Source organism: Solanum stenotomum, chromosome 8, assembly GCF_019186545.1.
Source record: "Solanum stenotomum isolate F172 chromosome 8, ASM1918654v1, whole genome shotgun sequence".
Classification (NCBI taxonomy): Eukaryota; Viridiplantae; Streptophyta; class Magnoliopsida; order Solanales; family Solanaceae; genus Solanum; species Solanum stenotomum.
The window spans coordinates 1,293,623-1,573,101 of NC_064289.1; the positions used below are offsets into that span (position 1 = coordinate 1,293,623).

The window sequence follows — 279,479 nt, forward strand, 5'->3', positions numbered from 1 at the left end:
TTTTTATTGTTACAATTTGAAAGTTTTATTCTACTACTATAACTTGAAAATTTTAGTTTAATAAATGTCATATATGATATTTTCACAATCCTAAATCCCTAAACCCTAACACAGTAACTCTTTACGCCTCATCTCTCAATCGTCTTATGTCGCTGCTCAGTTCTCTCACTCACTGAACCGAAGATGGAGCCTATTTTAAATACAATCATTTTTCCTTGGAGATGAAGTCGAAGGTTGCGAAAATCTACAGAAGTGCGAATTACGTTTTAGTGATTCTAATTTAATCATCGAAGCTAGTGCACTGCTATATTCGGAGTTTGTAGATTCTGAAAATTTATTTAGAGAACTGTATAAGATCAAATTCCAATACGCGACAAAGCCCCTTGCCCTTAGGATATACAGAGAGCAAGGAATAGTTATCGCCAAAAAAATAGTTCATTTTGACCGTTGGTTGAATGACACCAACAAAGTAGGCATGTGAAATTTTTTTGAAAACAACCAAACTTGTCTCAGACTTGGACATTCTTTCCAACAAAAAATTCAGTAAGTAATGTTTATTTTTGGTGATTTTACTTTTTGAAAATAATTGATTATTGGTTTATTTTTAAAAAAAATTAGACAGATAATTTTCGAACTTCAGGCCATTCACAAATAGTATCGCCATGGTAATCTGAGCAGTGTAGTTTTCATGTCAGCCGACAGGAATATCCTATTAAGTAACCTTTTAGTTTTCTCTGATATGTTTTGAAACTAAATTGGAGATTGAAGAATCATGATTGGGAATTTACTGTTTTATTTTGAATAAATTTTTTTTTTAATAATTATTTTATTTATACATTGAATTTGTAGTTGATACTCAGAGTCTTCAACAAGATTTTCGAGATTTTTTAGCCTTAGTTGCTAAAGCCATTATAGCACATCCAAAGCCAAACCAAGTACTCGTTGGAACAGATCAATTCCCAACACACGTGCTAAAAAATGTAGATATTGTGACAAATGTAGATGTTGAAAAGTTTGAATTTCAACTACTCCCTCTATCCCATTTTATGTAAAGTATTTTGACTCGACACAGATAAAATAAATGATAGAAATTTGTGTGACTGTAAATCATTTCATTAAGGGTAAAATAAACATTTTATAGTTAAATTGTTATTTAATATAGAAATGTGTCATTTTTTTTGGACGGACTAAAAAAGAAAGTAAGTCACATAAATTGGGACAAAGGGAGTATTAGATAATTTGTTCAGAATGATCCTTGATTGACCAATCACGTAAGTGACAAATCAGGTTACAATTTCATTTTATTTTTGTTTCTTTAAATCATTTTATTTACTTTATTTAATTAATTATATTTAGGCCTTCAACTACATCACTTTTGTATGGAGCACCGTTATTTTGGAGGGCTCCACAAAAGATGAATTTCTTTAGCAGGTTGAACATGGTTATTCAATCAGATATTTTTAATGTTATATTTCATCTCAAACCTCCACTTAATCATTATTTTGATACACAACAAATTTCAAACGGTACTAACAAGTGGTCCTATCTGATTTTACCAACATATTCCTTGTATGAAGTGCTCAAATTTAAATCTCATGGAAAGTTATTGCCGCCAAATCATTTGTATTTGTCTAACACTGGAATAATTATGTTCATTCGAAATTATTGTGCACATCGTTATTTTTCAGTCCATGCTATCCACGAAATTGAACTTATACTTCCTAGAATCACGGGAATTATTTACAATGAATTGATCCTGAGATCATTTTGGAAGAATGTATCTGTATTGGCTGTCAATCTAAAGTTTTTACTTCTTTCAGAGATGGTAGAAAATTACATCAATGAGTTGTACAATAAATCATAAAAATTGAAATATAAGAGTTAAAAAGATAAGGAAAAAGATATAAAGTCACCATTGAAGTTGTCTCGAATTTTCAAAAAGACACCTTAACTTAGTAACTGTTTTATTACCCCACTAAAGTTTTTAATATCTTTGTAAGAGGTCATTTTGAGTCATTTCCTCACCTGGGTTGTAAACACGCACAACAGGCGCGTGAAGCTGTGTATTCACTGCAAATAACCAATTTACACGTGTCACTTATTTTTTTATTAATTAATTATTTTCTTTCTTTTCATCATCTTCCTCCAAAGAAAGCTCAAAAAAGAGTCATTGGTGCCTCTCTTGACGGATGATTCCATTATCAACTTTGATACTCTCTTTTACGAATTCATCATCTTTCCCAAGTGCAATAAGGTAAGAGTTTGATTTCTCTTTTAATCTTCGGTAGAAAATGTTAATTTAAAGTTTTTTCAAGGTTTAATATCTTCTTAATTTCATTTAGTTTTGAGTAATAAATATATTTTTGTTATTAGGTTTTGAAAGAAAATGACAAATGCAGTGTTTGAAATTAAGAAAGCTAAAAAATCAGCACAATATTTGAAATCACCACAATCGTTTGGATTGGGAGACAAAGAGACTCTGGAAAGTTGAGAAATAACAAAAAGATGAATACTTTTATTATTGAAATGAATCGGGTCGTAGTGTGGGCATCATGCGCGTTGTTGCTAGTGAGAAAATGGGGTCATTTTGACCCCTTTACAAAGATATTTAAAACTTTAATGGGGTAATAAAACAGTTGTGAAGTTAAGGTGTCTTTTTGAAAATTTGGGACAACTTCAATAGTGACTTTATGTCTTTTCTCAAAAGAGAATTATCGTAATTTGATCCATAATAAAATAGTCAATCTATATCCACACGGGAGTCGCCATTTTGTTGAGATCCCTTTGAGAGGGCGCAATGTCGCGGTGACTCGCCAAAAAATAATAATTATATTTTTAAAAGAGTTAAAAGAATTTTTTTTAAAAAAAACTAAAAATGGTTTAAAGGGGTAAAAGAGAGTCACCACCTAATTTTAGAAAAACTAGGAAAGCGATTAATTGATTAACTTAAAAACAATGTCTACCAAACCAATAGATTCTAGGTAAGGGTTAAAGTTATTCCGAAGGAAAAGCGTTAGGTATTCTTCGAAATCCACAATTGTGGTCCCGACTGAATTTATTTTTTCAAATTTAGAAGGAGTTAAAAACAAATATACAAGTATAACAAGCATGCGATATACACAAGTAATAAAATAAAATAATAAAATAAGATAAGGCCTAAAATTTGCCTAACGTCGATATATACAAAATAATGAATAAAGAGTATAATTTGAACTTCATTCGAATAACTTTAATGAGAAACAAATATGTGTACCTGTAAAGTAAAAGTGTTAGTAATAAATAAATATGAATAAATCAAATAATAACTTAAAAATAAAAAACCGTCTTTTTAACATAGGAGGCCTCGGAAATCGATGGTAATTTGTTCATCGGTCAATTTTAACAAACAAAATATAAGAACTTAAACTAAATTCCCGTCTTTTAACATTGAGGAGGCCTCCAAAACCGACGAAAAGATTTTATCACTGGCTAATTTAACATTTACTTTCAAAACACGATATCATATAAAACTAACAAAAGAACATGCATCATAACAAAAGATAACAACAAAATAAAATGATCTAAAATAAAATAATCGAATGTTAACAATCATAGCAACTCAACTTGCTGGGAATCTTTAGAAAGTGCATGCAAACAATTCTAATAAATCAAGCATGGGAAATATGAATATAATAATAATAATAATAATAATAATAATAATAATAATAATAATGAAAACAAAACAAAGCAATAATCTGTACCAATAAATAATGACAATAAGATAACAATAAAAACAAAGAAAGTGCTGACATAACAATAATAATAATAATAATAATAATAATAATAATAATAATAATAAAAAAGGGCATTAACATAGTTGACTAGGAATCATGAAAAAAAAAAAGATAAGTAAATAAATATCAGAAGGCACAGTAATATAACATTAAAACAGAGTATTCAAAGCAAAAGATATAAACACAAGAATCAACTAAAATATAAACGTATTTCAATCATAACAAAGAGGACAATCACGAATGACTAACATCTAAAATTAATTTCAAACCGAAATAGGCAGATAAAATAATCGTAAAGAAAGAGAGAGAAAAAGTTTCACCAGAAGAAGTTTCACAAAAATGTGATTTACCTTTTTTTTTTAATTTTATTTCAGTAATATACAAATACAAACAATAAATCATATAAAATACTAACTTGAAGGATCTCATCTACTACCATGTTTAATTAATATAGATAAGAAGTCGTCCATCACAACAAAATCAAGATTTTTCAAACAAAAAAAAACTTGATCTACTCGTCAGTGACAACAATTCTAGAAAAAAATTGCGGAGAGAGAAACGTTGAAGAAAATGGATAAGATAAGACTTTTTAATTATTTTTAACAAATTAGAGTGAATTAAGAAAACAAATATTCCTAATTAGTTTGAATCTCCTAAATTTATGCTAATTAATAATTATCATCAATAAATTAAAATTTAATTAATACACCTATTTTTGTTTTTTTTTTGTTTTTTTTCTTCAAAATCGATTTATTTTCCTTTTTTATCTTCTTCTTTTTTCAAAACAGGTTTTTACAATTAATTAAAAAAATGTTTTTTAAAATAAAATGTTATAACCTGAAATTTTTTATTGTTAAAATTTGAAAGTTTTATTCTACTACTATAACTTGAAAATATTAGTCTAATAAATGTCATATATGATATTTTCACAATCCTAAATCCCTAAACCCTAAGTCCCTAACACAGTAACTCGTTATACCTCATCTTTCATCTCTCAATCGTCTTACGCTGCTACTTAGTCCTCTCACTCACTAAACCAAAGATGGAGCCTATTTTAAACAATATACAATCATTTTTCCTTGGAGATGAAATCGAAGGTTGCGAAAATCTACGGAAGTGCGAATTACCTTTTAGTGATTCTAATTTAATCATCGATGCTAGTGCACTGCTATATTCGAAGTTTGTAGATGCTGAAAATTTATTTAGAAAATTGTGTAAGATCAAATGTCAATACGTGACAAAGCCCTTGCCCTTAGGAAATACAGAGAGCCAGGAATAATTATCGTCGAAAAAATAGTTCCTCTCAACCATTCCTCTCAACCATTGGTTGAATAACACCAACAAAATAGGCATGTGAGAAAATTTCGGAAACAACCAAACTTGTCTCAGACTTGGACATTCTTTTCAACAAAAAATTCAGTAAGTAATGTTTATTTTTGTTGATTTTACTTTTTGAAAATATTTGATTATTGGTTTATTTTTTAATAAATTAGGCAGTTAATTTTCAAACTTCAGGTTATTCACAAATAGTATCGCCATGGTAATCTGAGCAGTGGAGTTTTCATGTCAGCCGACGGAAATATGCTATTAAGTAACCTTTTAGTTTTTTCTGATATGTTTTGAAACTAAATTGAGATTGAAGAATCATGATTGGGAATTTACTGTTTGATTTTGAATAATTTTTGTTTTTAATAATTATTTTATTTATACATTGAATTTGTAGTTTATACTCAGAGTCTTTAACAAGATTTTCGAGATTTTTTAACCTTAGTTGCTAAAGTCATTACAGCACATCCAAAGCCAAATCAAGTACTCGTTGGAACAGATCAGTTCCAAACACACGTGCTAAAAATGTAGATACTGTGGCAAATGTAGATGTTGAAAATGTGGAAACTAGTTGTTCGGTGGTAATGGATTTCTGGGGTTGTTTGAGCTATTGTGTTTGGGGTCTGGTTTGGTGGTGTTTTGGCAGTGATTTGGTGTTTGTTTCAGGCGATGTTCTAGCCGAAAGAAAGGAGTATTGGTGGCTGTTGGTTTTGGTGGCTGTTTAAATGGGTCTAATGGCTGTTGGGAAATGGAAGTGAATGAAGATCAAGGGATCTTTGGTGGTGGTGGACTGGTGGAGCTCCGATGAGCTCATCGAAAAAATAATAAATAATTATAAACCTCTTCTTGTCAATAAACAATCTAAAAATTCTTATCCTTAAAAATATCCATCACCCCCTTAACCTAATAGGCAAACTATTCTTTATATAGGGAGTTGAAAACTACAATACCACTATTTTAAAATCGTAGGTCAAAAAAATATCTGTGTATGAAATATTATCTATATCATAATGAATTTCTGGATTGTGCAAAATATCAAAATGAATATTAACAAATGTAACAGATAAAATGAATATTAACAAATGTAACGAACGTAACCAATGATATGTAAAAATATAATTTAACAGAAATAATGATTTTATAAAAATGAACAAATATTTAAATGTATTCAACCGGTTGTGACAAAATAATATAACGAGAATTAACAGATAAAAATTCTAATAATTTGAGAATAAAGATAATTATCAACAAATTGCATTAAAATGGCAAAACATGTACTTTGAACTATTTAAAAAATAAAATAGTTAAAAAGTATTAACTTTAGAAATATCATACCAAAATTTGGTGTCAACAAATGTGTTATGGTCGTTAATGTATATCAAATACATGTGATACACATTAACCATTAATATGTATCTGTATTGGTTGTCAATCTGAAGTTTTTACTTCTTCCAGAGGTAGTAGAAAAGTATATAAATGTGTTGTACAACAAATCATAAGAATTGAAATATAAGAGTTAAATCATAATTTGATACATAATAAAGTAGTCAACATTGTCACTATTTTGTATCATATACCTATTATTGGAACTGATACATAGTGCTCTAATTATAGAACATTATGATTTATGTATCAAGATTATTTAGATAATGTATACATATACATGGCCTTCTAAGTTGGACAAGACTGAATAAACATGAAAGATTATAGATACATAACACAACTGATTTGGTATTGTCTATATAGCCCTTTAAACTTGAATAGGATTGAAGATACATTGTAGAACTCGATGCATATAAATGATACATTAGGTAGTGTTTATGTATCAAGTACATCTATTGAGCAAAATAAACAGTACTCAACAACGATATCAGAAAATTGTAGATGAAAAAGCTAAAAAGAATATTTTTTTAAACGATAATTCAAGAACTAGAAAAAAATTGACGAAGAAATAGTTTTATCTATTTAGGAACTAGAAATCAATAAACTGGAGAGAAAATAAATTTGAAATTCAAAAATGGAGTGATGAAGACAATTGCTGATCCGTGGGAGTGATTTCAAGTGTGAAAATAGGAACAAAAATCTTTGGGTTAGAGAGCTATGAGTTATGTATCTGAAAAAGGAGAGAAGAAAAGGAAAATAGGGATTTTTGTAATATTTTGAAATAGTAGGGAATTTTAGAGAATATGAAAAGAAAGATTGTGTAGTTAGGTAATTTTTCCAAAAATAAATTATGAAACTCTATTAACCAACATATTAGAAAGTTCAATGAGCAATAAGGAAATGTGAAAATTTTATAAATGACATTTATAAGACTAATATTTTCAAGTTATAGCAGTAGAATAAAACTTTCAAGTTGTAACAATAAAAAATTTCAGGTTGTAGCAGTTTATTAAAAAAAAAAGTCTCTTTAATTAATTGTAGAAAACCAGTTTTGAAAAAAAAAAAGATAAAAAAAGAAAACAAATCGATTTTGAAAAGAAGAAGAAGATAAAAACGGATAAAGGTGTATTAATTATTTTTGAATTCATTGATGATAATTGTTAATTAGTATAAATTTAGGAGATTCAAACTAATTAGGAATATTTATTTTCCTTATTTCACTCTAATATGTTAACATTAATTAAAAAAATATATTTTATTCATTTGTTCAAAGTTTCTCTCTCTTCATTCCNCCCCCCCCCCCCCCCCAGAATTTTAGTTATAACATTTTACTAAAATAAAAAAATGATTTAAAATAACAGTAAAAATCAATTAGTGTGAAAAATAAATAAGGTAAAAACGGATATTTTAGTAGTAAATAATTTGAAAATATTAATGATAATTAATAAGAGACATAAAAATAGAAGAGTCATAACAAATGAATATTTATTTTCCTTGTTTAGCTCATAGTAGTTATTGGCATTTTGGAACTGATTTCTTTTCGTTTCTTCAAACGTTTCTCTCTCTTCTCAATATTTTCGCTGGTTAGTCGTCACTCTCGTCTAATTTCTATTCGTTTTTATTCAATAATCTTCATTTTCTTGTAATGGACGGTTTCTTATCAGCATTAATAAATCATGGTGGTAGATAAAATCCTTCAGGTTAGTGTTCTTTCAGATATTTTTTTTTGTATTGATAACAAAATGTAACAAAAATTATGAACATTCAAACTGATTTTTTTAAGATTTCGTTTGTGTACAATAGTTTTAATTAAGGTGTTTTTTTTTGTTTTATATATTGTTAGATTTTGATATGAACATTCTTTTTTTTTGTGTGTGTTTTTGATTTAAAATTACATAAAATTTGTTTGGGATTGATATACTGGTTATACGATGTTATAACACTCAAAACTATCACTTTCATCTCAAGAAATCATCAAACCCCAACAAAACAAGATTTAGAATGAACTTCAAGAACACCTATCAAGAACTTAAATCCTTCAACTATTTGAGAATGAAACTTCTCTGAAAATGATATTTGAGAATGAAACTTCGCTTAAATCCTTGCAAAAAATCTCACTCACTATGAAGAACGATTCGAGTCTCAGTTCGAAAATTTTTCTAGGGTGTTACAGATGGGGTGCTGTTATGGTGTGTGAGAAGAATAGGAGAAACATGGTGGTTGGGAGGTGGGGTTTGAAGTGTGACAGTAAAACAAATACAAGAATCAAGGTAAATCTCTAAAAATGGGTAACAAATAATTATGATTGATTCTTTAATTATATCACCTAATAATTAAAATATAATTATAAAATATTAATTATTTAATAAAGTGGAATTAAAATAAAAAGCTGATATGTTATAACTTGCAATTAAAATGTTATAAGCAACAATATTTTAAAAGTAGATTTAAATTTCGTAAATTACCCCTTAGATATATATATGTGGGGTGATTTATTCAATTATAATAATTAAAGAGTAATATAATAGTATAGTTTATCCGATCAAAATCACAAGTTCAGGAATCAGGATGCTATTCTTGTTAGTTAATCACTCTAACCAAACGGGCCCTTACAAAATACTACCCAATCTTAGAGGGTCTTTCAAAGAAACCATTCTATACCTCAAAAATCAGTTTTGAGAAAAACTCGAGAAACTCCAATGGCTTCTCAAACCCTAATTCTCCAAAACCCAAATCTTCCCAGAACTACCATCCTCTCTCCTCCTTCAACCCTAATCTACTCGAAACCCAGAACGATTTCATTGTTCACACGGCCAAATTCACTCGCAGCTCCTTCTTTACACATTCTTAAATCTAAAAAATTCACAGTTTTGGCATCATCCTCAACTGTTCTCGAAAACCCCTCTGCGAAATCTGACCCTTTAATCACTCGCTCTACGCGTACAATTACAACTTTTTTTGCAGTCACTTTGGCTGTATCGAAGTTGGTTTTCCAAAAATTGAGCTTTAATGGATTGGGGCAATCTCTGGCGTATTCTGCGGGGCCAATGTTTTTCGCTGCCCTTAGGAATCAGCCTACAACAGGAGGATTGAATACCCCTTTCACCGTGGTTGCTGCTGGAATGGCGAAATGGCTTGATATATACAGTGGGGTTTTAATGGTTCGGGTTTTGCTCAGTTGGTTTCCGAATATACCTTGGGACAGGCAACCATTGTCAGCTATTAGGGACCTTTGTGATCCTTATTTGAATCTCTTCAGGAACATAATTCCCCCAATTTTTGACACTTTGGATGTGAGTCCTCTTTTGGCTTTTGCAGTTTTGGGTACACTTGGTTCAATTCTTAACAGCAGCAGGGGATCTTACTGAGGCAATTGGCAACATATGGTGTAAAGACCAATGATGCTTTTAAAAATCTGTTTTTTATGTTAGTCTTTTATTACGTGTGTGTTAGAGTTTGAATGTTCGACGGTATTGTAGTTGTAATGTTGATTTCAGAAATTTTGGTACGACTCAAATGTTATTTATATACTTGAATGAAAAGATGTTGCGAATATAGTGGCTGTTTGCCACTGATGAATTTTCTACTACACTGGACTAGTAGTAAGAGCAATATTGTTCTTGCAATCTGAATTTGTGTACAATTATGGCTGCTGAAGTTTAAAAGCCAATGTCAGTTATGTTATGCTTCGTGGGAATGTCAACAGGGTTAACGTGAGGAGGATGAATAAACTGAATATTAACCAAGTTGTTGTGATTAGAAATGTGGTTCTATGAAATCACCTATGAGTTCATTTCTGCTGATGTCTATTTTTCAGAGTATGTACTTCAGAGCCATGCTATTTTATATATGAATTTTGAGCTAACATTTGACTAGCTCTTCCATTTTCAATTATATTATCCTTTTATAGTGTCTTTGTAATGCCTTGCATTTTCAGCTTTCAAACTGAGATTGCTCTATAGGATGGAATGAGTTTCTATTTGTAAAATTGAACAGTGTATAGAAATTAGAATGCTCAAGCAAAGTTAGGCTTCTTCTATGCCCCTTTGTTTTTTCACAAGTCAATTGGATGTTAGCGTTATTGATTGTGGACATTATCGTAGTCCTATCTGCAATGACTTAGCACATCACATTCCCTGACATTGGGTTGTGTTGATTGGGAAGTTGACACAGATAGTATCAGACTAATGAAAGCATGGTTACCATGAGTTACGTGAATTGTGCAAGAGTGATTTTCTTTCTGTTATTGCTCTTTGATGCACGGTTCACTTTCAGGTCTGCCATTATTGTGGTTAATGCCCTATATTCCACGCAGTTATCCTGCAAGACGGTGACATATTCTTTATGCAGACAGTATGATTATTGAAAGATGTAATTGGTGATCCTCACAGTCCTTCCCTGAATGTTTCACTTTTCATCATCTATGATTTCTCAGCACATGTGCTGCTGATGTTCTCAAAATGTTGATGGTCATCGTTTTGTTGATGATTATATTAGTGGCAAGAATTTAACTTAGGTTAAAAGTGCAAAAGATTTGTTATAGGTAGTTTATCATCCTTTGATGCATGTTTCCTAGTTACCAATCTAAGCTTTCCTATAGGAACTTATTTGTTAATGACTTTTAAGTGTCTTGATAGTATAAAAGTTAATTACACTATCTGTACATGAAAGTTTTAAGTATAGTGGCAATAAGTAATTGTGCTTTATGCCTTGGTGGCAATAAGCAAATGACTTTTAAGTGTCTTGATAGTATAAAAGCTTTCCCTTTTCGTGAAGTACTTTGTTTTGTTGCACTTGATCTTAGGGTCTTTCGGAAACCACCTCTCTACCTCAATGAAGTGGGGGGAGTAAGTTCTGAGTACACTCTACCCTCTTCGGATCTCACTTGTTGTATTATACTGGTATGCTGTTTGTTTTGATAGTGTTGTTTCCCTACTCTATTTTGCGACCTTATCTTATTGCCCATAGAACTTTTCTCCAACAATGGTAGCTTGGGATTGTAAATGAGCTGCTTCTATGGTTATGTTGCTGAGACATTCTATCATTTGAATTGATCATGGAGTGGGGAGAGCCACGAGGTCTCAACTTCAAATTTCAGCGGAGTAAAAAAGTGTTATGCTCAAACTTGGAGGACATTGTAAGCTGATACCTCTATGTTGGTGTGCAAAAGCTGGTTTGAATACCAATGTTATAAAAAAAGATGTTGCATTTTGGTTTGCAGACTGGAAAAGTGTAGTAGTGTTTGTCCGTGCTGGTGCTCATATAATCCGCCAATATCTTCAAATACTTTTAACGATTTCTTCTTTATCAACTCGAAGTGAAGTTTGAATATATTGAAATGTTAATACTATAGAACTGAAAGTGGATTTTAGCTCAAAGTAACCGAGATAAATTGTCGGAAAAAGAGAATATATATTTATTTATAAAGAAATGATTTGCACTCCACATTTGATGATTTTATGAGACATATTCTTATCAACAATACGTATCATCTAACTATGTTCATAAATCACTTAATATTTTTGTTTTGTTGGAAACAATTAATCTATTATAAATATAACAAAGTTTTAGTATGTGTATTTTTTTTGTTATTGGTAAAATTCAATCGACCAACTACCCGTCAAAAAAATATTAGCTTAAGGTCAATTTTCAATTTTCATCAATCAATAAAAAAAAAAAATTCTAATTGTTGGACTATTCAGTATCAATGTTGTGGGATTCTTTGTGGCCTCGTAGGATGTGGAAAAAAATTTAAATATATAGGGCAAATGAAAATACAAATAGAACTAAAATCAAAATATACTTGCATGTTCAGTTCAAAATTAAAATTAAAAACTTGAATTATGAAATTGAAAAAGAAAAAGGAGAGGGAAAAAGAAAACATTAAATTTGAAACATCTCCCAAATTAGGTCAGTGCCGGCGGCAAAAGACATCTCCCGGCCGGCGGCCGTTTTAGCCAAGTGACAACTCCGATCTAAACCAGCAGTAAAGTATGAGCAGCGCGCAATTATGCACATTGCTTGGGGAATTGGGATTCGAAGGTCCCGAATCACTTGATCCTGATAGTTTCGAGTGGCCTTTCCAGTACGACGACGCTCGACCTGTCCTCGAATGGCTTTGCTCCAGCCTTCGTCCTTCTAATGTCCTTTCCCCGTCTGAAGTCACACAGTGAAGTCTCTCTTTCGTTTTCTTTCTCTTAGTACATTCTGGATAATTGAATTTGTTTGGTTGTATAATTTAAGTTAAAATGCAATTTAGAATTCTATTTATTTGTGTATCGGAAGTTGTACTAAGTATCAAGCTTGTTGTTAAATTATTATTATTACTATTTTTTTTTTGATGTTACTAAGCAATGTCATTTGAGCTACAGTCCATGATTTCTTCTGTACTGTATACAGTTTTGTGTAAATTGGACGTCGCCGAAGATAAATGGGAATTTACAGTTCTATTTATTATATCGGATTCATTGGAAGCTGTATTATTTATCAGTTTATTGTGTTTTCTAATTTGCAAAGTTACTAAGCTGTGCAATTTTAAAGTCTTATGTTTAATCTTTTACATAATTGATCTAGTTGTGTGTGTAATTTAAATAGTGTCGGAAAACGTCTAGACATTCTATATGGAAGCTGTACTTACTTCCAACCTTGCAGTCGAATTTGTTTATATTCAATATTCAATGTCATTTCAATGTCTTCGACATAATTAATGGGTATGTAACATAATTGTGATTAGTTATGCTTTGGCTTTTAGTCCTCAATGAATAGGAGAATATCTGCAAGACTCCATCTTGTGTAGTGGACTTTCCTTCTCTTTGTTCTTTAGAACTATATTTTGGCTTGGACATTGGCCAAATGGCCATAGAAGCTTTAGGATATATTGGCTAGATGTAATTGATGCATTTATAGTTCAATGAGTTTACACAGTGATAATTGTGAGTTTTCTACTGATAAGCATTTTCAACTTTTATTATCTCTTTAGCTTGCTTAGGATTGAGGCGCAATAGTATTAGTTTTATTACCTCTTGAGCTTTCCTTTAGGAATTACTGAATGCTTTTCTTAGTTGCTAATATCTTTTAATTTAGTCTTATGGTCATGATCATTATTGTGTCCTATGTTTGTTTTCACTTATTTTTTTATCAAGACCTCTCTTGATAAAACTAGTCATATGAAAAGAGGAAAAAAGTAAAACTGGTCAATATGACTCTATCCTTGTTCTCAATCAGAACGCGAAATGTTTCAGTTGCTTGAAATGACATCTCTGGACAATATATTACTTATGGAATTCATCTTGACTTCACTATATTTGACTCTGTTTACTCTATCCTATCCTTCTAGACAAGTTTCTTTTCTTGCATCCGTCATAATTCTCTATTTCTATTGACCGGAACACGCTATTCATCCTTTTAATTATTATCTTCTCTTGTAACCTAGGTACCAGCATCTTTTACATGAGGAGAAGTTGTTGGAGGTACGTTGTCATACACCCCCACCCCACCCCACTCCACAACAAAAAGTAATTATAGCTGAGTGAAACTATCATTTCATATAAAAATAATTTGCTTCAGTCTGGTTGAAACCTCAAGAATTTGGTGGTATGGTTAAAGGTGCCTTCATGCCTCCTATTGGCATATCTGACAAATGCTGATATATATTCATTAGGGTGTTTGCATTAAGCATGCTCCTTTGCTCAATTGTTAAGAAAGGTTATACCTGTTTGTCAAGGTTTTTCCCCAGACCCCACTTGTGGGATTACACTGGGTATGTTGTTGTACTTCGGGTGCTTTTCAGAAGAGAGGAAAAAATTTCTGGAGGTTCTTTAAAGTTGCAAGATGAGTTGTAATATCTAGAACCATTACTATTGATAATTACTTATCATTTGTCAACCTTAAGATTTTTTTAACCTCATTATACGCTTTCATTGTATGTTTTTTGGGTTGTTGTTGTTTAGGGTGGGGTGGGTTGGTGGGGAACCACTCAACACAATGTATCTACTGTAGGTACTTATGCGTATATGCTTATGTTTATAATATATGTACATATAAATATTTTATTCACTAGTAGTTTTCATTTAATAAAAGTTGAAGATGTTTGCTATCAAGTCCTTCTTTATTCCTTCTTGCCGCTATGTGCATACAAACATCCTCATTTGTGCAATGAATTTGCAGGGAGACGATCTAGACTTTGCTTATAACAGCATTTCAGCCTTCTCAGTGAGGAGAGAAAACCAAGAGGCAGCTTTCGGAAGCGAAGAAGGATTGAAGGATATAAGGTGATGACTATTGTCTCTTAAATCTGTTGTTCTTTATTGCTAAACCTTTTCTAATCTATGTCAAAATTTGAGTGTGTATTAATGCTCAAAATTACATTGTTAACTTAATTCTAGTTTCTGAACGATTCACATTCACATTGTGATGTACCTATACTTTCATATCACTGATCCAGCATTGTATTTAGTCATGATATAACAGTAAGTTAAATAATTCTTAAAGAAATTAGTTAAACATGCCTTTTATCTCAGCTACACTTTTTCTCGTGGTCTGTTTCTCTTTTCCTTATTTTTGAGACTTTCTGTGCTCCCAATCAATACCTTCATTTGGATACACTAAGCAAAATCTCTCAGATTGCGGGAGTTAGCAGACCCTTAGAAACAGTTATCTATGAGTTCACACCTCAGATGTTATGTTGTGTTTCTGGAAATATTGTGAATGATGCATCAGGGATTTGATCATAGGTATTTGAAGCCCAGTCTTCTCGTCCTTACCTCGAATGCAACAACAGTAGTTTATATTTCCCCATTGATCTGATCAATCATCAGTTCTGGATTATCTTTATTCCATAATTAGAAACTGCATATGAAGAGGCAACTTAGATGCCAGAGAGTTGATGAAGGCAATTTTGTGTGCACAAGAAGATGATGTATCTCTCTCTGAATTCTATTTTTTGGAAATAAATAAACCATTAACATTCTTAGAACCTTATCTTTGCTCCTTTGTATATTAAAATGAATTGGTCTCAGAGTAATTTGTTTTTACATTTGCTCTGCTTTTCTGTGATATTGATGGTTTGCTTAATCATCAGAGATGCAACTTTAGCATTAAAAGCTGAAGAATTGGAGTTGCAGAAACAGCTGAGACGATTGCAGTCTCAATATGATATGCTCACTGGGCAGGCTTCTACATTGATTCAGGGAAAAAGGGCTCGAGTTGCAGCAACTTCTATTCATAATGGACAGCAGGCTACCACAGATGATAGCCTTTCAGCTAGGAATTTAGAGGTATGCCAGTTAAATGCAACTTATTTCATCTTATTTGCATAATTTACACGCAGTCTATACAAAAAGTATCATCTCCAATTATGGTAAATGTAAGGTTGCTATTGATGGTAAATCAGTTAATGTGGGATATTTTAAAGACAGTGAGGCCTGGTGATATGTAGGCAGCTTAACTGTAAACTCTTCTTTTGCTTTACCTGCAACTCGACCAAACAAAGCTTGAATGCTATTTTGACGGCAGACAATTTGGGAAGAGGATCAGAATATTAATAATCTTGGCTTGTTTAAGTGGTAGATTGAAGATGTCAATCTGACAACTGGTTTGACATCTGGTTTGTGGTTTTCATCTTCTTTGGCTTTGTTATCTGATGATTATTTATTTAAGATGCTAAAACTCCTTCAGGCAGATTAAACATGCGGGAGATCAGGTGAGAGGTAGAAGCAAACATGGAATGTAGCACCTTCAAGTGTTTTTAGGATAATCTGGAAACGGATAAGCGGATTGACCTTTGAAAGGGAAATAAAATATCCACTTGAAGGATTTGAAGTGTGTTTGGAAGATCAAGAGTTCTTTACTATTACATATAAAACTTTCCCAATGTATGGATGCTTGGATCAAATAATTAGAGGGCTTGAGCCTTGTATAGCGTTGTAGCAATTCCATTTGGCACTTTTCTGGCGCATTCTTTTGGGTAACCTACTTCATCAATGTCAATTATTTTTGTTAATGCACCAGATAAGTATTGAGCAAAGTAACATAAAATAAATTCTTCCGGAACAAGTGTTTGTCGTTGAATTACATAAACTCTTAGCTCTTCTATTTATCATTGAAGTTTGTCTTTACATCATATCTGAAGGTGTTGATTAACCAGCTGTGCTATGTTTATGGCCATAATGATCAAAATTTGTATTTTGCATCAGTGGAATGCTTTTAGGAATTCATTACGCTGCACTATTTTCCATTTTTGTAATGTTTAGCACATTAAATGGCTGCATGCCTCTTTGCCTATATTTTTGCTATTTCCATTTTTGTAATGTTAGCACATTAACATGTCTGTTTCAGATTGCCCCTTTACATATTAGGCCACCTGTTATTAGCGTATACTTTGGGCTGGTTTTGGCAGCATGAATGTTATCTAGCTTTTTCGGGTAAAGAAGATACTCTTCGCTAAAAAGTTCAGTCATTGTAAAGGCATTCTGAAATTCTTATTACCTCTCCATAATCCATATCTTAGCAAATACATCCACTAAAGAAACTTGCTGTGAAAGGTCCACTCTCCAAGTTGAAGGCATCCTATATTTATTGTCTCAACAATTCTGGTTTGCCAGTGAGCATAATATATACTTCTGATGGGAAATGTACATATATTGATACTGTGTAAAATTTTTAATGGTTTCCTAAAATGCTTCACTATACATAGATGAATGCAGTTCTTGGAAGGATGGCTTCTACTGCGCAAGAGTTGGCACACTATCATTCAGGGGATGGTACGTCCATTTTTTTCTTATGACTATTTCAGAAAATTTCTCTTGTTGCTTAAAGGGTATTTGTGGTGAATATATTAATTAGAAGGTTTTCTATTGCTTTGGTTTGGATGTCAAAACTCACACTCCCAGAGAGATCTTTTGTAAGATCTAATTCTTACGATGTACATAATGACTACTAAGATTCTCCAGAAAAAGATGGGATTATGCTTTTTCAAGAAGAGTGCTGGTTGCTGCTTTGCTTTCAAAAATGATGTGATTGTGCACATATTTTGTGTATACTCTATAAATATGCTGCATATTTCAATCAGACTAGCTGTAACAGTCTATTGCTTAGCTCACTTGGACGTCTAGGTTCCAACATTAGCAGGTCAAATGAGAATCTGAATTGAGAAAATTCTGTTTTCCTTTCTGTGCTATACCCCCAGACCCCACCTCAGGGACTATACTGGGTATGTTGTTGTTATCTATTTCTTTTTACTATTGTGACTATTTCCTTGATATTTCAGATTCTTTTGTATTGTAGAAGATGGAATATACCTTTATTACTCGGACTTCCACGCATATCTGCTGGCAGATGCATCTTGTGTAAAGGAGTTAAATCAATGGTTTACCAAGCATCTAGATACAGTACGTTTGGAATATTTTTATTTTACTTGGTTCTTTCCCTTGTGAACATTTTTATCTTCTTAACGTTGGTAATATCACGTATATTTGGAGACTCATCAAACCTTAGACATAGGACTTGGGTTGTGGAAGCAACATAAAAGTTAAAGCTTGCACACAATTTTGGTATAATGCGTAACTGTGAACTGATTTTGCTTAGTGTTGATCCATGAATACTTGTTGCTTTTACCTGCTCATTAATCCATGAATACTTGTTGCTTTTTACCTGTTCATTAATCCATGAATATTTGTTGCTTTTTACCTGTTCATTAATCCATGAATTCTTTTAGGTTTAACTTACATAGCGCTAAAAAGGTCACTGTAATCTGATCATTGAATTGTAAACCTCTAAAGTATCAATTTCTTCCTTGGAGCTTCTCTTATTTTTAAGATAGAATTTTTGAAATGAGCCAATAAGTATTATATGATCTTGTTTTGAGTTTATCTTTAATGTTGAGTTTTTTCTCTTCAGCTCTACGAATATAGGAAGGCTTACTGTGGGACTTGTGTTTCTTGCTGTATAGCACATGATATGCAATCTTACTTTTTAGATGCTGAATTTTATAGTGGCTATGCATATGCAATACCGTAGATGAGTAGGGCTTAGGATGACCAGTCTGTACCCTTTCTGCCAACCTTGAAAATGTCCCTTTGCCTGGCCAATGCCCTGACCTGTCCCATATAATCTGCTCTTCTAGAATATCTTGGCTTCCAATGGCTAAAAATTTTGTGCATTTATGGTACAACTTGATTTTAGGATCCATCTGATTGGTTGCTGAGGATGCTAAGTCAAGTACTCAAGTTTTTACCTAAATGACATATCAAATATTTTACTTTTTAGTGGGCGTGGCCTTAGGATTGGCAGGCACGTGTTGTCCAGCCAACTATTACAATGTTCATCTACATAGCTGAAAATTTTGGCCCTTCCCATCTAATCTGCACTTTCCAGATCTATTTTATAGAATTTCAGTGTGTTGACTTTCCTATTACTGGTTTATTGTGGTTTAGGGTCCCTACAGATTAGTTGCAGAGGAGGGGAGGTCAAAATGTTCATGGGTTAGCCTCAATGACATATCAAACGTTTTACTACGAGGTATTTACATTCATACACCACCTTTCACATCAGTTCTTTTCTGCAAGTCGGGTATATGTTTGTATCTGGATTTGCTCGTGTACTTATTGACGGAGAGATTTCTTCTCCTAAGAATTGGAGAAATCTTCCTGGCTATTGTGTGTGGTTGTTAGGTTGATTTGTAAATATTTTTCATTGTGACATGGCAGATCTGGAAAAGTCTCACCACCCACCTGTTTCTGAATTGCAATGCCTTCGCTCCATGTATGCACCATGTCTTTTACTTTAATCTTAGCAATTTATGTTTCTAATCAGAAGTGCAAAGATGTCTTATCTGGACAATATGTATAGGAGTTCACTTTGTGTTTTCATGTTTCTTAACTTTTTATGTTACCTATTTCCTATCGAATGTTTTGGCTTTTATTGGGATATATCCTAATATTTCGTGACATTCCTGAAACAGGATGCCTGGCCATCTACATTAATTGTCATAACATCAGAAGTTGAAGAGATTTACTTTTGTGGTTCCTATAGTATATAAGAACATTAGAATTTAAACTACTTTGAAATACTTCCCCTGTATGTCAATCATGAATCATCACTGAGAAATTGTCAACACAGCTTCATGGTTGCCCTTCTTTGTGATAGATTTGTTCCAAGGGAGACGCAATGGATAGTAGCTCAAGTTGAGAATGCTAAGCAACAAGCTATTCTTACTGCATTCAAGGGTCAAGTGACATCAGATGAGGCTCACATTCATCTGGACCTTCATTCTCTTCGGTAGATGTCATCTACACTCTTCTGCACCTAAAACTGATATATTTTTTGCTGTTCGTGTTCATGGTGTATTCTCTATTTGGATTATTGCATTATGATTAGTGACATATGGTCATTCTATGAGGCTATGTTGCTTGCCATATGAATGGTTTTGTATCTCTAAGGGGTAACAGGTTGACATCACATCTTAGAAGTGTGCCATTCTTTTTGTAATGGACTAAGAAGGAAATTGTGTCACATAAACATAGTGTTTACTAGTCCATTTTTGTTTAAACCTGCTCTAAAACTCGATTTTTGCTTGAGCCGAGGGTCTATCGGTAACCGCCTCTCTACTCCACAAAGGTAGGGGTAAGTCTGCATACACCCCACCCTCCTTAGATCCCACTTATTTGACTACACTGGGAATGTTGTTGTAGTAAACATAAACGGGAATAGTAGGAGTATCAAGGATTGTGATCATATCAAGACACTATATGGAAATTTTCATGTTTCACTTCTACAAAATGATCGGTGAGTTCCAATTAAACTCAAGTCCCACCACCCCCTTCCCCCCAAATCCCTCTCTCCAAAAAAATTAAAGAAGGAAGAAAATCCTTTGAAACTGGAACTGGGTGTACTTAGAAGGTTAAGAAGCATCATTTTGTTCTACAGATCTTGCATTCTTAGTTATTTACTTATTTTACATTGCTTACGTAATCCCGAAAAAAAATTTGACGTCTGAATTGTCATTGCGTATCATTTGTTGTTCTATACATTAACTATCACATTTGTGCAGTAGAATACAAGCTTCTATCTACGGGGAAGTGATTGAGAAATCTCTTTGCAGTATCTATCATAGTTGCATTACAATTTCCCTATAACGAGGAGTAGATGGAAAGACTTCCAATTGTAAATATGCATTGGAAGCTAGTTCTTTTCTTTTTGTGACAGCCCCAAATAGTTCTTATTTTGGAATATTGTGGAATGTACTTATCTACAATCTGTTGATAAACTTTGTAGTTGTCGGTATCTCTTTATTTAATGATACTCTGCCGTTTAGTAAACATTGTTTTTCTAAAAATGAATGTTATATCCTTACTTGTGGGCTACTTTTATCATTAAATTCTTTATCTCTTTGCAGGAGAAAACATGCTGAACTAGTTGGAGAAATCTCAATTTTATATCGCAAAGAAGAGAAGTTATTATCCGAGGTTTGTCTAGCACTTTTGGATTATCTCTTCTGTTCGAATTCCAGCTATTAATTACTTAGTCTGTTAGTCATGAAACAAGAGAAGATGTCAGGTAGCACCCTTAGAGATAGAGTTATCATATTGTTGATTAGGTGATGCTTCAATATCAGCTGAGGTGATCGATTCAGAATGAACAGACATATTTTAAATTTCAAGACAACTTCAAGAACTCTTTGATGTCTTTTAATTTTGATGTCAAAGCTGGGCATATTACCTACTGCAGTTCTTTTTTCAGACTATTCCTGATCTTTGTTTGGAGCTGGCTCAGCTACAAGACACATACATCTTGGAAGGTAATAATATTGTCGTCTGACCATGTGATCTTAAAATTTTAGTTAGCATATATTTTTTTGTTGAATTCTATTTCTTGTGGACTATGTAGGAGACTATGATCTAAAGGTCATGCGCCAAGAATTCTACATTAACCGGCAAAAAAGGGTATGTGTAAGACAGGGTGATGTGTTTCCTATACAGTTCTTTTTCTTTATTTCTTCTACTAACAACCATCATAAGGAGCAGATATTAATTGCTCGCTTTTGCTTATTTGGCATGCAGCATTTTCTAATTTAGTACATTGATGCTTAGAAATTCTTGTAATTCTTACTTAATTATGGTTTCTCTGCAGTTCATAAATCATCTAATTAATCATGTTTCAAGACATCAATTTCTGAAAGTAGCATGTCAGTTGGAAAAAAAGACCATGCTTGGGACATTTTCATTGCTTAAAGTTATTGAGTCTGAGCTGCATGGATACCTGTCAGCAACAAAAAGCAGAGTGGTAAGTATATGCGTAGAATGAGTCATGTCACAAGACTTGAATTGAACTTGAAGAACCTTCACCAAGCTTGTCCCTTCTCCTCCTTTTTAAGCCTTATTCAACTTTCCATACTTAATTTCCTTAGCCATCCAAACATCTTTTTACTTTCATAAATTGAACGATTAAAGAGATGAAGCTGGAATTTGGTTTTAAAATTTTATTTGCAATAAAAATGACGTGTTGTGTGGGTCTTAAAATTTGACATTTATGGAACAATTTAAAATGTAGCTGAAGATAGTTGAATAGATACAAAGGATTCTTTTAGATGACCCCAATTAATTTGGGGTTGAGGATTGTCAGCTGGTGTGGTTGATTGAAGTGCTTGATTTTTCGTAAGAATCTTGGGAAGTCAAGGTGGTGTTACCGGTTGATGCATCTTTAAGAGGCAGTGTAGGACGCGATTGAAATATGGACACAGGATGGTTATACCTTTGAGGCCTCTTAAAAGAAAATTTCCATCTTTAATTGGGACGTAGGAGTACAATAGTTATCTTTGCTTTCTTAGTTGTTCACTCATGCAACTTTTTTCTTTTTAGGGTCAATGCATGGCACTGATCCAAGCTGCATCTGATGTTCAAGAACAAGGAGCAGTGGATGATCACGACACATTTCTTCATGGCATCAGAGACCTTTTAAGTTTATATTCAAGTAATGGATTTGGACATTGAAATATTACTTCACTATTTCTGGGTTATTATTCATACTAATTAATTTTTCAGATATCCAAGCTGGTCCATCAACATATGTATCGGCACCTGGCATTGTTCAACAGATATCAAGCCTTCATTCAGATCTAATGTCTTTGCAATATGACCTTGAACACACTCTTCCTCAGGATAGAGATCAATGTATAAATAGACTGTAAGTTCTTATTTCTGTCGAATTATACCAGTTTCTATATAACTCCTCTCCCGTATTCTGACAATATTAATCATATTGGGAAGAGCTTTGAAGCTTTAGAATAAGATCTCTACACAGTACGCTCTTACATGGACCTATATAGCGCTGCCAACGCAATGGTTTATCCATGTTTTTATATCGTTTTTTATCTTAAGTGAACACCAACTTATCACCATGTGTAGTCCTTGTTAAGAATATGTCTCAGGATATTGCAGAAATAAAACAGTTAGCTATTTTAGGGTTTTTAAATTATGTTATCAGAGTCTTATGTGACTTGAATTTAGAAGTTAGTTCGTTTTATTTGTTATTTGAATTTTACTGATAAGTTAGTAACATATTTTTCTATAAATATTGGTCTCTGAATTATTAATAAAATAATTCACTTTGACAATACTGCAGTAGTTTTTCTCTCCAAGTTTTTATCTGTTATTTTCTTAATTTCTATATTAAAAACCAACAGTTCTGATGAATCAGTGTTGAGACGGAAAATGAAAACCATCAAATAGTAGTTTTGTCTGCCTATTGATCTGTTTCTAGGTCATTATAATTGTATAAGGTGTCTCTTTCTTCTTCTTTTTTTGTGACAAGTGGTCAGCTATGTCTTCATTTACAAGTGATGACTTGCTGGAACTACAAGGGCCTGTAACTAGGATCCAGTCAACATATTTTAGTTTCCTTGGATGTAGCTGTGAAGTGTCTTGAAAGATTCGTGAGGATGTGTTTGTAGTAATTGTTCATGGAAGATGGGAGTTTTGGACCGGATAGTTTTTAAGAGAACTGTGTTGAAATCTCTTGGGGCTGGTTATATACTGGAATCTCTTTAAAAGTTACTTTAGATCACCATGTAGCAAGGGTGGCTAAGAATCACCCCGTTTTGCATAAACCATATTTCTTTTACCTTTCATGATCTGTTTTGTAGGTTGAGGTCTCCCTGTTTAATTTATACTTCAAACAAATATATGTTATCTGAATTCCGAGTTTGCTTTTGCTTTTATTTACTCTGCACGGACTTGTACTCCTTTATGGCATTTCATTAATTTAAAATCAGTACTGATGGGGATTTGAGATGTAAAACTGTCATGGTGTGAAAACAACTTATACCTTTCTTACGTCATAAATTAGGTGCACTCTTCTTCAAAGTTTGCAGCAGCTATTGTTTGCTTCATCAACAACTGCTCAACCAATTTTAACACCTCAGGTATATTATTTGCCATTATGCCCTTGGTTTCTGTAAATATTTGTCTTTTCCCCCTCTTTCTATATGCTCAAAGGCTTTCGAGGTTTATATACCTTGCTTTTTAATAGGAGTATCTGTTTACTTAACGTAGGAGTTTTTTCGCTCTGCCTTTCCATAATGTATGGGTCATAATTGAGTGCCCCTTTTCTTTTGGTGGACTGATGTACCACAGTCTTTTGTTTCCTGGAAAAACATATCTTCTTGATTGCTTAGCTTACCTCACTCTTTTGAGTTATATGAATAGTCACATAAGTTATAATGCTCATTTTGGGTGCAAAAGTTGTGGATGGTTGCTCGCTGAGCACTTCAGTCCCTTCTGTTTAATTTGAATATTTTATTCTTACTTCTCATTTATGTCCTTCCCTGTATAGACACTAATGAAGCAGCTAGCAACATTGGAAGACTATAATAAGAACCTATCTCGTGCCATTGAAGGCGTGAGCCGTGAGCACTTGAAGAAGAAACATGTAAGCTTTCAGCTCAAGTCTTCTTAATTTTGCCCCTTAGTAGACACCATCTCTAATTTCTGGTGCCGTTCTGTTTCTCAAATTGTTCCTCTGTACTTGTTATGGTATTAGACACGTTATCACTCTTTTTATGCTGTATATTTCTTGAAGATGGAAACTAATAAATGATATCCTCATCATAAAACAGATTTACAAACATCAAAAAGAAGAGAGACGAGTTTTTGTTGATTTCTTCTGCTACCCTGAGCGCTTATGAAACAAGTCATGGAACTTGCTGCAAGTGTTGGAGATTTGCAATCTTCATTGGTGCTCTTCTTTGTATATTTTGCTTTGTACGTAGTTTCTTCATTTCTGATGTATTTTGTGCATGTATGTAGCCCTGTTTCTTCTTTTCTATTTTCAGTTCAATATTTTCATGAATACTTTTGGAAGGTCCAATCCCATCCTAGTATCATTACTAAACATGTGCCGTGCTCTAATTATCTTATATGCGTGTCTTGAAAGATTAATTTTGAGATTAGAAGGAATATTAACATTTTTTTACCAACATATAGTATAAATACATATTACTACTTATCTACGCTATTTTTTTCAGTGAATTGACACCCCTCGAGCCACCACTATTGATATTTACTGATAAATTTGGAAAAAGGAACTTGGTATATTAAAGTAAACATAGTTATCAAACGCAAACATGTTATATGTGGACCATATTCTAAATATTATCCTTACTTGTTTGAAGTTAAAATATGCGTTCTCATGTTATCCAAAGTTGTGAACAATTTTCTCAAACAAATTATGTATGTTTTACTCCTTCATGCCTTCTAAACTAATAATAGTAACTCATTAGCTAAGATCAAGTACAAAATGTAAAATTCTTTGTAAGAGTTTTGGTGTGTAACTAATAGTTTCCGATTTAGAGAGGTGCTTATGTCCTTTTTTTTTGAGGAAATATTTGTTGCATTGATAATGTGAAGAGGTCCAGATTATTATGTCACTTGAATAGTGTTAAATATTTGTCTTGATTTATATCTTCACTTCCTCTTTTGTCAATTAATGTTGTTTTTATTGCTTCTTTTGTTAAATCATTCTTTACACTCTAGAGCCTTTTAAATCCACCTTTAATTTCAGTGTAATCTAGTAAAGATGCAAAAGTAAATAAGTATCTGTTGGCTGTACGAAAAGTAAAATCCCTTCGATTAAAAGATAAAAGCAATTAAACTCCTGTTTGGACCTTTGATCTGATCTTAAAATTTATGTGAAATCTTCCTGTTATGATCAAAAGAAAGAAGAGAAAAGCCTCTAGGGCAAGTATAAAGATATTTCCAATAAGATGATAAATACACTTTAGATTAATTGGGACTTTTTAAGTATTGATAATTAATCACACAACAAAGTAAAAAAGATCTAACAATAAAAATTAAAAATGGCACAAGAAGGCTTCTTGTTTTTTCTCATAAAAGTAATACTACAAGCTTCTAATCCCAACTTCCCATACAATTCCTCATAATTTTATAAATTACAAAAGCCAACACCACTAGTATTGTCCTACTAAAGACATCAACATATACCTCCAAGAAGAAACTTACTGTTTACAAAAGAGAATAAAAGGGAAGTCTCCTCTATTGTACCATATGACAATAATAATGATATATTTATCTTCTTAAGATGACCAACGTTCCATATCTTTCTTCTTCATTTTTGGCCATTTTTTTACTGATTTAAACCCCAAAAAACACTTCAAACATCTCTATAGTAAATAGCATATACTAACACACATCTTCTCTTATGTGCATTTGCTTTAAATTTAACAAGCACAAGTTGGCATCAAGCAGCTTGATATGAATCCTCAGATGCCTTTCTGCAATGAGTTTAAATATACGAAGAAATAAAAAGAAATTCAACATCTGCTATATACAATCTATAAAAGAGATAAATTGATCTTATGTATACATGTAATTTTCCGATGAAAAAATTCGAGTCACCTCTATGGGAGAATGTTACATTTTGTAAACTCAAAAAAAGATTTTTTTCTAACTTTGTTTTTTTATATATAAATGAGGTTGTCTTAATAATTGAACTTTTAACTAGTAGAGCAATTAAAATCGTTAAAATAAAGGCACCAAAAAGTAATTAACTTTAACTACTAGTCTACCACTCTCCAGTCTCTTTTTATTATTATTATTATTATCCTTTGTCAAAAAGATTAGCAGTTTAATTAAGTAGTGTCCCTTCAGATGTGACACTAGAAAAGAAGAGTGATCATTTTGCCTATTATTGGTCCACACAGAAAGTCCCATTCTTTATGGTACATGAATGGGTAAATAATTTTATAGTATATTTGAATAAAATAAAAAATAAGCCTAGAACTTTCTAACTTATAGTATGAGTTTTTTCTAATAAGTCATAAATTATTAGTAAAACTATTGAATTTTGCCGACCCATAGCCAATAGTCTCACTCCACCAGAAGTCAAAAGGCATTTGAACAACTTATAAATGGAATTAACTTAAATAGTCATCCATCCAACCGCTAAAAGAAATAGATGTACCATTTTAGACTTGGGGTAGAGCAAGTCCGGGGAAATCTTGTAAAGATCTTCATCAACAGGCTTTCTGGGCACTGTTGTAACTGGAGAAAGAGCAACAACATGCCTTGGGGATTCTTTCTCACAATTGTCACACATCACCCATGCCTCTTTTCTTCCTTCTTTGTAACTTCCTTTTTTCTGCACACATTTTCACTGAATATTTGCCAAGTCCTTGTGATCAGAAATGTGGTTCTATGATCTCATTTCTGAAGATGTCGTTTTCAGGGTATGTGTGTCAAATAGAAATGAACTTGAGAGCTATGCTATTTTATATATGAATTTTGAGCTAACATTTGACAAGGTCTTCCAATTTCAACGTACATTATCCTATTATAGCGTCATTCTAATGTCTTGCACTTTCAAACTGAGACTGCTCTATAGGATGGAATAGATTTCTATTTGTAAAATTGAACAGTATGTAGAATGCACGAGCAAAGTTAGACTTGTTCTATGCCCCTTTGCTTTTTCACAAGCCAATTGTATCTCTGGGTCATTGATTTAGGGGCATTATCAGTCCTATCTTCAATGACTTAGCATATTACATTCTCTGAGATTGTGTTGCCGTGATTAGGAAGTTGACATAGATAGTATCATACTAATCAAAGCATGATTACCATGAGTCATGTGAATTGTGCGAGAGTGACTTTCTTTTTGTTATTGCTCTTTGATGGGTGTTGTTCACTTTCAAGCCTGCCATTATAGTGGTTAATGCCCTATATTTCTCTCAGTTATCCTGCAATATGATCGATGAGAAATTCTTTTTGCTGAATATTGAAAAAGGTAATTGGTGATCCTCACAGTCCTTCCTTGAATACAAACTTTTTTCACTTTTCATCATCTATTACTTCTCAGCACCCTCGCATGTGGATTGTCACATGTGCTGATGTTCTCAAAATGTTGATGTGTGTTATATTAGTGGCAAGGATTTAACTTATTTAAGTTAAAATTGCAAAAGTTATTTATGTTTTTACTATAGATTGCAAAGGATTGCCGGTTGTTATAGGTAGTTTATCATCCTTTGAGGCATGTTACTAGTCTAAGCTTTGCTATAGGAACTTACATGTAAATGGCTTTTTAAGTGTCTTGATAGTATAAAAGTTCATTACACTATATGTGCATGAAAGTTTTAAGTATAGTGGCAATAAGTAATTGTGCTTTATGCCTTGGTGGATTTGAAATAGTACATGTTTATAGGCACAGAACACATGCTCTTACAACGCGCCTAAACAGATCCCCGAGAGTATTCTAGAAGAATTTTGATTCTACTTCTTTCCTTACTCTCACTACTGTATTTTCTTTTTCATAAAGTACTTTGATTTGTTGTACGTGAGTTGAGGGTCTTTCACAAACCACTTCTTTAATCTCTATCTCGTGGAGGTAGGAAGTAAGGTCTGCATACACTTTATCCTCTCCAAACCTAACTTGTTGGATTATATTGGTATGTTGTTTGTCTAGATAGTGCTGTTTCCCTACTCTATTTTGCGACCTTATCCCATAGAACTTTTCACCAACAATGCTAGCTTGGGATTGTAAATGAGCTGCTACTGCAACACAGGCTTCTATGGTAATTCTGCTGAGACATTCTGTAATTTGAATTGATCATGGAGTGAGAAGAACCACAAGGTCTCAACTTCAAATTCCGGTGGAGACAAAATGTTATGCTCAAACTTGGAGGATATAATTATCCGATACCTCTACGTTGGTGTGCAAAGCTGGTCTGGATACCAATGTTCTGAAGAAAAGATGTTGCATTTTGGTTTGCAAACTTGAAAAATGTAGATTAGTGTTTATCCGTGCTGGTGCTCATAAGAACCTGACCCGACATTTTCTAATGCCTTCACTATTTTTTTTCTTATTAACTCGAATTGAAGTTTGAATATATTGAAATATCAAACATATAGAACTAAAAGTGGATTTTAGCTCAAAATACCTGAGATAAATGTGAGGAAAAAGAAAGTATAATATCAAAAGAAATGATTTGTGCTCCACATTTGACTGATATTACGGGATATTAAGTACCATGTAATGTTGTTAATTGATAGTATGACATGGGAAAAAAATCACTTAATATTTATGTTTTGTCGGAAACTATTAATCTATTATTCATGAAACAAAGTTCTAGTATGTGTATTTTTCTTTTTGTTATTGGTAAAATTCAATAAACTAACTACCATATTGTCAAAGAAATATTTTCTAAGGTCAATTAGGCAATTTTCAATTTTCACCAATCAATATAAAAATAATAATCTTATTGTTGGATTATCAAAACTCCCACCTTATTTATGAGGGTTTGATTCTTCACATTGTATAATCCCTTCCCCATTTCCCATCCCCTACCCCAATTATGAAATAATAAAAAGTATCAAATGTTATGGGACTTTTTGTGGCCTTTTTAGGATGTGGAAAAAAAGTAAATAAATAGGGCAAGTGAAAATACTAAAAGAACTAAAAATCAAAATACACTTGCACGAATTGGAGTTACAACATATGTTCAATTCAAAATTAAAAATTAAAAACTGGTTATCTTTTTTTCTTGCAGTTTAATTGTCAAATTAAAAAAGAAAAAGAAGAGGGAAAAAGAAAACAAATTAAATTTGAAACATCATATTTATTGGAGAAAATATTCCGGCACCAGTTGTGAGTCACATTTAAATTTCTGAAAAATCTCCCAAATTAGGTCAGTGCCGGCGGCAAAAGACATCTACTGGCCGGCGGCGTCTTTAGCCAATTGACAACTCCGATCTAAACCAGCAGTGAAGTATGAGCAGTGCGCAATTATGCACGTTGCTTGGGGAATTGGGATACGAAGGTCACGAATCACTTGATCCTGATAGTTTCGAGTGGCCTTTTCAGTACGACGACGCTCGACCTGTCCTCGATTGGCTTTGCTCCAGCCTTCGTCCTTCCAATGTCCTTTCCCCTTCCGAAGTCACACAGTGAAGTGTCTCTTTCATTTTCTCTCTCTTCATACATTCTACAAAATTGCTTTTGTTTGGTTGTATAATTTCATCTTTTTCGAAATTCGAGCTAAAATGCAAGAGTTCAATTTATTTGTGGATCGAAAGCTCTACTAAGTATCAAGCTTGTTGTTAAATTTGTCTTGTTTTTTTTTTTCATTTTAAAGTTTCTAAGCAATGTCATTTGAGCTACAGTACATGATTTCTTCTGTACTGTATACAGTTTTGCGTAAATTGAACGTCTCAAGAGATAAATGGGAATTTACAGTTCTATGTATTATTTTGGATTCATGGGAAGCTGTATTATTCATCAACTTATTGTGTTTTCCAATTTGCAAAGTTACAAAACTGTGCTATTTTAACGTCTTATGTTTAATCTTATACACAATTCATGTAATTGTGTGTATGATTTAAGAAGTGTTGAAAAACGTCTAGACATTCTATCTGCAAGCTGTATTTACTACCAACCTTGCGATTGAATTTGTTTTGTATTCAATATTGAATGTCATTTCAACGTCTTCACCATCATTAATGGGGATGTTATCATAATTGCGATTTGTTATGCTTTGGCATTTACTTCTGAATGAATTAGGAGAATATCTGCAAGACTCCATCTTGTGTAGTGGACTTCCCTTCTATCCGTTCTTTAGAACTATATTTTGGCTTGGACATTGGCCATAGAAGCTTTAGGATGTATTGGCTAGATGTATTTTGATGCGTTTATAGTTCAATGAGTTTACACAGTGATTATTGTGAGTTTTCTACTGAAAAGCATTTTCAACTTTCATCATCTCTTTAGCTTGCTTAGGATTGAGGTGTAATAGTATTAGTTGTATTATCTCTTGAGCTTTCCTTTAGAAATTACTGAATGCTTTTCTTAGTTACTAATATCTTTTAATTTAGTCTTATGGTCATGATCATTTTAGTCCTATGTTTGTTTTCACTTATTTTTCCTTTCTTGATAAAACTAGTCATATAAAAAGAGGAAAAAAGTAAAACTGGTCAATATGACCCTTTCCTCGTTCTCAATCATTAGAACGCGAAATGTTCCAGTTGGTTGAAATGACATATCTTGACAATATAGTTCTTATGGAATTTATCTTGACTTCACTATATAGGACTGTCTACTCTATCCTATCCTTCTAGACAAGTTTCTTCTTTTGCATTCGTCATAATTCTCTATTTCATTGACGGAACACACTATTCATCCTTTTAATTATTATCTACTCTTGTAACCTAGGTACGAGCATCTTTTACATGAGGAGAAGTTGTTGGAGGTAAGTTGTCATACACCCCCACCCCACCCCACGACAAAAAGTAATTAAAGCTGAGTGGAACTATCATTTCATATAAAAATAATTTGCTTCAGTCTGGTTGAAACCTCAAGAATTTGGTGGTATAGTGAAAGGTGCCTTCATGCCTCCTATGGTATATCTGACAAATGCTGATATATATTCATTAGGGTGTTTGCATTAAGCATGCTCCTTATCTCAATTGTTAAGAAAGCTTATACCTTTTTGTCAAGGTGTTTCCGCAGATCCCGCTTGTGGGATTACACTGGGTATGTTGTTGTTGTACTTCGGGTGCTTTTCAGAAGAGAGGAAAAAATTTCTGGTGGTTCATTAAAGATGCAAGATGAGTTGTAATATCTAGAACGATTACTATTGATAATTACTTATCATTTGTCAACCTTAAGATTTTTTTACCTCATTATATGCTTTCACTGTATATTTTTTGGGTTGTTGTTGTTGGGGGTGGAGTGGGGTGGGTGGGTGGGTTGGTGGGGAACCACTCGACACTATGTATCTACTGTATGTACTTCTGCGTATATGTTTATAATATATGTACATATAGATATTTTATTCACTAGGAGTTTTCATTTAGTAAAAGTGGAAGATGTTTGCTATCATGTCCTTCTTTATTCCTTGTTGCCACTATGTATATACAAACATCCACATTTGTGCAATGACTTCGCAGGGAGAAGATCTAGACTTTGCTTATGACAGCATTTCTGCCTTCTCAACGAGGAGAGAAAACCAAGAGGCGGTTTTCGGAAGCGAAGAAGGATTGAAGGATATAAGGTGATGACTATTGTCTCTTAGATCTTTTGTTCTTTATTGCTAAACCTTTTCTAATATATGTCAAAATTTGAGTGCATACAAATGCTCAAAATTACATTGATAACTTAATTCTAGTTTCTGAACGATTCATATTCACATTGTGATGTACCTATACTTTCAACTGTATCACTAATCCAGCATTGTATTTACTCATGATGTAACAGTTCTTATAGAAATTAGTTAAACATGCCTTTTATCTCATCTTTACTTTTTCTCGTGGTCTGTTTCTCTTTTACTATTTTTTGAAACTTTCTGTGCTCCCAATCAATACCTTCATTTGGATACACTAATCAAAATCTCTCAGATTGCGGGTGTTAGCAGACCCTTAGAAACAGCTATCTATGAGTTCACACCTCAGATGTTATGTTGTGTTTCTGGAAATAATGTGAATGATGCATCAGGGACTTGATCATAGGTATGTGAATCTCAGTCTTCTTGTCCTTGCCTCGAATGCAACAGCAGTAGCTTATATTTCCCCATTAATCCGATCAATCATCAGTTCTGGATCATCTTTATTCCATAATTAGAAACTGCATATGAAGAGGCAACTTAGATACCAGAGAGTTGATGAAGACAATTTATTGTGCACAAGATGGTGTATCTCTCTCTGAATTCTTTTTTTGGAAATAAGTAAACCATTAACATTCCTAGAACCTTATCTTTGCTCCTTTGTATATTAAAATGAATTGGTCTCAGAGTAATTTGTTTTTACATTTGCTCTGCTTTTCTCTGATATTGATGGTTTGCTTAATCATCAGAGATGCAACTTTAGCATTAAAAGCTGAAGAATTGGAGTTGCAGAAACAGCTGAGACGATTGCAGTCTCAATATGATATGCTCACTGGGCAGGCTTCTACATTGATTCAGGGAAGAAGGTCTCGAGTTGCAGCAACTTCTATTCTTAATGGACAGCAGGCTACCTCAGATGATAGCCTTTCAGCTAGGAATTTAGAGGTATGCCAGTTAAATGCAACTTATTTTATCTTATTTGCATAAGTTACATGCAGTCTATACAGAGAATATCATGTCCTATTATGGCATATGCAAGGTTGCTATTGATGGTAAATGAGATAATGTGGGATATTTTAAAGACAGTGAGGCCTGGCAATTATGTAGGCAGGTTCACAGTAAACTCTTCTTTTGCTTTACCTGCAACTCGACCAAACATAGCTTAAATGCTATTTTGGCAGCAGACAATTTGGGAAGAGGATCAGAATATTAATAATCTTATTTTAAGTGGTAGTTGAAGATGTTAATCTGACAACTGGTTTGTGGTTTTCATCTTCTTTCGCTTTGTTATCTGATGATTATTTATTTAAGATGCTAAAACTCCTTCAGGCAGATTAAACATACGGGAGATCAGGTAAGAGATAGAAGCAAACATGGAATGTAGCACCTTCAAGTGTTTTTAGGATAATCTGGAAACGGATAAGCGGATTGACCTTTGAAAGGGAAATAAAATATCCACTTGAATGATTTGAAGTGTGTTTGGAAGATCAAGAGTTCTTTACTATTACATATAAAACTTTCCCAATGTATGGGTGCTTGGATCAAATAATTAGAGGGCTTGAGCCTTGTATAGCATTGTAGCAATTGCATTTGGCACTTTTCTGGCGCATTCTTTTGGGTAACCTACTTCATCAATGTCATTTATTTTTGTTAATGCACCAGATAAGTATTGAGCAAAGTAACATAAATAAATTCTTCCGGAACAAGTGTTTGTAGTGTTTGCCTATATTTTTGCTATTTCCATTTTTGTAATGTTAGCACATTAACATGTCTGCTTCAGATTGCCCCTTTACATATTAGGCCACCTATTATTAGTGTATACTTTGGGCTGGTTTGGCAGCATGAATGTTATGTAGCTTTTTCGGGTAAAGAAGATACTCTTCGCTATAAAGTTCAGTCATTGTAAAGGCATTCTGAAAATCTTATTACCTCTCCTTAATCCATATCTTTAGCAAATGCATCTACTAAATAAAGTTGCTGCGAAAGGCCCACTCTCCAAGTTGAAGGCATCCTATATTTCTTGTCTCTATAATTCTGGTTTGCCAGTGAGCATAATATTTACTTCTGATGGGAAATGTACATATATTACTGTGTAAAATTTTAAATGGTTTTCTAAAATGCTTCACTATACATAGATGAATGCAGTTCTCGGAAGGATGGCTTCTACTGCGCAAGAGTTGGCACACTATCATTCAGGGGATGGTACGTCAATTTTTTTCTTATGACAATTTCAGAAAATTTCTCTTGTTGCTTAAAGGGTATGTGTGGTGAATATATTAATTAGAAGGTTTTCTATTGCTTTGGTTTGGATGTCAAAACTCACACTCCCAGAGATCTTTTGTAAGATCTAATGCTTACAATGTACATAATGGCTACGAAGATTCTCCAAAATAAGATGAGGTTATGCTTTTTCAAGAAGAGTGCTGATTGCTGCTTTGCTTTCAAAAATGATGTGTTTGTGCACATGATTTGTGTATACTTTCATTACTTTGTAAATATGCTGCAAATTTTAATCAGACCAGCGGTGACAGTCTATTGCTTAGCTCACTTGGACGTCTAGGTTCCAACTTGATTAAGATTAGCAGGTCAAATGAGAATCTGAATTGAGAAAATTCTGTTTTCGTTTCTGTGCTATACTCCCAGACCCCACCTCAGGGACTAAACTGTGTATGTTGTTATCTATTTCTTTTTACTATTGTGACTATTTCCTTGATATTTCAAATTCTGTTGTATTGTAGAAGATGGAATATACCTTTCTTACTCGGACTTTCACGCATATCTGCTGGCGGACGCATCTTGTGTAAAGGAGTTAAATCAGTGGTTTACCAAGCATCTAGATACAGTACGTTTGGAATATTATTATTTTACTTGGTTCTTTCCCTTGTGAGCATTTTTATCTTCTTAACCATGGTAATATCACGTATATTTGGAGACTCATCAAACCTTAGACATAGGACTTGGGTTGTGGGAGCAACATTGAATTTAAAGCTTGCACACAATTTTGGTATAATGTGTAACTGTGAACTGATTTTGCTTAGGGTTGATCTATGAATACTTGTTGCTTTTTACATGTTCATTAATCCATGAACTCTTTTAGGTCTAACTTACATAACGCTAAAGAGGTCAATGTAATCTGATTATTGAATTTTTAACCTCTAAAGTATCAATTCCTTCCTTGGAACTTCTCTTATTTTTAAGATAAGAATTCTTGAAACGAGCCAATAAATATTATATGCTCTTGTTTTGAGTTATATCTTTTATGTTGAGTTTTTTCTCTTCAGCTCTACGAATATAGGAAGGTTCACTGTGGGCATTGTTTTTCTTGCTGTATAGTACATGATATGTAATCTTACTTTTAGATACTGAATTTTATAGTGGCTATGCATATGCAATACCGTAGATGAGTAGGGCTTAGGGTGACCAGTCTGTACCCTTTCTGCCAACCTTGAAAATGTCCCTTTACCTGGCCAATGCCCTGACCCGTCCCATATAATCTGCTCTTCTAGATCATCTTGGATCTCACAAGCTAAAAAAATGTGCATTTTAGGGTCCATCTGATTGGTTGCTGAGGATGCTAAGTTCTTACCTAAACGACATATCAAATATTTTACGTTTTTGTCCTTAACTTTTTGCACACGTAGTGGTTATCCCATTTGGTGGGCTTGGCATTAGGATTGGCAGGCACGTATCGTCCTGCCAACCATTACAGTGTTCATCTGCATATCTGAAAACTTTGGCCCTTCCCATCTAATCTGCAGTTTCCAGATCTATTTTATAGGATTTCAGTGTCTTGACTTTGCTATTACTGGTTTATTGTGGTTTAGGGTCCCTACAGATTAGTTGCAGAGGAGGGGAAGTCAAAATGTTCATGGGTTAGCCTTAATGACATATCAAACGTTTTACTACGAGGTATTTGCATTCATACACCTCCTTTCACATCAGTTCTTTTCTGCAAGTCGGGTACATGTTTGTATCTGGATTTGCTCCTGTACTTATTGACGGAGAGATTTCTTCTCCCAAGAATTGGAGAAATCCTCCTGGCTATTGTGTGTTGTTGTTAGGTTGATTTGTAGATATTTTTCATTATGACATGGCAGATCTGGAAAAGTCTCACCACCAGCGTGTTTCTGAATTGCAACGCCTTCGCTCCATGTATGCACCATTTCTTTTGTTTAATATTAGCAGTTTATGTTTCTAATTGGAAGTACAAAGATGTCTATCTGGACAATATATATAGGAGTTCACTTTCTGTTTTCATGTTTCTTAACTTTTTATATTACCTATTTCCTATCAAATGTTTTGGCTTTTATTGGGATATATCCTAATATTTCGTGACATTCCAGTAACAGGATGCTTGCCCATCTACATTAATCGTCATAACATCAGAAGTTGAAGAGAGTTTACTTTTGTGGTTCCTTTAGTATATAAATATAGAACATTAGAATTTAAACTATTTGGAAATACTTCCCCTATATGTCAATCATGAATCATCTCTGAGAAATTGTCAACACAGCTTCATTGTTGCCCTTCTTTGTGATAGATTTGGTCTAAGTGAGAGGCAATGGATAGTAGCTCAAGTTGAGAATGCTAAGCAACAGGCTATTCTTACTGCGTTCAAGGGTCAAGTGACATCAGATGAGGCTCACATTCATCTGGACCTTCATTCTCTTCGGTAGATTTCATCTACACTCTTCTGCACCTAAAACTGATATATTTTTCGCTGTTCGTGTTCATGGTGTATGCTCTATTTGGATTATTGCATTATGATGTTAGTGACATATGGTTGTTCTATGACGCAATGTTGCTTGTCGTATGAATGGCTTTGTATCTCTAAGGGGTAACAGGGTGACATCACATTCTAGAAAGTGTACCATTCTTTATGTAACGGACTAAGAAGGAAATTGTGTCACATAAACATAGTGTTTTACTTGTCCATTTTTGTTTAAACCTGCTCTGGAACTCGATTTTTGCTTGAGCCGAGGTTCTATCGGTAACAACCTCTCTACTCCACAAAGGTAGGGGTAAGTCTGCATACACCCTACCCTCCTAAGATCCCACTTATTTGACTACCTTGGGTATGTTGTTGTAGTAAACATAAACAGGAATAGTGGGAGTATCAAGGATTGTGATCATATCAGGACAATATATGGAAATTTTCATGTTTCACTTCTACAAAATGATTGGTGACGTTCCAATTAAACTCAAGTCCCACCATCCCCTTCCCCCAAAATCCCTCTCTCCAAAAGAATTAAAGAAGGAAGAAAATCCTTTGAAACTGGAACTGGGTGTACTTAGAGGGTTAAGAAGCATCTTTTTGTTCTACAGATCTTGCATGCTTAATTATTTACTTATTTTACATTGCTTATGCAATCCCGAAAAAATTTATGACGTCTGAATTGTCATTGCGTGTCATTTGTTGTTCTATTCATCAACTATCACATTTGTGCAGGAGAATACAAGCTTTCTGCAGGGAAGTGATTGAGAAATCTCTTTGCAGTATCTATCATTGTTGCATTACAACTTCCCTATAACGAGGAATAGATAGAAAGACTTGCAATTGTAGATATGCATTGGAAATTAGTTCTTTTTCTTTTTGTTACATCCCCAGATAGTTCTTATTTTGGAATATTATGGAATGTACTTATCTACGATCTGTTGATAAACTTTGTAGTTGTTGGCATCTCTTTATTTAATGATACTCTGCCGTTTACTAAACATTGTTGTTCTAAAAATGAATGTTATATCCTTACTTGTGGGCTACTTCATCATTAAATTCTCTATCTCTTTGCAGGAGAAAACATGCTGAACTAGTTGGAGAAATCTCAATTTTATATCGCAAAGAAGAGAAGTTATTATCTGAGGTTTGTCTAGCACTCGTGGATTATCTCTTCTGGTCATAGTCCAGCTATTTATTACTTAGTCATGAAACAACAGAAGATGTCAGTTAGCACCCTTAGAGATAGAGTTATCATATTGTTGATTAGGTGATGCTTCAATATCAACTGAGGTGATAGATTCGGAATGAACAGACATATTCTAAATTTCAAGACAACTTCAAGAATCCTTTGATGTCTTTAGATTTTGATATCATAGTTGGGCATATTACCTACTGCAGTTCTTTTTTCAGACCATTCCTGATCTTTGTTGGGAGCTGGCTCAGCTACAAGACACATACATCTTGGAAGGTAATTATATTTTCGTCTGACCTTGTGATCTTAAAATTTTAGTTAGCATATATTTTTCTGTTGAATTCTATTCTTGTGGAATATGTAGGAGACTATGATCTAAAGGTCATGCGCCAAGAATTCTACATTAACCGGCAAAAAACGGTATGTGTAAGACAGGGTGATGTGTTTCCTATACAGTTATTTTCTTTATTTCTTCTACTAACAACCATCATAAGGAGCAGCTTTTGCTACTTTAGCATGCAGCATTTTCTATTTAGTACATTGATGCTTAGAAATTCTCGTAATTCTTACTTAATTATGGTTTCTCTGCAGTTCATAAATCATCTAATTAATCATGTTGCAAGACATCAATTTCTGAAAGTAGCATGTCAGTTGGAAAAGAAGACCATGCTTGGGGCATTTTCATTGCTTAAAGTTATTGAGTCTGAGCTGCATGGATACCTGTCAGCAACAAAAGGCAGAGTGGTAAGTATATGCGTAGAATGAGTCATGTCACAGGACTTGAATTAAACTTGAAGAACCTTCATCAGCTTGTCCCTTCTCCTCCTTTTTAAGCCTTATTCAACTTTCCATACTTAATTTCCTTAGCCATCCAAACATCTTTTTACTTTCATAAATTAAACGATAAAAGAGATGAAGCTGGCATTTTGGTTATAAAATTCTATCTGCAACAAAAATGACATGTTTGTGTGGGTCCTAAAATTTAACATTTATGGAATAATTTAAAATGTAGCTGAAGATAGTTGAATAGATGCAAAGGATTCATATAGATGACCCCAATTAATTTGGGGTTGAGGATTGTCAATTGGTGCGGTTGATTGAAGTACTTGATTTTTAATAAGAATCTTGGGAAGTCAAGGTTGTGTTACCGGTTGATGCATGTTTAAGAGGCAATGTAGGACGCCCATTGAAATATGGACACGGGATGGTTATACCTTTAAGGCCTCTTAAAAGAAAATTTTCATTCTTTATTTGGGACATAGGAGTGGTAGTTAGACCGGCCTTGTTGTATGGAGCGGAGTGTTGGCCAGTCAACAACTCACATGTTCAGAAAATGCATGTTGCGGAGATGAGGATGTTGAGATGGATGTGTGGGCACACTAGGAGTGATAAGATTAGGAATGAAGTTATCCGGGAGAAGGTGGGAGTGGCCTCTGTGGTGGACAAGCTGAGGGAAGCGAGACTGAGATGGTTTGGACATGTGAAGAGACGATGCGCAGACGCCCCAGTGAGGAGGTGTGAGGGGCTGGTTGTAGAGGGTACGTGGAGGGGTAGAGGTAGGCCTAAGAAGTATTGGGGAGAGGTGATTAGACAGGACTTGGCTCAGCTTCACATTATCGAAGACATGACTCTAGATAGGAAGGAGTGGAGGTCGCGTATTAAGGTTGAAGGTTAGTAGGGCTAGCGTGTTGTCTTTCCTTGCGAGGGTATGGGTTGTTAGCGTTTGTAGTAGTCCTAGCCTTGCACTTGCAGTTCTTGTCTGCGATACCTATAGCCTTATGTTGTTTACTGCGTTTCACTTCTCTCATTGTTTTATTGATGTTATTGTCTCCTTTGTTGAGTATATACTATCTTTCTTATTGGATGTTATGTTTTATACACTGTTTTCCTCGCCTTTTACTTGGATTTGATGTACTTGAGCTGAGGGTCTTTCGGAAACGGCCTCTCTACCTCCACGAGGTAGTGGAAAGGTCTGCGTACACTCTACCCTCCCCAGACCCCACCTAGTGGGATTTCACTGGGTATGTTGTTGTTGTATTTGGGACATAGGAGTACAATTTTTATCTTTGCTTTCTTAGTTGTCCACTCATGCAACTTTTTTGTTTAGGGTCGATGCGTGACACTGATCCAAGCTGCATCTGATGTTCAAGAACAAGGAGCAGTGGATGATCGCGATACATTTCTTCATGGCATCAGAGACCTTCTAAGTTTATATTCAAGTAATGGATCTGGACATTGAAATATTTCTTCACCATTTCTTGATTATTATTCATACTAATTAATTTTTCAGATATCCAAGCTGGTCCATCAACATATGTATCGGCACCTGGCATTGTTCAACAGATATCAAGCCTTCGTTCAGATCTTATGTCTTTGCAATATGACCTTGAACACACTCTTCCTCAGGATAGAGATCAATGTATAAATAAACTGTAAGTTCTCAATTCTGTCGAATTATACCAGTGTCTATATAACTCCTCTTCAGTATTCTGACAGTATTAATCATATTGGGGACAGCTTTGAAGCTTTATAATAAGATCTATACACAATACGATATTACATGGCCCTATATAGGACTGCCACACATTGGTTTATCCATGTTTTTATATTGTTTTTGATCTTAAGTGAACACCAACTTATCACCATGGGTAGTCCTGATGAATCAGTCTGAAAGGTAAAATGAAAACCATTAAATATTAGTTTATTCTGCCTATTGATCTGTTTCTAGGTCATTATAATTGTATAAGGTTTGTGTGGAACACACACTTGTAAAATTATCAAGTTGTGTAGTGTCTCTGTCTTCTTCTTTTTTTGTGACAAGTGGTCAACCATGTGTTCATTTACAAGTGATGACTTGCTGGAACTACAAGGGCCTGTAACTAGGATCCAGTCAACTTATTTTAGTTTCCTTGGATGTAGCTGTGAAGTGTCTTGAAAGATTCGTGAGGTTGTATTTGTAGTAATTGTAGTAATTGCTCATGGAAGATGGGAGTTTTGGACCAGATAGTTTTTAAGAGAACTGTGTTGAAATCTTTTGGGACTGGTTATATACTGGAATCTCTTTAAAAGTTACTTTAGGTCACCATGTAGTAAGGGTGGCTAAGAATCACCCTGTTATGCATAAACCATATTTCTTTTACCTTTCATGATCTGTTTTGTTGGTTGAGGTCTCCCTGTTTAATTTATACTTCAAACATGTATATGTTATCTGAATTCTGAGTTTTCTTGTGCTTTTACAATCTCTGCATGGACTTGTACTCCTTCAAAATGGCATTTCATTAATTTAAAATCAATAATGATGGTGATTTGAGATGTAAAACTGTCATGGTGTGAAAACATCTTATACCTTCCTTACTTCATATATCAGGTGCACTCTTCTTCAAAGTTTGCAGCAGCTATTGTTTGCTTCATCAACAACTGCTCAACCAATTTTAACACCTCAGGTAAATTATTTGCCATTATGCCCTTTCCTTTCTGTAAATATGGTTTCTATCTCTCTTTTCCCCCTCCTTTCTATTTGCTCAAAGGCTTTCGAGGTTTATATTTCTTCCACTGCTTAACTAATTCACTGCATTCAAATTGGACTATTAGATTCTTCAGCTTGGAAATAATACACGGAGAACAATATATCTTGCTTTTGAATAGTAGTATCTGTTTACTTAACGGAGGAGTTTTTTCACTCTTCGTTTCCATAATGTATGGGTCATAATTGAGTGCCCTTTTTCTTTTTTGTTCTTGATTGTTTAGCTTACCTCCCCCTTTTAATTTATATGAATAGTCAGATAAGTTATACTGTTCATTTTTGTTGCAAAAACCTTTTGATGGTTACTTGCTGAGCACTTCAGTCCCTTCTGTTTAATTTGAAGATTTTAATCTCTTACTACACATTTATGTCCTTCCCTGTATAGACACTAATGAAGCAGCTAGCGATATTGGAGGACTACAATAAAAACCTATCTCGTGCCATTGAAGACGTGAACAGTGAGCACTTGAAGAAGAATGATGTAAGCTTTCAGCTCAAGTCTTTGTTATGGTTTAGGACTACAATAAAAACCTAATTTCTTGTGTCGTTTAATTTCCCAAATGATTCCTCTGTATTTGTTATGGTTTAAGCCACATTATCTCTCTTTTGTAAACTAATAAATGATATCCTCGTCATAAAACAGATTTACAAACATCAAAAAACAGAGAAGACTATCGAGAGGCGAGTTTTTGTTGATTTCTTCTGCTATCCTGAGCGCTTAAGAAACAAGGTGATGGAACTTGCTGCAAGTGTTGGAGCTTTGCAATCTTCATAGGTGCTCTTCTTTGTATATTTTGCTTTGTACGTATTTCTGATGTATTTTGTGCATGTATGTAGCCCTGTTTCTTCTTTTCTACTTTCTGTTCTATACTTTTGGAAGGGACAAGCCCATCCCCAACCTCATGATTCATAGTATCATTACTAAACATGTGCCTTGCACTAATTATGTTGTATCATTTATGCATGTAATGAAAGAGTGTTCCTAAGATTAGAAGGAATATTAACATGTTTTGACCATATAGTATAAATATTACTTATCTACACCTTTTTTCCTCCTTAACAAAGGTGGTTCCGCCACTACTGATATTTACTGATAAATTTGGAAAAAGGAACTTGGTATATTTAATTCATCGGTAAATATAATTTCACTATTTAGGAGTTAGTTACTTAGATACATTATAGTTTGCAATACTACATATCTTACCAGATTTTGGTGCCTCCAGATACATGTATCTTGGATACATGGGGTCAAATTTATGTGTAATTTGTTTTAGATATATTGTATTCAAGTGGATCATGTATTTTGTATAAATAACATATCATGTTCGCCTCCCTCTCCTCTTTCCCATGTATCTGGTATCTCAAATACATGTGAATCACTCCGGATAAATGCATATACATATATTGATTTGCATATATTTGGGATACATACGAAACTCACTTACTTCCCTCCTCAATCTTTGCTTGCCTCTCTATTTTTGTGAAAGTCTAGTAGCAAGAACACAGATAGTAAGATAAATAGGAAATTCTTAATTAGTGATAAGATAAAATATTTTGAAAATATAAGTAATAGTATTATATATGATAGTGAAGTATATCTAATTATTTCATTTTCCTCGTAAATATTAGCCCTTGTTCTTTGAAGTTAAATATTCGTTCTCATGTTACATAGTGAGACTATGGAATTGTATCTTATCCAAAGTTGCGAACAATTTCCTCAAACAAATCATGTAGGTCTAGTTAACTTCATCTCTTCTAAACTAATATTAACTCATGGCTAATATGAACACAAAATGTAAAACTCTTGGCAAAAGTTTTACATTATTATTGTTTCACTTGACTAGTGTAAAATATTATCTTGATTTATATTGTTATTTCCTCTTTAGTCAACTAAAGTTGTTCACTTTTTTTATTGCTTCTTTTGTTAAATCATTTTTTAGACTTTAGATCCTTTTAAATCCACCTTTAATACAGTGTAATCCATTAAAGATGCAAAAGCAAATAAGTATCTGTTTGTTTGGACCTTTAATCAGATCTTAAAATTTATGTTCCTGTTATGATCAAGTACAAAGATGTTTCAAATAAAATTAATAAAATCATAAATCCACTTCCAATTTAAACATCGATGATTGGTCCAACTTGAAATTAAATTATATACAAAAAAAAAAAAATAGGCTTTCAGTATTGCATGTTGTTGCTCTGAAATAAACTCAAAAGTAATACTAATATTAATTCCTCATAATTATATAAATTACAAAATCCAACACCACTAGTATATATTGTACTACTAGTACTAGGACATCAAATTACTTTCAAGAAGAAACATACTGTTTGCAACAGAAGTTAAAGGGAAGTCTCCTCTATTGTACCATATAACAATAATGATATATTTATCTTTTCTTGAGATGACCAATATTTTCCATATCTTTCTTCTTCTTTCTCTTTTGGCCATTTTTACTGATTTAAACCCCAAAAAACACTTCAAACATCTCTGTAGTAAATAGTATATACTAACACACATCTTCTCTTATATGCATTTTTCTTTAAATTCAACAACCACAACTTGGCATCAAGCAGCTTGATATGAATCCTCGGATGCCTTTCTGCAATGAGTTTAAATATACGAACAAGTTAAAAGAAATTCAACATCTACTATAAATTGACCTTATGTATAAATGTAATTTTCCAACAAAATTCGAATGAAACCGTATGTCCCATAGCTCCACCTCTATTTGAGAATGTTACATATTATAACTCAGAAAAAGCAATTTTTGGAACTTCTTTTTTAATAATTGAACTTAAGTTATAGTGTAATTAAAATGGTTAAATAAATGCACCAAAAAGTGATTAACTTTAACTACCAGTCTACCACTCTCCATTCTCTTTTTATTATTATTATTATCCTTTGTCAAAAAGATTAGCACTTTAATTAAGTAGTGTCCCTTCAGATGTGACACTAGAAAAGAAGAGTGATCATTTTGCCTTTTATTGGTCCACACAGAAAGTCCCATCTTTTCTGCTACATGAATGGGTATTGAGTGATACTCCCTCCGTCCCTATTTACTTGTCCATATTTCCTTTTTTAGTTGTCCCTATTTAGTTGTCCATTTTGACAAATCAAGAAAGGACAACAAATTTTTTCCTATTATACCCTTATTTACACTTCTTGAAAATTGTAAAAGTGTATGTTGTTTCCCTCCAATTTATTTCACTTGAATTCAAATAAGTGGTTGTAATTTTGAAGTGAAAAGTTGTCATAAGGGTAAAATTGTAACTTCACTGTGCTAATCATTGTTACCTTAATCTGTGTGCCATTTCTAAAGTGTGCCATTTCTAAAGTGGACAACTAAAAAGGGACGGAGGGAGTACTAAAGAAGAAAAAATGGTTCACCGCTTTTACCAAATTTTGTACTGCCTTTCAAGTTGGTTTGATTTGACTTATTCGAAATACATTCATAAGAATTTTTATACTGTACTATTTGAATAGAATAAAAAATAAGCCAAGATTTTCTAATTTATATGAATTTGACTTATAAGTCACCAAGTATAAGCTTCAAGTTAAAGAAATACAAAAACTATTGAATTATGTCAAACTCTAACCAGAAGTCAAAAGGCATTTGAACAAATTATATTATATATATAATTAACCTAAATAATCATCCATAAAAATAATACTTAGTAGTTAATATGCATATAATCAGTGTATAATCTATGTATACCGATTGAAAAAAGGGAGATGTACCATTTTAGACCTAGGGTAGAGCAAGTCAGGAGAAATCTTGTAAAGATCTTCATCAACAGGCTTTCTGTGAACATGTCTAGCTGTTGGAACTGGAGATAGAGGAACACTAACATGCCTTGGTGACTCTTTCTCACAATTATCACACATCACCCATCCCTCTTTTCTTCCTTCTTTGTAACTTCCTTTTTTCTGCACACATTTTCACACTTTTCACTTTTCCACTACTATTAACACAAAATGAAATAACGGAACAAAAATACGCATTCTGTCAATAATTTAGTCCAACAATAATGTGTATTTTCTAAAGACACTCTGCTCAAGTAAAACATATTTAGTAAGAATAAATGCATACCAAATATAACTTGACAGTATTGAACAATAATGCACTTGTTAGACCTACCAGTCATGTACATTACTAGCTAAAATACAAAGCTTGAATATTTTACTTAAATTTTGTAACGATTCAAACTATGTCATATAAATTAAAACGAACGAAGAAGTACCTTACGACGAGGAACGACGATCATTGTGGGAGTAACAACATGATTCTGGTAAAGATCTCCAGTTACATACAAATCTGAATCTTGTGAGTAAGTATAGTGAATTAAACCAGCTTGTCTAGCTGATTCAAAACACTCTGTAAATGGAATTGGAAAATCATTATCATTACAATCCCAGCTACCAAATGCTGGAACTTGACTACGCTTCAAGTAATATCTGTTCTCCTGTATGCACAAAAATATTACTATTAATTTCAACATCATAATAATACTAATATACTCAATCCAAGAAAACATCAGTTTTTTCTCCCCAAAAAATAATAATAGTCTTACCTCCATTGTTCTAAGGATTTTTAATTCTTTTTTTGGGGAAAAGGATTTGTTGTTTTGTATCCTACTGGATATGCAAAGGAATGTGAGAGTATTTTTGAAGGACCTTAAAAAGGTTTGCTTTTGTGTAGTGAAAGTTTTTGTTTTGGGTGTGGTATTTAAAGGTAAAAATAAGAGAATACGGGACATTGACAACAAAATAACAAAAATGGTCCCATTATAATTTGGAAGAGGTATAAAGTAAGTGATCCCTTAAATTTATCTTTTTTAAAAATAAAATGGGTAGGGAAAAGAGAAATGAGAGAGTCTAAGGTCCCGTTTGGATTGACTTAAAAAAATAGATTTTAAATAAGGGAATATCTATTTTTTATTTTTAACTTATTTTAAGTTATTTTTATATTTGTCAAGCACTTTTAGAAGCAAAAAACGGACTTAAAAGTAGGTTTGATCAACTTTTAAGTCAATCCAAACACCCTTTAAAACTCTTGATAATCGAACTATTTCTAGAAAAGTGAAAGTTTAGATAGTCGATCAACTGAGTTATTAGATTTTCTATCCCTTGAATATATAATCTTGGGCGGATTATAGTTTTTGAAATTTCTACTACTACTAGTTTTGGTTTATTTTTAGAGCCTCGTACAGCTCATTGAGGTGCAATTTTTACTACCTCATATATTTTGGAGTTTGGCATAATTTTTAATATTGCAATTTCTAATTATTTTTTATTGAGGTGCAATTTTTACTACCTTATAAATTTTGGAGTTTGGCATAATTTTTAATATTGCAATTTCTAATAATTTTTAGTTAAATCTTTCATTTGTACCATTATTATGAAATCTAACAACTAGAATTTATTGAATATTCAACTAAACCAAAAAATGTGTAACTTTTAATAAACTTGAAGGACTTGAAGTGTTCAAAAGAATATTTAAAGTATCACTTTGGATCTATACCAAATGTAAGGTACCTTTTTATGTTATTCAAAGATATCCTAGTAGTATTAAGTTAGTATATACAGTATAAAAAAGCAGAGAAACAGAGAAACAGGCCAAATCACATATATCAAAAATGGGAGAGGCAGACAAAAAAGACAGATAGGTAAAGCAGCAAAAAATCAGCTTTACTCTATTTACTTTGCTTTATAGGTGGGAGGAAGAGAATTTATCCACTTTTTTTCCTCTTATTTGTTGAGACAGTGTATATACCACTGAATCAATGAATAGTTGTTTGATTCTCGAATTAAATTATTTTGAAATTATATTTTTGATATTATGTTTTTTAGATAATATATCCCATTTCGAGGTGAGACAAGGTAATTTAGAACCAAATTATGTTATTAGCTAAATTTTAGGTTACTTATTTTAAAAGTTTTCATATTTTTTTTAAATATTATGTCAAGTTAAACAATGCTACGTAAAATGAACTTTTTTTTTGTTTCTTATATGATGTTCGGAGTTTACATTGCAGCTTCAACTAAATTCAGGTCACACAATGCAGGCTTCTTCAGGGATGACACTCCTAACAAAATTTTCTTCATACTCAAAACTTAAATGAAAATTTTTTGATTAAGAGTGAACAGTCTCATCATCGTACCACAACATATCTCCATGAAATATATACAATTTTATATTATGTATACAACACTAGGTGACAGTATAATACAAAGTAGTTGCTTTTTCTGAATTATATATATATAAAAAAAAAAAAAAAAGCAACAAATCACTCAAATTTAAGGAAAGTTTCAAAAGTTTGAAAATAGACTTTTTAACCCCACACGCGTCACTATGAAATGCTTCGTGCTCCGTGCACGCTTTTGTTTTTTTTAAACCTTGTTCTATTTAAATATTTTAATTTCAGTTTTGATATACCTATGCCTCGTAAATCGAGATATGACATAGAATTTTTATAATATTAAGATTTGAGAGTAAATTTAATTCTGTAAAAGTTAACGTATTAAACGTTAGACAAATTATAAATATATTTTTTCCTTTAATACATAGTAATTACTAATTTACCAATTCAGAGGTAAAATTAGAATTTCAAATTTATTAATTTTCAATTTTATATTGACCGTTCTAAGTGATAATAATTGGGTTCTGTCTTAACATTCGTACACATTTAATAAATTTATTACTCCCTTTGTCCCATTTTATGTGGGGTAGTTTGACTCGACGCGAAATTTAAGAAAGAATGGAAAACTTTTAAAACTTGTAGTTTAAAATGAATGATAGAAATTAGTGTGGTGGAAATCATTTTATTAAGGATAAAATAGATATTTTATAGTTAAATTATTACTTAGTATAAAAAATGTGTTATTCTTTTTGGAACTGACTAAAAAATAAAGTAAGTCACATAAATTGAGACAGATGAAGTAGCATAATTACACTGTTAGAGCAAAATCTATTGAGTTTGACTAAACTCACATGCAGGCTATTAACTCTATTTCTAAAGTTTGTTTTACCATATGATTACAATTTATAATCAAATAAATTTTTAAAATCAACGATCGAACCCTAGGAGAGGTCTATTGAAGATGAAAGGTATGGGTCTAAATTGTACATGTTTGAAGAAATGTTAGGTGTTGAAGTGTTTCAAGGGCGCAGAAGTCTATTAGTAATATAGTATAGAATAGNATATACATCGTAAAATGTTGGTCAAAGTTCTTATTGTTTGACTCTAAAAAAGGAAACTATGACAATTAATTGTGGACGGAGGGAGTAGTAATATAGTATAGAATAGGTTAAGGGAAGGAGTCAAAGCACTAAAAAGAGGAATTTTTGACAGAGATATTTGGCAGAGAGCAAAGCTTTAAATGTACACAAGATCTAAAGTTTGGATACACCCACATTCTCATTTAATTTCAACTACTATTAAAACTTCCTTTTTTCAAATAATAATTCTACACTTGTCATGTTTATGGGGAGTTTGAATTTCTGTCTTGACTCTTGTGTATAAACAAAACAAAAATATTATGTATAGGGGAAGAGCTCACCATACCTCTCAATTGATGGAGTCCAGCGTTGTCCTGTTAGCTTATATGATACGTATTAAATAAGTTTTTTCTCGTTAGCTTTTGAGGTTACGTTAGTCTGTTTGATTAAAAAGATTACTTTTTTACATGATATTAGATGTCTAGTCTTGGACATGAGGAGGAAGGAGGTGTTGAGTGACTAGGGTTGGGAGATTTGTTCTCTTTATATGGACTATAATCCTCACACAAACTATAACAAAAGAGGTATTTATTGACAATAGATTTTTCTTTTTGTGATGATTGAGGTCATTGTATCTTGAGTTGCTAAAGTCTGTGGCGATATTTATAAAGAGTGTTGCTTAAAAATACTCGTTATTATACTAATGCCACTAACATAATATAGCAAGAATTATATTATTATCATAAAATCTTTTATTTGTTGTAGTGTAAAAGAAGGGTTTTGGGTTGAATTAGACCAGAATCCATTTCTTTAACATCATATTTGAGTTAGATTCATCCAAAATCATTGTCTTCAATGTTGGATCCCCAGTTTATATTGTCCACGCTCATTATTTTCAATGTTAGAACCCTATATTATATTGCCCACACTCTAGATGTTCAGTTCTAATGTGCAGAAATATTAGAGTCCACACCATTCACGTAATGAAAATTTAATCTCCATATATTATTTGAGATAATTCTTCCTAAAGTCCATTTCTTTAACAGAAATTTACTGCAAAGAATCTATTAGGTGAAGGCAACAAGTCAAAGCTGTAAAAAGAGGAAAAAAATTGGCAGAGATAAGTCACAGTCTGCCTATGATATTTTGGTATAGACAGAGAGCAAAGCATTAAATGGACAAAAAAAATCTTAACCTTGGATTCTTTGAGTAATCCACATTGTATTTTAGGAAGGTTTTGTTTATATTGTTGTCTCATTATATTACAATTAATTACCATACGTTTTAATTAAGCACATAAATATATGATAAGATGTTTTTATCGGATATTTTTGGTTCATATATTTTGAAGAAGTATGTGTGTGTTTTAAAGCCTTCATTGCGTAGATTATAAGTTTTATCATATAAAATATGCATTGATTCTCCTAATTAATCATACACATCAATTGAAATAATATTTTATGACTTATTGAGGTTAATGTATATTATTAAAAGAGATAATATATTTTAAATACTTAATTTATCTACATAACGAAAACTTGAAAAACACCTGAGATTTCAAAAAAAAACACATAATTTATTCAGCCCCAAATGTAATTTGAAAGTTTATTTATAAAATTAATTATTTTAGAACAATTTAATTTATTAATATTTGAAACCATTGCTTAGTAACTTGTGATTTTTGAAGTCTCTAATCCTCAAAGAGTTACACCAAGTTTAAAATAGAAATAACATTATGTACACATCTTAGCGCTTTAAATAGAGTAATTAGGAAACATAAATATTCTCAAAAACAACCTCTTTAAAATTGTTAAAAGATTGTTCTTCAACGTATTTACTTAGCATTATACTGAATATATTATTGAGATTAATGCATCATTATATACATTTGTTTTAAAAAAAAAATTGGTGTATGAAATTTTATCGACATTTGTGTTACTTTTTTTAAATAAAGAAAAGTTAAATTGACACACTTTGGGACCTCAATTCTTGATATAGCATTTCAATTAGACAAGCGGATCTAGTCTAAAATTTAATTATAATGTCGTGGTAACTTTATTTAGGCATAATGGGGGACAAGGATACCAGAATTTTGTCCTCTCATCTCACATCATACTAAATTTTTTTGACAATAATAGTGCTAATTAAGTTACTATTAATTGTAATATTATCAGTTTGAAATCGAAAATAAACATACAAATATATCATGCCATTATCTCTATATCACTTATGTCCTCTACGGGAACCAATCATATGTTTGGATTTGATGTCTTTAATTTATTTGGATTTGGCTATTGAACCTGCAACCTCTCCAAAATTATGAGTTAGACCCAAGGTAAATGTCCATCCATTGTATAAAAAAAGTGAAAAATTTGTGTGGATTATGATTTCATATGAAAGTTAAAGAAATAAGAGGAAAAAATAATGAGGTTTTGGCGGTATCTGAAATTTTTGAAATCGCGATTGAGAGTGTAGTAGTGAATAATTGAAATTCAATCTGATTTTGTGGAGAGAATTTAGGAGAAATTGAAAGGTATGAGAGAGAGGAAAGAGATGAAGTAAATTGTATAAAGAAAAAGACTTCCGTTTTTTTTAATTTGTGGAACCCGTCAGTAGCAAGATACTCGTGAAACTGTAGCTACTAAAAAGAAATAAATAAAACAGTAGCTATATTATTTATTTTCAATTAATAGTTTGTCATTATGCACAATTTTCCCTAAAATGTATTGGAAGTTTCATATATAAAAGACTTCTCAATACAATTTCTATCAAATATATTACAATTTCATATAGTAATTCTTGAATTGTCATTACGGTAGAATATTTATGTGAAACTTTTTTAAATTTTCCACGTATGATACATGTTTTTTCTAATTTTTCAAGTAAAGCCCTTTTCATCGCTGGAGAAAATAAGATCTATTGTCCTTTTATAATTCAAATAGAAAAATAATGATCTTTTCATATCTTTTATGTGTGAAAATGATAATTTCTTATAAAAAAACTCATAAAATTATTTTATTTTTTTTTATAAAAAGGCTAGAAAATCATATCTCTCTGTCATAGTGCCTATTGTGTAGCCTTAACCTGTAATGAGTGACCAACATAGATTGTGGTGTATTTGTGGGACTGTTTCACCCTTAATCAGATGTTTCGGGTTCGAGCCTTGGGTATGGAGAAAATCTTGTTGGGAGTGTCACCTCCAAATGGGTCATGCAGTGCGCAATTCAAATTTAGTCGAGACTCCAATATAAACTTCGGACACCGGATGAAAAAAAAAAAAAAAACTTTCATGAGTGAGGACATAATAAGAGATCACTTGTAAGGTACTTCATTTTGGGCCAAGTGGTCTAAAGAGTCCATTCCGTTTGGATTATAATTCTGTGTAGGCTTTCTTCATGTGCTTTAAGGTTAAATTGTATGAACATATAAATCATTAAATATGATACATATATTAGAACATATGATACAATTTAATCTTAAAGCACATGAAGGAAGCAACTGGGCATATTCTGATAAAAAAGTATATAATATAATAATATTAATTTGAGAAGCCTTTACTAAAAACTTAAAAAATTATACAATTAACATATTTGTCGGGATAAAGATTTCAATCTACCCATATCATTTCTAAAAATAAGTACTAAACTCAACTCGACTCCAAATAGAGATGGAGCTCATCAATCAACAACTGAAATTCTGAGTAGGTGCCTAATAAGCGTTTTTCCACTATCAAAGACAATTTATTAAAAAAACTCGAATTCAAAATTTTTAACTAAAATTATGAAAATATTTGTTATCATACCACACCCTCACTTTTTTTTGGTGGGGTGGGGTGGGGTGGGTATAATATAGCTGTGAAGCATTTACATGAACATGACCCATTCCAATTAATTGTTTTCCATTTTAAAGGATAAAATATAATTATAATATTAATTATGTGACACACAAAAAAGATGGGGAACAACATTACCCATGGATAGTCTAATTAATTAAGTTGGCCCTAGACCAACTAACTAGCTTAAAAGATCAATTTAATTTTGTGTTACATTTACTTACCCAAATTAAACACTGCAACATTTGCAAATGTTCTACCACTTTTAAGTAGCATCACATGGTTTACACTTGTGTAACATAAATTATATTACTATTAATAACAAGAGAATAAAGAAAGATCCATTTGGACAGCAATGATTAAGTTAGATTCAATATCTTTCTTTTAACATCAGAAAAATCACACGTCTCTATAATAGCTTTTAAGATACAACAAAGAAGAAGAAGGCAAACTTGTGTTTTATTTGTGTGTTTGATCTTTTCTATCTCGGTTTGGCTTGTTGAAGTAAGATCAAGACCGATTTCGTTAGTAATAAGGAAAAGGTGATTGAAGAGATGTCTTCTTAGTCATTGGACAATCCTAGCGATTAGGATAATACACGTACAACATGTATATACTCGAATAATATCTATGTATATCAAAAGAAAAAGTAAATCGCGAATTTAACCAATAATGTGCGATAAAGATAGAATAATTACCAAGTGTTTTTTTTTTGTTATTGGAGTTTTGAATTGGTACATGAGACCACAATTGAAGGACAAGTAGGGTCAATCCACACATGGGTTTTGCCAACCCAAAACTTAAAAAAAATTGTGATTTGCCATTGATATTGAGTAGTAGTACAAATTATCATCATTATTACTAGTGATTTGGACATGTTGTAAAGTAGGATGGTTCCACTCATCATGTGTGGCTTTGATTTTCTTTATCATTGAAAGATCACATTTGTCTATCAGATTAAGCCTTTAATTTTGCTCTTTTTTGGAGAAGAAGATTTTCCAACTTTTGTAGAAGGACCAAATATAAGGCCCCCTCCTAAATTAATTCTACACATGGATATAATTAATGAGATGTTGAAAAATTGTGGGTTAATTAACACATAATTATATACAAAGTAAATAAAGAATAAAAATAACAATAAAATAAGCCTAATTTTCAAGGCAACCCCTCCTTAATTAATTCTACACATGGATATTAAGGGAAAATTGTATGAAATAACAAATTATTAAATTCAAATTAAATGATATAGTCATAATTTCTTTTATTTGTAATTCGCAGCAAACATTTCATGTTTTTGCATCTGGCTGGACCCATTCGGTATACAATTACTATTTTTTAGTTTGTTTATACAAATTCAATTTGTTGTTTGTATATATTACCCATTCGGTATACAATTACTATTTTTTAGTTTGTTTATACAAATTTAATTTGTTGTTTGTATATTTTCTATAGTTATACATAACAAGACATGTTTGTATAATCTCTTTATGTATATATGTAGTAATTTTGTTTATATACAATTACTATGTTTTAGTTTGTATACAGATCAATATACAGATTACCGAAATATACATATCAAGACATGACAAGTTTTTTTGTATAAGTGTCCGAAATATACAAATACAGATTTTTATGTATATATATATCGAAATATACAGATTAATAGTCATAGCAAACATAAAGTTTGTTATAGAGCGCAATTATACAAACTATAACTATAACATATAAATATAATTTTTATGTTTGCTAAACCTAAAATTTACTCAATTAATAATAAAATTTAAGTATGACGTACAAATATGCCTAATTTTCAAGGCAAAAACAGAAATAGTGTTCCACTATGAAAGGGGAAAAGTATTATACAATCTTATGAATCTGATCCCCAATTAAGATTCATATTTTATAGATTCCAAATAATCTCATATTTATAAGATGAATATTTTTTCAATCCTACAAGTACAATATATATATATTTTCCTTTTCCAAATTTATTTGAAAAATGAATATTCTAAAACTTTTAGAAATTATGAGTTTTCTAAATATACAAGAGAAAAATTCAAGACATAATTAACAATTATAGATAAATTAGAGTGGGTTATAATCTATATGTATGAATTCGTCATTCTCCTTATCACTCTATTTAAGCTCGTCTCAATCCAATAACTATCAATATACTAATTAGATTTCATTTAAAATCTCTACTGTTTGAATTTTGACCATTCAATTTGATCATTGCTTGATCTCAATTTTCACGTAGGGTGAAAGTTTCACAAGATCCGTCATGTTTTTTTTTTTTTTAATTAAAAATAAAAATCAAAGCAAGTGATTTGTCTGTGGACCTCACAATTTGAAAAGTGAACTAATACCTTTCAAAAATTACGCAAATTTAATCCATAACATAAAGTTTGAAAATGCTCTTCGATCCTCACGTAATAACACGAGGATTTGCTTGGACTTTAATATCAGGACAAGACTAGCTTATCTTTCACCTGCTACTAAAAATTAGGTCAAAATCGAGGATCAAAATTGATGGACCAAGTCAGTATTTTAAGAAAATCAACATCAAATCAACAGATTCTACATTATTGATTTGTCCTGAATTGCTAGGATTGGTTAAAACTAAGGAACAACCTACTTATTCTATCGATTTTAATAAATTAAAAGTTGACATAAATTTTTTTTAAAATTGATGGACGTCCACTTTGTCATTTTTTTTTTTTTAAAAAAACAATGTAATGAGTTAGTTTCCCCTCGTTTCTTTAGACCGACTCAATCCGTCTACTTTTCTGTCTCGATTTTTATATTTTTTCTAGTAGTGACCTCTATTCTTTAGTAACTAGTAATTTCATTTCTCATAAATCACATATAGTTAGAAAATCGGTTGCTATAGGTTATAATCAGTAGGGCACAAATCACAATCCAAAAGTCGGATTGATTTTCACTCAACTAATAGTAATTATCGATCTAAAAATATTGATCATTTTTATACCTGCCTTGGAAATTATTGATACATTACAATGGGATGTAACCATGAAGAAAATATCAAGTAGGTAAGTAGGTCCATGTCTGGTCTGATAATAGTTCATTACAACCCTTGATTTTCACAGCAAGTTAGGCATATATATCTAACTATCAAAGTGAAGCAACGTGAAAAGGAAATAATTGTAAGCAGAGCCCCCCCTGTCCATGGAGCAACACTTGCAAGTTACAAGCCCGTTTGAATATGTAATCTGAATTTCTTAAAGTTATGAAAAATTCTTATACAATCTACCTAATGAGTAAATCATGATAACAAGATAGTAGAATATTCCAAGGCATGAGTATATCTTCATGTTCTTTTAATAAATAAATATTTGTGGTTATAAACTTTCAAACACATACTATAATTTTATAAAGATTTACTAGTTAACAATAATAGTAACTACTTATTCTTTAATATAATCCTTTCGCATGGTACATACAATCTTTTCATATCGAGTATGAGTCTTATTTATTTGAAATTTGAAATTATGATCTCAAACCACATATCTAAATATTAATTTCAAATGATAATTTCATATCGCATGTCCAAACGTCTCGTAATAAACAATATTTTTTTTAGTTTCCCACTCGATGTTCGATATCCATATTGGAGCCCGACTAAATTCGGATAAGTGCTCTTTAATAAAGACGACCTCATACCCGAGGGGACTCGAACTCGAAATCTATGAGATGAGGTAAAGCTCTCCCTAATAACAAATATGACTCCGTACCAAAGAGATTCGGCTAAGAACGAAGGACTACTTATCACGGATCCTGTTGGTTAATAAACAATGTTAATATAAGGATAGCGGTTAAAAAAGGATAAAATTGTCATAATTTGAATTTTTGCTGAGAACAACTTTTGAATACTGACAGCTCTTGTTCTGTCCCCAGTTTACACTGTACTATTAGGCCTCTCTTCCATTCTCAAATCACATGCTTCTCTCACTTTCTTTGCTTAGTGAGAGAAACATCTCCCAATCCTTCAAGAGAAAATCATCATTTTCTCTTCTGCGTTTCGTTATATAATCGGAGATTTTGATTAACACAAGATCAAACAATGGCTGGATATGTAGGTGTTTTTGTATCTGATCCATGGCTTCAGAGTCAATTCACTCAGGTCGAGCTTCGGCGTTTGAAATCTCACGTAAGTTTTTCGATTTTCAAATCTCTACAATTTGATTTATGACTCTGCTATTAGCTAAGCTCGGATATAGGATGAAAGTTGCGGGAGGTTGAGAGAAGGAGTTACGACATTAGAATTTTGATGAAATTTCTGTATACTAGGTTCGAATGGAGTGGAATGAATTTTTTGGGGAGATGATAACGGAGATTTTAACTAAATTTGGATAGATGTGTAGTTGATTGATTTACTGTGTTAATCGGCTTATCAAAATCAGTTCTGAATTCTAAGGATTTTTGCTGTTTGCAGTTTAATGCGATGAAGAGAGAAAATGGAGGTCTGATGCTCGCAGACTTACCATCTAAAATGGCGAGAATAAAACACGTCGGTGAGAATCTTACAGAACAAGAAAGAGAGTCGTTTCTCAGAGATTCCTACAAAAGTTTGGAAGAAGATGTTGATTTCGAGCTATTTCTTCAGGTAACACACGATCTCATTTAGTAAAATGTTGTTAGTTCGATACTCTGCAGTTTCAAATTTGAAGAAGATAATAGATCATTTTTATTCATCTTAGAAGCTATAGAAACTGTTTGTTACCGCTAGAAAGGCAAATTCATGTGTGAACTTGATTTGAAATTACTTTGTTTATAGAACCTTCTATTGTACCTCCACACAGAGCTTCTTTCACTTCCCAACTATCAGAGGACAATGGAAAAAGAAAAAGGAATTGAGAATCCATAAGTTGATTCAGTCTCTGATCTTTGGCTTTCATTAGTTTCAAATGATTTTGTGTGTCCATTCTCTTGAACATAAACGGATCAATTCAGATGATACTCCTTGTAAATTTTGAGGTTTGTTATTTTGTTTTAACAACGGAACTAGGAAGAGGAAGATGAATAAAGAAGTGAATAACTAGATTAAAGAGGACATTTTAATCTCCCACAAGTATATTCCTTCATCTTGATGCCTTGCAATTTTGACTCCAAATGCATTCGTAGTAACCTACGTGCATTTGGTTTCAGTAGTTCTATTCTATGTATAAACTTTGTTAGAACGTACTCGTCAAGAAATTTTTGGTTTGATTTGTCTAAGAACACAAGAATTGTTGAACTCATGACAGATTTATTTGAAAATCCAAGCACATGCTGCTGCAAGGATGGGAAATACTGCAAAGAGTTCATCAGCTTTTGTCAAGTCAGCAACTTCTACATTGCTCCACACAATTAGTGAATCTGAGAAGGCATCGTATGTTGCACACATTAACAGCTATCTTGCGGATGATGAATTTTTGAAGAAATACCTTCCTATTGATCCTTCAACCAATGATCTCTTTGAGGTTTCCAAGGATGGAGTTCTTATTTGGTGAGCATCAAATCTTTCACTTTGTCTACTAATATGCCTCAAGTATGTAAAACTTCTTTGACTAGATTGTTCATAATATTGTTCTTTTGCTGCAGCAAGCTTATCAATGTGGCTGTACCTGGAACAATTGATGAACGGGCAATAAACATGAAGAGAATGCTGAATCCATGGGAAAGGAATGAAAATCATACCTTGTGCCTCAACTCTGCTAAGGCAATTGGATGTACTCTAGTGAATATTGGCACTCAAGACTTTATTGAAGGAAGGGTATGTATCCCTTTCACTTTTAGCAATCTGTTCTACAATGGATTTGTCCTATTAGGACACAATTCCGCAACAACTTAGTCGACTCCGTTCACTGTTGAGTTACCAAAGGGATCCCATCAGTTGTGGGCTTGTAAACTTGGTTTTCAGCATGACATACTCATAAAACCATCTCGGTCGAAATAGCTCTATCTTTCTTCCCTTGTATTTGAGAAGCATTTATGTAATATCAAAGGAATTGCCTCTCTCTTTTAATTTGAATGCGAATGATACCCTGAAACTTATGTTTGAGGGGTGACGTCAAATTTCTACTTGCATGTTCAGTGATATCCCTGCTGCCCCCACATTATCTTGTTCTCTCCTGTGGCTGGATTATATTGATTTAAGTCATCCATCCTATGCTTCTTCTGTGCAATATCATGGTCTTATTATTATTCAAAGATATGTTCCATGTTTTTAGTATTCCTCAAGATATATTCATAAGCTTACTTTTATCAGTGTGAATTATTGTCTGTGAGATTTTATGGCTTACATGTTTTATCTATCTTCAGTTTCTGCAGTGTTACGTACTGGTCTAATACTTTATCTTTTTTGTCGGTTTCCAGAGGCATCTTGTTCTTGGAGTGATATCTCAAATTATTAAGGTAATCTAAATGTGTCCTTTCCAAATCATTTAGTGGATTTTAAAATTTTGAATAATGAGGTAACTTTGGTACGTAAGATTGCCTTACAAAATGAAGGAATCTTCATTTTAGATATTAAAAATCATGGCCACAGATTTTAGCTCACAGGCTTGAAACCAGTACCAAAACTTTTTAAGGACATTGATTTACTTTCATGCTATTTCAGATTCAACTATTGGCGGACCTCAACTTAAAGAAAACACCTCAATTGTTGGAGTTAGTTGATGATAACAAGGTAAAGACATACACTCATCTATGCTTTCATCAATTGACAACTTGTGCCAAAACTTGTGTTATATGCTTGATTATCTCAAATCTTTGATGTCAGGATGCAGAGGAGTTGATGAGTCTACCTCCAGAAAAAATCTTGCTCAGATGGATGAATTTTCAATTGAAGAAAGCTAAATACGAGAAAATTGTGACTAACTTCTCATCTGACATAAAGGTAGATAAAAATAAGCTGGACTTTGCATCAATTAGGTGTGACTATGCAAATTTTTAATATGTGCAACATTTTCCTCGGTCTTTAATGTTATCTCTTTCCCTCAGAGAGAGGAAGACTGAGCCACTGAGGTGCTTGTTTTTTTCCTTCCAATTCCCAGAAATTCTAAATAAGTTATCTATTGAAAAAATGAAGAAGCATCAGATACATATTTAAGACATCAATGTGTTGAGAGTTCTTAAATAAGCTATTTATCTTTTATAGAATGCGTGGTGCAAGACTTTCTTGTCCTTGTACCCCAGAAATAAAAGAAAAGAGCTTTCCTCTTCATCCCTTTCGTGTTATTTTTGTCCATTTTGAGCGAATAATGCTGATTCTTAAGCCATCTGTCTGCTTTTGTAGGATGCAGAAGCTTATGCTCACCTCTTAAATGTTCTTGCCCCAGAGTACATTAATCCTACAACACTCACTGTGAAAGACCATTTAGAAAGAGCAAAGTTCGTATTGGAACATGCGGGTAGGATGGGTTGCAAAAGATACTTAACAGCAAAAGATATTGTGGAAGGCTCTCCAAATCTTAACCTTGCATTTGTAGCACATATCTTTCAGCACAGGTAAGAAGCATGTGTTTCTTTGCGTTTTATGTATGAACTTGCTGACTGTTTCTGATTAAAGTTTTCTTGTGTGTGACTCATTTACGAGAAGAAGTCTCTGGTTAAGCCTTTTCTGTTCTAAGAATTTCAGTTGTGGTAGGAAAAGGTTTTGATAAGTTTATTGCTTTCTGATTAGCAATATAGACAGAATATGTGCAACTTATGGACCATGTTAATATGCATTTTATCGCGTTCTTCTAAAACAGCATGTCTTGGTGCTTTACCATGTTTCTTTCTTAGCATATTGAATGCTAGCAGAGTGACTAATTGTATGATTAGCCAATTCAGCTAGTCAAGTTTGAGAGTGCCTGTACCACACTCTTGTAATAGAATGACCAATTGTATGATAAGCCAATTCAGCTAATCAAGTTTGAGAGGTTATAACTTCAATAGCAAGTATGGTAAAATTTGTGCTACACATTTCATAGGGACTGACATTTAACTGTAAGATTTAGTTATTTGATTACTTGTTTCAATCTTGAATTGACCATAAACCTCTTATCAATAGGAATGGGCTGTCAACTCAAACAAAGCAAATATCCTTTCTGGAGATTTCACCAGATGAAGCTCAAATGTCCAGGGAAGAGAGAGCTTTCCGCTTTTGGATAAATAGTCTTGGAAATTCATCTTACATAGACAATGTTTTTGAAGATCTCAGAAATGGGTGAGTGCTACCTCGGTTACCGAATGCTGCAAACTTTCCCCATGGCAGTGGGCTTATTTGATGTTACTACAAAATTTCCTGACTAAGTTAAACTATGTAAATTGAACTCTGTTGTGACCTAAGTGCAATGACATTTATATATCTATCTGGTATGGAAGTGATAAGTATTCATACCATGACCACTTTTACGAGAGTGCCTGTGCGCTGGTGTATTTATTTCAATCTAATGAACTGTTTGTGTCTTTCCAGATGGTTGCTTTTAGAGACACTTGACAAGGTGTCTCCTGGAATTGTTAATTGGAAAATTGCTACTAAGCCTCCAATTAAGATGCCATTCAGAAAAGTAGAAAACTGCAACCAAGTTGTGAAGATCGGGAAGCAACTGAAGTTTTCTCTTGTAAATATTGCTGGAAATGACATTGTACAGGGAAATAAGAAATTAATATTGGGTAAGTGTTGTCAACCTTTCTTCTTCTTCTTCTTCTTCTTCTTTTTGTCTCCTTTATTCATATCGGTAATACCAACATGCTTTTTTTGGTTTTCGGGGAAGGGGAGGGATTGTTTAACTCAACTGTTTTGGACCAACATTCTTTGTTCCCTATTTCAGCTTACTTGTGGCAGTTAATGCGATGTAACATGCTTCAGCTCTTGAAGAATTTGAGATTTCATTCCAACGGGAAGGAAATCACTGATGCAGATATCTTAGAGTGGTCCAACAGCAAAGTAAGAAATTCAGGAAGCAAGAGTCGCATGGCAAGTTTTAAGGTAAAATTTCTAAGATCAGTCATTTTCAGATTCAGAACAATAGAGTTGAGTACGCCTTCGATTGATTATATTGATAAGGCATGGCTTTGCTAGCAGACATATGATCATTATTAGCTTTGTGTGTGTGTGTAGGTGGGTGCATATAGCATCTATTTTCAATGTTTTGAACCTTGCTTTGAATTGTTTTGTTATCAGTAATTAAAAGGTGTGAAAATAATGTTGGTGTGCACAACAAGTTCAAGTTTTACTTAGGCAGACTATACATGTATACATATGATATGTAAGCCCTGACTATCGAACTTTCAGTTAGTAAACGTCACAATCAATCTTTTCCTGGTGGTACATTACCTGATATGGCTTGCAAAGAAAGTTGTAACCTTTTACAGTCTCTGATTTTCAATTGGACACCTGTTTTTGGTAAAAATGGGATGATTTATGATTTATGATCAGATATTCTGATATAGTTGTTGGATGAGGGATTACTAGTTGAATGATACCCCACAACTTGGCTAGCATACACCTCTTTTGCCTCTCGTTATCATGAGACAGAGAACTGAGTGTTTAATTTACAGGATAAGAGTTTGTCAGATGGCATCTTTTTCCTTGAGCTGCTTAGTGCTGTACACCCTCGAGCTGTTAACTGGAGTCTTGTTACAAAAGGAGAAACTGGTAATCTTATTTCAGACTTCAAATAGCTCCTTCATTATGTTGTTCTGATTTTATGTTAGTTGCTTGTTAGTATCAACACGAGGCATTGTTTCTCCATTCAGTCCTGATATTGTCAGTACATTAGACTTCTTAGTAATACGAAATTTTGATTGATGCAGAGGAGCAAAAGAAGATGAACGCAACCTACATTATCAGTATTGCAAGGAAACTTGGATGTTCAATATTTTTATTACCCGAAGATCTAATTGAGGTAATCATTCATTTGCTCAACATGCATGGATATTTGATGCATTCCATCTTTCAGGACACTTAATAACCTGTTTGTGATGCCTTTAGCTTTCAGGCAATTGAATTTGCTGCCTCTAATACTAAAACAAGTAAAATCACATGCGTTTTAATTTCACGGATGGTCACTCAACTATGCCTAAGTATCGTGAAAGTTACTAGATAATTCTCTTGCAAGTATAACAGAAAGTCATTCGGAGGAAACAAATTAGACATGATAACAGTGACCATTCGTGAATTAACCCTATCGATGCTTGTATTGTGTCCTCTACTGACAACTGTAATACTGCAAAATCATAGTATAATGGTGTATGTGTGTGTGTTTAATCAGGTAAATCAAAAGATGATGCTTACACTCACAGCAAGTATAATGTATTGGCACTTGAAACAACCAATGGAGGACCAAATTTCAATTTCAGATAGTGATAGTAGCTCAGTGGACACAATTTCAACCTCAACGTTGGATGATACCGCGTCTGAGTGTTCAATGGATGACAACAGCAACAGATAAACTGGGAAAATTTTCATGTGTGCTGGATTTTTTTTTTCTCCAAATTCTTTGTTTTGATTGAAATTTTGGAAAAAAAATAGGGTGTATGGCTTTGTAAGTAGTCAGTGTTCTATTGCAGTTCTCTTTTAAAAAAAAGAGAGTCTATATTGTGAATATAGTTAAGAGAGTTATTTTGTATTGTGCAAGAGATTTTGTGTAGTATACCTTGGTTTTATATGTTTACTAGTGAATTTGTATGTAAAAGACCTAAATAATCTTATTTTAATATCCAATGAAAATATTATAGTCGTCAAATCCAAGTAAGATTAGATTTCAAGTTTTTCATTATTATTAACGTTTAATTTAATATTTTTTTTAAAAAAAATTGTCACTTAATTCTTTTAGAGATATAGTTGATTTTTATAATAGTCTGTATTGACGAATATATTTTTTCTTAGATAAATGTGTAAGTAATGAAAAAAAATTTCATAAAAATTGATCTCTTTATGTGTATATGCAATAATTTTTTTAAAACATGTATTTGAAGCAAAAGTTTGCAAGTTTATGCACTTTGAAATAACTTTAGATATGTCTTTAAAGTTACGTCGGACAAAGCTTAATTCTACAAAGTGGCCTATAGTGTATGCACATATGTCTGAAATTAAGATATTTTATTCAAAGTTCAGACATATCATATCTAAATTTATTTTAAAAAGGAGGTGATTTTATTTAAAACTTAGTATAAGTTATTAATTTATAAGATTAGAAAAACAAAACCAATTGATGCGAATTTATAAGAATTTTGTAACAACTATTATTATTTATTTAAATTGTATGATAATAAGAAAACATTTTTTTTAGAAATAATTTTAGTCCATTAAAAATACAATTTTAATTATATGGTCCATTTCGAGGTAGGTCGTTTAAAAATAAAAATGATAACTAAATCACAAAAAAGAAAATATTTAGGCGTTAAAGGTCGCACGATTTAGGAGTTTTTCTTCCCCGCCAACATCCGATTCTTCAGATTGGAAATCGAACTTGTAAGTATAATCTATTAAAAAAATATTTACTTTTTGTTGTTTTGTTATTGAATTTGTGTTTTTTTTTTATCTTGAATTTGTTATGCTTATTATGATTCTTTCTGGGAAAAATTCCGACGACTCGAGAAAATTTTGTGATTTTGATGTGTGTTTTTCACATGGTTTGGATGAGTAAACGTATATTTCTAGTTGATGTATATCAATATATGAGTTTGTTCATAGAAAAGTCATGAGGATTCTGGATAACTATTATTTTTTTGAATTTTCCCGTTTGAACGTACGATTCTAAAGTTCAAACTTGAAAATTTGAGTTTTTGAAGTTGTTCTTTAAAATGCATTTTACTTGGAAAAAAATTGAATTTTTGCGAGTGGAAGATCAGTTTTTGGGAACTTGAAAATATATGAAAGTCTGATCAAATTTCATGGCCGAATAGATATTTGAAAATAAATTTTCAAAACTTAGATCCAAAATCTATGGCAGAATGCTAGATAAGTTTTTATCGGGTCAGTCTAGCTTGAATCCTATATTGTTTCTATTTTTATTTTGGCAGCTGGATGCTTGTAATACCTTGTTTACTTCAGGTTGATGAGGGTAGTAAATGTTTTCTCTTTATAAGAAACAAATTATCTTCTGTTTGATGAGGTTTTCCTGCGGAGATTTCTATCTCTTCTTTTGATGCAAGGAGAGGTTTTAGAAAAAAACCGTCATTTGAGCCAATGAATGCTAAGAAAGACAATTTTTTACCAATATGGGTTGTGGTGGGATGGTTAGGTCTCGAATTGAGCCCTGGTAGCGCAGCCTCCCAAAAGGGGCCTTGAATGCGCGAATGCGAATTAGTCGGGATCCAATGCGGGTATCATAACCAAGTGGGAAACCAACAAAAAAGAAGACAATTTTGAAGTTTGGAAGTTTATTTATTTTTATTCCAAAGGAAGTTAGTAGGTTTTTTATGATCTTGATAGACATCGTAACTGACAGGTGAATCTTACTAAGGTCAGACTTGAAGATGGTTTCTGAATTGATAAATGCCAATCCCATTGTGTATGAGAAGAAGGAGCGTCAAGCAAGGATTGCTCCAAGTACGGCTGAACATTCAGCTGAAACTATCGACCAGCTAGAAATTTTTGATATCCTTCTGAATGATTGCATTCTACCTGTTATGTTTGACTTGAAATTAATCTTTCTATGATAAGGGACTATCTATGAGGCTAAAACCCATCCACTTCAGAATCTGTGAGTTTTATTCTCTCAAATACAATCATTCAGATTTCAAACGGAGCAGTACTAGCATGTTAAGTCTATGAGTAACGATACATAGAATACCTGGAGGAGGTCTTTGAATTTGCAAAGTAGAGTTAATTTCGTCTTACTTGTTTCTGATATTTATTTTTGTACTCTATAGTTCAATGTGAAAGATGAAGTGGAGAAAGAATCCTTTGCTCCTTTTCTTCATAACTTTTTCTTATATTTATTAACGGGACATGTCATTCTATGCAAACAATCAATGGAGAAAACCTTTTGCACCTTGGTGCGTGAAATATGTTGCAAGCTTTCTCTTTTCTGGTACAAACTCTGTTAATATGACTTAAAGGTTCATGAATTGTGTTTGCAAGCTTTCTCTTTTCTTGTACAAACTCTGTTAATATGACTTTAACTGTGAACAAGTCGTCCCTAAACCTCATGCTCCACGGATCTGATGTAGCATATGGTACTCTATCCAAACAAAGATCAACCAGGTTTTGAGATTCATCCTTCTCCCAATCCTAGGAATTCTCCCTAAATTTCAATTTCTGTTGAACTTCCCCTTCATGTCTTATACGAATTTGTTGGATTGTCAGCTCTCTCTGACATGAGATTCTATAATGTTTGGAAAGGAAAGCCTCAACTCACACCCTCCACATAACCATATTTGTGGGGAGGGGGAGAGAGGAGAGGGTGATGAGGGCATGCATTATTTGCACTTCAACATTTGTTTTATATCTTTTGTGCTTTTGTCCATGGCAATTTGAAGTGCGCATTGGTTTGCTATTCTTAGCAAATAGTAGAATATTATAGGATCACATGTCATGAAAATTTTCAGGGTCACACTGCTACCGGTACTGATCTGAGGTGATACTGTTCAATCTGAGATCGATTATCTTTGTATACTTCCTATTCGATTAAAGTACGGGTCAGTGTAACCAATTGCAATCTTCACTTTACTGCTTGATGAACTTTTACATTCTATCGTACTTCTCCTTTTGCTTCACAAATGTCAGTGTCCTTCGACGAGTAACATGAGTACATCCATTTGATTATGTATCCTAATAGGATCCTTCTAAATCTTTTTCTGCCTGTTTGGGTTATCATTGTGTCATTTCAAAGGGAACTAAGCAAGTATGAAGTTTGATTTGTTCGGGTTAAATTTATAGCTATGAATAGGTAATCATTCCTTAACATTCTTACACTACCTTAGAGATATAAAAGATCCAGAGCATCCCTATTCTCTGGAAGAGCTGAAAGTTATAACAGAAGATGCCATTGAGGTAGATGACAAGCGAAGCCATGTAAGGTGAGAACTAAATCGTTTTCATATGATTCTATTTTGATTCCTCGTAGTTGGCATTTTCTTGTTGTCTAAGAAGAAGAATTTCTTCGATTCAGGGTCACATTCACGCCTACTGTGGAACATTGCAGCATGGCGACTGTTATTGGATTATGTTTACGTGTGAAACTTATGCGATGTTTGCCTTCACGTTATAAGGTATGCTTTATTACCCTTATACTTAGACTAAACAGACTCGTGTGTGTTACAATCTTTCCCTGTAAAAAGCATATAGACTATTACGTTTTATGTGATATGCTGTTATGATTTTATAGAAATCAACAATGCCCAAAATCACAGAGTACTGGAGAAGACGTTCATACCTGTAACCAGTCTCTCTATGATATTTCTACATTCTAGTTGCATTTTAAACTACAAGGGTCAACGACTTCTATTGGAAATCATTCTTTTGTTGGAATATTATGATTTTCTTTTAATCATTGACGTTTTTAGTTGATATCTAGCTGTGACTTTAAATTGTTGGAAATGTTAATCTATTTGCAAGTTTTCAGTTTGCTTGTTCTTTTTAGTAATATATCGTTGTTGTCTTGCCAGGTGGATATTAGAGTAGCACCTGGGACTCATGCTACGGAAGCTGCAGGTATTTGTCTCTCTGTATCTGTCATACAACATCCAATATTTAGTCACTATTACCAGTAAACTCCAATTCTTTAGCTGTCACTCCGCCAGCATTTGTCCCTTCTTTTTTGCTTTGACAAAAGGGCATCATCCCTTTTCGAGCAAAGCTCCCGAACTATAAATTATATTTGCTCTTCTTAGCATACCACGCGGGCATAGAGCTGATTATGCATTTCTTTTTCTGTGTATATGGTGTTCACGCTATTAGTTAATGTAAATTTATCCCAAAAGAAAACCTTACAAGCTTCTTGGAGAGCTTTCTAAGAGCATTACCACTGATCATTTGTTTTGTGATTGCAGTAAATAAGCAGTTGAATGATAAAGAACGAGTCGCTGCAGCATTGGAAAACCCTAACCTTGTCGATATGGTAGACGAATGCCTTGCTCCATCTCTTGAATGAGGAAGTAACTTCTTGTTCAGTATTATGCAGATACAACTTGAAAAACTTTCATCAAAAAGTCCTATGTTATATTATTTTGTTGTGGTTGTTTTTTTAACTGCTTTTCATTGGTTTATTCAATTCATTATATTAATAATGTTGTTGTTTTAGTGAAACTATGAAATCACAATGTAGTTGGTTGGCATGAAATAGGTTGCATCTTTTTTGTGAAGATCAGATATATGCAATATTTATATCATCATATCCCCTTGGTATTTTCCATATTCACGAATCACGATCATTTGGCAGTTGGAATCTATATTGCTCGGACTCTTTAAAAACAGGTCCATGTCGGGCATTCTTGGAGGAGGATCCGACACTAATAGATATGACATATTGTATAAATATATCTACATAATACTCACTTGAGAACTTGAGGAAAAATAAGCTAAAAAAATTTAATAAAAATATTTTATCATGTATTTATAAAGTGTTTAGATTCTCAATTAAAAGACACCATAAACTCCAAATACAACTAGGAAGTTGAAAAACAACCAAAACTCTATTTTTACTTTTAAAAATTCTTTTTTCCTAAATTTTTATTTTAATAAAATAACTTTATTTAAATTATATATAATATTTTTTAAGAAAAAATACATTCAAATTCTAAAAATTTAATACAAAAAATATGATCAATTACAACTTTGAAAATTTTAAATAAATTAATTTTTAAAGATTTTTTTGACCAAACATCCCCTTAAAAGATCTAAGTAAATCTAAAGATAAATTTTTTAAAATGGTCGATGTATTCCGCATACTTTTTAAATGTGCACCCCCGTAAAAAAAATAAAAAATCTAAGTAGATCTAGATATAAAATTTAAAGAGTGATCGATGTATTCCGCGTACTTTTTAAACGTGCGATTAGTTTAGTGGTGCTTTATTGTTATATTGTTTTATTATTGGATGTCCCAATTTTGTGGCATGCCATTTACATTAACTTTCTGTTGTGCCATCCCTTTTTGGCCATGTCCACTTTTATCTTTTAGGACCAATTTGGATTTTGAACCCTTAATTAACAAGATTCGTCAGATTCATAATTTAAATTTTATATATTTATTTTTTAAAATTTTAGTATTGAATTCATAATTTCTTAAAGTTTTATTTATATTTAGTTTTTAATATAATTTTGATAGTTTATTAACCCTTTCACTTTGTTATGATCATCATTCATTAACTCGTTTAGTTTGTTCGAACTCAATTACATTCATCCTATTTCTTTTTAGAGATGATTGCATAAGAGATCTCTATGTTTAAATTAATGACTTCTTTTTGTGTGATTAACAAGTAGCGAGACATGAAATAAAATTTAATTCATCAATCGATTGTAGAGTTCACCAAAGATTTTACCTACCTAAATAGTGAAATCTTACAATTGATTGGGATTGTATAAATAAGTGAGTAAATAACGATAAATTTTCTATTTGATTAAATTAAATATCATATCTACCTTCCTCCAGCATACTAATATTTCCTCCTCTATGTACATTGTACACATTTTTTTTTATTTTTTGTTCTAACGATTTTACTTTCTAATTTCAACTCAATTTCTCTAAATTAACTATTTCATTTTGTCATGTTTGATTATACATCAGAAAAACAGTTTTTTTTTTAAAAAAAAATCTATCTTCTTAAATGAAATCCTTCAATAACAAGAGGCATAATATTGAAATCTCGATATATAATAGGTTCGTCTCTTTACCCTTTTCTCCTTCAAAATCATACTTTTATCTACAATTGAGTTAGACATCATAACATATATTTAATAAACACATTATATATTACACTCTTATCTTTAGACGGAAGTCCAAAAAATCTCTCTTATGTCTCATCATTATATGGACTTCACAAAATGAACTTAACGATTTTTTAAATATATTTTATTTTATTTTACTTTAAACCATAAATTTTAATTGAGCCGTTTCAAATGATAACTTTGTAGGATGTGAGATTTGATAACCTGAATCCATAAACCAGTGACATATAAAAAAAACATATAAACGTGTTTTTAATTAGACATTAAAGAAGGATTAACAAAATATTATCAAGGGGATTGATTAGACAAAGTGGTTGGTGAGGTGATTAATGTTATTTTCTTTTTGGCTCCCATCATGATAATCCTAAAATAAGATGTCTTATTGTCATTAGTTCTAAGTACCAATATTAAAATAAGAGCAGCAAAATTACATCATAAAAACATGATGTGGTATGTACCGTCTCTTTTTTATTAGACTTTGAATAAATTTATAATCTAAACAAGCAAAATGAGTTTTTTGCTTTAAAAAATAAGTGATCGTAGGTGGGATTTTTTTTAAAAAACTTTGTGATAGATGTCATGAGATTTTCTAAAGATATATTAATATTTAAATAAAAAGCTAAAATTTAATTAATTTCAAATATAAAACGTGTTTATTATGATTACGGACTGAGCCAATAAATAATTGAAAAATTATGTGGGTGAATACGTTTTAATAAATAATTATTGATTTTAGCGATACTTTTGATTTATTACCATTTATAGTAACACATAACAATATTATGATAAATTTGCACTATGTTGTAAAAGTGAATTATGCATGCAATATATATGTATTATGTTTTAAAATATATTATACTTGTTTGATAATAAATTGACACAATGTATTATAAGTATATTAAAATGGATAATAAATATATTATCCATCAATAAACTTGTATTACATGTGTTTTATAAATTATTATCTGTAATATATATTAAAATTGTATTATAAATTTATTATAAGAATTCAAATAAAAAAAATGTTATTGCTATAAATGGTAAATATTTTTTTAATATAACATATTTATGTTAAGTTTCCGAACCAAGAAAAATAGGGGCGGAATTATGATTTTGCTTATAGGTTAGGTGTTTTGGTCCATACTTTATAGTTTAAAAATCGTTTCATCTACATTTATAATTTTTTCAATACACAGCTTCAGATAATAACTAATTTACTGTATTTTGAAAATCTTATCTTCTGTCACTTTCTCCCAATATTGCCTTGTAAGCAAAAAAAAGAAAAGAAAAGTTGATGGACTAGTTATCAGAATGATGCTACAGTTTACTTTAGCTATAAAAACCCATCAAAGAATTCAGAATTTTGATATTACCAAACATGGCAAAAAAAAACTTTGTTTTACACTATAATATACTGTTAATTAGTTTCTTGATATTTTTGTTTTTGGTAACAGAAGGGGCACCTCAGAGTGCACAGGTAACTCAACTCCCTGGATTCAATGGCACTTTTCACTCAAAACATTATGCTGGGTTTGTATTCTTTTTGTGTTTTTTGATAAAAAGATGTAAACTTTATCTTTGATTTTTGTATTTTTCTGAATGTTTGGGTTTTCAGGTATGTTAATATAGATGAAAGTCATGGCAAGAATTTGTATTACTACTTTATTGAATCTGAACGAAATCCATCAAAGGATCCAGTTGTTCTTTGGCTTAATGGTGGACCTGGCTGTTCAAGCTTTGATGGCTTTGTCTATGAGCATGGTACGTAACAACCTCTTTGTCGAAAAATTACATTTTATGTACAAGGTTGAATTTTTTTTTTTATGTATATATAGTAGATGAAGATCCCCTTTTGACATAGATTGAGGGACTAATAGCGCGTTTGGTTATTAAAAGTGTATTTTCACATGTTGTAGTTGATAACCTCCTTTATTCTTCATGTTGGTAGTTCCATTTTTGTGGAAGCAGACATTAATGTTTGTATTAGAGTAGACTATCTACATCCCGAACCCTGCTTACATGGGATGGTTAAAGTAAAAGATGTGAATTGGAAATGTAGTCCATAGAGATGCATATTACTAGTTTTTTTTTTTTTGTAATAAGGAAGGGTATTTCTTTACATTGCAGGGCCTTTTAATTTTGATTTTGGAAAGCCAAGTGGTAGCCTGCCTTCTCTGCATAACAATCCATACAGTTGGTCTAAGGTTATTATTTGGGGTTAATTCTACTTTTAGCATATGCTTACATTTCATTAGCCACTCATTATTATTTGATTCTTCCAGGTTTCCAATATAATATATCTGGATGCTCCTGTTGGCGTTGGATTGTCTTACTCGAACAATAAATCTGACTACGTGACAGGAGACTTAAAGACTGCATCTGATAGCCACTCATTTCTCCTCAAGGTAACTACATAAACTTGATTCGATACTTAAATTTACTAGTTTTACGCTAGCAATCAACCTACTGCGATACTCCTTTATTCGGGACTGGCAATGTGAGCAGCTTACACCGGTGGAGTTCTAAGTTTTATAGTTGTTCCATATAATATAATTCTTTGTCCTTCTAACTCATTCATGGTTCAACTAAATGATTCTCTCTCTCTCTCTAGTGGTTTGAGATCTATCCGGAGTTCCTCACGAACCCATTTTACATATCTGGAGAGTCTTATGCTGGAATATACGTGCCAACTCTGGCTTCTGAAGTAGTAAAAGGTAATCTGGATGATAAATGAACATGTATTGGTTGGTGCTAGGCAGGGGATAAATAAACTAACCTTCTGCTGCTTATGTTTTTTAGGTATTGATGCTGGAGTAAAGCCTGCTATCAACTTTAAGGTATAATACATTTCAAGATTTTCACGTGTTAACTAGTTGTCTAGGTAGGCTGTAAACTCTTTACGTTCTATTGCGGACAGGGTTACATGGTGGGAAATGGTGTGACAGATGACAAAACAGACGGTAATGCTCTTATTGGATTTCAACATGGTATGGGCCTCATTTCAGATCAATTATTCGAGGTATTTGCTTCTTCTTGTTTAACTTTTTATTGCTTGAATCATTTGACATGTTCCAACTTATTGTAGCATAACACATAATTGGAGCCTTACTAGCTTCTGGTATATATGAGAAGGTTTATCAAACATAGATGTAATTGCCAGAAGATAATGCTGGTCTCTGATTATTCTGTTTCTTGCTCAGGAGGTTTATGCTGCATGCAATGGAAATTTCTACGAAGCATCACTAGAGGAATGTTTAAAGATGTTGAAGAAAATTGATCTGGTAAGGTGTTGTCATTTTGTCGAGACAACAATTCATTGCTCTGCTTTATTGACCCAAATTCGCCTTTTTGCCTATTGCAGGTACTTAATGATATAAACATCTATGCCATTCTAGAACCATGTTACCACAGCAAAGAACTTAGTTTAATTACCACTAATAGCTCAAGATTGCCAATGAGCTTTCGTAAACTAGGTGAGACAGAAAGGCCTCTTCCTGTCAGAAAAAGAATGTTTGGCCGCGCATGGCCTTTTAAAGCTCCAGTAAAAGAGGGACGTGTACCAACTTGGCCGGAGATTCTCAATGGTGTAGCAGTCCCTTGCACTGTAAGTCATTCTTTATATTTTGTTAACTTTTGTTTGTTCTCTAATGGTTCTCCGTTAAAATCCCAACATAACTAATTTTGTATCAAAACATGTCCATTGCTCTACCTATGCATACTGTACTGTTTATCTTTTAAGTTCTTTCAAATTTATTTTGTCCCCTCTTTTAGAATCATGGTGGTTTAATCTTCAACAGACACATAATCTGAAATGAAATATGCAGGATGATCGTGTTGCTACTGTGTGGCTCAACAATGCAGATGTTCGTAAAGCTATTCATGCAGAACAAGTAAGATACAGTTTTCTCATCTTATACTAGCTTTAAAGATGATGATTTACCTTTACTCAAATAAATAAATAAATAGAGTTGGTGATTATGGTTCAATCCTATGGTACAACAGACAACTGTGATAGGTCCCTGGGAGCTATGCACAGACAAAATAAGTATGTATCATGATTCTGGAAGCATGATTCCGTATCACAAAAATCTCACAGCTCGGGGCTATAGGGCAATCATATACAGGTTCAATAGATTACTAAGTCTCTTGACTTCTCTCTATGCATTTTTTTGTGATATTTTCTATCAAAGTAACTATAACATGTTCTTCCACTATACTCATGTAGTAGGCTGCCTAAGGAAAATGTTGATAGTGAACATGTACCTGATCACACGCAAAACGATTATGTTCATTTTTTGGTTTCTTGCAGTGGGGATCACGATATGTGTGTACCATACACTGGTTCAGCAGCATGGACAAGATCTCTTGGATATCCGATCGTGGATGAATGGAGGCCTTGGTATGTGAATGAACAAGTTGCAGGGTATGTTCGCGTTTTCACCTTCTAAGTCCTCTTCATGTTTAACCTCTCTAGCTAATACTGTTGCAATTCTGCAATATCCATTTCAAATGCTTAAATGTTTGTGCAGTTTCATACAAGGTTATGACAACAACCTCATTTTTATGACTGTTAAGGTATGTTCATATCAAGAATTTTTTTTCATTTTTCTGTTTTTTATTCTTTGATTTAATTGATTGATTTCCGATATCTTCAGGGAGCTGGACACACCGTGCCAGAGTACAAACCACGAGAGGCGTTGGCGTTCTACGCCCGCTGGCTAGAGGGCAAGAAGATATGATAATATGAATAATGAAGGCTGAATTAGTAGACATTAAGTCCAAGTATTTCTGAGATTTTTCTATGACTCTTAACAGGAGAATAATAGGGAGAAGAAGGATATTGGATTTTTATCATGTATTGATGTCTGCAATAAGAATTAGTATTTGTATGTTATCCAATGTACCTTGTGACTGTTAAGGCATGCTTATTTTAACTTGCTTTGAATCGAGGATTTATCGAAAACAACATCACTATCCCATAAAAAGTAAGGGTAAGATCGATCTGTTATATTTTATCCTTCTCAGACCTCATTTATGAAATTTTATTGAGTATCATGTTGTTGTTGTGTTGAATAAGTAGGTGTGAACTAAAAATCAAAAAGCTAAATGATCTTGCATGCTCGGTTTGAACAAATTGTTCATACCATGTTAGAAAAAATAGCTACAAATAAAGATAGATTTGTTATTGTGATTAATTCTAAGTATCAATATTAAAATAGGCGTGGGCAGATGCAGACTTCCTTCTTTATGCTCATAGGCTTAACCAACCTACATCGTGCATGCAATAACTTGTGATGTGTAATATTTTTCTACAAATATATATGTATACTTTTAAGGTATTTGGTTGTTATGAATTACACAAAAATAGTTGTTTAATGGATATTATTGTTATAACATTATCTTTAATCAACCTTTCTTTCTGCTCTGAAATTCCTGTTATTTATGTACTACAAATAAACAAAAACAATGATTCAAAATATTTTCAACACTTTTGAAAAAATTATAAGGCTAATCAATAATAGTTTGTGGCTAGATTTTTCTATCACGATCTATCAATCTCGTTTATGAACATTATGATAGTTAGGCATAGTCCGAACTCTTTCATAGGCAGTGACTTAAAACTAATCTCCCGTAATCACCCATCATGATTGGAGTTGAGATGATTCGTACTAACTTGGTTAGGTCAAATATCTGTAATAATAATATCTTCATATAAATAATGATCTAATCAATTTGACAACAATGAATTATATATGCCATAACTACTATATATGAAGCTGAGTATCAATATTAATGAACTGAACAATATTTTGTTTAGTGGAATTGTTACAAAGAAAATGAAAAAAAAATAGTTTGATTTCTTGCGAGCTTCAATTCATATTCTTTCTTTTTCGACTCCATTCAAATTATCTTAAATTCTTACAAAAAGTTTATGATACTTGTTATACCCTATTTTAACCNGATTGGAGTTGAGATGATTCGTACTAACTTGGTTAGGTCAAATATCTGTAATAATAATATCTTCATATAAATAATGATCTAATCAATTTGACAACAATGAATTATATATGCCATAACTACTATATATGAAGCTGAGTATCAATATTAATGAACTGAACAATATTTTGTTAAGTGGAATTGTTACAAAGAAAATTAAAAAAAAAATAAGTTTGATTTCTTGCGAGCTTCAATTCATATTCTTTCTTTTTCGAATCCATTCAAATTATCTTAAATTCTTACAAAAAGTTTATGATACTATACTCCAATATATTTAATTGTAGAGATTTTGGTGATTTCCTTGGAAAGATAAGTCGAGATAATCAATGATATTAGTTTTCATTGCATCTCGCTTAATGTGTCTCATATTTATGCAAGTTTCTTCTATCTTTTCTCATTCTCAATTATTGTAATTTGTAATTATATCTTTATTGATCTATTTTTTTACCGCCAGTAGACATATAAATCAAAGTGCAAAAATCAAATATTTATCACGTAGTTAATATTTGTTGGTTTCTTTGCCTTACAATATCTTTTTCTCTTCTTTTTCCAGTTTTCATGTATTGATATTTTTCGTTTATACATTTGAGGATGTTAGCATCAGATTGATTCTTTCAATTGTACCAAACCATCCGAATCTCTTTGTATTTTATTGATGAACAAGTGCATCTCTAAGCACTTTTTTCTTTAATTATTCTCTATAATTTGGTGTAACTCATGGTACACATATTCTAATTTTATGTATTTCGTTTTAAATTGAATGTACCAATTAGTATGAGTTACAGATGCAATGCACGTGTCCAGAAATTAGTAAATTTATATCCTAACAGCAAAATGAGTTTTTTTGCTTTAAAAAAGGATAGTAGGTGGGAGATTTTTACTAAATGAAAATATATAGCATCAATAATTGCAATTTAATTAGACACAGAATATATAATTATAGTTTTTATTTATTTGTCATATTAAAGATATTATGATATTTTTTAAAAAGATATTAAGATTAAAATAAATGGTAAAAAATAAATTATTATTAAATATAAAATGTGTTCATTATTATTTTGAAATGCACCAATAAAGCCAATAAATAACAATAATATCACATAAAATGAAACAAAGTGAATAATATAATGAATAGCGAATGAATCGAACAAAAAGTAATAGGAACGGAATTACCATTTTTCTTATAGGTTAGGAACTTATGATCCATACTATATTATATGTATAATTTATTCAATATTCTATTTTTCTAAAGAGAAAAGTGTCAAAAACATAGTTAAATTATTCGTTTTTTTAGGTTCTATATCTAAACTATTGAGAGGGTGAGTTTAGGTATAAAACTAAAAAAAAAGAAGAGATAATTTAGATATATTTTTAACACTTATCTCAAAAATATGATCAAACATAACTTCAATTTCAATTTTAAAAATTCTAAATAAAATATATTTTTTAATTTTTTTCCCGACCAAACATCCTGTTAAAAAATCTAAGTACATTTGGAGATAAAATTTAAGAAATGATCGATGTACTCCACATACTTTTTAAATGCCGTCTCTTAGAGATAAAAGTTAAGAAGTGGTCGATATATTTCGTATATTTTTAAATGTGCGTTTTGTTAGTGGTTCTTTATTGTTTTTCATTTTTTTTTGTTTGAGCACTAATTTGGACCATCTTTGTTTTTTTTTGAGCACTTTCCTAAGACTTGGACCATTTTTTTTTTCTTTTTCTTTTCGAGCACTTACGATTTGGACCATTTTTATTTTGTTTTTTTGTTTAGCACTAACGACTTGGGCCATTTTTGTTTTGTTTTCTGTTTACCATTAACGTCTTGAACAATTTTTGTTTTGTTCTTCTGTTTAGCACTAACGACTTGGATCATTTTAGTTTGTATCTATGGATGCATGCGACCAATCGAATTATTTTTTGATGGGAAAGAGTCTAAATGATATTCTGAGTTCAATCCTTCTTTTCATTTTTTATTTTTATGAAGTCCGTAACAATTCATATATGCACTTTGATAATGTAAAAGTGTATTCGTAAAAAAAAAATGGAAAAGGAAGAAATATTGGGTGGCATTAAAGGCTCGCTAATTGAATGGTAATAGTTTATCAACTCTTTCACTTTATTATACGATAAATGTTATATTTTGATGATTAAATTAAACATCATATCTGCCTTCCTCCTCAATACTAATATTTCCTCCTCTATGTACACTTTTTTTTAAAAATATATATATATTTTAAAAAATATTTTAACGATTTTACTTTCTAATTTCAATTCAATTTCTCTAAATTAACTATTTCATTTTGTTATATATTGATAGATAAGTTTGAAAATAAGTTCTTTTATATCTATCTTCTTAAAATGAAGCCCTTCAATGACAATTAGCAACATAATATTTAAAACTCAGATGTATAATAGGTTCATCCCTTTGTTCTCTCTCCTTCAAAATCATACTTTTGTCTACCATCGAGTTAGACATCATAACATGTCTTTAACACACATATTCTATATTACGCTCTTATTAGGGGTGTACTAGTCAAATTGTGGAGTCAAATCACGAATCGAATCAAATCGGAAAAAAATCAATTTGTTGTTTGATTTGGTTGATATGACCACTCTTGATTTGATTTGATATTAAAAGAAAAAAGTCAAACCACACCTAAAGCAAACCGACATAATATATATATATATATATATATATATTATTTATATTATTTACAGATAAAAAATATTATTTATAATCTACTTTGTTAACATATTTTTATTTAGTTTATATTTTTCAATGTTTAGATATATTATTTTAAATTTGGGCTTGTAAAAAATATTTTATTTTGTATTAAGATTGGAAGTTACAATTATATTGTTATAGTTTTTTAAATTTGAAGTTAACAATTTAGTTTGTAAATGTTTTGTTTTGTATTTACTTTGACTGTAGCCTTCAATTATTAATTTAACATAATGAATGTTGATATTTCAATAAAAATATTTTGCACTCATGTGAATTTTACCGTCTTTTTCGAAGATTTCTATTCATTTAATATTTTTAAAGTTTAGCTTATCACACAGGTAAGTGAAAATATATTTGATTTCTTTTTAAAACACCATATAGTTATAAAAAACCAAAAAAAATGAAAAAAATGAAAGAACTGACTAAAGCCAAAATGAAAAACCCGACTTGATGTGGTTTGATTTGGTTTTTAGATTTAATAAACCGACATAATTGATTTAGAATTTTTTAATGAAAAATCAAACTAAACAGACCTATTTACACCCCTAACTCTTATCATTAGATGAAAGTTGTCGGAATTTCTCTTATGTCTCATCATTATATGGACTTCACAAAATGAACTTAACGATTTTTTAAATATATATTTTTTTACTTTAAACAACAGATTTTATTGAGCCGTCTCTCTTTTATTATACTTTGAATATATTTATAATCTAAATAAGCAAAATTAGCCTTTTGCTTAAAAAAAAGAAAAGAAAAAAGGGATCGTTGGTGGGAGCTTTTCACTATAAAACAAATATAGCATCAATAATTGCAAATAATTTTTTTTTTTAAAAAACCTTTGTCATATTAAAAATGTCGTGAGATTTTTTAAAGATATATTACTATTAAAAATAAAAGGCTAAACATTGAAACATTGTCAAATATAAAACATGTTTATTATTTTGAAATGCGCCAATAAAGTCAATAAATAATAGTATCACGTAAATGAAATGAAGTGAGTAATGTAATACTAAATATAGAATGAATTGAATGGAGAAAAATAGGGATGGAATTACAATTTTGCTTATATGTTAAGTAGGTCTGGTTCCTACTTTTTATTTATCTTTAAAAATCACTAAATCTGTATGTTTTATTTATTCAATACATTATTTTTTCTAAAATTCAAAACTTATATAAACTTAAAATTTTAATTCTGCTTTTCTTTCATAATCAAAGAATATACGGGAAGTTATACAATAACACACGAGGATAAGCTAATTAATTAATAAGATATATATTAATAAATATTTATATATAAAAGATATAGTCTTGAATACTAACAATTTTCTTTCAATTAAAAACAATTTTAAAAAATGTTTTTTTCTCAAAATAAGTGTTTTTCGCCTACCAACGACATTGTCAAATAGACTCTAACTATATTTTGAAAACCTTATCTTGTGTCACTTTCTCCTAATCTTGCCTTATTAGTAAAAGTTGATGGACTAGTTATTAGTATGATGCTATAAAAACCCATGAAAGAATTCAGAATCTTGATATTACCAAACATGGCAAAAAAAAATGTTTTACACTATAACATACTTGTAATTAGTTTGTTGGCATTTTTGTTTTTGGTAACAGAAGGGGCACCTCAGAGTGCACTGGTAACTCAACTCCCTGGCTTCAATGGCACTTTTAACTCAAAACATTATGCTGGGTTTGTATTCTTTTTGTGTTTTTGAGAAAAAGATGTAAACTTTATCTTGATTTTTGTATTTTTCTGAATGTTTCTTGAAATGGGGTTTTCAGGTATGTTACTATAGATGAAAGTCATGGCAAGAATTTGTATTACTACTTTGTTGAATCTGAAAGAGACCCATCAAATGATCCAGTTGTTCTTTGGCTTAATGGAGGACCTGGTTGTTCAAGCTTTGATGGCTTTGTCTATGAGCATGGTATGTAACAACCCTTTTGTTGGAAAATTACATTATATGTACGAGGTAATTCTATTTGCGTACATATAGTAGATGAAGATCCCCTTTTGTGAAAATTCTGTCTCCACCACTTATTTTACTGTTGTTGCAAACATAGAGTGAGGGAGGGACTAATAGCGCGTTTGGTTAATCTTTACATTATAAGTGTATTTTCACATGTTGTAGTCGATAACCTCCCTTATTCTTCATGTTAGTAGTTCCATTTTTTTTGGAAGCAGACACTAATGTTTGTATTAGAGTAGACTGTCTACATCTCATCCCTTAGGCCAGGGTGAGACCCTTTCCGGAACCCATGTGGAAATGTAGTCCATAGAGATGCAGTTACTATTCTTATTCATCATATTTCTTGTTTTTCACTTATAATAAGGAAGGGTATTTCTTTACATTGCAGGGCCTTTTAATTTTGATTTTGGAAAGCCAAGTGGTAGCCTGCCTTCTCTGCATAATAATCCATACAGTTGGTCTAAGGTTATTATTTGTGTTAATTTTACTTTTATCATATGCTTACATTTCATTAGCCATTCATTATTATTTGATTCTTCCAGGTTTCCAATATAATATATCTGGACTCTCCTGTTGGCGTTGGATTGTCTTACTCGAACAATAAATCTGACTACGTGACAGGAGACTTAAAGACTGCATCTGATAGCCACTCATTTCTCCTCAAGGTAACTACATAAACTTGATTCGATACTTAAATTTACAAGTTTTACGCTATCAATCAACCTACTGCAATGTGAGCAGCTTACACCGGTGGAGTTGTAAGTTTTATAGTTGTTCTGTATAGTAAAATTCATTTATTTCTTTGTCCTTCTAACTCGTTCATGGTTCAACTAATTGATACTGTCTCTCTCTTTCTAGTGGTTTGAGATCTACCCGGAGTTCCTCACGAACCCATTTTACATATCTGGAGAGTCTTATGCTGGAATATACGTGCCAACTCTGGCTTCTGAAGTAGTAAAAGGTAATCTCATGTATTGGTTGGTGCTACTGCTAGGCAGGGGATAAACAAACTAACCTTCTGCTACCTCTGTCTTTTAGGTATTGATGCTGGAGTAAAGCCTGCTATCAACTTTAAGGTATAATACATTTCAAGATTTTCACGTGTTAACTAGTTGTTTGGGCTGTAAACTCTTTACGTTCTATTGCGCACAGGGTTACATGGTGGGAAATGGCGTGACAGATGAGAAAATAGACGGTAATGCTATTGTTCCATTTCAACATGGTATGGGCCTCATTTCAGATGACTTATATGAGGTATTTTCTTCTTGTTGTTTGTATGATTTTTTAGTGCTTGAATCATTTGACTTCCCAAACTGTTTTTGATTTCTGGAAGTCATATATATATAGCTGGCAAAAGATGATGCTTTGAAGTCTCTAATGCTTTTAATTAGGACATGTTCCAAATTATTGTAGCATAACACATATTGGAGCCTTATAAGCTTCTGGAATATATACATCTGTGGATCAAACATAGATGAAATTGTAGTCAGAAGATAGTGATCAATTCTAATCCGCCAAAAAGATGTTACAAAACAAATGTTAAGCTATGTGTTGTATACATCTACCACTCCAATATAATCATGGCCTCATTGTCTATTAGCAACTGGTCTTAGATTATTCTTTTTCATGCTCAGGAAGCTATTGTTGCATGCCATGGAAATTTCTACGAACCAGCGGATAGTAATTGTTCAGAAGTGCTTAATAAAATTGATCAGGTAATTAAGGTGTTAATTATTCTGTCATATACTTGATACATTTCGTCGAAACAGCATGCATTTCATAATCATTGCTATATATGCTCACCTTTTTGCCTATTGCAGGTAGTTTATGATGTAAACATTTATGACATTCTAGAACCATGTTACCACAGCAAAGAACCTAGTGTAATTACCACTGGTAACTCAAGATTGCCTATGAGCTTTCGTAAACTAGGTGAGACAGAAAGGCCTCTTCCTGTCAGAAAAAGAATGTTTGGCCGTGCATGGCCTTATAAAGCTCCAGTAAGAGCCGGACATGTCCCAACTTGGCCGGAGATTCTCAATAGTGCAGAAGTCCCTTGCACTGTAAGTCACTCGCTCTTCATTTTTTGTTTGTTCTCTAATCGTTCTCCGTTGAATTCCCAACTTAACTAATTTTATATCAAAACATGTCGATTGCTCTAGCTATGCATCCTGTTTATCTTTTAAATATTCTTATGCACTTATTCTATTGTCCAACTGTTGTAAATTTTAAGTTCTGCTTATTTTGTTCTCTCTAATTTGAGGAATTCATTTTTTGCTTTTTAGGACTTTATTATTTTGGAACCCTCCCTTTATCCTATTGTGACCTAGCTCTTTAATGGAGTGAATTTCCTTATCTATAATTCTGGTTTAATCTGAAATGAAATATGCAGGATGATCGTGTTGCTACTCTGTGGCTCAACAATGCAGATGTTCGTAAAGCAATTCATGCTGAACCAGTAAGATACAATTTTCTCATCTTTACCTTTAATAAAAAAAACAGAGTTGGTGATTTATGCATGGTTCAATCCTATGGTACAACAATAGGCAACTGTGATAGGTCCCTGGGAGCTATGCACAGACAAAATATATCTGTATCATGATTCTGGAAGCATGATTCCGTATCACAAAAATCTCACAGCTCGGGGCTATCGGGCAATCATATTCAGGTTCAATAGATTACTAAGTCTCTAACTTCTCTCTATGCATTTTTTTGTCCTCTTTAATTTCTCGTATGTTTAGTGAGCATGTACCTGATCACATGCACGCTAATTATCCGAAATCTTTTTTTGATGCTATAACCAGAATGATTATGTTCATTTTTTTGGTTTCTTGCAGTGGGGATCACGATATGTGTGTTCCATTCACTGGTTCAGCAGTATGGACAAGATCTCTTGGATATCCGATCATGGATGAATGGAGGGCTTGGTATGTGAATGAACAAGTTGCAGGGTATGTTTGCGTTTTCACCTTCTAAATCCTCTTCATGTTGTTTTACTTCCTCTAATGTGTTGCAATTCTAAATCCATTTCAAATGCTTAAATCTTTTGTGCAGTTTCATACAAGGTTATGACAACAACCTCATTTTTATGACTATTAAGGTATGTTCATATCCAGGGGCGGACCTACAGTGGTTCAAGTGGGTTCATATGAACCCACTTGGTTGAAAAATAACACTGTATATATATGTATATTTAATCAGTTTTTNATTTCCGATATTTTCAGGGATCTGGACACACCGTGCCAGAGTACAAACCACAAGAGGCGTTGGCGTTCTACACCCGCTGGCTAGAGGGCAAGAAGATATGATAATATGAACAATTATATGATAATATGAATGATGAAGATTGAATTGGAAGACATGCCCGGTGGCTAGAGGGCAAGAATATATAATATGAATAATGAAGACTGAATTTGTAGACATTAAGTCCAATTATTTCTGAGATAATATTGGATTTTTATCATGTATTTCAGTCTGCAATAAGAAATAAGTATTTGTATGTTATCCAATGTACCCTGTGACTGTTGAGGCATGCATGCTCATATTAATTATTTCACTCCAGTATTCATCTCCCACACTTATTGAAGCTCATCCACAACTATTTGAAAACACCATTAATCGAAAACAATCCCATAAAAAGTAGGGTCCTGCAGACCTCATTTATGAAATTTTATTGAGTATCATGTTGTTGTAGTTGTCACGTTGAATAAGTAGGGGTTAACTAAAACCAAAAAGCTAAATGATTTCGCAGGCTCACTGTGAAGAGATAGTTCCTACATAGAAAAAATATCTACAAATAAAGATAGGATTTGTTATTGTGATTAATTCTAAGTACCAAAATTAAAATAGGCGTGTCACATCGTCCTCTGGTTGTTATGAATAGAGCCGTCAATATGGGCTAGGCCTGTTGGGTCGGCCTGGCCTAACTCGGGATTTAATAGGGCTGGGCTAAAAATTTTGGAGCCCATTTAAAAAAAAGGCTTTTTAGCCCGGCCTGAATAAGCCTGCTGATTTGTGGGGCTTGAGAAATATAGGTAGGGCCGGCCCGTGGGCTAATACAAATTAATTAAAAAATATAATATAATATTAAAATTTAAAATTAAAGAGATCCAAACTCAAAATCTATTTAAAGCTTTTTAGGAAATCACTAAGTATAGAAGTTGCATCCACCATGAAAATGTCCAAACACTTGTTGCTACTCGAAACTGGTTACATGGTTTTTCTCAAACTGGTAATATATTTTTGTGTACATTTAAATATTATAGTTTTCAATTTAGTTATTTTTTAATATTTAACTAATTGAAACCACATATAAATTGCATATGAAAATGAAGATGTTAAGACAACATTCCCACAAGTTGATTCAGATATGCCTGATGAAGATGATCATGAAGTGTTAGATACGCTATAGGTTTCATGAAGTGTTAGATACGCCATAAGTTTCATGATATTTTAAGGAGTTTATTTTTTACATTTTTATGGTTGGAATATTGTCATATTTTTTGTGTTTTATTGTGATCATTGCAAAACAGTTAGGTTAATATTTTTATTTAGATATTTATACTTTTACTTGAAAAAAAACATAATAAATATTATAAAGATAATTTTATTTGTGGATTTGATTAACAAGTAGTAACATTAACACCATGTAATATTGTTTTGTCGATATTTATGATAATATTTTTAAATTATAATTTATAATATAATTCAATAATTATAAAAAAATATATAACTTTTAATAAAGTGGGCTGGCCCGGCAAGCCTGTAGCCCACGTACTTGTGGGTTGGGCCGACCATTTTCTGGCCCACACCAAAAATGGGCTAGCCTGGCCTGGCCCGTAAAATGTCAAAGCCTGTATGGGTTAGCCCGGATGGGGTGGGCTAGCCCATATTGACAACTCTAGTTATGAATTACACAAAAATAGTTGTATAATGGATATTATTGTTATAACATTGTCTTTAATCAATTTTTCTTTCTGCTCTGAAATTCCTGTTATTTACGTACTACAAATGAACAAAAATAATGATTCAAAATATTTTCAAATCTTTTGAAAAAATTGTAAGGTGAACCAATAATGATTGTGGTTGGACTCCTCTATTAATCATAAATCTCGATTATTAATATTATGATGGTCAGGCATAGTCGAAACTCTTTCATAAACAGTGGCTTGAAACTGATTTCCCGTAATCACCCATTATAATTGAAGCTGAGATGATTCATACTATCTTGGTTAGGTCAAATATATGTAATAATAATATCTTCATATAAATAATAATCTAACCAATTTGACAACACTGTAACATATATGACATAACTACGTATATATGAAGCTGAGTATCAATGAACTTTAGAATATTTTGTTTAGTGGAATTGTTACAAAGAAAATGAAAAAAAAAAATAGTTTGATATGGTATGTACAGTCACCCTTTTTACCAGACTTTGAATAAATTTATATTCTAACAGCAAAATGAGCTTTTTGCTTTAAAAAAGAAAAAAAAAAGATAGTAGGTGGGAGCTTTTTACTATATGAAAATATATAGCATCAATAATTGCAATTTAATTAGACACAAAATATATAAATATAGTTTTTTTATTTGTGATATTAAAGATATTATGAGATTTTTTAAAAGATATTAAGATTAAAATAAAATGGTAAAAAATAAATTATTATTAAATATAAAATGTGTTTATTATTATTTTGAAATGCGCCAATAAATAATAATAGTATCACGTAAAATGAAACAAAGTGAGTGATATAATAAATAAAGAATGAATTGAACCAAAAATAATATGAACGGAATTACCATTTTTGTTATAGGTTATATATGTATAATTTATTCAATAATCTGTTTTTTTCTAAAATTAAAACTTATAAACTTAAAATTCTAGCTCAGACTTAGAATAGATAGGAAGCTATAGAATAACAAATGCCATAAAAGTTTCAACAAAAACAATGATTAAATAACAGAGTATTTTCCGTTAGAAAAGTCATACCAGCATAAGCATGTGAGTTCATTTATAGTATTATCTTTTTTCTTGGTAAGATAATTCAATTATAATATACCAATTTGGTACTATTAAATAACAACCATATAATAACTAATTTACTGTATTTTAAAAACCTTATATTCTGTCAGTTTCTCCCAATCTTGCCTTAAAAGCAAAAAATTGATGGACTACTTTTTAGATACAGTATAATTATTTTCTCAAAATATAAAAACCCATCAAAAAATTCAGAATCTTGATATACCAAATTAAACATGGCAAGAAAAATCTTTATTTTACATTGTAATATACTGTTAATTACTAGTTTCTTGACATTTTTGTTTTTGGTAACAGAAGGGGCACCTCAGAGTGCATTGGTAACTCAAATCCCTGGCTTCAATGGCACTTTTCACTCAAAACATTATGCTGGGTTTGTGTTCTTTTTGTGTTTTTTGATAAAAAGATCTCAACTTTATCTTGATTTTTGTACTTTTCTGAATGTTTCTTGAAAATGGGTTTTCAGGTATGTTAACATAGATGAAAGTCATGGAAAGAATTTGTATTACTATTTTGTTGAATCTGAAAGAAATCCATCAAAGGATCCAGTTGTTCTTTGGCTTAATGGTGGACCTGGCTGTTCAAGCTTTGATGGCTTTGTCTATGAGCATGGTAACAACTCTTCTGTCGGAAAATTACATTATATGTACTAGGTTGTACTTTTTTTTATAGTAGATGTAGATCTCCTTTTGTTTTTATAGTTGTACAAGGGACTAATAGCACGTTTGGTTTATCTTTAGGGTAAAGAGTCTTTACATTATCAGTGTATTTTCACATGTTGTAGTTGATAACCTCTCTTATTCTTCATGTTAGTAGTCTCGCTTTTTATGGAAGCAACCACTAATGCTTGCATTAGAGTACAAATCCTGCTAAAGTGGGATGCTTCGGGCACCGGATTGCCCTTTTTTATTATCATTTGATAGTTATTAACTCATACTTGTAGTTATCTTTTAAGTGATGTGCTAGTGTGAAAATGCTTTTTTTTGACACATTCAATGTATAAAGGTTGAAAACTTTTTAATAGGTCAACCAAAACTGTGTTTTTGACAGTCTCTTTCTTCCTTGACAGATTTGAAAATTCTTTTAACCAGCTCAAGTAAAAGATGTTAGTTGGAAATGTAGTCCATAGAGATGCAGTTGCTATTCTTATTCATCATAAACAAAGGATTTCTTTTACATATCTTTTTGTTGTTTTTTTATAGTAAGAAAGGGTATTTCTTTACATTGCAGGACCTTTTAATTTTGAGTTGGGAAAGCCAAGTACTAGCCTGCCTTCTCTGCATAACAATCCATACAGTTGGTCAAAGGTTATTATTTGTGTTAACTCTACTTTTATCATATGCTTACATTTCATTAGCCACTCATTATGATTTGATTCTTCCAGGTTTCCAGTGTAATATATCTGGATTCTCCTGTTGGTGTTGGATTATCTTACTCGAAAAATAAATCTGACTACGTGACAGGAGACTTAAAGACTGCATCTGATACTCATTCGTTTCTCCTCAAGGTAATATTACATAAACTTGGGTTGATAGTTAAATTTACTAGTTTTATGCTAACTATGTCCTAACTCATTTGTTGTTCTACTAAATGATGCACTTTCTAGTGGTTTGAGATCTACCCGGAGTTCCTCACGAACCCATTTTACATATCTGGAGAGTCTTATGCAGGAATATATGTGCCAACTTTGTCTTACGAAGTAGTAAAAGGTAATGTGGATCTTAAATAAACATGTATTGGTTGATGTGGTGGGCTAAACAAACTAACTTTCTTCTGCTTATGTCTTTTAGGTATTGATGCTGGAGTAACGCCCGCTATCAACTTTAAGGTATATATTATTTCAAGATTTTCACATGTTAACTAGTTGTCTGGGATGTAAACTCTTAAGTCTTAACGTTCTATTGCACACAGGGTTACATGGTGGGAAATGGCGTGACAGATGAGATAATAGACGCTAATGCTCTTGTTCCATTTCAACATGGTATGGGCCTCATTTCAGATGACTTATACGAGGTAATTACTTCTTCTTGTTTGATTTTTTAGTGCTTGAATCATTCGACTTCTGAACTGTTTTAGATTTCTGGAAGGCATAGCTGGCAAAAGATGATGTTTGAAGCCTCTAATGCTTTTAATTAGGACATGTTCCAAATTATTGTAGCATAACACATTGGAGCCTTACTAGCTTCTGGTATATATGAGAAGGTTTGTCAAACATAGATGAAATTGCCAGAAGATAGTGATCAGTTTTAATCCGCCAAAAAAGATGTTACAAAACAAATGTCAAGCTATGTGTATACATCTACCACTCCAATATATCAGCAAAAGCATAATCATTGCCTCGTTGTCTTTTAGCAACTGGTCTCTGATTATTCTTTTTCATGCTCAGGAAGCTACTGTTGCATGCCATGGAAATTTCTACGAACCAGCGGGTAGTAATTGTTCAGACAAGCTTAATAGAATTGATCAGGTAAGGTGTTATTCTGTCATACTTGACACATTTCATCGAGACAGCAATTCGTTGCACTGCTTTATTGACCCAAATTTACCTTTCCGCCTATTGCAGGTAGTTAATGATCTAAACATCTATGACATTCTAGAACCGTGCTACCACAGCAAAGAACCTAGTGTAATTACCACTGGTAACTCAAGATTGCCCATGAGCTTTCGTAAACTAGGTGAGACAGAAAGGCCTCTTCCTGTCAGAAAAAGAATGTTTGGCCGTGCATGGCCTTTTAAAGCTCCAGTAAGAGCGGGACATGTCCCAACTTGGCCGGAAATTCTCAATGGTTTAGATGTCCCTTGTACTGTAAGTCACTATTGATTTTGTGTTTCCTTTTGTTTGTTCTCTAATAATGGCTCTCCATTGAATTCCCAACTTAACTAATTTTATATCAAAACATGTCAATTACTCTAGCTATGCATCCTGTTTATCTTTTAAGCATTCTTATGCACTTATTCTATTGTCCAACTGTTGTAAATTTTAACTTCTTTCAAGCTTATTTTGTTCCCTCTTTGAGGAATTCATTTCTTGCTTTTGAAGCTTCTCAAGGACTTTCTTATTTTGGAACCCTCACTTATCCTTTCATGACCTCTTTAATGGAGTGGATTTCCTTACCTCTGACTCTTTTAGCATCATGGCGGTTTAATCTTCAACAGACACATAATCTGAAATGAAATATGCAGGATGATCGTGTTGCTACTGCGTGGCTAAACAATGAAGATGTTCGTAAAGCAATTCATGCTGAACAAGTAAGATACAATTTTCTCGTCTTGTACTAGCTTTAAAGATGATGATTTACCTTTACTGCAAAAACCAAAACAAAAAAATAAAGTTGGTGATTTATAGTTCAATCCTATGATCCAACAGACAACGGTGATAGGTCCCTGGGAGCTATGCACAGCCAAAATAGGTCTAAGTCATGATTCTGGAAGCATGATTCCGTATCACAAAAACCTCACAGCTCGGGGATATCAGGCACTCATATACAGGTTCAATAGATTACTAAGTCTCTAACTGCTCTCTATGCATTTTTTTTCTTTCTTTTGAATTACTCATGTAATATTATGTAAAACACCTACAGAGAAAAAACTGGTTGTCCTGTGCATTTCATGTATATTCTGTTGTCTAAATGCCTAAAGCACATACTTATTGGGATTATAAAACTACTTGGTTTCTCGAATACGATAGCCCCCCATGTTAAGTACACACTACTCATGAAATAAAAACAATGGTTGAAGTTTTGCAACTATCTCTTACCAGATAGCAGGTCGATATTACATACTGTGGAGATGTGAAAACAAAGATACAACTGATACAAATCTGACCTCATCTATGGTTTCTCATGCTCCAATTTAAATGCGCTGTGTAAATGTTTTGACTTGTCAATGATTAGCATGGTACACTAGTCCTCAAAAAAGAGACGAGTGTCTACATATGCGCTACTAGTAGATCTGTAGCAGTTACTCCTATGTCCCATCTTATATGACACTCTTTCCATTTTGGTGAACTTTGAATGTTGATTCGATGTTTTCCCTATGAAACTAACTTTTTATGTAAAAAGGTTTTTTCCGTAAGATTTCCAACAATTTAAACCATTACTATAACATGTTCTTCCACTATTCTCATGTAATAGGCTGCCTAAGGTAAATGTTGATAGTGAGCATGTACCTGATCACACACAAATTATCCGAGATCTTTTTTTATGCTATAACCAGAACAATTATGTTCATCTTTTTGTTTCTTGCAGTGGGGATCACGATATGTGTGTACCATTCACTGGTTCAGAAAAATGGACAAGATCACTTGGATATCCAATCGTGGACAAATGGAGGCCTTGGTATGTGAATGAACAAGTTGCAGGGTATGTTCGCGATTTCACCTTCTAAACCTTCTTCATGTTTAACTTCTCTAATGTGTTGCAATTCTGTAAAATCCATTTTAAATGCTTAAGTATTTTCTGCAGTTACATACAAGGTTATGACAACAACCTCATTTTTATAACTATTAAGGTATCTTCATATCAAGAAAAAGTTTCATTTTTCTATTTTTTTTCCTCTTTGATTCTATCAATTGATTTCCGATATCTTCAGGGAGCTGGACACACCGTGCCAGAGTACAAACCACGAGAGGCAATGGCGTTCTATTCCCGGTGGCTAGAGGGCAAGAACATATGATGATATGAAGAATGAAGACTGAACTAGTAGACATTAAGTCCAATTATTTCTGAGATTTTTTCTTTTTCCTTATGAGTAGAAAACAAGGGAGAAGAATATTGAATTTTTACCATGTATTTGAATATATATATATATAAATTTATCCAATAAGAAATGATAATTTCTCTGTTTATCCAATTTATCTTCTGACTGTTAAAGCATGTTCATATCAATTTCTACGTGTTAAAGAAATCTACTAAATATGTATGAATTTTAAATTTGAAATCCGGTAACTCAAATGATCAATAGATTCGGTTGTATTTCACGTTCGTAAACTTCAAATCATAAATTTGACAAAAACTATTAAGTTTATATATTCAATGGACTATTTTACCCCTGTCTTAAATATAAGAGACTTTTTTTTTGTAATTTTATCAGTCAAACATTACAAAGATCTAAGATCATAAGTTGATAAAATACCAACCCATCAGATATTAAAGAACATTAAACCATATAAGTATTAGATAATAACCAATTTCCTCTATAATTTGACTTTTAACTGTATATTAAGAACTAGCGTAAATTAATCTTGACTTAAAAGCAAAAATTGATTGAGTAGTTATTATAATGATGTTTCACTTCATTTTCTGAAACTATAAAAACCCCATCAAAGAATTCTTTTCTCTTAAGAATCTTGATACACCAAACATGGCAATAAAAATCAATTTTTTACAGTGTTATATAGTTTTAACATTCTTGGTATTTTTGTTTTTGTTAACAGAAGGAGCACCTCAGAGTGCACTGGTAACTCAACTCCCTGGCTTCACTGGCAAATTTCAGTCAAAACATTATGCTGGGTTTGTATTTTTTATTTTTTTGTGTTTTTTTGATAAAAAGATATAAACTTTATCTTTATTTTTGTACTTTTTTTTTTGAATATATCTTGAAAATGGGTTTTCAGGTATGTTAATATAGATGAAAGTCATGGCAAGAATATGTATTACTACTTTGTTGAATCTGAAAAAAACCCATCCAAGGATCCAGTTGTTCTTTGGCTTAATGGTGGACCTGGCTGTTCAAGCTTTGATGGCTTTGTCTATGAGCATGGTAAAACTCTAATTCTACTTACGTGTTGGGCTGAATTTGGGCGGATTAATGTTAACAGTTCATGTAACAGCTCATTCTTCTGTTCTATACATTGCAGGACCTTTCAATTTTGAGTTGGGAAAGACAAATGGTAGCTTGCCTATTCTGCATAACAATCCATACAGTTGGTCTAAGGTTATTATTTGTGTTAATTGTACTTTTAGCATATACTTACATTTCATTAGCCACTCATTATGATTTGATTCTTCCAGGTTTCCAATATAATATATCTGGACTCTCCTGTTGGTGTTGGATTATCTTACTCGAAAAATAAATCCGACTATGAGACAGGAGATTTAAAGACTGCATCAGATACCCATTTGTTTCTCCTCAAGGTAAAACTATATAAATTTACTAGTTTTACGCTAGCTATGTCCTGACTCATTTGTTGTTCTGCTAAATGATGCTTTTGATAGTGGTTTGAGATCTACCCGGAGTTCCTCATGAATCCATTTTACATAACTGGAGAGTCTTATGCTGGAATATATGTGCCAACTCTGGCTTCTGAAGTAGCAAAAGGTAATCTGGATCATAAATGAACATGTATTGGTTGGTGCTAGGCAGGAGATAAACAAACTAACCTTCTGCTACTTATGTTTTTAGGTATTGATGCTGGAGTAAAGCCTGCAATCAACTTCAAGGTATATACGTTTCAAGATTTTCACGCGTTAACTAGTTGTCTGGGGTGTAAACTGATCTTTATGTTCTATTGCACAGGGTTACATGGTGGGAAATGGTGTGACAGATGAGAAAATAGACGGTAATGCTCTTGTTCCATTTCAACATGGTATGGGCCTCATTTCAGATAAATTATTCGAGGTATTTGACTTCTGAACTTTTTTAGAATTCAAAAATCCACAAAAAAAGATGTTACTAAATAAGCTATGTTTATACATTTACCACTCCAATGTAATAGCAACTGGTCCCTGATTATTCCTTTTCATTCTCAGGAAGTCACTGTCGCGTGCCATGGAAATTTCTATGAACCAGGGAGTCAGAATTGTAAAGACAAGCTTAATGAAATTGATCAGGTTAGGTGTTATTCTGTGATACTTGATTCATTTTGTGGCGACATGAACAATAAGCAATTCATTGTTCTGGTTTATTGGTCCAAATGCACCTTTTTCGCCTATTGCAGGAAGTTAATGATCTAAACGTGTATGACGTTCTAGAACCGTGTTACCACAACACCAAACCTAGTGTAATCACCAATGATAACTCAAGATTGCCAATGAGCTTTCGTAAACTAGGTGAGACAGAAAGGCCTCTTCCTATCAGAAAGAGAATGTTTGGCCGTGCTTGGCCTTTTAAAGCTCCAGTAAGAGACGGACTTGTCCCAACTTGGCCGGAGCTTCTCAATGAGTTAACCGTCCCTTGCACTGTAAGTCACTCGCTCTTCATTTTTTGTTTGTTCTCTTTAACAGACACATAATCTGAAATGAAATATGCAGGACGATCGTGTTTCTAGTGTGTGGCTAAACAATGAAGATGTTCGTAAAGCAATTCATGCTGAACAAGTAAGATATAATTTTCTCATCTTGTACTAACTTTAAGATATAAGTGCAAAAACCAAAACAAAAAAATAAAGTTGGTGATTTATGGTTCAATCCTATGGTCCAACAGACAACGGTTATAGGTCCCTGGGAGCTATGCACGGACAGCATAACTTTCAGTCACGATGCTGGAAGCATGATTCCTTATCACAAAAACCTCACAGCTCGAGGATATCGAGCACTCATATACAGGTCCAATAGATTACTGAGTCTCTTATTATTCATTTTTCCATCCTCCTGTATTACTCGTGTAAAACACGAATAGACATTGACTAAGACACATATTTGTTTGTTACAGTGGGGATCACGATATGTGTGTACCACACACTGGTTCAGAAAAATGGACAAGTTCACTTGGATATCCAATCGTGGATAAATGGAGGCCTTGGTATGTGAACGAACAAGTTGCAGGGTATGTTCGCGTTTTCACCTTCTAAATCCTCTTCATGTTTTTTAACTTCTATAATGTGTTGCAATTCATTTTAAATGATGAAATCTTTTGTGCAGTTACACACAAGGTTATGCCAACAACCTCAGTTTTCTGACTATTAAGGTATGTTCATATCAAAGAAATATTTTTCATATTATATATTTTTTTTCTTTGATTTAATTGATTGATTTACGAAATCTTCAGGGATCTGGACACACCGTGCCTGAGTACAAACCACAAGAGGCGTTGGCGTTCTACGCCCGATGGCTAGAGGGCAAGAAGATATGAAAAATGAAGACTAAATTAGTAGACATTGTTAAGTCCAATTATTTCAGAGATTTTTATTTCTCCCTTAACAGGAGAAAAGAAGGGAGAATGATATTGGATTTTTACCATGTAATATTCCAGTCTGCAATAAGAAATTAAAACAGTTGATTTGTCCAATTGCATGATACCTTTTTACACTATTATGCTGCTTTGATCGTCACTTTTTTTGAGCCGAGATCCATCGAAAACAATATTTCTATCCTACAAAGGTAGAAATAAGATTTACATACATTCTACCCTCTTCAGACCCCACTTAAAGGATAACCCTGGGTATGATATTGTTGTTATCTTGTTGATTTAAGTAGGTGTGAAATAAAACCAAAAAGCTAAATGATTTTACCAATTACAAACAAAGCTTAAAATACGATCTCTGCGACCTAATTTAATTAGACACAAAAAAAGGGTTTTTTTTATATTGGTATGTCATATTCCATGAGATTTTTGTGGCCGGAGAAGTACTAAGGATCAAAATTATTAATTTGAAGTAATTATTTTGAACCTTTTCTCAAATATAAGAGACCATTTTTGTTAATTTGCGACAAATTTAAAGGATCAAAGCAAATCTCTCAAAGTTTATTTTCAATATTAGTATTTCTATCGAAATTCAAACGTATATATCGACTCGAGATATATTTAAGCCACATAGTGTACTTAATTAAGTAATGTAACTAAAATGCATAATTGAAGTACCATAAACTTGTTTTCAAATGTAAGAGACTTTCACTTAGTCATTTTCCCAGTTAAACATTACAAAATCTAAGTACACAAGTTGATAAAATATCCGTCAAACATAAGAGACCTTTTTAGGCAATTTCTCAATCAAGCATTACAAAAATCTAAATCATAAGTTCATAATTGACTTTTTACTAGAACTGTCAATGGGCTAAAAGTATATTTAATTTGTATTAAAAAAAGTATAGATTTTTAGGTTGTAACTGTTCTTTAGTTTCCAAATTTGTTATTTCAATCTTTTCGTATTTATTTATTTGTGAAAAAAGATTACTATTTTAATATTCTTTTGTTAGATTTTTATTTAGAATGATTGAAACAACGTCACTATTTGCCACATTTGTTATGCAAATCTTCTCATTTTTGGATGTTAGATTATAATTTGAAGCACCACTAATCATATGTATAATGAATGTTATAATAGTAATTATTATATATTTTTTTCATATAATTTTGTTAGACATATTAAAAATTGAGAAATTTTCAGAAATAACAAAGATAATAGATATAATAAGGATCTATATTTATAGTTTCAGTAATTGTGCTTTATAGATATGGTTCTGTTTACTGTGGAGATTGCGGTTTGTACATTTAGCTTGTCCGTTTGTATATTTCACTTGGAAATATACAAACAGGACAAGTATATACAAACGGGGATTGCATTTTGTATACTTCGCTTGCCCGTGTGTATGTTTTGCTTTCGAATATACAAACATGGTAAATATATACAAATTCTGTATTTATACATTTAGAAAATTTTCAGAATTTCGTTTGTATATTTCGCTTGCCAATATACAAACATGGTAATTTATAATGATTTTTCTTACATTGTATACAAATAGCTAGTGAAAGCATATACAAATTCTAAATTTATACCATCAGAAATTGGATTATACAAATTCTGAATTTATACAATCAGGGATCGAATTAGACAAATTCTGGATTTATACAATTAGAAAACCGAATAGCAAAATTTCGCGAAAGTGTGGCCACGGATTAAAAGTAATCGAAACTATAGCTATATTACATAATAATCTAAATGTATGTCATTTCGCATAATTTTCCCTTAAAAGAATTTAATATATTGGCAGACTTTTAAGGTTAAATTTTGATTGGAAAAAAAATCGTAAAAAAATGAAGAGGGGCTAACCCGCTCCAACCCATGGCCTTATTTAGGATTGGCTGGGGTTCGCCACTTCAAGGCCCGTCAGCCTGTCTTAACCCATCAAATTTCTTGGCCCGTAAAACTTAGACGGGATGGGGCTAGGCTGACCTTTTTTGACAAATCTATTCTTTATTAGGAAAAAAAATAAAGGACAAATTATAGAAATACACACTTTTTGTTTCACTTATTTCCATTATCTCTTATTACTTTTAAAAATCTCCAAAATTCCTTATTTCTTTAATGTATCCGAGATGCATATTAATGTATCCAAGCCAGTATTTAATGTATTCGAGCTACATATTATGTATCCGAGCTAGTTTTTAATGTATCAGAGCCAATATTTAATGTATCTGAGCTACATATTATGTATCCGAGCTACATATTAATGTATCCAAGACAAATTTTAATGTATCCAAGCTACATATTAATGTATCCGAGCTTCAATTATTGTATCCGGTTTTTTTAATTTTTAAGAGATTAATGTAATTAGAAACTTATTAGGGATAGATTGTAATTTCATATTAAAACTATGAGATTTATGTAATTACCCAAAAATAAATAAATGACATATTTATATTTGGAAAACTAAAATAGATTACATTAATCTTGGTCAAAAGCAAAAATTGATGGAAAAGTTATTATAATGATATCACATTTCATTTTCTCAAACTATAAAACCCCATCATTTGTGTTGTTTTAGGGAAAATATAAAAGAATTCTGAATTTTGATACACCAAAAATGGCAAGAATAAACATTCTTTTACAGTATAATATAGTCTTAACATTCTTGGCATTTTTGTTTTTGGTAACAGAAGGGGCACCTCCGAGTGCACTGGTAACTCAACTCCCTGGATTCAATGGCACTTTTAACTCAAAACATTATGCTGGGTGTGTATTTTTTTGTGTTTTTTTTTTGATAAAAAGATGTAAACTTTATCTTGATTTTTCTTCCTTGTTTTGAATATTTTTTGAAATGGATTTTCAGGTATGTTGATATAGATGAAAGTCATGGAAAGAATTTGTATTACTATTTTGTTGAATCTGAAAGAAATCCATCAAAGGATCCAGTTGTTCTTTGGCTTAATGGTGGACCTGGCTGTTCAAGCTTTGATGGCTTTGTCTATGAGCATGGTAACAACTCTACTTCTACTTACGTGTTGGGCTGAATTTGGGCGGATTAAAATATTTTGACTAGATTTTTTATAGATTATCAGGGATAGATATTAGTCTAAACTTTGATGGATTGAAACGGATTGAACTAATAAATGAACGGGGTAGTTATCAACCTAAACTTGAACGGGTTGGGCAGATTAAAATTTCGTAGGCTGATTTTGACACGTGTATACTCCACCCTCTCCAGATTCCGACTTGTGAAATTTATGTTGTTCTTGTTCTTGTTGTTTGTTGTTGTATACAAGGAGCCGGCTTTTGGGTAAAGCCTAGCTTTTGGCTCCCACTTTTTATCAACAAATGTGTATATTTTTCTTACATTAAAATATTTTTTCAAAATAAAATATTTTTTTTACAATAAAAGGAAAGAAATTTTGTTAGAGAACGAATTGATCTAGAAAAAGGGACCCAAAATCTGTTAACGCGTTTATACAACTTATGGAATGGATCTCACAAGTAGTATCACTATTTTTCTCTCATCAAAATTAGTATGATATATTATCTGTAGATAATTTCTATTAATAAGAATTTACTTATAAAAAGATATGCATATTGATGTTGTCATAGATCAATTAAGGTCTAATTTATATATTTTTTAAAATAAAGAATTGAACCAACATAATAGTCTTAAACTTGAATAGTCATTCTGATGGTTAAGACTCATGATAATACTCTAATCGAAATATTCAATCAGATAAAGGACTTGATTCTTTTACAAATGTCTATATTTTATAAAGAATAATGTTAACAATTGATGTAACAGTTGATTCTTGTGTTGTATACATTGCAGGACCTTTTAATTTTGAGGCGGGAAAGACAAATGATAGCCTGCCTATTCTGCATAACAATCCATACAGTTGGTCAAAGGTTATTATTTGTGTTAATTCTACTTTTATCATATGCTTACATTTCATTAGTCACTCATTATGCATGATTTGATTCTTCCAGGTTTCCAATATAATATATCTGGATGCTCCTGTTGGTGTTGGATTATCTTACTCGAACGATAAAGCTGACTATTACACAGGGGACTTAAAGACTGCATCTGATACCCATTCGTTTCTCCTCAAGGTAACATTGCACAAAATTTACTAGTTTTATGTCCTAGCTCGTTTATGGTTTCTACTAACTGATGCTCTTGCTAGTGGTTTGAGATTTACCCGGAGTTCCTCACAAACCAATTTTACATATCTGGAGAGTCTTATGCTGGAATATACGTGCCAACTCTGGCTTCTGAAATAGCAAAAGGTAATCTGGATCATAAATGAACATGTATTGATAGGTGGTGTTCAGGGGATTAAGAAACTAACCTTCTTCTGCTTATGTTTTTTTAGGTATTGATGCTGGAGTAAAGCCCGCCATCAACTTTAAGGTCAGGGCTAATTTTATTCAATATACTTCAGACATTTACTTAATGGTTGGCTTTAGGTCACTGATTACATTGAACCGTCCATGTTTAAGGTATATACACTTCAAGATTTTAACTAGTTGTCTGGGCTGTAAACTGTTTATGTTCTATTGCATAGGGTTACATGGTGGGAAATGGCGTGACAGATGATATAATAGACGCTAATGCTCTTGTTCCATTTCAACATGGTATGGGCCTCATTTCAGATAAAATATTCGAGGTATTTGCTTCTTCTTGTTTAAATTGTTAGTGCTTGAATCATTCGACTTCTGAACTTATTTTAGAATTGTAGTCTGTCAAAAAATATGTTACGAAGAAAATGGTAATGTATGTATATACATTTACCACTTCAATATATTAGGAGCTGGTCTCTGATTATTCTTTTCATGCTCAGGAAGCAAATGCTGCATGCCAAGGAAACTTCTACAATGAAACGAGTCAGCATTGTAAAGACATGCAAGGTAAAATTAATCGGGTAAGGTGTTATTTTGTCATGTTTGATTCAAACAATCTATTGTTCTGGTTTATCGATCCACATTCACCTTTTCTGCCTATTGCAGAATGTTGACGATCTAAACACGTATGACATTCTAGAACCATGTTACCACAACACTGTACCTGATGTAACCACTGATAACTCAAGATTACCAATGAGCTTTCGTAAACTAGGTGAGACAAAAAGGCCTTTTCCTGTCAGAAAAAGAATGTTTGGCCGTGCTTGGCCTTATAATGCTCCAGTAAGAGAGGGACTTGTCCCATCTTGGCCGGAGATTTTCAAACATACAAACTACGTCCCTTGCATTGTAAGTCACTCTTGATTCATTCTTTCCTTTTGTTTATTCTCTTTAAGAGACACATAATCTGAAATGAAATATGCAGAGTGATCGTATTGCTACTGTGTGGCTAAACAATGAAGATGTTCGTAAAGCAATTCATGCTGAACCAGTAAGATACAATTTACTCATGTTGTACTAACTTTAAACATGATGATTTACCTTTACTCAAAAAAAATAATATAATTGGTGATCGATTTATGGTTATACAACAGATAACTGTGATAGGTCGCTGGCGGCTTTGCTCAAACAAACTAATCTTCACTCATGATACTGGAAGCATGATTCCATATCACAAAAACCTCACAGCTCGGGGCTACAGGGCACTCATATACAGGTTCAATAGATTACTGAGTCTCTTAACTTCTTCTATCTATGCATTTTTCCATCCTCCTGTATGTATTACTCATGTAAAACACGAATAGACATTGACTAAGACACATATTTGTTTGTTGCAGTGGGGATCACGATATGTGTGTACCATACACTGGTTCAGAAAAATGGACAAGTTCACTTGGATATGCAATCGTGGATGAATGGAGGCCTTGGTATACGAAAGAAGAAATTCAAGGGTATGTTCGCATTTTTCACCTACTAAATCATGTTCATGTTTAACTTCTCTAATGTGTTTCAATTCTGTAAAATTCATTCTAAATGCTTAAATCTTTTTTGCAGATACGTACAAGTTGCAGGGTATGTTCGCGTTTTCACCTTCTAAATCTTATTCATGTCTAATGTGTTGCAATTCTGTAAAATTCATCTTAAATTTTTTCTGCAGTTACACACAAGGTTATGCCAACAACCTCACTTTTCTGACTATTAAGGTATGTTTATATCATGAAATATTTTTTTATTTTTTTTCCCTTTTATTTAATTGATTGATTTCGGATATTTTCAGGGAGCTGGACACACCGTGCCTGAGTACAAACCACTAGAGGCATTGGAGTTCTATGAACGTTGGCTAGAGGGCAAGAAGATATGATAATATGAAGAATGAAGACTTGATTAGTAGACATTAAGTTCAATTATTTATAAAAGATAGATTTTTCTTATTTTCTACAGGAAAATTTTATAAAAGAGAGGGGATATTGGAATTTTACAATGTATTTGAAGATATATATTCCTATCAGCAATAAATGATAATTTCTCTGTTAAAGCATGTTCATATCAATTTCTCTCCAATATTCATCTCCTACACTATATACATTGTAATTTTCGAGCCAGGGGTGCCAATTAGCTTTTTTTTTTACCAAATTATTGGCGGTTGGGATGCATTTTTGTATGATTTTAGAAGTGTGATTCCGTATCACAAAAATCTCACAGCTCGGGATATCAAACAATCATATACAGGTTCATAATAGATTACTAAGTCTTTAAGGAATTACACTGGGTATGATATTATTGTTCTTGTGTTGATTAAGTAGGTCTAAACGAAAACCAAAAAGCTAAATGATTTCACAATTTTTACCAATAGCTGATTAAACATCATCAATAGTTAATATTTAATATACATTTATATTATTACATAACTATATTAAAAAAAAAAACATTAGAAATTCATTGATGTTGTATGTAAGTCACCCCTTTATTAGACTTGGAATAAATTTATAATCTAAACAGCAAATAAGCTTTTTGCTTTTATACACCATATATTTGTACTTGAGTTCTAACAGATATGTGGTGTATCTTAATTAATTGGTATGTTATGTAATAAAAAGATTAATTTAACAAGAAAATAAAAGAAAGATCCTGCATAAAAATTTTAAGAAGAAAACTTGTTTTTCTATAATTATGAACACGATAATAATTAATATATTGCAAAGATTTGGGATTATAATCATTTTTAAAACAAATTATACAATATATTTATTATTTAAATCATGATTAGAAATTTGTTTTGGGAAGTTAAATCTTAACCACTTAAATTAACTTATGTTATGCATCACTAATCCAAATAAAAACTTGAGGAAAATGGAGAGGAGTCGGATACAAAACTTATTCAGATATTCAATTATCCTAATTTGGGCTACTTTTCAGAGAATGTTGCATCTCAATGTATCTAACTTAAAATATGATACAAAATTTTTAATTAATGAAAATATATGTAATAATTTGAAAATAAATATAGAATTAGTTAATATGATATAGATGTATTATTGTATTTCATAAATATAAGAGACTTCTACTTTGTCATTTTGTCAGTCCAACATCCCAAAGATCCAAATACTTAAATAAATTGATGAATATCCCTTAAATGTATAAGACTTTATTTTTTTGTTATTTTCTCAGTCAAACATTTCAAAAATATAAATCATAAATTCATAATTAACTTTTTACTATATTAAGACTAAATCAGATTGAATTAATCCAAATATTAATGGAATAGTTATTATAATGATGTCACACTTCATTTTCTGACACTATAAAAGCCCAATCATTTGTGTTCTTTTAGGGAAAACATCAAATAATTCTGAATTTTGATACACCAAACATGGCTAGAAAAAACATTATTTTAGAGTATACTATAGTGTTAACATTGTTGGCATTTTGTTTTTTGGTAACAGAAGGGGCACCTCAGGGTGCACTGGTAACTCAAATCCCTGGCTTCACTGGCAAATTGCTGTCAAAACATTATGCTGGGTATGTATTCTTTTTGTGTTTTTTGATGAAAAGATGTAATAAACTTTATTTTGATTTTTGTACCTTTTTTTTTAAATATTATTTGAAATGGGTTTTCAGGTATGTTAATTTAGATGAAAGCCATGGCAAGAATATGTATTACTACTTTATTGAATCTGAAAGAAACCCATCAAATGATCCAGTTGTTCTTTGGCTTAATGGTGGACCTGGGTGTTCAAGCTTTGATGGATTTGTCTATGAGCATGGTAACAACTTCAATTCTTAATTTTACTGGTTGAGTTGAATTTGAGCGGGTTAAAATATTTTGATCGTAGATGATAAAACTCTAATCGATATACTCGATTAGACAAAAGACTTGATTTTTTTACAAATGCCTATATTTTGTAATGAATAGTGTAACAGTTGAGTCTTGTGTTCTATACATTGCAGGACCTTTTAATTTTGAGTTGGGAAAGGCAAATGGTAGCTTGCCTATTCTGCATAACAATCCATACAGTTGGTCTAAGGTTATTATTTGTGTTAATTCTACTTTTATCATATGCTTACATTTCATTAGCCACTCATTATTACTTGATTCTTCCAGGTTTCCAATATAATATATCTGGACTCTCCTGTTGGTGTTGGATTATCTTACTCGAAAAATAAATCCGACTATGAGACAGGAGATTTAAAGACTGCATCAGATACCCATTCGTTTCTCCTCAAGGTAAAACTATATANCCTATATTTTGTAATGAATAGTGTAACAGTTGAGTCTTGTGTTGTATACATTGCAGGACCTTTTAATTTTGAGTTGGGGAAGGCAAATGGTAGCTTGCCTATTCTGCATAACAATCCATACAGTTGGTCAAAGGTTATTATTTGTGTTAATTCTACTTTTATCATATGCTTACATTTCATTAGTCACTGATTATTATTTGATTCTTCCAGGTTTCCAATATAATATATCTGGATTCTCCTGTTGGTGTTGGATTATCTTACTCGAAAAATAAAGCTGACTATAATACAGGAGACTTAAAAACTGCAACCGAAACCCATGCGTTTCTCCTCAAGGTAACATTACTAGTTTTACGCTAGATCTGTCCTAGCTCGTTTATGGTTTCTACTAACTGATGCTGTTGCTAGTGGTTTGAAATCTACCCGGAGTTCCTCAAGAACCCATTCTACATATCTGGAGAGTCTTATGCTGGAATATACGTGCCAACTCTGGCTTCTGAAGTAGTAAAAGGTAATCTGGATCATAAATGAACATGTACTGGTTGGTGCTAGGCAGGGGATAAACAAACTAACCTTCTTCTTATGTTTTTTTAGGTATCGATGCTAAAGTAAATCCCGTCATCAACTTTAAGGTCAGGGCTAACAACGTCCATGTTTAAGGTATATACATTTCAAGATTTTAACTAGTTGTCTGGGCTGAAACTCTTTATGTTCTATTGTACAGGGTTACATGGTGGGAAATGGCGTGACAGATGAGAAGATAGACGGTAATGCTATTGTTCCATTTCAACATGGTATGGGCCTCATTTCAGATAAATTATTCGAGGTATTTGCTTCTTCTTGTGCTTGAATCATTTGACTCTTGAACTTATTTAGAATTCTAGTCTGTCAAAAAATATGTTACGAAGCAAATGTTAATGTATGTTTATACATTTACCACTCCAATATATTAGCAACTGGTCTCTGATTATTCTTTTTCATGCTCAGGATGCAACTGCTGCATGCAAAGGAGACTTCTACATCTCAAGCAGTCAGAATTGTACATTATTACTATTAAAAATTAGTCAGGTAAGGTGTTACTCTGTGATGCTTGATTCATTTTGTCGTGACAACAATTCATTGTTCTGTATTGGTCCAAATTCATTTTTTCTGCCTATTGCAGAAAGTTATGGGACTAAACATTTATGACATACTAGAACCGTGTTACCACACCCCTTTTAGCACCAAAAACTCAGAATTGCCAATGAGCTTTCGTAAACTAGGTGAGACAGAAAGGCCTCTTCCTGTCAGAACCAGAATGTTTGGCCGTGCTTGGCCTTTTAATGCTCCTGTGAGAGAGGGACTTGTCCCATCTTGGCCAGAGCTTCTCGATCATAATAATGTCTTTTGCACTGTAAGTCACTCTTGATTTTTTCTTTCCTTTTGTTTATTCTCATTAAGCGACACATAATCTGAAATGAAATATGCAGGATGATACTGTTGCTACTGCGTGGCTAAACAATGAAGATGTTCGTAAAGCAATTCATGCTGAACCAGTAAGATACAATTTACTCATCTTGTACTAACTTTAAAGATGATGATTTACTTTTACCAATTGGTGATCGATTTATGGTTCAATCTTGTGGTACAACAGGCAACTGTGACAGGTCCTTGGGAGCTATGCAAACACTTAAACTTCACTCATGATGCTGGAAGCATGATTCCCTATCACAAAAACCTTACAACTCAGGGTTATCGGGCACTCATATACAGGTTCAATAGATTACTGAGTCTCTTAACATGCATTCTTCTGTATTACTCGTGGTATTTAAAACACATATAAAGAAGAAAACTGATCGTCTATATGTATTTCCTGTATATTCTATCGACTAAGACACATTTGTTTGTTGCAGTGGGGATCACGATATGTGTGTACCATACACTGGTTCAGAAAAATGGACAAGTTCACTTGGATATGCAATCGTGGATGAATGGAGGCCTTGGTATACGAAAGAAAAAATTCAAGGGTATATTCGCAGTTTTCACCTACTAAATCATGTTCATGTTTTACTTCTCTAATGTGATCCAATTCTGTAAAATTCATACTAAATGCTTAAATCTTTTTTGCAGTTCCCAACAAGTTGCAGGGTATGTTCGCGTTTTCACCTTCTAAATCTTTTTCATGTCTAATGTGTTGCAATTCTGTAAAATTCATCTTAAATGCTTCAATCTTTTCTGCAGTTACACACAAGGTTATGCCAACAACCTCACTTTTCTGACTATTAAGGTATGTTTTTTATCAAGAAATGTTTTTTTTTTGTTTTCTATTTTTTCTTTGATTTAATTGATTGATTTTCGAAATCCTCAGGGATCTGGACACACCGTGCCAGAGTACAAACCACAAGAGTCGTTGTATTTCTACGACAGTTGGCTACAGGGCAAGAAAATTTGATTATATGAAGAATGATTTCAGAGATAAAAGATAGATTTTGCTTATTTCCTACATGAAAATTTTATAAAAGAGAAAAGAAAGGAGTGGGATATTTCATGATATATATTCTTGTCAGCAATAGAAATGATAATTTCACCTCACATCAATTTCTCTCCAGTATTCATCTTATATACTAGTACTAGCAATATATAAAAGTAATCTATCTACATTGTGATTTTCGAGTCGAGGGGTGGGGTGCCTATAAGCATTTTCTGGACCAAATTATTGACGATCGAAGTATTTTTAGATCAAACTTAGACATTTTTTTACCCTTTTTTTCATTTCTATAAACGAGTTTGTTCTCGTGGTTTGATAAAGACTGCTTTTACTCCACGTTCATGATTGCTTAGAAAATACTCTCGATAAGTGAACTAGAGAAAGTGGAATGATTTACAACTATATAAATAATTATAATTGATTTTTGAATTACAAATTTCAAACATCTTTGATTCTTTGAATTCGTATCTAATAAAATTATGCTATATGAATTAATCAAACGTGTCATATAAATTGAAACGGCTAGAAAAACAAAGTGATTTTTTCCGTATGTTGTAGCCATGGACAGTGAGTTATAATTATTTATGATGATATTCGTCGAGGCGTACACAAACGGATCCAAACCCGACAATTATTTTTAAAAATATAGTTTTCTCCTTCCACACTAGTGGAGAGTTTAGGGCACTCATTTCCCCCAAAATTGGTTAACATTCGAAGATGGCCGTCGCTAATATGCAGAGATTCGCCTCACGAATCGCACGAAACCCTTCGATTTTTTCAATTACTCGATCCTCCGCATCCTCATGTTCATCCCGCACCGGCTCCGCCAAAGTCGCCGATCGGATCGTCAAGCTCTTCGCCGTTGACCCTGAGGGCTGTAAACGGGAGATTATTGGACTCTCGGGCCAAACTCTGCTCAAAGCTCTAACCAACCACGGGTTAATCGACCCGGATTCACATCGCCTTGAAGACATTGATGCGTGCTCCTCCGAGTGTGAGGTGCACATTGCTCAAGAATGGCTCGAGAAGCTTCCAAAAGCTTCTTACGATGAGCAGTATGTGCTGAAGAGGAACTCTAGGGCTAGGGTTTTGAACAAGCATTCTAGGTTGGGTTGTCAGGTGGTCCTCTCACCGGAGCTTCAAGGAATGGTTGTGGCAATTCCTGAGCCTAAGCCATGGGATATCCCATAAAAGGTGAAAATGAATATTTTTCTATATCTGTGAACTGGAATTTTAGTGCTTTGAGCTAATAAGATGTGGAACTTATGGTACTTGATAGGCAATTTCTGTCAAAATTGTCTGAAAGTTGACACCTTTGTTCGTTTTAAATGAATACTTTCCCAATTCCTGTATGAGTTATTTTTAATATCAATCTGTCTTTGGTGGTATGACGACGCTTTAATTTACCGGTACTAGAATGGATTTGGTTTGGAATTTGGGGCTTTTGTATATAAGGTTTCAGTACAACCCATGTACTGTTTTGTGATATAATACAACCTTACCAAGTTCAAAAAAAAAAAAGAATGGAATTGGTTTGATAGAGTGAAGTAGATATAAAAGATTCATATTGCTGGTCCCAAGTCCCAACTAATTAGTGATTAAGGCATAATTGTTGTTGTGAGCTTGTAATTCCTCTGCAATCACATAGTCTGAAATTCATGTTTATGCCTTTGTAAAAATGGGTTACTGACTTGAGAAATAAGGCTACGACTAAATTTGGTGAGAGGTGGAAAACATCATCGCCTTTCTTGACCATTGATCGTCAGACCACCTGCAACTAAAGATTGCATACCACTGGATGTGCCTATAAAGAAAACTAATTGTAATGTAGTAGCTAGAGTGCTATTTACTGAGTATACTACGTCCCTGACCTTCTAAAGAAATAAGAATTATTGAGCGTTGTCGCGGTTAGCTGCAACTAAACATCAGGTGCTACTGGATGTGCCTCTATTTAGTTGTAGTGTATAAGCTAGTATTTACTGAGTAGATTATGTGCCTGACCCCTGAAGCAACAAGAATTCATTATGTTTAGTTATAGGCACGTACAATCTACTATTTACTGAGTAGATTATGTCCCTGATTCTTTAAAGCAACAAGAATTCATTACGTTTAGTTATAGGCACATATAATCTACTATTTTCTGAGTAAATTATGTCCCTGACCTTCTAAAGCAACACAAATTCATTCTATTGTGAGGAAATTCTCCTGTTTCAGTTTGCAAGGAAGTCACACCCCATAGCAGGAAGACATGTGGTGCCATGTCTGAGATCAAATAAAAAACCCTTTCGTAATTGGGAGGGTTAGGATTCTAATCGGGACCTTAGGGACAAGGAACTATCCCAGCTAAAGAGATTTTATGCGACATGCTTAAGAAAGGTAACAGAGTATCACTGCTCATACTAAATTCATTCTGAGAACTGGATAGTAGGCGGCCAATCAGTTGTAAACCTTGCCTAACATTCTGCCAGCTTTCTGTTTGTTTGAGGTTATGAGCATTGTCATGTGTTAGCTCTAGATGTATGTTTTCTTCTATTATTCTCCAGTATTCCCATCACTTCTGCAATAAGGCTTAGACCTGTATCTGTTTCTGCTGTTAGACGTTCATCTATTGCCGTACTGTCACAAAAATGTCATGCATCAAATTTCCTTTCTGAACTTTCTTTTGTTTTTTGTTTTGGTAAAGTAATAAATTTTATGAAGTGAAGGGAAAAAAAATATAAACACCCTTCTTTATGAACCTGAATCAGAGTACTAATATATTTTGGCCTGTCTGCCTACTTTCTTGAAATACTACTTGAGAGCAACAACACTTACCCCGTGTAATCCTACAATTGGGGTCTGGGAAGGGTAGTGTGTACGCAGAACTTACTACTTGAGAGCATCAACCTTAAAATATATTTATCATTGCATTAAGCATATCTATTCTTGTACTCATTGTCTATTGCCATTGCATGCGTTCTTTTAGCCATGTGTTCACTACATAGTTCTCTCTGTAATGAATGTAGACATTTCTTCCCAAGTCCTTCTTTACTCGTATTTGTGTCTATATACGTTCGAAATGTTTCGTTTTACTTCTATCAGACCAGCCTCCTTTTCACTGAGCCATATCTTCATGGTACAACTTAGATTTTCATATGTTCAGATCACGAATATAAAGGCACTTAGACTTATTTGGAAGAATGTAAACTTTATAGTTCAGCGGGTAAGTCAAGAAGCTCGAACTAGCAAATTCGATTTCAGTAGCCAGAAAGTCTTCAAAGTTCCACGTTTCAGTGTTCATTCACATAAAGCTCTTTAGCAGTAATTGTAGTACATGTGTAAAGGATGAGGTGATAAAAAGGTAGAATTGGGAAATAAAAATGGTGAGCTTCTTGGCTGGAGTTTGTCAACTCAATCCGATAACACAAGCTTGCAAGAAAAAATTGCACTGGCACATCTCATGACCTGTTTAAACATAGCAATTTGTATTATGCTTGCATATTTTTCATTGAGTTTCCCATTTACTTGGCATCTTGTTCTTGTGCTTATATATTTCCGTGCTGCTGTATTCTTTTCTGTGTTTCTGAATACTTGGAGTAAGCAAGCACTATCCAAAACCAATCATATCTTTGTTTTCGCAAGCAGTGGGATTTCAATTCCTATATACTTGACAATTAGATCTTCCGTTTGATCTTGGAGGATACACAGTTTGATCACATTTCTATCTCCGATAAGAATTACCTTGTGCAACAGACCAGTTGTTTATTGATGGTCAGTTGTGCACCCTCTCCTCTCCTCTCCCATTCAGTATGTAAAGACTATCTTAAAAGATAGAACTTGGGAAGCCAATATGATAAAGTTGGATAGATCCTTTTTAGTCGGTATGCATTGCAGACAAGTCAACAACGACCTAATTATTGGAACTAACCTATCTATCAGATTTATGGCTTCCACGCCAAGTGAAATGCAGTGGACGGTGAATGCAGAATGTAGTAGCTGTTAGTTAATGAAATTAGATTTCCGAAATTTCTGGATTAACAAGTTTGATGCTTCTGGTTTTTTTTCCTTTAACCCATGTTGAACAGGATAGACAATTGGTTTGTGGCCTCTTACTGTCTTTAGCAGTTAGGCATGAGCAACACACCCTCATACATACAAGCATGTACACATCTCGACTAATTCAATAGGCACTTGCACACCTAAAAGTGTTTTCGCTATATCTACCAACACAACTAACATTGTTTTTTGTTTGAGTTTGGCCGGTCATGTTTCATGGGCCAATTTTGCCACCTCGACAGCATTCTCTGGTCTCCTTAATCTTTGCAGCACATCCGCCATGAACCACGGAGTAACTCAAAATCAGATTTAAGAGTCCCTACAATGAATGAAAGGCCACTTATTACGACTTTATATTGTTGAATCTATCAATTTTTCCAACCTATATTTAGCTGGATGCATACTAGTACTTGTATAGTATACACACCACTATATTTTACGTGGTCTTAAACCTTTACCTCACGTCTACAGACATGAGTTCCACAATGACATATTTCAAGAGATGCCGTCCAAGCTCACCTACTCAAACGGAGTAACTACTTATACCCGATATTTATATCAAACTAAGCAATTAAAAATTAAAACGAGAATAACATATCACTAAAAAAAACAACATAAACACTAGTCTCACAAAGTGAGGTATAGGGATGGTAAAACGTACCCAAATCTTATTCCAATCTAAGAGATAGATAGGTTGTTTTGATAAACCTTCGATTCAAGAAAAACAATCCAAAGTTATCTAAAAAAAAAAAAGCAACTGAAGTACAAGAAATAACAATCAAACAAAAATAACAAATAAACGGCAACAAAACAACATAATAATCTATGTACAACAAATAATATAAGGTGCTATTATTGGTCCATATTATCTATTTCTCGATTGCTTAGACTATCATTTATCTATCTCCAAAAAATTTAATACACCACTAAATTGGAGCAATAAAGTTAGATTTGAACAAAGTGTACCTTTTAAAACGTCAAATATTTTGAAATAAATCTAATTTATGTTAACTAATAGTTGATACGGAATAATAATTAATAAAGTCACCAAGAAATGTGGAATTAGATATTCTTGAATCTTGTGTCTATTTTTATATCTTAAAAAGAATATCATTGATTCCACGAAATTAGTGGGGGTCCTCAAACCACCCTTCTTAATTTTCCTCCACCATTTATATCCCTTAGCCATTTATTTCTATCTTCTCAGAAATATTATTTCCCTTGTTATTTTCTCTCACATTTTCATGCTTCTTTTAACATCATCAATCCCAAACCCAAATCCTTTTTATACTAAAACCTTCAAAGGGTTTATTTTACATCATTCTCTTTGTAATTTCATCTAAGAAATGGACCCCGTAGAGCTAAATAGAATTTTCCAAATGTTTGATCGTAATGGAGATGGAACGATAACGAAAAAGGAGCTCAACGATTCGTTACAAAGCTTGGGAATAAACATTGAGGAACAAGAACTTGTTCATATGATTGAAAAAATAGACGTAAACGGAGATGGATTTATCGATATAGATGAATTCGGGACATTGTACAAGTCAATCATGGACGAGAAGGACGAAGAGGAGGATATGAGAGAAGCGTTCAACGTGTTTGATCAAAATGGAGATGGATATATAACGGTGGAAGAATTAAGGTCCGTTTTGGGATCATTAGGATTGAAACAAGGAAAAACTTTGGAAGATTGTAAGAGGATGATCATGAAAGTCGACGTGGATGGTGATGGGATGGTTGATTTTAAAGAATTTAGACAAATGATGAAAGGTGGTGGATTTTCATTAACATGAAATTTATTAGAAGAAAGAAAAAGAAAAGGGTATATACTTACTTGTGTATATATATCCTTTTTTTGTATGTGACCCTTTGAAAGAAGCAATACAAGTCATATTTCTTTAATCTTGGATTATTTACTTTTTTAATGAATAGATATGCTATTCAAATTAGCTTAAACTTTTAAATAAGCTAATTGAAGCTATATTCAAAATAACTCGCTAATAAATATCATCTAAACAAGATGAACATGTTATATTTTTATGCGCTAAATTTAGCACACCTAACAATTAGTATAAGCAAATTATGTGTAAAAGAATATTAGAAGTAGTATTTACCAGTTTCCGACCGTGTAGTTTCAAGTTTTACAGGTGAAACACCCTAACAATGTCTTAGAATTTAAAGCTCCGAGCCAAAGTGGCTATTTGTTAAAAGATTCACGAGTGATGGTTTGGGCCTTCAAATTAGACCATACTAGCCCAAGTCCATTTGCTAAGTATCCAATTTAGACCCATTTAGCTATTCCCGGAGACTAGTTCCCCGTCGGTCACCAGAAAGTGTGAAAAATGCTCCGGCGAGGTTTCTTCTTTCCGGCGACGCTCTGCAAATCACGGCAGCTACAACATCTCTTCTGCTGCCGTTTCATCTTCCAACCCGTTTTACCTCATTCCGTTCCCCAGCAAACCAGGTACTATTTCTTCAAATTCTGAATTTGTTTCTGCAAAAATCATGCATTTACACTGATAACTGCTTAATTTGAAGTGATTGTGCTAATCTCATGATGATATGTTAGTGTATTTAATGCAGTATGCAAGGTTTTTGAAAGAGAAGTCATAGTTGGGCCACGCTTAATCGTACAAAAATGGGATTTTGGATTGATAAATTCGGGCCGGTATTACTGTACGGCTGGCAAAGCTGGGGAAGGGGAAACGTCGAATGGCGGTGGTAATGATGTTGTTGCTGAGAGTTCCGGTGAGTTTAAAGAAGATAAAATCAAGAGGAAGAAACTGAAGGGTAAAAGACAGGTTGTGAAGTGGTTGAAGTTCTTCAGGTGGAAGAAGAAGAAAGAGCTCCAAAGGATGACAGCTGAAGAAAGAATCCTTTTTAAATTGAGGAAGGTAATGCTTTTCTTGTAGCATGTTATTTAGTCTAGTGGAAGTTTTGTAAGATGATGTTTGAAGTAAACCGGTACCTATGCTGGTGAAGGTCACAGGTACTTGTGGAATTAGTCGAGGTATGCGCAAACTGGCTTGACTCCACGGTTGTAAAGATAAATAGATGATGTTTGAACTTTGAACTACTTATGCTGCACGGGTTTTGGTAGCTTCAATCTGTTTGAAATACCATACTCTTTTGCGTTTGACAACTCTTGAAATTGTCTTAGCTTGTGTATTTCCTTCGAATGAATCAGTAAGCTATACCTCAATCTCTACCTAATTAAGGTCGGCTATTTGAATCTTCTATATCCATTTCACTGTATCTGGCATCATTTCATTCCAATACTCATAATATTAATATCCCCTGCACTGACATTCAAGTCTATAGTGTGCCTAAGAAGAATGTCTTAACAAATATGGATCTAATGCAAGTGTAAGAACAAATAAGTCTTGATCCCAACTAGTTGGTATCTTTAATATAGATCCTTTGGTTAACCTTTTCCTGTTTTCTGTTAAATCTGCATTTTTTCCTAGAGATTGTGGGTCTTTTTGTTTATATGCTTTATTCTAATTAAAGTTTATGGGAAAGGACTAGTTATCTAGATATGCCTGTTCTAATCTTTTGTTTCCTGAAAGTATTACCCTTTGCCATTTCTGAACCTAGAAATTATGTGTTCCTAATATATGACTTTGTTGAGGTTGAATAATTTAATGGACTATCGGTATCAATCTAGTCAAATCAAAATGATATCTCAGTTGTGCTGATTGTGGTGTCATTTGCACGTCTAGAACTGTTTTTATTGATAGTTGTGACATTAGTTTCTTCACTTATTTACTTGCCAATAGATGCTAAAGAATAGATTCTTTGGATTATTACTTTATGGCAATTTGGGATCCAACACAATTATGGATGGGTTGCGCCACCTACTTTATGTTGACTGTCAAATACAATTGAAGTATTTAGGGATTGCAAAATTTCATCTTTCTAGGCACGGAAGAAAGAGGAGAGGCTTGTTGAAGCTCTTAGGAAGGTTGAGCCTAAGGAGGTATCGGAAGCTACTCATGACCCAGAAATATTGACACCAGAAGAACACTTCTACTTCCTGAAAATGGGGGAGAAGTGCAAGAATTATGTACCAGTTGGAAGACGTGGGATATACCAGGGTGTGATCCTTAATATGCATTTGCATTGGAAGAAGCACCAAACTCTGAAAGTGGTGGTGAAAACGTTCTCTCCTGAGGAGGTTAAGGAAATTGCTGTAGAGCTTGCAAGATTAAGTGGTGGAATTGTTCTTGATATCCAGGATGATGACACCATTATAATGTACAGAGGAAAGAATTACTCTCAACCACCAACTGAGATAATGTCTCCAAGAAGTACTCTTTCCAGGAAAAAGGTTCACTTACTGTCTGCTAACTTTTGTGTATGCTATTATGTACATTCCCACTTTTTCGCGCTCTTATTTTTGTTATTGCCCCTTTACACAGGCCTTGGATAAATCTAAATACAGAGATTCCTTAAGAGCTGTTGAGAGATACATTCCACGTCTGGAGCAAGATCTTGAGCTGCTTTGGTTGCAAGCTGAAAATGAAATTAATGCTCCTAACAAGAATCAAGAGGTTGGCCTTGAGAAATTTAACCTTGAACACCGTTCAGATCAGCAAATTGAGGCATCTGATAAGCTCAAACGGATAATGGTTGAAAATGAAGAACAGGGTGAAGAAAATGATTCCATGGTAGATACAGATATATGCTCAGATTCTGAAGATCTTTCAGATATTTTTGAGACAGACTCTGAGGAAGAGCATGAAGAGAAAGCTGAAGAACCACTATATTTGGATGTGTTTGAAAAGTTTCCAGTGCAAAGTAATGGAGATGAACAGGATTTCGAGGAGCATTTGCGTCAAATCTCTTCTAACTCGAGGAAAGAGAAATCACCAGGTAAAGATGTCGACACACCAGATCTTGATGAGGTTGATAAGATTATTCTGCAAGCTGCATCACTTTTGAAGAAACGGAAGAGATGAAAAGTGGTTTATTCGTTAGCAAAAGTTCCAAGCGAGGTTTGTTAAGTGAGAGGGATGGTGGCCTGTTATAGTCAATAGTTTGCAGCAGGCGTGAAGCAGCAATCTTTATCCATGTTCATCATGGTGGTTCCCTTCTCGCCCCTGCCTATAGAACTCTTAGGACTGAAGTGGTGAAAATGTGCAGTTGCAGCTGTTAACTTGTCCTCAACGAGAGCCCAGACACATTGTGGTAGAGGAACACGCGTGACAAAGTTGTTTTGCTGAACAAAGACGACTACAACATTAGCAATTTCATTTTGGGGTTCCTGGACAATAGGACTATTGTTTTCCAAGGGTTGATTCTTCCCTAATCCAGAGTGGAAGTTCATAAGTTTGAGCAGTCCTAGTGTGGTGCCATTTACAGAACTCTTACCTTTACGAGTCTACACAAGATAGAACTTACTCATATCTGATATTTACTTCGTGACTATAGTAAATTATAATGGTTTGGTTAAAACTGCATACTTCAAACGCGTAATTTATGTAGTTTCTCAGAAATGTATGAAGTACGAAGTTGATGATTGCCATTTCTTTGTTTTTTTTACTGTGTTTAGTATGTCATAAGAACATTTCTACGAAAATGTATCCTTGTGTTGATTTTGAGGTACTGAGATCTTGTTGAATTATTAGTGCATCACTTATTATATGAAATAGAATCTGTGCCAGATTCAACATTCAAAATTCAAACTTAATGAGTTCGACCTTTAAGATTGTTAGCACTTAAAATACTTTACTTTTGAAATTGTAGATTCAAATTTGATATTTTTTGACATCGGATATACAGAATTTGGATCAATCCATTGTCTAAGTAGGCATTTGACCATAGATTCCAAATATTTGAATTTTATTTGAAACTTATGGTACTCTTCTTCTCCTTGATCTTCAGTAATCATGATTCGAATTATTGATCATCAAAATCTTCACATAACAGATGAATACTTTAATTTCACAATTTAGATATCTTTGTAGAGAATTCCTCTAACCCTAGCCAGCCGTTCTCTAAACAATTAAGAGCATGTTTCTACATATAAAATAATATAAAGACTTTGAGTTTAATTAATTAATGAACCGTTGCTAGCACCCCTTTCTAGATATATATATTAAGCACAAAAATATTTTTATCAACACATTTGCAACATGCAGCACCCCAGTGTCAGAATACTAGTTCCTTTGGGTGGTCAAAAAGACATAATAATTGAACTATGTGATAATAACACATGTCTAAAAAATCATGCTCACACATATCACTTTTCTTTTAGATATTGAAAACCATAAATAGAACACATTGCTTAGTTAGAAATCACATAGATAGTAGATTTAGAATGCGAAATAAGAATTTAAAATTTATGAATTTTAATAATTTTTAATATAGTAATTAAAATTATTGAATTCGATAGAATCTGTAGTTGATATTTTAGTTACGATTCTAATTTTTTGTAAAAATTGAAAAAACGAGGCTTAAATTTCGAATATAAAAAGTAAATTAAGTAATAATGGTCCCAAAATCGGCTTTGTATGCACTCGTTTGTCCCACCAACCATTATCTTACTTTCACAACAATATAACTTTAAACTATAGAGCAGAACTTCTTTATAACAATATTATTTGTTCAAATATTTTTTTAGCGGTTATAACAAGATGATGTTATAAAATTAATTTCCATAAAAAAAGAAAAATAATTTATAAAAATTTTCTAAAGAAAATTATTTCCCATTACCATCCAAACAGAACTGCCAGAGTCACGTGCCTTTCTCACGTGACTCCAAATCTTTACTTATTTGTATTTCAGGGCTGTACTCTCTCAGCTTCTCTACTCTCTCCCCTTTTCTTCTTCATCGCCGGTAAGTCAACTCGCACTGATCTGAAAAATTCTTAAGAGTTACCCTTTTGTAATTTTCTGTATTTTAATGGATTTTTTGAGCTATTTTAATGATTTAACCAAATGGGGTGCTAAAGTTCATGTCTTTATATGCATGTTTCAAGAATTATGTAAATTTTGGATTTAATAGTCATTATAATGTTTATATGTGAATAAAAGTGACTGAGAAGTGTGAAAGTATCCTCCTTTAGGGTAATTACTAGTATATTTTGTTTGTACTTCTGTTTTGTGCTACATTTGCCTGAAAGTAAAAAAAGGGATCTTGTTTTCTGTCATTTGTGGGAATTGGAATTTTAGAGATTTTGACCTTAATTTTCGTTTTTATATACTATAGGTTTTTTTTTTTTTGTTACTTTTGAAAATTTTACTCTTTTTTTTTTTTACCAGCATTAGTTTTCCTGATTTAGAGACCTAGTTGTGTTTAGTATTAAGGGAAATGTTTTGAAATTATTTCCTGGAAAAGTTTTTCAGATGTTTGGTTGGTGATTGGTTGGTGAGTGGAAAATATTAGTTGAGGATCGATGTTAATAGCTTGTTTGACCATGTTTTTGGGAGACCATAAGTGTTTATTTGAAAAAAGTGAGGTGTTTGGCCAAGCTTTTGGGAGAAAATAAGTGTTTAATTGTTGCTCAAAAGTGTTTTCTAATTTTATTAGCCAAACACAAATTGTTCCCCACAAAAAGTACTTTTTTTGGAAAACACTTTTCAAAATAAGTTGATTTTAGAAGTTTGGCCAAACATGTTATAATTGTGAGAATTAAATTATGTTTTGTTTTGGGAATTTGATGAAATTTCTTAATTATTGAAAATAATGTTCAAGTGTTGTTTGTAGCAAGTATGTGGATTAAGAGTTGCGATATTTGTTAAAAGATGATTTTTTTATGCCATAGGTGAATTCTTTTGATGGAATTTTTTCCATGAGAAGTGTTGCCCAATAACTCCTTTAGTGAAATACTTTCTAGGAAATTGTTTTCCTCCTTTACCATACACATTGGAGAATCCCTAATTTGACTTCTTCACCAGAATAATATGCAGTTGAAAAGAATGGAACGGATACAATGGTTTCACATAGTCAAGTCCAACTATTTTGTAGTTGAGGCGTAGTTGATTGATCACTTCCACTGATTTCACTATGATTCTTGTATTTTCCTTTTGTGCCCCGATTCCTTATAAAAAATTTAATAGCTGTTGGGTAGTTTCCGTCTGATTTTTGATAGATCGTCAAATTAGAGTTCAACTTATACTTACAAGTGAAGTTAGATAGGAATGTGAAAATTGTGGAGTAGCTCATTGAGTAACACCTTCTCTAATGTATGTACTTTGTTCTTTCTGTGAATTGCAGATCACAGGAAAGGGTCCTCAAGTCAGGCACTGAGAAAAAATGGCAAGCCAGGGAGAAGCTCACCCCTACGTCCCGCATGATCTAAAATTGCCTGGTTTTGTTCCCCTATTCCTCTCACAGTCAGAAATTGTTGGTGTATATGGCATCTCATCCTTACTGGTTGTGGTGTTCATGTGGATATTCTCAGGTAATTATTCAATGATTATTGCATGACTGATTTATTCTCCTCTTCTCATCTTCTCCTTATATAGTAATTCGCTTAGTATCCTATTCTTCATTTTTACTGCTACCTATTGCTTCATTTGCTTTGTTAGTCTTGCTATTTTGCTGTCATTAATTTCTTTTCAATCCTGATTACACTTCTTTTGAGCCGAGGGTCTATCCAAATCGGCATCTCTATACAATAGGGATAAGGTCTTCTTACATCCTACCTTCCCCATATCCCACTTGTGGGATTACGATGGGTATGTTGTTGTAATTGCAGGCAGTCTTGACCATAAAAAAGAGAATCTAGTTTGATGTTAATATCAACCCACAACTTTACTGACTTGTGAATGGGATTAAAGAAGATATTGAACCCTAAAACGTCGAGTTGTACAGCTTATCCTATGCCTCAATCAGGACTTCAAGCAGTCTTGACAATTATTTCACTTCTCAATTAAGCTCATGCAGCCCCTAAGTGTTAGTTTCATGTACTCAAAGTTTAGTAGTGAATGATAAATGAGGACATAAATTACTATCATGTTGGTCTTTTCTATCTAGTTCTATACTACATAATTTTCGGCTGCATTAGTGTTATAAATTTCTATATGCTAAGTCCATCTTTTTCATTCTCCATTGTGGCCACGTTTCGTTTTCTAACTTCATTTCTCCTTCTTTTCCTTGCTAGGGTTTGTTCCTAAATTATCAAAGACTGACAGGGTGCTCATGTGCTGGTGGATTTTCACGGGCCTAACCCACATGGTCCTTGAGGGATATTTCGTTTTTACTCCAGATTTCTACCAAAAGACTAGTCCTGTTTACCTTGCTGAAGTCTGTAAGTCTCAATTTTGCAAAGTCTTCTTACAAACAAGAATAGTTCATTTGTATTAGGATATGTTTCTAATTTGGCCTATAAAAGTACCAACACAAACAATATATTGCAGGGAAAGAATACAGCAAAGGTGATTCAAGATACGTAGGCCGAGATGCTGCAGTTCTTAGTGTTGAAGGGGTCACAGCTGTCATAGAGGGGCCAGCATGCCTTCTTGCAGTGTAAGTATCATTCTCAAGCGATATTAACTTGTCATGAACCTTGAGACTGTCAGAATCAATGTGCTTATCCTAAGGGGTTACTTGTTCACATTCTAGTTATGCATGGACTTATAATGTACCGTATGTTATGCAGGAAATAACAATGAAGGATTGTATTGCAGTGAGCATTAATCATACAAGGAATAACTTAACTAATAATAATATACAGGGAATATAATTTTGATAAAGTAATAATACAAGGAATATAATGTAACAGTTACTTATTTTAAGGGTATTTCTCTCCTCGTAATGCTAATCCACTGTTCTTATTCCACACTTTATCCCGCATAAAATAACATGTTAATTGTCGGTATTTTTTTATAGCGCCAACCAAACACTACATTAGATTATTGGGGATTATTTGTTCTTATACAATCATCCAAATGCTGCATTTAATTATGCGGATTGTTTTTCTTGGATAACTGTGGTGTTCGAGTCAGTTTGCATGCATCTCTACTAATTTCACGTGGTACCTTCTACCTCTCATAAGCTCATGTACCGGGTAACTCGGTCCACCAAGGCTTTGGAAAGTTGGGAAGAATTTTTTTGCCTCTGGGATTTGATGCTGGGATCATTTTGACTAAATCCTTTCAACCAAACTATTAGTAAAAGCATATGGACGAGGCAGGAAGAATATATTCAAGTTTGCTTCTGTAAACCTCATTGTTCTTTTGGCATTGGCAGGTATGCTATAGCTACTAAGAAGGCATACAGGCACGTACTTCAACTATCCATTTGTTTGGGGCAGCTCTATGGCACGGCTATATACTTCATAACAGCTGTCTTGGAAGGCGACAATTTTTCTACAAGCCCCTTCTATTACTACGCTTACTATGTCTTTGCAAATCATTTCTGGGTTTGGATACCAAGTCTCATAGTGATCCACTGCTGGAAGAAAATATGTGCTGCTGTCAACGTCCACGAGCAGAAGACCAAAACCCGCTGAGGTGATTCTAAACATTGATATCCAAAAGCCTCAACTGAATAACATTGTCACGATTCTATTTCTTTGTATGGTTGTTGAGTTTAATTGCCTTCATTAGAAACAATACTGGAATGGAATATTATCTCTGTTCTAGAAATCTGCTCATTCCTGCTGAAATATGCCATTCTATATCTATGTTCTCCGTCTATATTTCTTAATTCAGCGTCTTGTATACTAACACTACCAGGTTGCATGAAAGAAAAGATGAAAGAAAACGGTATGATGCCAAAATAAATTCTGCATTTCCGCAATTTGCAACAACGAATAAAATCTGAAGATTATTACTTACAACAGCCTCTCTACTCCTCCATATGAGGTAGTGGTAAAGTCTGCATACACTCTACCCTCTCCAGACCTGAGATTTCACTGGGTATGTTGTTGTTGTATTACTTAAAAATCACTGCACTATGCATTGATGTGAAGAATGTACACTTGAACAAGTTTTATCAAGAGTTTACGTGATCTTTGAGTTCAAAGTTTGTGTGATTGCCTTAACTTTTGTAAGTAAATTATTATTCAATGAATGTAATTGTGTATCTTATTTCAATTATAATGAGTGGCTAAACCTCATTAGCAAGGGTTGTGGAATCCATGACGACTTGACCTAAACAAAAGATGTTTACGAAATAAAACATGTATTATAATTATATAAATTATGAGTTCTTTCATCTTAATTGATTTCTAATGGTTGCAAACATTAGGTTTTACTTGTTTGAGTTATAATGTGCAAAGCATAGGTAACGAAGATTTGAGATATAAAAACTTGCCTAAGATTAACCAACTTCGACTAAATGTCATTGATTTGAGGTAACACTAAAACTACTAACAATGAGGGGATCCTAATTGGAAGATTAGAACTCACCTGGAGAAAGAGAATGTGAAAAATCCCCTGGTGTGCGTTGGAAGATACAAGGTAAATTTACATTGATGATGCAAAAAATTATTACATTATTAGTGTATAAAATTTAAATACAAAAAAAAACCATAGAATTTCATAAAAATGCAACAATTGAAGGTTTAAGTGTATTTATGTTACACGAAAATGAATATCATTTTGCATATTATATGATAAACATATATAATTTTCTTTCTAGAGATTAAGGGCAATTGATAAGACGGCAGCTAGTACAAACCAACCTAAAAAGAAATATCCCACTAGTATTGTTGGTTCCACATCTTCTGGCTCCTGTAATTATGTTCATATACAATTAAAAAACGTAAAGTATCATTGATAACTCAGGTTATAATCATTTTCTTGTCTGGCTGTAGGAATAATTAATTTACAGTATGTTTGGTGAAAATGTTATCTTACTTATTTTCTAATGTTTGATAAGTAACTAAGAAAATATTATCCCAACAGACTTTTTTAAAAAAAATAAAAAATTAAAGTGATGTTTTGATATAATAATTACTCCCTCCGTTTCAAAAAAAATGACTTCCATTCCTTTTTATTCTGTTTCAAGAAGAATGACCTCTTTCTTTTTTTGGTAATATTTTTAATTTTGATTTTCCACGTGACATGTTTAAAGTCATAAGATTAAAGGGTAATTTTGTACATTTGACATAATTTTAATTTAGGACCACAAGATTCAAAAGTCTTATTTATTTTTTTAAATTTCGTGTCAAGTTAAATTAAACCATTCTTTATGAGACGGAGGAGTATTAATTAAGTGATGGAGAAAAGAGTAGTACCTGAGGAGGAGGAGTCCCCGTAGAGGGCGGAGTTGGATCAACCTCAAATGGCCATTTGTAATCATCCGGTGCTTCGCTCCTTACCAAACTCCAATCATACAGCCTTCTCTCCTCTGGTGTTGACAAAATTGAATATGATTCCTATATATGTCAAAAGATAAATTAATCTCTAAAACTTTGTTTATTATTAATAGAAATGAAATTAATACTTTTAGGAGTTGAAGCTTCTTGTTAAGCTCTTCTTCTACCAATCCCTCATTCATAATTTCTTCAACTTTTTTCTTGTACGCAACTGGAACCTATATAGATATTGTACGAATACAAGTCAAACACTAAGAACAAACATCAAATGAATTAATGGGTGAAAAAGAGAGAAAAACAAAATTAAAGAGATGCTTTTGTGTGGACCTCAGCATATGAACATTTTCTTGAAAGTCCTAGTATTCCATAGTGATCTATATCTGTTATTGCTGCATTCTAAAATGTAACTTATTAGTCAAATGAAGGACAAAAATAAAAAAAATCATAGTAGTTATAAAATCTTCTTTCAAGACTCTTTTGCAGTGTCAGGTTAGTGATAAGAAAAGTGAATTGTAAAAATCAATGAAATGGAAGAAAGCACCTATGCCAAGAAGAGCTTTTTCGACGTTAAGAGCAGAGATAATAGAAGGGGGAATTTCAACAGGTGAGGTTTCATCTGTGCCTATTGCTGAGGCTGTGTCGCTGCTGCTGGAGTTTCCAACTATTAAAACCAATTTTCTGCTCTGTTTTCGGAAACTTATAAAACAAGATATATTGGAGGCTATGTAATTTTGAGTTGTAATTGTTGGCAACTTTTGGGTGTAAATGTTGGGAGTTGCAGCCATCCTGGATATCTTCTTCTCTATATTTGTTTTCCTTTCTTCTTTACCAATTTAGATAAAAAGGATGGCCAATTCAGCACCTTTCATTCCCAATCTATTACTATTAAATTAACAATATCTTTCTTTGTATAAATTAAATAGACAACAAAGTCGTTGTAGTATAGTGGTAAGTATTCCCGCCTGTCACGCGGGTGACCCGGGTTCGATCCCCGGCAACGGCGGTTGCTATTTTTTATGATGAAAGTTCAGTAGCCAACCAACTGAGCTATTAAAATTCTCCGGATTTATACATTTTGAGAAAGTAATAATACTAGGAATACAATGTAACAATTACTTACTTTTTAAGGGTATTTTTCTCCTCTATTATTTTATCCTCGTTATGCTAATCCACTGTTCTTATTCCACACTTTATCCCACATAAAATAACATGCTAATTCTTGCATAATTTAATGTCGGTATTTTTTGATAGCGCCAACCAAACACTACATAGATTATTGGGGATTATTTGTTCTTATACAACCATCCAAATGCTGCATTTAATTATGCGGATTGTTTTTCTTGGATAACTGTGGCTTGCATTCATCTCTACTATTTTCACATGGTGCCTGCTACCTCTCATTAGCTCATGTACCGGGTAACTCTGCCACCAAGACTGTGGAAATTTAGGAAGAAATTTTTTGCCTCTGCTTCAACCAAATATTGTATGTGGGATTTGATGCTGGGATCATTTTGACTAAATCCTTTCAACCAAACTATATTAGTTAAAGTATATGGACGGGGCAGCTGGAAAATGTATTCAAGTTTGCTTCTGTAAACCTCATTGTGCTTTTGGCATTGGCAAGTATGCTATAGCTACTAAGAAGCCATACAGGCACGTACCTGCATTTCCGCAACTTGCAACAACAAATAAAATCTGAAGATTATTACTTACAACAGCCTCTCTACTCCTCCATGAGCTGGTAGTGGTAAAGTCTGCATACACTCTATTCTTTTCAGACCCACTTGTGGGATTTCACATGGTATGTCGTAGTTAAATTACTTAAAAATTACTGCACTACGCATTGTGTGATAAATTAACTATGTATTACTACTATATTACATATCTTAGACAACAAGGAAAATCTTCCATATGATTTTCCAGGGTGGACTTTCCTGTCCATCACCTAAACAGTTACAAAAGATTAGAATAATAGGTCCCTTTACAAAGGGTCTGTACTTAGCCGTAGATTTGGCCAACCGGACCAAAGATGAAAAACAAGATATGAAGCTCCTGTGAGGTAGCAAATGTTTAATAGAATGGTTGAAGTGCACACAAACTAATCCAACACCGCTGTTATTAGAAAACAAAATAGGATTTGATAGAACTAGAGAGCTTGACAAATCAAGCAGTCCTGTTTTCATGGGGGTGGACGTTTGCGTGGATAAATGCATACCATGCAGCAGAAATATACACCAAAAGACCAGACGAAACGAAGATTATGAGGAAAGTAACTGATATAATTGTAGACTTAGCTCCACAGAATAGCATCCCAGTTTTGATCTCAATCACATTCAACATTGAAACCATAAGAAACAAGCACCCCATAACAGAGGAAATGGCTGTCATCAACATTCCTGCTCTAAGGAGTGTACCATTGACAATAACACTGAAACCATGAGACAGATCTTCGCTATAGAGAAGATTGAGGGAGAGTTTTATGGCCTGTGCTACTAGTGATGAGAAGAGGAAGAAACTGAACGAAAGCACCTCAAAGATTACTAATTGTTTAACTGTTAGAATCCCTGGCTGACAGCGTTCGCTACTGTTGAGGCTCTTTTGCCCTGGAGATGCAAGAGATAGTCCCACAAAAATGGCAATGGTAAAGAGTGAGTTCACATTTATGACTCCGTCTAGAGCTGTCACGACTACACTGTGTTTGCCACTGCTGCCTGAGTTTCTGGCAAATGGCAAAAGCAAGATTATACATATAGGTTATTTTAAAAATGAACAAAAAATTAAGGGTAGCGGAAGGGGAAATCAGGGATGGAATTCCCTCACCTCACCAACAAGGTGAAAGTTCAGGTAGCCAACCAACTAAGCTACTAAAATTCTCCGGATTATACATTTAGGTTATGTCTTTTACCAACTATAAAATTTCGTAACAATTCAAAACAAAGCCAGCCAACCATTCTGAACATGTACATAACCAGTAAGCTAACACATTAAACTGCCTAAAAAACAAAGGATTCAAACTATACATATACTATCAGTTCTATCACTCCAATTTAACTGATTATAGCGTGAGAAACTCGCGATTTTTTTTGTATTACCAGCAAATATTTGTCATAAATATATCTTGCACTTGCTTTATAAGCAACATAATTCATATAAATATTCTTTACAATAACGTTAAAATGTAATAATCTACATACTCTGAAGGTGCCATGGCTGTGCTCTAAAGCTAAAATGAGTAGTTATGTATTTGTTTTCTAGGAATGTTTACAATGACTGAAAAAAGTAATCTACAGGCCCTGAGGTTTTATACATGTGTTATGTGTATCCTCAATTTGGAGGTAAAGTATTTTAATGCATGATTTGCATGGAGAGAGAGAGAAATATTTTGTTGAACTGTTCATTTTTCGTATTTGGATTAATTTGCTTACTTGAAAAAGGCTTTGATAGAATTTAAATAGAGTGAATTACAATTAAAGCTAATATTCTAAAGAAAAGGTAAGACATCTGCATTTTTTATGAGTTCAATCGTTCTTTACAAATATTCTTTTAGTTATATGACTCCCTTTTAAAAGATTATTCTAGCATGTGCCCAATCATCTCGGTTTCTTCGACTCAGAGTCATGCTGACTTGAAAAATGTAAGAATTTTATATACAGTCAAGTCATTTAAAAGGTCACTAAAGATAACTACAAGTTATAAAGAATAAGACAAGTAACTCGTTACAACGAGTTAAATTGCACTCCTCCAAGAGCTTAGTAGTTCAATATACATCTTTCATATCCAATTTAACATTCAAAATAGTTACATCAATTAAAGAAATTTACTTAACAAAGTAAGGAAGATCAAGAACATATAGGAGGAAATAAGCCCAAGTGACACCAGAAATTCCACCAAAAAAGAATCCACCAGTGAATTTAGCCCATCCATCTGCAGTTTGCAATTGATCTGGCACTTTTTTCCTGCCAGTCAATGTTAATGCTGGTGCTGTTGATGGATCTCCTTCTTTGAATGATGAAATTCCATAAATTGTCAAACACATACTAAGAATCACAACAAGTCCTGCTGCTGCCAAAGAACCAGCTCCCCCTGCAATAATAGTAACAATATTTTCGACACAGAACTTAGATACATACATTTCGAAATAATGACCCTTTTAGACCATGGTCTGAAATTTTGTAGATGTTTAGATGACAGTTTAATGTTTTGTCTATTTGCACAACTCTTAAAAACTAGGGACATCTATGGTGTGAATCAACCGTGAGTTATAAAGATTAAACTCATCAAGTTAAAATTCTAAAGTCTGACTTTACCTGCATAGTCTGTGTTTCTTAACGGACCAGCCTTTACGAATGGGCCAACTAGTAAGAATCCATGGGCCAGGCCCACTTCTACTCCCCGGAGAAGTGGGTTCACCGCGGTCCGGTAGGCAGGCAAGTTGGAGAGGTACCATGCAATCAATGGACTTGAGGTGACTGGAGTTTCAAGACTTCCAATGAAAGGGTCACCATTAAGGGGCTGAATCACTTGGAAAGTTGGCTGCAGAATCAAGAAAAACAACACAAAGCAAAGGACAGTTATTGAGTAATAATCAGATCCAGCAAACCAAAATTTACATTTTGTTAGAAATTTTTTTCTTATAAGATAAGCTTTAGGTATGGCATTTGATTATTTTTTTAAGATCCCCTTTCAGGATTCCTTGCTCTGTCACTAGCCAAAGAATTAAATTACTGAATTTCCTCTACACAAGTGAAACTTTTTGTGTAATGGCAAAAGATGATTAAAAAAAGGTTAGTTCCATATATAGTTGCTCTTAGAAACTCTACGCTCCCTATTAGATTAAGGCATGCTCTTGAAACTTGATTTTAGATTGCAAGTTTGAATTCTAGGTGTGGCATTTAAATAATTTTCATTAGAATTTTAAGCTCCGCCACTTATCTAAAGAAAACATACAGAAATCCAAACTATAGGTGATTTTTTCCCATTTGTCCGAGCCTCAGTGGACAGAATTACTCGATACATAACATTTTTTAAAATTTATGGGATCTAAACAATAACTTAGTATTTTGGTTACTAGGTTCTGAATAGATTATTGAACATATTAAGTGAATCTATTTGACACAAATATAAAATCTACTGATTCGACTCCCGGCTGAGTTAGTTGAGGCATGTACAAACTGATCTGAACATTATAATTTATCTCAAAAAAAAGTAGTCAAATTCAAGAACATGATAATAAGAAGAGTGATGATTAGTTATCTTACTTTATCAGCTTGGACAGCCTTGACGGTGAAGCAAGACTTTCTTGTTGAAGGGAAAATCTTAAAAGGTGCACCAGAAATGCCTTTGGGAGTAACAAGGCCGTGACCTCTGGTTAAAGACGAAGCAAAGCTGCTCTTCAACTGGCTAGCCATTGTGGATGCTGCAGTAGCCATTTTAGAAAATATTGTTTGGCTCTGTTTGTTTGATCAGTTAGTTAGAATATAACAAAAGATGCAGACAAGTCTTGTTAATGACTGGCAAAGAAAATCTTTTGGGTTTACAGATTGGTGGTTCTTAGGATGGATGAAACTCTTACGTGGGAGCTTCTTATTGGTCAGTTTTGAAACATTATCTCTTATCCGAACTGCATTGGTCAAGAATGGATCATTCATAGCTAACTTGATTTTTGTTAAAAGAACAGGGAAAGAATGTCCCTATTTACACCCTTCGGCTCAAGTTCAAAACCTCTTGTCAGCGAAAGCAAGGGGTTTGTCTGGGTCAAGTTCGTCGCACCAGGCTTGTCTAGTGCGGGTTACTCTCTTGTGTGTGGTTTGTGAGCTATATTGCATAAAAGCAGGGATTTTACACTATGCACACCCAAAAAATAGCTGTGGTGGGTTTCCTTTGTCCTAAAAAAAATTTTAAAAAAAAATCCCTATTTACACCAAATTGACTATTTTTACATTAAGAGATACAAATTAAAATTGAAAAGGGATTAAGTACTTTTGGACTTCGGTATCGTTACTAGTTGAGTTGCGCAAATCAGCTGATAGTCGAATATTTTTTGTTAATATGAGAATTTGTCACTCAAGCAATTTTGTAGAGTCGAGAGCCTAAAGAAAAAAAAAAATCATTATATATTCCAAAAGGGTAACAAAAATCAAAACAAACCAAAAGGGTAAAAGTGTGACCCTTCACACGCCTTATAGTAAAGGGTGTTAAATTTTTTTATTGAAAGGCGTGTGAGGGTCGAGCCATGTAAGGTGTTTTGGCTCCCACGCCTTCCCCTTAACGGGATAGGAGCATAGTTGAACCAGTTTGCTAACGGCAAGTGCATTTTTGTTATGTTTCTAATAGTTTTGAGGCATTTTTGAACCAAAAACCAAATGGATGATATTTTATTTCCAATAGTTCAAAGGTGACCATTTTCCGTTGATTAAATTAAAACAATTTATATGTAAGACATGTATCTTATATTTGATTCCATTTTTGACATGCATATAAACCAATTTCAAGCCAAATTTGTATTTCGTAAACAGCAATCCATTTAGTCTTTAGACTAAACAATCCAACTTGAACTGGTTGATTTGGAGAAACCAACTTCTTCTTTTTTGATAACCATGATGTCTGGACCAACTTTCGCACACCTCAACTAGATGGAAAGAATCATCTTAGGTTTGAACCTGAAACCTCATGACTCTCAACCACTTCATTGACCACTAGATCACGCCCTTGAGTACTAGAAATCACTTTTTTTTTCTTTTTTATATAACAAAGACTAGCTCAAGATTAGCCGTGACATGCACCCAACACATTACACACATTATGCATTGCGCGATCACCACTAAACTAGAGCCGGAGGCAAGAATTAGAATCAAGAACGAAATGTGCGGATATGCTAGCATTTAAAGTAAACATTCATTACACTCCTCCAAGAGATCAGCGGTTCGATATACAACTTTGATATATCCAATTTAACATTCATATATAATAGTAAAGAAATTTACTTAACAAAGTAAGGAAGATCAAGGACATAAAGGAGGAAATAAGCCCAGGTGACACCAGAAATTCCACCAAAAAAGAATCCACCAGTGAATTTAGCCCATCCATCTGCAGTTTGCAATTGATCTGGTACTTTTTTCCTGCCAGTCAATGTTAATGCTGGTGCTGTTGATGGATCTCCTTCTTTGAATGATGAAATTCCATAAATTGTCAAACACATGCTAAGGATCACTACAAGTCCTGCTGCTGCCAATGAACCAGCTCCCCCTGCATACAATAGGTCGGGCTCATAATCTATTATATATACATAAAAAAATTGACCTAATATATAAAGTGTAATTTTCGACAAAGGAGGTTCAGATGAATCCCCTTCCGCCCCTACTTGTAGTAACATGTTAGTTAACAGCATATACAACTTAAACTCTATGTGTAAAAAATTGAAACTAGGAATTGGGCTTTACCTGCATAAGCTGTGTTTCTTAATGGACCAGCCTTTACAAAAGGCCCAACTAGTAAGAATCCATGGGCCAGGCCCACTTCAACTCCCCGGAGAAGCGGGTTCACCGCAGTCCGGTAGGCAGGCAAGTTGGAGAGGTACCATGCAATCAATGGGCTTGAGGTTACTGGAGTTTCAAGACTTCCAATGAAAGGGTCACCATTTAGGGGTTGAATCACTTGGAAAGTAGGCTGCAGAACCAAAGAAGATCAGGACATGAATTAGTTAAATTTATTGGGAGTCAATTAAGCAAAGTCTGGCACATATACATGATTCGAAGAAGGTTCAATTAAATTCTATTGTTGAAAAATTGTATCATGCATGGTGGCAGGGGCGTAGCTACTTGGACACCCTTCGTCGGGAAATAATACCGTATATATAAGTAAAATGATATACGAAGTGATTAAATAACATATTTTAGACACCCTTGACAAAAAAAAGTGTTGTAACCTAGTGGTTTTAGATGTCTTGAAAGAGCCTCAAGTGCTCATGTGTTTAAATCTCACTAGCAACAATTTTTCCCACCAAAAATTGTAATTAGGAAACTTATAAGATGCAAAAGGGGTGGAGCTACGTGGTTTAAAAGGGTTTCAATTGAATCTACTTTATAGAAAAATCATATTGTGTATATAGCCGGAATACTTGATATTTAACTTATAATTAAGCATAAAAAAATCTGAAATTGTATATGTTTGGATTTCATATGTGACATTTTATCATTTTCTGAATCTCCTAGTTAGAATTTCTGATTTTCGAAAAACACAAAGAAAATATTGAAAATCAAGAACATGATAGTAAGAGAAGTGGTGATTTGGTATCTTACTTTATCAGCTTGGACAGCCTTAACGGTGAAGCAAGACTTTCTTGTTGAAGGGAAAATCTTGAAAGGTGCACCAGAAATGCCTTTGGGAGTAACAAGGCCATGACCTCTGGTTAAAGACGAAGCAAAGCTGCTCTTTAGCTGGCTAGCCATGGTGGAAGCTGCAGTAGCCATTTTGCAAATATTGTTACACTTAGGTCAGACAGGAATATAACTGAGATTCAAACATGAACATGAGGATTTTTTAAATTTTTTGCTGGCTGACAAAATCTGTGGTTCTGAAGGTGGATGACTCTTACGTGGGAGCTTGTGATTGGTTATAAAATAATAAAACGTTATCCCTTATCCATACCTCATTGGTTAAGAATGGATGATCAACACTACATGATTCCTATGGACCTTTATTCTTTTTCATTTTTGTAAGTTCAATTTTTTAATGTTAAGAACCCAGTTTTTACATTACTAAATAACTTGAAGATTATTACAAATAATAACCCATAATTAGTAAATGAATTTAATCCTCACACCAGAAGGGCACAAACTAACGAAGTCGGGAACTCATATCACCTTTGTTGAAAAGGGAGAGGCAATGGTAATTGGATTCCGTCTCTTCTATTACATTTACATTACATTACATTACAAAGAAGTCATTCACATCGTGATCGATCTACGTCCAAGCATAGCCCCCGATCTGACTATCACGGGTGGCTCGTATTACAAAGAAGTCATCCACATCATGATCATCGGTCTACGTCCAAGCATAGCACCCGATGTGATAGATTTGGATCTACGTCCAAGCATAGCGCCACGATCTGACTATCACGGGTGGCTTTACCGGGACGAGAACAAGTTCGACATTTCTTCGTTTCCCTGATATGGTACACACTAGCAAGTAGACAAACTAGTTTATATATAATTTTCAGTAGCATCACCAAACAAACGTTAAACACGAGATTATAATGGATATAAACATGAAACACAGTGCATATATTCAAAGATTAAAATATCAGCTTTTACACCAGATTAGAAAAAGACAAGTAGGCTACATTCAGTATTAAATTCGCCCACACGAGCAAATTAAGCAAACTCCAAGGTTAAACACTAATAGTTAAAAGGGATAATCATCAAAGTTTCCAAATCAGTGCAGGTAAGGAGCCTGGTAATGGTAGCCATTTCCAAAAAAGTCATGGCCAGGAGAGAAGTTGTAAGCAGGAGCACCCATGAATGATGGAACGTGAGTGCTGGTCGGTCCAGGGTAAGCATATGATCTGTCATAAACAGGTTGCGGATACCTATCAGTCATTCTTGGATAGAAGTTCTTCTCAGTGACGACATTATTTACTCGGGGGCCATTTCCGACACCATTGGGACGAGGTCTTTTGGATTGAGGTTTTGCAACTTCAGTTGCCTTTTTCTTGTCGGCCTTCACTTTCTCCAGCTGATGAACCCTTTTCTGAAGGGGATCCACAAGGTATTGCTCCTGCTTATGGTCTTCAATGCATTTTAATACAGCCTTTAGTGCAGACAACTCTTTCTCATTGACATCATTCTGGGGAAAAAACAATTAATTATTCCAAATGACTAGATAAAATAAAAATTACACCCCTTTACAGCAAGCCTGGAATGGATTAGTATTTAGGTGCCAACTTGTTCGACTGAGGTCGAGTGTTCGATCCTCATGTAGTGTAATGCCCTAAATTTTGTGCCTTTTTGGCAATAGAGGAAATAGAGTCGGGAGGTATTAAACCCCTGGCCTTTTATACTGTATAGACTTGAGTAAATCCATGAGATCTAATTATTAACGATCCCTTGAATGAAAAATCATTCTCATAAGATATGCAAAAAAATAGTTTCAACAAACTTAAAATGACAGTAGTTTTTTAAAAAAAGTACTCATCCTCCTCTGATAAGTTGCAAATTATGCACATTTTTTTGTTTCCGAAATGATATTTTTACAATATGTTCACTTTTTAAATTGTGACACCGCTAATGAAAAGTTCTACTTACACAATTGCACGCCCCAAAGGAACAGGAGGAAAAAGAGGTTTTTATATATGGACCATGACACAATAGTAAACACTGAACAGGCATCATTTGGAAAGCAATATGATAAAAAGAAAAATGTCAAAGTCCAAATTATACCAACGCACAAGGAACAAACCTGCACAGTAGGTGATGCATTTCCAGAATTGAGAGGTGTAGATGCTTTGCTAGCTTCATTCAAGTAGGATTTCAATAGAGAAACAGGCGGAAACTGCTCTGTCAGCTCAAATGCAAAAGCTAGATTAACAGCGTCTATATGTCTTCCATTGTTTATCAACACATCAATAACACCTGTATAGAGCAAGCAGCAAACCATTCAAGAAGATAAGAGAAATGAAGCTTTAGCTTATTTTTTTGATAAGTAAGACAGCACTGACAAATAAAGTATCTTCACAATGTCAGTTCTCTAAAAAAACCAATTATGTGCAACCATATATACTAAAGTATGGATCAGTAACCTAGAAAAGAAGGTAAGTAACTAGCTAACAACAAGTTTAAAATGTTTTACACCGTCAATGTATATAAGTAAAAAGCACAAAAAAAAGGGAAATATCAAAGATGTGATGTATTCCTTTGCAGTCAAGTGTCTGGAGAATTTGCTTATGTGCTTCAAATCGCTTTATCGTTCTAGCATTATATGTTTCTTCCTATTTTTAAAGTTCTCCATTCGTATCAAATTAAGTTATTAAATATCTAGACTCCAAATGAATTAAGACTTTCAACAAGCTAGATGAGAACACTGCATTCTGTAATTTTTACCATGATATAACTATTTTTGAACCATCATAAGATTACTCTTTGAAAAATCAAGGGGAGAACCAATAAAGAGGCCTTAAGAACTCGTAAAAAATAGAAAATGTAGAAAAAAACCTTGAACAGTTAATTCTACAAGTTATGGAAACCAACCTGGCATTCTGTCAGATAATCCAAGGGAACGACAGAGATCAGCTGTTTGGCGACGACGTGAAACCATGGGTATCAGCTTGGATAAGTTCTCCTGGTTAAAGTTGGAACTAATACTAAAAGTAGCAAGTAGCTGTAAGAATGCATGAGCCTCCAAAGAATTTCCATTATTTGCATCAATGTCAAGTTCATCCAACTTCGGGTTCCACTCTTCAGCAATAGCTTTTGCACGTCCTCTTATATTTTCTGATATTATACTTGAAATGGAATCTATATCCAGGGTGTTCAATAAAGTACTGAGGCATTCCAGCAACATAATACAAGTTCGTCGCAGTCCCAAAAGATTAGCATCTTTTTTAGCATCAGAAATAGACACATCAGAGTTGTAAAACCCGTTCAGTGAATCCAGAACCAGAGAGGCAGGATTGGTTGACGCTCTTAAAGCAAGTGGAATCTCCTCCCTGAGTGCTGCCAGGTTTTTACGGTTGTCTGATATGAATTTGTGCAGACCTTCAGAATCCATATTTCGGCATAGATTCACTAGCTCTGGATAAGACTTAACTTCCACAACACCATCCTGAAAAGATTTCCATGTATCCCCTGTAACATGCCCAATCTCTGTTACATTATCGGGTTTCTCTTCCAGAACAGATGGCTCGTCTTGAACTTCACAATTAATGACAGTTGGTTCCACAGAACAAGGATTCCTATGCTTCTCCAAAGCAATTGAAATGGCAGAAACTGCTGCATCTCTTTTCTCCTGGAGCCTCTGAAGAGAAGCTTGCTCTTTAGCAATAACAGCTGTTTGACGCTTCTCCAATATCTCTGTAGATTGAACAATTTTTGTCTCAAACTCCTTCTCTTGGTCTTCCAGTTCAGTGAAACGCCTCTTCAAGGACTTCTGAAGCCCATTAAAGTGCTCTTCAAGTTGCTTCCACTGCAGGTTGAGAGTAACAGCACGGTGACTTTCCAACTCAGCGAATGCTTTCTGTAGTTGCTGTATCTTAGATGTTGTGGAGTCCATCAATGTTGCAACTGATTGTGTATCTTCCATGGTGAAACTCCCTGATGAACTATTGAAATTTCAATAAATGCTTTTGAGATAATTGTGATAAAGCAACAAAATGCTCATACCTTTGTCAAATAAAATTCAGAAGTTTTAATGTTAGATATTTATGATGTTGCATAATTATTTGTAGACAGATTATTGAAAGAGGTCATACATATTACACACCTACTAGTACGAAGACAAGCCTAATTAAAATTTGTTTTAAGAATCTGAATACCTAAATTTTTCTTCTAATCCTTCAACTTCTCTTTTTATAAAGTATGTCAGAGTTGGTCATAAATGCTCCTAAACTAATTTCACATTACCAATGCTAATAGAGCCTTTCCCAGTACAAAATACCTGCTACTCTTTTTGAAAGAGTTGCTGAGAACCCAAAATAGATCATAGTTACAGGTTCTTCACCTATAGCCAAAAAGAGAGAAAATGGCAGACCCAAAAACAGAGAGGGAAAAAAGTTATTTTGGGGTAAGGGGTGAGAGTATTTGGCGATTAAAACAGAAAGCGGTTTAATTTTGATTACTTGCAAGACTTTGCAACCCAGGACCTCATTATTTTCAATCTGTATATAGTGATTAGTGAATTATAACATACTGTGTTAAGGTTAAGCTGGTCAATCCCGTAGTTGCGACTGATAATACTAGTAAGTTGTGATCTCTTTTGCATCTTATATGACCATATCAAAGTTATGATAAAAGACTAATTCACTTAGCTCATTGTACTTGATATTGAAAAAACTTATTGCTACTTCACTTGAGGCATGCATGCAGTAGAAAAGCAAAAATTATGCCAAACACTGCAAGTCTTGCCACATTTGATTATTTTTCCTATCCATTTGGTATGGGCAGAAACATAATGATCATTTCTTTGACGTCCTTATTCAGTAAAAATCCTAAATTAGGCAAACAACTACTAAGTAAACGTAAATGTGCCATATTACCCGTAGAAACAAAATTCAGGATCAACAGATGAAGAAAAATAATACTCCATAGAATGCATTGTCAAAATATCACGTTACTAAAAGAGCTATATAAAAACACAAAATACTTACATCAATTCTCAAAAAAATTATTTAAAAAAATAAAAATAAATAATTAGAGAGCCGGCAGCAACATACTCGTCAATAGACGAAGTATAATTTTACTGAAGCTCAAGTATACGACAGTAGTTATACTGACGATCGACAAAATACACTGACAAAATAAAAAGATCAACTACTAAAATCCAAAAAAAACTCAGCTCCAACGAGCATTCAAAAAAGCAAACTTCACAACTACTGATAAAAAGTAAAACTCTACTAGTTAATTGTTGACGATAAACACTTGATCTGAAGGTACTGAGTGACGGTAACGAAGGCAACAAAGCAAATTAAATAGAATTTCAGAGTGAACTTACACGATCGGCGTCGGCGGTGATAGGCGAAGAAGAGGTGTCGGCGGCAAATCACGCCGGAGAATTCAGACCATTTTGGGTTGGGGAGGGTTAGGGTGTAGGGATTTGAGGGAGAAAAAAGAGGAAAGTGAAATGGAGAGTACAATTTATTATACAGCTACCCGACAGAGACCACTCACTCACGCAGACAGCGCACAAGCCACAATGAATAAAGAGCTTTCTACTACAGTACTCCCTCCTTTACAGCTTTTTAAAAAAAAATAAAAAATAACACCAATTAATTTATTTTTTTATTTCTTCTATCTCAATTTATGTGATATCGTGATTAGATGAGGACATGACTCAGCTAGCTAACGGTTGGCCATAAATTTTTAAATATTTTTAGCAAGTCATTTTTGGGTAAAATTTTACATGCGTTTGGCATAGAATTTCAGAGAAATATTTCACTTTAAAAAAAATATGTTTTATACTTATAAGTTTTAAAAATTAATTAAAATAGTCATAAGCTTGTATTATCATTTTATAATGAAAATGTTTCATGGAAAGCTATGACAATGAGCATAATTAGTATGAAATTGAAAAAAAAGGAAGAAAACAAAAGGAAAATATCATTGATTTGTATATGAAAAAAATATTGTTACTACTTGTAATTGGAAGGTGTTTAAGCATTATGATATCAAAATTAAAATATTAAGTACATATATTAGTGGGTATAAATTGACAAGAATGTGGTCATTACAATGATGTAACTCTTGTAATCACTATTGTCATGATCTACCACTAATTCCACATATTATTCTACTTCATTATACCTTGTAACTTAGGTAACCTCTGGGCAATGACCCAATTTTCTACTCATTATCTTCATATTTATTGTAAGGAAAAATTCTTCACCTATAAATAATGTGGTCTTACTTTTTTATTGGGTAGAGGAGATATATTCCCAAGAAAGATGAGAAGTGTGAAATAATATTCTAGTGTGTAGTAGCGAAAGAGAGAGTTTGAAACAAAGAAAAGTCTTCAACTATATTCACTATACAAAAGAGAGAAACTATATGTTGAAGGAATGTGTTTTTTGTGTGGAGCTTTAGACTCTTCAACTAAATTCGCAGTTGTTTGAGTTCTACGACGTTATTGGGTTGTTATATCTTGAAAGGGACAAATCGAGAGTGATATTGCTTGACGGTATAAATTATACTAGTGAACTTGAATCTCCTGAAAGAGAATATTATATTCGAGCCTCAGTCTGAATGATTTGTTTATTCACTTTTGTTCATTTTATTTCCAACTGTAATTTATTTTATTTGTGGTATATTACACCAACAGGAAGTGGCTTCAAAAAACAAGTTCGGATAAAAATTGTATACATATGTACACAACAGTATAAATTTTGTACAACAAACTATGAATAAAATTTAGTCAAAAACTATAAATGATGGGTGATTTTTATAAAATATAAACATTTGAGGTAATTTTAAAATTTCTACAAAAAAAAATCAAATACTAGAATTTGGACCAAATACTATTTTTTTTTTTTTTATAGAGCTTTTTTTTGGGGAGTAGAGGTTATTTCTTGTCCTTCTGTTTAATTACTATTGATTGTTTTCTTTTACTCCGATATAAATCTATAATCAAAATTAAAAGTTTAATCGTTAAAAGTTAAATATTATTACATAATTTATTTATTTAAAAAAAAACTGCATTAATTTACATAGGCTTCCACGATTCATTTGCTATTTATTACAACTAACTCTCACCTGCACAAATAATGTATAATTCTATCCACCAAACTTAAGCAAACGAAAAAAAAGATATTCTTCGTCCTGATCATATAATATAATATTCCATTGAGAGTTGGATTATCAACTGTGCAAAAATATGGGAACTCTTGATGTTTTTCTAAAAAAATAATCTATAAAATATTTTTTGAGAACACTATACTTAGAAATATTTTTTTAAAAGGTCGATCAGACACTAATTCAAATATATATTTAAAATTTATTGACCAAATATAATTACTTCTCACCACAAAAATAAATTAAAAAAAAAAAACGTTTTTAAATACTAAAAATTTGATTGAACCAATTATTAATTAGCTTCAAATTATTTTGAATGTTCGTTAACATGTTTTAAAGGTATCGCTACGATCTTAAACAGCCCAATTGTGGAGCGTCCCATTCATTGCCACTGATAATATAGTTGTGAATTAAAATAATTTAAAATTAAAAATCTATTTATTTGTTTGTTTGGTTGGTTCATAAATGTGCAATTTGATTTGTGGAAAGGTCAACTATAGCTTAATTTCAATAATTGTGAAAATAAAACTGAGATTTGATTAAATGTTTCTATCTATTCCGTGCAAAATCAAACCCTTTTTTAAAGTTAAAGATTGATCTACTTTAAGAAAAAAAATCCCATGTTAGCAAATTAACGAATCATTACTATTTCAAAATTGTTTGCTTTAGTCTTTTAGGTGCTTTTAACTTATTCTCAATTATATATTTTATTATTTCGTACAAAAAATATTTGGATTACTAAATCAAGTTATGATTTGTTCGCTTCGTTTAGATTTCAGCGGATTAATGACCCATTTATTTTATTAATTCAATTTATTTTGATTCTATTGATTCAACTTATTTAAAATAATATGTTGATATATAACCTAGAATGATCCATGAGAATTTTTATAACTACTCATTCGAATTTTTCTTTTCAAGTTCATTAAAAACTAGTAAACACTAGTTAATACAAATATTATGATAAAATATATGCTTTATTTATTATATTTTAAAGGATGTGAAAAATTAAAAAGTTGGCATTTGAAGGTCATTACATTAATTATAGTGAGAAAAACATGTTAAGAAAAAATCATCTATTTTTTAAAGTTGATTATAGGTTTGGATCAAATTTTCCGTCTAACTCATGCAACACAACATGTATTAATTACTTCATTATCTATTTATTTCCATTGCTCTAATGAAAATAGTAGACTATTTACTAATTTAATAGTACTTGTTATAGATAAATATTTTTATATTTACTTGAATGTTTCTATTTAAATATGAGCGTATTGAATTTTTAAAAAATATCTCTATTAAATATGAGCGTATCTTTTTATCTCTATCTTTTATTCTTACTTGCTTCAAGTATGCTCGATTGTGCAATAATACTAAATCAAAGCTCACTCTAAGTCATAATTGTCATTATTCTAAATCGTGTCATCTAAATATATTAGTCATTGACTCCTATATATATATATATATATATATAATATTACCTTAAAAACATGAACTCCTAACTTGAATATTAAATTATTATAATATTCTTTACTTAGCTTGTGACTTTTTCGATGAGTTGTGAATTTTTCAATAAGTTGTGACTTTTCTCGAAGAGTTGTGATTTTTTGATGAGTTGTGACTTTTTCAATAAGTTGTGAATTTTCCAAAGAGTTATGACTTTTTCAAAAGGGTTGTGACTTCTCGAAATGGTCATACCTTTTCAGATAAGACACATAAAATATTTGTTCATACTACCCTTTGTTGACTATAAATAGAGGAACTTCCTCTAATTTTTCAACCACAATTTTTTTAATCTTCTACTTTTCTTCTTTCATTATAATTTTTTTTGTGTGATTTATTGTCGTTGAGTGAGTTCGAAGTTTAGCGGAATATGAGGTACCACTATTCTGATGAAGTAAGTCGTTCTATCCTAAGAGGGTATATTCCATAACCTCAAGTACTTGAGGAAAATAATTTTGATGATATAATAATTATGTTTTTGCTTAATATATAGATTAGTATGTAATGTTTCAATATATGAATTTAACACGATGTAGTCTAAATTCATTTGTTTTTGTCAACAATTTCTCTTGAGATGTAGATATATGCTTCTGAATATCTTTTTCAAAATTTAGAGAATTGTCACGATTTATTTTTGATGCTCAAGACAAAAGAATGACTTTATTTATCAATGATACTTATGTGATTTAAACTCTCATGAAGTTTGCTTCAAAATAGTTATTACTATATAAACATTGCCCTTTTGTATTTAAATTAAAGTATTATATATGTCACAAGTTAACAAGATCTTCTAACTTCAAAATGTATTATTTTAAAATGTTCTGTTTAAAAAAAACTCACAACAAATGTGAAAAATATGTGAATATAAAAAATGTAGTTGTTCTCTTCACATGTTAATATGATATTTAAATAATTTAACGTGGAAAATACATGCAAAACACATCTGGTTAGATGACGAGAAAAATACAAAGTAAATATTGTCTATAAGGTAATCTTAGTGAGATAAGACTAATTACATAACTGAATCTCATTAAATTGAAATAAATATATACATTATTGCATTTAACTAATAAAATATTTCACTGACCATCTTCATAGATTTACGTGAATAAGTGATATATATGACGATCCACTTTGAACATTCACAAAAGAATCTGTAATATTATTTTCTGCTAAGCTTATTATTCAAATCTTCGTTTAAATAAATAATATTACTATGTACTATAACATATATTTTTGGAATTGGTAATCATGTGCAACGCACGTGTGCATACAAAATATAGGATAGAAACTTCACTTGTAATAGTTTGATCAACCTAAGTGGCAATATTTTAAACATTTCATTGCAAATGTTAATCTGAAAAAAGGGGCAAATTTTTAAAGCTTTTTAATTACAGTGTTTGACCCTTTTAAGAGTGTTTTTCTTCATTAAGAATCTCAGAAGAAAAAAATGAATGTCACTAAAATAAACAAAATAAAATAAAATAGAACAATCGAAGAAACAAAATAATGGAGTTTGGACCAAAAAAGTGTATAATCCCTCCGTTTAATTTATATAATACTATTTGACTTAATACAAAGTTTAAGCGATATATTTTTTATTTTAAAAAATTATTGATTAAAAACAAAAATTACATATTTCCATTATTATTCATCATTTTATTAAGATAAAATAATAAAGTTAAAATTTTCCAATTATAGAATTGTTTCAATTTGTTTATCATATTTATTAACAAAAAAAATAGTTCATTTAAAAATGATAGTTTAATTATTACTTTTTATTAGCTCTTTAATTTTAACATTCTAGCTGACATGTTTAATATCATAAAATTATTATTTTTGATACATTTAACATTTTTTTTTTATTTAAAATGATAAAATTCAAAAAGTTTCTAACTTTCTTAAATTTTATGTCGAATTTAAACCAAACAAACAAACTAAAACGAACACAATAATATGTTATCTTAAGATAAATTGAAAAAGAAAATGTGTCAAGTAAACTCGATCAATTAGCTTAAGGTGTGAAAAGGGGAAAAAAGAGTCTAAAAGTCACAAGTCATCTAAAGTTTTTTTTTTCTTCATTTTCAATATTTTCATTTCAGTACTTTTGTTTTTTATAAAAGAAAAATTATAACGGGTCCGAAGTTCGTATTAAAATTCCAATATACTGCAAGATTCATTTGAAAAGATGATTCCTAACAAAATTTTCTTCATACTTAAATCTCGAATGTGAAAATTCTAATTAAAATAAAATAATCTCACCAATGCACCATAATTCATGTCGATCCATTTCAGTATTTCAGTGAATTATATTTTGGTTCAAAGAATAATGATGGGTTTCACACTTGCTAAAAACTTTTCCAACAAACAAATTGAAATATCAAGTCAAGCAACTGGTCGTCGCCTGTCCCCGTTTTAACACTCTTTTTCTTTTTTGCAATTTCTTTGCAAGTTTTCAGTTTTAGTTCTCACTGTTAGCCTTCTTTCTTTGACCAAAGAAAAACTGTATCATCAAAAAAATACTATCTTTTTGCCCCTTTTCTTCTTTGTAATTGACCATCAAGATCCAGCATTTGATATCCTCAACTGGGTTGTAAGTATCTTGCATCTGTAATTTCTTGGTCTTCTTTTGATATTTTTAATGCTCAATTTGTTTATTGGTAGAATTTCTTATTAAAAATTATTTCTTTATTATGTTGTTGCTTGCCTTTGACTAAGGACTTGGTAATTTGTTGAATTTTGAAAGTTGTGTAGAAAGGGCCTGGACTTAATTTATGGAAATTGAAGTTATTTTGGTATTTATGCCTAGTTGTTATAAAAAGATTGATTTTTTTTTATTGTGTTGGTAGCTGCTTTGAATATGGACTTGGTAAATTTGTTGAATTTTGAAAGTTGTATAGAAAAGCTCTGGACTTGTATTTCTGGAAATTGAAGTTGAATTTGGCCTTTTGTTGTTTGATCTTAAGAACCCTTTTGGGTTTTGTGGATTGTGTGAGATGGGGTTTGTTTAATATCTAGTAGGGGTCTTTTTTCTTTTTTGAACTTTCTTCTTGAAGGTGTGAACTTTTGAGCTTTTGGATGTGGATGTGGAAGATCAAGTAAATTCTGTATTTCGGAAAGAATCTCTCTACAATCTCAAGGTAGGGGTAAGGTTTGTGCAGTACCCTCCCTAGACCCGACCTATGGGATTACACTAGGTTTGTTGTTGTCGTTGTTGTTGTTGACCTTAGTAATTGTGACTAACCATTTCTTTAATACATTGGTTGCCTTCTTGAATACTTTGAAAGAGGACAGTGGTTTATTATTTGTTGAAATTTGGAAGTCATGGTCAAAAAACTCTCAACTTTGAAACTTTCTGGGATTGGAATTCGCTCTCTTGTTGTTTGATTTTCAGAACCTTTCATGGGTTCTACTAGCCTTGCTTGTTGGGATTCATTGTATAGCAAATAAGGAGGGTTTCTTCAACTTCCTTCTTGGAGGTGTGAAGTTTGTGCTTGTGGCTTTGTAAGGTCAGATAAAATCATCTTTCAATAAAAAAAAATTAGTGTGTTTTGTTTATACCTAGTAGGGGTGTTCTTTTTTCTTCTTTTCTTTCAACTTCCGTGTGAAAGGCGAAAACTTTTATGGTTGTCACTGTAGATGATCAGGTGAAATCATCTTTTGAATGAAGTTTTCCTTTTGTTGATGATAATTTATGTAAGTGCATCTCTTAGATTGCTGTAATTGTGCTTTTTCTCTTCCCAGGTCTCTTTTGCCTCCTTGTTTGCTGTTTTTCCCATTAAAATCTGTAAGGATCAGTTTTCTGCTTGTATCTGACTTGTCCAATAATCTTTATTTTGGTTGTCCTGTAAGTGTGGGACTTGAGTACCTTTACTTCTGGAGAATCACTAGTTTGCTTAAGAAGAAAAGTTGTCTAGTGTTGATATGAAATGAGTCCTAATAGAGCGGATGAAACGTAGATTCATATAGTTTTTTCCGACTAGTTTGGAAGTGAGGCAGCGTTGATTGATTGATAAAACTGATTCATCATCTTATTTTTTTCCTTGCAGCCTTACATTTTGCTTCTTAACTCGGGAGAAATTGGATTTGTTCTTGCAATGGATTTTTTGGGGTTGCAAACTAGTCTATAGAGATCTTAAATGTTTCAGTCAACTGCTTAATTAGGACCTTCGATTGTAGCGGTTATGACTGGGCCTCTCACCAAGATGGCTTTGGATAACAGAGCTCTTACTACCTTTGCTGCTATTTTGATCTACTTGGTCTTGAGCTGTGCTGTTTGCTCTGCTGTTCAAAGCGACATTGACTGTCTGATGTCTATAAAAGATTCATTTGAAGATCCATTGAATTTCTTGAACACTACATGGAAGTTCGATAATCAGACGGAAGGTTTCATCTGCAAGTTTGCTGGGATTCAGTGCTGGCATCCTGATGAAACCAGGGTTCTGAGTATCAGTCTTCCTGACATGGGTCTCAAGGGCAGCTTTCCACGTGGTCTTAAGAATTGCACCTCTATTACATCATTAGATCTTTCGAGCAACGAGCTCCATGGAAGTATTCCAAATAATATCTCCCAAATTATAGGTTTTGTGGTAATGCTGGATCTCTCATCCAATAAATTTTCAGGGGAAATCCCAGTTAATCTAGCAAACTGCTCTTTTTTGAATAGCCTTAAACTTGACAACAACCTGTTTACGGGCCCAATTCCTGCAGAAATTGGCCTGCTTAGTCGGCTCAAGAATTTTAATGTAGCAAACAATCAATTGACTGGACCAGTTCCACGTTTCATAAATGCAACTTTTCCTGCAGAGAGCTATGCCAATAATGCCGGACTGTGTGGACCACCATTAGCTCTTTGTGAGGGTGATGCTAAGAAACCCCGTACTGGAATCATTGTCGGTGCAGCTGTTGGTGGGGTGACTTTAGGTGCTGTATTATTGACCATCGGTATGTTCTTCTATATGAGAAAGATATCCAGGAAGAGGAAAAAGGAAGATGATCCTGAAGGGAATAAATGGGCGAAGAGTATTAAGGGTTCCAAGGCAATCCAGGTGAGAATTAAAAACTGTGTCATTACGAAAACTTCTGTTCGCGCTTTGTTGATAGGTCATAAATCAATTCTAGTGGGTTGTGGTTTGTGTTTACGGGTTCTACTGTGGCTTTGCGATCATATTTAGAACCATAAATTCGCGTTTTCATATAAGCATTTAACTAATGAATTTTTCACCATAAGCTGTTGTGTGAGTTTTCTCTTGCTCAAGGATTCTTAATTGACTTAAGGTGCCTTATTTTCAGCTTTCAATGTTTGAGAAATCTACTTCAAAAATGAGATTAAGTGATCTCATGAAGGCCACCAACAACTTCAGCAAGAACAATATTATTGGGTCAGGAAGAACCGGCACATTCTACAAAGCAGTACTTGATGATGGCACTTCACTTATGGTTAAGAGGTTGCAGAATACTCAACACTCAGAGAAAGAGTTTACATCCGAGATGGCTACGTTGGGAAATGTAAAGCACCGTAACCTGGTGCCTCTTTTAGGATTCTGCATGGCTAAAAAAGAAAGGCTGTTGGTCTACAAAGACATGCCAAATGGCACCTTGCATGATAGGTTGCATTCGGTGAGTGAAGGGGAAAAAACTCTTGAGTGGCCTATGAGAATGAAAATCGCCATTGGAGCAGCCAAAGGATTTGCATGGCTTCACCACAACTGCAATCCTCGTATCATTCACAGAAATATTAGTTCTAAATGCATCTTGCTGGATGTGGAATATGAACCTAAAATATCGGATTTTGGACTTGCTAGGCTCATGAATCCAGTTGACACTCATTTGAGTACCTTTGTAAATGGGGAATTCGGGGACTTTGGTTATGTTGCACCTGAGTACGCGCGAACTCTCATGGCTACACCAAAAGGTGATGTGTACAGTTTCGGTGTTGTACTTCTCGAGTTAGTTACAGGTGAGACACCAACTTCTGTCGCCAAAGCTCCCGAGACCTTTAAGGGGAATTTGGTGGAATGGATCACACAACTCTCTGGTGAATCTAAGCTTCAAGACGCGATTGACCATTCTTTGTCTAGTAAAGGTTATGACAGCGAGATCTTCCAGGTCCTTAAAGTTGCTTGTCGATGTGTGTTGCCTGCTGCTCCTAAGGAGAGGCCAACAATGTTTGAACTATACCAGCTTCTGAGAGCCATCGGAGAGCGATATCATTTCACCACTGATGATGACATTATGATACCTGAGAGTGATAGCGGATTCCAAATGGACGAGCTCATTGTTGCTCAATAAGTAAACGAGGCCCTTCGATAATGGTTGAGTAAGATACAATAATTACTAGATCATTTTCTATCCTGTACAAATACCACGGTTCACTATCTATATAGATCATTCTATTTCTACTGTAAGTCCCTTATTCATAGCTACCCAACTATGTAATTTGTGCTTCTTTTTCTGTATTTTTAATGGTGAAGAGATTTCTACAGATTGGTGTTAGTCAGTATTTTTCCTCTTTTCAGATTTACTGCTTGAACAGTGTAGTCTCATATTCCAGTAATTATAAAATGCAAAGTTGGAAAAAATCCATCACTCAAAGCTGACTGTAAAATGTTCCAAACATTTGAAGACTTTGTATTTTATATTCCATATAGTTAAATTAGTACAAAGAATACTTGAGCCTCTCTGTAATATCCGCATACACTCTACCCTCCCAGACCTCGTGTATGTTGTTATTGTGTCCATCAATGTAGGTTTGAACCTTCCTATTATTTTGGATGTGATGATAAATCTTGCTATATACATATGAAAAGGATAAAGAATTTCCAAGATCTTATACAAAATGATCTAATAAATACAACTTAGAGTTACTTATACTCGAAAATTCGTGGTACAGTCTCAGGCAAACTCCTATAAGGCCTTTATAGTAGATTACATTGGTTTTGGCCAGAAGCAAAAAACTAGGGAGTTGCCTGTTATGACCAACTAACACTACTAAGATGATAAATATTCATCATCAGAGGAACTATGCTGCCGTTTAGCTGTGTAACTGCTAGTGACAGGTTGTAGATTTGGATTAACTGGAACTGGAAATTTATGTGCGGAGCTAACTACTGTCCTCTCATTTATCATTCCAACTTCCTTGCAAACGCGATCAAGAATCATTAGGAAGTCTTTGACCACCATGAAGGTTCTGAAAGGGTGAGCCTCTTCTCTAGCTGAATCTCCATGGAAATACTCGGTTATTTCCTTCACCAGTGACATGGCCAATGCTTCTTGAGCTTGGAGCCTTATGATCTTCTCTTCTGCCATTTCCATAAACCTGTTCATGGACTCAGAGAATTTTTTAGTACTGCTTTCCTCTGATCCAATGGCTTCAATGTATCCTGCAACCTCAGTAATGTTTCCGATCCCCTTAGAAAGCTTTAAAACATCGCTGTGGAGCACTTCTGAATCCATAGCAGCAGCATTTTTAACATTTATAAGCTCTGAAGTAATGTTGGAAACAACTTGAAGGCCAAGTTTCCGGTACTTAGCATCATCATTAGTGGTACACTGTTCGTTCTGATCTCCTCCAGAAAGACGAGTACCTTCACCTTTTATAATCTCCTGAACCACAAAATGTAAAAGGGTTGTTTTCCCATCTGCTCCCTTTACATCTACAAGCTTTAGCAGTGTGTCAAGTTTGAAGGCATGGGCATCTCCCCTGTTTGTCCCAACATTCATGCGGTTCCCTGTCTTCAACACGGCTTCCAGAAGCTTTAAGAACATTCTGCTACTTCTCAACTCTTCACATGCTGCCTGTAATAGGAAACCATTTTAAAGACACTTCACAAGTTCTGTTCTCTGATCTAAATCAAAATTCTTCTAGTGAATGGATCATCAATAACAAGTAGAAGTTGACGATGACTTAAAATAATTACCTCTAGAGTTTCAAATGACTTTCTGAGGTAGTCGACCTCATAATCAAAATTTGATACATACAGCATAGCGTCTACCCTTTTGAATGCAAAAGGTACATCAAGCACTGCTTTCAGAAACTTCTCTGCTGGCCCGAGCTTGACTGGAGAATCATCTTTGTATTCTTTTAGCTTACGTTCTTCCTCTTTGGATGGTGCCATCTTCAATAAAATCTCAAGGAGCTCAGTCCCAATAGTTTCAGCATTTCCTGAATAGAAGATGTAACTTGTTACTGCTGTCTATTCTCCTAAATCCAAACACTTAACAAGTTCTACATACACTTGAACTTCTGCCTATTGATGAAACCAACAAAGAACATTGAGGTGAAGGTAAACTAATAACATGATTTCGAAATCCATGTACTGAAATCCTTGTGAGCAAAGGAGCATAACTTTTAGCACGATAAACTACATGATTTTGCCTCAATCAATACTAACACACACTTCCATCATTCCATTTTTCAGCTCTTGATTTTCAATTCAGAGAGAGATTTAACTAATATAAACCACCAAATGTAAAGAATTCTTACAGTATCAAGTATTTTAACCCATTGTAGTAGGTAATCTTTCTTATTTTCCAGCTTACAAAGCCCGATGGTTACCCGTAGTTACCTTTTAGGTCAACCTACTAGCATAACACTCAATATGTTTAAGTTAAAACTCTTCAAAGAAGAGTGAAAATGATGTATACCTTCTAAAAGGGCTTCACATATTTCCTCTGTGGTTACATTTATGGCCCTCAGCAAAATTGCAATGTTCTGTGCCTTCTTTGGATCAAGTACCCTATTCTCTTGGCTCAGTGAGGGAACAAGACGTCTAGCTGTGTCGTTTGCATTCAAAGTTGGAGTCTTTACAACAAACAGTGTTTCTATCATCTCTTCATTCAACCTGCAAATTAACCAGTATCAGCACTATTCAACTTATACAAACAAAAGGCAATAGTTCCAGATTATCATACTTAAATGAGCTTGATTTCAGTTGATCCCAAACCATTTCGCGATCCGAACTTGCTCTCACTTTATCCCAATGCAAAGTTTTCAGCTTTGGTTTGGGTTCCTCAGTTTTCTCATCATTCTTCTCAATATGTTCCGAAATAGAAGGCAACTCCATTGGAGAAACCAATACTGGACTCTCAATTCCTACGGGTTTTAAAGGAGATTCAAGAACTGGAGGGTTAAATGCTGGCTTTGAAAATGGAGGTGAGGGTGTTTTGGGGCTTTCCATATTCTTAGACGGAGGTGGCGGAGGTGGTGGCGGACGTGGCGGTGGTGGTCCAAAAGCTGGTGTGGCTTGTTGTATGTGATTTCTGATTCTCGCCGGAAACTGAACATCCTGATCCAAAAGATTGAAAATTCCCGGAGATGAGTCCATGCTTCTGGTTGAATATCTCTCTGGTGATAATGGGAATGGCGGTGATGGTGATGGAGATGGAGATTCTGCAAATGGTGGCACAATTGTCGCCGGTGGCGGTGGAGGAGGAGGTGGATACTGAGGTGGTGGAGCGGTGTAAACAGCGACCAGTTCCGGTGACTTGGGTCTTACACTTTTCCTTTCCGGACTCAAACTCGCCGGCGGCGAAATGCTCAGCGATACAGACCGGACCGGTGAACCGGACCCGGAACTCGAGGATGAACTCGAAGAAGATGAGCTACAGCCAACAAATTTCTCAACTTCAACAGCAGAAAAATCTCTCCGGGACAGTGAGTCACCTCCGATTGAACTCTCTCTACCACCCATAGATCCCGCAGAAGAGTAAAAATCTACATCATTTTCAGCAGTACCGGAGAAAAACCTGGTATTCCCATAACTCTGTCTCAAATTCCGTCCATGTAGCGGCGGCAATGGACGGAGCTCCGGCGAGTCCATTTTTCTCGAAGAAGGAGTAGAGCTAGTGTTACTACCATTACGATTCTGAGCATTATGTGTTTCAACTCCGCCATGTGAGCTAGCAAGAGTACCCAAATAGAGAAACTCCGAACTAGTTTGAGACGGTCTTTGAAGCTTAGGAATACCATTATTACCATCACTCTTAGCACCATCCCGACTCAACCCGTTGCTATTACTATCAGATCTTTGAGTTTTCCGGTCACTCTGTTTCCTTCGCTTTCGTATATGTAAAAAGATAGCAATAGATAGAACAATGACAGCAGCAAGAACAGAGATAATAGCAGTGACAATAAGTTTATTTGAAACAGGGTTAGATTTGGAGGTATTTGGAAGGATAATAGAAGAAACATTTGCAGGAATGAAATCAGCAGGTGAATCAGGGGGAGGTGGAGGAGAAGGGTAAGTAGGGAAAAAGGGGTTATTATCACTGTTATCAGGAGGAGTAGAGCCTTGAAATGGGTACTCTGTTGGGGCTGGAGGAGAAGGTATGGGTGGTTGAGAAGAAGGTGGTGGTGAGTCTAATGGGAAAAAGGGTTCATGGAGAACACGACGGTTGTTGCCGGAGACGGCGGCGGCGGTGGTGGCAAATGATAAGTGAGGTGAAAAACAGAGGAAGAAGATGACGAAAAAGGAAACCATCATTGTTAACAGATTCTTTCTTTAGAAAAAAAAGAAGAGAACTTTAAGAACTGAATCAAGAAGAAGTTGCTTACTATTGAGCATATATTTAATTTAATTTAGCTTACATTATTTAATTTTTTTGTGAATAATCAATCTGCTCTGTTCTTTGTGAATGTTCAGCAAGATTCCTTTTTTGGAATTTGGTCAAATGAGAAATGGTAATAGAAGACAAATTGCTGAAAGCATAGGGGGGGGCGGGGGGAGTTGTCTGTGTTTACAGTGAGGAAAAAAGACAGAAATTTGAAGAGAGAAAAGAAGAAACCAAGAGAGTGACAGAAAGCAGAGGGAGAAAACAAAAAAAAAAATCTAAGGGGAGAAAAAGTTTCTCTGTGTGTGAAAAGGTAGAAAATTGGGAAAGATTATGGAGTAATTATTGTATTAAAAAGTACATTCATGGAAGACAGAGATTTTGGATGGTGCAAATCCAGCTAATTTTATTCTTAGCTGGTGAGTGACAATGCTGCCTGTTGTACCATTGTGATGCGGTAGTGAAACTGATTCATCAATTTCGATTTATATTAAAAAATATTATATCTAAAATAAATTGTGTAGCTCTAATATAAATAACAAACATCGAAAAAAAAGGAAGAAGAAGACAGTGCTACCAGTTGTTGTGAAGTGATGATTCATGTGATGATTCATGCAACGATACAAGTTGAGTTATAACGCCGCATCTCATAAGTCATAAGTGGCCCTTTTTTTAGTTTATTTTTTTCCCCATTAAAATTTAAAAAGTATTATTCCCTCTGTCCCAATTTATGTGATACTTTTCATTTTTCGAGAGTTAAACAGTTTAAGTTTGACTGTAAATTTGCGTATAAAATCTTTAATTTTTTTGAAATAAAATTTATATATTTGTAAACTACGTAAAAAGTACTATAACTCACAATAATTAATAATTCAAAATATTTAAAAGATCTATGAAAATTTTACGGTAAAAAATAGACTTATTTGAATCTCAAAATCCGAAAAGTGCCACATAAAATGAGACGGAGGAAGTAATAAGTTACTAATTTTTTATAGTCTATTAATGTTTGAAAGTGATTTAGAATTTTTTAAATAATAAATTATAAATCAAAAATAAATTCTTTTAACTTTTTAACTTGGGACAAAGGGAACTTTATATTTTGAGCAACTCGAACCTCTGATTAAAAATGAAGGAGTGTTTATTATTCCAATACAATCTTAATAGATTTGGATGTGTTACTCGATCATATAAGCGGACACCCACAGTCATACAAGGGGATGCACATGCACTCGTTAACTTCAGAAAAAATCATGTATATATATGTATATCTATTTTGAGAAACTGACAAAAATTAGGTATAGTTAACGGTGCACCCATGAGGAGTATAGGAAGAAATGCCCTTGTATTGCTGATACAAGCAAGCTAGTAGTACTACCCGCGAGATTAGAGTTTGAATAAAAAATTATTTTCTTAAATACATGATGACATTATATTGTAGATGGCAATAATTTAAACTTGATTAATTTTCTTGAAAGAACAGAAAGGGCAATGTGATTTATTTATTAATTAATTAGTAGTGGATTTTGGATGCTGCGCTGCATGGTTCATACTTACATTGCATTGTTATTATTTTATTATAAATAAATTAAAGTAGTAAATTTATATTCCTAGACTAGAAGACACCAATAGTAATATACATTTTTAAAAAGAGCAGCGTAATTTGACTATACAGAAGAATGTGGCCGACATTGATTTACAACTAATATTTTTATATAACCAAAAAATATATTTTTTAAAACTTCATAGACATTAGTATTCTCCTTATCCAATATTTAAATCAACATAAAATCACCTCCCACGTACATTAGGTATATAAACTAGTAATAATGCACTATATTATGTTTCAAAATGAGTCATCAAAACCAAGGTAAACAAAGAGAAACAATCTACTTCCTTTTGATAGATTTAAGTTTTTTTATATGCATTATCTATACAAAACTTTAACAATGTAATTTTATAAACAAAGTTTAAAAAAAATTACACAAATTTTACTCATTTTATGGAGATAAAAAAGATATATTTGAGAGATCCTTGACTCAAGTAACACATCAAATATATATATATGTGAAATTATTTTATATATTAATTTATTACACCCTACCAAATGATCACCGAGAGTGTCCCATTAGTAGTATCTAAACAATTCTTAATTTAAAAGTAAAAAAGTTGCAAATTGTAACTTTAGAGAAAACTTTTGTGTAACGGACAAAACAAAAGTAACAAATAATTTAGATGTTTCTGATGATAGGTAGATCCATTTCTTTAATGCATGAAGTTTTGACCCAACTAACCCATTATTTAAAGTATTTAACAAAAGTAGTATAATTTTTTGAAATTTTACCAAAATAGAATAAATGTACTTCTGAGTAATGTTTTATAAAAATTTTATTCTAAAGAATCAGTAAATAATATTTAATTATAAACAACGTTAAAAAAGGTATTTTGTGATCAACAATTACCACATGAGATAGTACGTATTTCGGAGTAACGTTTTAATTAACGATAAAAAGACAAGTGAATCTTGGGGAGGCAACAGGGCAATAAGTTTTAGGGCTCTGTGACAGGAAAAATGTTATTTCGGTGATTCTTCATTTCCAATTTCACCATATGTGATACATCAAATTGATGTTGGGACTTTTCGAAAATGTTCAACTCCGATTAAAGTTTCGTGATTTAATTTATTTTTTCTATTGTATTGTATTTTAAATTTTGCAATTGCTGATTGTGAACATATCATCAAAATTTTGTGATTTGCAATTTTGATTTACTGTGTAATACGATTTATTTTTTGGTTTTTATTTTAAATGTTGTATTATATTTTTGGTTGAATGCTGTTGAAATTTGACGTCATGTTAATTTTGAAAATGTGTTTTGCTGTAAATAAGTATTGAATTTGAAAACATGAGATTCAAATATTATTATGATATTATGAAAAATGAATTTTTAAACTTTTCCGGTAAAACTGAAAAGATGCGGTGGTGTTGTAGAATTAGGATGAAGGAAAGAGGAGATGAATGAAGATTTACCTGAGAGATTGATTAAATTCATGGTTGTACCAGAAAATCATTACCTCATGGTACCGTTTTAAGATTAAATTGTTACTCATGGTAACGTTTTATACTTCTGTTAAATCTGTCTACCGTTAGTTTTGTCCGTTGAAATTTTTTAATATAATAATTTATAAAACGTTACTGACAAATACGTTTAATCTATTTTGGTAAAATTTCAAAAAAATTGTATTATTTTGATAAAATGCTTTACATAATGGATTATTTTTGTCAAAAATTCTTAATGCATTTATTATCTTCTATCCGTATGATATTTCTCATTAATTTAACTAATACTTCATTTATTGAAGTTATAGTAGTGATTTTTTGTAAGAAAAAAAATCTTAGATTTTAGAACAAATTTATCTTTTGCTAAAAGTCCAAAACAACTAGTAATATTTGGGACCGAATAAAGTAATAATCTAGTACTCAATAACACTTTTATCATTTTTAGTTTTCGTCCAAAAGAAAATGACGCAATTTTATATTTTAAATGATATAATTTTGTATTAATAAAATAATTTATAATCACACAGGTTATTCATCAGCAACAACTATATATTCGATGATTAAACCTCATAAGTGTTGTCTAGAGAGGATAGAATGTATATAAATTTTATCACTACTTCGTGGAAGTAGATATTTTGTTTCTGAAAGAATCTCGTAATAAATCCAAATACAAAGAAGAAGAATATAGTAAAGAGAATATAGCANATACGTTTAATCTATTTTGGTAAAATTTCAAAAAAATTGTATTATTTTGATAAAATGCTTTACATAATGGATTATTTTTGTCAAAAATTCTTAATGCATTTATTATCTTCTATCCGTATGATATTTCTCATTAATTTAACTAATACTCCCTCCGTCCACAATTGTTTGACAGGTATACTAAAAATAGATGTCCAAGATTAATTGTCAATTTAAACAATCAAGAAATAATTAGTCATTTTTTTCTAATTTTGCCCTTAATGATAGTGTAATTCAATTGAAAAGTTATGTGGACTTTTGGTATTCTTGGTATTGTAGGGTTATATTAGTCAAATTACACCTTGTATTAAATTTTCCTTGAGGGATGTGCATAACCTTACCCTGACAAATAATTGTGGACAGAGGGAGTACTTCACTTATTGAAGTTATAGTAGTGATTTTTTGTAAGAAAAAAAAATCTTTTAGAGATTTTAGAACAAATTTATCTTTTGCTAAAAGTCTAAAACAACTAGTAATATTTGGGACTGAATAAAGTAATAAGGGATAAAAACTTAAATATACAATTTAAGAACATAAATAACACGTATATAACAATAGTTTTACTTTACACCAAAATAGCAATAGAATCATTACAAAATTACTCCATATTGTTATTTACTTTCCACAAATATCTCAATTGTTACTTAATATTTCTCTTTCATAACCTCAATATAATTCCTTTTTCCATAGTTAATTCTGAAAAATATTTAAGAATTGGTTGTTGTTTTTCATTATTTTGAATAAATATAATCTAGTACTCAATCACACTTTTATCATTTTTAGTTTTCGTCCAAAAGAAAATGACGCAATTTTATATTTTAAATGATATAATTTTGTATTAATAAAATAATTTATAATCACACAAGTTATTCATCAGCAATAACTACATATCCGATGATTAAACCTCATAAGTGTTGTCTAGAGAGGATAGAATGTACATAAATTTTATCACTACTTCGTGGAAGTAGATATTTTGTTTCTGAAAGAACCTCGTAATAAATCCAAATACAAAGAAGAAGGATATAGTAAAGAGAATATAGCAAGTAACAAGGTATCAACGCAAACCTTATTAAAAAGGAGTTAAAAATAATAATAAAATAATATAATAATCAAAACATATATAATAAATAAAATATTAGAATAGACACAAAACATCTATCATATATTTTATTTAAATAAATCATAAAAAAATTATCTATATCATATCAAATGATGTTACATAAATTGAGAAAGAAAAAATACTATAACATAAAAACAACTGACAAATGAGTCCAATTATCATGTGAAACTGAAGCAGATCATCAGTTCATGGAATTGGAAGAAGTAACCATTTTGGACACTCACAAACATGCAAAAGGCCTTTCAGAAAAATAAGGATAAACTATATAATAAAATTTTGGACAAGTTTCCCATTATAATAATCTTTGTTTCTTATAATATAAAGTTTGTCAATATTATCATTTTGGGACCAAACTTTTAAACGTCTTTAAACTTTAGGACAAATACTTTCCCAATAATGTAGAGCTCCATGCATGGACACATATAGGCTCCTATTTCTTTACTAAACAAAATAATTGTAAGAGACATGAAATAATACAATTAATCATTTAAGCACAATAATAATTACTATTTGTTACTAATTGTAAAGATTTATTACAAATGATAAAGTATTAAAGTAACAAAAAAGATAAAAATGATATCTCAATGACATGAGTAAAAAAGTTTCAAGAATCTACTAGCCGTTTCGTTTTGTAAACATCTTGGAAAAGTTTGTCCCAAAAACAATCGGGAAAATAATTTTCTTGAGTCGATAGTTTATCAAAAACAATTTATTTACTCTATTAAAGTAAGGATAAAATTTATGTGCACGGTGTACCTTATCTTTTCCAAATCGTACTCATAAAAATAGATTCTTATTTTTCTGAATTCCGCACCTAACGAAAGCTTAATATATCAAACATTTTTTTTTCTTTTTGACATTGAGTGCAATAATTATTTACATTATCGTTGCATAAAGTTGAAAGTAGTTTTACAATTAGTATACCAAAAAGATAAAGAAAAAAAGTCCTAAAACACCAAAAAAAGCTTTAGTGGAGAATCTCTCTTTTATATAATTACTTTTTTTTTTAATCTTTCCATCGTTTTTTCCCCTTTGTATGATATAAAATTTGTCCGTACTTTAAATCATTTTTAAAAGAAAATTTTCCATCATTATTGCACCTATTCAGCATCGCACTCAATTAATAATAGTAGTATATTTTATATGGAATTAATAACGATTTATTAACAAGACCAAAGTGGTGAATTTAATTATTTATTTGACGAAGAGCCTACATAGCTTAATGCTACTTTGTGTCAAGCGATGGCTTTAAGCATCCAAAATACGTCGAAATTAAAACTGATATATTGTTCATGATAGAAAAGGAGTTAAAGTCCTGCTCCGACCATCTATTGAGTCATTAATCTACTTAATAAGATTCTCCCGCAGTCTATCCTTTCTTTAGTTATTTGATTATGTAATACTTATTAAATATAATAAACAACAAAATTTATTTTAGCTCTATCGTAATCCTCAATCATTTTGTGGCATTGGGAGTGGAAACATTTCATTTTTCTCCAATTTAGCTCTAACAAAAAGCTCAATAGAGTTCTTAAGGGATAAGGCAAACTCGAAGCAGGAAAACAAAGTGAGTAAATATTTATAGACTGTTTGGATGGCCTTATAACTTTTGATTTTAAAGGCAAATGTTATATAGAAATTTTAATTTGTGATTTTTGATTTATTTTTTAACTTAAAAATAAGTGCTTAAAACACATTTTAAATTTTACTCAATCCGCTTTGAATCAAGTTCGCACATTTTTTCCCCAAATGCCTCGCACCAATATAAGTATCACAAAGTCTACGTAACTTCCTTCTTTTTAGATACTAATACTAATATAAGACTCATGTCATGACTATATCTTAGTTGATTAGTTTGTCTTTTCTTAATTTGATGGAGCTAACTGACTACAAAAGGATGAAAGTTGCTTATACCAGAAAAGAGGAAAAAAAGTTAAAGATGCTTTAACATGTCACTTGTAAGATACAAGTTAATCACTAAGATTATCAATAATTAATAACTTGGTAAAAAATATGAAATTTACACCAATAGTATAAATTATCGGTGTATATAACTTTAATCCTTATTTTTTATATGCAACATTGCGAAAGATTCCTCCATGTATGCAATGTGACGGCAGTTATAAACAAAAATTTGAAATCCAGATGTGACTTGTCAATACACATGTTCTTCCAGCCTAATAACAGCTGCTTTTGCTTCCTACTTAAACTGCACACATACCAAATTACATGCAATGCATCTATAGCAACAAAGACTACTGTTCCCTTCATTTTTTTTTTGATAACCGAGAAATCCGTCTGTGACCCGCCCTTTGGACCAATCACAGCCTTCTAAACTCGGTGGATAATGGGCCCGCCCCTCTACCCTTCTCCACTTAAATACTGGGCTTCGCTTTGCATGGTGTGGGGCTTGAACCTGCAACCTAAGCCACAAATCCTCCACCTTTTGCCACTTGAGCTAGGCCTTGGGGGCTACTGTTCCCTTCATTATTGTTCATACAACAAGACAACTGCACCAATTTTTCATTATCATCATAATCATAACAAGTGTAATGCAAAGTTGAATTCCAGACCAATGCTCATTCTGTCATGAGAAGTGAGAACTCAGACTCTAGCAAAGTTGAAAGGAATAGTGTAATTTTTGAGAATCTGACACGAGTATAACATCATTTTTGGAGAGTTCGAGCAATATATACTACAGCTATCACTAGGAACCTAGCAAATACTCACCCTTTTCTGGTCAAAGATCACTAATGAACTAGAACTGTCATGCTTCTTGGGTCATACAACCGGACTAGCAAAAGAAGAATTCAAACATGACCTTGATCAAATAACGAAACCAAATGCAGATAGGGCTAAAGTGCCTAAAGTTGAGTACATATCATCTTCATTGCCTATTTATATAAACTTCTCATATTTGCAGTAGGGCCACATTTTAGTCCAGGATTCGAATAGTAAAGCCAAAAATTTACATGTTGATCACTAGGAACATCTAACAATTAGCTTAGCCAAGTCCAATGCAGATAAAATTGGCCAAACACACAAAATAAATCTTGTTTTCATCAAGAAAGGAGCTATGTATCTCATTCTATCCTAGTATATACAAGAAGTGATTCCATTCATGACCATATAGCGACACCTTTTTTTAAAATTCTCTGCAGATGCTTAATGCTGTTGAGAAGTTAACCTTCAAACTCAATGGAGAAGACAAATGACAGAAGAGCAGACCAACATTCATCTCAACCTTCTCATTTTATTACCCAAAGCTCCAAATGGTCAAGATTGAACCTTGAGATTAGAGCCCTCAAAAGAGGGAAACATAGAATCATACAACAGCAAGCAGCAACTTGCTAAACCTGAAGATGGATCAAGTTCCTCACCATCACTGCCAACTAATGGGAGCCCTTAATATATGACACAAGGGAGTACCTTGAACTAAATCCATCCTGAGGCTATTCTGAATGCAGGAAGGCATGAAATATTATGCTACATATAGAAAGTACTATGATCAGCACCTCTGCTCTTAGTAAAAAACTCAAGTTGATATCAAGAACACTACATCAAGTAAACTTGGCAGATTATACATGAAGAAAAAAGAAGGGAAAATCACAAAACGCCCAATACAAAAGATTATTGACACTACCCTTTTCTTATTACTTCTTCAAATGCTTTGCTTGTGACGAAAATTCCACACAGTGCCAATGTTTTGTTTCATTTCACTCCAAATTAGGGATTGAAAAGTTACCTTGTGAAGAACATCAGGCCACAGGGACCTTCAATCCACAACAGAAAAAGTATTGAATAAGCATAAAAAGATCAAAGCACTTGACGTAATTCCTACTATAGAAAAACCTAATAGCTTTTCAATTTCAAATGAAGCAAAACATGTGTTCAATGTTAAGCAGCATATGTCATGAACAAAATAAACTCTAAAATCATTAGTTGCACGTAAACAGATGATCATTATAGAAACCGGTTTAAGGTGAAACTCAGAATGGTGCAGTGATTAAACAGGACACTTATTTGAATAAAAGTTTTATCTTTCATCCACTGCAAGTTGTTCTAAATTCAAATATTGCATACTCGTCAAACATGTCCTTTTTTGCCTTTCTACACACACACATATATAAACCTTACAATTTCTCTTTCTCATAATTCCACCGGCTATTCAGTAAATTTTTCCACCATTATCCCAATAGCAAAGTTGCTGAAACATCAGGGGGGCCAGGGAACTTGTTACAACTTCCTTTCTGTGCATGAGACTTGCACATAAATCCATTTTAAAGTAGCCAAATTTCCAAGTTCCAACTCATATTCATCATCTAAGTTGGAGAGGGTCCTCCTTCAATGAGATACTCAGTTACTTGCAAAAAAGATATGCTTGCTCAGTTGGTCCAGTTCATTTACTTGCTTGATGATATCTTGATCAGGGGATCAATTTTCAACGACACACAACTGAGAATGTTTAGTAATATGCACACACATACATATGTAGACTGGAGACAAAAAATCATCCCAAAAGAAGTATACATGATTATTATTTGATTCCAATGAGCCAAAATAATAATAAATAAATAGAAGATACAAAAATACCTTGGAGTTTGGCATATCATTTGATTACTTCTGTTGCTTTTCTTTATTGATGTAAGCAGTACTCCAGTATGGTTTAGAAACTTCCATCCTTTTCCAACTAGCCTTGACCAGTTTCACCTTATATCTCCACCAGCACATTCAGGACAGCATAGACAAAAGTTTACATCTTTTATGCTCAAGGACAGTGCATCTTAGACACTTCCATGATCACATATCCACCTTACCATAACGAGTTTGAGGCTGCACCAATAACACATTTTTCCTCCATCTCTTTGCAAGATGAAATTGAATCTCTAACAGCAAACTTTTTCATGAATGTTCAAATTTTTCAAAGATATGCTTTCTTGTTCCTTATTCTATTGTTAACTTTTGTATCTATCACTTTAATAAAAAAATTTGTTCTAAAATATTATCATTTCAGAAACCAAGAAAGGGTTAATTTCTTTTTCCAATTCCACCTTTACTACTCTAAGAGGGCGGATATAGTCAATAACTAATCATTTAAGAACTACGGTAACTCAGTCAAATACCCCTTATCTTTATGTTAATGACAAAATGGTTTTCTCAATGCGTGTGCCAAAACTTTAAACGATAGATAAAAAGGACAAAGAAGTATAAGATAGTTCCACCTGACTTCCATGAGGGGAAAATTTTGATTTGATATCCAAAACAGGCAGGAAAACATTTTGTCAGACATGCAGATGCCTCCTTTATCACTGTAGAGGCCAGACTAGATGCATGCCTACTTTTTCAAGGTGGTTATTTAGAAAAGGGGGAAAATTGAAGTATATAAATCAAAACGCCAGATTGCACTCATGAATACGCAAAAAAGTTTGATGCATCTGACCAGTAATGTCTTCCAAGGAACAGTCTCACTCAAATAAAGATACAGATGTCAACACCGGCGCATGCCATAAAGTTCTTCAATTAATGAATTGATCAGGACATGAACTTCTGATATTTCACAATTCTAAATAAAGGAACCCTCCAAATTCTCAACTGCAAAATCTGGGACAACATAAATTATACAACCACACGCACAATTCAGCCAGCTACCTTTATTGAACCAATCTCATCAATCTTTGAGCTCCTGTGCTGCAACATTTTAGCAGGTAAGATGAAGGGACAATTAGTAAAAGGTGAATGTATACTAAGTGTAGGGATTAGATTGCGTACAATAAATTTATATCACAAAACTACTGTTTGCAAATATATAATTTTCCTCAACAAAGAAGGTTCAAAATATAGTAAAGAAAAATATTATATGAATTCAACATTTTTTAGTTACCTTGCTTTTCTTGTGTTTGTGGATACTGTTGAGATCCTCCTCATCGTGCTTCCTTTTCTGAAATCAGTTTAAGAAAAAAGATCAAAATCAATGAGTTCTTTTATCCCTTTTATTACCGTGAAGTATGACTTTTTGATTGCCAAATTCCAAGATGTTGCAAATCAGGGTCGAAGTCAGCAAGGGTGAATTTTCCACAAAGCAACTCAATAGTTAAGTACCACCCGGCAAGAACTTTTTTTAATAGGTCCCACCCGGAAAGAACTTAAAACAAAAAAGGAAGTATCAAACTATCAGAGAGGAAAACTATAAAGTCAACACCGCATTAAGTAGATTACACAAAATTCAAACATGAGGTTATTCTTAGAGTAAAGGAGCGGATCAGAATTTTACCGACTTAAAATATATGTATCACTAAACTAAACCGAATAGGGCCGGACTCAACAATTTTTCGCCTCAATAACTTAAAAAGTCAAGTGGCAGTTCATTTCAAAGACCTCATGTTCGATGCCTAGAAAGCTGAACCTTAATTAATCTCAATATCGTTCCCACTTGATCGTACAGAGGCAACTTGTAACAAAAAAGGATAATGTACAAATGGATTAAATTATAAAGTACAAATTCAGGAAAGCAAGTGCAACAGTCAGCACGATGGTACTGAGACCTGTTGTGAAATTTGTAGTTTCATCCACTTCAAAAGATTCTATTTAGTTAAGATAATGTTGAACCAGTCTTCTAAACTTCTGAACATGAACCTAAGACTATATTCAAAGTAACAACATACCATGAGAATCATCATTTTTGAAACAAAATCATTTGAGTTTAGATGACAGCAGACCTTTTCATGTTTCTTTGAATGCTCAGCACCAGGATCAATGTGGCCACTTTTATCTTTCTTTTTCTCTTTGTCCTTGTCTTTACTCCGATCTTTATGACGATGTTTGTGCTTCTTATGCTCTTTGTCCTTCTCCTTGTCTTTATCCTTGTGTTTTTTATGCTTCTTCTCCTTCTTCTCCTTGTCTTTCATCTCGCTCTTAGATTTTCCAGCTATAGTGGGGGTGCCTTTGTCAGACTATCAAACACCATGAAAAGACCGACTGATCAGCAACTATTATAACAGGAAAAACCATTTTATGTTTCAGCACATAATATGAGGAAACCCAATTCAAAAGCTCCAACTTCAGAAATCATAAAGGATAAGAGTGTTGCTTAGAAGCAGGTGAACAAATGGAGTTAAATCATCCAAATTCAAAAGCAGCTATCTTACAGGAGACAAATTGACTGGAGCCGTTTCACGTAGTTGGAAGGCTTCTCTAAGGACATCTAAGTCAAACGGCCGGATACATGAACTTGTCTCTCTTGAAAAGGAAGTATCCTGTGTGAGCTGATCCAACTGCATCTTCTCACCTTTCCTAATTTCTGTGTCTCCAACCACATTATGAAGATAATGTGTATCGGAAATTGATAATGGAAGCGACCTCTTACCAAAGAACTCATAATGAGGCAACAATTTGAAGTGACTAATAAGATCACGAGCACCTGTGAGTTCTCTTGGCCCTAACAAAATATTTGGACCAAATCAACAACAGTTATAAACTATGTATATCTTTATCAAACATGAACACATTCTAGAGAGGAGAGCAAAATTGACAGTTATTTAGTCTATAACAAAATATCAAGATATTGATCTAAGGAATTTTACAAACCAAACTATATTTGTGAAGGAATATGCAATACAGAAAATGGTAAAAGCCACAGATGCAATCTGCAGTCAGTTGGTGATAAAATGGTAAGCCTGCCACAACACCTCTATATTCATTTGCCACTACAAATTCCTCTGCTATCCAAATTATGTTCATTTAACACCTTAAGAAACTTAACTAATGCCGAGTGTTTCTCTTCTTCTTTATTTTTTGGTTTTCAGAAGCTTAGCTATAAGCTCTTCCACATTCCGCAGGTCTCTCAGTAACCTATGGCTTAAAATCTTAAAAACTTGAAAGTGATTTCTTTCTAGATTGAACTCTATTCTCTCTCTCCTTTTTCTTTTTGTTCTATCAGTTCACTTCATATTAAATTAAATATGATGGTGCATCCATTTTCCAAAAAGATTTACTTATAGCTTGACCACCCTTCATAAAATTTCTGGTCATGCCATTGGTATCATTGTAAGCAAAAGAAGTCAGCATAAATGGGTTGGCAATAAAACAATAACTTTATTTCCTGCAAGTAAGAGCAAGAGCAATAGGACTATAAAACAAAATTTCAGCAGCAAATAACTTCGCCATCAGCAGTCTGAGCAAGAATATCAATCAATGTGTCACATTCACCTTGATTCTAAGCCTAGGGATGCAATAACGAGCATTATTCATCAATTGCATATTAATCACATGAGTAGACATGCAGTAGTCAACCACATTTACCAGTTTCAAAAAAAAAAAGACATGCAGTAGTCAACATGTGTAACAAGCAAGGACACTGTATGTCCCTATTTTTATTTTTTGAGGGGAAAGGTAAACATGTAAAAGTCTTACCTCTTCCAAAATTCTTGCTATCTGGATCCATCAATCAGCACCAAGTATATAAGTAGAGCATTATTTCCTGGAAAGTATCAGTAGGTAAGACAATCCAGAAATATCTAGTGCAGCAAAGGTCAATCTACTCATATGACTAGAATGCAAACAAAATGGCATTGGAGGAGGACAATTGGGAGAATGTAACCATAATACAACCGTAGTGCAAAATGAAAGAGCTCATAAACCTTGTCAGTATCATTTTCAAATAAATACTGCCTTAATGCCATGGATTTGGCAGGGGCTACTACCGCCTATGTTCAAAGCAGAATACCAAGAGTAAAGATAAAGGGTGCTAAAAGCGACACTAACAGAAAGAAAGACAGCTTTTATCTGTACAACAAAGGAGAAAACTTATATATGAGCTGGAAGAGAGATCATTTCATAAGCAATTTCTATACCTCTACTCTCAAGTGGATAGGGAGGTTTTATTTGATCAAGCATAGATACAACAAAAAGAAAATTGAAGTAAATAATAAGGAAAAAGAACAAGGACTCAGATTGGTCCTAAGAATAGTGTCTCCTGTGTACAATGGCGTGTATGTTATTTAGAGTGCATAGTGTCCCAAGAAATTGTCTATAATGACGGCCAGTGTTATCTACTGCACTAAGTCCAACCTCTCGCTAAATTGTGTATAGTCAGCCTAAAGATTAGTTTTTTTCAAACAGTTACTTCACAAATGCAACTCAAACAGTTTTTTCAGCCTAAAGATTGGTTTTTTCCCACAGTTACTTGACAAATGCAACTCAAACCAGTTTTTTCAGCCTAAAGATTAGTTTTTTTCAATAATTTACTTTACGAATGCAACTCAAATTAACACTTTGATCCTTGACAAGACTGAACAATAAAAATGAAAAAAGAAAAAAAAAAAACTTAACTTACTGCTCCAACAGAAAGAGGAGAGAACTACACTTAGCTCAACTTACCTCTTTCTGTTGGAGTACCTCAACTTACAATAGAGAAAAAAAAAACTTATTAAAAGCTGATTCCATTACAATTTGAGTTTCAAATTTTCATAATTTCACACATCCGCATATCAATGAAGAAACACATTGATCTTTGATGATAAAGACTACGTGATCCCTTTCACAATCTAACAACAGTACATAGAGAATTCAAATCTTCAACTACGAAAAAGAGCTTACTCAATCAAACTGAGGGATATCCAATCCAATTGAAGAACGAAGCTCGTTTGTTCTCCAATTGAAGGTTCTCCTGAAGCAAAATAATCGAATTGAGGGCTTAGGGTTTGCAAATTCACCGTAAGCTTCGTATAATTGAACCAAGAGAAACCCTAATTTTGCAATTTCGCAGAGTTGAAAAAATATTGGCACCAATTACGGCGTATTATTATTATTATTGCGACATCGTAATATTTATATTTATTTTACTGGCGATGTCGCGACTCTGTTTCCTATCTGTGTCATGTGACAATAATTGCCCCTGTCTGACCTGGTTTCTGAAGGAGTTTATTGTAATTTCGACTCAAATTATTTTATTTTTTGCTTCAAATAAAATCCACTAATATGTTTTTTTTAAAAGCTGTGACTCAAAAAATCCACTAATATACATATTTTTTAAATAATGTGAGAATACTAAAAATATATAATGTGATTTTACATAAGTTAACAAAATGTATGAAAAATGGCATTGGTTATTGGTAGCAACTAGTATAACTAAATAATGTCATTCAAGGATTGTTACGTAAGCAATCTATTTTAAACGCCAACGACTATTTCATAACTAGAATTTGAAGTATAAAAAAATAAATAGTTGCTTCAGATTGTGCAAATTTTGCAAATTGACCATACTCTAAAAGTATTTTGAATATTTAATTTTATGATTCAAATTTTTAATTATAAATCACATAAAAATTACTTTCTCTTAATTTAGATACGATTTAAATAATCAATTTCCTCTCTCCTCTCTCATATAAATTATAATCATAGAAAAGATCGAATAAGACTTCATTTATAATCTAACGAAAATCCATGCGTACTTATCAAAGACAAATGAGATCTTCAATATACGTGTCCGAAAGTAACTCAAACAAATAAGAGTCTGATTTGGTCTGAAATCAGGTACGATCCACTCGTTTATTGCTACATCTAAAAATAGCATCAAGCGAAGATGTCATTATGTCCCTTAATCAATCAAATGGTCCTTTGACCTTCATTTGATTCCAAAAATCAGCATAGATCTCATCAAATTGTATACAACCCTTAGTAAAGACTAGACAATTAATTCCAGCAAGTGGCATGTAAGTCACACAAACATACTTTATTATTGTATCAAGATTCTCCATTAAAAAGAATGTTGAAAGGACCACGCCCAATAATATTACACAAGCCATCTATCTTAAGTATCAACGGTTGATTCTATAATTCAAATTTATAACATAGAGAAATAAATTGTTGATCCAATCATGCAAGATTAGTAGATTGACGACATTTTAAGAGTGTTTAACTCTAAGTCTCTAATACAATAATTACGTAAAATTACTCATCTTAGTTTAGATACTATTTAAAATAATCACTTCTTAGTTCCTTTGTTAACTTTTACTCCATTACTTGTTCGTTATTTTAAAAATAATTTTTTACTTTCACTTGTTATTTTCAACGTATCAAGACTATTATTAATTTTTTACATGTTTTATTATTAATATTAATTATTCATTTCTCAAAAGCTAATCTAAACATGAATTTATAGGAGTGTGATAAATAATAATGTCAATCATTATTTTTAATGGGTGTGCCAAATACGAATGGAATAAGTAACAAAGAACGGAAGGTTTATTTTACTATAAACCTGGATTAGTATGCTATAATTATCAGTTTAATTAATTAAACAATAACTTAGAAAGATGCATAGTATGAAAGAATCTAGAATTTAGCCGCGAAATTATCTTCCTCCGTGAACGATCCCAACTCCGCCGTCTTCCGCCGCTGATCTTCGAAGCGGGCAATCTCGGAGACTGTATCTTCTCCGTACTAGAAAAAAGAGAGAACTTGGAAGTTTTTACAGATAATAAGTGTCCAGAGCAATGGCTTCCCTGACAATCAAAGCGATTTTCTGTATGCAATTGCTACCTTTGCTCATCGGAGCTTTTTCCGTTATCCGAATCAACAGTAGTTGGGATGTGGAAGAAGGATTGCTACGAAGGCAAACCGGACACCAGAGAGTGTTTGATTACTTCAAGCTATCTCTCTTATGGCCTGGCACAGCTTGCCGGAATACCACCAAATGCTGCTCTTCCAATGCCTGTTGCCGGTACTTCTCTTTTTTCTTCTTTCATATCTCAAATGATTTTTCGTAAAACTTAGTCATTCAGCTGATTGAGAGATTGTAAAATTAGACTAATTATCGATTGATTTCTTCATTTTGCCTATTTATTCTCAGATTGTAAAATTATATCATGTCTAAGGAATTTTATTAAATTAAGCTAGTTGTCTGTTTTGTAAGGATTTCATGACATTTGAAAGCAGAGGCTTACCTTTTTTGTGTGTTTTTTTCAGCTCGAACTCACCATCAATATTCACTATTCGTAAGTTATTCCGATTGGGAAGGATGTTTTTATATTTTGTTTTCATGTTGTGCAATGTGAGAGGTAGAATTGAATAAGGTTTCTCGTGCTTCAGATGGACTTTGGGCTGATTACAATGACGGAACTTGGCCTGCATGTTGTTCTGGCCCCCAATTTGATAAGGAGCAGGTATATTGCTAACCCTTTTCCACGGACCGACTTTTTATTCCGCGAGGACTGTTTGAAGAGAAAGTTAACTGTTGGAACTGTTGTTGCTTAGATAAAGACCTGTTTGAAGGGAGAATTGATTGGTAGAACTGTTAATGTTTAGTTAAAGACCTGAAGCACGCTCTTTCATGGAAGATGGGCGCATGCTTTCGTTCCCAAAATATTCATATATTTTGACGGTAAAGCAGTTTATTGGCTGTGAAGGCTACAAATAATTCATACCAATAATGCACCCATCTGTAAGTGTTGGTGGGATTTAATAGGGTATTATGTGACTGAAGATCTGTTTATATTGTTTGTCAAAACATGTTGACTCCAAATCCAGAAACGCTTGTCACAGAGAATAAGCTTTGAACAAATGAAAAATTTCAAGGCAAATGTGAAATGTTTGGATTTGCAAATGTTGTTATCCATTCGTAAGGAGGTTCCCAAAGCTTATAACTCTGGAAACTAGGATTTGGCAAAGTAACATGATGCACTACTAGCATCTTACTTGCACTTTTATGACAGATCATTCATTCCTATTTTTGGTTTTAGTTGAAGAGTCTTAAATTGCATATAAGTTTGCCTTTCATGGTGTACAAACTGTTTTGTTTGAACATTCATTTCATTCTACTGGCTATTAGTTTAAAGTGCTGCTACTTCTTTTTTCAGTCACCTTTGATCAATCCTGAATTTTTCCTTAATATAGAAGGATGTCTTTTCTGAATTTAATTATCAAAAAATTTAAGTGTATGGCATGCATTATTTGTAACAGTTGATTTGCAATGTATTTTGTATTAACTTGTGATTATTCAGAGATATAAAATATAATTTCAATAGAAAGATTTTCTTCATCCAAACAAGTGTCTAACTTTCTGAATTGTATGAATGGGATAACCCTTAAAGTTAATGTGCTCTTGTTCGTGATTTTGGACTTCCCTTTGTTGTTAGATATAAGACAGTGTTGTAAAGGCTTTTCATATTAAAAAAAAAACAGTGTTGTAAACGCGTGTTTAAGCCCTGAAGCTGAGTGTATGGTTGGCCTAGGTGCTGCACCCCGCTTAACTGGTGCTCAATGCAGCACCAAAGTGCTAAGATATGTTCCTCAAAAGCGATGGGTTCTATTACAAACCAGACATCGTTAAACAATAACTATATATGCCAGTAAATCTCTATAACTGTTGGTTGCCGTTATTGTTATTTTTATTGCATTACATAATTACATTTATATTATTTCGGTACCTTTTTCATCTGCACTTTCTTCACTAAAATGGACAGTTTAATAGAGCTTTGTGCTTGACACTAGCGGGCTATGGAGCTTTTATATGCCTTTCTCCTTTCATGATACTGATTTAAGGTCCTTGCCTTGGATTTTTGCTGGGAAATGGTATCACAGTTCTGGCTTAAGTATGCAGATACAGTTAGAATGTTAAGCCTATCAATATCTTTGCTGGCAAGTTGCTTAGTAATATATTTAATATGAGCATCTGGAAGTTCTTTACAGAAGGATCTGTGATAATTTTGAATATTGAGAATTCAGCAGATGAGACTGAATAAAGAAGCTTCTATTTCTTCAACTCTAAGGGACATCCATTCCTACTGCATATTTATATAAATATTCACCAGCACTGAGTTTGAAACATTTTGTCTTTTGAGCTTACATAGCCATTCATTCTGTAGATTTCAACACTGCGTAGGCCTATGAAGAAGTACTGGCCTTCTTTTAGTTGCGAGGCCACCTCAACTTGTCACCATGAAAACGGATCATTTTGGGCTCATGAGGTGGTTTTTCATTGTTACTTGTACTAATGATTGATAAAGAATTCGATACAATTCAAGGAACTAACATGTCCTTCTTGCATTTCTTTTATGCTGACTCTGGAGATATTCATTTTCAGTGGGGTAATCTCTCTTTGCCTTATTTTATATTCAGTTTATATATATCTTGCAAGATGACTTGATGGCTTTGATCAAGATCTTTGATTGAAATGAGAAGCAAGATTCTTTACTTACCAGAAGGGTGTATAAAATAGGAAGTACCTTATTGCTGACATCTTCTAACATTATTGGTTCCTTCTTCTCCTGGATATAATTACATTCACATTTTATAGTCCTTGTGCATTCTCATTTTACATTATTTTTAAATTTTTTTACAAGTCAAAAATAAAAACAATATCATATGAAAGTTTGCGGATAACTAAGCTGAAGTTAAGGCCAGTCTGGAATGTTATTTTCTACTAAATGTGGGATAACTTTATTTGCCCTTTACCCTATCTCTTGTCTAGCAGGAAATAGAACCCTTAAAATACTTGAGATGGATAAAACTGCCATTTTACTTTTGAAGCAAGTACCTAACCGTTAATATGGAGGATATAGATAGGATAAAATAGGGGTCCTACCTGTTGAAATGTGAACATTGTCTTGAACTATGTTGCTTGGACTCTTCAAAAATATCGACGGGTGTGTGTCGGATCCTCCAAAAATAGTGTATTTTTGAAGGATCCGACACGGGTGTGGCAACATTTTTGGAGAGTCTGAGCAACTTAGGTCTTGAAAGAGAGGAGTTTTTGATTTGTGTGATACATAAATTTTGTTAGTTCATGTACTTAGGATATTAATGTTAGGACATATGCATGGTTGAATACATGTATTTGAGAAAAATGGGGATGAATTGAATAAATGAAGGTACATGTACTGAACTAGGTACATTTGACCAAAAAAATAATAGGTGCATGCTAGGATAGTCCTACAAAAATATTCAGATATTATAGCTATTTTTATTTTATTTTTTATGACAAGGGAAACCCGCAGCCGCTACCCTTTTGGGTGCGCACATGGTAAAACCCCCGCTCCTATGCAATAGCTCGCAAACCACATAGGAGAGGTAACCCGCACTAGGCAAGCCTGGTGCGACGAGCTCGACCCAGAAGGCAAACCCCTTGCTTTCGCTGGCAAGGGGTTTTGAACTTGAGACCTCCAACATGGAAGTCCCAAGCCCAAACCACTGGGCCACCCCGAAGGGTTTATAGCTATTTTTGATAAGCCAAAATGAAGTCAAGTTGTTAAAAGTCCACTTGTCTTCAAAGAGCATTATTTATTAAGAAAGCAAGTAGAATGAATTAAAGGAGAACCATTTCCTCCACTTGTCTTCAAGAGAAAATGAGTCACTGAGAGTGCTCCTCCTCCCCTATTTTCCAACGTTACCAACCTACCAACTGCAACCTAAAATTCAAAGTTTTGTGTTTGTTACACTTGTAAATATCTGATAGAGACAAAAGTCAGACTAGTAGATGTTTATTTTGTATGTAGTGTGATCTTTCATAATTTTCTGTCATTGTTCGCAGAAAAACACGGGACATGTTCTTATCCAGTTGTCCATGATGAGTATGAGTACTTCCTGATGACTTTGAATGTTTACTTCAAATATAACGTCACTGTAAGTTGATTGTTATTCTATTTATTTACTCCAATAAACTTTGCCTTGTGTATTTTCTATAAGATTTAAACTTTGAGTTGGTACTTATTTGCATCCCAAAACCCCACCTAGTGGGATTTCACTGGGTATATTGTTGTTGGTACTTATTTGCATATATTCAGTACTGGGGCAAAGAAATTGTTTGATGTGTCAGATACAACAGCAGCTTAATAGCTCATCTTGAATATCTTGGTTATTATTTTATGTCAAAACTTAAAATCACGTATGTTATCGATATCTTTCCTAAGAAAATTCCCCTTGGTCAATGTAAACTTTTAAATGGAAGATCGTTGACAATATCAGATATACAAGATTGTGGTTACATTTACAACAGCCTTCTGGAATTTATTTCATTGCAATAACTTACTACTCATTAGAGTATCCTTTGTCAAGATGCAAAATATACCAAGAGGGTTAGCAGTTGGACTTTATTATACTGAAAAAAGTGAACACTTCCTCTCATCTGTGCTGAATTTTTTCTTAATTAACTGCATTATAACTTTCTGGATATGTCAAGCATTGAATCACTTAACATTCTTTTAGCATTCCATGTTAAGATGTTTTTTTTATTTTTGAAATGTCACTACAGCTTCATTTCATTTGGTTGAAAACTTATCTGTTGTTCCTCTTACTCATATAATTACATAGTGTGGTTGCCTGGTAGTTGAGTCCACTACTGATGTACTCAAAAATTGAAATTAACCAGGGAGTTCTGTTTGAAGCCGGGTATGTACCCTCAAATTCTGAGAAATATCCACTGGGAGGCATCATTTCAGCCATTCAAAATGCCTTTCATGCAACTCCAGAGTTGATATGCTCAGGCGATGCGGTGGAGGAACTAAGAATATGCTTCTATAAGGATTTACAGGTTGGTTCTCCTAATCCTCTAAATGAATAATTGCAAGAGTTTCTTATTGCAAAATTATTTGTTTATATAAGGTGATGTGGATGGCCTCATTTAAGATGTTTGTCGTTGTTTAGGCTACGAGATCAATTATTATGTCTTTCAATAGTGCACTCCTTGTTTGTTGTTAACTTCCTTTCTTTGTACAAATCTATCATGTAGATATCATGAGTGTGCAATTTAAAGATGGGTGATTCTGTACTTACTTTCCAAGTTCATTCATCTTAATTCTTACATTACATGTTAGCAAATAAAGCGGACATGTTAATTCTAAATCTCTGCTTAGTTAATCATATGTCTAATATTCTTTTGCTTAATTTGATATCAAAACGTGTCTAGTTATATATTGTCAGATTATCATCCCCAAAACTTCCATTTTGTAGATGACCTCGTTTAAGGTGTTTGACATTGTGACATTGTGTAGTGTAGGACATAAATTAGTATGTCCTTCAATGTTGCACTGCGTGTCTGGTGTTAACTTCTTTCCTTGTCCAAATTTAACCAGTAGATATCACGAGTATAGAATCTAGAGGTGGATGATTCACTCCTTCATTCTGAATTCATGCGTCTTACATGTTAGCAGATAAGACAAACTTCTTAGTTCTAAATATCTGCTTGGATAATCTTATATATAATTGTATATTGCTTAAGTTACTAAAAAAACATGTCTTATTGTAAATTGTCAGGTTTTCATCCCCGAATTTCCCTATTTATGGCCTCATTTAAGATGTCTGCCATTGTTAGTTCATGACAAGAATTAATGTATCCTCCAATAGTGCAACCAGTATTTGCAGTTAACTTCTTTCCTTGTCCAGATCTAACTATTAAATGTGATGAGTCTACAATATAGAGGTGGACTATTCAATTCTTCCATTCCGATTTCTTTTATCTTAACGCTAGCAGATAAAAGGACTCCTTAATTCTTTTTTTTTACTCTCTGCTTGGTTAATTTAATGTCTGACTGTCTATTGCTTAATTTAATACCAAAACATGTCTGATTGTATATTGTCAGACTACCACCCCCAAAGCTCCAATTTCTATCATTAATGTGAATATGGTTCTCAATTCCTGTCTCTTTTACAGCCTCGTGATTGTGCAAGTGGATCTATCATTAAAAGTGGTAGAGTCTCTTCTGGGTCATGTCCTCAGTATGTCAGCTTGCCAGTAAATGGATCAGGGGGTAAGTTCACTTCCACACAATCTGGGTGGCCATCTTTATCTAATAAGATTAGTTCAACTGGATAAATTAAAGATCGATCAGTTTGCGATGCGATCAACTAATATGACATTTTTGGATGTCAAATGTCATCATGTTCTGTTGATTCGCACAATGCTCTATTTTGTAAGATGATTAGCCCACCAGTATGTAGTTCTGTAGCCTTGTACACACAAACGAGCACGAAATGACTATTTTTGTGGTCACAGTAACTCCTTGATCAAAACCGAAGCATCTAAAAATTGTCTATGCCTGATTTGCCTAGCCTACAAATGGTCTAAAGCATCATTGCTTTTCTAAATCTCCTTATTTTGTATAAATATTTCACTTCGTTATGAGTTTACATGTTGACCTATCAAACAAATACAAAGAAAACTATGAATTTGACCTACTTACTAGTCATATCCAAGAAAATGTATTGGAATATATTATTTTTATCTGTTAACATAGTAAAGAGGAGAATATGTGTGTATTTTCTTGTTTCATCCCTTGTTTTCCTAATCTCCTCTTGAACACTCCCTTCCATTTGCTCTTTTTCATGAGATTTTTCATCTTTTTAAGAAGCTTACTCTTGGTTCTCTGAAGGTAGCAAACAAGTGGCTGGGTTCGGTCTCAAGCTTTGCTTTGCAGTTCACTTACTATTGATTTTTGCATTTATCTGAGAAGGTAGCTGGACTCCCAACTCAAAGTTAAACCCCACGAGTTATCTGTCGACCCTAGAAAGTGTATAATTATCAAGATCAGATTAGGAGTATGAAAGCACATATTTGCTCAAAAAAAGGGGCATAAATTTTTCCCTTTTGGGTTCAGCACTTGAAAGTTTCTTGAATTTTTATCTTTTGGTTTCACAGGGCTTGACAACACAACGGCAGATTTTTTATCTGAGCGATAGTCTTACAGCAGTTCCCCATGGTCTAAGTCAATTTGATCAGGTAAATTTGACAAGGGTTATAAGATCAGATCCTTATTGCTTTGTGAAGATGTTTAGCGTTCAGCTTGGTATTTATAAGCTATACATTCTTCTTGTAAAGATTATGAGATGATGTTGGTGTAAGTTACTGGTCTTATCGAAATAGCATCTCAACGAGGATTTTATTTAATTTGTGGCTTTATTGTATGTTTCCTTTCTATGAAACTTAAGTGTTCTACCTGCAAAATGCAAACCAACTAAACGATTGTTGTAATGCTGTTCATTATTGGGAAAAGAGGGACCTTTTATCAATATGTTATCAGAAAGAATTGAATCTGGTCGAAAACCCCCCAAAAGGGTAGAAATTATATAAAATTAGATGGAACTCCAGAAAAGTATGGTAATCAACTCCATGTCCAGCATCAAAAGACATCTCTTCATTCAGCCAAAATAGTTGCTTCATCCATGTTTAAGATTTCCCAAGAATCTGGAGACTGAAATCTCTCAGATAAATCATGTAGTTGAAAGCCCAAGACTACGGTCCAACCATTGTCCTTTTGAAGCAATTCTTTTGCGCCAAGAAATCTGGAGGACAATTTTCTCAATCATTTCATTTCCTCTTAGCCAGCACAAGTGCATTTTGTCAAACAGTACTGTTGTCACTAAATATATTCAGTGTTCTCCACGGAGTGTGCATATCATTTGGTAGACTCGAGATATTCAAATGAAGTCCAGGGATCAGCCAACACATACAACTCAATATCCCCAAGCTTTTCCTTGGGTCAACGTGAAGCAAAGGTTCTTTCCCTTGCATACCTCCATCACAACCAGAGATAGGTTCCAACTGAATTGGTCTAAAAAGAAGAAACTCTGCATTCGGGAAATGGATGTTGATGTTCATCTTCTGTAGCCTCACAGCTGAGCAAAAATTCATTATCTAGTATATGTGACGCTCGCTTCATTTCAGATATCAATGTGTCAAGGTTTTCATATATCTCGTTGCATCTTGGATGGGCTTTATCACCAACAAGAAACATGTGTAGCACAGACTTTATCTCAATCCAGCTACAACCTGGCTCCTTCTTGAGCCCACCATACCTCATCACTTTCCTCATTTCAGCAACTTCTTTCCACATTCCTGCATCAGCATAAATATTTGACAAAAGTATATGAGAAGACGAGTCCTCAGGATCCAATTCCAAGAGACACTTTGCTGCTTTTTCTGCTACCTCCACATTCCTGTGCATCTTACACATACTAAGCAGAGTTCTCCAAATCACATCATCAGCCTCAAGAGGCATGTCTTGAATAAGCTTCAGTGCATCACTAATTTGCCCCGCCCTCCCTAATATGTCAACCATACATGAGTAATGTTCTAATTGAGGATCTAATCCATAGTTATTCGACATTGAATTGAAGTGTTGCAGTCCTATTTCAACAAGCCCTATATGTGCACAAGCTCTTAAGACTGCAAGAAAAGTTGCATGATTTGGTCTTACATCCTCAAGGTGCATCTTTTCAAAGATCTGCAAAGCCTCTTCTCCAAGACCATGTTGTGCATAGCCACAAACCAGAGCATTCCATGTGATAAAATCCTTTTTTGGTGCTTTTTCAAACATCAACCTAGAATCCTGCATGTTTCCACATTTCGAGTACATGTCAACAAGAGTGCTAGTTATAAACACATCTGATTGCAATTCTTGCTTTATAATTTGAGCATGAATTTGCTTTCCCAGCCCAACAGTAGCTAGATTGGCACAGGTATCAAGAACTGTTGCAAAGGTAAAGTTATCAGGTTTTATTCCCTCTTCCAGCATTCTAGAGAAGAATTTCTGTGCTTCCTCACTTTGTTCACGCAATGAGAATCCCGATATGATTGCATTCCAAGATACGATTGTCTGTTCGTTCATTCTCTCATGGAGTTTCTCTGCCTCTTCTACCTTTTCACATTTACAGTACATATCTATTACAGCACTCCCAATGAAGCACTCCAATCCCATCCCTGATTTTATGATCCTATTGTGGATCACCATGCCAGTGTTAAAATCTTGACGAGCTGCACAGGCCTTTAAAACGCTACCATAAGTGAATTCATCTGGTTCCATCCTTGACTTAAGCATCCGAGAAAATAGTATCAAAGTTTCATCCTCATGTCCATTCTGCTCGTAAGCTGCAATTATAGCATTCCAAGACACTGCATCTCTTATTTCCATTTCATCAAACAAACNCATAAGTGAATTCATCTGGTTCCATCCTTGACTTAAGCATCCGAAAAAATAGTATCAAAGTTTCATCCTCATGTCCATTCTGCTCGTAAGCTGCAATTATTGCATTCCAAGACACTGCATCTCTTATTTCCATTTCGTCAAACAAACGTAGAGCTTCTTGTGGTGCTTCACATTTGCCATACATGTCCATAATGGCATTTGCGACACAAACATTGGACAAAAAGGGGGTCTTACAAGCTACACCATGTAGTTGCATTCCCTCTAAATTCCCTTTGAATACTGCACATCCGCTAAATGCACCAGATAGGCTTATTTCATCAAACCCAAGATAAGACTTCAGCAAAAGCCGGAATAGTATTACAGCTTCATATCCTTGATCACCTCGAGCAAACCCAACAATCAAGGCATTATAGGATTGCAAATTATGGTTTGGCAGCAATTTGAATACCTTCCTAGCATCAGACAAACTGTTACATTTGGCATACATGTCCAAAGTGGCCGTAGCTACAATGACATCAGATCCAAAATCAGTTTTCAATGAATGACCGTGCAATTGAGAACCGAATTTTAAGTCTGATAACCCGGCACAAGACCTGAAGACACTAGCATAAGTAGATTGACTCACCCCTACTCCTCCTTTTTGCATATTCTTGAAGAGGTGTAATCCATCAGCAAACTTGTTATTTTGAACGCAACCTGCTATCAGAGCGCTCCAAGAAACCCAGTTCTTTTCAGGCATCTCATTGAAGAAACATATTGACTCATTCAATCTCTTGCATTTCGAATACATATCCACCATTGCACTCCCTGTCACCACATCAGTAGCAAGACCTAATTTGACGACCAACCCATGCACCTGCACCCCTAACCAAGAATCTTCAATACCCGAACAAGCTTTCAAAATAACAGCAAAAGTTGTTCTGTCAAAAGCAATACCATCTCTTCCCATTTCCAGAAAAGTTTGAATAGATTTCCCATAATTACCATTTTGCATATACCCGGAAATCAAAGAATTCCATGAAATTGCATCTCTTTCAGGCATCAAATCAAACATTAATTGTGCCTTCTCCAATTCACTTACCATGGAATACCCAAAAATAATAGCATTCCAAGAAACCGTATCTCTTAGAGGCATTTTATCAAACAATTTATCAGCATAACCCAAGTTGGAGCATTTTATGTACATTTGAATCAAACAATTAGTGACGAAAACAGTGGGTTGAAACCCAGAAATTATCATCCGAGCATGGGCTTGCCTGCCTGGTTCCTGGATGCAGTGTTTTGCACATTCTTGGTATAAATGGGAAAAAGTTTTCCTGTAGTTGTTTGGGTGCATTTGGTTTGCTGCTGCAAGTGTTGTAAATCGTCCAGGGGAATGTTCCATCCATTTATATCCAAGTGTTGATGAAACAGCACGAAATTGAGTCGTTAAATGCTGGTGAAGGAGGAGACAAGCCATCAACTTTTAAAATCATGCTTTGGCGGGTGTTCCAGTTTCATACGACAAGGATTATAGGTTAAAATCATTGCCTAATCACCAAAAGTCTAATTTTACAACAAAAGTTGGTGTCGCCATTGATATTTTTCTCTATACTTGTTATTTGGACGGTAGATAAACTAATACACTTTATCCAAACGTTATATGCATTAGTAAAATTGTCATCAATTAGGGATCTGGGGTTGGGTTATATGGGTGAGTTTGTAAAGTGGATTGAGAATTTAAAATTGGAGATGGGGTTATTAACTAAATTCACCGCGTGTTTGTATAAATTTAAACTATTACTGATAGTAAAGAGATATATCTGACGATTTTCCATAGTTAATATTTGGCATTTGGACATGGAATCCCATACAAGACTCATCGACAAGTTTGTGAACACAAAATGAGTTTTAATTAGTGATCGTAGTATCCACCAGAAGAAAGCTAAAATATAACATATTCAAGGACAAGTAAGAGACGTATTCTCTAAGCAAAACAAAAGATAAATTGAGGTTAAATTAGGCAAAATACCAAAAAGAACTAGGAGAAAACAGCACACAACTAAACTAGACAATGAGACAACATTCAACACAAATAATTTGTGAAGAAATTGCCTGGGTTAATCCAACAACTCATTGCCAAGGCAATAATAAGTAGGCAAGATTACCTTGCAAGCGACATAATTCATCCACATGCAACATTCCATGCCAGATTTATAAGGCTGAGTATAAAAATTTAGTACATTCTCAAATTGGTAAATTATCATTCTACAGAGCATGCAAACTGAGAACTCAACAAGGAAGCAAAAACAGAGTATAAAAAGAACATAAGCAACAATAATATTTCAAGACTCTTGCACTGCTGTTTACTCGTCATCCTCATCATCATCATCATTTCCAGCAGCTGAATTTAAAGCATTCAGTCTCTCAATCAACTTAGCTTTCCTTTCCTCGTATGTTAGCTTCTTCAGATTATACCTGCAAAAGTATCAAAAAATGAATATGCAGAAAAAGAAGCATAGACAGGAAAAGAGAATAATTTTTTCCTATAACCTTGAATAATTATAGGGTTACAGTAAAACAGACAATATTAGCATACTAATTGCTGCAGACAGAAGACATGCTATACTATAGTTTGTCCCACATGACATTCTAGAAATGAAGAACCAAGATGAGCAACAACTGCATATTTCATATTCAATGACAAATGGGAATTGAAAATCCACCACCCAACCCATTAAGTAAAATGCTTGATAACTTCAATGCATCCCAATGCAAGGAATTTTTTAAAAATAAAAACGAGAAACAAATAAAAATGAGAACGAGATAATCAATCTAACGACAAGTTTATACCTCTTGTGCTGTTTAGGAGGCTGCTTCTCAGATTTCTTTGGGCTTGGATCAGCACGAATGGCAGCATGAACCTTCTTGTACATCTCCTCAAGGCCATCAGCTTCAAGACCCTTTTTGATGTACTCACTAAAGTGTGTCTGATATTTCTCTGGTTCATCTTCAATCAGAGTCTGCAAAAAGAAGGAAGAGGTTTAGCATAATAGACATTCGGGTGTACCTAGATGAAGAAATAACATAGATAATACTCAATTATGCATTTCTATGAATTTGATGATGATAGTAAACTATAAAAGGATTCCATATAACCATTCTATTTACCTTCATATATGTAGCAACGTGGCCACCATATATGTACTTGCGGTGAACTTCAGCATCAAGTTGCTTGGAATCCTTGCTGAATCCAGCAAACCTCTTCTCACTGTGAGGAATATCAAGTCCACCATCCAACGCACCCTGAATCCAACCAAGCAAAGAATTGCATTTGATTTTAAAACATATTGAAGGTCATATGGCACAAATTATCCATTGTAAATATGAACAGCACGAAAGAAACCATCTCAGATCTCAAAAGATAAAAGAAAGGGTTTTGGACAGCAGAGCAGACTCCTGTTAACTTAGAAAAGTCCACATTCTAAAAATCAGAAAGCACACCAGACGGTAATACCCTTGGACAATTGCAATCAGGGTCTCATAACGCCATATTTTTTAGGTGTACACAAGTGGCTACTATTCATTAAAATGTTCACAAAAGCCATCAAAGCATTTGTTTATATCTTTAATCCTCAGATAATATTATTCCCTACCTTCTATTGATATGGCAATCTTTCCTTCTTGGTTCATTCCAAAAAGATTGACACCCTTTTGATATTTAGGAACTCTTTAACCTAAATTTCTCATTTTACCCTAAATGGCATGATCTCATAGGAGAGATAAGACATTTCGCATACCAAAAGATTATTAAAGATACTTTCACATGCTATGTATCATCTGCTCAAGTGTCAAAAATATTTATTTCTTAGAACTCTATGCACAATCAAGCATTGACATAAAAAATGAGATGCAGCGTCAATACCAAAAGCAGGTTTATACCTTGAGAGCACCAAAAACACGATTTCCTGTAGTAGTCCTCAAAAGGCCAACATCCAAGAGAGCACGGAAAGGCCTTCTGCTTTCAGCAGGTTCAACGGAGTAATCCTCCCCATTGACCTGTAAAGATTTGAAAAATCAGCTGGCAAATAGAAGCTACAACTACCAGACACGACAAAACACCCATAAAATTGAGCACATCTGCAATTACCTCAAGGTTTCCTTCATACTCCTCATCCATTTCAAGTTTTTTGAGAACTCTCCGTGCCAAAAGAAGTCCAGTGCAGTAGGCTAAATTTGAATGTAAATGAGTTAACAGTTCAATAAGAACTACAGAACTTCAAGTGAGATAACCAAACAATTAGAATAGCTTGTGTGAAAGTACCAGCAGCATAATTAGTCAGTCCAACTTTGAGGCCATAACGAGGCAGCTCGTTAGCATAAGCAGAAGCAAGAATCATGTCACCAGCAATACTAGCAGACACAACTTGTGCAATTATGTCCTTGTTAGTCTAGAAAAAATGTTAAGGAAGCAAAGTGAAGGACCACTGCAGCTATTGTGCCCATAATTTCAATATTACAGATCGACCAGACCCACAACATAGATTCATGGTGATCCTAATTGCCACTATCAATCATGTGACACAAGCTCACTATGACAATTTCATGAACCATCTATGTAATATTAAAAGGAACGATTAAACAAAATCCCAAGAGGAAACCATACCATGTACATAATATTTTACAGTAAAACAAAAGTATTAGGATACAAATCGGACAACCAAACGATATTTTGGAGTGTTGTACTTATTTTTGTCCTGATTGATCAAACGATTCCTGGCTCTATAGTCTGTTTTCCCCTCTGCAAGATAGTAAAAATTTGAAAACAATCAAATTGTGAATTGCCTAGGTTGAGAACAAAAAAAAGGAATTATAAGAATACAAGCTATACCTCTCCTTCTCTTGAATTTGACCTGGAAACGCTTAAAATAAGCCCTTGTCTTCTGGACTTTGATGAAGGCCTGCAACATAATTTATTCACAGTGTCAAGCAGAAGAACATGCATCACAAAGATTAGTTGTGCTGGTACATTCACATTAGGGACAGTTTTTCCTAAAAAACTTTTAGTTTGTGTACAATTTATTTGTTGGTAGAAAATGCAGAAATCTTCCCGTATAATAGAAACACTATATGGTTTTGTAAGGCAAAAACTAAATGAAGCATGAGTCAAGATAGAACGGAAAAGTATGATAATTCTTTCCTAAATCTCAACAAGTTTTGGATCAAGGTACATTTGATATTTTTATTAACCTGTCTACTTTTTCTAGGTAATATAGTTGAATAATAGTAAAGCATCCCTATGCAACAACCAAAAAAAATTATTTCTATGTTGTCAAATTAACCTAGCATATAAAAGAAAGTAGAGATTTTTGCACAATATCTAAAGACTATACCAAAATAGTTACACATATAGTCCAATCCTTACAGATTAGACAGGATTCCAAGAGATTTGTGTACAACTGTAGACATAATTCATACGAGCAAAATCTGATAAATCTCTAAATATTCGTACCGAACATTGATAAACCGGAGCCCAAAGAGAAAGGAACAGATTCTTTTTAGAACTGATGGAGCAGAAAAGAAAACTCAATGTATGTAGTTATAAACAGTAAACACCACAAACAGAGACTTATAATCCTCCAAAAAAATCAAACACTGACACGATCACTCTTAGAACCAGGAAAAAGCTTCAGCATAAACGTTGAAAAAGTTGTATAACCAAAATGTAGCACTCTCTGCTCTTTCTATTCCAACTATCAACTACTAAACAACAACAACAAAGCTTCGGAAAGTATAAAACGAAACCACAAAATGCAGCGCGGGATCTGTAAAGAAGCTCAAATTAGTGAATCTCACCATTGTTTCTCCTCGATTAGCCTCCGCCGACGGCCGTGAAGGGGAAGTGGGGAGTAGAAGAAACTAATGTGAGAAAAGGGACTGCCGCTGCGGAGCTTGGTTTTATAGTTCACTAAAACCCTAGTCGATGACCGATACTTTTCTTTTGACGTTTTTGCCCATTTGACATTTTGACTATGTTTCGTGGAAAATTTTAGAGTACTTTGGTCATGAAAATTACTCTAATTCACTTTTTTCGGATTAATTTCTCACTTTTACTATTAAAAAAAACACAAAAAAAAACTAATAAACTTTTGGATAATAGAGTTATAAGATAATAATAATTGTTTTCAAGTAAAAAAAAATATAAAGAGGATTAAAATTGTGTTTAGAAATGAACAGAAATTAAAGTTGTTTTAATTTTTTGTAAGTAATTTAAACAGAGATGCAAAGAATAGTTGCATTAGTAATTGTAATGGTTCATCAAAATTGACCATTCTTTAAAATTGCATATACTTCCAAAAAAAGTGGGAAAAAAACTTAAGGTCAAAATGCCTATAAAATGTGTTGTAGGTTGTACCATGTGAATTATAGTATGTGTAGGATAATTTTTTTCCTTTTTTCTGAATAACGTATTTCATAGATGCTAAATAAAAAAAATTAGACCCCATCCATTTAATAGTTTGTTTTTTGTTATTATTATTTTTCTCTAATAAAGCTTGATGTCATAAATTTATACAATAATTTGCTACATGAAAATTGTGGCCTCTTGTCTTTTGGACACATTTTGTAGCATTTATCAAGTTATATGTAGTTAGTATGATAATATGGTATAAGAAACTTGGCTATAGACAAGTACGAGGATATTCTTGGTTGAGTTGCTAGTTAATTATGTTTATGTTACGCGTAAGTGTGATTGTGTTGGTGCATCACCATTTGGTATTTCAAAACGGAGGTCATTTCTTTTGTTAATGTATTCTTAATTGAGCTCGTCCAATTAGACTTCTCTTGTACAATTTATATTTTTTCTAAAATTTGTAAATTATCGAACAAAAGTTAATAAGTTAATTTTATAGTGTCACAACAAATAAAACTGATTAATATGTTAGTTTTAATTTGATCAGTCCTTATACACCATCAAATATTCATTATTGTGATTCTCATTCAAAAATCAAAATGCCTAAGTACGAAGGAAGATACATAAGTAATCTTTACATCAAGATAGTACTTAATGATTCCATTTTTATTTAATATTGGTACTTTGAGACATCATGTTAGTCAATCAATGAACCAAGTCTCAAATCTAAGTTAATTAGAATATATAAATTAATTAGAGGCGTTAAAGGAATAAATTGAATCAAATTTAATTGTGGTAAAAATAGATTAATTCAATTAGCATGCTATGAATTTTACTTTTTTAGTGTTTGCTCGAATCAAATAACGAATCATCATTTAATATGATCCAACTTTGCTCCTTCAAATTAACATAATTCCAAATCTAAAAATTTGATTTTGTACATATAAAATTATGTAACATTTTGACATGTTGAATTATAATATTTGATTCATTTATCAAATCAACAAATAGATGAATAATTCAACCCGTACATATATGATTGCATAACCACCCTGCACTTAACCAACTAGGCCACTACTTCCCCATTACAATCATCTCTCCCACTTATTTGCCACAAAGAAACAGAGTGTGAGAGAGAAAAAAGTTGAAAAGATGAAGGCATCTTTCAAATTCTCTGCCTCCTTCTTCTTCATCATCTTTCAAATAATATTTATCAGTTCCCAAATTTCGACAGTAAATTGCAGCAGTACAGATTCGTGCAATTCGAATCTCAAACTTAAAAGCGAAATTCTCTTCGATACCACTTCCTTCCATTGTCTTACAGTATGGAGTCAACAAGACTACATCCTCAGAGTACAATTTCCTTCATTATTACTATCAGAAATCGCTAATTTTCGATAGTAGATTAGGGATTTTTTTTTTTAGTAGTGATATCTCATTAACATTTTCTTCCTTATTTTTTTTTCTCTGTTTCAAGTATATGAGAACAGATACAAATGTATGGAGTTATGTTCTCTCAGCACCAAACACAAATTCATATATTGCTATGGGATTTTCAGAAAAGGGAAAAATGGTTGGCTCAACTGCAATTGTTGGCTGGGTCTCTAATGACGGAACTGCCACTATGAAGAAGTATTTTCTCGGCGGTCAATCGCCGAATCAGGTATGTTTCTAGTCCGATCTAGGACTGGTTACCGTTGTTTTTTGCTCGAATTATGTATATATAATTTTTTTTGAAATTTAACTGTGTACGTATAATAATATCATATTTATTCTGAATCGACTTAACGTTAGATTTTGAATTTCCGATCAGGTGTTGCCTGATGAAGGAAATCTCCAGCTTGTCAACTTTACATCCTCCGTCGTAGCTGAAAACTCGAGAATCTATTTGGCCTTTCAGTTGAACACTGAAATGCCCAGTAATCGGCTCATTTACTCCGTCGGACCGTCGGGAATGCTGCCGTCCACCGTCGATTACCGGTTGACGGAACACCAGGATCATACATCTACTTCCTTGGATTACAACACAGGTTAGTGAATGGATGAAGTTCGAATTTTATTGTCTTGTTATTGTATGGACTTAATTTGATTGTCTTATATCACACAAATTATTTCAAATTTTGATATAATGTAAAATCACACAAATGTTTTAAAAATGCTCTCTCATGGAGTATTTTGTTTTTTTAAAGTAAATTTTGTTTTAAAAAAAAAAACAAACCAAAAAGTCCCTTCCTTAGTTGCACCAACGGTGGTGACTTGGTGATCAATAAAGTCGTTGAGAGAGGTTTTAGGTTGAAATTTCATAGAGATAAAAATACTACGTAATTCTTCTCACGTGTCCTAGTTTTGGTGGACAAAGTTACTCGATACATGCTATTAACAGAAGGTGATAGGTATTCCATGAAATTAGTCGAAGTATGTGAAAATTGATCAAACACCACCGTCATAAAAAAAAAAAAGAAAAAAAAAAAGAGGCCCCTTGTAAGTTGATTAGTATTAGTTGGTATTGTGAGTCTATTACTATGACGGACCATTGAAAAATAGTGGCGGGTTGAATATGATTATTCTACTTAATAGTTGTGTATCCCTTTAGATTCGATTCATCCTTGGTATGAAAAATCCATGTATGAACTGAGAAGTGTTTCCTCGTCTTACGCAATGCAAATTCATAATTGGAACTTGAATCCAAATACCAAACACCGAGTGAAGAGAAAAAATGACAAAATTACTATCTTGCCACATTGCGTACTATTTTTGGAAAATAAACCAGCTAGTATCTAACAGTTCGTTGAAAAATAACAATTTTGATACAACAATATTATAACATTGCCATGAATTTCAAACTTTAGTAAGTGTAAAATCTAAGATATAGTCATGATATTTGAATAAAAAATTGCCTAATTTTTCATGAACTTGTGAAGTTTTGATCATTTTTCAACAACAATCCAGAATATGACTACTTTGAATTATATCCCAAAAAAAGAAAAAGTCTTTCTAGTAGGGAGACTAGTAGTGGTGGGTGGGTTCCACGAGCAGCTTCTAATGAAGGCAATCATAATTGGTCTAAAAGAGTAAGAAGATAGTTGCCCTGCACCAACAAATGTATCAATTACTTTATATTCTAGTCATAACAATAATAATGGTTTAAGTACCAACAAACATATGTCGTTTTTACGTCTTTGACTTTAGGAAGTGGAAGAGGTTTGATATTTATTTTGGAGTTCGATTAATTATTTGTATCAGATAGGGCTCGATTCGGGGTAACACTCCTTACCAGAGATTTTTCATATCTAGCACTCGAACTCGAGATTTATAATTAAGGAAGGAGCAATCTCATACACCGCACCACATTTTTTTGTGGTTGGAAGCCAATGTTGTTTGTTAAGTTTTCTTTAAGAAAAAAAAGGGCTTCCTAATCTCAATAGTACAATTCAATCAATCAACTATTTGTATAAGCCAAAATAGTTGGCATCTCATGACTAACAAACTAAATGTGTATTTTAATTTCTTTTAAGACAAAGCAAATCTCAGTTGGGAAAGAAGAAAATTAAAGTACTATGGTGAAGTAGTAGGTAAAACATCTTAATATAATAATGTCTAGTTTGTTGATTGAACTGGATTCAATAATAGCATGATGCTGAATTTTATTTTAATTGGGTAGATATAGCTTATGCTTTTTCCTGTTTTTTTTTTAAATATAAAATATTTGTTTGATTGAATCCTTTTAAGTACTCTCTCCGTCCTCTTTTAAGTACCACTTTTTTTTTAACTCATCCTAAAAAGAGTGTCACATTTCTATGTTTGGGAAAAGATGATGACATGATTCGTTAGGACATACTTGATACAAAAATTCACCTTGTTATTATAATGAAAAGGGAAAAAGGACAAATATACCCTCGAACTTTCGAAAATGGTATATAAATACCCTCCGTTATACTTTTCATCCACCAGAGCCCTTGCTGTCCAAAAATCAGTACACATTTACCCCTCCCACTAACGGAACACTCATTGTGTACACGTGTCGCAATCCTACGCCACAACCCGAATTGACCAATTTTTTAACCCAAATTTCAAAATCCACCCATAACCCATTTAACCCATCCGATTTACCCACAAATAAACTCTTTGAAATCCTAAAGAAAAATCCTAAAGTTTATTNCTGTTTTTTTTTAAATATAAAATATTTGTTTGATTGAATCCTTTTAAGTACTCTCTCCGTCCTCTTTTAAGTACCACTTTTTTTTTTTAACTCATCCTAAAAAGAGTGTCACATTTCTATGTTTGGGAAAAGATGATGACATGATTCGTTAGGACATACTTGATACAAAAATTCACCTTGTTATTATGATGAAAATGAAAATGTAAACAATGTAATTTTAGTACTTGTAGAAATTTAACTTGCGTGTCAAAAATCTTCTGCTATGCTGTATGCATCTCAACTTCATGGCTGCTCAAATATTGTCACATAAAAATGGGACAGAAGTAGGGGCGAAAGTAGCTTATACGTTACGAGTTCATGTGAACCCAATAATTTTTTGCTTAAACGCAGTATATGTATCGAGAAATACACTAAATATTTGATCGTGAACTTAGTTACTGTTTTATGTATTGTGTATTAATTTCATATGCTTGTTATGTTGTTGTAAAACAGGTCAAAGTGAAACAAAGACCCTTTATGCAAACCTGAGGAGAAGCCATGGACTTCTAAATATGTTTGGATGGGGAATTCTCATGCCAATTGGGGTCATGGCAGCTAGATACTTGAGGCAATATGATCCAATCTGGTTTTACTCTCACATAACTATTCAATCGTTAGGGTTTATCCTAGGATTCGCGGGTGTTATCAGTGGACTCGTTCTCAATAGTCGTCTTCAGAACAATGTCAATAGACACAAAGGCCTTGGCATCTTCATTCTTCTTCTAGGTTGCTTGCAGGTTTGTCTCAACGCTCAAGTTGACTCGACTTACAAAAATTACATTGATGATTTTGATTTATCGATATTCATTTTGGCTGTTTTTCTTTATTGGATAGGCTATTGCAATATTGGTGAGACCAGACAAGGAATCAAAAATAAGAAAATATTGGAATTGGTACCATTACATTACAGGGAGAGTATTGATACTTTTGGCAACAATAAATGTTTTCTATGGTATCCATTTAGGAAATGCAGGAAGTTCTTGGAACGCTGGTTTTTCTGTTGTTTTGGTTATTTTATTCATCACTGCTTTAATGCTTGAGATCAGGATGTGGAGGAGAAAGTAGAAATCTTTTTTTTTTTTTTTGTTATGTTTCATTCATGTAATGTTATTGTTTATTTTTCTTGTTTTTTGAAGATTTTCCTTTGTATTTTCTCTACACACATTACATAATACTAACAGCCAATTCTTTCCAGAACTTAATATTTGTTGAATACAATATTTACAAGACCAATTTAAATTGATTGTAACTTTACAAACTTGTTCATCCAATCCGACCCAAGATACTAACCGAGTTCTTCAGCAGTAGTTCAGTAGAACTCGGGGATTATCTTTCATTTCAACAAGAGAAATTGATCAGATGAAGAACACAAAGATGAAAAAAGATAGATGCAGAGATACTAATGTTCCGAACATTAGAGCTGTAAGTGCTGTGGTGCCTGATGATATGTCATACAGGGGAAAACAGGAGTTCTCAAGTATGAACTTGAGATGGTTAAGCACAGATCAATCGCGATATACAGTAAAAACAACAGAATAATTTCAAGGAACAAACATTGATAAAACCAATATATTTATACAACAAACTGGTAGTTCAACATGAGACAATTAGCCAACAACTAGTATGTTGAAGGTTCGAATTGTATGAAAAGGAAAATGCTGTGTTGCAAGAGATTTTTGGAAAATGCAAATCATTGTCTTTTGTGACTATAGCTGTAAATTCATTCCCTATGCATTTGAGTCCTTGTCCGATGAGCTATCGGTCATGATTTCATCTTCTTCATCGTAATTCAGCTCCTATAAGAAAATATAAATTTTCCATATCAATGTGAACAAAAGAAACAATAAATCAAATTTTATTTTAGCTCTGTTGTAGCAGAGGAGATTAGCTAGTAAATGTTCTACTTGCCTTTAGATGATCACCCTTTATCTTCTTTTCTTCTATCTTCTCCCTGAGCGTTCGAATTGGAGAAATTTTTTGCTGCAATATACATTCACCACCAATCAATTTCATCTCAATGTGAAACAGTTCATTCTTCAAATTCTCTATACCTATATCATCGTGCCTCAATTTGAACTTAAAACCTCAGGGAGAATTTTGAACCCCCTAAACGTCAACCTCTTGACTCGTGTTCAGGCGATTCAAAATCCATATATATTTACATTAAAAACAATTATTGGTGTAAAAAAACACCAATATATATGTTGTAATTTTCTCAGAGGGGTTCGGGTGAACACCCTCGTGCCCCTCTAGATCCGCCCTAGAGGGTAATCATGTTCATTTCATTGAGTTTCACGCAACCATAAACAAGAAAATCATTCAAAAAATCAACTTATAATAGGATTTATATTTTAAATTTCTTGCATCTTCATCTAAGATAAATCTCTAATTACAAAATAAAATTTTTGAGATTCAATTTTTTTTTTATTAATTGATTTTTATTACAAAAACAGATTTGGATTTTTTTTAGTTTTCCATTTTTTATCAGACTTAAGTTCACCTGAAAGCAATCAGAATAAAAATAGAGTTACCGTGCAGGATAATCTGAGCTCATTCAATCGGAAAAGCCGATCAACTTCAAGCTCAAGCTGTTTCTGCATCTCCCCTCTGTTTAAGAGCTCTTTCATCTGCAAATCCAGCATCAAATCCCTTTCTTTCAACATCTTCTCCGTCTTCTCTTTATCGCCTTTCAGCCTCTCGAGCTTTTCACGAATGGCACTAAGCTCCTCAGCTAGCGATGAATCGAACGGCTCATCCTGAATGCAGCTGATTGGATTAGTTGCCTTTTTCGGAATTGAAAAATCTGGATGAAGATTCTCTTTGTTTGAGTTTTGAGTTACTGAGATTTCGATCCATTTTTCAGGTTTATTTGAATTGGATGTAACCGGAGTTGCCGGAGTATTCTTAGGTTGAAGCGGTTTCCGGCCAGATAATGGCCGGCGGATCTGATTGTCGGGAAAAGGTGATGTAGCTGTCGATGGCATTTTGTTTTTTTGTATAGCTTTAATTTGTTGGTTCGAATTTGAAATGGTGAAGGCGGACAACAACGGCTACTTATAAAAATGTGTGTGGCAGACTGGCACCAGAATCCAATGTTTTTGTGAGGAATAATAAACGATTAAATTTGATACTTGAGTGCTTCAGCACAACAAGGCCCATTAGCTCAGTTGGTTAGAGCGTCGTGCTAATAACGCGAAGGTCGCAGGTTCGAGACCTGCATGGGCCATAATATTTTTTGTGTTCATTTTTCTGCCATCTATAAGGGTTGNCCGGAGTATTCTTAGGTTGAAGCGGTTTCCGGCCAGATAATGGCCGGCGGATCTGATTGTCGGGAAAAGGTGATGTAGCTGTCGATGGCATTTTGTTTTTTTGTATAGCTTTAATTTGTTGATTCGAATTTGAAATGGTGAAGGCGGACAACAACGGCTACTTATAAAAATGTGTGTAGGCAGACTGGCACCAGAATCCGATGTTTTTGTGAGGAATAATAAACGATTAAATTTGACACTTGAGTGCTTCAGCACAACAAGGCCCATTAGCTCAGTTGGTTAGAGCGTCGTGCTAATAACGCGAAGGTCGCAAGTTCGAGACCTGCATGGGCCATAATATTTTTTGTGTTCATTTTTCTGCCATCTACAAGGGTTGTCTTCATCTTTTTTCGATATTTTTTTGACCTAACTCTATTTCTCCTTACACTTACCATATATAGCTAACTTCTCTCATTTCCTTGCTAGATAAGTGTATATGTGCATCTTTTATTCACATATCTAAACTATTTTCACATTATCTCCTCATCCTGTCCATCACATATACAAAGTTTAGTAAAATAGAAAAAAAAATGAATTGATCTTCTTTGACTAAGTCAATGTCACCAAAAACCAAAAAAAAAGACTTATTTGATACTTTTTATTCAATTTTCTCGGTGAACATTCTATACTCTTCATACTCTACTTATAAGAAGTTGAATAAAATAGAATATTGTACATTATTTTGGATTGTTTTTTTCTTCAACTGATGGTCTATCAAAATCAATTTCTCTATCTCTAAAGTAGTAATAAAGTCTCTGAACATTTTATATTTTTCACATGTTATTTTGTGAGATTACACTGAATATATTATTGTTGTATGGTGGGCACCAATTGATTCCAAATCCAAACGAAAGTAAAAGGACCAATTGATTAGATTGAACAATCTTACCCATTACAGCTGGGCACCAATTGATCATAAGAAACAAAGATTCAAAAAAACTTAAAAACTTTTTTATTCCCAATCATTTTCTTTAATCTATACGAAAGAAACTGAAACTTGAGGTGTCTTGCCCTTGAATAATCAAAATACATCTTTCAAAATTTATTTTATTTTTGTTAAAAAAAAGGGAGAAAATACTTGTCTGGTTCCTGAAATAAATGTGAAATTAATTGAATAAATCAAACATATATATATCAAATTTATAATCTCGTCATTATTTAACCTTGATATTTTATCTCCACAATATAATTATGATATAATTTGTTTGTGATCCAATCATCCAAACGACCCCTTATAATATTTGTTAGATGTTTCACATAATATATGTGAGTTTGAATTTCACTTTTCCTTTTTTTTTTTAATTCTATAATGCAATAAAAGATTAAAAATTAAATAAATTGTGGTTATGTGGTAGTTTATGTTTGATCCAGTTTTATTAAGTTCAAGTCTCGATCAAAAAAAGCGAATTAATTGACTATTGGTGGCAACTATAGACGTGTAAATGGAGAATAATACCATGAAGACCTTTTCTTTGATTGCAAATTGACTTATAAAACATAGAAACAAATAAATTACAATTTAATGTTCTATATTAATTATTAATTATAAATAAAATAAATGGAAATCTATATGTTGTCATTGTAGTCAACAAATCAACCAAACAACCATGCTCGTGTCAAAAATATAATACTCATTTAAATAGATAGTGTAATTTTTTTTTCAAACTACTACAATAAAACCAGTAACATCTAATTTCAACAAACTGAATATATAAAATATCAAATCTATTGTTAAACCCATTCATATTACTTTATCTGATTATTTGTTGAATTCACTTAGAGCTGAGGTTTTTATTAAAACAATTTATCTATCCGTCAAAATTTATATATTCACTTTATGAGATTTTACTAAATATATCGTTATTATTATTTATTTGTTGAATAAGCTTGTACCACTTATTACAAAAGAAAAATACATTATGTTTAACAAGGCAACCAATGAAACATATTTTGAGATTCAACTAATTTGAATTATTATCAAAAAAATATATTTTAATAAATATCTTGTAAAAAACGATTAGAAATCAAACTCAAAATTTCTAAAATTTAAAATGAAATAATACTCACTACTCTTTCGCGCTTTGAGACCTAACACATTTGAATTCATACTAAAAAAAAATTATTTTGAAATATAACGTAATTTAATAAAGTAGATCAAATCCAAACTCACAACAACATACCTAATATAGTTTTACAAATAGAGTATAAAAAAGATGATAAGTATACAACATTAAATAGAGTATAAAAAGAATGATAAGTATACAATATTATTTTACCTTGCAAAGCTAAAAATATTATTTACGATAAACTCTCAGCTAAAGTAAAACATATATTTATAGAAAATAGTATAGAAAAAAAATTAAAATAACCAAAAAAAATATGATAAATGAAAAAACAACAATAACAAGAAAATTGCTAAGGATCCAATTATTTTTAAAAACTAAATGACACTTGACTACACAAACATCAAATACATAGTTATAATTTTAAAATAAAAAAATACTTACCACGTTACCATTTTAATGTCTAGTAGCCAACAATATATTAGGCTAGAATCAGAATTTCACAAATTAAACAAAAAGAATCAAAATTTCGCCCAAAAAGTAAAAAAGGTTCTTCCACGAAAATGAACCAAATCAATAACAACTGAGATAAAGAATCGCCGAGAAACAAGAAAACGAAGGCGCACGACGGAGGCGGAGGAAGAAGAAGAAGAAAGAAGAGAGAGAAACAGTCACCGGATACTCAGTCCTCCTCCTCTTCAAACCCTAATTCACCAATTTTCTCTCTCTACCTATACGTACATATATTCATATGTATAGATAGATAGATATTTATTCGTAGCAATTTCTGATCATTCACATTTCTGCTTTGTGATTCCGGTTGACCGTATTGGCCTTCCCATTTCTTCTCATTTTCAGATCATACCAGCAGCAATTGCAGTGTTTTCAAGGGTAATTCGGTCCAGATCTGAAACGGCTTTAATATATATCTTCGATGGATGACCTAGATATGCTGACTCGAGATTACGGGTTTAGACCCGGTGGAAAATCGGCTCCGATGAGATCCGACGGTGGAGATCGTCGTTCCTCTTCCGTACGATCATCGTCATCTTCACCGTTGTATGATGATTCTGATGGTTTATTGTACAAAGACGTCTTCGGTGGACCTCCAAAATACACCAAGTCTAGTAATAACAACAGTAAATCTTCGTCGATGAATGATATCAATTACGATTCAATTTTCAATACTGGCAATGATTCGAATAGCTATAACAACAACAATAAGACATCGTCCGTTCCGGTGTATGACAAGCCAGTGTACGACGAGGATATTTTTGATGGATTGCCAGGACTGAAGAGCAAATCGGAATCTGAAAAATCTGCATCCACTGTGAGATTTGACGACAACGTTTTTGCTACAATGACTTCGCCACCACAACCAAAGATGAAGGACGAACATTTTGGTGATCTGCTTGGGAATTTGAAGTCGAATGAGAAGGTAACAGAGCCTAAGAGTAGTACGAGCTCGAGTGCCAAAGAGTTTGATGATTTGTTAGCTGGTTTTGGGAGTAGCACTTCCACCACTAATAAGAGGTACTTTGTCATATTTCTCAAAGCTCCACTTGTTTCTCTGATCACTGTGGTTTAAATAATTTAAGCTATTTCTTAGTGAAATTAAAGTAATGACTAGAATTGCTACAAAATTAAAGGCATAGTTGTTCTAAAGTTGTTTATATAGCTGATCCCAACGAGTTTGTGATGAGGAGGTTATGGACTACCAAAGAGCAGAGAACATTTTTACTTTTTTAGGATCATACATAGTACATACATTATTGTGATAAGGGGAGTGGGGTGGGGTGGGGTGGGGTGGGTTTGGGGGAACATGAATCTGGATACTATAGAAGGCCATCTGCTCATTGTTCACATACATACTACTGTCTATGCTATTTGAATACAGCCTGAAAGGGCTAACATGTAACGAATGTTGCCCTCTTGCATGTGGAATAGGATAGAACGTATCACAAAATTCTTGTATCTTTTAGCTTTTTGAAATCTGTATTTCTTATTATTATATATGGAATTACTTGATATACTATGTCTATATGCTCCCGATAAGCTGAAGAGGCTTTAATTAGGTGAAGAACAGCGTATTAACTCTATGAGATGGCACACAGAAAATGTAAACTGTGGTACTTTATCCATACTTACAAAATAATGGTGGTGCTTATCCAAACAGTAAAAATACAAAATATGTAACTGTTGTAGTGGAATACATATAGTTCTGGTTAGAATTCTCAAAGTTTTGGTAATTGTTGGTGTTTAGTAGTTTGTGTGTTTTATTATTAAAACAAAGCCAGTTCATTTCTCCATTAGCCCTTTCAATTTTCATGAATTTCCTTTTAGACTGACTAGAAAACAATAGACAGACTTTTTTGAGCAAATAATTATAGAAAGAAGAAGACAAGACAGAACAGGGTGTCTCAGTGAATGACATTGATTAGACTGTATTTGACATGTTGGTGCATTTTTCCTTGGCTTATCAGTTGCGATTAGTGTTGTTAATTAGAATAAATCGTTGTGCTCATTTGTACGGCCAAATTGTTGTCTATCTTTGTTATCCTGCAATTGGATTGTCTAATGAGGGACAGGTGGTTTTGCACAGGTCATTCACAGAGTCTAGTCATTACTCCAAACCCACTGGAAATTCAAATCAAAGTTCTATTGGTTTGGATGACCCTTTTGCAGGTTTAGGGTCAACCTCAATGCCGGCTTCGTCTAACCCGGGGGAGTTCATGGATCCACTTGAACAGATTGGCCAGCTAGGTAAATCTGGAAATACACACTCTGAAGCTTCATCGGTTAGTGGAGGAGTTCTTGATGATTTAGATCCACTGAATGGTTTTAGTAAGCCTGTCCCTCCATTATACTCTGCTAGGAATAACAGAGGGACGGGAGGGAGTCCTCAGAGGGCAGGATCAGGAACGAGTGACACACAAGCCTCTTCTTCTAGAGAAAATATCGGAAAATCTTCTTCCAGATCTTCTGATAGCCGCTCACAGAAAAAGGTGCCTGGGGATGGTTTTCAGGACTCTCCTCTGTTTGACATGCCTTCAGGTGATCCTCAGAGATCTTTTGGTCCAGCTGGCTCCCCCCCTTCATATGCAAGTAGCAATATTCATGAAACACACTTTGAATCAGATACGTCCCCAAGATCAGAGGACCAAATGCAGCCTTCTGATGATGTATGGCTTAGTGTATCAGAGATTCCTCTTTTTACACAACCTACAAGAGCTCCACCTCCATCACGACCTCCTCCTCCAATTCCACGGCGAAATTTTAAGTCAGAGGCTAGTTCCTTTGCTTCAAATGCAAGAAAGAAGGGTGACAGATATTCTTCTTCTCCAAGTTACAACCAATACTCTCAAAGTCCTAAGGTTGTTCGTCCTGCAGCCAAGAGCCCTCCAACTTCTCAGTTGGATGAACTTGATGAATTTGCCATGGGTAAATCTCCCCACAGTGTGGATGAAAGTGCAGGAGTTCTTTCTGGTGAAGATATGAATGCAAACTCAGTAGCTGCTGCATCAGCAGCAGCGATGAAGGAGGCTATGGATAGAGCTCAAGCCAAATTTAGACATGCTAAGGAAGTTCGAGAAAGAGAATCTGCAAAGGCAGCTAAGAGTAAGGAGGCTGTAAACCTGGACAGGGATGAACAAGCCATGCATGAGACACAAGAAAAAGAATTGAGAGAAAACAAGGAGAGATTAGAACGTGAACGTCAACAGAGGGAAAAAGAAGAGGAAGAGAGAGCACAATGGAAACTTGAGAGGGAGAGGGAGAGAGCCAGAGAGGTAGAGAGAGATAGGGGTAGGCAAGCTGTAGAAAGGGCTACTAGGGAAGCACGAGAAAGAGCAGCAGCAGACGCTAGAGAAAGAGCAGCTGCTGCTGCTCGTTTAAAAACCGAAAGAGCTGCTGTGGAGAAGGCTGGAGCTGAAGCTCGAGAACGGGCTGAAAGGGCTGCAGTTCAGCGAGCACAAGCAGAAGCCCGTGAAAGAGCTGCTGCAGAAGCTAAAGAAAGAGCAGAAAAGGTAGCTGCAGAAGCAAGGGAAAAAGAAGCACGCGAAAAAGCTTCAGCTGCAAAGGCTGAGGCTGAGGTAAGACGTCGAGCAGAACGAGCTGCAGTAGAAAGAGCTGCTGCAGAGGCTCGAGAAAGGGCAGCTGCTGCTGCAAGGATGAACCAACAAAAGAATGATGATGATCTTGAATCCTTTTTCAATATGGGTTCTAGAGCCAATAGTGCACCAAAGACAAGAACAAGTTCTGTAAATGTAAACAAAGCAACCTAAGATATCAATTTAAGCCTCTCTATGCTCTATCTTTTATTCTGCATTTTGGTAACTCTTTTCTTTTCTTCACCTGCCATTTCTAGGAGACTTCATTTGCTTCACAGTTCCAGCACAAGGCAGGTGCTGGAGGGTCAAAGCCAACATTTTCATCTACCACAACCTCCTCCAACAGGACAAAGGCATCTTCAACAACAAGTTTTGCTGATGATCTCTCTTCAATATTTGGAGGTACTTACTTTTTTGCGGCTTCACTAGCAATATTCAGGTGGTCAGTCTGTACTACTAGTAAAGCCTCCCAGGCTAGATTAACTACCATGGCGGCTTTTCACTTTCTCCAACTTTACCTTCAATTGAATTAAGGTCACGCAATTGCAACTTAATTCAACACATCAGTTAGTAACAGTTTTTCTTGAATTATTCCCTCAATTGTACAGAAGATGCTTTTATTTGAACTGTCTTAATTTCTTACCATTTGTTTTTATATTGTATTTATACTTCAAGAAGTCACCGAGGCAATAATATGCTTACAGACAAACTAATGGCATACAAAATGTGTCATGTTGTTGGTTTTAAGTCTGTCTCATCAATTTCCTGAATACTGAATTATGTTACTTAACCAGCTGCCACTTCATCTGGAGATTTCCAAGAGGTTGAAGGGGAAACCGAAGAAAGAAGAAGAGCTAGATTGGAACGCCATCAACGAACTCAGGAGCGTGCGGTATGCCCCCTGGCACTTGTGTCTTTCCTCTCATGTTCGGATTGTCAGGGCAAATTTCTGTTTACAGCCTTTTAGCATGTATTACATAGTTGATTCTTTAGAAAGATATATGATTTATGATATTTATTTTCTCAGGCCAAAGCTTTGGCTGAAAAGAACCAACGTGACCTTCAAGTTCAGATGGAGCAGCAGGAAAGACACGTAAGTACTGTTTTATGAAACAGCTTGCAAAAGTACTTGTACATTATTGTGTGCTTGTTGCAATTAGTGGAATACTCAAAAAACAATGCCTAAAATTTTCTTTGTATTCCACTTTTACATTCCTATATCGAATTACAGAGTTATAAAACAATCATGTTGTTGCGGTGCTGTTTAGATGATCATTTTTAAAGCGTATTTTCGAACTTTGATTGGAAAGATTTTCTTTCTTCAAATCTTACCTAAACTTTGGGATCTTGTTTAAAGATGCAGATTTGAACTAGCTATGTCAGATATCAATAGGATCACTTTCTTCTTTTTGGTGCTGGATGAATCATGTTAAGTTTAAACTAAGATAATGACTCCTTAAGGCCTTGCCTTGTGCTTCATGATGCTATCCTAAAATTTGTGGTGTCTTTCATCCTTTTTCTTTTTGCTCTCTCTTCTATGCTATGTCCTTGCTATGATTTTTACTATTTTATCAATGTAATATAGTTGCTTGCTTTTTGTTACAGAGAATATCTGAGACCCTAGATATTGAAATCAAGCGATGGGCTGCTGGGAAAGAAGGAAATCTTCGTGCATTGCTATCAACTATGCAATATGTATGTTCCGTTTTATGTTCGCTTATATGAGGAGATTAGTTGTACCCCAGAACTGTTAGATTTCACTTAACACACACCTGGTTATTAACATGAGAGAGGAGAAAATTTGAAAGGAGTTTTTTTCTTTGAGCAGAAATTGCCAAACAAATGACACGTACATCCTATCCATTTTGCTATCTCTGTATTTACTTGGTTGCTAATCATAGTCATTTTTTTTCCTTTTGTGGGGTTGGGATGTGGGTGTGTGTTGGGGGGTTGTTGCCCTTCTACCTGTTCACACCTTGAAAAGAACTGGTGTTAAAAGTAAAAAAAATACCAAGTACATACACATACACAGGAAGCCATCATATCAGATAACAGATTTTTCTTCCAACCATAGAAATTTATGCACCAAAAGATACACATGAATTGAAGATCTATAGAGACCAACATAACTTGGATCTTAGAACAATCATTACTCTTTTGATAGACATTCACAAATAAATTATTTATGAATGGGAAAACCTATAATTTCTGAAACATTTGATTGTCTGTGCTTCTAATAGTATGGTCTTGATAAAAATATCAAATTGACTTGTTTCATAGGTGCTTTGGCCTGAATGCGGTTGGCAGCCTGTTTCTTTGACGGATTTAATTACTGGTGCTTCTGTAAAAAAGGTGTATAGAAAAGCAACATTGTGTATCCATCCCGATAAAGTGCAGCAGAAAGGTGCCACCCTTCAACAGAAATATGTTGCTGAGAAGGTGTTTGACATGCTCAAGGTACTTTTATCGCTGACCAACATGACAGTGCATTACAAATTTGGTTCTTCACTAACATGCCCTTCACATTTCTTGTTCATCTGAGGTTTTTTACTCCTTTATCACGAGACATTAATAATCAATTAGTCTGTGGTTATGGGCTGGGTAGACCCATCAAGTCCTAAATACCCAACAATCCCACTTTTTTCCCTGGTATGTTGCTTTTCAAGCCATGGGTCAAGGGTTCTGAACTTTATGAAGCCTCTTAAAAACAGATGTCGGGTTCTTATGCAGCCTAATGACAAGTTTCATTTCTTGGTGTCTTTCCTTTTGCCTTATCAGAATTGTCATTGAAAGATCCTTTAGTTGTCACTGCTTATTTCACTTTTTATACTCAATGTTGTGCTCTTTATTAAGTTCTATATCTTGCAATAGGAAGCATGGAACAAATTCAATTCAGAGGAGCTTTTCTAGATGCTGCGCCCATTCATTAGCTTTGAGCTCCTTCAGACTTTTTGATAGAAGAGGTAGGAACAGTTGTTTCAAAGCAGTGCTCTTGGTGACTCTGTTATAATCTTCTGTCATCATGTGGCATGCTGGACCGGTGAAATGGGCCTTTGTAGCAGTGATGGTTAAGTGCAATATATTACTCTGTTGCTGTAAATTAATGTCAGTGCCAAAGACATTTATGGTGAATGGTTCTTGAATTGACTGGTTTCTGGGAAAAATGTCGGGCATTTTTCATTGTGTGCAGCACGAAAGGAGCATTGTATGATTGAGTTGTGAAGTTATACAAAATGTATTTTCCCTATTCATTTTATCTCTAAAGTCTTTTGTTTTCTGCATGAGAAGAACATATCTCTCTTGCATCATTTTTTGAACTGATGTTGTATTGAGTAAATCAGAATGATATTTTTGCACGATGTGAATAGGTGAATTTTAGTTAGTAGTACCATGTGATGCTAGTGTTTTATCTCTGCAGTTGAGTTAGTCACTGATTTTGGACTGTCGTTTGCGTTATACTTAATGCCACATGCTGCTTATGGGAAGTAAAATTCCTTTTCCATGAAATTTTGCTCAATGTTTTAGCCAAAATTAGGTAAGAGTTTGAAAATTATTCCTACAATAATTGACGAAGACCAAATTTCTGTTTTACATCTTGCGTTAATTTTTCTTTTCAAACAAGGATCAAACATGAATAAGTCTATTATGATTCGATTAAAAACGAATTCAAATAAATTTTTTCAATGATTTACGTCTGCCTATTAGGAGAACACAAGTTAAAAGTTTCAATTCATTTGATTAAGGTCCTGCAAAGAGAAATAATAAAACTTGACGGGTTCTCCTTGAAAATTCTTGAAAAGTTGGGGGATGAAAGTTGAAATTGTAGAGTATGTTCACTCTACCTGAAGCGCGTGAATCATTCAATCAAAACCCTCAGCATGGACTCATCCTACGTTCTCTGATGCGTAGCTGAGAAATATCGCCGGAAGTTCACAGGAAATAAGTGGCGGCGGTGCGTGGCTCTTGTTGGATACCAAGCGGAGATAAGATGCCGGAACATCCGTCTGCAGACTCATCAGCCACCGACAACACCGTAACCGTCAAGCGTTATGCTCCTCCCAATCAGCGGTATCAGAATAATCTTATCATACGAATCGCTCTTTCTAAATCTGGACATATTTCATTGAATTTCTGAATTTGGATGTGTTTTATTGAATTGATTTAATGTGATATTGTCCTTTGTATCAGGAATCGTTCACTCGGCAGGCGAAAATCTGGAGGAGGTAACTAGTTTTGATAAAGCTAGACTATGTTAATTAATTGAGATTATGTTAAGCTTAATGCCTTAAATTTGCAAGGAATGTACTGTTATCACCAAGGCTAATCTCACTTAAATGATAAACACAAGTAAGCTAATAAAATCTGATTGTGTAATTAAATGGTGATCCGTGATCATACATACTAAAATCTGATTGTGTAAGTATCATACATCAGATCTTGCCTGTGTCGATTGCTCCAAGTTTGAAAGTGGGAAGTCTGGAAGCTGCGATGAAAGTTGAATTTCCGTGAGATGAGCTAACTCTAGTTGGAAATGAGAGTTGTAAGATTGTTTCCGTACTAGCTGCCAATCAGTGGAAGCTATCGTTTTGATCTTTTAAGCTAGTGTTATAAAGTTGATCACTTCAATGTAACTCCAAATATGTGGCTCTTATTATTATTGTAGCATCAACAAAGTATGCATCTCAGTACAACTGCTAATTTTTAGAAAATGAAGCAGTTTTCTTTTTTCGGTTTTGCTACGGACGCCTTCTATTGGATTTTATAAGTTTTTCTCTAGGGACACTCTGGTATCACGTGTCTTTAGCTGTGATCAACTAGTAGAATTGACCCTTCTTTAAGGTTATACATGGTAGATAACTACAAACTAAGCCAATGTCCAACCCCTGAGAAAACACAGGGGAGGGTAAATACTTCCTAGAATCTGAGTTGACCTATTGACATAGAATAAAATCTTTGAAGTGTGTGATACTCTCAACTGGTCGATTAGTTTTATGTGAGGTATGTTTCGAAGAAATAGATAACTTGTGTTCTTCGCCTATGGATTTTTGGCTGGATTTAGTCTTCTATACTAGGAATCTAGATCGACCTTTCTCTAATGGTTTAGTTTACAGATCGACTTGAAAGAGCTAGCAGCTATGCTAGTGATGGAGAGAAGAACCAAATGAGTGCAGCTAAGTCTGTATCTGATGCTGGCGTCAATCGAGTGAATGAGTATCCTCCAACAAAGTTAATACCGCTACAAGGATGTTGTACAAGCGAAGCTTTTCAGCTACTGAATGACCGTATGTTTTTTTAATCAAATCATGAGCTCCTAATATTATCAATTCCGTTATCTATTTAATCACTTCTATCTCAATTACATTGTCATACCTTCCATATCCTTTACAGTTCTCCCATATTATGATAATAATTAGGTTACCAGCTTCCAGTCTTTTGCATTAACATTGTATGATACCTCTAGTTACTATGATAAAAAAGTCACAAGTGAGAATGATGATGAAGCTTCATCTTTTTTTTTCCTAAGGTTGGGCGGCTGCTCTGAATGCTCACAATAATTTATCAGAAGATTCTCGTGGTAAGTTAAAGGGTGCCTCTCTACTAATCAATTGCTCTGATTTCTTACTTGAGTTGCTATGTAGAGAAGTTGTTTGGGATACTTTTTTGCCACGTTTCACATTTCAATTTGTGTTGGAAATGTATATTTTGTGAACATATATATTCACTGCATCATTCATCTATTCTGGTGCTTCTTTTGAAGGTAACATCATATATTCTTTTGGATGGTATGTTGAACAGTTCTAAGCCTGGAATGTGTCTGAGTTTTTGTTTTGTATCATATCATCCACCTCCTGGTTATCCTGAGACCTAAATGCTCACACTTCTAATAAAAGTAATAAAATTGACCCTCATTCATCTCAAAAAGAAAAAATGTTAAAAACTTCTAAGTATGCTTCGAGTATCCTTTCTGGGATTGAGTTCTTATGTGTACTAGCTTCATTCTGACTGGGTAGTAATGCCAAGTTTGAATGACCTGCCTGGATTTTAGCCTTTATCATCTTATATGGTAATGCCAATTGTCGAAGTCCTTGAGTCTAAAATAGGCTTAGAGCAACAAAATGGAATTGTAGGAAACCTACTGATATCATTCTACCACTTTGATTTGGGTTATTTCTTTGTATCATTGAGTAAGTCAGCACATTCTTCTGCGAATCTAGCTTTGATTGTATGGATGAAAACTGCATTGTAGTTCTCGGTGTTAAAAAGGAGTGCAGAAAGTATTGAATTTGTTATCATCTGTTTAATGCGATCATTGTCTTTAGCTTAGTCGTATATTACTAACTAAGCTTTGATGACTGTGCGGCGTAGGTCAGAAAGAATTCCTAGGAGACATTGAGCATAAATAAATCTCACTTCTATTTGTAATGGACTATGTTTTCAAATAAAATAACAAAAGACACATCTACATGTTTTTTTTAATTTTTTTAATCATATATAATATTGGATTGTCCTACAAAGGTAGGGGTAAGGTCTGTGAATATCCTACCCTCCCCAGACCCCACTTGTGGGATCACACTGGGTATGTTGTTGTATGTGTAAATATTGGATTAAGATGAGCTTAAATAGAGCAAAAATGAATAGTAAGGGTTCATATAGTTGCAACTTGCTTGTGATTGAAGTATTATTGTTGTACTCTTCTGATCACAACTAATTTGGCTGTCGTTCTATTTACCCAGAAAGGCCTGTAATGTACACAAAAAGATCACCTTGGGGGCATCCTATGCTTCCACATCAAGTAAGAGGCGGTCTGCTTATTCTCTCCCCCCTTCCCTTCCCAGAGTCAACTTTCGATAAATACTGAACATTTATCTTTTGTTTCCAGTTGATGTCACAAACAGGAGCTGAATCTTCTACTGGCCAGAAGGATTTTCTAAGCAAACTTCAGATGGCTATGCTCAATACACATGTCAATTTCGATGCCTAAATGCTACCCATCAAGTGGTCAAAAACTAAGTTAGGAGTTTCAGAATTATTTGCAATGCAATGTTAGATACCTGTTATCAGCCATCATCAATCCTGAGTAACTACTACGTATTTAACCTGTTGGAAAAAACTCTACTTGTGCATCATTTAGAAATTGTAATTCTGTACCTTTCCACAATTTTTCTGTTTTTATGTTATTTACACTTTTAAAAAAAAAGTTATGGTGGTGTTGGGGCCAGCTTGTGTGAACTTTTGACTATTTCACCAGGTATGTATTATCTCCGACTAGCACTAGAACAAACATCCAATAACTCTGCCCATCAAGTTTAGGCAGACAGCGAGTAATTGTCTACCGAATATTTTTTTTTAGTCTATGATAGAATTTTGAGCTCTGGTCTTCTATGGTTTTCGCTCACTTCATTGAAGTTAGGTAACGCTCACAGGCGTATGATGCACTAATAACATGAAGAGGGAAGAACCCTCTCCAACTGCGAAAACAGCGTTCAGAAATACAAACCAAAGTTGGCAAATTGTGGACAAATGGTACATTTTACTGTTATCAAGTGAAACTTAATATATCCAGTTAATTTTACATTAAACTGTCAAGGGAATGCATACACAAAAACCTCTTCTCCTCAGCTATAGGCTAAGATATATATTATAACTATCCCTCAGTCCCAGGTCGACGTTTTGAATTCCACCAACCATGATTCTCCATTTCATTTCATCTTGCACAGTAAAAATCTATAGCTTTTTGGCACTCTTTATCATATACATATATATTCAGTAACTGGTATATTCGATCATAACTAACTTTTACAAAATATTGTCCAAATGACATGGATCAAATTGTTAGCTAAACCCCATTTTGAGGGAGATCTTTGTGGTCATTTATAGACATTGGTGATCCAAGAACTGAACCCTCATTTGAACGGGTAGAGCTATCTCTACCATACTTATGTCCCTTTTTCTTTTTCACCTTCTCAGCCCATTCCATAAGACAAGCTTGAACATGATTATCGAACATCGATTTCTTATAATGACTCCCCATCTATAATTTCATGTAAAAACAATATTAGGAGAAGGACATTCAGGTTTAAGTTTCATCGATTGGTTCGAGTAAAAACTCACCTGTGTAACTAGAGCATAAAGTGGCAGTGTGCTATAGCTGCATAAAACTTGAATGATTACCCTGGAAAAGATGAAAACCACCTTCATATATGAACGTTATAACAAAGAAAAGAAAAAGGTTCAATTGGATTCCTTTCGCTGAAAAATCACACTGTATATATAAGGTTATAAATAGAGGAGGGAGTAGTGAACTCTACCCTATGACAAGCCGAGGAATCACAAAGACATATTTTCCCATAATGCAGGAGTGAAAGCCATATTGGAACTATAAAAAGATAGAAAAAAACATGAAATTAGGAAAGGAACATTGAAAAATTGTATTGAACACTGAATTAGAATGGTGTTACTTGATTAGTAACTTACCAAAATCCAGAAGAAAAATGCTATTTCAAAAGCATTTTGGAAGAGAATAAAATGTATCAAGAAGAGGATGATTTGAGGGTTATCGAACCAAAAGTGATTATCAGATGGTGTTACAACCAATTCACCTTCTATGGCTACATGTTTCTCAGCAATTTCATGAGCTAACTGTAGAATCACATGCTCCAACTTTGTTCCCACAGCAAGCAGAAGCTGAAATAAAACACACGAAAATGAAGAACGAAAAAAAAAGCCTAAATTGACAGCTATCACTACAAGTGATCGTTTCCAGAATGTTAGTTTACAGATTTGGAGACTGAAACAATGGAAACTACATAAGTGAAATTTATGATAGGGTTACTCACAATAAAAGGAAAGAAAGCAATCCAGAAATATGTATGCCAACCTGCACAAGCATAATGATGTATCAGCCTTCACATCACAATAAACAAAAGCATGAAGCAACAATAGCATTTTAGTAGGATGCTGATTTAAGTAGGCTCTAGCATGAAATCGTAGCAGTGTGGCAAGGTTAACAAGTCTAGCTATTTCAAGTTTGAGCTGGGATATACCGTTAATGTTAAGCAACAAGAAAAGTATTACGAATATCCAGAGATACCAACTGCAAAACAAACAAAAGCAAAAGAGCGAAAAGTTAATTTGAAGAACCAGCAGTGAGAAACAACATTCTCAGAAAATGTCTTAGAGCTTTAGCATCATCCTATCACTTGCCTGATACCAACAACTGTTCTAAAATCGTCTTCCAGTGCACGTATCATGTACCTGTGAAAATTGAATCTTGGATTTCCCCTGCAATGTGTCTACACAAGGAATATGCTTTTACTCTATTATGTATAAGCCAAGTAAAAATCACTACATAGTAAAACAAGAAGCCAGTCTCTATCTAACAACTATGGCAAATGAACATATTTACCATAATGAATCCTAAACGAAGCGCTCTGTAGTCTGATTCGTTGACAGAAGCATAAAATTGCTTGAAGAAAGAATGCTGCAAATTTTCACCAAAACACAGTAAGTTAGTTAATTAATACTAATACGAATTGGAGAAGAAGATGATCATATGAGTCCATCGCGAGTCATTTGAGAACATAATGTCAAAACAATCAGACAATAGAAGTTTTTTTGGCACATGTGGAAATACAAAGATGCCATATTGTTCGCGGAAAATGGGGAGGGGAAGTGCTTACCACCCAACCCAAAATGGCTGATTGTCTACCCATACCCTGAAATCGATTCCTGATGAAATCATGTTCATAGACATGAGTAACTGTTGGTTTCAGATGAGCTGCAAAATGGAACATCAATATTACTAGTAGCTTTACATTTCAACCATTTACTTAATTCCTTTCCTCTTTAGTCATACCATGTTCGGATTCATAATCATCTTTTACGATTGCATCCTCCCATTGCTTCCATTGACGTATCTAGGCCATTATTAGAAAGTTCACAAACAATGAATCAGCCTGAAAGACAAAGTAAAAGAAACTTAAGCAGAAAAGCTTAGTAACTGACCTTTGCTCCTCCAAATACAATAGTCAGAACAGAGAATGTCACATGCACAATAGCTAGGACAAATATAAAAACATGAAGGTGATGCAACGCCTCAAGAGATAGTAACGGAACCTTATTCTGAAAAAACAACGAAAAGTATTAGTATATAAGAATTAAACACAAGAATATCACATAAACACCAATGTTTGAAGTCATATTGTCTAATATAAAAGGAAAAAATTGCTAAATGAATTTTTTAAAGACAAATACAGGGGGGGTGAGCCTAAGTTACTGGATTCTACCAAACTCGTAACTTGCAAACTAACAAGAAACAGATATAACAGAACATCGCCAAAGCAAAGTATATAGCTGGAAGTTAAGAGCAATGACTTAAGTACTTTATGATGGCAGTAACCCTCAGCAGTCATTGTTTCTTCGGCAAGCAAATGTCGTTGATGGTGAGGACCAGCATGATAGTGAACCGTCTGATTGTTAACATGAGGCTCTTCATGAGGCGGAGGTGGAGATGGAGTTGGAGATGAAAATGAAGTATGCTCCAACGGTAACGCGCAGGGAAGTAAGTGTGTTACAACACGAGGAGGCACACAAATTTCGACAATGCGACTTTGAAATACTGTTAACAGCAGGGAAATAAACCCCAACAGCATCAACTCTGCACATAATACACATTCACAAAATAGTTGTTCATATATAAATGCAACCTTACTCGATCAATGTTGTATATTTTCGAACCTTCTTTAACTTTCTGTAGGGCTTCATAGAGATGCTTTTGTTTCTTCCTCTTCAGACGCTGCACCAGTAGCAAAGCCAGAGATTTCGTTAAGAGTGTTCAAGGTTCAATACATATGTATGAAAATAATTTTGACCTATATACCTAATTAGTAAAGTATAATTTTCTGATGAAATATGTTTAACTGACCACCTTTCACTCTATGTTGCTAAGCTATGTATTAGTTGCATATATAACAAAATAATGGAACTTGAGCAAACCAACGACCAATAATAACAATCACATTTCAAAGCCTAAACAAGTTCGGATCCGCTATATGAATATATTCGTTATACCGTTCCACTTGTAAACCATTTCATAACATGGAGAAATAGAAAATGAAAAATAAAAAGATGGAATCTTAGCCAAATGTTGAAATTCAAATTAACTGCAAAGAAAAGAGAGAAAACAAAGACATTATGTTTCATAAAGATCCTGTTTTTATTATTGTTATTGTTATATATATATATATATATATATATATATATATATTGATTTCTTAACAATAGAGAGATTCAAACATGACAATAAAATGCAATAAACTCTTTTAAGAAAAAAACACCCGTGCACTAAGCTTCAACTATGCACATGGTCCAAGAAAGGACTAGACCACAAGTACAAACCTTACCCAGCATTTTTGCAAAAATCTTTTATATAACCATATTGCACATTCATATGACAAATAATTATAATATCCGACAAATTGTTAATTTTTTTTAGAATAGAATAAAAATATACCTTCCCAGCATAATGGATGAGACGTTCAACAGCTAGAGAAATTGAAACAATGACGGTGCATACAGCAGCAACCACCCATGTTGGTGTAAATTCCAATGAACCTTCATCCTCTCCACCTCCATCCATATATTATTTTTTCTTTATTTTAAGTTCTGGTAAATTATTTCATGAAAGACAAATATGATAATTAATTATATATTAATGAAATGAAACAGAGAAAAACGAATCACACCCACAATAAATTGGGGGAGTGATTATGTAATGATTGATGATCAAGAAAAGAAATGAAGAATTTGGAAGAAAATTGCCAAAAAAGAAGAAGATATGGTTATATTTTCCCACAACGTGGTTTGCATGAATGATGTTTGATGTGTTTTATTAATTTCGTTGTCATGAAATGATATTAATATGTGTCTCTCGTTTTATGAGGTTTATAAAGGTAGGTATTAATTTAATTTTAAAAAATTGCGATTGAAATATTATCACACCTATTACATTTTATAATATTTAAGTTACGTTTATAGTCTTTTTAGACCGTTCCAAAATAAATCACACACTTCAAATTGATCGTGTAAAAACTATTTTTTCAACTCTTTTGATAACGTGAAAAAAAGAAGAAGCTATGGATGTATAGTGGCCAAATTTGAATATGACTAACTTTAGGTTTTCTATTTCATTCATAATGAGAAGCTTTTATAATTAGATACTAAATATTTGGATCGCACAAATTAAATACGTGTTTAAAATTACAAGTTTCAAAAAACTTGATTAGTACATTTTAACTTGTTTAGAATTGAAGCGAATGCATAATAAACTTTGATAACTAGTGAATTATATCATAAATTGAATAGTTTTTAGTCAACCTACAACAACTCTATTTCTTTATTCGAATTGGGGACCTAACGTAAACAAGCTCAACAGGTGGAGTTATTGAGTTAACAAGTTGCTGGCCCAAAAAGATTTTAGCTTGGATCCTTTAAAGGTGGGGTCATTTGCACTTTTCCCTGGTCATTAATTTATGTCCCTCGTAAGTCGTAAAAGCAAAATTTATATTTCTGCAAAGTACTCAAATTGGATTCTCAATGGTGCACCAAAAGGTAACAACGGAACTCACTACGGAAGAAAGAAGAAACTACAGACGTTTATACGATGTTTGTTTTGATTGTTATTTAACCATCATTGTATCATATTATTTAAATCTATCTTAGATAACGATGACAAGTCTCATTTTGTGTAACCATCAATTTGGTGTGATCATATCGTTACCTTAATATCTTAATATTTTTTTATTTTGTGTAACGATTGATATGGTGTAATTACATCGTTACTTTAATATTTTCTATCTTCGACGTAATTTAGTTATCTTCTATAATATTTAGGACTTTAGTAAACTTTGAGAATTACATTCAACTAAATTAAGTAATTGGGTTTAGTTGGGTTTGTTAGGCCGGGTTAGAAGAATTTAATTGTGACCAGATTCAAATTACGTAGGACAATAAAGGCGAGGAGAGTGGAGTTGATGATTCAATGATAAATATGTGCCTAAAGTTGAATGATAAAAGTATTTTTGTTTACAAAGTATGACGAGGAGCAAATATGACACTTTTTCATGAATACAATATTTTACAACTTAAATTGTAATATATTATACACTTCATTCTTATTATATGCAATTTTTTATATTAAATTGACACAATACGTAACCACCATCCAAATAGTGTAAAAGAGCAACTTTCATAAAACGTATCTGCAGAATGTATTTGTCTCTCCTTCTCTAATGTTGGAGTAAATGGCCTAAAACATTGTTCATTTGTACGTCAAACTTAAGTTACATCCTAATGCTACCAAAATAAACAAGTCATAAAAATATGGAGCAAAAAATATAGCATAGGACTTGCTCAATACAATTAATTTGTTTAGTGTGGTTTGTATGCTATTACATTGAAAAGGGAGACGGGATTATCAAGATTGTGATTGCGAGCTCCCTTGTCAACAACAACAAAAAAAAAAACATCCATTTCAATGACATTACTATTGGATCAACTCCCTCCTACATACATGGTTTGATCCATCCTTAGATGAAAGGAAAGGGTAACAGATTGCGTTACTTTTAAAAATAGTTCTATATTACAAGATAAGATAAGATAAGATTTGTGTATATTTTATTGTCTTCAACCCAATTTACTAGTAACGTCAAATACCAAATTGAAGACAATAAAATATACACAAATCTTATCTTATCTTGTAATATAGAACTATTTTTAAAAGTAACGCAAGTTTAAAGAAAATAGAGTGTTAGCAAACAATTCTTTTAATTAAGGTATGCATCTTTATCTGATTTTTAGGTTTGTTTGCTGATTTTGTTTTTGTTTAAATCTTTCAAAAAATTTGTTGTTTAGTTGAGTAGTAACTTCTTCAATATCATTAGGGTTTTGGATACCGTGAACATCTAGATTATTTTTTTAATTAAGGTATGCATCTTTTTCTGATTTTTAGGTTTGTTTGCTGATTTTGTTTTTGTTTAAATCTTTCAAAAAATTTGTTGTTTAGTTGAGTAGTAACTTCTTCAATATCATTAGGGTTTTGGATATTGTGAACATCGAGATCTCTCTCTAATGGCCTAATCTAAGAGGATTACAAGAGGTATCCAACTTAATCATCATTTTTCTAGCGATTTTCATCTTTTAATCTATGTAGTACTCAAGGAATGGCAGATAACGTTGGATCGGCGGCTAAAATGATGGAAGAGAGACGATCTAAGAATATACATGACCCAATCCATATGCAAGATCTTTCTCAAGTTAAGAACAAAACTGTAGGATCTTCGTCTATCAGTGGAAAACTCAAAAAAGGATGACAAAAACCAAATAATTGATGAAGAGATATTTAATTATATTTATGGATTTTAAGTTTATTGAATATATTACCATTACAATATTTGCATGTTCAGTTGAAGTTGTTAAAAACACAAAAAAATGAATTTTCTATTAGATTAGAGTATCTGTAACAACTATCTTTGTATTCAAAATTCAAAAAGTATGTGTATTGATTTAGAATAGTGTTGCTACTGTCGATGGATAATGTGGACTGTTGATATGGATATTGTATTTCTTAATTATTATTTTTGTTTGTGTTTATGGACGGTTAGTTTTGATATTAAACCCACATATTAATTGGATTCATCATATATATGTATCCTTTTCTAGTTATGAACATTGTAGAGTGTTGTTTGTATTCAGTCAATTAATGATGCATATTTACTTTGTCTAAGTTGTATTCATTTTTAAGATTGTTGATGTTATTTCAGATTGTATTCATGCTATATTACTTGATGTTTNGTTACTTTAATATTTTCTATCTTCGACGTAATTTAGTTATCTTCTATAATATTTAGGACTTTAGTAAACTTTGAGAATTACATTCAACTAAATTAAGTAATTGGGTTTAGTTGGGTTTGTTAGGCCGGGTTAGAAGAATTTAATTGTGACCAGATTCAAATTACGTAGGACAATAAAGGCGAGGAGAGTGGAGTTGATGATTCAATGATAAATATGTGCCTAAAGTTGAATGATAAAAGTATTTTTGTTTACAAAGTATGACGAGGAGCAAATATGACACTTTTTCATGAATACAATATTTTACAACTTAAATTGTAATATATTATACACTTCATTCTTATTATATGCAATTTTTTATATTAAATTGACACAATACGTAACCACCATCCAAATAGTGTAAAAGAGCAACTTTCATAAAACGTATCTGCAGAATGTATTTCTCTCTCCTTCTCTAATGTTGGAGTAAATGGCCTAAAACATCCTTCATCATTTGTACGTCAAACTTAAATTACGTCCTAATGCTACCAAAATAAACAAGTCATAAAAATATGGAAGCAAAAAATATAGCATACGACTTGCTCAATACAATTAATTTGTTTAGTGTGATTTGTATGCTATTACATTGAAGAGGGAGACGGGATTATCAGGATTGTGATTGCGAGTTCCCTTGTCAACAACAACAAAAAAAAACAAAACATCCATTTCAATGACATTACTATTGGATCAACTCCCTCCTACATAACATGGTTTGATCCATCCTTAGATGAAAGGAAAGGGTAACAAATTGCGTAATCGAAGGCGTAACCAACAATTAAAACGAAACTCATGGTGATCTGTTAAGGAAAAAGAAACAAGAAGATAAAATAACAAAGTGCACTCACATAGCCATCCCACTGTAGGGGTTGACCCCGTCTTGTGCTGAAGTGTCAACAGGAAAATTTCGAGAGAATTTCAAAGACACATTTAGAGAGAGTGGCTCTCTCGTAACTCCAATGATTGCCATTCCCAATTCTTCATTAGTTACACGACAGATGGCTACAAACGTTTCATTATCCAGGTAAACCAAAAGTGGAATATAAACTAAGTATTTAGGATCCAAAAAAAGTTGCCAAGTTAATTCTCCTTCAAGACTATTCGATTGAAACCATCTCTTCTGAACATAATCATACCCATATAAGCACAGGTCAATACAAAGTTGAGTCACATACAACCGCCTTGATATTTTTGACAATATAGAATAGAGTTTCACCACCGGCACATTGTTCGAACAGATCAGATCCTGTCAATTTCATGTTAGGATGATGTAATTCCACTTCGTGAATCCACTTCTCCTCATTGAGATCATAAAGGAGCAAAAGACCAGTGAATACTGTATAAAAGACTGGTTGTTTTATCCATAACAGCATGGATTCCAAAAGCAGAAAGGCTTTCATCAATATTACTCCTATGTTGTGTGAGTTTGGGCAGGTAAGTCCATGTTTGGGAGTCAAGATTGTAATATTCACCCAAATATGTCCAATCAGGGTTCTCACATTTGTAGTCGGGTATAACCTTATGGCCACTGATGACATAGATCTTCCTACCGAAGGCAAACACAAATGGATTATATACCAGCGAAGATTCCTGTGAGGTAATATGAGTTCCCAGGTAGAATTAGAATTTGTGGTTGGAGTAAATTTATTCAAGTTCATACCGACGGTGAATGGGCTGTATTCTCCCTTCATTCCTCCGATGCATTCATCAATAACGGTCCACCCTACCGACTTTTCAGTGGTGAAATTGGCAATCGAAGAAAGTCTTTCCGGCAAGCAATTTAAATCAATCCTATAGTATTCAGCGAATCGATTGCAGAAATAAATCACTCCTCGATAACCGGCGCCGATTTCCATTGAAACTGAATTAGGCGAAGAGATACGATACTTGTCTAGGGTTTTTATGCTAATTTTTTTTCCCGGTAAATCACACCAACCACTAGTTATCTTTGAATATATTGTATTTGCCTCCAAATACATTATACATAGCGAATATATCTCGTCCGTCTTTCTTTATTTATGTTTCACAATGAAAATTTTATATCCATATATCCAAAATAAATTTCATCTAATAAATTCGATATCAATTTCGTTAGTATATCTGAAATCAATTATCTAATATATTTTCATATCATAATATTCTATAAATTATCAAAAGGTTGTAACCGTAAGTTCCCTTGTCAACAAATATATATATATATATATATATATATATATATATATATATATATTTGAATGACATTACTATTGGATCAACTCTCTTCTATGTAACATGATTGGATCCATTCTTAGATGAAACACAATGATATTGAAAATTGTTAAATAGAATGTATAACCATCGAAATACACTATTTTCTCCAAACAAAAAAAAAGATAATCGAGCAAATTCTCTTCTTTCAAGCATAGACCCTTCATACTTAAATGAATCTTCTTTCCAAAGTTTCATGTTATTATTTCCTATGTTTAATACGATAGTAACAAAATCAATAAATAATCTAGAAACACATTAAACATACTACCTCCGTCCCTATTTACTTATCAAAATTTTCTAATTTGATTCTCTTTTGATTTGTCATTTTTGACAAATCAAGGAAGAAATTGTTTTTCCCCTATTATACCTTCAATTTATTAATATTGACTTAATGTATTTGAAAAATGTAATAAATATCTTTGAAAACCTATATATTAATAGGGATAGAATGATAAACTCGATATATATTTAATATGTGTGTCAAATTAAAATTTAACAAATAAAAAGGAATAAAGCGGGTAATTTTCATGTCTTTTAAATTAATACAAAATTTTATGATTTTATTGTATAGTAATGCATAAGAATGCATTATACAAAAAACTAACAACAATTTGTTCTTGAATATCATTTCTCACACGAATACATGTACAGTTATTACCATAAATCTTCGGCATATCAAATTTTTTTCATTACTCAATCAAATAATTAAGATGGTGTAAGTTTGTGATACACGAGGAGTTGATTCAACACAACACATATCAAATATCAAATAAACAAAGATAAATGTTATAAACTTACTGGTTTTTTTTTTAGAGGCATATCCCAATCCGATGTAAATATGACGATCTCCAAAAATCTTCCACATGCCAGGTTTTTTAGTGTCATTCAACCAATTGCTGAAGGGAAGTATCTTTTTCACAATAACAATTTCTTGCCTTTTTCCCTATCTCCTAAGACCAAGTGGCTTTGTGACATAGGAAGACTTAATTTGGCACAATACATTAAATAATTTTTCAGCATCTCCAAAATTCTGATAGTGTAGTGCACCAGCGTTGATCGATAAGTCAGAATTGCTAAATACAATTTGCAATTCCATAAAGTCCATGTATACTTGAGTTTGTCATTTACTTGAATTGATTCGCGAAGTGGTTCAATAATTCTTTTAATAGGTCAACTTCAAATTTTGAATATTTATGACATTTTAATTTCAACCTCTTTTGAGTTTCAAGTTTAATTATCTAACAAAAATTTTCTATTATTTAAAAATAATTTATAGATATATATGGCTGCTAAAAAATATATAATATATTGTGTTATGTCAAATCATCATGGTTCACGAAATGACATATAGGCTAAGCTATTACGAGCTTAGAAATTTAAGAGATCAAATTGGGCTAGTTTATTATTTTAATAGATTAAAAATACAAAGTCTAATTCAACATTATATGGGTTGCGAATTATGTCAGATCAATTTATTATTTTAAAAATAATAAATGTTAGTGCACTAAAATACAAGATATATATAAACACTAAAAAATGTATAATATATTGTGTTGTATCAATTCATCATTGTTCACAAATGACATGATTTAAAAAAATCAGAAGAAAATCAGGTAGAAGGATGGTTTTTGTGAAAAAAGAAATATTTAGATAGTATTTAATCAAGTAATAAAGAAAAAGATGATATGTAGAAGATTTATGTATCAACAGTATCCAATATTTTAAAATTGAAAATAAAGTAAAAGGTACAAACAATCTTGAAGATTGAGACTTTAACTGTTAATGTTAGTGCACTAAATTATATGATATGGTGTCGAATCAACTCCTTAGGTATAAACAGGAAAAATACACCATCCGTCTCTATTTACTTATTAAATTTTTTAATTTGATTTTTTTTTTATTTGTCATTTTTGACAAATCAAGACGGATAATTTTTATTGATAAGTGCTATTTTTATTGATGCATTCAAAGATAGTTCTATATTACAAGATAAGATAAGATAAGATTTGTGTATATTTTATTGTCTTCAAACCAATTTACTATTAACGTCAAATACCAAATTGAAGACAATAAAATATACACAAATCTTATCTTATCTTGTAATATAGAACTATTTTTAAAAGTAACGCGAGTTTAAAGAAAATAGAGTGTAAACAAACAATTCTTTTAATTAAGGTATGCATCTTTATCTGATTTTTAGGTTTGTTTGCTGATTTTGTTTTTGTTTAAATCTTTCAAAAATTTTGTTGTTTAGTTGAGTAGTAACTTCTTCAATATCATTAGGGTTTTGGATATTGTGAACATCGAGATCTCTCTCTAATGGCCTAATCTAAGAGGATTACAAGAGGTATCCAACTTAATCATCATTTTTCTAGCGATTTTCATCTTTTTAATCTATGTATTACTCAAGGAATGGCAGATAATGTTGGATCGGCGGCTAAAATGATGGAAGAGAGACGATCTAAGCATATACATGACCCAATCCATATGCAAGATCTTTCTCAAGTTAAGAACAAAACTGTAGGATCTTCGTATCAGTGGAAAACTCAAAAAAGGATGACGAAAACCAAATAATTGATGAAGAGGTATTTAATTATATTTATGGATTTTAAGTTTATTGAATATATTACCATTACAGTATTTGCATGTTCAGTTGAATTATGGGGTCCACTATTCTTTAAGCTCATCATATCCAAAAATAAAAATCTGAACATCATTCTTCTTCAACTTCGAGCATTTTTCTTCTAAATTGAAAATTTTATCAAAATTATATCTCTCAAAATTAGAAATTGGCAAAAAGAAAATTTGCTCAAATATTTTTGTTAGAAAATTTGAATCGCTAAGTACAAATATAATTAAATTTATATATATTCAAAATGATTTTTGTAAAAAATATTCGAAATGATGTTCATGTTTGAATGTACTTTAATACAATTTTAAAAGTGAAAATTGAGTTAAAAATAGGTATTCTAAATAAATAAATAATTTTTATGTTTAAATGGATACTAAAAGTAGATGTTAAAAAGAAATGAATTAGCAAGACGAAAATTTTAAAATACGATAAATGAAAAATGGTTTAATCCTATGATACAAATATTTAATTTTGACTATTCATATCTTAGGTAATTATTTAACCATAAAATAAATATTTTTATTTATATTATAAAAATATAAGGAGTAATTGAATTGGTTTTCAAAATATTATATTCCTTCAATTTTATAATATACGAGTCAAAGCAGGAAAACACAAACAATCAATAAACATTATAGTAGGTCAAGTGCGCTTAAAGTTAACAACAATGCCAAATAGGGACACAATCGTGGAGCTCTAAGTTGGAACTCAATATGATAGCCAATAATGTGATAGTATAAAATCAGTTTGTCAAACATGGCTGAGTTCATAATTTAGACCAAAGACCTTTTTACATCTAAAATCCAAGAATCACTTTCCACTGGCAGGTAACACCACATCTTAGGAATCATAATTATGAGATCACAGTTTCATTCACTGTCACTTTTTAGACTTGGAGGCTTTGAATATGTGCTCCTTGAAGTATTTGAGTTCAGCTATGCTCTCCTTAATGTCATCCATAGCTCTGTGCTTGTTTTGCTTTTTAGGAGCCTTCCTGTTGTCTAATTCAAAATACCAGCAAAACACAACATGTAAAACTCCCCAACCTAACTGATGTATACATTGGATAGATCAGATAACCCTAAAAAATGCAGTGTAGTTTTACCTCTTGGATACCAACGAAAACACAGTGCCTTTACGCTGCTGACGTCAACAAGTACATGCGAAAACAAACTTGCCAAATTTGGCATAAACTTCTGTAACAAATAAATTAGAAAGAGAAGAGTGAATAACTGGTGATGTTATATGCCTCAACGATGAAAGGCTGACTATAGTAAGAAATATAGAATAATCCTGAAGTTCAGTGGAACGACCACCTAAAAGATATAGTAACCACATGCATCTATTTGTAGAATAGTTCCTCAAAATGGTATCTATAGATTCAGACAAACGCACACCATACCTTCAGAAAAAGAAGATCCGTATAGATTGAATTGCCTGCGAGCAGTGGTGTATACGTCCTTATATTTCTCTTGACAAATTCAACAACCTGCACGATGTGAGGGAAAAAGGAATATTAATCCAAGAAGCCAACTTGTAGAACCCAAGGCACATGAGGAATGTATGTGAATAACATGCCATCTTATTAGGCAAAAGGGCGAGAAAGGTGTGGATGTCTGTGGGTTCTTTTAAATCCAGAATTGTCATGCAGCTCAATCATGGCAACAATATCAAACATATAGCTAAAAACTTGGTACGTGATAACATTCTAAATCTAAATTCATTTGAATAAATCATGTGATCCTCTTAGTCTGAAAGCAAAGGAAACTGTCCACGACAGAAGCATATTAGAAACTCTTCGAGGACTGCCTTAAAGCTTGTCAAACAAGCTTAAAAACATTTTTTGGGTTTATTAAAGGGAATATGATACCTGCTTCTCGGCTTCTTCTTCAGTGATGGTACTCTCGAGCACCTTCTGAGTCAAACCTAAATCATATTAAGTTTCATCTTTGAAGTAACATTAGAATCAACAAAATGTACTCTATAGTGAAATGCTAGTCGTATTTCTCATGAGGCAATCCTACAACCTCATGCATACACATTAAGCCACTTACCACTTGCTGCATGATGGCTCTGACACCATTCTCCCATATTGTCCAGACACTCCTTGGTTTGATGTATAACTAAATCAGGACCCTGTTTTTGAAAGCACAAAATGAATTCCTGTTGGTAGAAGGATGAGAAAATATTGAAGAGATATATAGGACGCACAAGTGATCATGCACGGCAAAATTCTAATGATAGAGAAGGTAGACAAAATTCTGTAAATTACAGAGAGGGATAATACCACCCTAGAGCAAACTCAGCAAAGTGGAGAAGGAATTTTTATCAGCCAATTGGCATTATGGTGATAAGTACCATATACATTACTTTAGATCTCTCCTCCTAACTTCGAACTATACTGTAATATTCAATCATTATGATGTTAACAGAGTGCAAAACTAGAATAGAAATATGGGATAAGTTAGAAAGGTGAGACAATTTTACCTCAATTGATTTGGTCAAGTTTCCATCAGTAATTATACAAGCAATCTCCAATATCCTTTCAACTTCAATATCCAAACCTACACAGGAAGGAAATGTCAAAAGAAAATTATACTACCAAATTTTCATCTTCAGAGTATTTTTGGAGATGTACAATGCTGCTATTGTTTGGTGCATCAGGATGTAAGATGAGCAAGACAATGTATGTGTCCAGCTTATGTTTGGATCAAGTTGATTGACCCTACAATTCTCCAGCTTACGTTTGAGATGTGGCCATATTTTCAATTTAATTGTATTGGCAACTCTATACTCAAGGGATTCTCATCCTCCAAGTCTATCTACTAAGCAAGTATTATGTGCCACCTAACATAATCCATGATCCATTGTTAGTGACACAATGATAGTTTAGAGATTAAGGACCTGAGGATTCCTTGGTATCCAAAAAGAAAATCTAAAGAGAGGTGAATCTGGTACAATTATTGAATGAAATTTGGCAGAACCCATATATATTAGGACAACGGAATTATTATCTTTCAGGATAACCAATAGCAATATCTATATTTTATGCAAATAGTAATTAAGGATGTCCAAAATATGTTAATTGATGTGCTTCAGTATGTGTCTTTAAGAACCAAACCAATTTCACGAGTCATGAACTAATAATTACCAGTCATCTCAAGGTCAATCCATACAAGTGGCAATTCGTACTCTCCTGAGTTGTCATCTTTTTCCTTGGCTTTACCTGCAGAGTTCACAAATTGTCATATTCTCACAGGGATAGTTAAATGTTTGAGTTTCTGGTACTAAATTTTTTGACACAGATTTTCTGGTACTAAATGAATACTGAGGACTGGGGATTAACTATTATTCCCTCCTTTTCCTATTGACCATTCAACTATTGAACTATTCTTTTTCAACACACCTATTGATCTACAAATCTTAGTATGATGCAGACACATATTTACAAATTCTGCTACCTAGCCATTACCTCTTCCATTTACTGTCTCAGTTTCCCCAAGAGTTTCTGTGTCATCCTGGCTATCGGCGACATCCAAATTCAGACATGAGAAGCCATTAGAGAGTTGATTCATTTTGTGAAAGCCTTTGATCATTAAGCTCCTAAGGAATGAAAAATAGGTTAATGTTGAACGATGATGTTTTTTACCTTAGGAGCTAAAATAAATAAATCAAAGAAAACACTTGTTTCTGAGAAGGTGAGTACTCTAACTTCTGAGACAGATCAACTTTTTAAGAATCACTGAGAAAATCATGCTTAGTTGCACTCATCATGTCAAGTTCCAGCATAGAGAACCCAAGTTAGTAATAAAGCATAAAATATAACACAACTCCTCCCATCACCATCCTGTTAATCATGAATAGGTCTCTGGAATACTCAATGCTTCTTCTCGATTGCACAAGAATATCCAGACAGATGGGAGAAGAATATTCACTGGCATGCTAAGAGAATGAGTTGACAAATAAAACACGAAAGAAGGGAGTACGAACAGCAGCAAACCCTTGGCTTATATCACCTTTCTATGTAGAATTATGCATATATTGTTTCGATAACCATGGTGTCCGGGTCAGCTTGCACACACCTTGACTAATTCCACAGAATACCTCCCAGGCTCCCACCATCAATAAGTGCCAAGTAACTTTGTCTACCGAGATTAGGACAAATGGAAAGAAATCAGCTAGTGCTTTTGTCTCTCTTGGGATTTGGACCTGAGAACTTAGCATATTTTGTTGCTTTTAAGATTTTTCTCTGCCTCGTAGAGCAGCTACATGTTACTGCTAGAACATGATTATGCTCCCTCATAGTCACACTATTTTACCTTACACTTGTTGTTTCCTTCGACAATCTATTTGAATTGATAGAAACTAAGCATTAACGTCCAACAACCAAAATCCACAGAGTACACAAAATCCAAAATGAATAAAAGGAGCTCGCTCTGCTGTCAGGAAGAGCCCTTGATCAATTGTCATTCAGCAATTGTATCACCACAAATGAAGATCTAGCATTACCAGGTGGACAAGGGTACTATAGCAAAGCCCCCTCAGCACAAGCGCAGAGGGTTAGATACGGTATGACAAAACCTATTTTGAAGGGTTACAAAAAGTTGTCCTATAAGAGACTAAGTAGAGAACAATGCTCTCTATCTTCTACTCGTATGCACATCTACTTATTCATCAACGTTTCTTTACTAAAATCATATCATATCATATATGACACTTCCTCAAAACCCGTATTCCCATCAGCTTTCGAGTAGGTAAAGAAGTTGAAGCTTAGTTACATCAGCTATTGGCTATACGCACACAAAAAAACACAAAGTAATCATAGGTGTGAAGCAGCTACAGCTCAAACCCTATATTTGTATTTAAAAATCCACTCAATATACATAAATAACTTATCAAGATTCAAGTAAACTACATTTTCTAGAATCCAAAACCCATAAACTCAAACTTCTAGTTCCATCTCTAGGTGCAGTGGTACTCTTTTTCTTATTTCTATTAACAGTACTCTGATCTCCCATCTACAACTACGAACTTAAAAAACTGAAATTCCTTATGGTGCTGAAGCCCCAAAATATTGAAACGTGAAAAAGATGAAATAAAACAAGAACTAAAAAAACAGTTTTTGATTCAAAATGGTAGTATGTCATTTTGTCAAACACATAATAATCATTCTGACATAGATACAAATAGTTGTATTTATGTATCTATACATATAGCTGTGAGAAAGAATAAGGCCGTGAGGAGGCGGAGGAAGGGGAGTTTACCGGCAACAGGGTCGTCGGAGGTGGCTTCAGTGCTCGAACACTGTTGACTGGTCAGAAAAAGACTAAAACGCAGAGACAGTACAATTGTAGTTATTTCTCCTTTGTTTGAACTGTGGGGGTAAAGTGGGCCGTGTGTCTTTTTCGGGTCATTCCCCCCAAATATCTGGTTTTTAATTTTTGTCCTCAAATTTGAGAATTTTTATTTTTTACCATTCGATTTAGTTAATAAATAAATAATTAAAATACTTTTGATATCAAAAATAACAAATAACTTTTCATAAACTATAAATTTACATTTTTATATCATAATAAATATATTTTGATATTGAAATAACAAATATTTTTTTACGGCATAAATTTTATATTCATATTATAATATCCTGTGAGTTGTCTAATATGTCGAGAAGATATATATTTCCAAAAAAAAAATACAATACACAAATCCTCTCTCTCACACACACATATATACTAGTAAATGGGCCCGTGCTTCGCGCGATTAGAACATTCTTCTTTAAAATTTATTAGAATAGAATTTTTCTTGTATTTTGATGTTATAATATTTTTATATAAATCTATTTTTAAGTGTATAAAGGTTGTTCAATTGTAGTTTACCATTTGTTTTATTAAAAAAAAAGGCAAAATTACAAATCATAACACTATTTTCTCCTAGTTTACATAATTTCATTTTACAGATTCATTAATTTGTTTTTGAAATTTTACAATGGTTAGTTTATTTTTATCATTTATATGCATGGTTACATAGTGTCTTTAATTAGAGAGTCAAATAAATATTTTTCTCAATTTTCTTCTTTGCAAATTTCGTTAGTATAACACTATCAATTATTTCAAAATATTAAATATCTTTTATATATATATATATATATATATATATAACTAATGTGTTTATCAAGAGCAAAGGTTCCATAATCATATGATATACCAATAAGTAATATGTAGTGTTTAAAATTAAAATGCAATCTTCCAAAATTCAAATACCATATTACTCCTATTTAGAAATGGGAGTTTGGGAGGACCAACATTGCACTAAAGAGTTGGACTAAAAGTTATAGAAATTGTACATTGAGGCCCACCAAAAAGATGAACTAAAGTAACTTCATCTATTTCTACATTTTCTACACATTGGAATGTGTAATGCTTTCTGTACACGTGTTTTTCTGACAATTTTGGTTATATTTTTCTTTAAAATAATTATTGCCTCGATTTTTATTTTTATTTTTAACATTTATTTTTTATTTTAAAAGATTGGAAATTTTATGTTAAAAATTTAAATAATAGAAAAAATGATTTATATCATCATCAATACTACTAATTTATTTGACGTTTTTTCTTAATCTTCATCTCATCATTAATGTTATTTATATAATTTTCTTAAATCACTTATTTTTTCTTTTTTAACTCTTTTATATGTATAAAAGTTGGATATGTAAATGATGATGTGACATTTCTTAGAAACTAAGATTCCTATTTATCTAATTTCTCCAAAAATTTTTTAAAAATTGAAGATATCATACGCAAATTTATGGTCAAACTTAAACTATTTGATTCTCGAGAAATAAAAAGTGTCACATAAAATGGGACAGACGAAGGATAACTCTCAATTAAATTTATTTCACTTTTTATTTTCCATTTTTAACATCATTTTTCAAGTTGGATTTCTAGGAATTCTATAGTAGACCCATTTAAATTTTACTTTTTTGTTTTAAATTAGAGAACTTGGCCGCACTTCGCGTGATCATTTAAATTAAATATTTTTGATTAATTTTATATTTACTCTGTTGTTTAATCGTAATATTATTATTTGTTTTAATAATATGAAGATTGTGAAAAAAATAAAGCTTCACAAATTTTACATCTATTAAATGAGGAAGAATATATTTTTTATCAAATAAGTTAAAATATATTTGCTAATAACAAATTCTTTCATTGCATGAAGTTGATCCTTTAATATATAATATATATTCCTGTGTACCATTCTCCTTAAATGTCTAAGAAATATCTAATAATGTCAAATAACACTGTAATACTCCCTCTGTCCCTAATTACTTGTCCACTTTTAAATTGACACATTTATTAAGAAATCAATTAATGACATAGTGAGTTTATCATTTTACCCCTATTAATTATGAAGTACATGAAAAGTTCTGCAATTTTCAAAGTAATTAGTCATTTGATTGAGGGTATAATAGGTTAAAGAAATGTTCTTTCTTGATTTGTCAAAATGGACAAGTAATTAGAGACAACTAAAAAAGGAAAAGTGAACAAGTAATTAGAGACAGAGGGAGTACTAAACAAATGCATTAGCAAATGAAATTATATTAAAAATATATTGAATAATGATGTAATGATACCTTAATAGAATTTCCTATCCATTTTTAAAAAAAAACCTTCACCCTTTCAATTTCGTTATATCTTCTTATTTAGTAGAAGTCTTCCATGCATTCATGTCAATCAACTTGATTCAAATCCCACAAATATCTTATTCATGCATATGTATACTTTCTCTCTTTAATTTATAAATTTATCTTAAATTTTAATTGCGACGAATAGATATAAACTACCATCACATGATTAAGAGTCGCGCAAAATTTATTTGAATCGAACTCTAAGAATTCAAACTCTATTTTAATTATTTATATAATGGGAAAAAAGTTCAAAAAAGTACTTTGGTGAGAGAGTATAGTCATCATTGTATATCATACAATTGTAATTAATTGCTATTTTTAATTCTATCATTTGACTTTTTTTTTTTACTCCTGTTAATATTAACATTATTATGATAGCAACCAAAAATCATATAAATTTTTAGGCTTGATCTCTTGGAGAAGAAAAATTTTATTTGGAGAATGTTGTACATAAATGTATTATGTAAAAAGTTATTTGTGAATCTGCAATAGTTGGATTTACATAGAGTCTGTACTAACAAATACTTATAACAATAACTTTACAAAAACATAAACAACAAAGTTCAAAATGTGTACTAAAAACAACAATTAATATCATAAGCATAAGTTAATGATTGTAAAAAAACATACCATGATATGTAATAATAGAATGAAACATAAAGGAAAAATTGAGCCCACTGAATGCACATTGTCTCCTTTAGGAAATCATTCCCCTCTAATACTCGAGGTTTAAATAAATAGATCCTCTCAGGATGAAACAAGTTTATTCACCAGTGTAATGATACAAAAAAATAGTGCCCGTGATTCACTCAACAGGAGCAAAGTACACAAATATTTAATTGTGCAGAAGAAGAAGAAGTAGTTCAGAATCAAATATTTAATTGTGAAAAAGAAGAATAAGAGGTTTAGAATTTTCGTTGTTTTAAAATAAGAAGAAACCCCTCTATTTATAGACAACAAAGGGTAGTGTGAACAAATATTTATTGTGCCTTATCAGAAAGATCACAACTCTTTGGAAAGGACACAACCTTTCATAAAAGTCGCAACTCATCATAAAAGTCGCAACTTTTAATAAAAGTCTCAACTTATCGTGAAAGGGAAAAACTAGTTTTGAAATAAAATAAATTAAAAGAGAATTCTGATTTATGGTGGCGCCACGTAGACAGACATATGATTTTCTTTTATATAAATATATGACATATGATATATATTCTATTTTTCTATATTAGTTATCAACATCTTTTCTCTAAAAAGGATAAAGAATATATATATACTAAAATACATAACTTCAATTTTTGAATACTATAACAAATTTTGGAAGATAATATGTATATTTTGTTTCATTTTTTTTATGAAATTTATGTTGAACCAAAAAAAATATAATCTCAAAAGATAAAAAATTACATATAGATAAATGAAAGTAATTTGTTTCACAAAAAAGTATAAATAAGCATTAACAGGAAAATTAAAACTTGAGTCTTTTTCTGTTCTGAACTTTTAAATTTGTTGGTATTTGAGTAAACTTTTTCACGTGGTATATATTTAGACATTGCCATTTAATTTATATTTTTTTTCACGTTTATTCACATCAAAACAACTTCAAACACAAAATATTTAAAGATAGCTTGATAAGGACAAAAAATGACTGAATATAGACACGTATCTAAAGTTCAAGTAAAAATAATTAAATTTCAATTTATGTGTTTAAAATTCCTACGACATATATACATAAAACGTCAATCATATGTAGCTTCAAAACCTTTTATATAATTAAAATTATTTTATGATGATCTCAAAATTAAATCCTTACACATTAATTCACTTCGAAATAATTTCATACACTATATATATCACTAATGTTTAAATGAAAATGCATACAAATAAATAACTTTCTAATTTTATCTTTCAAAATTTTTAAAAGTTTACCATATGCGCATACAAAATATTAGTTACATAGTTTCATGATAATTTATTAAAATATATCATATATTATTATAATACTAATTATAGTTTTCAATGTAGTTTTTTTGCGAATCCACTTTCATTTTTCTACGAATCAATCTTCTCATTTACATCAACATTTTCTAAGCCTTTTTTGATCTTCTTATTATTGTTATGCTTTATTTAAATTAATAAAGTTATATTTTAAAAAAACCTCTTTATTCTCGTAAAAGAAAAATAAAGATAAAAAATAATATTATATACCCATCACATTCTTCGGACTCCACCGAGTAAAAACGGGTCGGGTTTTGCCGAACTGATTTTAGGGGTTTTGTGAGGGTTTTATTTTACTCCTCGCTGTCACTAAAATCTCTCAGGCGAAAGAGGAGGACATTTCACATTTTCCTTTATTTTCACAATGGCCACTCTCATCCCTCCGTCCGCTACAGATTCTCCGGCAGGCTCAAAGCCGACGGTGACCGAACCGGAGAAAGTCGATTACTTCAACTTGCCTTGTCCTATTCCTTATGAAGAAATCCACCGTGAAGCTTTAAGTTAGTATTGTACTTCATCTCTTGTTTGATCGTTGTGTTTAATTTTCATTCCATTATTTTTATCTGACTTGATTTGTATTGGAATTAAATTGAGGTGAATAGAGTGAAATGGATTTAAAGGATTAATTTTAGGGACCCTTACTAGTTTTGGGTTGAGACGAAGTAGTTGTAATCTTTTGTTCCAACTTGCTGCAGACTGTTTACTGTATAGTTATTAGTTAGGCTGAAATGCAATTGAAGCTTTTAGTTTTAGCTACATTATTTTGTTAATCCAATTGATAATATCAGATAGGCAGTGTCAACTCCAGACGATGTATACTCTCTTGATTTGAAGTTCGGGTGCAGGGGTTTTGGACGGCGAAAGGCAACAAAGGGTCTGCCTCGTCAGAAGGTGAGGTGCGCGGCTAGGCGCTCGCCTCTTTGAAGTGCAGTGCCAATTAATATAAAAAAATTAAAATAATTAATTCCATATATAAATAATCAAAATCTCAATCAATTGCAATAACATATTAGCAAATATTTAAATTAAAAAAATGAGAATAGATAGTAGATACTAAAAGTCTAGAACTTGAATGAGAATAATATAGAACAAAAGTCAAAACAATAAGAAAAAAGTAGAGGTAGAAGTAACTCTGACGTCGGAAGAAGAAGAAGCTAAAAGAATAGAGGAAGAAGAAATTAGAAGAAGAAATATGTATTGATTGGACTTTGGAATCGCCGGAAAAATCTGGCTGGTCGCCGGTGAAGTCTAGTCGAGTCGATTGGTTGGAATCGCAATTGCAGTCTAAGAGTGCAACTATACAACTTTGGAAAAAAACCCTAAAATTACCTTTTAACTTTTAAAACACTAAATTAGTTGCCTTTTATAAAGATTATATGAAAGCAACACCTTTCTCGCCATTGTTGCCATGGCGTCTCCTTTTGAAGATCGCCTTGCCACAAAGCTAATAGGCGCTGAAGGGTCGCCTCGCCTTTCACAATACTCGTGCAGGGGTACTAAATTGCTAACATACAGAAGGGTTAAATGAGTGTGCAGACCAGTATAGGATTTGACGCAAAATTTGTAGCTTCTATTATTTTAAAGTGTCTAGATTTTGTATCAGCTAACGTTTGGAAAAAACAGAAGTGGGATCAAACTTGTCGGATTCATAATCCACTGCAAGCTAGATTAATATTGAACTGTTAGCAGAAGTTTTAGTGCATGTAAACAGGTTGGTTATTATTTTTGTTCATGTTAGTGTTGTTGCTGTCATCAATATTATGTCTCTTAAGTCAAGATCTAGTTATCCAGTGTCTCGCCTGTCTAGGAGCTCCCACCCTTTTTGCTCCCTTAGTGACTCGAATTCACAACCTTCGGGTTGGAAGTGAGGGCTGCTTACCATCTGAGCAACTCCCTCTTGGATGTATCAATTAATGCATGTCTTATCTTGGCAGTGTCTTTAAAGCCTGAGCTTTTTGAAGGGATGCGCTTTGACTTTACCAGAGGACTTAATCAGAGATTTTCACTGAGTCACAGGTAGATTTGGCATTTCTAAAGACACATATCAGATTTATTACTATGCTTTCCCCATTCTTGGAGGGAGAGGGATATTTTCTCAATTATGAAAGAAATCTGCTTCTACTTCTGTTAGTGTTTTCATGGGGCCCACGGAACTTCCTACTCAGTCTACAGATGTAGTCAAAATTCCAACTGCTCACTATGAGTTTGGTGCCAACTTTATAGATCCAAAGGTGTGTAGTCGATACTATTCCTATCTAGTGTCTGAAACCCACATGATTATCTAAGTGTTGGAGCAATGACTGTTTCCCGCAGATGATGCTTTTTGGGAGAGTAATGACAGACGGTAGGGTGAATGCAAGACTGAGATGTGAGTTGTCTGAGAATCTTGCTATGAAGGCTAATGGCCAGGTATGTGTATTTGATTGCTTACCTTTGATAGTGTCAGTAAGCAATTAATATATATCAAGAATAAGCCATATAACTCATATTTCTCTACTTATCAGCTAACGGGTGAACCGCACATGTCGCATGGCATGGTTAATTTTGATTACAAGGTACCTTTCTTTACTCTTAGTCATTAGATTTAATTCATGCTTTCGGTTGGAATGTCATATGGCATTCTATTTCTGATTCAGTCAGCCCATACTATGCACAAACTACGGTATAGCCTGGATGACTTAGGAAGACTAACATTGTGTATTCTTGTCTTTTATTGTTTGTTAAGGGTAAAGACTACAGAACACAGTTTCAATTGGGGAATGGTGCATTATTTGGAGCCAGCTACATCCAGGTAAACAATCAAGACTTGCAACTCTGCAAATTAGCCAATAAAAGACTTCATTAAAAGCACTAATATTTTTCAAAAGTAAATGGCCTTGTCTCTGGTCATTTGCAGGAAAAACCAATTTAAAGGTTTCACACATTTATTTCCACAAGTTACATGAAATATCTTGAAGTTTCAAACAGAGTCAATTTTGATTCAAGCAGGGAACACCACAATATCACAAAATTGGAATACAGCGTTAGAGGGTTTGTGTATCAGGGATGGAGTAATGGTATGAATAAATATTACGATGGCAAATGGGAGTGAGACTTAGCAAGATTGGGAGATAGAGAAAGAGTAAACAGCAGGGAAGTTTCGTCTAGTGTCAGTGAGAGATAAATATCCTGTAGTGTCTTTATTTTATAAAAATAATATCAGGTTGTGTGTCAAAAAATAGATCATCTGGGAAAAAGCAAAGAAGAGAAAAAACTAGTGACTAATGCCAGTTCAAACACTACCTTCGATGCCCAACTTGAAAATAACCTAGCTATCTTAGTTTAGATTTGGAATTTTAAAGATGTTCCTCACCATCCTCATGTCCTAAAAACTAAAGTGGTAAGAAAAATATCAAACAGATCGTGCCGCTCTTTACTCCATATGATGCACCACTTATGCATAAATCTTAGATTTTTTGTAAAGACAGTTTCTTTATTGAGTGATGTTCATCACATGTGAATAATACTGCATAATTTTGATAATTTTAGCATTGAATTAAAAAGGCGTATCCACTCAATGGCCTGGAGCTCTTGAATCAAACACAAAATAACGATAATTTTGATAACTTTCATGGGACTTGTTACACACCAACAGCTGAAAGCAATTTGATATTGCAGTTTTCATCACTAATATATAAGCAGGATGATTTTTATCTTGTGCTTCCTTCGATTGTGGTTGGAGTTCATTTTACTTACTTTTTGGGTGTATGTCACATACATTATATTTATTTCAACCTCTTGATCAATCAATGTATACCTTATATCTTTTGCAGAGTGTCACTCCACATTTGTCTCTAGGTGGTGAAGTATTCTGGGCTGGTCAGCATCGGAAGTCTGGCATTGGCTATGCTGCTCGTTACAACACAGATAAGATGGTAAAGTGCTTATTATTAGATACTCCTATTAGAGTAGCATGCTCTTTAAAAACATAATAACTTGCTTATAAATAAAAGATCTATTAAATTGAATTGAAATTAACCACGAACTGAATATGCTCGCTATTATCGGTCTTTATGTCTGGTGATAGATTTTCATTTGATGTAATAGTGCACCTGCGGCCGTCAGATCCTGGGTCTGCCTCAATATATCTGTAGTTCAATTTTTATTAGTATTAAACAGATATTTGGGGATATTATAGTAGCGTTTTCTTCTCTTTTAGAGGCATGTGCCAGCAACTTAAATCGACCTGGCCTATTTTATTTCCTCGTGATATGTTCCCATAAATAATTGTGTTTTTATCGTGCCAATCAGGTGTTCTGGATTATAATCATGGTCTAATGATTGACACATGCTTGTTAGGAAAATATTTGATCTATTCTTTTAAAAAGTAAACTACTTGTTGTATTTCCTTTTCTAACCCTGCTGTCCCTTTTACTCCTATTAGTTAATTTCCTGTGTTTGTTTACATAGTCGTCATGCTTAAAAGTTGATGGATTACAATTTTTACCATTAGGTATTTTGTTCTCTTTTTAAAGGGTTCAACTAGTAAGCTCCTTCGAAAGAAATCTCTGGAAAAGTTGAGGCCATTGTTGGGATCTCCCTGTTCTCTGTATTATAAACTCCTTTAGATTAAATAGGTTTTCTGGAAAGCAAATTGCTTTATATTGTAGCTTGTCTTAGTATTTTCGTGATACAGAATTTCATGGAATCGACGCTGTTTCTTCTCTTCCTTATAAAACATATTTAAGCAGTTTACAGTAGCACCTTTAGTCATTGTGTTGTTATTTGCTGATTTCGCCAGAATTTAATATTTATGGTTTTTGCTTAATGAGTGTGTTACAACTTGCTTAGTTGATTCAAATTTTCTGTTAAGTAGTGCATGTTTCATTCTGCCTGCAGGTTGCTACAGGGCAAGTTGCTAGCACTGGAATGGTTGCACTGGGCTATGTTCAGAAAGTTTCTGACAAGGTCTTACAAAGGCATTTCCTTTTCTAGAGATAGAGTTAATGATGAGTGGGTTTGGTAGTTGCTTAAAGACTTTCTTCCATGCAGGTGTCTCTAGCATCAGACTTTATGTACAACTATATGTCTAGGGATGTAACAGCAAGCGTTGGTTATGATTACATCCTTCGGCAGGTAATTCTGTGGTAAACAAACTAATAAAAATGTTTACTGGAAAGCTTTGCACTTGCGAGTTGTAGTTTACTCAGTATCTATCTGTCATCTGGTTTTGATGAGTGTATTGCACTGCTGGTCTGCTGCAATCATGTGCGCTAGTTCAAATGGTGTGCATGTTTAATTCTGGCAAAATTATCTTTTTAAATTTAATTTTTGCTGATTTTTTGACACCTTGATGCCAAGGAGATCATGTTTGCTGATTTTTTGACGCCTTGATGCCAGAACGACGTCAATATTCTCATTCCCTTCTGTAAAGACTCTTTGACTACCACCTCTTCCGTGTCCATGTTATGCAAAGATGATCCATGTGCATATTGTGTATGCAGCATGCTTTCATGCTTGCTTTCTCATTTGCATCTCCTCTCATTCATCAGTTGAAATATGTGTAAGGTGGCTTCTTCTTCTTTTAGCAGAAGAAGAAACTGAGTGGAGAGGGTTCTATTGCCTCATTCCCGCACATAACCTGAAATCATCCCTTTTATAAGATGTAACATATGCTATTAAGCACTTCCTTATTGACATTTCATGCAAGATTAGGTAAAGAAATACTTTCAGCAAGTGTTAACTGCTATATACATTTCAATTTGTCTTTTGTCACTATAGCACAATTAGAGGTTGCTGCAAACTACAAAGGCAAGTTTCCTGAATTTCAGTTGTTGTATTTCCAATTGACTCGGACCCACATCTTTTGGGTTTTTTGCGATTGAACTACTTCTTTGGTTATTGGGGTGCATTCATCAGTCGAAATGTGTAAGGTGGCTTCTTCTTTTTCTGGTGGAAGAAGAAACTGAGTGGGGAGGGTTCTATTGCCTCATTCCCGCAAATAACCTGAAATTATCCCTTTTATAAAATGTAACATATGCTAGTAAGCACTTTCTTATTGACATTTCATGCAAGATTAAGTATAGAAATACTTTCAGCAAGTGTTAACTGCTATATACATTTCAATTTGTCTTTTGTCACTACAGCACAATTAGAGGCTGCTGCAAACTACAAAGGAATACAAGTTTCCTGAATTTCAGTTGTTGTATTTCCAATTGGATGATCACAAGATAGTTAATACTATAAGTCTATGTTTGGACTTCTCATGTTGTTTTGGGTGCATAGCTATAGTTGGCTCATTTATATTAAAGGTGGTCAAAATCAGTAATATTGTGTGCATTGCAGTGTCGTCTTAGAGGAAAGATTGATTCCAACGGCTGTGCTGCTGCTTTCCTGGAAGAACGCCTGAACATGGGTCTTAATTTCATTCTTTCTGCCGAGGTAATTGAGCATTTACTTTCAAAACAACTTTCGCGCTTTTACAAGTCTCTATCTCATGCACTTTGGCTACTCAACTGTTATAAAATCTGCTCCTGACGGTGCCTGCAGATTGATCATAAAAAGAAAGATTACAAGTTCGGATTTGGGTTGACAGTGGGAGAATAGAGGAGGCAGTCAGTTTAAACAAGGATAAACTTTTAATCGACCATATCCGTGGAACTAAAAGCATCTTAGGTGATTCTTTACCTCAATAAGAATCAACACATCAGTTTTGTATTTTTTATTGAGAAAACTGCTATGGTACATCAGGTGCTGCAACTAGCCATCAGTAGTTGATTTTGCAGTGTGGTAAGGGAACATTCATGGCCAAATTTAAACGGAGGGCAAAATCGTTTTATTGTTTTATTTCCTACAGTCAAAAGGCATTTTAGCCCTTTTTCCTGATAGAGAGAAATATAAATTCTGATTTAGTGTTTATGGATAGTGGCATTTGCCCAGAGGCTTATCCCTACTTGAAAATTGTTGATGTAATTCTCTCGCATTCATTTCATCTTATTTGCGAAATAAAGAGGCGTTAAAGGTGCACCATAAATACTTAGCACATAAATTATCTTTTGATTTTCAAAATTATATCGAAATTGTGGATTAGTAAAAATGGACGGATGGATAATTTTAAAGTTCATGTAATAACTCAATATTTTGAAGCTCATCTGGCAAATTGCAACTCCGTGCCAAATTAAGCAATAAAAAATGTCCACTTTTTTAACTGTCCACCGTCTGCGACGCATCTTCTCCGAAAACAACCGCAAATCAGCCAGAAAAATCATAGATGTCAAAACCACCGAACCCACCATTAGCTCTTTAAACCCCACCAATCACACACCCCAAGGAATTGTAGATTTCATGAAAAGTTCATCAATATACCATGATTTCCGACGCCGCCGTTTCTATTATGACATCGCCGTTCACCGCCTTGCCAAAGCCAAATACTTCTCCGGTATTGAAGAAATTATCGAACATCAAAAACAGTACCCAGATATTCGAGACGAATCCTTTGTAGGCTGCTTTATCCTTCTGTACTAGATTGTCAGCGGACTGTCTATTCCTTCAACGTCCTTTTGGAATCATGCATCAGATCAGAGAGATATGATGAAATTGACTTTGCTGTTTCGTGAATTACCCGAGAAATTGTCAATTGTGCCTAATTTAATATCCTATAACGTCGCGATGAAGGCGTTGTGCAAGGCTGGTTCTGTGTATTCTGCTGTGCTTTTGATGGATGAGATTGAAAAGCATGGGATTAAGCCGGATATTGTGACTTGTAATACATTGTTAAAAGCACTTTGTGATAGTAAAAGGTTTTCTGAAATATTCTTCCTGATATTTGCAGTTATGATATTAGATTACGAGGTTTACTTAAAGTTGCTGAGGTTTCAAAGGCGATTCAGTTGTTTGAGGAGATCGTTAAGAAGGGTTTCAAACCGGATAAATTCAGCTACAATAATATGATAAAAGTGTATGTTGATGAAGGGAATTTGGAGCAGGCAAATATGTGGTATCAGAAGATGGTGCAAAATGATTGCCTGCCGGATTCTGCAACATTTTACATGCTTATTCCTTTGGCTTGTGACATGAAAAAAATTGATTTTGCGCTGCACTTGTGCACGAAAGCTATTGATTCACAGGTACTTGAAGATGAAGTGTGTACTAGTTCTGAGGAATGTTCATCTCCTCCTAAGAAAAATATTCTCAGTTTTCAGTTTTGATTGAATACCATCAGTGCAAACCTGATAGACCAAGGGTTCAAAGCAACATGTGATTTTTTTCATCTATCTAAGCTTTGGTAGGCGCTAACTTACGAGGGAAGGATTGTCCAAAGCCAAGGAGACCACCCATCATGTTTCATTTGATGTGAGACTCTTTAACACCCCCACCTCGCACCAGGGCTGGAGAGCGTGAGAATTTAATATGGAGTTCAATATCGGTAATAATAATTAGAATGAGTTCTGCTTGAATACCATGGAAAGAAATGAATCTTGGGTTTAATTCAATCTCATAAGCTAGCTTATGAGGGGAGGATTGACCAAGATCATCCATTTTTCATCCAGTATGGGACTCTTCAATGAGTACCTATGTTGGTCTATGTTGGTGGTTGATGGCAATTGACAAGTGAAATAGTCGAGATAAGAACAACTGACTCGAACACCACCCTTATTAAAAAAAAAGGGTGCTTCAGAGATACAAAATTGTTGGTTCTTTCATGCATTGCTCCTTAATTAATGTTAATTTTTTTTTATGTATCTAGAGTATATGCATGTTTAGTTAATTAAACTAATCAAATTTTAAATTTGTAAAACCAAAAGGTGAGAAAATTGTCATACCTTGCAAATAAAGTAGATCTAGCTCAGTTAGTTTCAGACGTACACCTATCTATTCCTTTCAATTTCAACAATTTAAAATTATTTGTCTATAGTACGTTACGTTTTTCTTTTCCTTTCCAGAATACACACACAAACCATGGCTCTATTATGAAGAAATAACAATGATCGAGTACAGTTGTACCTATATCTATTGGCCTAACGTCTTAATTAATTCCGTATATCTGACTAATATCCACATGTCAATTTTTTTTTTCCACAAGTCAATTTTATTCTTTCCTTGTCGATGAAGATTCACCACAGCTATTCTTTTAGTGCGCTTAAAGTAAATTTCGTTTCAGTATAATAATTTACAAATCATATCTTTTAGTGAGCTTAAAGTAAATTTCGTTTCAATATAATAATTTACAAATCATATCGAAACAAAGGAAAGAACTCAACAAAAAAAAAACATGCAAGATCTTTTAAATTTGAAAACCCCATTCAGGAGATCATCTGCATGATTAACTCGATTAGCTGTGTCGACGTGACAATTTTTGTTTTGGCTAAGACATAAAATATAGTACTCCCTTCTTTTCACAAAGAATGGTCTAGTTTGATTTGACACGGAGTTTAAGAAAATAAAAAAGACTTTTGAATCTTGTGGTCCTAAATTAAAGTTATGTCAAATGTACAAAACTGTCATTTACTCTTGTCGCTTTAAACATGTCATGTAGAAAGCTGAAATTAAAATCTTACCATAAAAAAAAAGAGGTCATTCGTTTTAAAACAGACTAAAGAGGAAATGGAGTCATTCTTTTTTAAACGAAAATAATACCACAAAGGACGTGGCATACATTAGTGGATAATTTAGAGATCAAAGGTAGCCGTGCAAGTCAAATTTGACATGCCTTGCCAAAGCATCCTTGAAAATAATGATTACAAACAAGTTGAATTTCTTTTAGTTTGAAAAAAATGGCATTCTTTGTTTGTTTGTAATATCGACTTTTTCGTATACTTGTGTCCATATTTCAAATTTAATATTAAAATAAAAGGATTTAATTTACGTACTAAAGTAAAAAAAAATAATTATACTATTAACTACTTAAATGAACTCTTAAAAGAATAACACACCCAAAGGGACTTTGGTCAGAATAATTTTATACTACTATCAAGGAAAGGTATGCCAATAATAAGACTCTTTATTTATTTTATTCAAACATAAGAAACTAAAAGTTCTTAAATCAAGTCTATGACACTAATTTATTCCTGCCATGTTTGTTAGTGGATTCTTCATAATCAAGCAATTGTTCCGTTTTATTATTATTATTAATAAGAAAAAAATAACAGAGGCTCGTTCCTTTAACAACATACAAAATTATGTATCTACTCACCCTCTTAAAATATTTCAAACACATGTAAGTGTGATAATTGAAGACCTTTCATTATATTTAAATTTCATATTCTCTAATTAATTGCATAAAAGAAAAATATATTTCAAAATAATAAATAAGAGTATCATAATCAAAACACATAATCTTACTTAACGACCATGTAAACAAAACACTTAAATGATTGGGAAGAAGAACAAAATTTTACAATAGTAATTAAATTTCTCTTGCATAAAGATCTATCGAAAACAATTTTTTTAAGTCATTATCTAACTCTGTGCTAGCAACCATGATACTTATACATAATATAAGATGCAAAGCCTTTTCATGGACATGCACTATTGGAAAGAATCAACCTATTATTCCTAAAATGATTTTATTCTGTTGAGAATAATGTTCTTGACAATCTATCTTTGTCTCAATAAAGTTTTTCATTTTCTTGATTCTCATGCAATTGAATACTTAAAGAAACTTTATAACAACATGTCATTAAAATTAAGAACGAGTTTTTTGGAATGTTATAATTAAAATGATTTAATCTCTTAAATTTCAAATCACATTAGAAAAATTTATAAGTAAAATATAAATTTGAATTAATGGAATCAAATCAATTTTAAACCATGGTCTTAGAGGCATCAAATCTTTTCAATGATCCACGTTATCCAAAAATTAAAAAAAAGAGCACAGACTACGATGTTTTGTATTAGGATTTAGGAAGTTTCGTAAGAGAACATGTGTCGCATCAATTGAAGCGTGTGACCGTGTCAAATGCGTTGCTCGTAACCCTATTTTCTCTCTCATTTTGCCGGACTTTTGATGGCTTTCGTAAACTCCATTTCAACAGTTACAAGACCATACCGCCATTCTCGTTTCTTATAAAACTCTTATTTCTCAACAATTTCAACTCTTATTCCCAATTTCAACTATAATTTGTCAAAGATGTGGAGAAATTCCTGTAATCTATTGAAACGGACAGTTACATCGGTTGCGAGGACAAATACGATTAACTATGGGGTGAAGCCGTTTTTGGGTGTGGATTATAAGTTCGGGTGCTATTGTGGCCCGATCCGAATGGTGGGTGGGTACTATTTTAGCTCTGGGTCAAATGGGGGTGGGGAAAACAAGAATGGGAATGGGAATGGGAATGGGAATGTGAATGGGGATAGTATTACTCATGAGGAAGCTAAGAGGTTGATGAGATTGGTGAATGTTGAGGAGCTGAAGTGGAAATTGGGGATGAAGAATACGGAGGTTATTGGGTATATGGATCTGTTAAAGGCGTGTCAGAATATGGGTGTGGCTAAAACCCATGATGAAGCTGTTGGTTTTGCTAGAGTTCTTGATGAGGCTGGTGTTATATTGTTGTTCAGAGATAAAGTTTATCTTCATCCTGATAAGGTGATTATTTGTTTTTTCTCTCATGTTTTTAATGTTTATGGATGTGTTTTCATTGTTTTGGGGATTTGCGGTTGTTTAAAAAGGTGTTTGATTGATGATTGGTATATTTAAGGAAATGGCAATTAGAGTGTATGTAGATCTTACCCTTACCTTGGCAGGTAGAGAGGTTGTTTTCGATAGACCCTCGGCTCAAGGAAAGCAAAAACAGAACATTTATGAAGACATAAGTAGTAATGAAGACATAAGTAGTAACGAAGACATAAGTAGTAACAACATCAGGATAATAAGATCAACCCTTCGGGGTGGCCAAGTGGTTTGGGCTTGGGACTTCCATGGTGGAGGTCTCAAGTTTGAAACCCCTTGCCAGCGAAATCAAGGGATTTGCCTTCTGGGTCGAGCTCGTCGTACCGGGCTTGCCTAGTGCGGGTTACCTCTTCTATCTGGTTTGTGAGCTATTGCATAGGAGTGGGGCTTTTACCCTGTGCGCACCCAAAGAGTAGCGGCTGCGGATTTCCCTTGTCATCAAAATATTAAATAATAAGATCATGAAAAAGGTGAGATCTTTGGAAGTAATGCTTTGGGTGTTTGGTTTCATTGCCCTCTAAGATGGGGGAAGGAATATTATTCTCTTTTGGGTGTTGTGAGGAGAATCTGTTACCAGCAACATAGAAGGGGAAACAGCAAAGCATACAATCAGTGGCATATGCTAAAATTTCAAGAACCAGCATGATGAACAACATAGTTTCTTTAGCTTTGCTCACTTGTTCTGCTTTTTCTGTCTGCCTTTGGTATATATGCAATGTAACAAGGACTTATATTGAATAGTTTATCCTAAGAATTAGCCGTTAACTTCCACCAAGTTTAGAAGGCTGTGATTGGTCCAAAGGGCGGGTCACATACGGATTTCTCGGTTATCAAAAAAAAGAAAAGAAAAGGAATTAGCCGTTAATGGTTAGCAAGTGTTAATTACGTCAAGAAATTGGAATCACTAATTTGAGAAAATGGTATCAATCAATGGTGTGAGCTTGGATTAACCGATGTGTTTCATAGTTGAATCACAGTTTCCTTAGATCAATATATACTTACAGAGCCAATAAGTGTGAATGTCCTGCCTTTGATGGGAAAATTTATGAGAAACACAAAGAAAGGACTAAGGCAGTCTGGCAGGGGGTGGTGGTGGTGATTGGAGATTTGTGATGTTTGATATGCTAATTACATGCTGAAATTTATTGAATAGGCTTTCTATAAGCAAGAATATAAGGATAGTGGAGAACAAACTCTTGTTAGTTTGGTCATTCCGTAACCACCTTATTGTGGACATTGTCTTATATTGCCCGAAATCTGGTAGATTCTCTGTCCATTAGTTGATAGTGTAAATATGCCTTATTTTGCATGGACATGTCATGCTTCAATTACTTCTTTTCTGTATTTGCATGAGAAAATGCATAACATCTCCCCCAAACTTGTCCTCGTAATTTAGTTTAGCACTGCAACTATAGGGCGTTTATTTAACCCCCTTTCTAGTTTGAAGTGAAATTAATACCCTTCCCCAAACAATCCTAGATTAATTCTCAGGAGCGTTATAACACGCTTGACACGTGTATAACACCATTTTTTCAATCATTTTTATTTTTATTCAGTTATTTTATTGTTCCTTTGAAGTTTTATCCATCACTTATTTTATCAATAAACTACATAGTATTTGCATATAGTTATGTGGACAACTTTAAGGGTCTTTTTTTTTGTATTTTCTCTATTTGCATAGCATCATCCAATTACTTATTTTCTAATTTAATGAGATAACGAGAATTAGGAAATCATGAAAGAGTTAGAATTATGCTTTCTTTGATCACAAATTTATCGTTGAATAGAAAGTAAAGAATGCGTGAGTTCTAAATGCATACTTGGTTGTTTCTGGATCTGAATTTGAGTGACATTTCTTAATAGAAATTCCATTTCTGGCCGGCCCTCTTAAAATCTTTCTCACAATTGATATAGTCAGTTTCATGTTCTTCCTTTTTTTTTTTTTCAGGTAGTGGATGAAATTAGAAAGGCAGTTCCCTTAGCACTTCTACCTGAAGATGACCCCACAATAGAGGAACTAAAGATTCTGCAGGAGAAGAAGGATAAAATAGATGAGCTTGCCCATAGGCATGTGCGCCGCGTTTTGTGGGCTGGTTTAGGGGCTGGCCTTTTGCAGGTCGGGCTCTTCTTCCGTCTTACGTTCTGGGAATTCTCTTGGGATGTGATGGAGCCAATTGCTTTTTTTACAACTTCTGCTGGAATAGTAATAGGTTATGCTTACTTCCTTGTTACTTCTAGAGACCCATCATACCAAGATGTGCTGAAGAGGCTTTTCCTCTCAAGGCAGAGGAAGCTGATCAAGAAGCATGATTTTGATATTCAGAGGTTTGTCGAATTACAAAAGAAAATCAAATTACCAGTGAATAGTCAATCTTCCATTAAACATCGGTTAGGAATGGAGCTGGAACCTGAGGATCTTTTACATCATCACTAAATCATGTTGGCCTCTGATCCTCTTCCTCCCAGCTTCTCACATAATTATATCCTTACTAAACTCATACCTTTTAGCCAATGTAAGCCCTACATTTTGTCACGGAGGGTGAATATCTCAGTTGTTAACAATCATCCCTGATTTTACCTTGTAATTTGAAGGTTGTATTTCGTAAATCTTCTTTACAAGATAGGCTTAGATAGTAGTTCTGTCCATCACAATATCCTTCAAGCCTTTAACTCTGCTGTTGTTGTCCTGTTATATATACTTGAAAGTTGTAACAAGATACTGATGTTATATTAATGATTTTTGAATGTTCAATCTTCTGGATAACCCCAGTAAAGGATTCAAAAATATGCAATCGATTGCATAGGAAGATTTCCTTGTTAGTTGCTTTGTCTTCTTCATTGCGTTTTTCCTTTTCATAACTATTTTGATTTGCTGCACTTGAGCCGAGTGTCCTTCAGAAATAGCTTCTCTACTTCCACGAGGTAGAGGTAGGGGTAAGGTCTGCTTACACTCTACCCTTCCAAGACCCCACTCGTGTTATTTCACTGGGTATCTTCTTGTTGTTGATTGCATAAGAAGATTCTCTTTGATTAGAATGCCCAGGCTTTTTACAAGCCCTTTTACGGGCAGTCATCATAGTTACATTTTGTGGGTTATTGTCATCATCGAGGTATTTATGTGCCTGTTTGGATTGGCTTTCGGTTAATGATACTGAAATGTGTCAATGACGATGATTATGCACACTTTTCAGTGACCTTTCTTTCATAGTTTGTTTGAAATTGTGATCTTATTTGGTTTCAATTTCATGCAGTACAGTTTCTGTAGTAATGTCTTACAATTTTTTACTAGATGAGCAACAATGGAAGGAGAAAACATGAGAATGTGTTTGTTAAATGAAAGGGAAATATTGACATTCTGTTGTCCATATTGGGAGAACTATATGTTCTTCTAGTAAGGCAGTGGAAGAACTTGATCAGTTTCTTGGAAACAATAGTCTGCTGCTTCTGGAAGTAGAAGCTGCAAGTCATTATTAGAATATGCATTTTGCTGGCTCGACTTCTGGGAATGGTGAAACTCGTGGTTCTCGGGAGTGAATGGAGAAACTTCCAGTAACGATGAGGGTAAGGATGTTGAAGCATTGGATAATTGTGTTCTGAGAGACATTGCTTCAGCTGAAGCTTCGTTTAACTCGGATTGCAAGTGAAATATGTGTTTCTGGAGGGCAGAAATAATGCCTACACTGCCATAAACTGGATCTCTGAGTCTTGCTGTAGCTTCATAAACCATGCTGATTACTGCATCTTCTCTATTATCCATTGGTATCTCCTGCTGAAAAATTAATGTCAAAACATACTACACAAAAAAAGTTCATTTCTTCAAGCATCACTATAACTAGTACTCTTAGCATTATATTAATTATATGGATTCAACTTTTATATATTGATTATCATATATAGAGACGCAACTTAGGGGATGCAATCCAAACTCACTTCATCACGTATGCTATGTATACAAGGTTAAAATTATTTTATACGTAAATATAATATATGTTGAACTCATTTCATGACAATTTTGGTTCCGTTACTGATGGCTCGTTTATGGGTGTATTATTTAACACGTTATTATAACATCTTGTCAGCCTTATTTTCTTTTCAACCAATTCTACTTATCTTATAAGGTCGTTCTGTAGTTAACTTTTAATGACTTTTTTTTGTGTATTTCTTTTTTTTTTTGCACTGTTAAAATTGAATGTGCTAGTTCTTTACGCTTAAAAGCACTCTTGTCATTGTGTATAATATATAATATAAAGTTAAACATTATGGTTCAAATTCAAGTAGTGATTAAAAGGCTTTGGTGATTTCTTCCAAAATATTTAAGTCACGGTAGTAGAGTTATTTGACATTTATCCTAGTAGGAGATAGCAGATAGCACAAGTCGGAGATGATAGATTGCCAGTGTGACGCACAACTTAGTCTAGAGACACAGAGATACCACAAGAACAACGACAATAACAAATCCATTATAAACTCATATATGAAATCTGAAAAGAGTATAAAGTATGCAGATTTTATCAATACTTATTTCCAGTAGACCTTCCAGTCAAGTAAAGCATTTCAAAGCAATTTGAAATTTGAAAACAAAAATGATAGTAGTGACGACAACGAATTATAAATACAATATGGAAAACAGTTCATACGTGGTACCGAAAGCACAAAAAACACATGTGGTAATAGAAAATGAAGAACAAGAAACTACGAGAATAAATAAAATAAATATTACGAATGGTACGTACTTGTAACATTTTGGTGATGTTGCTAGCACCAAAAATACGATGAACAACAATAAATTTATGTGGTTCAGCAGGTGGAAAATGAGGCAAGAAAATGCAATCTTTAGTGCAACGCCTACGAAGCAGCTTGCATGCTGAACATGGCATATGTTTATTTTTCTTGCTTAATCTAGAATTCATCACTCACAATATATTATATTAAAACACTTGCCTAATTTGATACTATTTATTTTTAATCAACACAAATGGACTTACTTAATTGAGTATTTAAGGACATAATAAAGTAAAGAATAGGGTCCACAAAATTAGCTGGAGAACAGAAAAATCTTTAGAGATCCTAATTTAATTAATTAAGATCTTGCAAGTTGTAATAAAACTTTCATATCTCCCACTGTCATTTTCAGACTAACAAAATTCATTGAACAAAATGGAAACTGCTTGACTTGGAGAATTTACATCAATTATTGTTTTTCATCTCAATTCATCACTAGTATATTTTGAATTTCACTTATATGTGCTCAAATAGTAAAAAAAAGCTTGACTTGATCTGTTATAGCATGTTATTTGTCTTATTTTATTGATTGTTGTAGATTTCTTATTTCATGGAGGGTTACTAATAATGTATTGTCTTTTTTTTTTTTTACTATATATTAAATATAATATTGTACATTTTTTCTACTTATTATTGTGTGGATAATTGGGAGAATGATTAAGAGGCTAGTGATATTACAAAGTACGTACGACAAAGACAAAGAAGCTTCACACGTGAGGGTCCATAATAATTTAGGTGATATATGAATGAAATGATGATTAGTGTAGGTGACAATATTGATTTAATATTAATTGAAAGACGTTTTGAGACAATATATATTTGACAATATATAAGGGAAAATGACCTTTCTGCTGCCGTTTATTAAAAATAAAACTTGTTTTAAAAATAATTTGAACTTATATTTTGCAAAATCAGTTTTAATTTCTATAGTCGGATGCTGTGGTTATATAAGCAGAGTTAGATCTAAAAAAGTTCTACTCACATTCTGTATCAAATAGATTAGTTATATATGATCACATTATTTCTCAAACAACATGGAATATGGATCAATTCCACGTTATATATTCTTTTCGTACCAATTTGTTTTTCTGCCCTTTTTTAGTCCGTTTCAAAAGGTACTTTCTTTTTGATAACTTTTTATTATAATTTTTCACGCGACATGCTTAAGACCATAAAATTGAAGGACCTAATTCATTCTATATATCTTTAATTTAAGATAATAATAGAAAAAATATATGCTGAGTTAAAATCAAATAAATAAATTAAAAGCGAGGGAGTACTTTTTTTTCCTGCGAAACAGTATCAAATCAAATGACACGAATATATCTCCTTCACACTAATAAAAGACATTTTTATTCTGTAAAAACTATCTCATGCATGATATAGATCATAGACTATAGAGCTTAATTAATTAAATACCTACCGACAGTTTTTTGCATTAAAATCTTGTTTAGACTGCAAACTGCTAAGTAACACTTTTGACTTTATAATCGAGATCGACCCAAGTTTTTTTTGTAATTTTATTTCTAAATAAATAGTGTTTTCCTACAAAAATATTTTTTAGGGAACTTTCAGTATTTTAGTAAGAATTTATTTCTCATGTTTTCATAGTAAGTTGGTCTGATTCGGCGGGAAATGAGAGAAAAAATCACATTTTACATCATAAATTATTCGAATCACAGTGGGAAAAAAATTATATTTCCAATAGTGACGGAATGCCACCGTAATGATGTTGGACCAAGCCAGCATAATGCTTCAGTACTAAAGAAAATAAGGAATTAGTGACAGATAAAATTGTTGGGTATGTAGCAAGAGTTAATGGGAAATTGAGGGAAAATGAAAGAGGAACTTGGAAAAAGTTGGGAACTTGAAAAGTTGAGAACTTGAAAAGTCCTCTTATGCTTTATTGAAAAGACATTGAAAAGACATTTGTCCCTCATCGGTGGTGGAAAGAAAAATAGGAGAGTTTAAATATAGAAACACTCCTATTAATTGTTAAAAGGGTTGGATTTGGATTTGGAAAAATGATCGAGAGATAGATTATTTTTTGGACAAAGTTTGTTTTAATTATTTTAGTTAATTAATTAAATTAAATTAAATGGCCAACGTTTTAATTAGTTAATTAACCGATTCAATTAATTAGTTAATTGACCCGACCCGACTCGGATCCACGCGCGACCCGTTTTATTTAAATCTTTCCCGTTTTATTTAAATTTCCCGCAGTGACTGTTCTGAAAGGTTGCAACTTTCAGAAACAGCCATGACCGTTTGAAAGGTTGCAGACTTTCATGAATGGTCGTGTGGATTCTGAAAGGATTGCAACCTTTCAGAACCAGTTCCTCTTGCCTATAAATACATTGATTCTTCAGATTTATTCCTTACGAATTTTTCTGATTTCTTCTTCTTCTTCTGCACAAAATTTCTTCGTGTACTCTACTGCTGTTGAGTGGTTCGCTGACACCAGCGTTTTGGGTATCAATACACTGGTGATTGAGATCATTCTATCCTGGGAGGACATATTCCAAATCAAACCTCGGATACTAGAGGGGAATAATTTCCTTAAGGGGACACTGTGCATTCAGTGGGCTTGATCTTTTCCTGATTCTGTTTTTCCAGATTGTGGTACGTTTATTACAGATTTTAGTTTTGTCAATTAATTTCTGTTCATCTATTCTACTGGTTTATTAAACTTTGGTTACTTCGTGTTTCTGCAAAGTTTATTGAAATCAGTAATTCTGATTTTTTATACACAGATTAATAACAAAAATTGTAGCTAAAAGAAAAATTCATCCCTAATCTTATTTTAAATGGAGAAGCATTAAAAAATTATTTTAGCTACAAGTAATTTAGCGAAGAATTTAGCTCGGATTTTTAATTTCTTTTTGGTAGTGAAGGGGCAGGAGTTGTTAATTTATACTTTCTTATATACTTGCATTTGTTAACTTGATAGTAAAGAGAATCTCATATCCTCTCTTAGTTTTTCACATTAATTATTTTGGGATTAGCTATTCTAACATGTATATGGGATAATTTATCTCATCACTACAGTATAAATGATGAGATAAGTTATCCCAAACTTGACAATCAAACAAGACATCAAAATTTTATCTCACGACTATTTATTTTTATAAAGTGTGTAACATTCCCTTCTTCTTCTTCAATTTTCACTCTTCTCCCTACTCTGATGGAAAAGGGGGGAAAAGCTTCATTCTAGTACGAATTAGATGTCTTATTTAAGTATATATATACTAATGTCACATGTACGTACTTAACGTTTGATAGCTTGTGTCTATCAAATCAATTTCAATAATGTAGTAACATTCTTGTTGTTTTATGTTTTGTTTGTTCTCTGCTATTATAGGTTGGCTGCCTAATTGCCTTTCATATAAGTGGCTTTATCTTCCAATTATCTTGTACTTCAAACAGCAAAAATGTACTAACTGATACAAAATTCTCATAGGATCCTGAGGTAGAATCAGTGTTTTTAACTTTTTGAAATCTAAATTAATAACTTAAAAAATTATTAATCAGATTTTGATAAATTTTTTAATATTAATACACTATTTAAACAAAAAATACTACTAAATAAGCTCGATCGAACCTGCATCCGAATCGCCAATGCTTTTTGGAGGAATGAAAAGGGTGGGATCACAAAACTTTAAAAGATTTGCATGTCATTCCCAAAGGATTACCACTTTCCTATCATAATCAACTCAAATTTCTCGATCAGCCACCTAAAATTTGGGATCTTATGTGTGGCCTCCACATTCATGAAACTTTCTACGCCTCTATCTTTTGGGCTTCTCAAGGGTCACAACCAGATTGATGCAAGTAGAGTTAGTGAGTTCAAAATGAAAGTACCTTAAATTTTTTTAAATTGAAACAATATAATAAGTTTCTTATTCTTGTAAATCACTAAAATAAGAGAGTTGCTAATTTCATGCACATGCCAATGCTAATGTGAGATTTATTTGTCATTTTTTTTTAGTCCATTTAAAAAGCTTCTCTTTTCCTTTTTCTGAAATCTCTTGAATCTTAATTTTTCAAAATGACATGTTTGAGACTATAAAAGACACTTTGGTACATTCTTCATACTTTTAGTTTAATATCACAAGATTTAAAAGATTTCTTTATTTTCTTAAAAGACAAATAAATTAAAACAGATGGAGTATATGTTAAGAGGAAGCAGCCAGATTTTATAGATGAATATTCACGTAGACAACCAAATGAACTACTAAAATTCCGAACACAACCTAACCTTTGAAATCGTGGCTATTTCGAAAGAAAAAAAAGTGAGTGGGTTAAAAATGACAGGAAGCAAAAGTATAGGGCTGAAGGAAAATATAGAGCAAAATTGGGTACCAAAATTCACTTTTATCCATTTAGATAAACCCACGAGAACATTAGGAACACAAGCTTGAGGATATCAGATATGGCTTCTGCAACATGGAGCATGTCTTGTTTGAAATCAGCTCTCCCTTCAATTCAACGAATTTCCAACTCTTCACTTCGATTCTCTTCTGGGTCTTCCCCTTGTCGTCTGAGGATTTGCAAACCCAAGTCCACTTCAACAATTATTCAGTCCTTCGTGGGTCTTGCTCCGCTTCATCCACTTTTGTCCCTTTTTTCTCAAGGTAAAATTTTCTGATTACTCTTTGTGCAAATAGATAAATTTCAAGATTTTAATACCATCATTGTACCTTTTGCTCCAATGGGTGTTACTTTTAGTATTCAAAAAAGGGGTGGAGGTGGGGGTTGGATGACTCATACTGATACATTGCCCTTGGAAACAGGGGTGGAACTACATGTATTGAAGGGGTTCAATTGAAACAGATGATTTTTATTTTTTTGTATAGATAAATTGTTGAATTCCTTTTAAGATAAGGAAGTTTCTAGTGTACAGGGAAATGTGGCTGAGAATTTGCTTTTAGTTGCTAGTTCAATTCTAAGGGGTTGCATTCTTGAAAATTTTTGAATCCCTATTAGAATTCCTGGTTTTTTCTTATGATTGCCAATGTCTACATTATTTTTGGTTGTATGCTAGTTGAAATTGCCACATTATGTGTTAGTTTGTTCCCTGAAGCATGTGAATGCACAAAAGTTTGCATCTTTTAGCATAAGGAAAGCCAAGCTATATTTTGCGTGGAGGTGGAGGGCATTCCCTTGGTGCATTCAAGCTATGTAATGGTACTAATAAAGGAGGGACTCGAAATAGAAAGGGGTAGGAAAGATACCGTGTACCTTTGTTTGAATTGTGAATCTCCTTCATTAGATTTGAGTTCACTGTTGTTCAAGTGGGGTTTGAGAGAGACTAGCCTCATTACATCCTACTAGGCGAGAGGGTTAGCTTTTTTCTTATTCTTTCTCATTATAGTTTGTGGGATGTTAAGGTAGGGAGGTGTGAAAATGCTATTGATAGCGGCTACAGATTACTATTGCGATATGGTAATCAAGGTACTTCTAGCCTCTAGGAAAGAGGGTGTCTAACTGGAGAAGTCACAATGTTTCTATTGGGTTGTCAAGAATGAAATAATTCAAATGTGAAAAACATGTACGTATAATATTTGTGTACTAGGTAGTGTAACACAGGTTCAAACTTACATAGAGTCTGATGTATGGATGTTGTATCACTACAAACACGCTACTAGTTATCTATATATCAGATCTTGTGATAATTGTAACATTAACAGAAGAAGGAGACTTGAGCGAACTGATTAGCCGATGATGTTGAGACATCGTGTTGAAGATGTTGATGTCTGAGATTTGAAACTGTCTCAGAAATGTGAATTCCTAGGGAGATATCAGTTGGACTCATGAACATTGAGGCTTACTTATTTAGTCAATTTTACTCTTGCCTTTATAAAAAGAAGTTTACTTTACTAATGCAGCTTGTGCATGTTAAGTTGTGCTGCTCTACCATTATTACACCTTTAATTTGTATTGCAGATTCAACAAGTTTCGAGAACTCATTCACCATAATTGATAATGGTGGCCGGGTTTTTGCAATGAGGCATGGCAGGAAGGTGCCCAAACTGAATAGACCTCCTGACCAGCGTCGGGCACTTTTGAGAGGTCTGACAACTCAGCTCCTCAAGCATGGGCGTATAAAGACCACTAAAGCAAGGGCCAGGGCGGTTAGAAAATATGTTGACAAAATGGTAACGATGGCAAAGGATGGCTCTCTTCACAAGAGAAGGCAAGCTCTTGGATTCATCTACGAGAAGCAAATAGTGCATGCATTGTTTGCTGAAGTCCCGGAAAGATATGGGGAGAGAAACGGAGGATACACTAGGATAATAAGAACTCTACCTAGGCGAGGGGACAATGCACCAATGGCATATATCGAGCTTGTCTAGCAACTGAATATTCAATTCGAAGGATGTTTTTGGTTGGTTCTTAATTCTGATGAGAACTAAGAGATTTTGTTTGTTCCATTCAATTTAATTTTCAGTTACTGTTAATTTGGTTGGTCACCTTTGATATGTTTCAAGCATTAAGTTGTTGACCTCTGCATATTGTATCAAATATAGTTGTTTTCATGGAAATTGCTGCAATCGAACATGATAGTGCAATGCTTATTTTACACCGTCAGTATACAGAAGTGAAACTCAACTGACAAATACGTGAAATCTTGACTATATTGTCTCCTTAGCTCTTTTATGGCCCATTAGGCATCTACTGGATCTTCATACTTGATATAACATTTTGTAATCTCAGCCTCTTTGTTAACACATTTTTAACCGGTAACACATAAGAAAAACTAGTACACACATTTTAACTTTCTTTTTTCGCATATATAGTTCAAGTCGAAAAGGAAGATCGAAGAAAACAGGCTAAAAATAGTATAGTGATAGATGAAAAAATTCCTTATAGCTGAGGGGAGGGTCTATCGGAAACGATCTCTCTACCTCTATTTTGGAAATGAAAAAACTATAACAGGTTGCTTAAAAAGAAAAAATAAGCAAGTCAAAAATGACAGAAGCAAAAGTTAGAGGGGCGGAGGAAAAATATAGAGTAGAACTGGGGTACTAAAAGTTCAGTTATCCATTCAGATAAACCCACAGCTCATTCGGAACATAACCATTAATCAGAGAAGCAAGAAATCAAACTAGGAAGATATGGCTTCTGCAACTTGGAGCATGTCTTGCTTGAAATCGGCTCTTCGTTCAATTCAACCAATTTCCAACTCTTCACTTCGATTCTCTTCTGGGTCTTCCCCTTCTCGCCTCAGGATATGCAAACCCAAGTCTAGTTCAACAATTATTCAGTCCTTCGTGGGTCTTGCTCCCCTGCATCCACTTTTGTCCCTCTCTTCCCAAGGTAGCATTTTTTCTGATTACAACAATTAGTACAAAAAATATGTTTTTTCAGGATTTTAAACCACCATTTTACGTTTTACTCCAATGGGTGTTACTTCGTATATGTAATTTCATTGATGTTGCATTGTCTGTGTGTGGTCCGGTCCCTATAGAATTTTGATGAACAAAAGTTTGCATCTTTTAGTGTAAGGAAACCCAATTTTCCTTTTTGTTTTTAAGCCCCTTCTTGTTAATTGTGGTGTATAGGAGTGGGAAGCTATGCGAAGCTAAGATTTTCAGTTTATGGGTTCTAGAATCTTGAAAAGGCAGTTTCTTTTCTGTACATATCAACTCTTAACTGGATTTTTAACCACAATTACAAGCACAAGTACGAAGGGGAGCCTTGGTGTAACTAGTAAAATTTTGCCATGAGACCTGGAAGTCACGGGTTCAAGCTGTGGAAACAGCTTCCTGCAGAAATGCAGGGTAAGGCTGTGTATAATAGACCCTTGTGATTCAGAGCCCTTCCTCGTACCCCGCACATAGCAGGAGCTTAGTGCACTGGACTGTTGACAGGCTTGTAGCTGTACCCCTGGTGGGGAGTTGTGGAATCCTATGTATATTGGTTGCTATCACTCTATAATAGCGAATTCTTGATTAGCTCCTATACATAGTTCAGCTGGTATTGCATTTCTACTNAGCATGGGCGTATAAAGACTACTAAAGCAAGGGCCAGGGCGGTTAGAAAATATGTTGACAAAATGGTAACGATGGCAAAGGATGGCTCTCTTCACAAGAGAAGGCAAGCTCTTGGATTCATCTACGAGAAGCAAATAGTGCATGCATTGTTTGCTGAAGTCCCGGAAAGATATGGGGAGAGAAACGGAGGATACACTAGGATAATAAGAACTCTACCTAGGCGAGGGGACAATGCACCAATGGCATATATCGAGCTTGTCTAGCAACTGAATATTCATTTTGAAGGATGTTTTTGGTTGGTTCTTAATTCTGATGAGAACTAAGAGATTTTGTTAGTTCCACCAATTATTCCATTCAATTTTAATTTGAAGTTACTGTTTATTTGGTTGGTCACCTTTGATATGTTTCAATCATTAAGTTGACCTCTGCATATTGTATCAAATATAGTTGTTTTCATGGAAATTGCTGCAATTGAACATGATAGTGCAACGATTATTTTAAACCTTCAGTATATAGAAGTGAAACTCAACTGACAAATACTTGAAATCTTGACTGTATTGTCTCCTTAGCTCTTTTATGGCCCATTAGGCATCTACTTGATCTTCATACTTGATATAACATTTTGTAATCTCAGCCTCTTTGTTAACACACTTTTAACTGGTAACACATAATAATAACTACTACACACATTTTAACTTACTTTTTTCGCATATATAGTTCAAGTCAAAAAGGAAGGTAGAAGAAAACAGGGTAAAAATAGTATACTGATAGATGAAAAAATTCCTTATAGCTGAGGGAGAGTCTATCGGAAATAGCCTCTCTGCCTCTATTGTTGTAGATGAAAAAACTATAACAGGTTGCTTAAAAAGAAAAAATTAAGCAAGTCAAAAATGACAGAAGCAAAAGTTAGAGGGGCGGAGGAAAATTATAGAGTAAAATCGGGGTACTAAAAGTTCACTTATCCATTCAGATAAACCCACAGCTCATTCGGAACATAACCATTAACCAGAGAAGCAAGAAATCAAACTTAGGAAGATATGGCTTCTGCAACTTGGAGCATGTCTTGCTTGAAATCGGCTCTCCCTTCAGTTCAACCAATTTCAAACTCATCACTTAGATTCTCTTCTGGGTCTTCCCCTTCTCGTCTCAGGATATGCAAACGCAAGTCCAGTTCAACAATTATTCAGTCCTTCGTGGGTCTTGCTCCCCTCCATCCACTTTTGTCCCTTTCTTCCCAAGGTAAAAATTTTCTGATTACAACAACACTCCAATGGGTGTTACTTAATAGAAGTAATTTCATTGATGTTGCATTGTCTGTATGTGTGCTCCCTATGGAATTTGGATGAACAAAAGTTTGCATCTTTTTAGTGTAAGGAAATCCAACTTTCCTTTTCTTATAAGCCCTTTTCTTGTTAATTGTGGTGTTTAGGGGTGGGAAGCTAGGCGGAGCTAGGATTTTCAGTTTATGGGTTCTAGATTCTAGAATAGACAGCTTTTTTTATACTATCATATTAAATCTTAGCTGGATTTTAAAACACAAATACAAGTACAAATAGGAAGGGGAGCCTTGACTTAACTGGTAAAGTTGTTGTCATGTGAGCAAGTCATGGGTTCAAGCTGTGGAATCAGCCTCTTGCAGAAATGCAGAGCAAGACTGCGTATGGTAGACCCTTGGGGTTCGGTCATTCCTTGGACCCCGCACATAGTGGGAGCTTAGTGCACTGGACTGCTGTTTTTACTAGCACAAATACAGGGTCTGGGCAAACCCTACTGGTTCTGCTAAACACGTAGACAGGCTTGTAGCTCTACCCCTGGTGGGGAGTTGTGGAAATTCTATGTATAGAGGTTGCTATCACCGTATAATTAAGAATTCTTGATTAGCTCCTATACATAGTTCGGCTGGTATTGCATTTCTACTGCTAGAGTTAAGTAAGGTGCCGGAAAGGGGGCCTTTTTGGATTTTTTAACTGGAGAAGTACAATCATTTTTTCTTATCGAAATAGACAAAAAAAGTTACTCCTATTTTACTTGATGTCAAGAACAATATAATGCAAATATGGAACCACCATGTATGACGTGTATGGTCCATTGACACGGATGTTATTGTGAATTTTGGGTTGTGTGAGATCGTGAAACTTGTCTTAAGATGGAACCGAACGAGATTATGGTGTTTCCTCTTCACAACCAGCCTCTTGTATCAGTACTTTAGTTTGTGTGAAAATGTTCTACTTCAAGTCTGTGAACATCTTTCCCTGTCAGCCTGCAACATATGATTGAGCTCTTGATTTGTGACTCTTCTAATAGTGTTGTTTTATACCAAATTTGTTGTTTTATTATCTTTGATCAAATTTGCTTATAATTTTGAGTTCTCATTACTCAATGATCAAATTTCTGTGTGAAATTATATTGCTCTACCATAAGTATACCTTTAATTTATATTGCAGACTCAAAAAGTTTTGAGGACTCATTCACCATTATTGATAGTGGTGGCCGAGTTTTTGCCATGAGACATGGCAGGAAGGTCCCCAAACTGAATAGACCTCCTGATCAGCGTCGGGCACTTCTGAGAGGTCTCACAACTCAGCTCCTCAAGCATGGGCGTATAAAGACCACTAAAGCGAGGGCCAGGGCGGTTAGAAAATATGTTGACAAAATGGTCACAATGGCGAAGGATGGCTCTCTCCATAAGAGAAGGCAAGCTCTTGGGTTCATCTATGAGAAGCAGATAGTGCATGCATTGTTTGCTGAAGTCCCCGAAAGATATGGAGAGAGGAATGGAGGATACACTAGAATAATAAGAACTCTACCAAGGCGAGGGGACAATGCACCGATGGCATACATCGAGCTTGTTTAGCAACTGAATATTCATTTTCCAGGTTCTTGTTTGTTGGTTCTGAATTCTGATGTGATCTAAGAGATTTTGTTGGTTCACCAATTATTCCATCCCAATTTCCTGTATGCCGTTCAATTTTAATTTGCAATACTACTCTGTTTATTTGGTTGGTCACCTTTGATCTGTTTCAAGCATTTAGTTTTTGACCACTCCATATTATATCAAATATGGTTATTTTGATGGAAATTGCCAGAACATGATAGTGTAACAATTTTTCTACATCAACCGATAAATGCATGAACGGAGATTAGGATGGGGGAAAGCCACTAAAGCAACCCGTCTCAGCAAGATTGGATAAATTAGCCAATAATGCAGGATGAAACCGAGTGTTGTAACGTTTAGTACTGCTTATGAAACAAAAATAAGTAGAAGACTGCATCTACTGTTGAAGTGAAGCAATATCTGTCTGAGAGAAGAGTTGCATCATTCCTGCTTACTGTCTTTTATGAAAGGAATTGGTAGTTTTTGAAGAACCTTCTCATCCACTTGACTATACTGTTTCCTGAGTTCTTTTATAGCCATTTCTCCATAGGTATCTACTTGATCTCCATACTTCTCATAGAAAAATGGTACTGTCAACAGCATGACAGTTGCTGTCCAAAAAATGAAAATTTTGGTTATCTTGGTAAATCACTATGAACACAGAAAACAGGTCACACATCAACCAAACTACTGAATTTCCACATACCAGTGAGGAAATTTCGTAAGTTAGGCTTGTGCAGCCAACAGAAACAAAATGGAAGTGTATAGAGAACTTACTGAGGTATACAAGGGTCAGAAAACTGAACCATCTGCCAACAATGGAAACAATCCACAAGCTAAAAATTGCCTGCAGATGAGCATTTAATCACATGAACTTGTTGCAGTTGAAATGGACTTTACTAGTAATAACAAAGTTCAAGGTGTGGGAAATTTTACATATAGAAACTTCTTCAAATCATTTCCGGATGCTACTTCCCGAAAGATACCAGATACACAGGTGCATTGATCCCTCAGTAAGAGGACCAATCGCATCCATAACTCTTCTGGCAATTCAATCTTTGGTAACTCTACAAAACTCCTGCCAGAGAATACAAGATGATCAATTTAGTACAACGCTCGAGCAAGAAGCACAACTAGCAAAAACATGATTGCAGATCAGGAGGAGAGTCAGATGGTTGGAACCAACTCATAAATACCAACATTTAACTCCTTCATCCATAACCCGATGTCTCAGGTTTGAGACAGGTATGGAGTCGCCTTTGTTAGTGAGCACTTATCCCCCCCCCCCTTCCCAAATGTGGGGCTTCCTCCAATGCAGGTATCAGATACCAAATGGAAAACTAAAAAAAAACTTCACTACAAAAACATTTGCTAAGGGAAAGGAAGTGAACTCACTTGTTGACAAAGAGGGAGAGATTGGACCAAAAGAACAAGATGGCCAATGAAACTATGAGAGAATGGCAAATCAAAGTGAGCAAATGATAACCACTACATTCAAAGAGAAACCATATGACAGTGGCACCAGCAAGCAGTCCTCCTGATATCTTCTTCTTCCTCCATAGTAAAACATCAGCCACTGATCCATTCATTTTCAGAACAAACCAATAATCATCAGTTACCTCAAGAATGATCAATAGTGTAGAGTTTTTAACGCAAATTTCAGTTGAGTTTCGTCCTTTTTATAGTACTCGGAGCACTTATGACCCTTTAAGTTTGTCAAAAACTCAAAATTGAGCACTTTTAGTCCAACTGACGGAACTTCCAAATGAATCATCTTAAATTAACGGAAATATCATGCTATCTTCCACATTCCCATTTTTGTTTTCCTCCCCATGAGGCTATTTTCGTTACTGATAGTGATAGACCTTGTTTTTTCAGTGATTCTCTTTATTTGAACTTCTCTGTTCTTACTTCTCACTATGATCAGTGCAAATTGAAGAAGATCTCTATCAGGTTCGTCTAACTCAAAATTGTACTATTTGCACATCAATGATCAATTGAGACCACTTTTGATCATTAGTATGTTTAGATGTTCGTCAGTTGGACAAAAAGTGCTTAATTTTTTCGCAAACTTAAGAGATCATATACATTCAAGAGACCGTTTTTAAATCAAAAACTCAAAAAATGGACATGAAGAATTTGAGAAAAACATACATTTGCCACCACCTAAAGTAGAGTGGATAGGTTTGTGACGATCGAATAGGTGACACTTCTTCTTATCGATTGGACGTCTAAAATCATCATCTGTTGTTGATGATGAAGAAGAATCATTGTGATTTAAGGCTTTTTGCTTATTCTCCAGTGTAGATTCACCAACAATTTCCTCCACAGGATTGGACATTTTGATCAATTCCCCTGCAATTATCAAATTCTTCAAATAAACAAATCAACAACTAGAAAAAGAACAAGTTCAATTGACTTATAGATAGATATACTGTCAGATCACCTAAAAGATAAACGTGTACAAGATCTAATAAGTAAGAATTGGGTATGGAATCGTGCTCGATTTTCTCCTTAATTTTGATATGTCTAGCTTCTTGTTTATTGTGTTTGAAGAAGTGACTCATAGAGTTATTCAACTCTTCTTGTTTTAAGACTGTTACTGAATTATTCAAAGAGTCCAACGAACTGAGAGCCTAAGGGGTGACCAAAATTGCACCATAACCATATGTTACCCATTTTTTCCGCATTATTCCAGGATTTATATTATATACAGAAAAATATATATACTAAATAATTTTTTACCCTGTCAGGTCATCCAAGGATATATACACTTAATATGTCTTATTTTTAAGATTGCAAATCTCACGTGTTAAAGTAGTATTCTTATATATATATATGTAGATATATATCTTTTGGGATGGTGAAATAATTTAAGATTTACGATGCATGCAATACTTGTGGGATAATTTCGTAGACGTGCCCCTTATGTATGGCTGGCTTAAAGTTATATATTTGATTACTTTTTCTTCAGTAATGCTGCGATAAAATGAATATTGTGATTTGCGACTTGCATCTATTTATTGTGAACACATAAAAAATATGGAGAGCTAGCGTATACATAAGACTAAATAAAACTCAATATTCTTTTCTTTTTTTTTGCATCAAAAGTTATAGTTACATTACCAAGGGCAGGGCTATAGGGGCAGAAGAGATTCATCTGAACTCTTTTCGACATAAAACTACATTGTATACTTAAGGGTGGGACTACTGTTGTCTGCTCATTACATATAAATAAAAATAAATGGAAAAGTAGCATCCAAGATCAACTATCTATTTGATCACAACTTCCTCAAGGATAGATACACACCATGTCCAGGCTCAATGACCAAATTTAGAGCTGGAGAATGAACATACTTTGGTGAAATTGATAAACAAAATTTGGTCAAAATTAAAGAAATGAGTATCTTAAGTTCCACAATAGACAAATTTTGTCCCAAACACACCCTTGGTCCAACCCCAAAAGGCATGTAAACATGTGGAAATTCACAGGCACCTCTAATTCCATTTGCAAATCTTTGTGGATTAAACTTGTATGAATCATTTCCCCATATTTTTGGATCAGTGTGTAATGTTGTCACAATTGTCCAAAGATTAACCCCTTTAGGAACACTAATTTCTCCAAACTTCATTTCTTTTAATGCTTCTCTTGATATCACTGCTACTGGTGGATAAAGACGCAATGATTCGTTAATCACCATTGTTAACTGCAAATCAAGACATCATAGTACTAATTTTTGTTAGCTTAATGCATTTTTCGGATGATCATATGTGAAATTAACTCGTACCTGTTTCATCTGTCGAATCATGTCAGCATCAGGAATTTGGCCCTTACAAATTTGCACAACTTCATCGCGAACACGTTGTTGCCAAATTGGATTTGCAGCCAAAAGCATGAGGCACCATGTTGCAGTAACAGCAGTAGTCTCATAACCAGCCAAGTAAATGTTTTTGCAGTTATCAACTATGAAATTATCAATTGAATTTTGAGTATTCATGTTTATTGTAGCTCCTTCAAGAACCATTTGCAGTAAATCTTTTTGATCACTTGGAGCTGCTTCTGATCTTCTTTTTTCCTTCACTATTTTCAAAATCAATGCTTTGATTTCCTTCTCTAAGGCCCATGTCTCCCTGTTGTTCTTGCTAGGAACATATCTGTTCCATCCAACAACACAAAAAATAAAATTGAGTCGAGATATTCAGTTTATGGATTTTGAACAAGTAGACACACACGTCCTATACGTGGCATAATTTAAATCAGTTTGAGTGTGTCTCGCACGAATTGCCTCAGTTGAGGCCAAGTTAAAGAGTGTGTTTATCTATTTTGCTTTTAAGTACTAACTAGATATTGATTTGATGTCATCAGACTAAATGGGATTTTCTGGTTATAATACAAAACAAGCATTAGATAGACTTTCATTTTCGATCTGAGAGAATTGAAGTACTGAAAACACCCCTATACTCGGCGTAAATTATTAGTTTCGTCAAAACACCCTGAACTTAAATACACCCCCGATCTTGCAACATGAGTGAAATACACCCCTAAATTCTCGTCAAGTTTAGAGTGTTTTCAACACTTTTCTCAGCTTTTTATTAAGAGTCACATGCTCCTACAAGAGTTTGAAACCACTTGTTATATCATGAGACAGATTGAGGGTATATCTAAGCTTAGTTAGTCAAGTAGAGGGGTGTTTTTAAGACTGTCCATAGTTCAGAGACAAAACTAATAATTTGCTCCAAGTTCAGGAGTGTTTTCAATTTTAACCTGTAGTTTCTTAAAAGACTATGGAAGAAAAACTCTCTGCTTTTGATAAGGGCATGCAAATGTGTCATTTTGTAGTACATTTTTGGTGTGATTCTTATCGCACATAGAGTTATAATTATCTCCCGAAATACCTTATATCAGAATCAAAATTGTAAACTAAACGTGGGATAAAATAATTTTACATTTTCTTCCGGGATATTGTACCTGATGCCAGGGATTCCGGTAGACAGGACCCTTTTGGAAGAAGCCTTTTGGAGGGCTCTAAGTTTATAGAAGATTTCTTCTCCTTTTGAAAAATTGCTTCCAAAACATGCTTTAGAAATTACATCTCCTGAGAATCTTCTCAAGTCTGGATCAATTTTAATGTCAGCAATCCCACCTTGAGCTTCAATTTCATTATTCCATGAACTCAACAATGTTAATGCAGAATCCTGCACTAAATTTATCATACCCTACATGAAAGCCACAAATATCAGAATCATCTGTTATAACATGTTAAATAACACGTATACTATAAAAGTATCTTATGCTATTATAGTGTAACTAGTTTAAACACTTAAAACAATTTATAGCACTTGAGATAGCCGATAGGGGCGGAGCTACATTTGGTCTTACAAGTTCAGTAAAATTCAGATAGCTAGCTTTGAGTCAGATCATGTATCTTTATGGTAAAAAAAATCACTTAATATTTATAAATAATTAATCTAGAATCGAGAACCCATAAAATCCAAATTTTTACCTTAACTTTATCCATATACAACTCAGGAGCAAGAATTTTTCTTTGATGTGCCCAAAAATGTCCATTTGAAGTTAGGATCCCATTGCCTAACAAAGAGCCTCTCTCTTTTGCTTGATATGTTGGCTTTCCCAAATCCAATGATGTGCAAGTAGTGATCTCTCTTACCATTTCAGGTTGTGTCACATGTACAATTTGTGTGTTCCCAAAAGAAAACATGAATACTTCACCTGTTAAATACATAAAGCTTTTAAATGAGATAGTAGCATAATTTCAATATAGTATGAGCATAAACAGAAGTCATCGGATTTAAGTTTCGCTATCACCAACTATTAAAAAACTAAATTTTACATGATTGACTTATGAAAAAATAATTAAACCTGAGAGTTTGTTGAAGACATAAGTTTAATACTATAGCAACAACAACAACATATCCACTATAGACACACAAAATGAAGTCTGAGGAGGATGAAGTGTACACAGACCTTACTCATACCTCAGAAGCAAAGTTAGACCTAAGTTCAATAAATAAATAAAATTTAAACATACCATATTGTTTCTGCCATTGATCAAAGAAGGGAAGGATAGTTGCTCCACAGTTATGTGAGTCCACTACATCTCCATTTGAGACAATTTTTTTAGCAGCCTCACATGATTTTTTCATCTCCAAGCTGTTTCCAAGAAGAAATTTTGGTTGTGGCCCAATTACTCCCTGCTTTCTAAGAGCTAATTGGAGCTTTCTTGGCTTTGTTATAAGTGAATTGTAAAGATGAAACAATAAACCAAATACACACACTAGTGTTATTGCTAGCAACATTTTTGGATATGGCTCAATGAGTTTTCTTGTTTTTGTTGTGTTTTGGAGGATTTTAAGTGGGGTGGTTATTTTATTTATATAGAAATTAATGGTTGGAAAGAGAAAATATATGATATGTTAGTTGCCAAACCCCATAGACTAGGAAAAAATATTGGATGGTGCTTCTAGTAAACATAGCTAAGTCAAGATAGAAAATAAAAACACAAATAAGGATGATTTTTATTTGAAAGGTGAATTAGAAAAAGCAAGGAAGAGACAATGTAGTGACTTGAGAATTTAAAATTTCAATTTTATGAGTTTTAAATTTTAAAACACGATCAACTTATTCAAGTGCCAATATTTGGATTTTAAATTTAATATATAGATATTTAGTGAATTTTCTTACATAAATATATTGTTTAAACAAAATTATTTAATCGTAGTTGAACCTGTATTTGGGTTTCTGTCCTTAAAAGGTGTGCTCGATAGAAAGGAAAATATTCACCAAAAGACTGATTTTTGTCGGTAAATAGCCTATGTTGCTCAGACTCTTTACATATGTCAACATGTATTGATTCCTTAAAAATAAAGCACTTTTTAAAGATTTAATGCGGATACGATAACATTTTTAAAGTGGATAGAAAACTTTAACCTTCTTCGTTTTGAGTAGGAAATAAATGGTATTTAACCTGTCTGCACCTTATTGTGTCAAAAATCCGGCATAGTCATTAAGATAAAATGACTTCTATCTTATGTTTTTAGGTGAAATAAATATATATTTTTTTAAAATTGGGCATTCCCCACTTAGCATGTCAATTTTGAATAAAGTTAATTTTCCACTTAATTAACTTACTTCGCATAGCCTAATAATGGTTGTGGTGGGAGGGATAAAGATCCCTCCGTTCATAATCAGAGGTTTCACGTTTAAGTTTAAGTATGAAAAAGAGTCTGATTAAGAAGTGTTTTCTCTTAGATAGGTCTTTAACGTAAATTTAATCTTACACGATATAAATTTAAATTAAACGAACCGAATAATGGAAAGAAAAACAAAAAAAACTTCCACCGCATAGTACGTAGTACCCAAAGAATTATGCCAAGTTATTGAATGTGTGTTCTCACTAGCGCAAAATCAGTTTTTAGCAGCAATAAATATACATATTAATAAAGAGTGTTAAAGATTTTTTTTAACCGGCATTAGCTAATTGCCGTTGGATTCAATGTTGTTGTAGACTTTAGGAACATTTACAAAGAGTGCTAACTAGTCAAGCTAAAATATATACTTAGCGACAATTAACCTATTATCATTAATTAAGTACCGCTAAAAATGGGTTTGATGTAGTGTGCGATGTTAAAACACAATTAGTTAATTTAGCCTGCACAAGTAGCAGATTGCATCAGTAATCAGTCACTAAGTTGAACTAATCAATGACCTTTTACTTTTTGGTAATTAATGAGAAAAGGTTGAAGTAGTGAAGTTGGTGTAATAATTTATACAATATGGTGGGGTATTACCTGAAGTGGAGAACAAAATTAGTGCTACCTTTAATTTTGTAGTCTATTTTGTCAAAACATAATCTATTATACCACAAATATAATAGATTATAGTTAAAAATAAAATAATAAAAATGAATAAATAAATTATAGAAGCTGAAGCGCGAATATCTCGCTCTTACTAAGAAAATTTAAGCTCACTGTGGTATAATCTCTTCACTTGTCCTTTCCAACATACAATAACCCAACAACGTTGTGCAACTCAAGTAACTCCGAATTAGTTGAAGAGTTCAAAGCTCCACAAAAAGAATATCTTCCTTCAACATATAATTACTCTTTTTTATATAATTACTCTTTTTTGTATAGTGAATTAGTAGAAGATTAAGAATATTTTTCTTGTCTCAACTCTTTCTACATTAACCTCACTAAAATATTTTTCACACTTCTCATCTTTTTTGAGATACCCTTCTCATTTTTCAAAGGAAGAAATACCATTATTTATAGATGAGAAATTCTTTCTTGTATTAAATAAAAATAATGTGAATAATAATATAGATAAATGAATGACCAAGAGGTTGCATGAGTTACAAAAAATTCATGGTCACATTCTACCACTAACTAATGAAAATAAGAAAATAAAGAAGGCATTATATGCCATCAACATAACAAACCAAATGCTACACATTATGAGAGGATCGTAACATATTGTGACTTAATATACATTTATAATATTAAAATGTAAAAGGCACAAACATAGAGTAATAATTTATATTTGATTAATTAATTTTAGAAATACTTTTATCAATAATATTAAAGTAGCCGTTTTGCTTAACTAAGGTTTTAAAAATACTTTTGCAAAAAGTTACATACATTTTTAGCTTATAAAAAAACAGTTTATGTTATCATCCAAAAATACTTTTTTTTCTAAAATCATAACTAAACACTTTACCTTTTTAAAATGATTATTTTTGGGGTCTAACAAGATACTTACTTCCTTTTGAATTGTGAAAGCTTAAGTATGAATTTTGAAACAAATGACAATATATTGTGTAGATGCGAATATAAATTTAAATTTTATAAATTCAATCTTTTAAAGTTTTAACATCAAATTTATTAATTTTAAAAATTATCAACTTAATATTTCTTATACATAAATTTATAATTTGATATGGAGACCCCCCAACATCGGCCTTTGTATCCAAGTGCTTATCGTTGCAAAACTATATAAATTATTACTAGTTTATTTTGGACCAATTGTTATTTCTTTACAAAGTAGGAGAAATTATTGAATTTGTGGCATGAACTACTATATTAATATTACAATGAGAAAAAGTTTTATACATTATCAGTGCACCATTATTCTACACTATCTAGTAATAATTATAGAAGAATTTAAAATTTAAAGATGATGAGTGCACCATAAATGTGGATTTGAAAATGATGGGCACCACAAATGTTTTTAAGGTTCTCATATGAAAACATTACCGAATATACTAAAATATATATCAATAAAATTTAATATGATTTGACCAATTAATTTATCTATTAAAAAATTAATATAAAATAATATAAATTATTTGAGGTCTTGAGGGCTAATTTACCCCCTTCGTCCCAGTAAGCCCACAGTTGAATTTGGTAATGTTACGTGGGGCAGTTCAAAATGGAAGAAATCGATAATTTCAATCCAAAATAAAATAAAATATTGATAATGGATTAGTTATTGGGAAAATTATATGAAATAGCAAATTATTAATTCAAATTAAATGTTATAGACATAGTTTCTTTTATTTGTAATTCGCAGCAAATATTCCATGTTTTTTATCATCTCATTTGTATACCGAAATATACAAATAGACCCATTCGGTATACATATGTGTTGTATATATGTAGTAATTTTGTTTATATACAATTACTATGTTTTAGTTTGTATACCGAAATATACAAATACAGATTTTTATGTATATGTATACCGAAATATACAAATTAATAGCTATAGCAAACATAAAGTTTGTTATGGAGGGCAATTATACAAACTATAGTTATAGCATACCATTATGATTTTTATGTTTGCTAAACCTAAAATTTACTCTTTATTTGTTTAGCAATTTCGGTAATGATTTTAATTTTTTTTACAATTCTTAATAGTTTAAGATTTTTTTAATGGGTTAACCAATAACCTGATAGTAAATTAAATAATTATATTTATACCATTTCGTAGATATAAAGTCTTTGACTTAGAGTTTAGTTTCATACTTTCATTTCTGGTTGTCTCAAACTCTCGATTATTCTACAATGTGATAGTGTTCTGCCACTCGTGTGCATGGTTTATTTGGTTTGTTACCTTGTTTCTAAGTGAATTTCAATGTATTTTTTTTGTCAAATCTTAGTGGTTAAATCGACAACCGAACCGATAACGATCGATAACCGATAAGTCAATATCTTGATGGTTCTATAATAGTTTGGCATGTCTATAGATCAATAACTAATAAGTCAAATCGATAATACGCATGGATATCCTTTCCTCATGTACTAGAAAAAACGTTTCACTTCTGGTTTACGTCGTAGGCTTGGATTCTTTTTAAGTGAATAATATCTCTCTACTTGAGGCCTTGAGGAATTAATTCATTAATGATGTTGATTAAAAATAAATAACATCATGATTAGAAAATAATTAGTTACCCAAGAGAACTAGGAATTAATTTTGTTACAGTAAAAATAGGACTCGATTACCTAATTGTGTACGCACAAAATATTTAGTAGCCTAATATTTAAGCAGAAAAAATTCAAATAATTAGCTTCAAGTTAAAGCAATTTCCCCAATATATAAACCTTACCTTAGCAATTCAATTTTCTTCATTGATCAACGCAAAAATCGTAAGCCCTCTCTTGAATATGGATCTATCAAACCAACAAATTGTTGATTGTCCAAGCTTCAAGCTCGTAATCGTAGGCGATGGCGGTACTGGTAAAACAACTTTTCTCAAAAGACATCTGAATGGTGAATTCGATAGAAAATACGAACCTACTATTAGTGTGGAGGTTCATCCATTAGACTTCTTCACGAATTACGGAAAAATTCGATTTAATTGTTGGGATACAGTTGGACAAGAGAATTTTGAAGGTGTTCGTGATAATTACTACATTCATGGCCAATGTGCAATTATCATGTTTGATTTTACAGTCCGCCTGAGCTACATGAATGTACCTACATGGCATCGCAATCTTTTTAGGTTTTTGTGAAAATGTCCCTTTTGTTCTTTGCGGAAACAAAATTGATATCAAACACAAACAGGTTAAGGCGAAGGAGATTAACTTCTACCGGAGGAAGAAAAATTGGCAGTATTATGAGATCTCGGCGAAGAGTAATTATAATTTAGAGTTGCCTTTTTTATTCTTATCTAGAAAGCTTGTTGGAGACGATAATCTGCATTTTGTGGAGTCGCCTGCACTTGCTCCGCCGGAACGCCCGGAAGTGATTTTTGATTTAGATACAGAGAAATGGCGGGAAAAAGAGTTTTTGAATTGCATTGGTAAACTGCCACTTCCGGATGAGGATGATGATTTAGCCGATGATCTTCGCGGCTTTGATGAATAGAACGGATCGATAGAGGTGGAGTTAGGATTTTTGAAGTTTATATTGCATAGTTTTAAATATTTCTAGGTTTTGGTTTTGGGGATTTTTTTATGCTTTTTAGTATTATTGTAAGGTTGTGCATGGTTTATAAAGTAAGATGAAGTATGTTCGATCTGTTGTTGAATATATATTTTGGAGTTTCAGTAGCTAAATATATATTTTTTACATTCTCCGTCCCTTTTTTTGTCATGCTGCGCTTTTTGAAAGCTAATTTGATAAATTTTTAAAGCTACGATATTTTAAAATAAATTTAAGATATTCAAAACTATACAGAAAGTACTATAAATTGCAACATTTTTCATATCAATATGATGATAAAATCCAGCTTAAAATGTTGGTCAAAATTCATATCGTTCTCCAAAAGAAACTATGACAGCTAAAAAGTGATGGCAAGAGTATTAAATAGGGAAATTTTCGCATATAGCCACTCAACTAATTACGATTCATTGCTACATGTTATAGGGAGAAGAAATGCGAGTAAGAGAGGGTAGAGAGTGCAGAGCGGTGAATTATATATGTATATCAGTTAGATAATTAAAGATCAATTATTGTATTTGTATATCCGCATACAAATTTTTTTCATATACAAATGAATCGAGCTAAATTATTTGTATTTGTATATCCAATTTCCCTCTTGCTTTATACAAACAAAAACTATACATTGTATTTCTCTCTCACACTTTATACAAACATAAATTATATACATTGTATGTGTATAATTTGTGTTTGTAGAGAGAGAGCGAAGAGAACTAGGTAGGAGAATATTTGTATTTGTATAATTATAAGTGTATAGGGCGGAAATATATGTATTTGTATATCTCGTCTCTCTCGTTTTATACAAACACAAATACAATTTATACATTTGTGTTTGTATCAAGTGAGAGAGAGATTGACAGAAGAGAAGCGAGAGAGACTGGGCAATGAGAGGAGAGATGACTGAAAAAGAAGAGAGTGGCGAGTGAGATTCCAGAGAGAGGGAGAGAGGCGAGAGAGAGAATGTAATTATCACTAGAAGTAAGTTTTGAATTGTAATTAATGCAAACTGTAGCTATATTAGCTAATTAACTAATATATGTTTGTTTGATCGCATAATTTTCCTTATTAAATATCAATATGGATGGGCGATTTTAATTAGACAATATAGTCTGAAAGCCCAAGTCCTATAAATCCATCATCCAAGAAGCCCGCAACAAATATGGATTATCTATCATTCATGGCTNATCGCGTAATTTTCCTTATTAAATATCAATATGGATGGGCGATTTTAATTAGACAATATAGTCTGAAAGCCCAAGTCCTATAAATCCATCATCCAAGAAGCCCGCAACAAATATGGATTATCTATGGACTATGATTAATGGCTCATAAACAAGTTCTCCCTAGTCTTTCTATTTGGCTTTTAATATTTTCATATCGAGATGAAAAGAAAAAAAGTGTATATTATATGTATGTTGTGTGCATGTCAGTTCTATGTGTGGCCTTTTGGATTAATGATTATGAAGTGTATTGAAGTGTACTAGATGTGATAATATAATTCATACAGAAGCCCGAACTTTATTAATGGGACATTTTGATCCCCTTTTCCTCTCATCCTCCCTCGGTTCTGGTTCAGGAAAGGGTCAACGCAAGGATCTTATTTCGAAGCAATCTCTGGAGTTTTCCCTTATCCGAACGTACAAATATAATATTGTTTGCTTGCGTGTGAATACAATATATCTAACAAAATTATGTGTTAGAACGAACATATACAATATATCCAAATTGTATGTATTAATACAACTTGAATAAATAAACTGATAAAGTGGATTCAACAAAATTGAGCGAACAGAGACAACAAATTTAATGAAGCGACAAATACAACTCCAAAAGAATAAGTAAGAATTATATTTAGACAAATTATAGCTACTAATGGCAATTATGCTCCAAACTATAAATGTTTATGCAAACGAAGAAGGGTCATGTTTAAAGTTTTGTGCTGATTTTGTGCAGTTTTTAATATCAAGTGAAAGTGCAACCTTTTCCAATTCTTGGCTAGCTAAAAATGCAACTAAAATGTACCTACAAATATGACATTTTGAGGCTCAAATTTCAAAAAGAAAAATCTTTTTTTTTACAATTTTGTGGTTACGAGAGAAATGGTATTAGAAATGAGTTTAATGGATTAGTTGGGTCGGGTATAATTTATATTAAAGAAAAATTTTAGTTAGGATAAAAATATATCCACGTAGGTGACACATAGAATAATAAGGGTGGGAACATAGGAATCAATAATCTGAGGATAAATATATTTAAAAAATATATATAATGAGGGATAAATACAATTTCTTTTTGAAAGTATAAAGACAAATATGACCATTTTCCGCTATAAAATATCCTCTAAAGATAATTCCTTGAATTCTATTTTAATTTTATAAAAAAACGTATTTATACACAAACACAACACCGAATGAGTGTCATCATCAAGGAAGTTGTCGCCCGGAGTTTCCTCTTTCCCTTTAGAGTTAGTAAAGTTCATCTTAAATTGAGTTGTGATTTGATCTTATATGCACTGACGGTATATAAATGTAAAGTTAATACTATCAGATAATCTAACAGTGATTGATCATAATTATCCATTATTAGTTGAATTACTAATTTAGAAAAAATATATTTAAAACATGATTTATAATATGTTAGAATACTTTAATAGTTTTAAAATGATTTCAATTATTGTTAAATAAGCTAATTCCATTTCAAAAATATATATTTCATACAAGTGAACTGCAAAACAAATAAAACATGAACAATTTTTAAAGTGATATAGAACGCACGGATAGACACACGAGAGTGTGGCTCAATAATTAATAAAATAAATAAATATCATGAGAGATTTAAATTCAAATTTCAAAAAAAAAATGTGAAATCATTCCTTGATATGTATCTTATAATATAAACCTTAAGAGGCAAAGTTGTCTAATAAGTGATAATTATGCTAATGGAAAGTAGCTAGTAAAAAATACAATATTAATTAATTATTAGCTCGTGTGAACAGATTTACTTGCACAATTAACACCACAAATATTAAAATCAAGAATGTATTGTCTAAGCTCACTACCAAAATGTAGGCATTAGCATAGGCAATCTTTTTAATTGAACAATCAACTAATTTTGTTTAACAACAGTCTATCAATAAATTATATTATAAGAAATTTAATAATTATGAATAATTTAGTAACAAATTAACGATAAAACTTATATTTTCCTTATTAAATATCAATATGGATGGGAGATATTAATTAGACAATATAGTCTGAAAGCCCAAGTCCTATACATCCATCATCCAAGAAGCCCGCAACAAATATGGATTATCTATCATTCATGGCTCATGATAAACAAGTTCTCCCTAGTCTTTCTATTTGGCTTTTAATATTTTCATATCGAGATGAAAAGAAAAAAAGTGTATATTACATGTATGTTGTGTGCATGTCAGTTCTATGTGTGGCGTTTTGGATAAATGATTATAAAGTGTATTGAAGTGTACTATATATGTGGTAATATAATTCACACAGAGTACAAATATAATATTTTTTATTTGCGTCTGAATATAGTATATCTAACGAAATTATGTGTTGATACAACTAAGTTGAATGAACATATACAATATATTCAAATTGTATGTGTTGATACAGCTAGGTTAAGCAATCTGATGAAGTGGATCCCACAAAATTGAGTGAATAGATACAACAAATTTAATCAAGCGACAAATACAACTCCAAAACAATAAGTAAGAATCATATTTAGACAAACTATAGCTACTAATGGCAATTATGTTCCAAACTATAAATGTTTATGCAATTGGAAAAAGGTCATGTTTTGTTAAGTTTTGTGCTGATTTTATGCAGTTTTTAATATCAAGGGAAAGTGCAACCTTTTCCAATTCTTGGCTAGCTAAAAATGCAACTAAAATGTACCTACAAATATGTCATTTTGAGGCTCAAATTTCAAAAAAGAAAAATCATTTTTTTTACAATTTTGTGGTTACGAGAGAAATGGTAGTAGAAATGAGTTTAATGGATTAGTTGGGTCGGGTGTAATTTATATTAAAGGAAAATTATAGGATAAAAATATATCCTAGGTGACACATAGAATAATAAGGGTGGGGACATAGAAATTAATAATGTGAGGATAAATATATCAAAAAAAATATAACGAGGGATAAATATAATTTCTTTCTGAAAGTATAAAGACAAATATGACCATTTTCCGTTATAAAATTTCCTCTAAAGATAATTCCTTGAATTTAATTTTATTTTAAAAACTNACGAGAGAAATGGTATTAGAAATGAGTTTAATGGATTAGTTGGGTCGGGTATAATTTATATTAAAGAAAAATTTTAGTTAGGATAAAAATATATCCACGTAAGTGACACATAGAATAATAAGGGTGGGAACATAGGAATCAATAATCTGAGGATAAATATATATTTTTTTAAATATAATGAGGGATAAATACAATTTCTTTTTGAAAGTATAAAGACAAATATGACCATTTTCCGCTATAAAATATCCTCTAAAGATAATTCCTTGAATTCTATTTTAATTTTATTTAAAAAACTTATTTATACTCAAACACGACACCGAATGAATGTCGTCATCAAGGAAGTTGTTGCCCGGAGTTTCCTCTTTCCCTTTAGAGTTAGTAAAGTTCATCTCAAATTGAGTTGTGATTTGATCTTATATGCGCTGACGGTATATAAATGTAAAGTCAATACTATCAGATAACCTAAAAGTGATTGATCGTAATTATCCATTATTAGTTGAATTACTAATTTAGAAAAAAAATAATCAAAAACATGATATATATATATATATATATATATAATATGTTAGAATACTTTAATAGTTATAAATGATTTCAATTATCATTAAATAAGCTAATTCCATTTTAAAAATATATATTTTATACGAATTGCAAAACAAATAAGACATGAAGATTAAGACAAACAATGAGCAACTTTTAAAAGTGATATAGAACGCACGGATAGACACACAAGAGTGTGACTCAATAATTAATAAAAAAGGATAAATATCATGAGAGATTTAAATTCAAATTTCAAAAAAACGTGAAGTCATTCCTTGATATTGATATGTATCTTATAATATAAACCTTAAGAGGCAAAGTTGTCTAATAAGTGATAATTATGCTAATGGAAAGTAGTAGTAATAAGTACAATATTAATTAATTATTAGCTCGTGTGAACAGATTTACTTGCACAATTAACACCACAAATATTAAAATCAAGAAATGTATCTCACTACCAAAATGTTGGCATTAGCATGGGCAATCTTTTTAATTATTGAACAATCAAATTCATCGCTAATTTTGTTTAACAATAGACTATCAATAAATTATATTATAAAAATTTATAATTTAGTAATAAATTAACGATAAAAACTTATATTTCTCTAAGGTATATATGTATAACATTAATAAGAGTTCAATTAATAGTCACTGATCATGATATAAAGAATCGTAATGTCTCGTGTCACCTTTTATCTGTAATAATAACATATAGTAATTTGTTTTATTTTTAGAATTATTCGTAGATATTTTAGGTGATCTCGTATATATATTTTTTACACTATGGTTGTATATAAAGTTAAAAGAGAATTAATAATTTATGAAGGTGGGAGGCTTTATTGCGATCCACACATTGTTGTCTCTGTCCAACATGCATGGTCATATTATTTTCATTCAAGTACACTGTTCCTCTTCTATGGAATCCTATGCTACCTTGGCTTATACAAATATTCCATCATTTTGGAAACAAAACAAAAATTTATGTACACTCGATATTATTATTAAAATAAAATTGACAAGGTAAAAAACTTACTTACATATGATATCTACGTCAATATCATGTCTTATATTTATTAAATTGGTAAGTATAAAAGCAGATTGCGAATAATTATTGTTCATTCATTTGATATATATGAAGGTCGAATGTCACAATTGCTAATGGTATTTTTATATAACTATATTATATATCTAAGTAAGTGTTTAGACATGATTTGATTATATTTTGAAAAAATGGTAAAATTAGTAACATTTTTACCACAATAAATGGTAAAAATATTGGCTATAGTTAGTAGTACTATTAATTAATTTGATAGAAAAAGACAATGGCGCCTATTAAGAGAAGTCATGAGAATCGTTTGTTCAGGAATTTCGTCAGTCATTAAAAATTTATTGCAAAAAAACAATTCATGACAGGTAAGTATATATCACTTTACTAGCCAAGTATCCTGAATATTTATTTGTATCGAGTATTTAAGTTCAATTAATTATTATAATTATAGTTAACTTAAAGTTAAATTGACAATGTACATTATTTAATTATGATTAAATAATAAATTTATATATCGTATTTATTGATTAGATATAAATATCGAATTGGATAAAAAAAATCCCGGGCTATGTTTGTAATGAAACAACTAAATTTTAGGCAGATGCTTTCTGCTGGAATCTGCCGCTTGTGATGATATTATTATTTTTTGTTTTTTCACTCTTCTAATCAGAGTTCAACTATCTCAAATTCACGTTGCGTAGCCCTTATTCAAGGGGAAGCATCTACTAAAGATTATTTTATACCATTTTTACCTTCTTACTTTTAATGTCATCAAAATATTATGCTAAGACTCAATAATGTTTGAATTCGTAATGGCGTATATCAAATTAATATATTAAATAAATATTTAATCGTATGTAATGTTTATATCAAATTAATATAATTATTTATAATTAAGTGATTAACAAAATAAATACATACATACACACACACACATATATATATATATATATATATTAATCATAATTTAATGAAAAGTCTAAATATTTTAACGTATATATTTATTGTTTGATATTAACACTCGATATAGTAAATTTTTACCGTAATATATGAAAGTTAATTTAATAGAAAAAGCAAAATTAGAAATAGTACAGTCAATCTTTTAAATTACTTCTTTATAGTGATATTGAGCGCGCNGGGGGGGGGGGGGGGGGGGGAGGGGGTTGTGGCAAATTAAATTATTGTTTTAGAGATTTGATTTTGTAGTCTATTATAAATGCTACTAGTTTGGTATATGATTAATTTTTTTCCTATAAAAGATCAACAAAAATAACAAATAAAAATATATATTTATAAAATCATTTGCTTCTATTCAAATTGCAAGATAGACATGGAATATGCAGTTGATTTATTTTTATTTTTTCAAGCAATAACCAGTTTTACTTGTTATGATTTGTCACTTGTAGTTACTTTTAAAGTGAATTAATAGTATTAAAAACTCTTTTATAATATCCATAAAAGTTAAATACTGATTTATGATTTTAACAATATGACTTAATAATCAATAAAGTGAATATAAATTTTGAAAATTTTCAAATTTCAATAAATTAAAAAGGAAAAAAACATTAATGACCTAGTGGATAATAAAGTAAATACATGTCCTGAAGAGGTTTAGATTTCGGAAAAGAAGAGAACATTAACACTGTATTTGGATGGTGGTTGTCCGTTGCATTGTATTGTTAGTTTGAATACATTGCTTGTTTTAACTGTTACTTAAATTTAATTGTATTGTATCGTTCAAAATTATCGTTAGATAACTACAAAAAATACATTTTGTATAACAATCGATTTGGTGTGATTGCGTCGTTACCTCAAGGATTTCTTCTCATTTTATCTTAACTTAAGTACTTGTTAATCATAATCTATCCTTTACCCCTATCTTTTCATAGTCGCTCTATCTCGTACCTTATTCTTCTTATAGTTTTACCATTTAAATTGTTGATATGTGACATTACGTAATGACAAAGAACCATACAATCTATACAAACACTATATTCTTTAAAACAATACAATATAATACAATACAATACAACACATTATGAAACAATACGTAATAATCATCTAAACAGAGTGTAAGTGATTGTTTTCATTTTCTATTCAGTATTAGATACTCGTATTAAAGTTTGAACACCAATTAATCTAGATTCTCATTAATATGTATTGAACATCGATTAATCTAAATTTTCGTCATGTATATACCGAACAAAGATTAAGTTTGATTCTAGTTGCGTAAGTTAAAAATAAAATTCTATTAAATCCCTCTTCATCCTACAGGAACACAAGAATCATATTTATTTCACCACAATCACGTGAAGCTTAATTTTTCTAAATCTCTATGAGAATAGAAAGATAGTATTTATCTCACCACAATTATGTAGAGCTTAACTCTACTAAACCTCTCTTCATATGATAGAAGAATCCTACTCATCCTTCTTACAAATACAAAAAGAATCATATTTATCCCACCACAATTACATAGAGGTTTTCACTAGGTAGAGAAAAACAAGAACAAAAAGGGGGTGTTGCTGCTAACGTGGGCTAGTACATGCCCCACACCTATTTAAGTCTAGAAAAATACAGTTCACTATTTATTTCTCCCCTGTTTTCCAGGGTTTCACTGATTCAAAGCTTTCTCCTCCTTCTTTCTTTATAAACCAAAAAAAAAAAAGTTTTCTCTTTCGCTTGTCTCTTCACCCATTTGATTTCTTCCCTTTTCTGTTGCTGCCCAAAAAAATTGTTTACAGACCCTTTTGTTGAACTCAAGTTCATGTCTAATCTGTATAATCACAACTTGAATTTCTCACCTGCAAGAGCTGTTTCTCCTCATATAAGAACCAACCAAGATGTTGATAGGTAAGGAATAAAAATCCTTTTTTTTCCTTTTGAATTTGTGGGGTTTGAAATTTGACAACTTTGTGCAAGATTGATGCTTTAACCAATTTTGTTGTTTTTGTTTTGGGTGTTTCTTGAAATTTTTTGTAGTCAGTACTTGACAGAGCTTTTAGCAGAAAGGCAGAAACTTGGACCCTTTACACAAGTTCTTCCAATCTGCAGCCGACTCTTGAATCAAGGTTGGATTAAATCTTGAATTTTTATTTGCTGCTGTTAGAATATCTATGAGTTGTTTGTGCATTTCTCTGATAAGCTTTTTGTATGCTCTGTTTTTTTAATCTATAAACTAATCTGTTAAGAAATCCTCTGCTGTTGTTTTGAGAAAGTTGTAGCTTTTAGTCCAAATTGATCAAATCTACTGGTTTGCTGTATGTTTTTAGCTCTAAGAGTAGGCAAAAGAAGAGATTTTTAGTAGTAAAGAGTGAATTGAAATGAGATTTTGATAAGTTTCAGAACAATCGATGTGTATTGTTTAGATTTTGTTTATTTAAACAGTATCATCGCAGGAATAGATTACCAGGATCAAGTATTGGCAGTTAGGTGATGTTAAGATTAGCATGTCGGTTGAGAAGTGTGTATTCCGTTCCACATAAACTTTAGTCCAATGGTGTTTTGAAAGAGGCAGATTACAATTGGTTTGTGACCTAATTATTCTTTGAAGAAATGTTCGTAGCAGATGAATACTTTTATAGCAAGTTGTAAGAGATTATGTTAGTTTCCTTGTGTGGGTACATATGCCAGTGAAACGGTTTAAGTTGATGTATGCTATTCTTAATAGCTTTAATTATTCTCCGAATGGATATTCTGAATTTTAGTTTCAATTCTTTGACAGAAATACTTAGACTTTCCGGAATGATTCCCAATCAAGTACTCAGTGACTATGACAGACTACAACGTGGAAGCCCTAGTCCTGTGGGTTCAATTGACATGATGCAACATGTTGGAGGAAAAGGTTTAGGTGGCTGGAACGGGAATGGATGGAACGCCTTTCAAGAGGTCAGCTTATGCTTATCTCATCTTTAGGCACAATATTGGAATTCTCTGTTTACTAATTCTGTAATGCTCCGTATTAGATGTCCTATGTGTCTGCCAATAGGGTCTAGCTCATGGTTTCTATGCTTATTGAAACACAAGCATTGTGTATGGTAATTGTAGTGAGTTAACATGGAGTGGAGACTTGAGGAGTGGAGAATAACATTTACACAAAAATCGTCAGAGCCATTACTGTTATGGTGAATTCGTCTGACGTATCACATTGACTAATAAGGCTGACTTTGTCTTTTCCTTATATAGAAATGAGAAACTAATTTAGTTCTTGAAAGTACCTCCAAACGAAGAAGTAAGACTTAACTTCAGTCTAAATTATGTCGCAAGTCTAGACTTTGTAGGATAACAACTAGTCATCAAGTGCTTTAGAAGCTTACTACTCATTGGAAGAATATAGGACAAACAACTTTAAAAAAAGATGATATTAGATAGTGCCAACTGCCAATGCCAGATAGTGCCAAAATTTTGGCACTTCCAATGCTGAAGCTCCGGGACTCTTAAAGGAAAAGGACGAACTAAGAAATTGGAGCAAAATCATTAAATGGAGGAAGAAGATGAAACGCGGGAGAGAAACAGCTAGTTGTTCCTCTTTCTGCTTGAGTTAGAAATTTAAACACATCATGCATTGTTTCCTTTCTTCTTTAACTATGCTAACTCTGCATACCATCAAGAAGCCTGTTTGTTTATTTCTATATCAGGGGGTTGGTGGCATTCTAGAAGTTATACAGCCAGCTTAATCCATCTCCAGAGAAACTGACATTTCAAATGCTCTCTTTCTAAGTTGAACTAAATAATTGTTTTTTCTATTAATCTTATTCTTCACTGAAGCTGAGGACTAGAAAAGTTCTTCGCTGCTCCAGAAAGATATGGGAGCTAACTGACACCCTCCCCATGGTCTTTCTTTCTCTCATGTGGCATTACTTCTTGTACTCCTAATGCTTTTCTGGTTGGATTGATATCCCTGAAATTCATTTTGCAGCAAAGATTAGGTGGACCACAGGGAAGGCCCATCGACTGGCAAGCTTCACCAGGAAGTCCAAGTTCATTTGTTGTGAAGCGGGTGTTGCGTTTGGATATACCTGTGGACAGATATCCGAATGTAAGCTGACTTTGACAGTAGATAATGTTTAATTTTCCATCTATTTCTTTATGGATTTACCTTTGAAGTGATAGGTTGCATTATCTGGTGTAAATATAATGATGATGTACATGTCACATTAAACTCTGCGTAATATTGGTAGTATCAATTTCAACTCCCAGAGGTGCCACTTTGTACCAATAATTATGTGATAACTCCTCATAATTAATGACTCACTTAAGATGGAGGAAGGGAGTAGACTATAGGGATGTGTTTGAAGACATTTTGATATTTCGTCAAATTATTTGAGCAGTTGAAATCAGTTGCACTGAATAGTACATTTCTCATGGTACAGTTCAACTTTGTTGGACGGCTTTTAGGACCTCGAGGTAATTCTCTGAAGCGAGTGGAAGCATCTACTGGATGTCGCGTATTTATCAGAGGAAAGGGTTCAATAAAAGATGCTGAAAAAGTAAGTTCTTTTGACATTTTTCTGCTCACTGTCCTGCTTTTCGTCCAATGTTCTTATAGAAGGCTTTTCTTTCTCTATGAAGCACTCCGTACATTTTTCTGCCCTCCATTTTATATCTGCACTGCACCGGGTGTTTTGCTTTTACTTGTGTTCATCTTATATTTCTTATTCTTTGTGTTTGTCTTATATTATTGTAGGAGGAGAGTCTGAGAGGCCTTCCAGGTTATGAACACCTCAACGAGCCACTGCATGTTCTACTTGAGGCAGAATTACCCATCAATATAGTTGATGTACGAATGAAACAAGCTAGCCAAATTATTGAAGAGTTGCTCAGACCTGTGGTAAGCACATTTTGATTCCGACATATACAGCTATAAGCAATTGCAGAAAAAGCACTCATAATGTTGTACTTGTGTGGTTCTTAATCATGAATTGAAATGGACAGACTGAAAGAGTTGACATATGCAAACAGATGATATGATGCGTGATAAGTATTTGCACTTCATGAATAATCTGAGATTATTTCTTAACTATGCATCTATCAGGAGTTATTTTGTCCCCCAAAAAGGACATGCTGAATGAAAAAAAAAAAAGACATCTCTAATGATCTGTTTGTTAGTTTCATACTTCTTTTGAACTAAATCCCCATAGGAGAAAGGTCTAATGTAACAAATCCCTCAACGTCAAACTGATAATCTTAGTTTGACTTGACATGGTGATTTACCAAGTAGTTTGAAAGGTAGGTAAGAAAACTAGTGTTAGAAGATAACCATTTTATGGTTTTGTGATTTCCTAGGATCATATTGCTAATTTCATTTCCATTTGCCTGGAATTGCAGGATGAGTCGCAGGACTTATATAAAAGGCAACAGCTTAGAGAGCTTGCTTTGCTGAATAACAATTTCAGAGAAGAGAGCCCCCAACCAAGGGGTAGTCTATCTCCTTTTAGTTCAAGCGGGATGAAACGAGCAAAAACTGGTTGGTGATGAGTGCTATGGTATGCACAGCTGCTTCGCATCTCTAGACAGGAGGATGCTAATCTGCACCTAAATACAGCGCGCTTTTGTGGCCTTAACGTGATGAAAATAGTAAGTGACAAAGGAAACATAGCAGATTGAAGAAAACCTCAAAACTGATTTTGTTGACTGTAGTTGTTTGTTGTTGAAGTAGAATGATTATTTGATTTATTTGTTCTTGACAGCTAGTTGACAAGGGTGATTTCCTTTCCTTTTTGGGATTTGTAACTTATAATTTACTTCATCCTTCGTTAAATATAGATTGCTATATGTAAATCCCATGATATGGATTTAAGACCATGTTATCTCTATAACTGCTGGAGCTACCGTCCACTCCATGATTGCTCCGGGGCCATTTTTTATTTTTTTTTCCGGTGATGGTGTGTTTGGCTTGTTTGCTAAATTTCACCAGGTACTTGCCACCTTCTACCAGCATGAGTATCGGATAAACTCAACTCTTGAGTTCAACCGGAGTTGGGGTTTAGGACAAGGAACCACTTACAAAGGTAATCGGTCGAGTTGTTTGTCGCTAACTTGCGGTCACTCATCTCTTTTTTGCTAGACGATACTTTTTCATCGATCATTCTTCCGTTGTCGGTAACCTTGCGTGTGGTGACTAATCTCTTTGTTAGACGACATTTTTCCTTTGATCGTCTTGCCGTTACTTTAAAGTTCAATCAGAAGCTTAGAAAAAAAGATTGTACCTACTAATGCTAGTCTAATTGTTTGTCCTTTCTTTCTCTCTAATTACCAAAATAAGAAAGAAAGACGTCATTCTATTTTAAACAGAATAAAAAGGAAATTAGGTCATTCTTTTTTAAACAAATTAAAAAGGAAATTAGGTCATTCTTCTTGAAAGAGGAAGTAGTATTTTTTTTGATACCAAAAATTTACACCTAGAGAGCACTTCAGGATGATGAACCACCTTCTAGGAAGAGTACTCTCTACCCCCCAAAGCCTCAAACTACTACTATTTTTGCCTAACACTGAAACTTAAAGATGCATAAATTTGATCCAGATCATAAGGGAACCAAAACAACTGATAAATTATCTGTGCTGCCTTCTAAAAATGCTTTCTGAACAATATGTTGAGCCAATACTGTTAAATCTGAATGGCCCTCTGCTTCATATAAAAACTCACAAACTTTTTTGGGACTTAAGCTTTCAAATATTCCATCAGATGCCACAACCAAAAACTCATCTTTTGATGTTAAATTTAGCCAATCAGTCACTTCTGGAGTAGCTATGATTCCAACTCTTTTCAAAGTAACATCACCAATAGCTCGAGTCATCGGAAAATGACCATTGAGAAGAGGAACAGAATTAGTATAAAATGTGAATTTACCTCCAGAAGCTTCAACCCTGGCCCTCTCGTCCAATCTATCTGCATTATGATCTTCTGTCAACTCCTTTGCCAATTTTCCAGAGCAAATAAATGCCTTCGAATCCCCAACATTTGCAACTAAAACCTGTTTTTTGTTGTATATGAGAGCAACAACTGCAGTAGATCCAGAATAAAGTTGGTATTCCAGAGCGAGTTCGCTGAATTCTGCATCAATTTCTTCAATCGTTTTAACTAACGACGATTTCAGAAATTCCTTAGGGTTAGAATTTTGGTACCCGTAGTTCTTCTGGAGAAACTTATTTAAAAAAACCCTAGACGCCATCTCACTAGCGTCCGATCCAATATGCCCGTCAAAAACTGCTACAACACCAACTTTGACCTCTTCAACGCCATCATTAAGTCCAAATCGAGGAATTTTAAGATCAACATTGCATGTTACGCGATCCTCGTGGTATGATCTTCTTCCTTGGATCGATGAGAAGTGACAATTTTGAGCTGGAATTGACGACATTGTTGTATTTGGTACAACAATTTGTTCTTCAGGTTCAGGCTTATGGTTCATCAAAAATCCAACAATGCAAGCGAAGAAAATTCCATGTATGATTAAACGCTTCATGATTCAAGCTTTAAAAGAGACGTAATGTTAGATTTGTTTAGGGTTTATGGTTACAAGAAGCTTAAGAGTATATTAATATATACTCCCTCCGTCCCATTTTATGTGGCAACATTTGACCGGGCACGAAATTTAAGAAATAAATGAAGACTTTGAAATGTTTACCAAATTGCCCTTTAAAAAGTAGGCTTACTTTTCTCTCTCCTCATAAATGTATTGGAGTATTATTTTAAGATTAAGTGGGACCAACAAGGGTAAAAAAGGAATTGTACCTTTAAATACTTTCCATATAAGGAAATGTGACATTCTTTTTGAGACTGACCAAAAAGGAAATGTTGCCACATAAAATGGGACGGAGGGAGTAGTATTATAGTTTACCAAAAAAAAAAAAAAAAAGAGCACGTTGATATATATATGGCAGAATACGTAAAAACACCCTAAATTTGACGTGTTCTTGTCAGCTTTTACCATCTTAACCAATAGCAGCCTATTACCTCTAAAATTACAAAGTATTTTTCACGCAGATTCTAATACACTTCGGACTCTTATTTCTAAAGAAATTAAGATTTTTTGGCCACTCGTAAAGTGAATGCAATAAAAGAAAATGACCTTTTTTTTTAAAGATTTCTTAACTAATAAAATAAAGATTTTTTAAAATTTTAATTTATAAGTGACCTACAAAATCAATTCTCTCATCTTTGAATGAAAAAAACTCATATAAACTATCATATTTTTATGGATTTCCTATCCTAACTAATATAATATTTCCAATGCATATCTAAATGGGAAAATTGTATATAATAGCAAACTATTAATTCAAATTAAATGTTATAACCATAGTTTGATTTAATTGTACTCCATAGCAAACTGTTGTTATTTCGCCTCTCTCCCTGGTGAATCTCGCTCGCCACTCTCGTTCTCGCTGGCAGTTTCGCTCGCCTCTCTCGCTTTTATATATACAAACACATATGTATAAAATGCGTTTGTGTTTGTATAAAGCGAGAGAAAATTGTGTATATACATATATTTTCGTTCCCCTCTCTCCCCTCTTCCAAATCTCGCTCGCCTCGCTCACATTATACAAACATAAATGTATACATTGCGTTTGTGTATGTATAAAGTGAGAGAAAATTGTATATACAAATACAAATGCATATATTTTCGTCCTATACACTTATGATTATACAAATACGATCTTCTCCTGCCCAATTTTCTTTTGTTTTTCTCTCTTTCTCGCTTTATACAAACAATTATACAATTGATTCTTTTGTATATGTATACCAAGACAAATTATACAATTGCTTCTTTTGTATACATGTATAGAGAAATAGCCAACTTCGTTTGTATATATGTATAGATAAATAGTCATAGCAAAAATAGTTTACTATGAAGTGCAATTATGCAAGCTATAGTTATAGCATACAAATATGATTTTTGTGTTTGCTATATGTGAAAGTTTGTATTAAAACACTACTCGATGCTCAGCCACTAGTTCGTCTAATGCCAAGCGGGCTCTTCATGTAACTAGTCAAAAAATCTAATTTAATCAGTAAAAACCTCCATACTTTATAAATATTAGTAAAAATGTCATTATTTTAGAAAATATTGTGTATCCTAATTTACTTCCTATTTTGTCTCACCTTAATTACACATTTTTCAACTCTCTCTCTCATATTTTTTAAAAATATATATTCTCTCTCTCAAATTTACCTCTTCCAATTATTTTTCATTTTTCAAGTCCCTCCCGTTATTTTTGGTATTTTTTTT

At 33.2% G+C, this 279,479-nt stretch overlaps 39 protein-coding genes, 1 long non-coding RNA gene, 3 other non-coding genes and 2 pseudogenes across 58 annotated transcripts; 28 read left to right on the top strand and 17 right to left on the bottom strand.

Annotated features, from left to right (window-relative positions):
• The first annotated feature begins 9,099 nt into the window (after positions 1-9,099).
• LOC125874192 (ylmG homolog protein 1-2, chloroplastic-like) lies at positions 9,100-10,025 on the top strand. Its single transcript, XM_049555035.1, has one exon. The coding sequence runs from the start codon at positions 9,182-9,184 to the stop codon at positions 9,848-9,850; it is 669 nt and encodes a 222-aa protein (XP_049410992.1). The 5' UTR covers positions 9,100-9,181; the 3' UTR covers positions 9,851-10,025.
• Positions 10,026-12,341: 2,316 nt separating this feature from the next.
• LOC125872774 (AUGMIN subunit 3-like) lies at positions 12,342-28,761 on the top strand. Of its 2 annotated transcripts, XR_007447157.1 has the most exons (19): positions 12,342-12,651; positions 13,915-13,951; positions 14,649-14,752; positions 15,562-15,757; positions 17,176-17,242; positions 17,766-17,869; positions 18,914-18,998; positions 19,187-19,241; positions 19,626-19,757; positions 20,875-20,944; positions 21,219-21,276; positions 21,366-21,421; positions 21,609-21,761; positions 22,337-22,448; positions 22,520-22,661; positions 23,823-23,898; positions 24,309-24,404; positions 24,592-24,710; positions 28,549-28,761. XR_007447157.1 is itself a non-coding variant. In XM_049553564.1 (18 exons), the coding sequence occupies exons 1-18, from the start codon at positions 12,476-12,478 to the stop codon at positions 24,658-24,660; spliced, it is 1,788 nt and encodes a 595-aa protein (XP_049409521.1). In that variant the 5' UTR covers positions 12,342-12,475; the 3' UTR covers positions 24,661-24,903. The 2 variants fall into 2 exon arrangements, 1 of the variants encoding a protein (XP_049409521.1); XM_049553564.1 differs by lacking the exon at positions 28,549-28,761 and having other exon boundaries at positions 24,592-24,903.
• An 816-nt stretch (positions 28,762-29,577) lies between these two features.
• Positions 29,578-42,595, top strand: LOC125872773 (AUGMIN subunit 3-like). Its single transcript, XM_049553563.1, has 18 exons — positions 29,578-29,929; positions 31,191-31,227; positions 31,928-32,031; positions 32,829-33,024; positions 34,215-34,281; positions 34,818-34,921; positions 35,904-35,988; positions 36,177-36,231; positions 36,620-36,751; positions 37,871-37,940; positions 38,207-38,264; positions 38,353-38,408; positions 38,580-38,732; positions 40,096-40,207; positions 40,279-40,420; positions 41,356-41,431; positions 41,897-41,992; positions 42,155-42,595. The coding sequence occupies exons 1-18, from the start codon at positions 29,754-29,756 to the stop codon at positions 42,284-42,286; spliced, it is 1,851 nt and encodes a 616-aa protein (XP_049409520.1). The 5' UTR covers positions 29,578-29,753; the 3' UTR covers positions 42,287-42,595.
• Positions 42,596-43,781: 1,186 nt separating this feature from the next.
• Positions 43,782-46,232, bottom strand: LOC125873148 (uncharacterized). Its single transcript, XM_049554029.1, has 4 exons — positions 46,087-46,232; positions 45,757-45,978; positions 45,254-45,442; positions 43,782-44,114 (listed from the first exon to the last, which is right to left on the bottom strand). Exons 1-4 carry the CDS (start codon positions 46,090-46,092, stop codon positions 44,061-44,063), a joined length of 471 nt encoding a protein of 156 aa, XP_049409986.1. The 5' UTR covers positions 46,093-46,232; the 3' UTR covers positions 43,782-44,060.
• Positions 46,233-56,443: 10,211 nt separating this feature from the next.
• LOC125873059 (fimbrin-2-like) lies at positions 56,444-63,042 on the top strand. Its single transcript, XM_049553915.1, has 14 exons — positions 56,444-56,734; positions 57,020-57,190; positions 57,831-58,072; positions 58,168-58,339; positions 58,942-58,980; positions 59,186-59,254; positions 59,348-59,464; positions 59,864-60,075; positions 60,623-60,778; positions 61,028-61,227; positions 61,386-61,543; positions 62,116-62,212; positions 62,371-62,462; positions 62,829-63,042. Exons 1-14 carry the CDS (start codon positions 56,648-56,650, stop codon positions 63,006-63,008), a joined length of 1,992 nt encoding a protein of 663 aa, XP_049409872.1. The 5' UTR covers positions 56,444-56,647; the 3' UTR covers positions 63,009-63,042.
• A 1,973-nt stretch (positions 63,043-65,015) lies between these two features.
• On the top strand, positions 65,016-67,896 carry LOC125874996 (protein AE7-like). Its single transcript, XM_049556046.1, has 5 exons — positions 65,016-65,163; positions 66,482-66,582; positions 66,675-66,774; positions 67,171-67,216; positions 67,555-67,896. The coding sequence occupies exons 1-5, from the start codon at positions 65,038-65,040 to the stop codon at positions 67,653-67,655; spliced, it is 474 nt and encodes a 157-aa protein (XP_049412003.1). The 5' UTR covers positions 65,016-65,037; the 3' UTR covers positions 67,656-67,896.
• A 2,907-nt stretch (positions 67,897-70,803) lies between these two features.
• LOC125872048 (serine carboxypeptidase-like 20) lies at positions 70,804-103,474 on the top strand. Of its 9 annotated transcripts, XM_049552707.1 has the most exons (16): positions 79,704-79,869; positions 79,962-80,107; positions 80,538-80,614; positions 80,692-80,814; positions 81,008-81,110; positions 81,188-81,225; positions 81,302-81,403; positions 81,784-81,864; positions 81,970-82,212; positions 82,542-82,607; positions 82,696-82,817; positions 82,987-83,100; positions 83,204-83,249; positions 92,050-92,126; positions 103,177-103,299; positions 103,372-103,474. In XM_049552707.1, the coding sequence occupies exons 1-15, from the start codon at positions 79,721-79,723 to the stop codon at positions 103,187-103,189; spliced, it is 1,500 nt and encodes a 499-aa protein (XP_049408664.1). In that variant the 5' UTR covers positions 79,704-79,720; the 3' UTR covers positions 103,190-103,299; positions 103,372-103,474. The 9 variants fall into 9 exon arrangements, with proteins under 9 accessions (XP_049408669.1, XP_049408670.1, XP_049408671.1 ...); XM_049552712.1 differs by lacking the exons at positions 79,704-79,869; positions 79,962-80,107; positions 80,538-80,614; ... (11 more) ...; positions 103,177-103,299; positions 103,372-103,474 and adding exons at positions 70,804-70,978; positions 71,064-71,209; positions 71,576-71,652; ... (10 more) ...; positions 74,104-74,204; positions 83,495-83,660; XM_049552713.1 differs by lacking the exons at positions 79,704-79,869; positions 79,962-80,107; positions 80,538-80,614; ... (10 more) ...; positions 103,177-103,299; positions 103,372-103,474 and adding exons at positions 70,804-70,978; positions 71,064-71,209; positions 71,576-71,652; ... (8 more) ...; positions 73,758-73,871; positions 90,783-91,005.
• Positions 96,935-100,588, top strand: LOC125872049 (serine carboxypeptidase-like 20). Of its 2 annotated transcripts, XM_049552717.1 has the most exons (15): positions 96,935-97,083; positions 97,181-97,326; positions 98,156-98,232; positions 98,314-98,436; positions 98,511-98,613; positions 98,700-98,737; positions 98,892-98,993; positions 99,168-99,248; positions 99,334-99,576; positions 99,653-99,718; positions 99,822-99,943; positions 100,065-100,178; positions 100,282-100,299; positions 100,385-100,430; positions 100,505-100,588. In XM_049552717.1, the coding sequence occupies exons 1-15, from the start codon at positions 96,935-96,937 to the stop codon at positions 100,586-100,588; spliced, it is 1,512 nt and encodes a 503-aa protein (XP_049408674.1). The 2 variants fall into 2 exon arrangements, with proteins under 2 accessions (XP_049408674.1, XP_049408675.1); XM_049552718.1 differs by lacking the exon at positions 100,282-100,299.
• Positions 103,475-106,046: 2,572 nt separating the features above from the next.
• LOC125874207 (uncharacterized) lies at positions 106,047-106,817 on the top strand. The gene has a single exon (XM_049555051.1). It carries the CDS (start codon positions 106,148-106,150, stop codon positions 106,619-106,621), a length of 474 nt encoding a protein of 157 aa, XP_049411008.1. The 5' UTR covers positions 106,047-106,147; the 3' UTR covers positions 106,622-106,817.
• A 3,925-nt stretch (positions 106,818-110,742) lies between these two features.
• On the top strand, positions 110,743-111,285 carry LOC125873762 (calmodulin-like protein 3). The gene has a single exon (XM_049554623.1). It carries the CDS (start codon positions 110,812-110,814, stop codon positions 111,259-111,261), a length of 450 nt encoding a protein of 149 aa, XP_049410580.1. The 5' UTR covers positions 110,743-110,811; the 3' UTR covers positions 111,262-111,285.
• A 470-nt stretch (positions 111,286-111,755) lies between these two features.
• Positions 111,756-115,107, top strand: LOC125874659 (uncharacterized CRM domain-containing protein At3g25440, chloroplastic). Its single transcript, XM_049555651.1, has 4 exons — positions 111,756-111,932; positions 112,038-112,362; positions 113,391-113,798; positions 113,890-115,107. The coding sequence occupies exons 1-4, from the start codon at positions 111,811-111,813 to the stop codon at positions 114,427-114,429; spliced, it is 1,395 nt and encodes a 464-aa protein (XP_049411608.1). The 5' UTR covers positions 111,756-111,810; the 3' UTR covers positions 114,430-115,107.
• Positions 115,108-116,183: 1,076 nt separating this feature from the next.
• Positions 116,184-120,155, top strand: LOC125873275 (probable 3-beta-hydroxysteroid-Delta(8),Delta(7)-isomerase). The gene is made up of 5 exons (XM_049554176.1): positions 116,184-116,309; positions 117,690-117,876; positions 118,579-118,725; positions 118,835-118,943; positions 119,667-120,155. The coding sequence occupies exons 2-5, from the start codon at positions 117,729-117,731 to the stop codon at positions 119,926-119,928; spliced, it is 666 nt and encodes a 221-aa protein (XP_049410133.1). The 5' UTR covers positions 116,184-116,309; positions 117,690-117,728; the 3' UTR covers positions 119,929-120,155.
• A 723-nt stretch (positions 120,156-120,878) lies between these two features.
• On the bottom strand, positions 120,879-122,560 carry LOC125873080 (NAD(P)H-quinone oxidoreductase subunit U, chloroplastic). The gene is made up of 5 exons (XM_049553944.1): positions 122,282-122,560; positions 122,068-122,129; positions 121,869-121,958; positions 121,660-121,800; positions 120,879-121,153 (listed from the first exon to the last, which is right to left on the bottom strand). The coding sequence occupies exons 1-5, from the start codon at positions 122,523-122,525 to the stop codon at positions 121,058-121,060; spliced, it is 633 nt and encodes a 210-aa protein (XP_049409901.1). The 5' UTR covers positions 122,526-122,560; the 3' UTR covers positions 120,879-121,057.
• Positions 122,561-122,671: 111 nt separating this feature from the next.
• TRNAD-GUC (transfer RNA aspartic acid (anticodon GUC)) lies at positions 122,672-122,743 on the top strand. The gene has a single exon. It is a non-coding gene; the product is annotated as a tRNA-Asp (tRNA).
• Positions 122,744-123,784: 1,041 nt separating this feature from the next.
• LOC125874233 (uncharacterized) lies at positions 123,785-125,003 on the bottom strand. Its single transcript, XM_049555075.1, has 2 exons — positions 124,935-125,003; positions 123,785-124,459 (listed from the first exon to the last, which is right to left on the bottom strand). The coding sequence occupies exons 1-2, from the start codon at positions 124,946-124,948 to the stop codon at positions 123,904-123,906; spliced, it is 570 nt and encodes a 189-aa protein (XP_049411032.1). The 5' UTR covers positions 124,949-125,003; the 3' UTR covers positions 123,785-123,903.
• Positions 125,004-125,512: 509 nt separating this feature from the next.
• LOC125872056 (uncharacterized) lies at positions 125,513-128,928 on the top strand. The gene is made up of 2 exons (XR_007447107.1): positions 125,513-125,609; positions 128,772-128,928. It is a non-coding gene; the product is annotated as an uncharacterized LOC125872056 (long non-coding RNA).
• Positions 125,535-127,247, bottom strand: LOC125872054 (photosystem I reaction center subunit XI, chloroplastic-like). Its single transcript, XM_049552722.1, has 3 exons — positions 126,999-127,247; positions 126,048-126,273; positions 125,535-125,823 (listed from the first exon to the last, which is right to left on the bottom strand). Exons 1-3 carry the CDS (start codon positions 127,167-127,169, stop codon positions 125,558-125,560), a joined length of 663 nt encoding a protein of 220 aa, XP_049408679.1. The 5' UTR covers positions 127,170-127,247; the 3' UTR covers positions 125,535-125,557.
• Positions 128,616-130,313, bottom strand: LOC125872055 (photosystem I reaction center subunit XI, chloroplastic). The gene is made up of 3 exons (XM_049552724.1): positions 130,038-130,313; positions 129,180-129,405; positions 128,616-128,985 (listed from the first exon to the last, which is right to left on the bottom strand). Exons 1-3 carry the CDS (start codon positions 130,206-130,208, stop codon positions 128,720-128,722), a joined length of 663 nt encoding a protein of 220 aa, XP_049408681.1. The 5' UTR covers positions 130,209-130,313; the 3' UTR covers positions 128,616-128,719.
• A 697-nt stretch (positions 130,314-131,010) lies between these two features.
• On the bottom strand, positions 131,011-135,600 carry LOC125872227 (FRIGIDA-like protein 3). Of its 2 annotated transcripts, none has more exons than XM_049552941.1 (4): positions 135,442-135,600; positions 132,984-134,045; positions 132,196-132,368; positions 131,011-131,583 (listed from the first exon to the last, which is right to left on the bottom strand). In XM_049552941.1, exons 2-4 carry the CDS (start codon positions 134,032-134,034, stop codon positions 131,173-131,175), a joined length of 1,635 nt encoding a protein of 544 aa, XP_049408898.1. In that variant the 5' UTR covers positions 134,035-134,045; positions 135,442-135,600; the 3' UTR covers positions 131,011-131,172. The 2 variants fall into 2 exon arrangements, with proteins under 2 accessions (XP_049408898.1, XP_049408900.1); XM_049552943.1 differs by having other exon boundaries at positions 132,984-134,053; positions 135,442-135,598.
• Positions 135,601-141,130: 5,530 nt separating this feature from the next.
• On the top strand, positions 141,131-145,221 carry LOC125875149 (probably inactive leucine-rich repeat receptor-like protein kinase At5g48380). The gene is made up of 3 exons (XM_049556242.1): positions 141,131-141,330; positions 142,787-143,785; positions 144,030-145,221. The coding sequence occupies exons 2-3, from the start codon at positions 142,922-142,924 to the stop codon at positions 145,026-145,028; spliced, it is 1,863 nt and encodes a 620-aa protein (XP_049412199.1). The 5' UTR covers positions 141,131-141,330; positions 142,787-142,921; the 3' UTR covers positions 145,029-145,221.
• Positions 145,222-145,533: 312 nt separating this feature from the next.
• LOC125875148 (formin-like protein 1) lies at positions 145,534-149,568 on the bottom strand. The gene is made up of 4 exons (XM_049556241.1): positions 147,651-149,568; positions 147,384-147,580; positions 146,657-146,901; positions 145,534-146,534 (listed from the first exon to the last, which is right to left on the bottom strand). Exons 1-4 carry the CDS (start codon positions 149,219-149,221, stop codon positions 145,728-145,730), a joined length of 2,820 nt encoding a protein of 939 aa, XP_049412198.1. The 5' UTR covers positions 149,222-149,568; the 3' UTR covers positions 145,534-145,727.
• Positions 149,569-159,707: 10,139 nt separating this feature from the next.
• Positions 159,708-164,005, bottom strand: LOC125873446 (mediator of RNA polymerase II transcription subunit 19a-like). 2 transcript variants are annotated; one of them, XM_049554383.1, is made up of 6 exons: positions 163,800-164,005; positions 162,615-162,681; positions 161,351-161,640; positions 160,922-161,155; positions 160,087-160,143; positions 159,708-159,888 (listed from the first exon to the last, which is right to left on the bottom strand). In XM_049554383.1, exons 2-6 carry the CDS (start codon positions 162,643-162,645, stop codon positions 159,874-159,876), a joined length of 627 nt encoding a protein of 208 aa, XP_049410340.1. In that variant the 5' UTR covers positions 162,646-162,681; positions 163,800-164,005; the 3' UTR covers positions 159,708-159,873. The 2 variants fall into 2 exon arrangements, with proteins under 2 accessions (XP_049410340.1, XP_049410339.1); XM_049554382.1 differs by having other exon boundaries at positions 159,708-159,893; positions 163,800-164,004.
• Positions 164,006-165,524: 1,519 nt separating this feature from the next.
• On the top strand, positions 165,525-173,074 carry LOC125873128 (ribonuclease 2-like). Its single transcript, XM_049554005.1, has 10 exons — positions 165,525-165,924; positions 166,170-166,198; positions 166,293-166,366; positions 168,068-168,169; positions 168,286-168,289; positions 169,732-169,823; positions 170,569-170,730; positions 171,850-171,950; positions 172,572-172,648; positions 172,834-173,074. The coding sequence occupies exons 1-9, from the start codon at positions 165,698-165,700 to the stop codon at positions 172,642-172,644; spliced, it is 864 nt and encodes a 287-aa protein (XP_049409962.1). The 5' UTR covers positions 165,525-165,697; the 3' UTR covers positions 172,645-172,648; positions 172,834-173,074.
• A 114-nt stretch (positions 173,075-173,188) lies between these two features.
• LOC125873126 (pentatricopeptide repeat-containing protein At3g02330, mitochondrial) lies at positions 173,189-176,702 on the bottom strand. The gene is made up of 2 exons (XM_049554004.1): positions 175,193-176,702; positions 173,189-175,044 (listed from the first exon to the last, which is right to left on the bottom strand). Exons 1-2 carry the CDS (start codon positions 176,577-176,579, stop codon positions 173,747-173,749), a joined length of 2,685 nt encoding a protein of 894 aa, XP_049409961.1. The 5' UTR covers positions 176,580-176,702; the 3' UTR covers positions 173,189-173,746.
• Positions 176,703-177,280: 578 nt separating this feature from the next.
• On the bottom strand, positions 177,281-181,085 carry LOC125874040 (60S ribosomal protein L5-like). The gene is made up of 9 exons (XM_049554850.1): positions 180,956-181,085; positions 179,991-180,060; positions 179,809-179,900; positions 179,424-179,550; positions 179,250-179,329; positions 179,042-179,158; positions 178,271-178,405; positions 177,953-178,122; positions 177,281-177,577 (listed from the first exon to the last, which is right to left on the bottom strand). Exons 1-9 carry the CDS (start codon positions 180,956-180,958, stop codon positions 177,466-177,468), a joined length of 906 nt encoding a protein of 301 aa, XP_049410807.1. The 5' UTR covers positions 180,959-181,085; the 3' UTR covers positions 177,281-177,465.
• A 1,482-nt stretch (positions 181,086-182,567) lies between these two features.
• LOC125873248 (cytochrome b561 and DOMON domain-containing protein At3g07570-like) lies at positions 182,568-186,894 on the top strand. Its single transcript, XM_049554148.1, has 5 exons — positions 182,568-182,864; positions 182,989-183,174; positions 183,325-183,541; positions 186,163-186,446; positions 186,544-186,894. The coding sequence occupies exons 1-5, from the start codon at positions 182,664-182,666 to the stop codon at positions 186,772-186,774; spliced, it is 1,119 nt and encodes a 372-aa protein (XP_049410105.1). The 5' UTR covers positions 182,568-182,663; the 3' UTR covers positions 186,775-186,894.
• A 351-nt stretch (positions 186,895-187,245) lies between these two features.
• Positions 187,246-188,727, bottom strand: LOC125874030 (uncharacterized). The gene is made up of 3 exons (XM_049554838.1): positions 188,241-188,727; positions 187,618-187,689; positions 187,246-187,505 (listed from the first exon to the last, which is right to left on the bottom strand). The coding sequence occupies exons 1-3, from the start codon at positions 188,691-188,693 to the stop codon at positions 187,437-187,439; spliced, it is 594 nt and encodes a 197-aa protein (XP_049410795.1). The 5' UTR covers positions 188,694-188,727; the 3' UTR covers positions 187,246-187,436.
• A 134-nt stretch (positions 188,728-188,861) lies between these two features.
• Positions 188,862-188,935, top strand: TRNAI-AAU (transfer RNA isoleucine (anticodon AAU)). Its single transcript has one exon. It is a non-coding gene; the product is annotated as a tRNA-Ile (tRNA).
• A 303-nt stretch (positions 188,936-189,238) lies between these two features.
• On the top strand, positions 189,239-189,312 carry TRNAI-AAU (transfer RNA isoleucine (anticodon AAU)). Its single transcript has one exon. It is a non-coding gene; the product is annotated as a tRNA-Ile (tRNA).
• A 2,283-nt stretch (positions 189,313-191,595) lies between these two features.
• On the top strand, positions 191,596-198,554 carry LOC125872146 (auxilin-related protein 2-like). 2 transcript variants are annotated; one of them, XM_049552823.1, is made up of 9 exons: positions 191,596-191,817; positions 191,939-192,613; positions 193,683-195,345; positions 195,447-195,591; positions 195,984-196,081; positions 196,217-196,282; positions 196,795-196,884; positions 197,470-197,646; positions 198,061-198,554. In XM_049552823.1, the coding sequence occupies exons 2-9, from the start codon at positions 192,015-192,017 to the stop codon at positions 198,097-198,099; spliced, it is 2,877 nt and encodes a 958-aa protein (XP_049408780.1). In that variant the 5' UTR covers positions 191,596-191,817; positions 191,939-192,014; the 3' UTR covers positions 198,100-198,554. The 2 variants fall into 2 exon arrangements, with proteins under 2 accessions (XP_049408780.1, XP_049408779.1); XM_049552822.1 differs by having other exon boundaries at positions 191,596-192,613.
• A 498-nt stretch (positions 198,555-199,052) lies between these two features.
• LOC125873106 (uncharacterized) lies at positions 199,053-202,348 on the top strand. Its single transcript, XM_049553981.1, has 6 exons — positions 199,053-199,257; positions 199,378-199,412; positions 200,301-200,471; positions 200,714-200,764; positions 201,924-201,982; positions 202,070-202,348. The coding sequence occupies exons 1-6, from the start codon at positions 199,178-199,180 to the stop codon at positions 202,169-202,171; spliced, it is 498 nt and encodes a 165-aa protein (XP_049409938.1). The 5' UTR covers positions 199,053-199,177; the 3' UTR covers positions 202,172-202,348.
• Positions 202,349-202,985: 637 nt separating this feature from the next.
• On the bottom strand, positions 202,986-206,978 carry LOC125873105 (MLO-like protein 1). The gene is made up of 14 exons (XM_049553980.1): positions 206,702-206,978; positions 205,927-205,984; positions 205,572-205,846; positions 205,195-205,311; positions 205,046-205,106; positions 204,870-204,967; positions 204,596-204,670; positions 204,394-204,482; positions 204,234-204,283; positions 204,027-204,067; positions 203,665-203,874; positions 203,499-203,566; positions 203,302-203,362; positions 202,986-203,221 (listed from the first exon to the last, which is right to left on the bottom strand). The coding sequence occupies exons 1-14, from the start codon at positions 206,825-206,827 to the stop codon at positions 203,027-203,029; spliced, it is 1,524 nt and encodes a 507-aa protein (XP_049409937.1). The 5' UTR covers positions 206,828-206,978; the 3' UTR covers positions 202,986-203,026.
• Positions 206,979-215,588: 8,610 nt separating this feature from the next.
• Positions 215,589-220,333, bottom strand: LOC125874910 (oligoribonuclease). 2 transcript variants are annotated; one of them, XM_049555960.1, is made up of 9 exons: positions 220,219-220,333; positions 218,427-218,557; positions 218,106-218,180; positions 217,442-217,518; positions 217,009-217,090; positions 216,825-216,880; positions 216,357-216,443; positions 216,060-216,150; positions 215,589-215,955 (listed from the first exon to the last, which is right to left on the bottom strand). In XM_049555960.1, exons 2-9 carry the CDS (start codon positions 218,548-218,550, stop codon positions 215,834-215,836), a joined length of 714 nt encoding a protein of 237 aa, XP_049411917.1. In that variant the 5' UTR covers positions 218,551-218,557; positions 220,219-220,333; the 3' UTR covers positions 215,589-215,833. The 2 variants fall into 2 exon arrangements, with proteins under 2 accessions (XP_049411917.1, XP_049411916.1); XM_049555959.1 differs by having other exon boundaries at positions 217,009-217,117.
• Positions 220,334-224,920: 4,587 nt separating this feature from the next.
• On the top strand, positions 224,921-231,599 carry LOC125874486 (mitochondrial import receptor subunit TOM40-1-like). Its single transcript, XM_049555380.1, has 11 exons — positions 224,921-225,136; positions 226,571-226,652; positions 226,768-226,867; positions 226,950-227,045; positions 227,141-227,191; positions 227,362-227,427; positions 228,449-228,550; positions 229,515-229,583; positions 229,668-229,751; positions 230,961-231,056; positions 231,165-231,599. The coding sequence occupies exons 1-11, from the start codon at positions 225,001-225,003 to the stop codon at positions 231,219-231,221; spliced, it is 939 nt and encodes a 312-aa protein (XP_049411337.1). The 5' UTR covers positions 224,921-225,000; the 3' UTR covers positions 231,222-231,599.
• A 40-nt stretch (positions 231,600-231,639) lies between these two features.
• Positions 231,640-233,453, top strand: LOC125874485 (pentatricopeptide repeat-containing protein At1g55890, mitochondrial-like; annotated as a pseudogene).
• Positions 233,454-235,539: 2,086 nt separating this feature from the next.
• Positions 235,540-239,038, top strand: LOC125874273 (calcium uniporter protein 6, mitochondrial-like). The gene is made up of 2 exons (XM_049555125.1): positions 235,540-236,202; positions 238,235-239,038. The coding sequence occupies exons 1-2, from the start codon at positions 235,744-235,746 to the stop codon at positions 238,718-238,720; spliced, it is 945 nt and encodes a 314-aa protein (XP_049411082.1). The 5' UTR covers positions 235,540-235,743; the 3' UTR covers positions 238,721-239,038.
• Positions 239,039-239,129: 91 nt separating this feature from the next.
• LOC125874274 (LOB domain-containing protein 25-like) lies at positions 239,130-241,230 on the bottom strand. Of its 2 annotated transcripts, none has more exons than XM_049555127.1 (2): positions 241,020-241,230; positions 239,130-240,052 (listed from the first exon to the last, which is right to left on the bottom strand). In XM_049555127.1, the coding sequence occupies exons 1-2, from the start codon at positions 241,194-241,196 to the stop codon at positions 239,675-239,677; spliced, it is 555 nt and encodes a 184-aa protein (XP_049411084.1). In that variant the 5' UTR covers positions 241,197-241,230; the 3' UTR covers positions 239,130-239,674. The 2 variants fall into 2 exon arrangements, with proteins under 2 accessions (XP_049411084.1, XP_049411083.1); XM_049555126.1 differs by having other exon boundaries at positions 239,130-240,055.
• A 4,236-nt stretch (positions 241,231-245,466) lies between these two features.
• On the top strand, positions 245,467-247,632 carry LOC125872397 (50S ribosomal protein L17, chloroplastic-like). The gene is made up of 2 exons (XM_049553114.1): positions 245,467-245,702; positions 247,015-247,632. Exons 1-2 carry the CDS (start codon positions 245,501-245,503, stop codon positions 247,422-247,424), a joined length of 612 nt encoding a protein of 203 aa, XP_049409071.1. The 5' UTR covers positions 245,467-245,500; the 3' UTR covers positions 247,425-247,632.
• Positions 247,633-248,109: 477 nt separating this feature from the next.
• On the top strand, positions 248,110-249,446 carry LOC125872286 (50S ribosomal protein L17, chloroplastic-like). Its single transcript, XM_049552996.1, has 2 exons — positions 248,110-248,416; positions 249,046-249,446. Exons 1-2 carry the CDS (start codon positions 248,187-248,189, stop codon positions 249,326-249,328), a joined length of 513 nt encoding a protein of 170 aa, XP_049408953.1. The 5' UTR covers positions 248,110-248,186; the 3' UTR covers positions 249,329-249,446.
• Positions 249,447-250,021: 575 nt separating this feature from the next.
• Positions 250,022-252,072, top strand: LOC125872396 (50S ribosomal protein L17, chloroplastic). Its single transcript, XM_049553112.1, has 2 exons — positions 250,022-250,304; positions 251,510-252,072. Exons 1-2 carry the CDS (start codon positions 250,103-250,105, stop codon positions 251,917-251,919), a joined length of 612 nt encoding a protein of 203 aa, XP_049409069.1. The 5' UTR covers positions 250,022-250,102; the 3' UTR covers positions 251,920-252,072.
• Positions 252,073-252,205: 133 nt separating this feature from the next.
• On the bottom strand, positions 252,206-254,290 carry LOC125872395 (reticulon-like protein B2). Its single transcript, XM_049553111.1, has 5 exons — positions 254,095-254,290; positions 253,336-253,516; positions 252,877-253,018; positions 252,718-252,787; positions 252,206-252,551 (listed from the first exon to the last, which is right to left on the bottom strand). Exons 1-5 carry the CDS (start codon positions 254,279-254,281, stop codon positions 252,382-252,384), a joined length of 750 nt encoding a protein of 249 aa, XP_049409068.1. The 5' UTR covers positions 254,282-254,290; the 3' UTR covers positions 252,206-252,381.
• Positions 254,291-255,066: 776 nt separating this feature from the next.
• LOC125873243 (cytochrome P450 714C2-like) lies at positions 255,067-258,314 on the bottom strand. The gene is made up of 5 exons (XM_049554143.1): positions 257,991-258,314; positions 257,445-257,671; positions 256,910-257,157; positions 255,729-256,095; positions 255,067-255,647 (listed from the first exon to the last, which is right to left on the bottom strand). The coding sequence occupies exons 1-5, from the start codon at positions 258,256-258,258 to the stop codon at positions 255,222-255,224; spliced, it is 1,536 nt and encodes a 511-aa protein (XP_049410100.1). The 5' UTR covers positions 258,259-258,314; the 3' UTR covers positions 255,067-255,221.
• A 4,292-nt stretch (positions 258,315-262,606) lies between these two features.
• On the top strand, positions 262,607-263,428 carry LOC125874072 (GTP-binding nuclear protein Ran1B-like; annotated as a pseudogene).
• An 8,417-nt stretch (positions 263,429-271,845) lies between these two features.
• Positions 271,846-276,068, top strand: LOC125874529 (KH domain-containing protein At3g08620-like). The gene is made up of 7 exons (XM_049555432.1): positions 271,846-272,103; positions 272,233-272,321; positions 272,975-273,138; positions 274,169-274,288; positions 274,623-274,739; positions 274,937-275,080; positions 275,578-276,068. The coding sequence occupies exons 1-7, from the start codon at positions 272,018-272,020 to the stop codon at positions 275,722-275,724; spliced, it is 867 nt and encodes a 288-aa protein (XP_049411389.1). The 5' UTR covers positions 271,846-272,017; the 3' UTR covers positions 275,725-276,068.
• A 705-nt stretch (positions 276,069-276,773) lies between these two features.
• Positions 276,774-277,715, bottom strand: LOC125872287 (putative protein phosphatase 2C 76). Its single transcript, XM_049552998.1, has one exon. The coding sequence runs from the start codon at positions 277,713-277,715 to the stop codon at positions 276,774-276,776; it is 942 nt and encodes a 313-aa protein (XP_049408955.1).
• Between the last annotated feature and the right edge of the window lie 1,764 nt (positions 277,716-279,479).

Bases quoted from the DNA above. Each gene is read 5' to 3' on its own strand.
- LOC125874192 (XM_049555035.1), top strand. From the start codon at position 9,182: ATGGCTTCTCAAACCCTAATTCTCCAAAACCCAAATCTTCCCAGAACT.
- LOC125872774 (XM_049553564.1), top strand. From the start codon at position 12,476: ATGAGCAGCGCGCAATTATGCACATTGCTTGGGGAATTGGGATTCGAA. The intron at 19,242-19,625 runs GTATGCACCATG...TCTTTGTGATAG, and splicing joins TTGCAATGCCTTCGCTCCAT to ATTTGTTCCAAGGGAGACGC. The intron at 23,899-24,308 runs GTATATTATTTG...TTCCCTGTATAG, and splicing joins AACCAATTTTAACACCTCAG to ACACTAATGAAGCAGCTAGC.
- LOC125872773 (XM_049553563.1), top strand. From the start codon at position 29,754: ATGAGCAGTGCGCAATTATGCACGTTGCTTGGGGAATTGGGATACGAA. The intron at 33,025-34,214 runs GTATGCCAGTTA...CACTATACATAG, and splicing joins TTTCAGCTAGGAATTTAGAG to ATGAATGCAGTTCTCGGAAG. The intron at 41,993-42,154 runs GTAAGCTTTCAG...GTCATAAAACAG, and splicing joins AGCACTTGAAGAAGAATGAT to ATTTACAAACATCAAAAAAC.
- LOC125873148 (XM_049554029.1), bottom strand. The intron at 45,443-45,756 runs GTACTTCTTCGT...AAATGTGTGCAG, and splicing joins TCGTCGTTCCTCGTCGTAAG to AAAAAAGGAAGTTACAAAGA. The intron at 44,115-45,253 runs GTACATCTCCCT...AACTCATTGCAG, and splicing joins TCTACCCTAGGTCTAAAATG to AAAGGCATCCGAGGATTCAT.
- LOC125873059 (XM_049553915.1), top strand. From the start codon at position 56,648: ATGGCTGGATATGTAGGTGTTTTTGTATCTGATCCATGGCTTCAGAGT. The intron at 58,073-58,167 runs GTGAGCATCAAA...CTTTTGCTGCAG, and splicing joins AAGGATGGAGTTCTTATTTG to CAAGCTTATCAATGTGGCTG. The intron at 59,255-59,347 runs GTAAAGACATAC...CTTTGATGTCAG, and splicing joins AGTTAGTTGATGATAACAAG to GATGCAGAGGAGTTGATGAG.
- LOC125874996 (XM_049556046.1), top strand. From the start codon at position 65,038: ATGGTTTCTGAATTGATAAATGCCAATCCCATTGTGTATGAGAAGAAG. The intron at 65,164-66,481 runs CTTCTGAATGAT...TTCTTACACTAC, and splicing joins AGCTAGAAATTTTTGATATC to CTTAGAGATATAAAAGATCC. The intron at 66,583-66,674 runs GTGAGAACTAAA...TCTTCGATTCAG, and splicing joins GACAAGCGAAGCCATGTAAG to GGTCACATTCACGCCTACTG.
- LOC125872048 (XM_049552707.1), top strand. From the start codon at position 79,721: ATGGCAAAAAAAAATGTTTTACACTATAACATACTTGTAATTAGTTTG. The intron at 83,101-83,203 runs GTATGTTTGCGT...TCTTTTGTGCAG, and splicing joins GTGAATGAACAAGTTGCAGG to TTTCATACAAGGTTATGACA. The intron at 83,250-92,049 runs GTATGTTCATAT...TATACATTGCAG, and splicing joins TCATTTTTATGACTATTAAG to GACCTTTCAATTTTGAGTTG.
- LOC125872049 (XM_049552717.1), top strand. From the start codon at position 96,935: ATGGCAAGAATAAACATTCTTTTACAGTATAATATAGTCTTAACATTC. The intron at 98,233-98,313 runs GTTATTATTTGT...TGATTCTTCCAG, and splicing joins ATCCATACAGTTGGTCAAAG to GTTTCCAATATAATATATCT. The intron at 100,431-100,504 runs GTATGTTTATAT...GGATATTTTCAG, and splicing joins TCACTTTTCTGACTATTAAG to GGAGCTGGACACACCGTGCC.
- LOC125874207 (XM_049555051.1), top strand. From the start codon at position 106,148: ATGGCCGTCGCTAATATGCAGAGATTCGCCTCACGAATCGCACGAAAC.
- LOC125873762 (XM_049554623.1), top strand. From the start codon at position 110,812: ATGGACCCCGTAGAGCTAAATAGAATTTTCCAAATGTTTGATCGTAAT.
- LOC125874659 (XM_049555651.1), top strand. From the start codon at position 111,811: ATGCTCCGGCGAGGTTTCTTCTTTCCGGCGACGCTCTGCAAATCACGG. The intron at 111,933-112,037 runs GTACTATTTCTT...ATGATATGTTAG, and splicing joins TCCGTTCCCCAGCAAACCAG to TGTATTTAATGCAGTATGCA. The intron at 113,799-113,889 runs GTTCACTTACTG...CCCTTTACACAG, and splicing joins GTACTCTTTCCAGGAAAAAG to GCCTTGGATAAATCTAAATA.
- LOC125873275 (XM_049554176.1), top strand. From the start codon at position 117,729: ATGGCAAGCCAGGGAGAAGCTCACCCCTACGTCCCGCATGATCTAAAA. The intron at 117,877-118,578 runs GTAATTATTCAA...TTTCCTTGCTAG, and splicing joins GTTCATGTGGATATTCTCAG to GGTTTGTTCCTAAATTATCA. The intron at 118,726-118,834 runs GTAAGTCTCAAT...AATATATTGCAG, and splicing joins TGTTTACCTTGCTGAAGTCT to GGAAAGAATACAGCAAAGGT.
- LOC125873080 (XM_049553944.1), bottom strand. From the start codon at position 122,525: ATGGCTGCAACTCCCAACATTTACACCCAAAAGTTGCCAACAATTACA. The intron at 121,801-121,868 runs GTATTAATTTCA...TGACATATATAG, and splicing joins AGAAGCTTCAACTCCTAAAA to GAATCATATTCAATTTTGTC. The intron at 121,154-121,659 runs GTACTACTCTTT...ACATAATTACAG, and splicing joins CGGGGACTCCTCCTCCTCAG to GAGCCAGAAGATGTGGAACC.
- LOC125872054 (XM_049552722.1), bottom strand. From the start codon at position 127,169: ATGGCTACTGCAGCATCCACAATGGCTAGCCAGTTGAAGAGCAGCTTT. The intron at 126,274-126,998 runs GTAAGATAACTA...TTGATTCTGCAG, and splicing joins AGGCTGTCCAAGCTGATAAA to CCAACTTTCCAAGTGATTCA. The intron at 125,824-126,047 runs GTAAAGTCAGAC...CTATTATTGCAG, and splicing joins AAGAAACACAGACTATGCAG to GGGGAGCTGGTTCTTTGGCA.
- LOC125872055 (XM_049552724.1), bottom strand. From the start codon at position 130,208: ATGGCTACTGCAGCTTCCACCATGGCTAGCCAGCTAAAGAGCAGCTTT. The intron at 129,406-130,037 runs GTAAGATACCAA...TTGGTTCTGCAG, and splicing joins AGGCTGTCCAAGCTGATAAA to CCTACTTTCCAAGTGATTCA. The intron at 128,986-129,179 runs GTAAAGCCCAAT...TATTGTATGCAG, and splicing joins AAGAAACACAGCTTATGCAG to GGGGAGCTGGTTCATTGGCA.
- LOC125872227 (XM_049552941.1), bottom strand. From the start codon at position 134,034: ATGGAAGATACACAATCAGTTGCAACATTGATGGACTCCACAACATCT. The intron at 132,369-132,983 runs GTTGGTTTCCAT...TGCTCTATACAG, and splicing joins ATTATCTGACAGAATGCCAG to GTGTTATTGATGTGTTGATA. The intron at 131,584-132,195 runs GTTTGTTCCTTG...TTTTTTCCCCAG, and splicing joins ATGCATCACCTACTGTGCAG to AATGATGTCAATGAGAAAGA.
- LOC125875149 (XM_049556242.1), top strand. From the start codon at position 142,922: ATGACTGGGCCTCTCACCAAGATGGCTTTGGATAACAGAGCTCTTACT. The intron at 143,786-144,029 runs GTGAGAATTAAA...CCTTATTTTCAG, and splicing joins AGGGTTCCAAGGCAATCCAG to CTTTCAATGTTTGAGAAATC.
- LOC125875148 (XM_049556241.1), bottom strand. From the start codon at position 149,221: ATGATGGTTTCCTTTTTCGTCATCTTCTTCCTCTGTTTTTCACCTCAC. The intron at 146,902-147,383 runs GTATACATCATT...TCTTCTATTCAG, and splicing joins ATGTGAAGCCCTTTTAGAAG to GAAATGCTGAAACTATTGGG. The intron at 146,535-146,656 runs GTAATTATTTTA...TTCCTATTACAG, and splicing joins AGTCATTTGAAACTCTAGAG to GCAGCATGTGAAGAGTTGAG.
- LOC125873446 (XM_049554382.1), bottom strand. From the start codon at position 162,645: ATGGATCCAGATAGCAAGAATTTTGGAAGAG. The intron at 161,641-162,614 runs GTAAGACTTTTA...ATATTTTGTTAG, and splicing joins TAGCAAGAATTTTGGAAGAG to GGCCAAGAGAACTCACAGGT. The intron at 159,894-160,086 runs GTAACTAAAAAA...AAAATGTTGCAG, and splicing joins ACAAACACAAGAAAAGCAAG to CACAGGAGCTCAAAGATTGA.
- LOC125873128 (XM_049554005.1), top strand. From the start codon at position 165,698: ATGGCTTCCCTGACAATCAAAGCGATTTTCTGTATGCAATTGCTACCT. The intron at 165,925-166,169 runs GTACTTCTCTTT...TGTTTTTTTCAG, and splicing joins TCTTCCAATGCCTGTTGCCG to CTCGAACTCACCATCAATAT. The intron at 166,367-168,067 runs GTATATTGCTAA...TTCATTCTGTAG, and splicing joins CCCAATTTGATAAGGAGCAG to ATTTCAACACTGCGTAGGCC.
- LOC125873126 (XM_049554004.1), bottom strand. From the start codon at position 176,579: ATGGCTTGTCTCCTCCTTCACCAGCATTTAACGACTCAATTTCGTGCT. The intron at 175,045-175,192 runs ATGAGGATGAAA...AGCAGAATGGAC, and splicing joins AGCTTACGAGCAGAATGGAC to ATGAGGATGAAACTTTGATA.
- LOC125874040 (XM_049554850.1), bottom strand. The intron at 179,901-179,990 runs GTATAGCTTGTA...ACTATCTTGCAG, and splicing joins CAAATTCAAGAGAAGGAGAG to AGGGGAAAACAGACTATAGA. The intron at 179,551-179,808 runs GTATCCTAATAC...CATTTTTTCTAG, and splicing joins ATCGTTTGGTTGTCCGATTT to ACTAACAAGGACATAATTGC.
- LOC125873248 (XM_049554148.1), top strand. From the start codon at position 182,664: ATGAAGGCATCTTTCAAATTCTCTGCCTCCTTCTTCTTCATCATCTTT. The intron at 182,865-182,988 runs GTACAATTTCCT...CTCTGTTTCAAG, and splicing joins AACAAGACTACATCCTCAGA to TATATGAGAACAGATACAAA. The intron at 183,175-183,324 runs GTATGTTTCTAG...ATTTCCGATCAG, and splicing joins GCGGTCAATCGCCGAATCAG to GTGTTGCCTGATGAAGGAAA.
- LOC125874030 (XM_049554838.1), bottom strand. From the start codon at position 188,693: ATGCCATCGACAGCTACATCACCTTTTCCCGACAATCAGATCCGCCGG. The intron at 187,690-188,240 runs GTAACTCTATTT...TGTATATTGCAG, and splicing joins AGCTCAGATTATCCTGCACG to CAAAAAATTTCTCCAATTCG. The intron at 187,506-187,617 runs GCAAGTAGAACA...ATTTTCTTATAG, and splicing joins TAAAGGGTGATCATCTAAAG to GAGCTGAATTACGATGAAGA.
- LOC125872146 (XM_049552822.1), top strand. From the start codon at position 192,015: ATGGATGACCTAGATATGCTGACTCGAGATTACGGGTTTAGACCCGGT. The intron at 192,614-193,682 runs GTACTTTGTCAT...GGTTTTGCACAG, and splicing joins ACTTCCACCACTAATAAGAG to GTCATTCACAGAGTCTAGTC. The intron at 197,647-198,060 runs GTACTTTTATCG...ATCTTGCAATAG, and splicing joins AGGTGTTTGACATGCTCAAG to GAAGCATGGAACAAATTCAA.
- LOC125873106 (XM_049553981.1), top strand. From the start codon at position 199,178: ATGCCGGAACATCCGTCTGCAGACTCATCAGCCACCGACAACACCGTA. The intron at 199,413-200,300 runs GTAACTAGTTTT...TTTAGTTTACAG, and splicing joins CAGGCGAAAATCTGGAGGAG to ATCGACTTGAAAGAGCTAGC. The intron at 200,472-200,713 runs GTATGTTTTTTT...TTTTTTCCTAAG, and splicing joins TTTTCAGCTACTGAATGACC to GTTGGGCGGCTGCTCTGAAT.
- LOC125873105 (XM_049553980.1), bottom strand. From the start codon at position 206,827: ATGGATGGAGGTGGAGAGGATGAAGGTTCATTGGAATTTACACCAACA. The intron at 204,068-204,233 runs GTATATCCCAGC...ATGCTTGTGCAG, and splicing joins CTTGTTGCTTAACATTAACG to GTTGGCATACATATTTCTGG. The intron at 203,567-203,664 runs GTAAGTTACTAA...ATCTTTTTATAG, and splicing joins CATTTTTCTTCTGGATTTTG to TTCCAATATGGCTTTCACTC.
- LOC125874910 (XM_049555959.1), bottom strand. From the start codon at position 218,550: ATGATCAAAGGCTTTCACAAAATGAATCAACTCTCTAATGGCTTCTCA. The intron at 217,519-218,105 runs GTAATTATTAGT...CTTCCTGTGTAG, and splicing joins GATTGACCTTGAGATGACTG to GTTTGGATATTGAAGTTGAA. The intron at 216,444-216,824 runs GTATCATATTCC...CACATCGTGCAG, and splicing joins AAGAAGAAGCCGAGAAGCAG to GTTGTTGAATTTGTCAAGAG.
- LOC125874486 (XM_049555380.1), top strand. From the start codon at position 225,001: ATGGCCACTCTCATCCCTCCGTCCGCTACAGATTCTCCGGCAGGCTCA. The intron at 226,868-226,949 runs GTGTGTAGTCGA...TGTTTCCCGCAG, and splicing joins CCAACTTTATAGATCCAAAG to ATGATGCTTTTTGGGAGAGT. The intron at 227,428-228,448 runs GTAAACAATCAA...TATCTTTTGCAG, and splicing joins TTGGAGCCAGCTACATCCAG to AGTGTCACTCCACATTTGTC.
- LOC125874273 (XM_049555125.1), top strand. From the start codon at position 235,744: ATGTGGAGAAATTCCTGTAATCTATTGAAACGGACAGTTACATCGGTT. The intron at 236,203-238,234 runs GTGATTATTTGT...TTTTTTTTTCAG, and splicing joins TTTATCTTCATCCTGATAAG to GTAGTGGATGAAATTAGAAA.
- LOC125874274 (XM_049555126.1), bottom strand. From the start codon at position 241,196: ATGAATTCTAGATTAAGCAAGAAAAATAAACATATGCCATGTTCAGCA. The intron at 240,056-241,019 runs GTACGTACCATT...TTAATTTTTCAG, and splicing joins ACATCACCAAAATGTTACAA to CAGGAGATACCAATGGATAA.
- LOC125872397 (XM_049553114.1), top strand. From the start codon at position 245,501: ATGGCTTCTGCAACATGGAGCATGTCTTGTTTGAAATCAGCTCTCCCT. The intron at 245,703-247,014 runs GTAAAATTTTCT...TTTGTATTGCAG, and splicing joins TTTGTCCCTTTTTTCTCAAG to ATTCAACAAGTTTCGAGAAC.
- LOC125872396 (XM_049553112.1), top strand. From the start codon at position 250,103: ATGGCTTCTGCAACTTGGAGCATGTCTTGCTTGAAATCGGCTCTCCCT. The intron at 250,305-251,509 runs GTAAAAATTTTC...TTTATATTGCAG, and splicing joins TTTGTCCCTTTCTTCCCAAG to ACTCAAAAAGTTTTGAGGAC.
- LOC125872395 (XM_049553111.1), bottom strand. From the start codon at position 254,281: ATGTCCAATCCTGTGGAGGAAATTGTTGGTGAATCTACACTGGAGAAT. The intron at 253,019-253,335 runs GTGAGTTCACTT...ATTCTCTGGCAG, and splicing joins CTCTCCCTCTTTGTCAACAA to GAGTTTTGTAGAGTTACCAA. The intron at 252,788-252,876 runs GTAAAATTTCCC...GCTCATCTGCAG, and splicing joins ATTTGAAGAAGTTTCTATAT to GCAATTTTTAGCTTGTGGAT.
- LOC125873243 (XM_049554143.1), bottom strand. From the start codon at position 258,258: ATGTTGCTAGCAATAACACTAGTGTGTGTATTTGGTTTATTGTTTCAT. The intron at 257,158-257,444 runs GTAAAAATTTGG...GCTTTCATGTAG, and splicing joins TGTATATGGATAAAGTTAAG to GGTATGATAAATTTAGTGCA. The intron at 255,648-255,728 runs GTACGAGTTAAT...CTTGATTTGCAG, and splicing joins TGATTCGACAGATGAAACAG to TTAACAATGGTGATTAACGA.
- LOC125874529 (XM_049555432.1), top strand. From the start codon at position 272,018: ATGTCTAATCTGTATAATCACAACTTGAATTTCTCACCTGCAAGAGCT. The intron at 272,104-272,232 runs GTAAGGAATAAA...AATTTTTTGTAG, and splicing joins ACCAACCAAGATGTTGATAG to TCAGTACTTGACAGAGCTTT. The intron at 274,740-274,936 runs GTAAGTTCTTTT...ATATTATTGTAG, and splicing joins CAATAAAAGATGCTGAAAAA to GAGGAGAGTCTGAGAGGCCT.
- LOC125872287 (XM_049552998.1), bottom strand. From the start codon at position 277,715: ATGAAGCGTTTAATCATACATGGAATTTTCTTCGCTTGCATTGTTGGA.